The sequence below is a fragment of the Saccostrea cucullata genome, unplaced genomic scaffold, assembly GCF_032062105.1.
Source record: "Saccostrea cucullata isolate Sc308-1 unplaced genomic scaffold, CSIRO_AGI_Scuc_v1 ctg408, whole genome shotgun sequence".
In the NCBI taxonomy this organism is placed as follows: Eukaryota; Metazoa; Mollusca; class Bivalvia; order Ostreida; family Ostreidae; genus Saccostrea; species Saccostrea cuccullata.
Genome location: NW_026931331.1, coordinates 115274 through 403631, shown reverse-complemented (window position 1 = coordinate 403631; position 288358 = coordinate 115274). Strand labels below are relative to the sequence as shown.

Sequence of the window (288358 nt, the reverse complement as noted above, 5' to 3'; positions counted from 1 at the left end):
TATAGGGCCGAAGACATCCCAAAATATGAATTCAATGCTTAAGTAAATTAAGACAAACATTTGATCTTACAGACAGACAAGGGGGCATTATTATTCAAATTTTCGTTCCGTTTCCATAAAATCAATATATACACAGAATAAATAAAATTCCTATACAAATATACAGTATTTTCATGAGCTCTTTGAACTTTATATATATATATGTTCAATGTTATGGTCAGATTTCATTCATTCAATTATTTTTTTTAATTTTAAACATAGAATTTTCTACGGCCAGGCAAAATTATTGGTTGATAATATATCTAACCAAAAAAGTACAAATCAGCCATAGGGTAAGTTGGTACATTAAAGTAAAAATATTTATGGCCTTGTCACTACACTTATATACAATATAGCTGAGAGGAAGATAAAATTTGTATAAATATAAAAAAAAGACTTCACACATTTAATTTTCTTTTCGGTTACTATCTAAAATGGCGTCGCAGTTGGTTAAAATCCTTGCTACCGGGGTTATCTTTTCTGTTGCCTTTGGTTGCAGCCCGGTTCCAAAAGTAGACCAGGAGGATTTCTGCGATGCAACATATGGTGTGTATTTGTGATATGTTAGTTTGATATTAATTTCTTGAATTATATAATTCTTCTTTTTTAAATTTTGCATTTAGTTTTGACTTTTAATTTTATTTCGCTTCTACTAATTGACTTTGTACAATTATTACAATTTGCTTGATGATGAAAATACCAGGTCTCATTTTTTTTTTTTATTTACTAGTATCATTTTTGTGTGCGTGTGTGTGAGGGTGAGGGAGGGTGTGTGTCTGTGTGTGTGTGTGTTTTTTTTTTTGGGGGGGTATTTTTTCATGTTTTTTAAATTTTGTTTTCTTTGTTTGTTGTTTAAGTACTTTTCAAAAATTTTCAATTATATGGAGAAACCATAAATTGTCAGTCTGGTGGAGAACTACAAATTCTCAATTAAACTTGAGGGTTTGAAGAAAAAGAATTCATCAGTGTTATTTTCTATGCAACCTTGTGACCTTGGTATCTGTATATGCTTGTCTTGTTTCAAGGTCAAATACATGTATCCACTCTGCAAAGTACTGATTATCGAGTTTTGACGAAAATCCAATATATATTTCATACATGCAAATCGTTACTTGCATAGATAGAATGTCAATTTACCGTGACTCGATATTATAATACAGTGGACCTTCAGATATCCGGATGCTTCAGTATCCGGACGACTTTTCATGGGAAAAGAATTTTTTAATATTATTTTGTCTTGTTTAACTGGTAATTCAGATATCCGGACGCTTCACATATCCGGACAAATTGACTAGGAACCAAAGCGTCCGGATAAATGAGGCTCCACTGTATAAGTATGTATATGTGTCAATTATCAAGGCCATTGTCAGAACTAAATGAGAAAGGTCATCGAACTGTGTGAGAAAACAGAGATTATTAGAAGATGTTAGAGGGAAAGCCAAGATTATGGTAAGAACTGAATGAGAAAACCAAGGTCGTCGCATGAAATGAGTGAAAAAGCCAAGGCCGTTTTAAGAACGGAATGAAGAAGCCAAGGTCATCGTAAAAAATAGTGGAAAAAAGTGTTTGGTTCTTTTGTTCTTACCTCTTTGTTATTGATAGACTTTACTTTTGGTATCACACTAAAAAAACCTTAAATTATTGGAAACAAAACATACATCGATGTAATTTTATAATAAACTGTTTCTGCCAAAAATTTATGTTTTTAAAATCTATTTTACTTTCATTATAACAGTATTTAACCCCCTTCCCCGCAATCACGCATTTTAACGCATATACCATTTCCTATTTTTGACGTAAAATCACGCATTTACCATTTCCCCGCAATCACGCATTTTCACGCACTTAATCGACATGCTATAATATTTCAAGGTTGGTACTATACTCTAAATTAAAATACAATCTATATCCTAGAGGATTACTAGGTTGGTGTAAAACGCTAAGTATACAATCTACATCCTAAAAGCTAATAAGGTTTAAACAATACGCTGTACACTACATTAAGTATACAATTGACATCCTAAAGGAGTACAAGGTTTGTACAATACGATGTATATACAGTGTATACAATCGATATCCTAGACTATTACAAGTTAGATACATGTACAATACGCTTAATCAAAATACATTATCCTAGAATATTACAAGGTTTGTATGTTAACGTCTTACAAAATACACTCCAAAGTACAGTGCATGCATGTAAACGTCCTTTATTGTACATAATAGAGGAGTTCAAGGAATGTTGACATGTACAATCCATAGTTATAGAGGATTACAGGGTATATAATCGTCCTAAAATATGCTTCCCAAGGAATTAATTAGTTATGTAAATGTCCATCTATCCACATAACATAGGATTATAAGGTGTAAATATAAGTTGGTTAACATTACCTGAATAAATGCATATGATGATCATCTAAACAGACCAGGGAGATCACTTGATTCTGATTTTCAATCAAACTTACTCTGCTCCAAAGTTTTATTGATTCACTGTACCTTTAAGCTTGGCTGCTGTTGTTATTTCCATTAGTCATCATGATAATTTTTTGGTATGATCGTTTTCGGGAGAGAGGAAATTTTGACGTGGATATTTGGGCGAGGTGATGAAACTTTTCTCTCCTCTTCTCGTCAAAATTTGATGAAAATCTGTTTTGTAAATTTAAGAAAAACAAATCTCCTTGGCTATTCATTTGATATATAAAGATTATTTATATATTTTTATAATAGAAAAATGTTAATCAAATCCAATAAATAAAATAAAAATATCACTATTTATGCTCTGTAGAAGACAAATAAAGCCAAGGGATATTTTGACACTATAATCATACAAACGAGTTCCTGTGGACCACAAATTCTAGAGGCCGGAGAGACGTACCTGATTTACGGTAATTATAATTTAATAGATAAGGGAATATTACCTAATTACGATAATGACTTTTAAAGAAAATTATGACTTCTGTACTAGATAAGGAAGTATTACCTGATTTACAGTAATTACTTAAAAAAAAAGAATGACTTCTGTATTAAATTAGTAATTTAATAGATAATTGAGTCTTACATTATTTACGGTGATTACTTTTAAAGAAAATGATGACTTCTGTATTAAGTTAGTAATCTAATAGATGGAGTCTTATATGATTTACCATAATAACTTTTAAAGAAAATAATGACTTCTGTATTAAGTTAGTAATAATTTATTTATTAGATTATGGAGTATTACTAATGTACGGTAATAACTTTTAAAGAAAATAATGACTTCTGTATTAAGTTAGTAATCTAATAGATGAGAGAGTCTTTCATGATTTACGGTAATTACTTTAAAAGAACAGTAAGACAAATAATTTATTAGATTGAGGAGACTTACCTTATTTACGATAATTACTTTGTATTACTTCTGAATCAAGTAAGTAAAATAGATAAGAAAATCTTACTACATGTAATTAAGGATAATTATTTTTAAAGAAAAGAATGGCTCCTGTATTAAATAAACAAGGAAGTCTTAACTAATTTACGGTGATAAGATTTCAAGAGAAGTGGGAAAAAATACTAGTTTTAGATTTAGGAATTTACTTAATTTACTATGTATTATTCTTTATTGAGCATGTAATTTTTAAAATAGATAAAAGAGTCTTACATAATGTACGGTGATTACTTGTAAAGAAAAGTATAATTTCAGTGATAAATAGGTACGTACTTTATTTGGTCTGGGACCCCTAATTTTAAGTAATTTAATAAAAAGGTAGTCTTACATGATTTCGGTTATTTTTTTTTAAACTTAAAGAAAAAAGGATGTCTATAATATACACACCATAATTGCTTTAATCAGAAAATCTTACTTAATTTACGCGTACGGTAACTCATTTTAAAGATCAAATGTACATGTACGAAATTAATTAAGTATGATTTTTTCTTAATTTTCTCAATGTATTATAATTACACGTACAGTTAAAGAAAAAACCTAAATAGCATAGACAAAGTACATGTAAGTAATTTATTAGATCGGGAGATTTAACTAATAACAGTTATTACTTTTTAAAAAGTGACATATGTCAAAAGTAATTTATTGTATTCGGCAAATCTAATGTAATTTAGCGTTAATACTTAAAAACAATCTTACATCCGTAATAAATACAGAAAGTTACTTATTAGATCGGGAAGTCTTACCTGGCTTATTTACAGTAATTTCTTAAAATTATAGAGAAAAAAGTCTTTTAAAAAATCTTCAAGTTTTAATAATACCTTATTTACGATAATTACTAATAAAGAAAACGAAAAAAAATCTTTAAGAAATCTTCCAGATTAACTTGAACTTACCTTAATCTACGGATATTAATGAAAAAGAAAAACAAAATCTTCAACTTAACATGCTTACGATAATAACCAATAAAAAAATCTTGCATCTGTCTTTTTTTTTATTAGAATAGATAGTCTTTCTATAATTTACTTATTAAGAAATAACAATTAACATATTTGATATAACTTAAAACATTTATACGTTTCATTTTCTGTTATTATAATAGTACATGAAGCCTTATCTTGTTAAAAAGGAAGCATAATATAGTCATTTATTTACCAAAAAATGTAATTGTCGTTTATTATACAATTAATCTTCTTTAAATAACTAGTAGCCTATATTTTATAGCTGATGTTCACGACGATGGAAAGCTGTATATCTACGAGTACAATAGTGGCAACGTTACATCCAGTGATATTGAAAGAATGACAACTAAGTACGACTGTGATTGTAAAGGAAGTTTTCACACTCGGAGCTCCTCGGATGGCTCCTACCAAGAGCAGGTTGTAGCGGAGTCAGTCGAGGATTGCCGATTGAATTTTTCATAGTCCTGTTTAGGGAAGCGCTAAACACTAACAGAAAAGTCCTTTTGGGACTTGGAGAGAAATATATCAGATAAGGGTATCGATATTGAGACAATTAAATTCATTTTCAAAGTATGGTACCTGCCTTAATTCGGCAGGAAAAACTGTAATAAAAAAGTTTAAAGACAATGGACTACGTTGGATCAAAACAACTGCCTGCTGTTTACTTACATACGGACTTTTAATGGAAATTTATGAATTCAATTAATTATTCGTGGTCAAATATAACTCCTAGCATAATTTAATCTACTAGTATTTCAAACTGTGTAATCAACTGTATACGTAAATAACCATTTCTTTCTATCACACTTATAAGGACAGATCACTTTTACAGCACAACACTACCCTTAAAGTACCCTCAAAACTCTTACTAATCTGCAGTGTTTAGCGTTTCCTTAAAAATATTTTGAATGACTCGTATTTAAAACGTCAATTTTTTAACGGCAGTTTTGCAACTACTATTGAAATAACGACAATTATTGAAATTATTTCAATAGTGGTTCAGAGTGCATATCAATAACAAACATGTTATTTTGCAACCATTGTTGAAATACGACCACTATTGAAATAATTATTTCAATAGTGGTTGAGAGTGTATTTCAATTACATATGTAGTATGGAACCACTATTGCAATAAGACCACTATTGAAATAAGTTTTTCAATATTAGTTTGACCTGAGCACATTTCAATACCAAACATAGGTTGAAACCACTGTTGAAATAATGTTCACTCTAGAAATAAATATTTCAATAGTGATTAAAATATAGATTTCAAAAAAGTGATTGAAATATTGATTTCAATAGTAATTGAAATACTGATTTCAATAGTGCTTTAAACAATGATGTTAATACCAAAATCACATTGCAGGTTCTATAGAAGTATCGAAATATTAAATCTAATATAAGGATGAATTACACATTCTGTTTTCTAGCACAATAAACTAATTTATTGAGTTTAAAATATGATTAATAAAGTTGTTTTGTCTTCCTTTTTTGTTGAAATTTCAAATAATACACGGACACTTTTTATTATACTGATTAACCTTCAATTCAAACATGCATGCAAATGTTATAAGCAAGCTCCTGCTGAAGCCAACAGACAATCAATTAATATATGCAATTTATTTTGAACCAATTTGTTATACATGATTAAATTTAATTTTTGTGATTGATTTTGGAAAGTAAGGATCATAAATACATGTAGATGTATAAATTAGAATATCTAGACTTTATTGAAATGAAAGAAGAAGACTGATAATTTTGTGTATAAACTTTCTGATGATAACGTAGCGTCTATAATTAGAAAATATGCCTTAATGAAAAAGTGAAAAGTTCAACACTACGCTGGGTATAATTAATTTCTATTTGTCATAATAGTTATGTAAAATAATCTACGTACCATGAAAAGTGCTGCTAGAATCATACTGTCCTATCACAGAAACAATTATTCAACACTTTCGGACTAAATCTTCCCAAAATTTTTACATTTTGTTTATAAGATCGAAAAATATGAATCGATTCCCGTTAACCGTACGATTCTAGCAGCACTTTCAAAAAACTATAGAATAAGAACTTTAGATAGAAAAAATTAGTTTCAAAGTATGCAGAGTAGTGTTGAATTTTTGCATCTTTTTTGTTAAGAACGACCGAGAAAAGGATGATGGGCAAGTAAACACACTGCCTGTTTTTATTGTACGAAGAAATTGTAGAAGTATATTAGCATACCTTTTTCATAAGCTTTATTCCCACATGAATCACAGTTGACATTAATTCTAAATGCTTTTAAACTCCGAATTCTTTTGTTTGATTACATGAATTTTTGTTACGCTTCACTTTCATTCTGCTAATACTGATCAACAGTTATGACGTCACGGGTTTGGTATTTTATAAAAAACCCTGTGATCAAAGACCCCAAAACGACAAGATTCCGTTTATATTATGCTTCCATATATTTTTATTCAATCTTACGACCTCAAATCAATCTTAAATATCGATATAGCTTACTATGACGTCACATCATCTAAGCAAGTAAAACATTTGGTTGTAACCCTAACATTCTTGGGCAATCTCATCCACAATTGAAATAATTATTTCAATTCTGGTCGTTATTTCAATAGTAGTTGCAAGACAGTAGCTTTTATCACAAATTTTTGTATGTCCAAAAGACTTACTGGTATAGCTCGAAATGGTTAAATGTTACAGTATTTGATTAACATGTACAATTTAGATTTGATGAAATATCTTTAAAATGTGTTAAAATTATAAGTGATTGTTTAAAAAATGTTTCTGAAAGAGGCTTAATCAATTTAATTTCAAGGACAACATAAACAACAAATGAAAAAAATATGAAATTCATTTAATAGTTATAAATATCTTCTAACCTTAGAAAATTAAAACTGTGACCATGTATTGGTTTGCAGATAAAATTCAATTTAGACAGAATTATGTTGAAGAAGTCAGTTGAACTCCCACCGCCTACTCGGGACGAGTGTAATGTCCCTGAGATATACTGCAAGAGAAGTGCCTACTGTTGGAGAAATGAGGCGGGGGTCTGCACCTGGGGTAACCTAGGAGAATGCTTCTAAATCAAAATGAAGTGTTTATTTGTAATCATCATTCATTATTATGAATATTAAATGTGTCCAAGCACTCATACATATTCTTTGTAGAATCTTTATTCTGAATTGTTTTTTTTTCTTTTACTGAAACTTTAAAAATCATTGTGGATACAATTATAAAGAGAAAATATCTTGTAAATTGTATATACTGTAGAAGCACAAATTTTTTTGGGCATAAAATGTCGTAGTTTTGTAATCAAAAATAGTTTCGTGGGCATTTAATTACGTTGTTTTGAAAATAACCCTATTTAATATATAGTCATATAAAATTTAGTGTGGGATTTAATTCGTTGAATATTGTTAACAACGAAATAAACGAAATTTAATCCCTCACGAATATTTGTGCTTTTACAGTATCTTCAAGAAGGATGGAAATGCATATGGTGTTTATATATCTTAAATAACAATCTTGTGTTAACGGCGATATATGAAGAGAACGCTGCACAATTAAGGTTACAAATGGAAATATCGGCAATTTTTTATGATAAAAAAAACATACTTTATGAGGATGGGCGATTCTTTTTAGGACTTCACTGATATCAAAAAACTGTTATGTGGTTTAAATCTACATGTTGGGGACATTTAGATTTTTTATTTAGACTTGTCACTTGATGTCGACGTTACATGATATTAGCAATTATAGTTTAGAGGTCATCTATAAATTCCAACATTACAAGGGCATAACCAAGTTAAAATACTTAGTTTAAATCATGATCCTTTTCAACACTATATGTAGTTTGTGAAAAGTGCTGCGAACCTACATGTATATAGATTCCCTTTTTTAATTGCTAAAATTGAATTTGTTAGACGGCAGGTTGAATATTTTGCTGGTCAACTACATTAAATATAGCTATAATAATTTATTTGCAAGATTTCATGAGGTTCGCAGCACTTTTCAAATATTTTAATGCTTCTTAAGTTTATGTGTAAAAATTTGACAATATACATACCTTGCAATGAATTGATTTATTAGGGCCCTTCCATTACTTTTTCAATGAATCTGCATACAAACACACGACAGTATCACTTGTCTGGAGAATGTACGGACAGTTTATGAATAAAATACTAAAATATACATCGTTGGTTAACGAATAGTTCCATCCAGAAATTGAGGAACGCAGAAAGAAGCTAAATCTCATCATAAACTGGCAAAAAAAATACAGAATGCACGTAAAGCTAGTCAAAAACCAATTCTACATCAATGGTGAATTATAAATCTGGACAGAGATATAACTACTCAACCGGAACGACAATCCTACCGTAGCGCTGTAACCATGCAGTGTAGCCAGCAATGCGAACTCGAGAGTCCCAGCAGATCGTAAGCCCTTGCATCCGACGGAAAGGCCATGCCACGGATCAACACCAGATCTACTGTAGGGACACAAAGGGGACCAGGCGGTACACGCATTGAAAATTCTATCTAAACATGTCTGTGGACTATGAAAAAAATAAAGTATCATGATATTTTTTTATTTCCATTATAAATACGATGACATATTTATAATGATTTATACAGATTCAGACAAAAAAGGGATAACACTGATGTCATAAATATCCTAGGGTTTATTGTTTTTATGAAGAATAGATGCAGTATTGCAAAACTTAAATCAGGAGGAATTATACTTGCAGTGAGAGAAAACATTGTTAAATATCTTGATGTTATATCCACAAACTGTGAATATGTTATGGAAAAAAAGTTGTTGATTTACATTCAGACAGATATGTATTGCTTGAAATTATGTATATACCTCCAGAAACCACTTGACTCACATCAGTTGATCGTTGTACTGACATTGAAAATGCTTCAGAAAATGCTTGGGTGATTTTAATGCGAGAATCGGTAAAGCAACAGATTTTGTATGCTTAGATGATTTTTGATTTGCAAACCATAGTATGTTGGACGCAGAAACACAAGAATCTTCAGAAGAAGTTAATGTATTGTTGAATTCTAACATTTCACTTGAAAGGATGAGCAGTGATAATCTTTGTAATAATTATTGATACAAATTGATTGAATTATGTAAAAAAAAAAAAAACTTTTTTATCAGGAATGCATTTTTATTAGAGCTAATGAAGGAATTTGTCATACATTATCACAATTGTTTACTTATTACTAAGTCTATATTTTTCGAAAACTTTAGAATTTTCAAGACAATGTCATCTCTAACTCTTAATTTGTAACAAGAATACCGTATATACCCGCCCATTAGTCGGTCCGCCTATAGGTCGGTTGTATTTTTTGAGACTGTTAGGCAGGGATTTGCCATTGACCCGCTTATAAGTCGGTACCATTTTTGCCAGAATAAGATGACAATTTCTAACAAATCCTCTCATGTTTTAGCCTGATTTTAATTAATATTTTTAGAAATGAAGTCGATATTCAACTTTAAATAAAAAATGAAAAATTAAAAATGTCCTCCTAAGATTTAAAAAAAATTAAATTATTAAATTTATGTATGTAAAATACATGTAATTTATGTATAATATTAAATCACATAATACATGTATATACCATATCCAGACTTTGTTCAACGATAGCTGTTGAAAATGTTTGTAGATTACTATAAGATTCGCAATCCAGAAAAAAACAGTCTTGTTATGACTCGACTATAAGTCGGACATAGACTTTTGGCCTAAAATTTAACTCATAAAATACCGACTTATAGGCGAGTATACACGGTGCATCATACGCAGCACAGTTAAGGTGCGCAATGGAAATATCAACTAAATTTTGTATTTAAAAACGTATTCGTAATCGGGATGGCGATTATTTTCAGTACATTATTTATATCAGATAATTATAATTATGATTAATAACTACATATCGAAATTATATTTTATATTTAGACTAGTCACGTGATGCGGCAGTCACGCGATTTTATTGACTTGAAGTATTGATGTAACATATAAATGTCACTAGTGCAAGGGCATAACCAAGATAAATTTCCAAGTTTAGTACATAAATATTTTCAACACGCATTATAGTTTCTAAAAAGTGCTGCGATCCTGTCTAAATTCTGCAATTTCATTGTTAAAATTATACTTGTATGACCGAATGCTATATTTTTTGCTGGTCAGCGGCATTAAATATTGATATAACTAAATTGTTTTTAAGATTTCATCAGGATCGCAGCACTTTTCAGATGCCTGAATAGTTCTATAGTTGAAATATAAAAGCTTACTTTGATCCATAGAGTGTATGCCCTTGCACTAGATCGATTTATTAAGACCCCCCACATTACCCTCCGATGTACTTGCATACAAATATACGACAGTGTCAATTAAATACGTAATGTACAGAAAATATATTAATAAAATGGCGAAGAAGACATTCAATTCAAGTTATTGCCCCCATAGAATATCTGTAAATAATACTTTATTTAATTAGAGAATGCATATTTTGTTGAGAAAATATTACTTGATCTGTCTCTCACTGCATACAAACTACGTCACGTTGTAAGAAATGACGTCATACTGACAAGGGTATTGCGACCAGTGACTTGTTTATAACTTGTTATGTGGGATTTAACTAACGACAAAACAACACGCTGTAGTAAGTTTTTATGTAGTTTGATGATTTCTTACTGGTTAAATTAGCAGATAAACTCATTTTGTGGTATTTTAAAGAAATGTTGTATGACGTATATTGTGTATGATGTCATAGTCAAGTTTTCCCGTACAAATTAGGCTCCGCCTCTTTTTTGTAACCTTAACTGTGCTGCGTACATCCATTTTTATGTTAAAAGAAATGTCAGGGGACGTTAAGTGGAAGTAATGGTAGACAACGACAGGTAGTTAAGAGAATGTCAGAGAACTACAAGGTGTAAACAGGGTAGACAGGGACATTGACAGGGTGCAACACGGAAACAAAAGGGGATTTTTCGGAATCTAAGGGGATAATAAATTCAGTAGTGTTTCGGAGGCCCGATCTACTTGACAGTACCCTTGACTGCCATCACAATTGAATACAATAGCGTCACAATTAAAATGACGTCAAATTGCGCTAAAATATTTCACCGATCTTGCATACCTAGTAGTTCTAGAGAATGCGCATGTTGAAAGCTGGCTCATTCTATCATTTCTATTTTTTACATGTTTTAATTTTTTTTAAAATTAATAATCAACTTTAGAAGATAATTTTTTTCGAGGTTTCAATTTCTTGGTACAGATCCATTAATTTTATCTTGTTTTAAACTTCTTTTTTAAGTTTTAAACAAGATAAGTCTCGGAATCATTTAAATGCAACCACCAAAGTATTTTTTATATATATATATATAATACGCGATATAAGTAAATTTCGAAATTTTTGTCGCCTTTTGAACCCCCCGCCCCTTTTTCCACGAAAAACGTGTTTTAAGAAAAAATAAAGCATGGAGAGAAAATTATTTTATAATGTAAGAATTATTAAATTTTGTTTAGAAACTGATACAGATTACGATCGTTTGTTTGATGTTATGTAAACCCATGTGACTTATATACATATCTAGTTGGATAAAATAAGTCCTATTTTTGTCCCCCGCTTGAAAGGTGGGGGATATTAATTTGGATTTGTCCGTCCGTCCGGCCGTCTAGCTGTCTGTCCGTCCGTCCGTCTTTCTGTCTGTCTGTAACGCTTTCGTTTCCACACGATATCTCGAGAACCCTTTGAGCTTTTGCAATGAAATTTAGCAAAGCAACTCCCTATGGACTAAAGAAGAACCCTATTGATATTGAGGTCAAAAGGTCAAAGGTCAAGGTCATAAATAAGCAAATTCTGTCTGTTGTAATACTTTCGTTTCCACAAGATATCTCTAGAATCATTTGAGCTATTGCAATGAAATTTTACATAACAACTCCCTGTGGCCTGATAAAGACACCTATTGATTTTGAGGTCAAAAGGTCAAAGTTCAAGGTCGTAAATTTATACATTCTGTCTGTGTGTAACATTATCATTTCCGGGCGATATTTCAAGAAGATTTTGAGCTTATTCAATGTAATTTTATACCAAAACTCCCTAGGACATCTCTCACTCCTCTCAAAGTGCCCCGCCTCGTTTGTTTTATTAGTATTTATAGTATTACATGTCGCTATTTTTAGCACAGGGGCATGAGGAGAGTTATTGCGTATAAAACAGGTTCTTGGCGGACTTTATGTTCTTATTACATCTATTAGAACTGTTTAATAAAGGCTAAATAAATCAAACACCATGGATTGTGTAAAATTTGGACAATACCGAACATGAATATTTACATGTAAGTGACTTCACTTCTGCATATACTTGGATTTATGGAAAACGATTCCGTGGTCTAGTGGTATGTTTCTCGATTCCAATGTGAGAGGCCCCGAGTTCAAGTCCCGGACGGACAATTTTTTTTAATACTTTTTTTTTTTACTGAATAATAGTATTCAGCGCTCGAAATGAAAAATTTACGAGGTCTGGCTTGTAAAAAATCATAAAATCATCATTACAGTGTGATAAATATTCCATATAAAAAGAATCTTCTATACACATAATGAAGAACAAGCAATTAAATCTTTATATCCATAATGGTATATTTTACTTGCTTCAGTATACATGCATTTATACATTTAATAATTCTACAAATTCAGTGAGGGGGATCCAACTCTCCCCCCCCCTCCCCCCGAACTGAGCATGTTTTACTTTTTCCTTAAGCGGGGGACACAAATTCTCTGAATTAGCTTGTTGTGTTTTGACATGTCCCTTTTTCACTGCAATAAAGGCTACCTCCAATTTTCTTTTCATTTTTATAAAGAGGAATGAAAATTGCATGATATATGTGAAAAACAAAACATTTCATCATTTGTTTTTTTTATTTGTCAACTACCTTGTTTATTGGGGAGTTTTAGTACTCTTATTTTTCTTTTCATTATACATACAACTTTATTTCCAAGAATTAAATTTTTTTATCATTCCGTTTTCGTAATTTCCAACTAGGTTGGGCCTCGTCAAAATCAATAAATTAAAAAATAAAATTGAATGACTGATAGACAAAAAGATGAATTTTGATAAGTCTAATTCGAGATATTTTTTCGTCTGGAGGGGGTAAGCACAGATGTTTGTTTGTCACATTGTTTATTGTGTCACATTTGAATGGAAATTAATCCTCACGTATGAAAAATAAACCCTGTTCGTCCTAGTTAAGAATATAGAGCATAAAGGTCTTTAAAACAGTTAGAATCTAGTCTACGAATTACATGTAATTAATTTATACGTACAAGTATTACATGTACAGTACTACTGCATTGTTTATTAAACGATGTTTTATTCATTATTATACTGTTAAATAACTTTAATTTGCGTGCGAGAAAAAAATTTGCGAAGCTTGGGAAAGTATGGTAATCGCGAATATTTCTCGCCGGGAACTGGTCGTTAAAGTCTCTGTTTCTATGTATCTCAGAAATAAAGATTTTACTCATCAATTATTCATCCCTCTCTTTATAAGGGAGGGGCTAAAGTAGGCTGCGTCTGCTGTCTAATGCTATTTCTACTTCTACATCTATGAATAAATTAAATTTGTTATCGAAATCAAAAAGATACTTGAGTTTCTGATTGACAATATCTATGTTGGTTTTGGAGAGCAGGTCTTCCAACAATCTATTGGAATTCCCATGGGTACCAATTGCGCCCCGTTATTAGTAGACATATTTTCGTATTCACATGAAGCTTAATTTGTGCAAAATCTTATGTGTCAAAAGAAGAAAATACTTGCTGTGGCTTTCAAGTCGACATTTAGATATATCGACGACGTATTGTCGATACACAATTGTGATTTCCTTTCTGATGTCGATACGACATATCCTGGTGAGCTTGAGATGAAAGATACCACAGAGTCTGACACATTTGTTCCATACCTGGATATTTTACTTTAAAAATACGTTAAAGGTAATCTGATAGCCAAGCTCTGTGATAAACGTGATGACTTTACCTTTTCTATCGTCAACTTTAACTTATGCAGCAATATACCTTCATCACCTGCATACTGAATTTATGTATCTCAGTTGATTCGTTGCGCAAGAGCATGCTCTACGTACAAACAATTTATAAAACGAGGTAAATTATTGACAAACAAGTTGATGAAACAAGAATATTAGCAGTCTCGTTTAAAGTCATCAATTCGTAAGTTCTATTGTCGACACAATAACATTGTCTTCCAATACAATTTATTGCTAAGTCAAATGCTGAGTGACGTTTTTCACACTAATTGTTAGTCCATCATTTATACTCTGAATTGGCGACGGATTTCCCGATCATGACAAGGAGCAAACGGAGGGTGTGACCGGTCAGCAGGGGATTCTCACTCCTCTATATGGGATCTGATCCCACCTCTGATGATGTGGAGGTCCGGGTTTGCTCTGTTCATGTTTTGTATTGTTTTATGAATTTTGATCTTAAATACTGTTCTTTATCTTCATATTATGTTTCACTTAAATAAAAAAAGGGTTTAGATTACCTGATTCTGCCATGTGTCGTGCGTTAACATTTGAACATTTTCCGGTTCTGCTCTGCAACCGTTCATACAATTTGAACCAATTTAGGTACAAAGCATCTACATGTGAAGGGGAACAAAATTTGTGAATTTCATGCTCCCTTTCCAATTTGAAGCCTAAAGGGTTGTGCCAAAATTACTAAAATTTGTGCAATCTAGTTAAAAGTCTTATTTACTCCTTGATCATGATATTTAGCAGTCAAACCGTTGGTATGATTGTAATAGATATTGAGTCATCTACACAAATTATGAAATAAATGGCCCAGGTTCAAATCTTGTATTGATTGATTGATTGATTGTGTACTGTTTAGCGTCCCTCTCCAGAATATTTAACTGATAGGGAGACGTCACCATTGCCGGTGAAGGGCTGCAAATTTAGGCCTATGCTCGGCACTTGGGACCTTTGAGCAGGGAGGGATCTTTATCGTTCCACACCTGCTGTGACACGGAGCCTCGGTTAATACGGTCTCATCCGAAGGACCGCCCCATTTAGTCCCCTTTTACGACAAGCAAGGGGGTACTGAGGACCTATTCTAACCCGGATCCCCACTAAAATCTTGTAGTGCTAGGGCAAAGCTATATAGCTTATATAGTGAAATGCATTTTTTATTTGAAAATCTTCTTTTTTGGTCCTGTGTAACAAACAATTTATTGATTGATTGATTGATTGTATACTGTTTAGCGTCCCTCTCCAGAATATTTCACTGATATGGAGACGTCACCATTGCCGGTGAAGGGCTGCAAATTTAGGCCTATGCTCGGCACTTGCGGCCTTTGAGCAGGGAGGGATCTATATCGTGCCACACCTGCTGTGACACGGGACCTCGGTTTATACGGTCTCATCCGAAGGACCGCTCCATTTAATCGGGTACTGAGGACCTATTCTAACCCGGATCCCCACGGGACATCAAACAATTTACTGAGTAGTTATAACAATGGTATGATCAATGGTGTCAATTTCAAAATTGTGAATGTCATGGCTTCCTCTATATTCAGTAGTAGTAGTAGTAGTAGTAGTAGTATTTATTTGGTATCATGTCATAATACATAAAACAAATACACAAAGTTAAACATGATCTTATAAAAGACAAAGTTGATAATCAAATTTTTATAAAAAAATAGTTAAAGAAATAATATTTTCAGAAATAAAATTCAAGGTGACTAGATAGATAGCAGGATAACCCATTAAAACTCTAGAGCTTATTTCCAATAGGGTCCTAAATTTAATGGTTGGAACGTTGTTTTATGATACTCAGTGACCTGGTAGACCCATAAGCCTCTTGTTTTTTTAACAAGAAGGGACAATTTTTACAACGTGAGCCGCCTCCCCCTTAAACTTTCATTTTTTTTTTCATTTAACATTTAGTTCCTTTGACAAACATGTTAATGCTAGCCTGATAACAGCAAAGCGAGGATTATATTCTTTTTTGCAAGTAAGTTAAGGCAAGGTATTGAGGATTACATGCAATGAACTAATTCAAACACATAAGGGCTTAAATTATTGCACAGAAAAAAGTTAAAACTTGTTTTCTTATACAAACTTGTACCCACGACATGCCCTAGACAGTGCACATTATGACGTCATAGTCCAGTGCTACACAAGTTTATAAGGAACATCAACAAAATAGCTTCGGCGCAAGGGCATATTCAACTTTGTTATTCAGAAACAAGGTATTATTAGACACGGAATTTAACACGGATTTATGATATTGCTGCTCAAATGTCGACAGTGCTATTGTTCAGTTACCATTTCAAAAGTTTTGATTTGAAACTGGGTAAAAATTCACTGCCCAGTGCAAGTTTCTTAGATTTTTTATCAATTGAGAAAGCGCCGAGGATTTGTGCAGCAATTTTATTAATGTTTATAATATTCTTCTTAATATTTTACTTTATGTATCAAAAATTATATAGGATATGTCCTTGCACCGGCGTTATTTTTTTGCTTTGTTTAGTACCTTGAATGGGAAAGATCAATGACGTCATAATATGACGTCATAATGTGCAGTTGCTTTATCATGCTGTGTGTTCTAAGTATGTATAAGAAAATAAGCTTGAACCTTCTCTATTTAAAAATTACACAATTTATAAATTTTCATTAGCTCATTTGCATGGAAAAAATATCTCGCCTTAACTTACCTACGTTAGTTTAAGTATGTTATTGTTACGAAATTGCAAAATACAGTACATTTTACATTTTTGGCGCAAAATGGCCTGAAATGATTTAAAAATAACAACCACAAAAACGATCACATGACATTGTATAGTTATTGTTGAGTCAGATAGAACGAAAAACACCTCTAATCACGTTGACTTGTTTATCTAGACTGATTATTCAAACTTTGTATTACATTGACGTTACCATGACGTCATGATTGTGATGACGTCATAATAGGAGTATTTATTACTAAAACGTAAGACTGCTGATCTTGTTTGTTTATCTTCGCCAGTTATGAAGTTAACCACTACAGCAAGTTTCCAATTGATCGTTTTTGTGAAATCATCATGGACTTAGACAAAGTCTCCAATTTCGATTTTGTTACATGTAGTTCCTGTCCGTCGGTGATATTCAGGGTTCTCCATATTTGAAAATTGAACCATGTGGGAAGCTGAGCAAATGCGAAAATTGGCCGAAAACACATATGCGTGTTAGACTTCCTAATCTTCATTAATCAATGATTGATTTTGCAATTTTTAGACTTAACCACTGCAACACAAAACAATGGAATAACTAACACTTTCTAAAATAATAATAATAATAATATTGAAAAGGCTTTATCCTGTATCTTACGTCAAAAATGTACTAAAATTTACCCCAAGCTGTAGTAACCTTCTAAAGAAATTTAAAGAAAAAATGTTGAAACAGTAAGTCAGTAACCATTCAGGCAATATTTTTCAGAAATTAATAATTATAAGAATTGTAGCCTGTTGTATGAAATGCTTTGTTTCAATATAACTAAAGCTGATGAATGGGTAGTATTTTCATAATGTAACACACAAAGGCACATTAGGACCAGTTTCCTTTTTTTTCTAAACGTTTTATTTTTTAGATATTGCATATTTCACCAAGTTTTGTTTATTTCTCCACGTATCCATTGCTAAAAATAGCGCTACGCGAATTTCATAACAACGGGAAATAAAGATTACGACTATACCGGCGAATAAAACTAAGCATGCCAAGACGGCGACTGAGACGTTGGCCCTATGCACATTTTATCAAAAAGATATAAAGTTAAACCTTTCAAAAAGAGCATGGGAAATTGATTAACTACAGAGGAATATTAAATTTTTATAAAGTATTTTTTTCTGACGCAGCATGCGTGACGATTATCATGCTCGTAATTGTCATCTTTTATAAACCCGTTATATATCTAATCTAAGTAAAGTTAACATGTTGAAGTTTTCCAAAATTATTTACATGTGACCATGATAATAACTCTCAAAATATTGATCATCTGATCAGCTGATTGACTCTCCATTGTCACGCATCACAGCATAGTCGATGATTAACGACATGTTTGCTTAGCACAATCCGCTTTCCCTCGAGGCATGCGAGGTGTATGGCAGTCGCAGTATAAACACAATTTACTACTCACGTCATTACTTTTTAGTAGGTGTCAGGACTGAAATGCAATAAAATTTAATCATGGCGACTGCCGATTTTAACCATGGCGCAGTTCGTTTGTAATCAACCATGGCGCACGTAAATTTAACCATGGCGGGACGCCATGTTAAAACCCCTTTTGGAGAACCCTGAGTATTGTCTCAGGGAAGTAAGGTATTCTGACTTCCATCTGTTCCAAAAGCTTTGAAGAAGATGAATTTGACGTTTCACGAATTCTTCTGCTTTTTCATGATTCATTAAGAAAGTTGTCGTTCGCATCCTCTTCATCAAAATAGGGTAGAGACGTTAATGTTCTTCCACATTACAACTTGGATGGTGTACGCGGCTGTAAATCATTATCATCTGTTAATATGTAAGTTGGTAGTCTGTCATTCAAAATTGCTCCTATTTCCGTGACTAAAGTGTGAATAGTCTCCATATAAATCTTTGAACGTCCAAGAACTTTCAGTAATGAAGTCTTAGTCAATCCAATTTATCTCTCCGACCATCCACCATATCATGGAGCTCGACTATGGATGAATTCCCATTGTACTCCATATTCAAAAAGTTTTTGGTGTACATTTTATTCTCTTCATGTAATGCTCTAGTGATTTCCTTTGATACAGATTGAAAGGTTGTTGAATTATCTGAAAACATGATACTAGGCAATGATCTCCTACTAATAAATCTTCTGAATACAAGAAAAAATGAACTCTGAGTCAGGTCTGGTACTAACTCTAGCTGTAAGGCTCAAGATGAAGCGCAGGTAAACAGGCATATGTATACTTACTTTTGAATCTTCCCCCAATTTGTCCTTGACATAAAGGGGTCCTGCAAAATCAATGCTTGGCAACGTAAATGTTGGTTTTATCTGTAGACGATCCTTTGGTAAAGAAGGAGGTTCTGGAGCTTGATATGATTTTCCAGTAACCTTTTTACAGCTGATACATCCTCTAAGAATCCCTTTCACACGATGTTGAATCCTTGGTATCCAGTATTGTTCATGTAGTAAAGTAATTCTCGAATTCAAACTGTCATGAGCATCAACTATAAGATATGTCAGTTTTTAAATCTATTGGAGGAAGATATAGAAATTTTGTTTCCTTAGAAAACTTGGTTTTCTGTACATCTTGTGGGGCAGTTGCTTGGCTTCAGCTAATTGTTGTTTACTTAGAAATCCTGTTCTCCTTTCACTAGGATATCTGCAGTTGTGAATAAATCTTCTGACGTATGCAACAGCTCTAACCAACATCATGAGTGAACTTTTCTTTTATCCTCATGTTTCAGTACCGACTGTAAACTTTCAGTTGTGGTATCCGCTGTAACTTGATTCTCTGCTTGATGATCAATTCTACTCTCTTCTTCAGCGCTTATGGAACATACTATTGCAGTTGTTGTACCCCCCCCCCCCTCCTACAGACTATTTCTTGTGTTCAGCTAACCATGCTGAACCATGCATACCACCAGAGAGTGTCCGCTTTGAATTTTTTGAGGATATTTCCACGAGTAAGATAGTCAGCAGGATTACAGTATGTTGGACAATACTGTCATGCTGGGTCTCCGCTGATCTCTCCCCAATTCCATTTACTCTGTTTCCTATAAATCTGTTTGGCTATTTCTGTGACTTGATACAGTGAAGCACAGTTTTACTGTCACACCAAAAGTTGGTTTTGTTAACTCCTGTTAACTCCTGTTATTTCCTTCATATGGTTTCCCAATCTTGCTCCAATTAGTGCTCCTATATGAGTTCTAGTCTTGGAAGTGTTATCTGCTTGATTGGTGTCACTCGATTTTTTGCCATAAGTAGTGTAATCCTGTCCTTTGATAACAAGTAATATAAACACATGCAACATATGCTTGTTGACTTGCATCAGAAAGAAATGCAATGAATCACTCCTACAATCCATTCAAGGGCTGTTATTTCTGTTTATTTTAATATCTAATGCTTCAAATTTCTGACGATATATATCTCCATGTAGACTGCATGGACTTCGGTAGTTTTTCATCCCACTTCAAATGAGTTTTTCTTATTTCGTGCATGAGAATCTTTGCCTTTACAGAAATAAGGCTTAATAATCCACGTGGATAAAAAACCTTTGATGATTCTGTCAATTTTTCACGCTTTGTGGCTGTAAGATCCTTCCTTTGTCTTATATCATTTTTTACATATTTAAGAGTATCTTCTTTTGGATTCCTTTTCATTCAAAGAACTTTATTGACAAGGTCTTCATCTGCTGTTTTTTTTTCTGCTCGAGTTAGCTTTTTGTAGCATCTCACTGTTTGAGCTCCATGAACGGAGATTGAAACCTCAAGGGAAGGTTCCTGATTCTTTGTAGGAATTTCATGGCCGTTTCCTCACTCTGAAAGCTGGCCAGAACATTGTCAACAGATAGATTTTTTCAAAGAGAGATTAAATTTCATTGGTATTCTCTTGAAAATGTTCCATCAGAAGAGGGTTGAGGATAAAAGGTGAACAAGTTGCTCAAAACAGGACGGATCAAAAGCGAAAAGTCGTTAATGGACTCGATGGATCATTGGAATCACTAAACCAAAGAAATCGTGTTGCATCACGATCTTTCTGGTTTAGTTCAATTTGAAGGAAGGCCTTTTCAATATCTGCTGTTACTGCAAACTTCTGTAATCTGAATCTGGTCAGTATTGATGTGATGTCATTCATCATTGGAGAATATGGCTCAATGCAATCATTTAGACTAACATTTCCAGTTTTGTCCTTGCAGCTGCAGTCATACACAATTCTAATCGGAGTTGTAGTGCTGCCTTTTTTCATAGGGTGTTATGGGATACAACATGTATAATGGACTCTATTTTCCGACTTTTCTGCATCTTCAACTTTCTCAATAAACCGTTCTTTTCTTGATGTTGGATTATCTCGCCGTACAATTTTAACAGTTCGGACCCCTTGCCAGTCCTTGAATAACATTTTCTGTTCTTATTTTTACAGTCTCATAATTTGTATGTAAGCAAGAAGAGTTTTTTCCCAAGGAATTTTAGCAACATAATGGCCATCCTCTTTATCTTTTAATGTAGCAGCATAATTCAGAAGTTTTTCCTTGTCTCTCAAACTCTTCACTCTGATCATCAATTCCCATGGATTCTATTTTTCAGAATTTTTCAAGGTAAATCTCTGTTTTATGTTTAGCCAAATATGAAATACTTTACTGATTATTGTTTCTCTGATGAGTGGATAGGTCCAGATTTTAGATATCCAACCTTTGATTCGACTGCAGTGGGTCCATTTCCTCTGATGATTTTGTCCCCTACTATGTTCCAATAGTAGTCCGCACCAATGAACATTGAAATATGAAACTGTTCCTGTGTGCTAACCAGGTGTGCCAATTTTAATCTTCCAATGTATGCGAGTTCCTGGGGCCCGTTTTACAAAAGGACTTACGACTTAAGACCAAATCTAAATCTTCGTATAAATTTTTAATAAACATTTTATCGAAAATTATTTTAAACTTTTTAAAAGGAATGTGGTATGATATTTTTACACAAACAATTTCAAAGAGAAATATTAATTTTGCAAAATATTAATTGTTCTTTTGAGCTACAAAATTGGAGCTACAATCTTTGGAATAATGATGATCTCCACTGGAATTTTGTCTCCATTTTGTGTTTCTAGCTGCACCGTTGCTTTCTCAAGATGACGAATTTCACTATTCTTCACTATTACGAGATGCTGAAATTCGTAAGGTAACGGATCCATTTGATGTAGTATCAAGTTTCTGTGCCAGCTCCTCAGAAATAAATGTATTTTTAGCCCTTTCATCAAGCAATATATTAAAGCTGATTTCTTGATTTCAATACCAAATCAGTGTCACAGCAGTTTTCAGTAACACTTCAGTGTTGGCTGTCACCTGTGTTGAAGAGTGAAGCTGAAATGACTGCTCTCATTGACGTGGTTGATTCGATTCTATGTTCTCTAGCTTTGTGACAGCTCTGTCTGGGGAACTTCTAGGTAATTGCGAATTTTTGCAGATACTTGTATGATGAGACTTCCTACAATTCCTGCATTTGAAATTTGATTGACATTCACTTATTTTGTGATTTACCAAGCAATTGAAGCAGATTTTCTGTTTGATGATTGATATTCTCTTATCATAGTCTTGGACATTACGGCAATTTATTGGTGAATGATTTCCTTTGAAGAACAAACATTGCTTCACATAATTTTCCAGCTTGTCACTCCTTTTATGACTTGACCCAGCAACAAAGTTAGCTGTTGGAATGAATGAATGTGTTTCCTGTTTTGATTGCATTGCCTGTTCGGAATCTTGAACACATAGCTCCTTTATTAATGGCTCTCCTCGGTAAATTCAGTTCTCATTGGTCATCTCCTTCCCTAACAAAAAAAAACTATACTTAACTATAGTTTACTATAGTTAACTATAGTTAACTATAGTAAAATAAAGTGTCAACATTTTTGCCAAAGTTTTTCAAAGTATCAAAGTTTTCGCCAAAGTTTTTCAAAGTGTCAAAATTTTCGCCAAAGTTTTTCAAAGCGTCAAAATTTTCGGCAAAGTTTTTCAAAGCATCAAAATTTTCGCCAAAGTTTTTCAAAATGTCAAAGTTTTCGCCAAATTTTTACAAAGTGTGAACGTTTTCGCTAAAGATTTTTATAGTGTCAAAGTTTTCACCAAAGTTTTTCAAAGTGTCAAAGTTTTCGCCAAAGTTTTTCAAAGTATCAAAGTTTTCGATAAAGTTTTTCAAAGTGTCTAAGTTTTCGATAAAGTTATTCAAAGCGTCGAAAATTTCTATAAACTTTTTCAAAGTGTCAAGTTTTTCGATAAAGATTTTCAAAGTGTCCAAGTTTTCCATAAAGTTTTTCCAAAGTATCAAAGTTTTCGATAAAGTTTTTCAAAGTGTCCAAGTTTTCCATAAAGTTTTTTCAAAGTGTCCAAGTTTTACATAAAATTTTTCAAAGTATCCAAGTTTTCGATAAAGTTTTCCAGAGTCTCAAAGTTTTCACCAAAGTTTTCCAAAGTGTCAAAGTTTTCGCCAAAGTTTTATGACTATGAGGTCTTAGGTTTTCCTAGTATGCTGGGTTCAAATGAGTCATTGCTTGGAATGAACTGTGGTGCATTTACATTTAATTTCTTGAATGTAGATTGAATGAAATTTTCAGAAGCCTTCTAAGATGAAATATTCTTTGTCGATTCTCTACTTTTAGTCTTTTATCTAACATGTACTCATCTGCATCTTCAATCTTCAATTTCAGTTTGAATCTCTTCTTCTTTCTCTAATTCTGGTAAATTCTCATTGTTGATTTTCTCTAATGTATCCAGTTTTTCCTCTAGTAGTATCTTGATCATTTAAGCTTTTCGATTTTCGTCTTCATTCTCAGAAATTCTCCTCAAAATATTAGTTATAACTCCACGATGGCCTGAACGTTGCGCCTTTAACATGATCACATCCATTTCAAGTTTGCTATTATACGGTATGTACTTTCCCTATGGTCACAGCACCAAATGTTGAGTCAGATAGCACGACAAACACCTCTAATCACGTTGACTTGTTTATCTAGACTGATTATTTAAACTTTGTATTACATTGACGTTACATTACGTCATAAATGTGATGACGTCATAATAGGAGTATTTACGTAATGTCACATGCACTTTAACTTTACATAAAGGAAGATTATCATCAACAGTTATCACCAAATTGTACTAGAATATGATTATTATATAGAAAATATTTTTTTACACAATTAAACATACAATTTTGTTTTTAAATAATTATATCACAAGAGTCGTGTTACAGCGTGCAGTAGTGAAAATCACGAGTACTACGAACCCACAAGGAACACTTCAACATCTGTTTCAACATTATATTCCACGAATTTTTTTATCAAAAAATATTTATAAATAATCTTGTAAAATAGAGTATTTTCGCCGTATAAGTGATGAATGATAATTCACAACAACATTAATTCAGAATACCGCCAGTGGGATGTATGAATTTTGTATAAATGCCTAAAGTAAATTGCACGTCGCTTCAATTTTCTAACGGCCACCATTCAAAATGGCGTTTCAGTTGGTCAAAGTCTTTGTCATCGGGGTTATCGTTTCTGTTGCCCTTGGTTGCAGTTGGGTTCCAGAAGTAGACCAGGAAAATTTCTGCTTTGCAAAATATGGTATGTTATAATTTAGATGGAAATTTATTTTATATTTATAATATTCTTTTTTTAATTTCGTATAAATATATATATATATATATATATATATATATATATATATATATATATATATATATATATATATATATATATATATATATATATATATATATATATATATATATATATATATATATATATATTTATTTATTTATTTGGGGTTGTTTGGAGCAAAGGTCTTTGACAGAAATGAGTGGTAAAGCCAAGGCCATGGTAATTAGAAGCAAATGAGAAAGCTAAGGTTGTCGTTACTCTAACAGAAATACTAAAATTTAATATAGTTTACCTTGATAACTACTACATGTATATAGTGATAACTTTGACACTATGAAAACTTTGATTTCCTATGGTGATAATTTTGACACTTTAATTTACTATAGTGATTACTTTGACACTTTGATTTACTAAAGTGATAATTATAAAAACTTTGACATACCATAGTGATCACTATGATAACTTTAATTTACTACTGTAAAATCTTTGATTAAATATAGTGATTACTTTAAAAACTTTGTTTAACTATTGTGAACACTTTGACACTACAGTGATCACTTTGAAAACTTTGATTTACTGTAGTGATAACTTAAAAACTTTGATTAACTTTAGTAACCTATATTTAAATTTAAGAAAATTATAATAAACTATAGTTAACTGTAGAATTTGATAGTTAGAGAAAGCTAGTATTGAGATTGATTGTTTGATTGTATATACTGTTTAACGTCCCTCTCCAGAATATTTTACTGATATGGAGACGGCACCATTACCGGTGAAGGGCTGCAAATCTAGGCCTATGCTCGGCACTTACGGCCTTTGAGCAAGGAGGGATCTTTAGCGTGCCACACCTGCTGTGGCACGGGGCCTCGGTTTATACGGTCTCATCCGAAGGACTGCCCCATTTAGTCGCCTTTTACGACAAGTAAGGGGGTACTGAGGACCTATTCTACCCCGGATCCCTACAGGGCGCCAAGATTGAGAAAGCCAACGTCAGTGTAAGAACTAAGTGAGAAAGTCAAGGTCAATGAAAAGACCGAGAAAGAAAGTCAAGGTCCTCGTAAAAACCGAGTGAAAAAGCCAAGGTCAAGGTAAGAACTGAGTGAGAAAGCCTTGGTCAACATAAGAACTGAATAAGAAAGTCAAGTTTAACGTAAGAACTAATTGCGAAAGCCAAGGTCGTCGTAAAAAGTGAGTGATAAAGCCAAGGTCGATGTTAGAACTGAATGAGAAAGTCAAGGTCAATGTAAGAACTGAGTGAGAAAGCCAAAGTCAACGTAAGAGCCGAATGTGTGTCCCTAATTTTTTTGCTAAAGGGGCATACAATACAGCCATGTATTACAATAACTGAACTTGGGAAAAGCATTTTTTAAAACAATTTTTCCTCTCTTACAGCATTTAATGCCACAGTTAAGTCAGTGGAACAAGTGTATGAAAACGCTGATTATATATACACAATTGACATCCTAGAGGATTACAAGGTTGGTACAATACGCTATATATACAATCAACATCCTAGAGGATTACAATGTTTATACAATACGCTATATACACAATCGACATCCTAGGTTTGTACAAGATTTTTTAATTCGCATCCTATCCGAAGATAAATGTCAAAATTCTAGAGACCAAGAAAGTGAGTAAATGTCCTTCATTTTACAAACCAGAGGATTACTAGGTATGTTAATGTTCATACAATCCACATAATAGTATATTATAAGGTACACTGCACGTAAATATTCTACAATCCATAAACCAGATATCCATATAATAGAAGGTAAACATCTGGAAATATCTAATGTTTAACATTACCTGAAAGCTGATCATTGAAAATAGAAAGGGGATACCCAGTGGTGTCTGATACTCAATCGAACTTAATTTGCAGCAATTTTTTTTATTGTTTCAGAGTAACTTTAAGGTCGATTGCTGTTTGTTTTCTTTATAATTCTTCAATGTTTATTAAATATATGTTTTTTGTGAGTTAGGTAACACTGATGTGGATATTCCGGGGAGTTGTTAGATAAAGCTGTTTTTTCTCCTCATGGAAATTTAACGAAAATGGTTTCATGAATATTTAAAAAAACAATTCTCATTAGTTAATGTATATAAAAATATATAAAAATTAAAATCAATATAAAAAATAGATCTCTGTTTATGTTCTGTAGAACACAAATAAATCTGTTCCATGAAAATTTAAAAAAAAAATCTCATTACTGTGGAATCATTTTAATTCGTGGGGGTCAAAGATCGTTGGTAAGAAAAATTTGACCTGTTCCTGGGGAAGTAATATCGTGGGTTACTTGTGAATACGATAGTACATTGAATTAATATGTTAACAAAATTTGTTTGTTGGAATGTAAATTCGTGGGTATGGGTGACCCACGAAATCCACGAACATTGGTCCCCCACGAACAATGATGATTCTACAGTAGTTAATTTATATTAAAATAAATATTAAAGTTAATATAAACAAATGTATCACTGTTTATGCTCTGTAGAACACAAATAGAGCGCTGGGTCATTTTGACACAATTATTGGAGAGGGGCCATCGTGGTCCTGTGGACCACAAAAGCTAAATATCGGAGAGGCATACTTAATTTACGGTAAGCACTCATAAAGAAAAATGTAAAGTATGTAATAAGTAGGAAATTTATTAGATCGGAGAGTTTTATCTTATTTATGATATTAACTATTAAGATTTATAAACCCTCTGATCACTCATATGAAATTTTTCTTTAATTTTTATGATTTTCCAAAGGATATTTCTATGCTGAATTGAATACAAACAATTATAGCATGGTTTGCGGGGCAAAATTTGACAAAAAGAGCACTTAAACTTGACAAATCTTTATAAAGGAATAATAGGCATTTGTGCCACTAAGAGTTGTCTCCTTTAACAGACTATCAAGGTACCGCAAAGAAAAATACCTAAAATCTGTATTAAGTAGCTAATGTTAATTATTAAATCAGGAAGCTTACTTAATTAACAGAAACTACTTACTAGTATGTAGAAAAAAAAATTACGTCTGTTATAATTAATTTATTAGATCTGGAAGTCTCCCCTTATTTATGGTAATTACATTTCTAACAAAGAGAAGAATCTTAGGTGTATCATAAATAAAAAGTTATTTATTAGAGTGGTGAGTCTTACCGTATTCATTTTTAAAAGAAAAAAAAGAAATATCTGACAGATTTAATATAACTCTTAGACATTGTAAGGTATATTTTTTTTTCTAATTTTACAACATAGACAAATATAATTAAAAACTACAAATAGTAACATCATTATCAATGAAAAGAAAATTGCTGGTAATCTAACTGTGTTATGAATAATTATAATGTCAATTATCTAACTAAACAGTTTGATCTTCAACACAGTGAATACTGTGAAATCACTAATTTTCATGGGGATTTAAATTTCATTGTTTTCGATGTATGGAAATGCCCACGGATATATTACCCCAGGAAATGTAAATTTTATATGTATTACTACTACACATTTTTCGACTACTTATTAAAATCCCAAAAACCAATATTTTACCCCAACCTCGCAAATTTGAACCCACGAAAATATGCGATTTTACAGTAATCTAGCAATCTACATGTATTTTATAGCTGGTGTAGGCGACAATGGAGAGCTCAATATCGTCGATTACAGAAGCATGGAAAACGTTAAACCCAGTGATATAGAGAGAATGAGAACAAAGTATGACTGTGGTTGCGAGGTAATTTTCATGAACCAGTATTTAAAAATAATTTTGTGTGCTTTTTGTTTAAAATTTCCAGCTTTTTACATCAGCTCTTATCATTGTCAAATTTTATATATGTTCAAAAGGCTTGTAGCTCGAAATGGTTAAAAACAGTACTTAATATACCATTTGGTTTTGCTGAAATGTCTTAAACATGTGTTAAAAAGATTTCCATGAATTAAAAATGAATAAGAAAGATGTTACATTAACAATTTATAAGAAAAAAAGAAATACAAAAATCATTCAATCCTTTAGAAACATAATATAAACTTTAAAAGTGATGCGATTATTGCATGCATTGTTTTTTTTTGCAGATAAAATGGAACTATCCCAAAATTTTGTCTGGGATGTCACTTGAACTCCCCCCGCCTTCTCAGGACGAATGTAATGTCCCCGACAATTACTGCAGAAATAGTGCCTTCTGCCGGAGAAACGAGACGGGATTCTGCACGTGGGGTAACCTGGGAGAGTGCTACTGAATCAAGACAATGTGTTTCTTTGTAATCATCATTCATTATTATGAATATTATATGTGTCCAAGCACTCATTTGTTCTTTGTAGAATCTTTATTTTGATCTTATACCATAATCTTCTAATATAATAGATATACCTTTTAAGCCATGAGTCTATTCTGTTCTGTTTTTTGATAAAATAACAAATGTATTGCCAATTGGACTAGTTATGGCAAAAAAGATGGGACTAATTCTTATAGAAAACCAATTGACAACAAGTTCATGGCGTTTTTTTTTATAAGAATTAGTCCCATCTTTTTTGCCATAACTAGTCCAATGGGCAATACATTTCTTATTTTAATGTCAGTATTTGTACTGTGTATATCCTAGGTACATTTTGTCACGACAGCCGTCGTGCTCTGTTCAGTCAGACAACAACAAGATTTTTTTTCCTATTTACAATTTTTTATCTATAAATAAAATCAATAAAAACAATATTTACAACATATTTTACAAAAATTTTCTAAAATAAATATCACTTAAAGTCCTTATATATCCATATCCATTCCAGTGTACCACGCGACCGCGTCCTGACACTCCCTGTTTTACGATGGACTCCCGCCAACTGGCTCCCATTGGGTTTCCGGTCCAGTAACGCTGGTACCATGTGTCCACACAAAATGGCCCTTTGTGTTAGATAGAATATGGCTGGAATATGTCTGGAATATCTCTGGAATATCTCTGGAACCTTTAAATTAAATAATATTTTAAGTCGCAAGTTAGGTATACTAAAAATAACACGTCAACGTTGACTACAGTTGCACTTACGGCACACCATACAAAACAGTACCGGTAATTCTAACCGAACACTATTATAATAAGAATACACAACATCTCAACAAAAGTGGTTTTAACTATTAAACCCACAACACCGACTTATAAGCGGCAAAACAAAATAGTCTACGTGCGTACATAACTTAGAACATTGCACAAAAATAGAACTATACACGCATGAGTAACTCTACCCAGCAAAACCTGTATACGGTGACAAAAACATTACTTAACTCAAATTCGTACATAGCTTTACGTCTTAAATGTATTTCTCAAAACTTATATATAAAATAAAAAAAACAAACTTACCCCTTATGGAGAAATGGTTACCGTTGCAAACCTACTTATCTACACATCTTGTAGTACCTCAAGCATGGCATGTAAAAATCTATGAAAACGTGGACCCCGGCTACTTGGTCAGCTATGCAGCGATTTAAATACCCTCTATTTCGTAACTGACCAATGCCTGCAAAACTTAACTTGAGGTTCAATAAAGGTAACAATAAGAAGAGGTCCAGTAAAGGGTAAATAAAATAAAAACCATAACCGTTATGTAAATACAATTATAATTCAATATTGATTGTGACACATTTATCTTTGTATACATGTAATGAGATATTTTTTACATGAGATTTACTGTCTCCCTTGTGCTTATGATTTTTACGTGTATCATATGTACTTTAAGATGTGAAACATTTTTTGGCATTTTCAATAATAGGGTGAATTCACCATGCATCGGACACGTACCTTGCATCCGACAACTTTAGACAATAAATTCTCTTTCAACTTAAGAGTTCCGTGTATTTATTTGTTTTTGTCTTAAAGCTGAAGATTAAAATTTTTTAATGATACCGATTGTTATTATCATGTTGTGATAAAAATACTACGAGAATGGCTTGAAGTTTTTACATCATCAAAGGGGAATAACCAGAAATTTATGATTATGCAATTTTTAGAGTTATCGTTCTTAAAATTTGAATTCAACGGAACGAGTCAGACTTTGGTGAATAAAGTGAAAGATTAGTAATTTTACATAAATTTTAAAGAAATTTCACTTCAATGTTCGTATAATTCTTTTTAGAGCTGGTTTTCACTAGTATGTTCATTTCTCCGTACATCGGACACAAATTAACTATACATCGGACACTTTCCGATGCAAAGGTAAGCACTACCATTTTCATACAGAACCCAGCTGATAGCTGTTTTTTGCAGAAAAAGAAAATAAAAATTCTATATTTTCAGTCAAAATACAAGTTATCGATATATGACTTCTGGAATTTGACTCAATTTATTTCTACAAACCATGGTATGATAAACCATGAAAAAAGGGCGCGAATTACCGCATACATGTATAAGCATTTGAAAGCATTACTAAGGCAGAGTTAGGTCTCTTGAATCGTTCAACATCTGTGCAACGATATCGTTCTTAGATAAAACATAAAAATATATCTATATCAAGCATTTTAAAGCACTTTGATAAAGATATGATAATTTCCCGGTCAAAATACCGTCTGTCCGATGCATGGTAAACAATGTCCGATCCATAGTGAATTTTGAGTTATTCCTAAAAACTCTATTTTTGTGGATATTTTCTCAATAAAGGGCATATAATTGTGTCCCAAATTGATATTTTAATCACAAACTAAATGTTAAATTCCATTTTGATAATTTTCCGTCGGTAGCGATATCGCTAGAACTTGTTGAAGTACAAGGGTATCCGAAGCATAGTGAATTCACCCTAAATGCTCTTTATCGAAAAACTATGTGTTATATTATCCGTTTGGCAAAAAACAGAGCATAATAGACTCCTGGCTAAAAAGGTATAATCTATTATATTAGAAGAAGATGGTATAATTATATTTTTGTGAAACATAAAGTAATTTATAGCATGTCAATAACTGTTAAAAAAAATTCCATTTTTTTCCGGAATAACAAAATTTTCCCATTATGCTTTTGTACTCTATCTTCATATTGATCACGTGATTTAGAGAAACTATTGCTGCTCGCAAATTATTATAATATTTTTTCATTCCTTGCGAATTCAAGTGAACACCATCATTAGAAAACACCATGTCCTGACTTGCAGGGGACAAGAAACCTCATAAACGGAAAAAATTGAGACATCCAATTGCAGAAATAGGATGATAATCTCAGATTAAGTTCATCCACTCTGCCATTGAACCAATTAGTATCCACTTCATAGCGTATGCGGTAAGTGGGGGTCTTCTATGTAAAGTTTGTAGAACTACAACATGTTTCACTGATTCTGCATAACGAAGGGATATAATATAGTAAATCAATTGTTTGAAGACATCTGATACTGATTTCGTAGGATCACAGAGGTCATTTAATACGGCTTGCAATACCACCACATCTGGATGAATCAGTCTTACGTAACGCAGACATTGCGCCCTAATCTCTGACAATGACGCTCCTCTAAATCCCACAAATGAAACGTGAACGGTCTCCAAACTTAAGTTCAATTTTTTTGTCACACGATTATCCGTAGATTTACTTACAAATTCTTCCAATCTACTGACAAATGAATGTCCTAACACTATCAGTTTCATAACCACGATGAGGGCGAGTTACGTAATCCTTTGTACGCAGCCACAACTTCTAAAAACAATGTTCTTTCCATTAAAGAAAATTAAGGAGAATGTACTGAAGATGCACCGTCAAACGCTAGCAATTGTCTTGCATAAGAATTTTAGACACGAAAGCAAGGAAAGTATCATACAAATCCAAAAAAAATTCTGCACATTAAAACAATGGCTACATTGGTTCAGTAAACAAATATCACGTGATCAATATGAAGATAGAGTACAAAACCATAATGGGAAAATTTTGATATTCCTGAAAAAATTGGAAAATGTTTTAACAGTTATCGAGATGCTATAAATTACTTTATGTTTTCACACAAATACAATTATATTTTTGAAATCTATTTCAATTAAAATTGTAACGTGTGGATTTTAAGGGAATACAAAAGTCTTGTGGATATAGTAATGATAAAGAGGAACTAACTATTACTTCGCATACACTGTGTATATTCTAGAAGGGTGTAAATACATATAATGCTTATATATCTCAACTACATTGTACCACAAATTCAATGACATCCTATAGAAGAATATTTTTAAAAAGTGGGAACAGTTTCAGCATAATAAATGGATGTTATAGGGCTTTTAACAATCCCGTATACTTTTTGTTTAAACGGAAGCTTAAGGTAGAGACCGATAGCAATCACGTGATAGAAAGAATTCGCATATTTGCACGTGCTGTTTTTCCGGAATTCCGCAACGCCGTCAAATAAAAGTATCCATTTACACATTATTGTCTATGCTACAAGATGGCCGACGAAGCAATCAAGAAATTTCCTCGATTTAAAATACAAATTTGCCATACATATTCAACATTTCTGGTTTTCGAAATTGAAGCATCTTCATGAGAATCAAAATAGAAGTGAGATGGAAACCGACGATGAACATAATTTTGGTGAAACTACTCCTTGTCCAGTGTCCACTGCAGCACCACGTGGACACTACACCGGTATCAATCTGTGTCTGATGTTGTTTTCAATATACACATTAAAGACCATGAGCGTACAGATGTTAATTGGTATGTCAGAAGTAGTAAAATTTTTGCAGAACAGATTTTTTGTTTGCTGTGTCCCTGTCAGATAAAGGTGAATATTTACGACTAGTATATCGGTCATGACTGTGGTGCTTGATTGTTTACGCACAGGTCTGGTACAACCAATAATATATTTAGCTTCAATTACCGATAACCTACATAGATTTTTTTACCTTCCTAAAGTAGTTTTATTTAGCTAAAATTTAAAACTTTTTTATGATCAGACTGTAACTTCTAGAATAGAAGAACAAAACCAGACATTTCTAATGTCAGAACATAATAAAGGCCGGATTGGTAAAATTGGCGAAAATGTAAAGTAATCATACTTATCTGTGCCTAACACACGAGGTGGTGTTTAGTGACTCAGATCAAAAAATGGAAAAACATTTTTTGCTTAAATTGTTCAAATGCAGAAATATGTAAACTTTCTCTGCTTTGGATGACAGATTATAACCCTTTTTATAAATGATAGTGGACATTTACTTGCAAATCTTTTGTCTTTTTGAAATAAAAAGCAAACTGTAAAAAGTTGCATTGAAAAAAAGAAACAACTTTAAGATCAAATGCCAAAATAAAAAAAAATATAGGGTCAGTTGGGTAGCAGGAAACAAGACTATTTTTTTCTTTTGGCCTTATGTAATATTTATGTACATGTGTTGTAATAAATGTATGTACCGGTATGTATTTGTTGTATGCTCAAAAGGGCGCTGATTATAAAAAGATATCACATTCATAGATTATAAAAGAAATATTTAATGCCACAGGTGAAGCAAGCTATGGACTAGACAGTGTATTCAGCTTTCTGCTGAAATAATGTGACCAAATCAAGTGTCACTTGGAAAGAGCAATGTCAAAGGTGCTTAACATTAAGTCCAAGATAGCCATTGGTTTGTATTTTTTCCTTTCAATGTACACTTACTCATGTATCAGGGAAAACGAATACAGAAATTTTTTCCAAGGGGGGTGGTAAAAAGGAAGGGTTTTAAAATGCATGTATTATAAATGTAAATTTATAATTTATAATGATTTTTAATTCTTGAATATTTTATTTACACACCATAATGTACATACAGTTTATTGTATACATGTAGAAGCATTTTCTTGAGTCAATAATTTCTCAAAGATCATATTAATATTTCAAGAAAGTTCAAGCCAAATCTGCTGCAGCAAAGTCAAACATTAAGTGGCATACTTGTGTGACAGGAAACAAGGAATATGTATGGGTGGACTGATAATCTAACCTGGGATCCCTGTATCACTAGTAAGGTGCTCTATTGACTTAAATACATGTATGGTTATATGCTTTTTTATAAACATATAAAAAGACCTATTGTAAATTGAATTCAAAACTGAATAACCAAAAAAATTGTAAAATGTAAATATGTTTTCTAACTTGAATGAAATTGTTTCATATGAAGCACCAAAGAATTGATATGATAATGTGAAGAAGTCAGTATTGTTAAAAAACTTATAAGTGACATGTTATTTTTTTTTTTACAATACTAACTTCTTCACGTTATCATAGCTAAATTTGCAAATTAAATCAAAATTATTAATAAATTACACAAAAAATTTTAGATAGATCAAGATATCTACTTTATTTTTATTTTATTTTCATCATGTTACAGATCCCACAGAAATATAGGATCCTTGACTAATCAAGTGTCATCTGCAGTGTTACAAAAGAATATTGGATTTATATCAATAAGGTAATTATAGGGACAAATCTGAATTTAAAAAAATGGAATAAGATGACAAAAGAAAAGTATCTTAATTCCACATATAATAGTTATGTTGCTAGTTGTATATGAATTGATGTATCACTGACAGGTACATGTAGTTTTTTATTTCCACAAAAACTTTATCCTTTGGTATTAACTCTTGAACAGTTTTTGCTGAGTCTTTGTATTTTACGTTTATTTCTTTTTCTTTAACCCTATGATCTTGGCCTTAGAGTGTGGCCTACATTTAGAAACTAAAATATTTGATCGTTATCCTTATATACCAAGTTTGTTTAATTTAGACAATTCATAAATCCAAATAATTTCCTTGGGAGCAAAAGTACCCAGATTAATGAGGCCGACTTTATATGCATTTAATTTAGAAAATTAATGGCATTATATAAAAAGGTATCTCAGAAGTGTCTTATATTCATATGGACATAGTCATACTATGTTTGCAGTGTAAGAAAGAAGTAAAACATGTATTTTTTTTCTTATTGTTTTAAAATATTTTGTTCTTTTTCAGAAAAAAGAACTATCAGAAGGAGACAGTTAAGATGAACGGACATATCACAACATAAGACGTGCTTCAAAATCTGAATATACAATATGAATTTTGCTCACTGCAGATCCTTGTGAAATAATACCTTTGTTGTATTGCCATAAAAACAAAGGAATTGTCAGGATTCTTGAACATGACGCAACTGGCTGCATCCGATGGCAATTAAAAATGCATACATGTTTACATTGATCTTTGTTAGCCAATAAGACAAAAAGCAAAATAGCAAGTTTATCCTATTACTGTACATGTACTGAATGTATTCACTTTATTTTGTTGAACTACATCCTGAGTTTAAAAATTGTACACTATCATATATACAGTTTATGGTGGATTCCTTTTATGAATCTGTTTGCAAAATCTATACTTTAAAGTTACAAATTTTTACCTCTGATACATTGTATGTTTTTTTTTGTAAATTATTACACTATTTTTGTATGTATGAAATGATAATTGAATCACTCTCCATTTTCCCACACTTTTTACCATGTGATGCTTCAGTGTATTAATATCTGACAAATGATTACAGTGTAATACATAAAAACCTTTTTTTCTAAATATATTCAAAACAAGGATAACATGCCGTGGATTGATTCTGCATACAAAACTTCATAATCACTGGGTTTTCTTATTCATGTTGTACATGTATTTGAAATAAAAAAAGAATTGTTTAAAGAAAAGTGAATTTAATTCTATTGTTGTCAAGGAAGATAATCAGACCAGTTTATTTATTTACAGAATTGGTCAAAAGATATTGTCATTGATAATTCATCCAAGAATCATATGTATAATAAGTCTACAAAGTCAATTTGAACGATACAAAGGAAAGTTCTTATCTTTTTAATGTAAGTGCAAAAAGGTCAACCAGGGCACCATGTGTTTAGGTGTACATGTATTAATTGTTTTCTGAGATATAGAATGTAATTTACAAGAACATTACAAAGAATTTAACTTTTTTCTTTGAAATATTTTGATTAATTCTATCTATCAAAGTCAGTTTGAACGATATAAGGGAAAATTCTTATCTTTTTCATTGTAAGTGCAAAAACGTCAACCAGGGCACCATGTGTCCAGGTGTACATGTACAAATTGTTTTTATGATATAAAATGTAATTTAGAAGAATATTACAAAGAATTTATTCATTTTCTGTGAAATATTTTGATAAATTCTTGATAATCTCTCTTAGTCACCATATTCTTCAAAAGTGCATCCTTCTAAGGGAAGGGGGTAGGATAGGGTGTAAGATAAAAAACTTGTTTCAGGATGAATTTAAACCCCATTATATAGTATGATTTTTTTTCTGAAATTTAAGACACTTATAGACTAACTATAATATACAATAAAAAAAGAAATTTGATGGGTAATTTTTTTTTACAGTGGAAGCAGAAGTTGGAGACTTTGTGCAATGAATAGGCAATACTTTAACCTAATTTGACCATGCATCTTGATAAATGTAATTCTGTTTTTTGCTTACAGTGCTTGATAAATTTAAGATTGATGTCAAATATTAATCCGTATAGACAGATGTTTGAATTCCTATAAGACAAATGATAATTGATATAGCAATAAAAAATTTACAGCCCTTTTCATATCATATTCTTATTTTATTTTACCCTGCTTTTTCAGCTCTTCGGTGGTTGATGAAGGCTATATTAAAATTGTCAAATTTCTCTTAAACTAGCCCGATGACTTGCCTTGAATTTTTGATATGATTTAGAACAAGGATAAACACAAACATATAAAAAATTCGGAAAAATTCAATGGTTAGTTTCTTTGTTGAAAACCTATCAATCTCTACCTTGAAATTGACCATTCTTTAACGTTTCTTCTTGTTTATTTTATATAAATAAAGCTCAAGTTTCTACTTAAATCAAAAACATAAAAAACGTTATATATGTTTTTTTCTTTAATTGAACATTTTATTTTTTCAACATACTTTCTATGAATTACTGTAAACTGGGTTATTTTTGCCCCGTGTTTTTTTCTCCCTTTCACATTTGGAAACAAGTTTCCCTTTTTTAAATTCACCCAGAAAAACTTTTGTTAAAGATATTATACTATTTACTTTGAATTCGCCCCTTTATATATTCGCCCATTTACGACGAGGGCGAAAGGTGCAAAAATAACACGGGGCGAAAATTTTCCTGTATACAGTATATGTATAAAACTAATGTCAATACACTACGTATTGGTCGAAAAATCTATTACGTAATGCATTTAATAATTTGAAATTGATGGTTTTGGTTATTAACCATGAGACTACCAGTCTGACTCTAACAGTGACAGATTTTATTCAGTAACGAAGGGGAAAGTTTGTTAAATAATTAATCGCCTCTGGTCAGATTCGTAACAGATGGTGATAGAAGAGTTTGCTGATTATGAATTGCTTTCCGTTTTTAGAAAGCCTTGACAAACTTCATGCAATGAAGACAAAAAAGAATAAACTAAAGATGCTGACTGAAGAGGCGTTTACAGAAAAAATACAAATCTTTATCGATTTTTTTTTACACAGGCAACTTAGCCACATATGATTCTCAATATGATTCTCATATGATTGGTTTCAAATGAGAATCATAGAAAAAGGGCATGTGAATCATATGAAGCAAATCATATAATTTACATATGATCCACATATGTGAATCATATGAAAATAACTATATATGATTTTCATATGAACGATTTAAGTGTGTTTCAAGCCATTTACATATGAGAATCATATGAAAAGGGCATCATATATAAATCATTTGAAACACTTATGTGTGTTTCAAGCCATTTACATATAAGAATCATACTAATCACACTTATGTGTGTTCTCTTTCAGTATTTTTCACATTCCTGTACACATTTAAAAATCAGATATCTCTGCTTTAGATGAAAATTCATTACATTACAATGATCTATCTTCATTGGTTAAATATTTTAAAATATCTTATAAATTATAATGCTTACACAACTTTTTTGATAAAATTATTTTCATCAAGAGAAATAACATTTTTTTTCAGTGTACATTCTAAATACGAAAATATACAAACAAGTCAGTAGCATTTGTCGATACATGCATTTAACATATTCTAAAATGAGTACAAATTATAAGATTTCAGCAAAATGATTAAGTAGTTAAACATGTATACATGTACAAATGAATAATATGATTTGGTCATGTACTTGTATAGAAATACCATATGACATGCCCAAAGGCTGTCCGAGATTCAAGTTTCAAACATCAGAAATAAAATTTGTCATGTATTCTCTATTCGTAAATTTATGAAAAATCAAGTTATTTGATATTCAATCAAAAGGCATACAAATTAGAATTTCGAAATTCTTTACAGGTCAAAATCCAGATTAACCAATGTGTAAATGCTCCCCATTTCACAATTATTCCATATATTTCCTTGTTATTTTTAATCTATCAATAAATCTTTAATATATTTATAACAAATGTCCTCCCTCTGATCTTACCATTTTGAAAATTTCTTTGAACTGTACCAAAAATGCAAATCCACCAATTCTTTCCCTCCTGAACAATTTCTTTGTGGCACAGAATGGTCTCTACAAAAATTTCAAAAATAAAAGTAAATTGATTCTTAAATTACAAAATCAATTTATATCAAAGTAACTTATCATCAGCAAACAAATGTATTCTCAATTCACTGACAAAGGTATGATATGAGATAAAACTAATGTTATATATGTTACATGTATACTTGGTGTTTTGTGGAATCCTATGATGTAATTTGCAAGACAATTACACTGTTGGAAAATATGCTTCATAATAAAATTATAAAAAGCGTTTTTTTTTATTTTGACAATTGAATTTTGAATTTTCAAATAGTATATATATTAATTCAAATTGCCAAAAATTAAGAAGATTCTGACACAAATATATTACTTTTGGACAAAAAAAAAATACAGACAAGTAGATAGGCAGAAAAACAGACTTTGTGATTCCAGGATATCCAAAACTTTGTTAGGAAGAATATAACAAAGTCTATTAAACAGTGTGTAGTTACCTTAACTTTGAAGCAAGCCTTGGATCTTTGGATTTTTTCTTATGAGAGGCTGACTGTATATTGAACCTTGAAAACAAATATTCGCACAATAGATATTTTCTAAGCATAACTAAAACTTACACTGCAAAAAAGAGAGAGTACAAGTTTGTAGGTTCTCAATAGTCTGAAATATCTTACAATTTACCTGAAACTAGGTTCTCTAGTGTTGGAAAAAAATTATGAATGTCAGTTAATGCAACAGAATACATACATGTAAATATTCAATGGATTAGCTATCTGATATACTTCCAACACATAGTCACGTGCACATTCACATGTATTTGTACCTTGAAAATTAATTGCCACTATTATTTTTCTTTTTCTTTTTTGCTGAAATTCAAAAATTCAATTAACCACCTGAAATTATTGTATAGTTTCATAGCTTTTAAAGCAAGAAAATTCTATTCATTCTTTCCATATTTTAAAAGTTAATTGGATTAAAATTGTTTCATAATAACTCCTATATTATTTATTGAGTGGAATTTATTTTTGATGAAGCCGTGCAAACAATGTAGAATTATTATTTACAAAAGAACAAAAAGAAATTGTCAAGAAATATTTTGTCATAAAGGAGTCATTACAGATGTACACTTTGATATTTTTTCCTTTAATATTGTGATGATGCAATCGTTTGTCAGAATCAGCTTTAGGATCAATCGCCAGTCTTATCAGCTTCAGGCTTCTTGAACTTCATAAAAAAGCAGCACTGTGACAGTGAACTCAAGTTGTTGAATGCATCTATTGGCCATTAAAACAAACAGTTGTCACTAAGTTGATGAAAGAATCGACTTGACAACGATCTCAACATACAAAACGCCAACTGCTATATACCATACAGGGTTTCTTCTTTCACTTTCAAATCAGTACGTAACAAAAGTAAAAAAAAAAAAAAAGAAAACAAAGTAATGCCTTTAGCTTAACATGTAAATTGTAATGTTTACATCCATTTAGAAACAAATTTATCAAAAATTACTTACTAATCACTTACATTATGTAGGTTTGCGAAATGCATTAATTTAAAAATTACAAGTGATGAGAGTATTATAGAAATAAGTTCGTACGAACCTGTAACCGTAATGAAAGGATATTTAAATGATATGAATTAGAGGTCTTTATTTAAGCATTGAATTCATATTTTGGGATTTCTTCGGTCCTATAACACACTTGGCCGTGCCGACAAATTGAATACCATGCGTTAGCGCGGTATGATAATTTGTCGGCACGGCCAGGTTTGTTATAGGATCGAAGACATCCCAAAATATGAATTCAATGCTTATATATACGTTCTCTAATTTTCCTTTATAATAATTGTTTATTTCGTTCATGTTTAATGTGAATTTAGCGCCCTTCGGTATTGGTGTGCTTAATAAACGTAATGACGTCGCGCACGGTGTTGGTGTCAAAATGTCAAAATTACTATTACGGCGGAATTTGCACTATTTCCATAATTTTAAAACAATTCACTATATGAAATCTATGTATCATTCGGTCAGTAATTGTATACTAAATACATTTCAACAAAAATATTGAATAAAAAATTTCAATTATCGAATATATTAATTCGACTATTCAATCAATTACGTCAAAAACGCATGTAGATCGGTAACAGGAGCGTCGCAGATGCAAAAGCAAAATGTTGATAATTTCCATAAAACTGACAATACAACCATAAAATTTAGCAGAAAAGTTCAAAATTTGATGTAAATGATGTAAAGTTTTACAACTGTGATGTTGTTTAATCCAAATGCTGTGAACACGTTGTTTAAAATGCAAGACAGCGATGTAGATAAGCGTTATCCGAAGAAATATGGAAGGAATATGAAATGTCATCGGTAACTTAAAGAAATAATTTCATGAGCAAAATCAATTTTGAAATGGCATGTCAATGATCCTTTTTGTGTGCAAGAAACTATATTTTAAATTAGACTGATATTTTGTGTCAATATGTATGGTGGGTTTCTGATATTAAGCCGATTTATTGTGGGGACATTGACTAAGATGGTGTGTCACAAAGTTTAGGAGTTCAATATCGCAAAGTTTTTAAGATTTGTAAAATGGCAAATTTTTTAATGCTGGATGAAAAATTGATGTTGAAAATTATAATAAATTCTACAAAATGTTGCCATGTTATTAGGAGAAATATATCTAGACAGAATTTAACTTGCTGTGTCTTTAATTTAAATAACAATTGCCGTGTTACATGCATGTACTACGTGTAGCTATACGTCACAATTGAATTTGACGGCAAAAAGGTCACGTTTAAATGCTACACTTCAGCAATGACCTACATTTTAAGAATTCATTTCTCTAATTTGGCACCAAACAACGTTTAATACAAAATGTGCAAATTCAAAACTTTATTTAGATATGAAAATGAACTGATTCTACAAAAATTGTTTGCTTTAGAGGCTTTTTACAATGTAAACATAAATGTCACACATTGTCTAAAAGTAATAAATCTTACTATAATTGTATAAATGTGGTAACATTGATCATATGTGTAGTCATTGAAAATAGACATATTGAATAAAAGGATTTTTATGAAATGTGCATCTTTTCAAAACGTTATTGGTATATTCCAAAATAATTTCAATAGAGTGGTGAAAAAATCCTAACAAAAATTAAAAGTCAACATAAATGTCACAGACGTAAAAATTTGGCGTTTTGACGCTAGTAGACCCAATGCATAAAATGTTATGTAAAGCATCAATATATTTTTCTCTCTCCAAAACTTACTCTTAATATTTGATATGGATAAAAGAAAAACATACCAATAATGATTAATTAGGAGAATAATTCAAGTTTTAAAAGTTGTATTTATATATAAAGTAAAACATGTACAGTGTTTAGTTGTACACTGTATCAGTGTATATCCTTGTCAGAATCTGTACAAAAGTACCTATCAGAGTTCGAATTAAGACACGAAAAGAAAATCACACAAACCAAAATTGATGCAAGGATATGATTTCAAATTTGAATTAACTCACAGTAAAGTGTGTCACTAATTTTATGCTGGTATAAACTGTTCTATACATGGCGCGTCTACATTGAATAGTCCAATATTATATAAGGGTAAGGGGTTGTTCTTTCACTTTCAAATGCATCAGATTTTCATTACAAGATATGAAAATAAGAAAACAATAATTCAATGCTAAATCAGCAACATATCTACATATCTACAACGTACAATTTACTGAAAACAAAGGAGAGGTTCTAGGGCTTACTGATATGATATAATAATATAGAATTGTTTTGAATTTATCTCAATAAAATAAAAAGCATGTAAATTTAAAATGCGATGTTGAACAAGATTCGTTATTTATACTAAGTTTTTTTTTTTCTTATGAGGCAAACCATGCTTATATTTTACTCCTGTAATATGCATGCAAAAGAGTGCAGAAAATTTAATTACACGTGTTTTTAATTACTTAAATTATTTAATTGGCGGCATAGCTGGGTTTTTATTTTTTCTCCATAAAAAATGTTAACAAAAAAGTAACGTCAAGTAAATTTTTTAGAACTTCACTAAAATAACGTCATTTTGACGTTACTGAAACTGACACCAACACCGTGCGCAACGTCAATAGCCGTTCGTGACGTTGGAAAGCCGTTTGTGACGTTGGAGAGTTAAATAACGGTAATAAACATTGCGAGGAAAAAAAATGGCAAATTAAATTTTAATGCACATTTGTTGTGATTTTATGTTAATTTTAAAAAGGTAGTTTTTTAAATGAAATTGAGTCAAAACAATATACATTTTGTTGTTCCTAAATATTAAAAATGCATGTAGTTCCTACTGTGTATTCTAACGCGCGGTGACAGGGTTTCGCGTGTGTTATAGAAATCTGAACGTCGTGGATTTCTAATGGATTTCATAAAGAAAATTACACTGAATGTAAATATAAAATATTGTTAGGAGATAACTTACTTTTTCCAACACCCAGCACTTCTGCTGCAGCAGTGACGTCAAACATGACGTACACTTTCATCCGATAAAAGTCAAAACTGGTCCGGAAAAAAATACGGAATTATTTTGATGTTACTTAAGTAATAAACCAAACCCAAAAGATTTGAAATAAAAAGTAAATTAATTTATTCTTTATCAATTTTGTCTGGGAAATTCATCAGAAAAAAAATTGTGAAAGATGTTTTTGCTTTTTAAGGGAAAGGGGGGGGGGGGTATCACCGTTAAACAGAGTAGAACACTGTTACCCGGTAAGTAATTGCTAACAAATTCTTTTGAATTAATGTATATTTAAATTACTATTGATATATAGGCCTATTGAAATTGAAATTTTACTTGCATATATCACGGCAAATTAGTGAACACTGTTTCATATGATTCTCATATGATCACCGTTTCATATGATTCTCATATAATCACTGTCAAAATATTCATATAATTGTTACCTAAGTATAACAAGGGCAAATCAGTGAATAGTTTCATATGATTCTCATATGATCAGTTTCATATGATTCTCATATGATCAGTTTCATATGATTCTCATATAAAAACTTTCAAAACATACATATGATTCTCATATGCAGGCCCTTTCATATCAGAATCATATGTAAATACAATCATATGATGTACATATGTATAATCATATGATTCTCATATGATTAGCCACATATGATTCTCATATGATTGTATATACATATGATTCTCATATGATCCACATATGATCCTCATATGAAAGGCAATGCATATGTGGATCATATGTGGCTAAATTGCCTATGTGTATATCTTTCTACAATATGTAATATCGCGAGTACCTTGAGGTATGTAAAATACTACCGTTCTTTTGTGGGGGAGTCGAGAAAGCACCAGATTTTGGGGCACATGACATCGTTCACAGTAGTAACAATCAAATGATTCAAACAATTTAATGCCGAATGTGCAATGCATTGCCAAGAATTGGACTCCAAATAGCAGATTGTCAAATTAGGAAAGTTTAACATATTCTATCAGCTTTAAAATGTGATGATTTTCAATGAAAATTTAATGAGAAGAGTCTCCTTACTTACAAATATCGATAAAAATGTAACATTTTAGGATTAGCTTGTCTCAAAAATTAATTAGGCTGATTCAGTAGTTTATACGCAAGTTATTTTTACCTAGCTGTTCTTATAAACTCTACAATGACCAATATTGCATTGCATTCAGCAGCACATTTGCCCCCATTCAACAGATGTTTCCTACCTCCATCGCGAAAAAGTTCCACTAAGATGAGTAATCGCGCGATATCAAGTATTCATATAAAGTCGTTTTACGTCAAACTACGTTGGAAGTGTAATACTACAACCTTTTTTGTTGACATTATCTAACGGTTTATGAAAGCTTTTAATTTGATTGGTGCTGATCTATAAGAGAAGCACGCTCTCAAACAAAAACAGCTATATTGATGATACAATGTAGCATATATTGTGAACAAAGTTATAAAAATCTTATACACAACTCTTGGACACAACTATACAATGTAGCATATATTGTGAACAAAGTTATAGAAATCTTATACACAACTCTTGGACACAACTATACAAAGAATGGGTCCCTCTAGAGTTAAACGAAATGTGACTGAAAATTTACTGAAATTTAACTAAATGAAAACGTTTACTGATATTTTACTGAAAGACAAAGTTTACGGAAATATTACTGAATGATAAAGCTTACTGAAATGTTACTGAGTTACAAAGTTTACTGAAATGTTATTAAATAACAAAGTTATCTGATATGTACTGAATGATAAAGTTTACAGAAATGTTACTAATGACAAAGTTTACCGAAATGTTGCTGAAAAATAAAGTTTACTGAAATGTTACTGTATGACAAAGTTTACTGAAATTCTTCTGAAAGAAAAAAAGTTTACCGAAATGTTACTGAATGACAAAGTTTACTGAGATGTTACTAAATGTTAAAGTTTACTGAAGTTTGATGTTTTAATTTCAGTGGCAAAGTCAAGGAATTACTTCAGCTGACAACGTTTATTAACGCTTTTAAGTTGTCTAGGTGGATAAACACATAAAAAGAGCTTCCAAAAATTAAAGCCGTTTCACCTTTAATCAACGCCCAAGGACGTTCTATTTTTTCGTACATTTCTTATGCTAATGGAAAACCAGTATAGACATGTAATTTTTCTCCAAACCTGTCAATAAAATACGCGTTTAGATAAAGGTGATCCAGAGATTTTCACAAAACTTATGACATGCCTGAAATTGACGTCATCTAACATTTAAAAGATGTACAATAGATCACCAGTTAATAAACTAAATACACTGTATCCAGTAAAAAAAATACAACTCTCACACAAAGGTTTATAAAATTAAGATCAAGCAATTGTAATAATAACATAATTTTCTTTTTACATGTATATACCACATAGGGCTGTTTCATCATCATTTCACTTATTAAGAATGAATTAATAATAATGAAACGCGTTAATGTCTCCCCGGCATTTCCAAACAACAGTTTCTATGGTAACTGCCATAGAGTCAATATCATAACTATTTAAAATGTTTTTTTTTGTTTAAAATATTCAAAAAGTTCCTATATTCTCGTTAGTAATTTTAAAGCAATTTAACTAAAAAATAAATGAAATATGAAGAAATTCCACGAACTTTTGGATTAACCCTCGTATCTCTTGTGTTTTCAAATTAAAAAAAAATATTTAAGCTTGATCTAGTTACAGGATCCAAATTCTCCCCATGTCATCGGCCCTCGTCATTTCTTTGACAGAAACCATTTCTGTCACAGGATGAAAAGCCAAGTTTCCCAAAATTTTGAAACCCGATGGAAACATATGGGAATCGTGACATCAGTAATTTCTATAGAGTTTACATTTTATGGAAACCTCATAGTGGTTTCCACATAGATTCCCGATGTGGAAACAATTTTATAGTGAAAATGCATTATTTCTTTGATAATCTTCTTTTCTGCACCTGGATATTAAAAAAAGTAATGAGTAATTATAATGTGGAAAGAGTTGTGTATTTTTTCCAAAATTATATATTTTTATGGCCTAAGAGGCAGAGGATTTGGTGTTACGGAGGGGTTCTCTCTATTGGTTATATAGTGAAAATACATTAATTCTTTGAAAGTTATCTTCTCTGCTTCTATGTATTGAAAAAACTAATATGCCATTCATACGACGAAAATTTGCCTATATGAGCAAATTTATATATACATAAATCTATACATGTAAGTAAAAGTTAATTTGCTCGTAAGTAAAAGTTAAATTTGCTCTGCGTTCAGACGAGATTTATGTACTTTTAGTAAATTCTCATAGTTTTATATAAAAGAAGGGTATGGACAAATTCAGAATTATGGTGTTTTATAGAAAAGCTGTATTTCCTAACTGTTTTGGTATAAGACTAACTTTTGAATGTTCCTCAATAAAACTAGGGGGAAATCCTACCCACTGATTTATTGGTACGAAAAAAACAAAACGAACCTTAATGACTGAAAAGGACAAAGAATGGTTTAGGAAATGTCACAAGAATGAAAATTTATTAAAATTTATTGTTGAAAAATGTTTTGGCCCAAGAGACCGTAGAAGTGCCTTTGGGTGTTAGGAAAAAGTTGACTGTTGCCATCTACTAGTTGAAGTCCTTGGCAGAAGTATAGGACGATTAGAATCTTTTGGTGCTGGAAAATCTACAGTACATCAAGTGTGCGAGGGCCTTATAAAATACCTGCTTGAATATTACAATTGTATTTTCATGGAGAATAAAAAGGATAAAAAAAAACCAACAGTGCTCGATCTAAAAAAATCTTTGAAGAATACAAATATGTGAACAGGAAATTAACACGAACCACAGGACATTCATGTTGGGATCAGGTGTTCCGGGGGATACTTACAAATGCTTACTTTCAACGAGTTTATTGACATTCCTGTAACATTATTTTATATGTGAGCAGTTTTTGTGTGTATTAAAAACAGAGTGGTAGAAGAAAGTCGTTAAGAGGTAATGGGGCCCGAGCGATTGATGAAATGTTCCTATCATAACTCTGACGCATTCTGAAGGATACAAGTTGAAAAGCAAGGACACTACTTATTGATCCTACTGGACACGTGTTTGCGACCACAGCTATATTTTTAAAGACACACACATAGGTTTGCAAGAGAGGGTGCTCGTTTTTGCAAATAAATAAATTCATCTAGGAGGAGATAATGGCTGTTTGTTTACAGTTTTGACTTCTAGCCACCATGTTTACCGACTGATATACACGTCAATATAAACGTCAATGCATATACAACCGAAAACAACACTTAAAAATGAGATTTACGTAATAAACAAAACAAAAAAACATAATTTTGTATAAGTAAATTTGCTGGTGTTCATACGATAAAATTTACACACATGAATTAAGAATTTGCTTAAAAGTGTATGCAAAAGTTAATTTGTACCTAGTCCTGACCAGGTGTAAATTTACTCAACTGTGCAGAATTTGCATATGAGTAAAAAAGTTCATGCGACAAAAATTGCACATGTGAATAAATTTACTTATGTGGAAATTATACTGAGGTATGCACATAATGTCGTATGAATGAGGTATTAGTATATAGTTATGATGAACAAGAGTGTCTCTTTGAAAATTGTGGATTTCAGAACCCAAAGTCAGGGATTCTGGTGTTAGGTTCAGTCTCAATTAATTTTAAGGTGAAAATGCATTAATTATTTGAACACATCTCTGTTCCTGGGTATAAAATAAGAACATAATACTTACGTTGAAGAATGGTACTTCTTTCAAAATTGCGAATTTCACGGCCCAAAAGTAAAGGTTCTTGTGTTAGGACGGACCTATGTATATTATATATACTGAAATGCGTTAAATCATATACTATACTGGGTTTTAAGGAGGTAAATCATAGGCGTCGCAACCTAGGGAAAGGGGGTAGGTATTTTTTCATCCAAAGATATACATTTTTTATGTCTTGAAAGTTGGGGTTTACCTTTTTTTGTTGGTTTACCCTCCCTTCCCCGCTTTCAATTTGCTTTCGACGCCTATGTGAACTACCTATACAACTATGGTGAGCAAGTGCCATTTTTCAGAATTGTCAATTTCAATGTTCCTAGGCAAGGAGAACCGTAGAAGTAGGGGACTCTTACAATATGCTGAAAATGATTAAATATTTTGAAATGTTCTCCTTGGTATTAATCAAACATTTTTGATGAGCAAGGATGTCTTTTCTAAAATTGTGAAATGTGTGAACCCAGAGTTCCTTTTGGGTGGGGGACTAATGATTATTGTTGAATATTACAAAGAAGGGGGCAATTTTCACAACGTGAGCCCCCCTCCAACTTCATTTCATTTTTATTTCTTTTGACCTTCAGTTCCGTTAACAAACATGCTACTGCAAGCCTGATGAAAGCAAAGCGGGGATTATATTCCGTTTAGTTTAATATGTTTTTGTTTCGAAATTGCAAAATAGAGTGGCATTTTACATTTTTGGCGCAAAATGGTGTTGAATAAATAAAAAAAATAACAATCACATAAACGTTCATTTGACATTAAATAATTAACACCGAAATAGTACATGAATATGTTTAATATTTGGACAGTAAAGTATTACACAATAAAACAAACATTTTTTTGATAATCATATCATGAGGGTCGTATTACAGTATTGCAGCAGTAAAAATCACGTGTGTAAAATGCTACATTCGGCCCACGAGGAGCAATTTCACATCTGTTTCAACATTATATTCCTCGATATTTTTATTATTAAAAAGAAGTATTATAGAGTAGAAATACTCTTGTAAAATAGAGTAATTTTCTTTGTAGAAGAAATGAATGATAATTTCCGATATTATCAATTCAGAACACCGGCAGTGGAGTGAAATCCGTATAAATACCTAAAATAAACTACACATCGCTTACATTTCCTAACAGTTACAATTCAAAATGGCATCGCAGTTGGTTAGAGCCTTTGTCATCGGGGTTATCGTTTCTGTTGCCCTCGGTTGCTGGCCAGTTCCAAAAGTAGACCAGGAAGAGTTTTGCTCTGCAAAATATGGTATGTTACAATTTAGATGGAAATTTATTTAGTGATTAAATCTTTCCTTTTTTAAATTTCGTACAAGATTTATTTGTTTTTGTATGGGGTGGGTGGGAGCAACGCAAGGTCTTTGAAACGAAAGTAAGTTACGGCTACAAATGTAGGTATAGGTATTTCTAAGCAAATGAGATTATGAAAATGCATAATTTGTTTATTTTTACACAGAGAAGGTTCACGAATTTTTCTTATACATACTTAATACCCACATCATGGTAAAGCAACTGCACAGTTATGACGTCATATTTATGACGTAATTGATCTTTTCCATTCAAGGTAATAAACACATCAAGAAAACAACGTTGGTCCAAGGGCATATCTTATTTAATTTTAAAGAAAGTATAATATTAAGAGGAATGTTAAAAACGTAAAAAAAAAATTGCTGCAGAAATCCTATGTGCTTTTCTAATTGATAAACAATTTTAGCCAAATTACACAGGACAATGATTTTTTTCCTTGTGTCAATTTAATTTTTTTGAAATAGTAACTTAACAATTATAATCTCGACATTAGTGGAACAATATCATAAATCCATGTAATATTCTGCATCTATTCATAGCTTGTTTCTGAAGAACAAAGTTGGGTATGCCCTTGCGCCTTACCTATTTTATTGATGTTCCTTCTAAACATGTGTAGTACAGGACTATAACGTCATAATGTGCACTCACTAACGCATGTCGTAGTTACCAAGTTTGTGAAAGAAAACAAGTTTTAACTTTTTCTGTTTTGCTGTACAGCTCTTAGGCGTTTTAATTAGTTAATTGCATAGAAATCTCTATACATAGCCTTAACTTTCTTGCGAAGAGGTGAGTGAAAAAGCTAAGGCCGTGGTATTTGGAACCAAACGAGAAAGCCAACGTCGTCGTTACTCTAACAGAAGTACTAAAAGTTAACTTTAGTTTACTAATACTACTAGTACTGGTACTAGTACTAATAACACTGTGTAGTGATAATGTTGGCCCTTTGATTCCCTAAGGTTATTAATCTGAAAGTTAGATTTACTAAAGTGATAACTATTAAAAACTTTAATTTACTACGGTGAGAACTTTGATTAAGTGTAGTGTCACTTTGACATTACAGTGATCAGTTTGAAAAAAAAAATTATTTACTGTTACGATACCTTAACACTTTGATTAACTATAGTAACCTATAGTTAATTAAGTTAACAATAATAAACTATATTTAACTGTAGAATTTTATTGTTAGGGAAAATTAATTAATTGTATGTATGCTGTCTAACGTCCCTCTTGAGAATTTTTCACTCATATGGAGACGCCACCACTTGCCGGTGGAGTGCTACAAATTTTGTCCTATATACTCGGCACTCAGGGCCATTGAGCAGTGAGGGATCTTTTTCGTGCTAGCACCTACTGCGACATGGGGTCTAGATTTATACAGTGTCATCCGAAGGACCGGTCTCCATGTCCCACAGTGGGATTAGAATCCGCGACGCAAGGAATGACTTAATACCTTGACACTCTAGAACAGACGCTCTAACCACTGCGCCACGCGGACAGCGGGAAAAATCGATCAAGAAAGCCAAGCTCGTCCTTAGAACTGAGTAAGAAAGCCAAGGTCGTCATTAGATCTGAGTAAGAAAGCCAAGGACAATTTAAGAACTGAGTTAGAAAGTCAAGGTCGTCATTTGAATTTAACTGAGTAAAAAAGCCAAAGTCATCATAAGAACTGAGTGGGAAAACCAAGGTCATAATAGGAACTGAGTGAGAAAATCAAGGTCATAATAAGAACAGAGTGAGAAAGTCGAGGTCAATGTAAAAGCTGAGTAAGGAAGCCAAGGTCAATGAAAGAAATGAGTGAGAAAATCAAAGTCCTCAATAAAATCGAGTTAGAAAATCAAGGTCATCATTAAAACCGAGTGAGAAAGCCAAGGTCGTCAAAAGGACTGAGAGAAAGCCAAGGTGAACGTAAGAACTGAGAAAATAAAGGTAATCATTAAAACTGAGTGAGAAGGCCAAGATCATCATAAGAACTGAGTGAGAAAGCCAGGGTCGTCATAAGAATTGATTGAAAAAGTCTAGGTCAATGTAAAAAAATGGGTCAGAAATTTAAGGTCATAATTAAAACTGAGTGGGAAATCCTAGGCCGTCAGTAAAAGTGAGTGAGAAAGTCAAGGTCAATGTAAGAACTCAATGAGAAAGCCAAGGTCGTTATAACAACTGAGTGAGAAAGAGCCAAGATCAAGGCAATAACTGAGTGAGAAAGCAAAGTTCATCATAAGAACTAAGTGGGAAAGTCAAGGTCGTCATATAGCTGGGTGAGAAAGTCTATGTTGTCATAAGAACTGAGTGAGAAAACCAAGTTCATCATACATGTAAGAACTAAGTGAGAAAGTCAATCTCGTCATAAAACTGGGTGAGAAAGTCAAGGTTATCATAAGAACGGAGTAAGAAAGCAAAGGTCAAGGTAATAATTGAGTGAGAAAGCCAAGATCAACATAAGAACCGAATGTGTCTCCTCAATTTTTCGCTAAGGGGCATACAAATACAACAAAGTTTTGCAGTAAGCTGTACATGGGAAAACTTTTATTTTTAAATCAATTTTTCCACTCTTACAGCATTTAAAGCCACAGTAACGTCAGTAGAACAAGTTGATAAATACTCTGATTATACATACACAATCGACATCCTAGAGGATTACAAGGTTGGTACAATACGCTATTCAAGGAGAGGAACTCGTAAGTTGAAAGAACTTGTTTCCAATCCTTTTGTTTATACAATAAAATATGTTCAAAACAAACAATACGCTATATATACAATCAACGTTCTGAAGGATAATAGGTGTGTACAATACGCTACATATTTTTATTTGACCTCCTAGGAGATTATTAGATTTATAAAATACGCTATTTCATATACAATCTACATCCCCGAGAATTACTAGGTTTGAACAAGATTTTTTTTTTAATTTGCATCCTTTCCGTAGATAAATGTCAAAATCCTAGAGAACAACAAAGTAGGTACGTGTAAACAATTTTCTTATTAGTTAATTTATATAAAGATAAAAATCAAAATCAATATAAACAAATACATGTATTTCACTTTTCATCTGTAGAACACAAATAAAGCGGTGGGCAATGTTGACACAATTATTGGAGATGGACCAATGAATTCCTGTGGAGCACAAAAGCTAAATATCGGAGAGGCATACTTAATTTACGGTAAGCACTCATAAAGAAAAAAAAGTGAAGTAGGTTAGAAGTCGGAAATTTATTAGATCGGGGAGTCTGATCTTATTTGTGATACTTACTTTTAAAGAAAAAGACCTGACATCTTTATTAAGTGTCTAATTTTAATTATTAAATAGGGAGGCTTACCTGATTAACAGTAATTACTTTCTAGTATTTAGAAAAAAAGTGATGTCTGTCAAAAGTAATTTATTAAAGTGTTCCCTCATTAACGGTAATTACTTGTACTAATAAATAGAAAAATCTTATATGTGAAATAAGGAAAAAGTTATTTATTAGATTTAGGAGTCTTACCTTATTCACTTTTATATAGAAAAAAAAATAAAATAAGTAAACAGATTTGATTTAGCTCTTAAACATTGTTTGGTATCATTTTCTCCAATTTTACAACATAGACAAACATAATCAAAAATTAAATATAGTAATGTCCTTTACAAGGAAAAGAAAATTACTGATAATCTGTGTTATAAATAATTGATAATAAAATAATCTTACTATACAGTGTCATCTTTAATAATCTAACAACCTAGGTGTATTTTATAGCTTATGTCCGCCGCTACAATGGAAAGCTCTATATTGCCAAGTACACAAGCATGGACTACGTTAAACCTAGTGATATTGAGAGAATTAGAACAAAATATGACTGTGATTGCAAGGTAATTTTCATAGAACAGTATTAAAAACATTTCGAATGCTTTTTCTTTAAAATTTCAAGCTTTTAACAAGAGGTGTTATCATTGTCATAATGTATATATGTCCAAAAGCCTCGTAGCTTAAAATGGTTAGAAACTGCACATGATATACCATTACGTTTTGCTGAAATATCTTAAAAATGTGTTAGAAAATTTCAATGAATAAAAAAAAAAGAGGTGACCATAACAATATATAAGAAAAAAAGAAAAAAAAACGAAAATCATTCAATCCTAATAGAAACGTATCATAAACTTTAAAAGTGATTTGATTGCTGCCTGCATTGATTTTTGCAGATAAAATGGTATTATAGCAACATTTTGTCGAGGGCTTCACTTGGACTCCCCCCGCCTACTCGAGACGAGTGTAATGTCCCCGGGAAATACTGCAGAAATAGCGCCTACTGTCGGAAAGATGAGACGGGAGTTTGCACGTGGGGTAACCTGGGAGAATGTTACTAAATGAAGACGATGTGTTAATTTGTAATCATGATGCATTATTATCAATATTAAATGTGTCCAAACACTATATATTCTTTATAGAATCTTTATTTTGAACGTGTTTTTAATATTTCTTAAATTTTAAATTTAAATTATAACCAGTGGATTTTAAGGTATGTCACTCGTGAAATTTGTTAAATCAAAGATTTTTTGAGAAGTATATTTTAGATAAGCACTCATTTGACTCAAAATCGCAGAGAAAATAGGGGGTCAGTGTGCATCCTACTGATCTACGGTACAGTTAAGTTGACCTTTTTGCACTTAAACTTTAACTCTTTGGTTAATTACATTAACCGGTAAAATTTTACAAGATATAACCAAGGCAATAAATACAATTTTATTTTACTTAAAATAGTTTGAATAACATTTATCATTGAACAAATCTTGCAAATTAATGCACGTAAACTATTTTGTGACCTTTTTGCATCAACAAAGTAACATATTGGGGTATTAAAAAACTAAATAAGCATTAAAACATTTTCTTAAATCAAGGTTTTTACGATTTAAGTGCTGATCAGTCACAAGTATCGATTACTTTAAAATAATGAAAGAAAAAGTTGGCGTCAGTGATGTTAATTTTGAAATATTGGTCAAAATATGTAATTTTCAGGCGAAAAATGAAGTAAATTTTATCTTGATTTATTTGACATACCTTCATTTTTTGGCAAAGGTTGTTGAAGGAAGTTGTAAAACTTTTTCTTAAAATATATATTAAGATGTATATGATATACATGTATTCCTAGCAATATCAGAATGGAAAATATTCTCTGAGTAAATATATGTGAGGCTATAGTTCCAGGATATTCAATTCAAAAAATGTGCAGATTTGCAGATTTATCTACTAAATATCCTTCCACCTGAAGAAATAGTCCCTCATAAAATTTACTTCTTTGTAGCATTTTGAGAAGTTTTTTCGTTGAATGTTAAAACATTAATATTGTTGAATTAAACTTTGTTATAAAAATTGTATTTTAATGAATAGTTTTCAAGTAAGAGGTTCTGCGTGAACTTTTCCAAAAACTGACGAGTGACACACCTTAAGGGGCGAAGGATGTATGGTCACATGACTTAGTTTAATTACGTCATAATCTCTGATAAAATAGGTACAAACCCAGATTGAAACCACAGTATTTGTGGAAATGTTGACTGTTTGAGTTCACCATCTTGCATGAAAATATCTAAAAACATTCAAACTTTCTTGCAAATATTTTTAAATTACAGAATAGATTGATCCACTCTTCTGTTTCCCTACACTGCGTGTCCAATGAGTCGTTGACGTCATGGTGGATCTCTTAGTACAGTAAGATTATATATGGTAAAACACGGGTAGTATTATATCATCAAAACGATCATGATTGGTACAACTAGGGGTATTTTGTGAATTAAAGAACCCAAAAAATATATGTTTACATAGTTGTTGACAGAAATACATATGTAATAGTTATGTCTTATGTCGCTTATTACGCAAATATGTGACGTCATAATTGGGTTTTCCCCTACTCGAAAAATGTAAACAGGACACGTTTTTCTAATGCTCATCTCTTGTTTACGTGTGTCCTGTGCAATATTGAGCTCAGCTTCACCAATCGATATTTTTACTGTTAATCAATAACATGACGAACTTGCATTGCAACGTACATTTTCAAATATTGAATGATAGGAGATTTTGCAAATTAATTTTTTTGTTGTTAAAGTTGTCTTAAAAATGCGTTTCTTCCCGTCTCCAGATGCGGTGAGACAAAAAAATCTTGTTTTTTCGAATTTTTAACCATATTCTTCCTTTGAAATATTTTTAAAGACACATTTCTGCTGACATATTTTTTATCTTTTCTGAAAAAAATTCAATTATCGGCCGAGTAATGAGCCCAGAAACATGGTTAATAAGAAATTCACTTAGACACTGTAGGGTTTCGTATTTGTCACTCAATATCTCAAAAATAAGTCTAAAAACCTATTGATATATCTGCTTTTTGGTATATGGGACATACTAAATTAGAGATATACAATATATGAAAAAAAAATTGAACGACGCGTATTTTTTCAGCTCAAGTTAATGTCCTTCATCCCCTTAAGGGAATACAAAAGTTTTGTAGATACCGTCATTATAAAGAGGAGAAAAACTATCTACTCCACAGGGGCCGGTAACATACTGTTTTTGATTTTACGTAATCACTATATATATATATATATATATATATATATATATATATATATATATATATATATATATATATATATATATATATATATATATATATATATATATATATATATATATATATATATAATTTACATAGGGTCGATCTCGAAATTATTCCGTATTTCATAGAAAACAGAATGTAGCCAATTAAATTATTACTTAAAATCATACTACAATAAATATTCTTTAATAAAACAGAAACCTCGTTACTTTTTAAAACGTTTAAGTTGGGTAATACTAACTCGATATCCCGTTGTGCAAGTCGATGTACTTTAAGTCGTCCACTAAAACGATGCAAAATTCACACATTTTCTCCAGTTTTGAAGTCTTTCCGGAGATGGAAAACACAAAGTAAAGATCCAGCGTTCACGAAAATCATCTTCTTTCTTTTGTTACTTGCAATTAAAAGGTACAACATCTCCGATTTGAATAAATACGGTATCTTTTTCGTTCACAGAGGCTCGAGCCCAGAACAGACGACATTTTGGAGGGAAAAAAAAACATGATTAGTAAAAGGCGCAGCGTAATTGGTCAGAACTGTTCTAGAAAAGCACAATTGACCAATCACATCTCGCGTTAAATATTGGATGCAATGTTTAGCGAATTTAGTGGACGACTTAAACTACTTGCATGACAGGATATCAGATCTGCAAAACACGACTTACACGATTCTTCAATGACTGCGATGGTATTTTTATTAAAGAGTGATTATTACTGAATGATCCCAGACGTTATTTCACTAACTGCAAGGTATTTTATTGAAAACACGAGACATTTCCGAGATCGACCCCGTGTAAATTCGGACTGACGTTGTTTCCCTTTCTCTTTTTGTATACATATAATGATTACATAAAATCAAATACAGTATGTTACAGGCCCCTGTGATCTACTCCTTCACATACACTGTGTATATTGTAGGAGGGTAAAAATGCATATAACGCTTATTTATATCAACTACATTGTACCACAAATTCAATGACATTCTATAGAAGATTATTTTTAAAAAGGAGAAAAAGTTTCAGCATAATAATGATAAATGGATGTTCCAGTGCTTTCACAATTTTCCGTATACTTTATTAAAACGGAAGCTTGAAATTGATCGATTTTATTACGTTCCTTCTTGTTTATTTGATATAAATAAAGCTCAAATTTCTACTTAAAGCCGCTTGGTCCGATTCTAATGTCTAAAAAATATATTCGTTTTTCTTCTTGAAAAATAATTTTCCATAAATTATTTCAACTTTTGTCAAATTATATCCCCAAAGTCTTTTTCTTTTTACAGATATCGAACTTCAAAAGTTAAAAAATAATTTTTGTTAGGTCACACAATAAATAATCCTTTGTTGACATTTTGTTGACATTGCATGAAGTCACCTTCGAAAACTTAAATTTATCGTTTACATGTATAACTCATGAAGAACAAACCCGAGCATTTTTTCCACAACAAAGTGTACACGGGCAATATTCTAGCCCTCGTTACGGAATCCCCTTTTTAAAAAATCTTTAAAAATATCGTATTTTTTTATTCCGCAAATATGCATATTAATATAAAAATTACTATGGATTATCGATATATTCAATTAATTCCTTAATTTTTAAAAGATATGACTTAGGATTCTACTAATTGAAAAAATAAAATACTCGGGTTTGAATTCTCTTCGTAATTAGATATATCCGATAAAAGGTGACTTCAAAACAGATCTTAACTTTCCGTCAGGTACTGCTGTTTGTCAACAAGGTTGTTGGTCTATGTTTTCCAAGTAAGGATTGTTGTAATAAACTATTAAACCAATCTTAATAATTGATTTTTATATATTATCTAGTATGTAATGACATACTTTTATTGTTTAAGATAATATGTGCCTATTTCGGATGAAGGGGCTTTAATCAAGAACATAAAAGCGCTATCTATGTATTTTTTTTCATAAAACTGACAATTTTAATTTTTTTGGTCATACTTTCTGTGAATTATACGTACATAAAACAAATGTCAATACAGGAAGCAATTTCACTCAAAAATAAATAAAATTTTTGGATTAACCCTCGTATCTCTTGTGTTTCATATAAAAAAAATACAGACTAGTTATTTAAGCTTTTTCTAGTTACAGGATTCTAATTCTTCCCATGTACATCGGCCCTCGTCATTTCTTTGACAGAAATCATTTCTATCACAGGATGAAAAGCCAGGTTTCTCAAATTTGGAAACCCGGTGGAAACAATGGAAATCATATGGAAATCGTGACATCAGTAGTTTCCATAGTGTTTCCATTTTAAGGAAACCACATAGTGGATTCCACATAGATTCCCGACATGGAAACAATTAGCTTGTGGTTTCCCGTAAGTTTCCCAAGATAGGAAACAATGGAAACATGCCTAAGTATACCCATTCATTTCGTGCAAAAACACATAATAAAAAATCTGATTTTATACTGATTATTTTTTAAAAGATGATAGTTTCAAATAAAAGTATACTTTTTTGGACTTAAAGGTCTATTATAATTATATACACATTTGTTGTTATTGCCTGTGATAAAGTTAACAGTTGTTGATGTAATTAAAAAAAAATTAAAATCTTATAATTCACATTTATTCTGTAGAGGATTTGAACATCGAAGCCATGACTTTGGATGTTGCCGACACGCAGACACAAAAAAAGTTTTATTTTTTTACCTAACCTGTGCCGAAGGCAAGATGTTTGCTGATCTTAATGCTGAAGGTCAACGGAACCATGCAAGGGGTTGGAAAAATATGATTGACAATATACAAATAATTAAGGAACGTCTTATTTTTCGATTTCATGATGTGATCAATCGATTGGCTTGCGTGATAATTTGCATAAACGCTGAAGGCATAAAAATTTGACAGTTATTCCTTATATTTACATGGTATTCATTCCGACAATCCCGGTGCTAGAAGCCCTTTTTCTTGTCTCTATTTGTCCCGCCCTACACGTGATTCTTTAAACGCGCCTATCGATGTACCAGTACACTGATGGAGAAATAAAGTGCATTGACTATTTGCAATTTCATCTGGATATAAAAAGACATTGAATATGTAAATATTGTATATTAAATGACAGTATCAATATAAATTTCTGTGCTTCACATTGGGCCAAATATCCACATAAAACATTTTGCAAAATAATAATAATAATAATAATAATAATAATAATAATAATAATAATAACTAGGGCTAATCGTAACGGGGACCGTTACAGATGTTCCCCAAACGCTCCCCAACTCCCTTTTGGTGCCACATTTCTTTCAGCTCTATTAGATAAGACATACTTTGTGCAATTTAGACTTAAACAACGTTTTCCCAGAAGACTACAAAATATATTTAAATTTAAGCATGACATGCGAGTTCATGTGAATGCATGTGGGTAATGATCATATCATCTTTTCTACACTATGTATATATTCAAAGAGACTTAATATCAAAGCATTTAATCCAGAAGTATTAAAAAATACACTTATTCAAGCATATTTTAATTTTACTCATTTCACGTGCACACACGGTCAAGCATGTGCATGATGACCATACCTTCTTGTAGGGGACCATTATGTCTATCAATATTCTAAATACCATCCTATTTCTTTGAAAACCAAGGAAGTTATAACCATTTAAAGTTTAAGCCAATCAGATTTCAGCGCACGTGCATGCGTGTGATTTAATGACAATTGTTATATATCATATTGTAGGACATCCTATTGTATGCTTATATTTAAATTTCAAAGCATTTCGACAAAAAAAAAAACAGAAAAGATATTGAGATTTTTGTTTCATCCAATCAGAGCGAAGCACTCGTGCATGCATGTGCACTACAACCATACCGTCTTGTAGGAGTCTATTATGTCTGTCTATGTTCTAAATCCCATCCTGTTTGGTTGAAAAACAAGGGAGTTATAGCCATTTAAAGTTTAAGCCAATCAGATTGCAGCGCACGTGCATGCGCATGTTTTTACGACAACTGTTATATATCATATTGTAGGTAATCCTAATACATGACTATGTTTAAAATTTCAAAGCATTTCGTCAAAAATTAAAAAAAGATATTGCGATTTTTGTTTCAGCCAATCACAGCAAAGCACACGTGCACGCACGTGCATGCATGTGCATGACAATTACACCACCTTGTAGGAGTCCATTATGTCTGTCTATGTTCTAAATCCCATACTGTTTGGTTGAAAAACAAAGGAGTTATAGCCATTTAAAGTTTAAGCCAATCAGATTGCAGTGCACGTGCATGCGCGTGTTTACATGACAATTGTTATATATCATATTGTAGTGCATCCTAAAGTATGCCTATGTTTTAAATTTCATAGCATTTTGTCAAAAAACAGAAAAGATATTGAGCTTTTTGTTTCAGCCAATCAGAGCGAAGCGCACGTGCATGCGCGTGAGTTCGTGCTAATTTGACAGTGTCACATTATCTACAGTATTAATATATCTTTATATGATGAGTTTCAAATCATTTCATAAAAAAATGTAAAAGTAATAGCCATATTAAGTATATCAGTCAATTCACTCATTTCACGCGCACGCACGTGCATGCGTGTGCGCGCAAAATGACCTTCGTTCCGCACACCTACACTACACACCTATTAACCCTAAAAAGGTTTTAGCTCAGTTGGGTGAACAGTTTCTGAGAACACTCGCGGACAAAAAAAAGTACCGGAGAAGAAATAAGAAAAAAAATAATAATAACTAGAGCAAAGCTCGTTGCAAAGCAACGAGTAGGTCTTCCGTCCTGTTTGACCGGAAGTAGCATTAGTTTTTAACAAAAATGAGAAATAACGCCTAAAAATGGTTTGAATTCTTTAAAGCTATGTTAATTAATGCAAAAATAAGCAATTTTTTGCTACTTCCGGTTTGACCGGAAGTGACGACAACGGACGAAAAAGTTATTTTTTTGCTTCTAGAGACATTTGTTACCAAAAAACTTGTCACGAACGGCAAAAATACGCGTTTTTCGACTACTTCCGGTTTGGCCGGAAGTGACGACGCCGGACGTTTTCTGACGACTTCAATAGATTAAGCTTGTCATTTTGAACAACTTTGCTTCTTTGACGTATTACAAATTCTCAATACGTTTTGAGATATAAAGAAAGAACTGTTGGCCCCTCTAGGCCCTTAAATTTAGGAGCCAGCCCTTTTTTCGAAATATCATTTGAAAGATCTTTAAATTCTGCACTTCTTTTGTTCTATACGTTTTCACAAAATATTTTCAGGTAAAAAGATATCGAAGAAAAGGTGTGAGAAATTTTGAAATTTGTGATAGGTCTATTTTCGGGCCATAGCGAGCGCCGACGAGCGTCACTTCCGGTAAATTTGATATACCTGATGCACCTCTCCAGATACAGCTCTACCTAGCCTCAAAGTTTGAAGTTTCTATCTAGAGCCGTTTTTCGGGAAAATTGTGGACAAAATGACCCTTAAAAATCAGAAAATCGACGATATCTCTAGACCGGAAGTGACGTCATCGAAACGGAAAAAAACGCATAAGGTTCAAGTGATGTTCCATAGGTCCTGAAAGTTTCATAAGATTTTGTTGAGCCGTTTTCGAGAAATCGCGTGCACAAAATCGGTAAGAAAAAAAAATAATAATAAAAGTGAAAAAGAAACCGAAGAAAAACAATAAGGTCTTCCGCTGAAGACGGAAGACCTTAACTAGATGCGATCTCGTTGCGAGCAACGAGTAGGTCTTCCGTCCGAATTTTCGATAAGATGAGATATGACTTTGACTATGATCTTTGATAAAACATCATGGAATCATGCCTTTTCTATTTTGATTAAATCCTTTTGATTTAGATAATATCATCAATGCGTACTTAATTTGCACATTAATTATTTTCTACTTTAAGAAACAACCAAAACCAATTAAAGAAAACTTGTAAGGTGACCTTGGATTATGAATGTAGTTCGACACAGAATTGCAACGAACCTACGACGTGACAATCCAAGTATCCCTACACATTTCATTGCTCCTTATGTTACTTTCGTTCAAGCAAACGCTCGGCTGCCTCTGTTAACCGCTATTGCGAAATGTCGGAATTGACAGAGACCGCCGCCATTTAGTTCTCGCTTCAGATTTTTGAATGTTAATATCTCGAGTTTGAATTTATAAATTTACAAACGAATTATATATTCAGCCTAATAAGAAATGTTTCTATCAACTATACTAATATCATTTGAAAATATTGAAAAACAAAAAAGTTAAAGACGAGAGACTTTTGGCCCCTCTATGCCCCTAATTTGAAGGACTAACCCCGTTTACTTGATATCAAATGAAAGGTCTTACTATATTGTACATTTTTTATTATATATGTCTTAACAAAATATTAACAGGTAAAAAGATATAAAAGAAAACGTGTCAATTTTTGCGAGATGAGTATGAGGCTATTTTTCGATCCCGGGTGAGCGTCGATGCCTTCTTACCTGGAAAGCTCTATATGCAAAATGTCACATCTACTATCCTTCCTCTACCTTCACTGAAAATCTCAAGTCGATATCTTAAGTCGTTTAGGAGGAGATCTCAGGACAAGCTGACCCTCTAAAAATCAGTAAATCGTCCATATCTCACGACCGGAAGTGACGACGCACTTACGAAAAATTTCCGACCCGGTTCAGATAAATATCTATCAGATCTGAAAATTGGATGAGAATCGGTTCAGCCGTTTCTGAGAAATCGCGTGCACAAAATCGGTAAGAAAAAAAAAATAATAATAATAATAATAGGGAAAAAGAAACCGAACGAAAACAATAAGGTCTTCCGTTGGAGACGGAAGACCTTAACTAGGGCTAATTGTAACGGGAACCGTTACAGATGTTCCCCAAACGCTCCCCAACTTCCTTTTGTGGCATATTCTCTGTACGCTTCATTAAATAAGACAAACACGATGCATTTTAGACTTTAACATTATTTACCCAGAAGTATATCAAGTTTATTCAAATTTCAGCATTGCACACATGCGCATTTGAATGCATGTGCGTAATGACCATATCATCTCGTCTACACTATTCGTATATTTTAATATACTAAATATTACAACATTTATTCCATACGTATTTAAAAATATGTTTAATCCAGTGTATTTGTAATTTTACTCATTTCACGTGCTCGCACGTGCATGCATGTGCATCATGATCATACACTATTGTAGGAGCCCATAATGTCTATCTATGTTCTGAATCCCATCCTTTTTGGTTGAAAAATAAGGGAATTATAGCCATTTAAAGTTTCAGCCAATCAAATTGCAGCGAACGTGCATGCGCGTGATTTCATGAAAATTTTTTTTATATATCATATTGTAGGACATCCTAAAGCATGCCTATGATTTAAATTTCAAAGCATTTCTTCAAAAAACAATAAAGATATTGAAAATTTTGTTTCAGCCAATCAGAGCAAAGCGCACGTTCGTGCACGTGCATGCATGTGCATAATGACCATACCCTCTTGTAGGAGTCCATAATGTCTATCTATGTTCTGAATCCCATCCTGTTTGGTTTAAAAACAAGGGAGTTATCGCTATTTAAAGTTTTAGCCAATCACATTGCAGCGCACGTGCATGCGTGTGCTTTCATGACAATTGTTATATATCATTTTGTAGGACATCCTAAAGTATGCCTATGTTTTAAATTTCAAAGCATTTCGTCAAAAAACAGAAAAGATATTGAGATTTTTGTTTCAGCCAATCAGAGCGAAGCGCACGTGCATGCGCGTAAGTTCGTGCTAATTTGACAGTGTCACATTATCTACACTATTAATATATCATTATATAATGAGTTTCAAGTCAATTCATTAAAAAATGTAAAAGTTATAGCTATATTAAGTATATCAGTCATTTCACTCATATCACGCGCCCGCACGTGCACGCGTATGCGCGCAAAATGACCTTCGTTCCGCACACCTACACTACACACCCATTAACCCTAAAAAGGTTTTAGGTCAGTTGGGTGAACAGTTTCTGAGAACACTTCCGGACAAAAAAGTACCGGAGAACAAATAAGAAAAAAAGAATAATAATAATAACTAGAGCAAAGCCCGTTGCAAAGCAACGAGTAGGTCTTCCGTCCTGTTTGACCGGAAGTAGCTTTCATTTTTAACAAAAATGAGAAATAACGCCCAAAAATGGTTTGAATCCTCCCAATCCATGTTAATTAATGCAAAAATAAGCCATTTACTGCTATTTCCGGTTTGACCGGAAGTGATGACGACGGACGGAAAATTAATTTTAACGCTCCCAGAGACATATGTTACCAAAAAACTTATCAAGAACGGCAAAAATACGCGTTTTCTGACTACTTCCGGTTTGGCCGGAAGTGACGACGCCGGGCGTATTTTGACGACTCCAATAGATTAAGCTTGACATTTTGAACAACTTTGCTTCTTTGACGTATCACAAATTCTCAAAACTTTTTAAGATATAAAGGAAAAACTTTCGGCCCCTCCAGGCCCCTAATTTAAGGGGCCAGCCCTTTTTTCGAGATGTCATTTGGTAGATCTTGATATTCTACATTTTTTTTGTTCTACATGCTTTAACAAAATATTTCTAGGTAAAAATTTATCGTAGAAAAGGTGCTAAATATTTTGAAATTCCTGATAAGACTATTTTCGGGCCATAGCGAGCGTCGGCGCTACCTACTTCCGGTAAAAATGATATACTCAATGCACTTCTCCAAAGGTTGCTCTATCATCACTGAAAATTTCATACTTCTATCTTCAACGGTTTTTGAGAACATTGCCGGACAAAGTGACCCTCTAAAAATGACAAAATTGCGAAAATTTCCGAACCGGAAGTGACGTCATCAAAATAAAAAAAATTGTTTCTAGATTTTTTGATGTTCTATCAGACCTGAAAGTTTCATGAAAATCCATCGAGCCGTTTCCGAGAACTCGCGTGCACAAAATCGGTAAGAAAAAAATAATAACTAGATACGATCTCGTTGCGAGCAACGAGAGGTCTTCCGTCCGATTCCGAAAAAAAAAAAACGTAAAACAGAGCTGTAAAGTAGAAAAAAAATATTGCAGACCAAGTGGGGTTGAATCCAAGTCGCCAGCATGAAAATCCAACGCGCTAAATATTACGCTATTCGGACCTCTGCTCTAAATCTTCTTGTATATACCTCTGTATAACAGTGCTTTTGTCTTTGAATGATGAAAGGCTCAGTAAGTCATTATTCATAAATTTGCGCCAAACGCCACGAGTTAATCTTCGCGCCTTTTCTTTGGAATGTTCTATTTAATAGGTGTGATAGCTTCAATGAAATAAAAAAAACAGTTCATATAGCCTAAAATACGACGATTAGAAAGTATATTTAACACATTTTACAAATTCCATATAGTATGTAAGCAAGTAACACTTAAACAGTGAAACGGCTATGAATTTTAACTTTTTTAAATTTCCTCTTTATTGCCAAAGTGAACTATCCCGATTAGTTAAACATTCATGAAGAGGTTGAAATGTTTAGCTGAAAAACATGGCTCGCCTTAAGACGGTCAAGAAATCGGATATCATTTGTGCTCAATAACTTGAAAAAGATCTTTAAGACAATAATGTTAATATAAACTCCATTAAGCGATCTTTAAAAAAAAATGGTTATCTTATTTTGTATTTTCTATTAGTTTAATATGGCACAAGTGTGCATGGGAAAACCAGTGGCTAAGTTTTATACTTACTGTATTCATTAATGTTCTTTCTTGAAAAACTATTTCTTATAACAATGAATTAAGATCTGTTTTTTCCGTGTTGCAGATCAAAGATATTAGGTATCGAATTTTATTTGAACATTTAGTCTTTCCTTTTTCTACTTTGAGAACCAGCAAAACCAATTATAGAAGATGTTTAAGAAGAACTTAGTTTGACGCAGAATTGCAACGTAACTATGACGTGACAATCCAAGTATTCCTTTACATTTCTTTTGTCCCTATGTTACTTTCGCTCAAGCAAACGCTCGGCTGCCTCCGTAAACCCCTATTGCGAAATGTCGGAGTTGACAGAGACAGCCGCCATTTTGGTCCCGCTTCAGATTTTTAAATATTAATATCTAGAGTTTGGATTAATCAATATTCAAACAAATTATACAGTAAGCATTATTATAAGTGTCTTTATTAATATTCCAAAAATAAATGAAAAATATTGAAAAACAAAAAAGTTAGAAAATACGTACTTTTTAATTTCGCTTCCTGTAGCAACCGGAAGTACCGACGACTCACGAATAGGTGATTCGTCACATCTTAAAGTCATCATCTTTCATCTCTAACAAGTCTCCAGTTAATATCTTAAACCATTTTCGAAAAAAAGGGGGGACAAAATTGCATTTTAAAATCAGAAAACTGTCAATAACATGGAACCAAAGGTGAGTATTCCAAATTTTCCTAGTCGTGCCACAACTTCATGTAATGACGCATAATTCCTGAAAGTTTCACTGAAAACCACTGAATAGTTTCTGAGAAATCGCGTGCACAAAATTTTGGGGAAAAAAAAAAAAATAATAATAAGAAACAGTAGAATCACTAGAAGGTCTTCCGTGAAGACGGAAGACCTTAATAAGAAAAATAGTGGAAAAGAAACCTAAGAAAAACAATAAGGTCTTCCGCTGAAGATGGAAGACCTTAATAATAAGAAACCGAGTAAAAACAATATGTTCCCAAACTCCGTTTGGGGAACATAATAATGATAATAATAATAATAGCTATTTTATTATGACCTGCTTTCAGACATCATATTCTGGAACCTTTAGATGCATGATTTGTTAAATTTTTTTATTGAATATTATACAAGGGCATTGCAGGTCAGATCATCCCCTTGCAAAGAGTATATATCTATAAATTAAGGCAGCATTCGGCATCGACCCGATTCAAATTACGTACTTCCCTTTCGCACATACATGTATTTAGGCGACAACATCTCCCCTCCCTTCATACGATTTTCATGTTTGAACAGCGATGAAATTTTCATTCTTTCTTTCTTGTCAAGGATTTTTCAGGTAGAATTTTTTTCTCTTTGAATAAGCTCGCCCCCTTCAAGTTTGCTTCCGACGCTAATGAGATAATTAACTATCTCACCCACAAACGAGCATGCACGATTGCGTTCTTATATCTCATCCAACTCTATTGCTAGGGGATATTAAGTTCAAACAATTTTACAAAGAACACTCACCTAATCGAATTTGAAAATAGGTCATCGTTACATAACGTTCACCTTGACCTGATTTGAAAAAAGGGGTCCTTGTGATGCTCTTTCATGAAGGACAGACAGACAGACAGCAGTCCAAAATACGTAATACGTCTAAAATGTTCACAGGCGATTAAAACACGACCATAAAATTAAAATAATAGAAAGATTGATAGAAACATAGATGAATAATGGATTTTGATGAGCCTAATTGGATCATTTTTTACGTCTCTAGGGTATTAGCACAGATGTTAGTTTGTTATGTTTTATCACATTTGAATGGAAATAAATCGTCACGTCTGCAAACAAAAAATTGTTCGCCCTTGTCTAAAATGTAGACCAGGAAGGCCTTTTACACAGTTAAATCTAGTCCACGAATTAATTTATATGTATTTCATGTACAGCGCATGTTGATAAAACGGTGTTTTATTCAATACCATACTCTAAACCAACTTTTATTCGCATGAAAGAAATTTTTGCGAAGTTCGGAAGAGTCTAGTCATCGCGACTTATTTTCGCTACGAACTGGTCATTAACATCCTTTTTTCTATTTATCTCAGTAGAAAGGCTTAATCGTGAAAAGTGATCGTCGCGAACTAGTTAACCCCTGGTAAATCGCGAAGTAGAATCGTCGCTAATTAAAGTTGTCTTATGATATAAACATGTACGAGGGTTTAACCCAAAACTTTTACACCCCTTCTTTATAAGGAAGGGGCTAAAGAAGGTTATGCCTGCTGCCTAATCCTATTTCTACTTCGACATCTATGAATAAAATTAAATATTATTTAAATTTAAAAAGGGAACTTGGTGTTACGGAGGCTCTCTCTGTATTGATTATAAATTGAAAATGCATTAATTCTTTGCAAACCATATTCTCGGATTCTTTGTATGGAAAAAACTTAGTGCATGGTTATAATGAACAAGAGTGTCTCTTTGAGAATTGTGGTGTTAGGGCTCAATTAATTATAAGGTGAAAATGCATTAATTTTTTGATAACTTTTCTTTCTGCTCCTGGGTATTAACTAACTAAATCATACTTATATTGAGGAAGGGTTTTTCTATCAAAATTGCGAATTTCACTGCCCCAGAGTCAGGGGGTTTTGTGTTAGGGCGGGGCTATATATATTATATAAAGTGAAAATGCATTAAATCCTTTACCCTGTTCCTGGGTATTAAGCATATGAACTACCTATACAACTATGGTGATTATTGGTCATTTTTGTTTTCAGAATTGTTAATTTCAATGTTCCTAGGCCAGGGGAACCGTAGAAGTAGGGGACTCTTACAATATGCTGAAATTGAATAAATGTTTTAGAATTTGCTGCTTGGTACTAATCAAACATTTATGATGAGCAAGGGTGCTTCTTTCCATAATTGTGAAATGCGTGAACGCAGGGTTTCATTTCGGGTGGGGGAATACTGATTATTGCTTAATATTACTGATTAGCTGAAATGCATATTTTGTCCTCCTATTCTGCTTATTAGTATTAAAAATCCCAACAAAGCATGCTAAGTGTATTTTTATGATGAGAAATGGTGCCTTTTTTAAAATTATGAATGTGAACCAAATTAATGGTTGAAAATTTGTTTAATTATGATCAGTGACCTCTTGTTGTTTTTTTTTTTTATATTTTAACAAAGAAGGGGAAATTTTCACAACTTGAGCCCCCTTTCATCCTTTCCCTTTAATTTTTTTGCCCTTTAACCTTAAGCTCTTTTCCAAACACGTTAATGCAAGCCTGATACAAGCAAAGCGATGATTATTTCTGTGTAGTTAAATATGTTTTTTTTAGAGTGACATTTTACAAAATTTGGCGCAAAATGGCGTGTAATAAATTTAAAATAACCACCACATAAACGTTCACTTGACATTATATAAGTTTCACAAAAATTGAACTTAAACATGCTTTATACATGGTCAATAAATTTTTACGCAAAATACCATATTATCTTTTTTTGAATAATTGTATCATGAGTCGTGGGACAGCGCGCAGTAGTAAAAATCACGACTGTAACATGCTACATTCGGCCAACGAGGAACATTTCAACAGCTGTTTCAACATTATATTTCACGAATTTTTATTACCAAAAAAATATGATAAATAATCTGTGAAATAGAGTAATTTTCGCCGTAGAAGTGATGAATGATAATTCACAGCAACATGAATTCAGAATACCGCCAGTGGTATGTATGAAATCCGTATAAATACAGAAAAAACACTTTGTTTAAATTTCCTCACGGACACCATTAAAAATGGCGTTCCAACTGGTTGAAGTCTTTGTCATCGGGGTTATAGTTTCTGTGGCCTTTAGTTGCAGTTGGATTCCAAAAGTAGATCAGGAGGATTTCTGCTTTGCAAAATATGGTATGTTATAATTTAGATGAAAATTTATTTTGTATTTATATTTTCCTTTTCTGATTTTGTATAAATATACATATATTTTATTTTGGGTTGGTTGTAGCAAAGGTTTTTGGAAGAGATGAGTAAAAAAGCTAATGTTATGGTAATTGGAATCAAATAAGAAAGCTTAAGTCCTCGTAACTCCAACAGAAATACTGAAGTTAACTAAAGTTTACTTTGATAAGTATTGTATAGTGATGACTTTGATGCTATGAACTTCTCTGATTTCCTATGGTAATAACTTTGACACTTCGAATTACGATAGTGATTACATTTACACTTTGATTTACAATAGTGATAACTATAAAAACTTGGATTTACCATAGTGATCACTATGTTAACTTTAATTAACTTTATTTATTTAATTAAAAACTTGAAATTTATTAAATAGAATGATCACTTTGAAAACGTTTTTTTTAACTATTGTGAACACTTTGACACTACAGTGATCACTTTGAAAACTTCGATTTACAATAGTGGTAATTTATAAACTTACATTAACTTTAGAAACTCAAAAAAAAAATTAAAAAAAATAGTGAATTATAAGTAACAAAAATAAAATACAGTTAAATATAGAATTTGAATGTTAGGGAAAGTCAACGTTGAGAAAATCAAGGTCAGTATAAGAACTGTTTGAGAAATTCAAGGTCAATGTAAGAACTAGGTTAGAAAGTCGAGGTCAATGTAAGAACTGAGTAAGAAAACCAAGGACAATGTAAGAACTGAATGAGAGAGTCAAGGTTAATATTAGAACTGAGTAAGAAAGTCAAGGGCAACAAAAGAACCGAATGTGTACCCCCAAATTTTCGCTAGGGGCATACAAATACAGTCATGTTATACAATAAAGTGTACTTGGGAATTTAATTCGTGCTTCCTCTCTTACAGCATTTAAAGCCACAGTAAAGTCAGTAGAACAAGTTGACGAAAACGCTGATTATACATACACAATTGACATCCTAGAGGATTACAAGGTCGGTACAATACGCTGTATTTACAATCAACGTCCAGGAGGATAAAATGGTGTGTACAATACGCATTATGTTTTTAATTAACATCCTAGAAGATTATACGTTTTGTACAATACGATAGTTTATATACAATCTACACCCTAGAGGATTACAAAGTTTGTACAAGATTTTTTATTTCGTATCCTATCTGTAGATAAATGTTAAATTCCCTAGAATAACAAAGTAAGTAAACGCCATACATTTTAAAAGCCAGAGGATCGCTAGTTATGTAAACGTCCGTGCAGGCAATCCATATAGTAGTATTTAACAAGGTACATTTTACGTAAACATCCAACAATCCATGAACAAGAATATAACAAGGTTAGCAAACGTCCTACAGTTCATATACCAGAGAATTAAAAAATATGTTAATGCTCGAAAATCAACATACAAGGAGATAACAAGGCAAGTAATATAAACGTCCTACAATCCACAAACCAAAGGAAAACATAGTAAATAAACATCCTATAATCCACATTATAGAGGATTACAAGGAATATGAACGTCATACAATCTTCAAAATAGATGATAATGTATACGTATATAAACGTCCACAATCCACTAAATAGAGGATTACAAGGAATACAAACGTCATACAATCCACAAAATAGATGATTATGGACAGGGAAAAATGTTCTATAATCCATATTATGTTGTACTACAAAGCATGAGACCTACAATCCATATAATAGAGAATTACTAGATATATAAAAGTCCTACAATCCATATTATAGAGATTTATAATGGAGAATTACAAGGCATATAAACGTTTTACAATCCATGCAATATTGAAAAAATAATAGAGAATTACTTGGTATATAAACGTCTTACAATTTATGCAATATTGAAATTATATTAGAGATTTACACGGTATGTAAACGTCTTACAATCCATGCAATATTGAAATTTTTATCATATTCTTAGTAGTAAATACACCAATTCTGCACGGTGTGATACGGGTGACGTCACAATACCCCATATCTCGGACCGGTCCAAAAATCCATATCACGTATCGGACCGGCGGGCCGAAAATCCATATCAAACTGGAAGTAACGTTTGAATAACGTTTAAAAATCAATCTACTTGATTTTATTTTAATATTTATAATAAATCATTTTTGATGACAAATATGGTCTTAATTTTTTTCAGTTACCTAAAATAAGCTTTATAAGATTTTAAAGAAAAATGTCACAAACAAGCACGAAATATTCATCAATGACCATATGTGAACTTGCATATTAGGTGTTTTAAATATATGATAAATAGAATACTACATACTAAAATCCATATCATATGTCACATCAGCCCTCTGGCCCCATATCAGCCCTCTGGACGGACGGGCTTCCGGCCCTCGGGCTGATATGACATATGATATTGAATTTAGTATGTAATATTCTCTATATAATAGAGAATTACAAGGTATATAAACGTCTTACAATCCATACAATATTGAAATTATAATAGAGAATTACTAGGTATATAAACGTCTTATAATTTATACAATATTGAAATTATAATAGAGAATTACAAGGTATATAAGCGTCCTACAATCCATATAATGGAAGGTTACAAAGGATAAAAATGTTTCCGTATAATATTGGACTACAAAGCATGTCAAAATCCTACAATCCATATGAAAGAGAATTACAAGGTATGTACGTAAACGTCCTACAATCCATGTAATAGAAGGTAAACATCTAGAAATATCTAATGTTTAACATTACCTGAATGGTGATCATAATAAAAACAGATAGTGGATACTCCTCAGTGGTGTCTGATACTCAGGCGAACGTAACTTGCTGCATTTTTTTTATTATTGTTTCGATCAGTGTAACTTTGAGCTCGATTGTTGTTTGTTACCGTTAAAGTTCACCCTTGTTAATTTAGTAAATATATATATTTTTGAGTAAGTTAACACTGACGTAGATATTCAGGCGAAATTTTAGACAAAACTGTCCTTTCTCCTCATCGAAAGAACTTTATTCGGTAATAACCGATAATTGCCCCCCAAACAAAACTTTGATGGAGAAATATTTAATTATGTTCTTAAAAAGAGGGGTATATGCTGACATCAATGCACTGAATATTTCCATAAGTAATGACGTCATATGTACGAAATGACGTCACAAACATGACGTAAATTTCAGTTTTTTAGGAATTCTACAGAAAAATGTACATATTTCGTCGATATGTTGAGTAAAAGTCACCGAGCGCATGTGTGTTCAGGCTCAATATTTTGATATCATGTGTAGAATGATAATATCAATAAAATATTTAAATATTGTTCCTGAGCAAACTTGCGCTCTATGAATTTTAAAGCTAAAATTGTTGAAATTTTGTCCATTTTGTCCTCTTTCTGAAAAAAAGATTAAAAATTGGACTAGATTTTGACGTCATAAAAACAAAAATTGAGATTAACTACTTTGAAATAATAATATGTTCTGTTAATTCAATTTCTCATATAATTAATTTAATTAAGCACATTTCAGGAAGTTTTCAAAATTTGACTTTTGTGGGGGGCAAATATATACATGTGTATCGATATTTATTAAAGAACTATATGCGGTATATTATAGTTCTTTAATAAAAATTGATTCTATGAATTTTTTTATGAACAAAAATTAATCACTGTTTATGCTGTGTAGGAAACAAATAAAGCAGTGGGTAATTTTGACACAGTTACTGGACATGGGCCAATGATGTCCTGTGGACCACAGAATCTAACTATCGGGGAGGATTACTTGATTTACGGTAAGCACTCATAAAGAAATAGTGAAGTATGTAATAAGTAGGCGCAGCCTATTTTAGCCCTCTCCCTACATTAAGGTCAATGTACAAAACCAATACTGATAATAAAAGTATGTAAGATCAGATCGAGGAGTCTGATCTTATTTATGATATGAATGAAAATACCTGACATCTGTATTAAGTAACTAATGTTAAATATTTAGAAAAAAATGACGTCTGTTAGAATTAATTTATTAGATATGGAAGTCTCCCCTTTTTATGGTAATTACATTTACAAATAAGGAGAAAAATCTTAGGTGTGTCATAAATAAAATGTTATTTATTACCTTGGGAGTCTAACCTTATTCACTTTTAAAAGAAAAAAGAAATATCTAACAGATTTGATATAATTCTTAGACATTGTTATTTTTTTTCTAATTTCAAAACATAGATAAATATAATGAAAAACTAGAATTAGTTACATCATTAACAGTGAAAAAAAAATTACTAGTAACCTAGCTATGTTATGATTAATAATAATATGCATGTCAGAATCTAATTAAACAGTTTCATCTTCAATACTGTGAGCCCCGTGGGGATCCGGGTTAGAATAGTTCCTTAGTACCCCCTTGCTTGTCGTAAAAGGCGACTAAATGGGCGGTACTTCGGATGAGACCGTATAAACCGAGGCCCCGTGTCACAGCAGGTGTGGCACGAAAAAGATCCCTCCCTGCTAAAAGGCCGTAAGTGCGGAGCATAGGCCTAAATTTGCTGCCCTTCACCGGCAATGGTGACGTCTTCATATCAGTAAAATATTCTGGAGAGGGACGTTAAACAGTATGCAATCAATTGATCAATAAATACTGTGAAATCACCAATTTTCATAGGAATCTAATTTTCCTCGTTTTCGAGGTTTGGAAAGACTCACGAATATATTACCACCAGGAAATATGAAATTTCACATGTATGACCACTACACATTTTACGACCTTTATTAAAATCCCATTAAACAATATTTACCCTAACTTCGAAATTTTGACCCCACGAAAATATGTGATTTTACAGTAATCTAGCAATCTACACGTATTTTATAGCTGGTGTTGGCGACAACGGAGAGCTCTATATCGCCGAATACAGAAGCATGGACTACGTTAAACCCAGTGATATAGAGAGAATGAGAACAAAGTATGACTGTGGCTGCAAGGTAATTTTCATAGACAAGTATTTAAAAAATATTTGAATGCTTTTTGTTTAAAATTTCTAGCTTTTAACAGGAGCTTTTACCATTGTCAAAGAACAAGGTTCACTTTTGCCTTATTTGGCCCTGTGAATTTCTGAAGAACTGAAACTGCATAGTTTTAGTTAACAATGCATTGAAATATCACTTAGAACTTTGGTGACTGCGTGTCTATAAAAAATGACGTAATTTTCTGGTTAGTCAATGCATTATGACGTCACGAAAAGCTATTTTTCGAAATTCGATATAGAGCGCAACCTCTGATCTAAATTGTGTAACTATTAAATGATAGAACTATCTCTGGGGATTAAAAGACAGGTTTTATTTTTTAGATCAGAGAGTGCGCTGATATTATTTTTCTTCATTGAAAGTACTCAATTATACCTGTTTACCCGAAAATTCAAGAACATTGCAATTTTATTACGCCAGTTCTCCACGACCTGGACTCTTAGGAGAAAATTTTTAATAGGAAATGAAAGCACAAAGTCTCTATTTTATTTTAATACTTCAAATGGAAAATCAAGTGTTAATCAATCAATTGGTATATCAACAGGGCCATTTTATGCATAAAGTGAACCGAGCTCTTTTGTATATGTTCAAAAGCCTTGTAGCTCGAACTGGTCAAAATCAGTACTTAATATACCTTTTGGTTTTGCTGAAATGTCTTTAAAATGTTTTTAAAAGATTTTCATGAATGAAAAGTAATTTAGAAAGAGGTGACCATAACGATTTATTTAAAAAAAAAGAAAAATATTCAATTTTTATAGATACGTAATATAAACTTCATAAATCAAAATAGTGATTGTTGTATGTATTGATTTTTGCAGATAAAATGGAATTATGACAAAATTTTGTCGGGCGCGTCAGTTGAACTTCCCCCGCCTACTCAAGACGAGTGTAATGTCTCCGACATTAACTGTAGCGCCTTCTGCCGGAGAAACGAGACGGGATTCTGCACGTGGGGTAACCTAGGAGAATGTTACTAAATCAAGACGATATGTTTATTTGTAATCATGAATCATTATTATCAATATTAAATGTGTCCAAGCATTCATATATTTTATATAGAATCTTTATTTTGAACGTGTTTTAATTATCATTTTTAAATTCTAAATTTAAATTGGGTTTTTAAGGGAAAACAAAAGTGTTGTGGATACAGTTATAACTATCTTTTACTTCACATACGCTGTGTATATTCTAGGAGAATAAAAATACTTATGGTGCTTATATATCTCAACTACATTGTACCACAAATTCAATGCGTTTTATTTAAGAAATAAGATATCATTTTTAGAGATGCATTGGGGTATGACATGAAGTCGGTCACGTGATCAAATTGTATAACGCCCGAAGGGCGTTATAGTAGATTTGATCACGTACCGACTTCATGTCATACCCCAATGAAACTCTAAAAAATGATATTTTATTTCTTTTATTTATATTTTACGTTTTCATTCATTTTACAAACAAATATAGGCATTATTAAGACTTAGATTTTGAAATGCAACGTAACGTTACTACGACGTTATGTGACGTCACAGTCGGAACTTTCCAAATTGCACGTGCAGTTTGCTTTCCATACGCAAGAAAGTCTGATCATGTGACCGACTGCATTCGAAAATTGAATTTCATTTTTTTAGTATTGTCATATAAGGAAAGACATTGGCAAATGTAAATATAGAAGATTATTTTTAAAAAGTTTCAGCATTATAAATGGATGTTACAGAGCTTTCAACAATCCCAAATATTATTTACAAGGAAGCTTACAGTTAACCATTTTTTTAACGTTCCTTCTTATTTATTTTACACAGTAAAGTCAAATTTCTATATAAACTAAAAATATAAACAAGAGGTCCAGGGGCCACATCGCTCACCTGAGCAATTGGCTAAGAAAAAGCACATTTCAGATTAGAACTGAAAGTTTACTGAGAGGGTGGGTGAGGGGGGAGGGGGGGCTTTAATTTTAACATCCTAGGCGGTCATGATTTGAACAAACGAGAATCTACACTACTTGAGGATGATTCCTTATAAATGTCACTAAGCATGGCTTTGAAGTACTTGAAAAGAAGATTTTAAAAGGTTTCCCTATATATTTCTATGTAAAACTTTTATCGGCCATTTGGCCCCACCCTATCCCTGGGGGTCATGATTTGAACAAACTTAAATCTACACTACCTGGGGATGATTCCACAGCAGTTTCATCTTTCCTGTCTCAGTGATTCTTGAGAAGAAGATTTTTTTTCATATATTCCTATGTAAAACTTGATTCCACGAGTTTCATCTTTCCTGGCCAAGTGGTTCTTAAGAAGAAGATTTTTAAAAAAAATTCCAATATATTCCTATGTAAAACTTTGATCGGTCATTTTAGCCCCACCCTACCCCCGGTGGTCAGGATTTGAACAAACTTGAATCTAAACTACCTGAGGATGAACCCACGTGAGTTTTGTCTTTCTTGGACCAGTGGTTCTTGAGAAGAAGTTTTTAAAAGAATTTTCCTATATATTCCTAATTAAAACTTTGGTTTGCCATTTTGGCCCCACCCTACCCCAGGGGGTCATGATTTGAACAATCTTGACTTTACACTACCTGAGGATGATTCCCCATGAGTTTCTATCTTTCCTGACCCAGTGGTTCTTGAGAAGAATTTTTTTTTAAATGTCATTAATTTTTCTCTAATTCATAATTATCTCCCCTTGAAAAAGGGCCTGGCCCTTTATTTGAACAAACTTGCAAACTTGAATCCCCTTTACCCAAGGATATTTTGTAGCAAGTTTGGTTGAAACTGGTCCGGCGGTTCTTGAGAAGACGTCGAAAATGTGAAAAGTTTACAACGACAACGACAGACGACGGGGAAATTTTAATCAGAATAGATCACTTGAGCCTTCGGCTCAGGTGAGGTAAAAAATTATATGTGTATTTTTTCTTAATCGACATTTCTAATTTTTTTTAAATATACTTTCTGTGAATTATATGTTTATAAAACTAGTGTCAATACACCACCTATTGGTAAAAAAAAATCTATTGTTGTGTTTTGAATTTAATAATACGAATTTTATGGTTTTTGGTCATTAATCAAACCAGTACCTGTCTCTAATAGTGACAGATTTTAATACAGTAACAGATGGACGAGTTTGCAATTGTTAATTAATGAATATGCTTCTGGACAGATTCGTAACAGAAGGGAAAAGGAAAATTTGTCAATTATGAATTTGCTGGTAGCAGGATTCACAAATTACACTCAATTTATTACTCCTTTAGTAAGCCTTGACAAATACCTGGTAACAAAAACAAATAGGGTGCTGACTATAGTAGCGTCTTTCAGAAATGGTCACAATGTTTTAAATTCTTTTTCATATCTTTCAACCAATCATATTAAGCCGTTCTATGATAAGCAACTTGTTACACGTACTATACTGCATCCTTTTTGTTAACATTATCTAACTGTTTATGAAAGCTTTAAATTCATAACTGCTTCTTATAATCAATGAGAGGAGCAATTAAGCCCACAGAAAAAGCAGTCATGCATATTTTTAGAACCTACATTTTGAACAAAGCTATAGGAATCATGTACACAACTTTTGAACACAACTATACAAATAAAGAGTCTCTCTTCAGTTTAAACGAAAGATCACTGAAAGTTTACTGAAATGTTACTGAATGACAGATCTAAGCCCCTCTGTGACTTTTCCAGACCTTTCAGTGTCCAGTCAGTTGACTTAATGGTGAAGGTTATAAGCCTTTGATGAACACAGAAAAGTGTTGTTTTATTTGCAATTTATCAAATGGTTCTAATAGAACAATGGAAAATGTTTTTATGCAATATTGACGCTTTTTAAATTGTCAAAAATTGTTAAAGATATATAAGACCTCTTTTATGCAAAATTTTGCCGAACTCTATTTCTAACGGCATAATCTGATAGTTTTTTATATAAGAAAACCACAAATTTATTACACTTTCTTTTAGTTACAGGATCCTAGTTCTCCCCATGTACATCGGCCCTCATCATTTCTTTGACAGAAACCATTTCTGTAACACCATTTATTAGGGACATTACACTCATTTTCATTGGCCTCCGGGAGTATCAGACCATCCGGAGCGCCTATTAACTGGGCGTCACTAAATCGTATCTGCAAATAATAAGAGAAGAAAAATTATTTATAACACACACATGAATTGAAAGCTTTAAAAAACATGTATAATTGTTATAGATCATTTTGAGTGTGAAGAAAATTGTGATTAAGGGACTACGATCCTTAATTAGCTAGGAAGGACAACCCTATAATTTGTAATTTAATTCAAAAAGTCTCAAAATGAAGCTTGAAAATTAAATCTTTTCATGCAACAATTTTCATTATAGACCTTCTACGTTCTTTGAGGTTCTCAGAAAGGTCTAATTAAAAGTCGCAATTTTCATCCCGTAAAAAATTTTAAAATTACATATATCAAGAAATTGATGTTCATGTTAATCTTACCATAGATACCAATGTTTATAAACATAATATGAAATTAGAAGAGAATTATGGAGCTTAATTTGCAATTACAGGAGAATCTTTGTACACTTTTCATTGTAAAATAATCGAAGTAAAGGTGTTTTTATTTGCAATTCCTGAAAATATATTTGAGATTTACTATTTTCTCCATATAATATGATTAACTTAAACGATGAAGTTTGAAGAATTATTATGGGTAAAAACATGTTGTTTTGAAAATTCAGAGACATCTTTGTGAGCATTTTCAATTAGTCAATGCTTGATTTTCAGAACCTGAGGATCGAGGTACCTGAAATAAGGAAGGTATTATATTTGACCTCGATCAGCATTGAAAATAAGTTACAAGCTTTGTCAGGACTTCACAAAATAGTTATAATGACTCTGAATAGTAGAGGTACTCCTGTTAAAATGTCAAGTCTATCGCCCTGTATGTCAGAACTCTTGTTTACTGTTTAGGTAGGCTAGTTGTTATTCCAAACAAACGAAACAATTTTAGGTGAATACAATTATATTAATGTACACGGTTTTGGGGTCAACTTCGGTAGCGTTAAAATGACGTTATATAAAATGACGTTAGAAAATTTAATTGACGTTACTTTTTGACTAGCATATACACATTAGTTTACATATATTCATTTTCAATACATGTAACGGGCATCCGTCATTAGCGTTTCTCTTGGAAAGAACTTTACAGATTATGAATTTTTAGTGAACTGAAATCACTATACCAGTAGTTTCCTCAGTTCTGGGAACTTTTCTTTGAGCTGCATTCAAAGCTTCCTAAACTATTATGTAAACTGAAACAAATCTGCGGTTATAATTTTTGCTTATGAGAAAAAGACATTTATTCGGTCATTAGACAATGTAGAACAAAAGTTTTCGGATTGCGCTGTGAAAAATCATTTTAAAAACAAAAAAATAAACAAAACAAAAACAACAACAACAACAACAAAAACAAGAACAAACAAAACAAAAAAAGGATACAGTCAAATATTATCTAAAGGACTTAAAATACAAAAAAAAAATAAATGGCTGGTACTTCAACATACTGTAGACGTACTTTTTTCCACGGGGACATATTTCCGCGGAATCTCAATTTCTGTTTAATCCGCGGGTAGAAAATTACTCGGATTTCTGAGACTGTCACTATATGCCTAATATTTATAAGCACGCTTGGACAAATTTCCGCGGAAAATGAGTGACCGCGTACATAGCGTTAATTAATACCACGCGGAAAAAAGTACTTTTACAGTATCTGTTGAATTCAAGATACTGGCGTACGAGATATCAGAATTCAACTGTATTCTATAAGGTACATTTTAAGAGTTATATATATGACGCGGATCAAAACTTACTTTACAAGTACAGTCATAATTTGTCGTCATTCATTTAATGTCGTCGTCGCTGACATCATCGAATCAATTATTTCAAGAATTATATATATGAGCAGGATCAAAACTTACTTTACAACTGCAGTCATATTTTGTCGTCATTCGTTTGATGTCATCATCGCTGACGCCATCCATGGGTTTGTAATTTTCAATTTTCACCTTGCCATCTCTTTCTTTGGCTAAAAGAAACAGTCCCAGTATTAGATATAGACGTTTATATATCAAGTGACGAAGTTTTAAACAATACAATACTTTCTTTGTTTGTTAGTATGGAAGTACAGCCGTTAAAAAATACCTGGCCCTCGAAAGCCCGTTACGTGATCTGTATGACAATAGAATGATATTGATGAAATAAGCTTGATAAGAGTATATAATTTAATTTTCATTGTAACACGTCATTTGATGGCATAAAACTTTAAGCTATGTCTTATACTGTAAAAGTATTACATTTGGCTATGTATTCTTGTTAGCGGCTTTGGTTGAACGTAGCAACCGCTAAATCGAGCACAATGCTAAATGTCTTGCACATATACACATAAATAAGAAAATGATGGAATGCGCTTTTTAAAACAAACCTACGAAATTCAAAAATCAATTTCCGCCAAATATCGTACACGCTAAATATCCTACATTTACAGTCACAATGACGTATATCAAAAATGTAATACTCCGCTTAGGGTTTCAAAAATATGCTCAATTTGAATCCATGTTTGGTAGGAAAAATTGCAAGCTTAATTGTCTACACTGAATTTGATTTTAAGGAATGACGATTTTTTTAACCAATATAACACTTAACAGTTTATGAAGCGAAAATATTTCAATGTTATGTAATCTCGTTTAAGATACATCGTATTTAATATATTTAGATTAAAATACTCTTCATTCCTTGAGTAACTTTATGACAACATTTTTCTTTAAATGCTACAAAAAAACTGAATCATGAGAACTTAATTTACCGTAAATGAGGTAGGTGGTGCTGACATTTAATATCTGGGGTCCACAAGAGAAGAATGGACCTTCACCATAGATTGTGTCCGTGGCTAATTTCTCTTTTATATCCCCCTGTTTTCATGTAACAAAAAATGGAATTATATTTTTACTCTAGGTTGTTTAAAAGAGAGACTAGATATGAGAAATGGAACACAATTCCTGCCATTGTCACACCACGTGATATTGTCTTCAATAAAAATGGAACTCATGGATTTGCTTGCCTCGTCGTTGGTCATTTGCAAAATTGTTTTGTTAAAACAGATTCTGATTGCACACATAAGTACTCTAAATTTGACATCAAGAAGATGCTTGAGTTTCTGATTGACAATATCTACGTGGTTTTTGGAGACCAGGTATTCAAACGGTCTGTTGGAATTCCCATGGGTACAAATTGCCCTCCGTTATTAGCAGACTTATTTTTATATTCATATAAAGCAGAATTTATGCAAAATCTTATGTCTGAAAAGAAGAGGACGCTTGCTGTGACCTTCAACTCGACATTTAGATACTGTAAATCACTTTTTATTCGCGAGATCTTTATTTTCGCGCAATTACGCGAGGCAGTGTGCTCGCGAAAATTTAATTCTCGTGTATTATAGTATTCCTTAAGATTATGTAGAGCAACAACCAGAATTCGTGAAAATTTTGTCTCGCTTATCAAGAGTCAATGACCATCTCACGAAAATAAGGTGTCGCGAAAATTTAGTGATCTACAGTATATCGACGACGTATTGTCTATTAATAATGGTAATTTCCATTCCTTCATAGAGCTTGAGATAAAAGATACCATAGAATCCGACACTTCTGTTTCATACTTGGATGTTTTACTTGAGGAGGACACTAATGGTAATCTTGCAACCAAGCTATATGATAAGCGTGATGGCTTTGATTTTTCTATCATCAACATACCTTGCTTGTGCAGCAATATACCTTCGTCACCTGCGTGCAGAGTATATATATCTCGGTTGGTTCGATGCGCACGAGCGTGCTCTGCGTGTGAACAATTTCTAAAACGAGGTAGATTATTGACAGGCAGGTTGGTGAGGCAGGAGTGTCGGCAGTCTCGTTTTAAGTCGTCATTTCGTAGGTTCAATATTCGATACAATGGCCTTGTCGGTAGGTGCAGTTTGTCATTGAGTCAAGTGCTGACTGACGTTTTTAATGCCGGTTGTTGGTGTGTTGTTTGTTAAATGAGTTGGCGGTGGATTTTTTCCGTTATTTCCTGATCATGACAGGGAGCAAGCGGTGGGTGTGTCCGGTCGGCGGGGGATGCTCACACATCCATGGCACCCGATCCCTCCTCTGATGTTTCGGGGGTCCGTGTTTGCTCTGCGCTTATTTTGTATTGTTTTATGGACTTTGAGACTGAATGCTGTTCGTCATCTCCATATCCTTATGTTAATATTGCCTTGGAATATCTTACTGCGTTTGCACATCTAGAACCCCCTCTCATCATCAGTAATTTAGTAGTTGTTAAATATGGAAAGTACAGTTTGGACCCCATAAATACAATTTATCATTGAGTCAAATACTGACGTTTTTCATTCTAATTGTTAGAACATTATTTAAACACTGAATTGACGGCGGACTTTTTCTGTTATTTCTCGATCATGACACGGCAGGTGTGACCGGTCGGCAGAGGATGCTCACTCTTCCATGGCACCTGATCCCACCTCTGATGTTTCGGATGTCAGTGTTTCATCTGCTCCTATTTTGTATTGCTTTATGGACTTTGATATTGAATACTGTTCGGTATCTCCATATCTCTCTTTAATGCAAAGCTAAACTTTTACATAGAAACAAATAACAAATGTATTTTTTCTGTGTGCATGTCAATAAAAAAAAAAATCCGTTAGTGCACTCATACACATAGTTCGTAAATGTTCAGTTAGCTCGAAATTTGTTTTCATAACTCAAGATAATTATATATCTACGTGTATAATAAAGGATAAAAACTCAGTACGTGAGATAAACAGGTGCTTGAATTTGAATGATTGTATCGCAAAATTACAAAATCAAGCAATAAGATATGTTACCAGCGAAAAACACTTGTAAAACCTGTTGTTGTAAAACAAGTAAACAATTTTGAACAATTCCCAGGTAAGCTTGGACTTGCAGAAATGAGTGGCATTGACGACGCTACATAATTAGCATCTGAACATCTTTCTCTCACTGTACGTTGAAATATACATGGGCTACAAATTCAAGCAAATTTGAATTAGCGTTTCGATAAACCAATAACATTGTTTCGTCTTGATACAGCTTAAGTTGTTGTCAACAACAATTTAAAGTTCCTGATGTTATTTTCTCCGTTTAACAATCCAAACCTATGACGGTCAGTACATTCATCTAAAATAGTCTCAATTTTGTCATGCAAAAAGCGTATCTATTAACAAATTTACTTTAAAACTTCACAGTACTATTGATGTCAACCTGTGATAGAAATGGTTTCTGTCAACCTGTCGACGTTTCGACCTTTCTACCTTTCTAACTGTCGACCTGTCGACCTGTCTGCCTGTCGACCTATTCTAAGTGCACATTACATTCATTGATAATTTAAATATATATCTTGTTTCGTACATTTATAATCCATTTTATATAATAATAATTGGTTGACAATATAGAATGAAATAGGTTTACAAACCGCTAAATATTGATCTTTGCTTTTATAATGCTTTATAATGAAGGGTATCATATTGTATCAGCTCAGTGCTTACATTACTTAAAATTTTCTTTTGAAAACACATACCTCAAAGGTAGATATAAATCGAACAGAACCGTAAAGCAATCCTCTTAGTTTTTTGCCTTGGAAAATACTGATGTGGTTTGTTGTGTCATAAGAAAGCCTTTAATTGTCAAATTTTAAGTTTCCGATTATATTCTAGCTCTAATTCACGACAGAAACAACAATGGGTTTCTAAGAAAACGTTATTTTCAGGATTTCTAATGAAATGACAAAGATTATTCAAGCAATCAGGCATTTTTTTTTTAAATTCAAAGATACAATGCACGACCTGTATTTAATATTAAAATTGCGACGTGAGGAACATTTTGTACCGTTCTATTTACCATCTATCCTCCTTAAGTTTCTGTTAAAGGATCGCCTATCATTAATCACTTTAAGCTCTTTTACAAAGTTTCTACCGAATAGCTTTCAAATTAAACTTATTCTTGCAAAGAACAAACATATACATGTAAACTAATGAATAGAAATTACAGATCTAGTAAAAACATGACGTCATTAATTTGAACTCCATCCCTTTTCAAAGAATTTCACCTTTTTTTTTACATATCTAAATCTGTAAATCTTTACATAACCTGCTGAATTTATGAGTAAACGCTTATTCGATAGTTCATCAGATTATCCGTAATTTTCATATCATAGACAAGATTCAATGATTAAAAATTTGGCCAATTTATACAGAGAAATAAAAAAAATATTAAGACTTTAAATACTTTGTTGTCTGTCATGTAACGTTCCTTTTTTAGATAGGGTAGTGTGGGGCGGGAGTGGGTTTTGGATGGTATTGGTCTGTTTTTATTTTGCCTTACATTATATATACTATAGTATACTTAATATTACGTAATTGAATGTAAAGAATAACGTGTACATTTTCATAAAACCTTTAAAGTTTAAATAAAAATAAATTAAGACAAACATTTGAATTTACAGACAGACAAACGGGCATTATTATTCAAATTTTCGTTCCGTTTCCATGAAATCAATATATTTACTGAATAATTACAATTCCTATACAAATATAAAGTATTTTCATGAGTTCCTTGAACTTTTTATATATGTTCAATGTTATGGTAAGATTTCATTCATTCAATTGTTTTTTTTTTATTTTTACCATAGAATTTTCTACGACCAGGCAATAATTTATTAGATCGAGGAAACTTACCTTATTTGCGATAATTACTTTGTATAACTTCTGAATCAAGTAAGTAAAATAGATAAGAAAATCTTACTACATGTAATTAACGATAAATATTTGTAAAGAAAAGAGTGACTTCTGTATTAAAGAAACAAGGGAGTCTCAACTAGTTTACGGTGACAAAATTTAAAGAAAAATGGAAAAAATACTAGTTTTAGATCTAGGAATTTACTTAATTTACTATGTATGACTTCTGTACTGAGCATGCAACTTAATACATAAGAGAGTCTTACATCATTTACGGTAATAACTTGTAAAGAAAAGTATGATTTCTGTGATAAATAGGTACGTACTTTATTCGGTATGTGATCCCTAATTTTAAGTAATCTAATAAAAAGGGAGTCTTACCTGGTTTCGCTAATTTTTTAAAATTTAAAGAAAAAAGGATGTCTATAATATGTTATTACTTCAATTAGAAAAATTTATCTAATTTACGGTAACTAATTTTAGAGATGAAACAAATGTACATGTACGTTATTGATTAAATCTGATTTCTTTCTTAATATGCAATGTATTATAATTACACGTACAGTTAAAGAAAACAAATTAGATAGTTAAGAATAAGTACATGTAAGTTATTTAATAGATTGGGAGATTTAACTAATTAACAATTGTTACTTTTTAAAGAGTGACATCCGTCAAAAGTAATTTATCATATTCGGCAAATCTACCGTAATCTAGCGTTAATAATCTAAAACAATCTTAGGTCCGTGATAAAAACAGAAATTTATTTATTAGATCGGGAAGCCTTACCTTATTTACGGTAATTTCTTATAAAGGATAAGAAAAAAATCTTCAAGAAAGCTTCCAGATTAACTTGAGCTTACCTAATCTACGGATATTAATTAGAAAATAAAAAATCTTCAAGTTTACATACGTCCGATAAATACGAATGAAAAATCTTAAGTCTGTTTTTTTTATTAGTATAGAGAGTCTTACTATAATTTACTTTTTAAGAAATAAAAATTTTCAAATTTGATTTAACTCTTAAACATTTATATAACTTTCATTTTCTGTAATTGTTGTACATATAGCTTTATCTTGTTAAAAATGAATTTTATAACGTTCTTAATTTAAAAAAAAATTGTAATGCTCTTATGTAATTTTCTTTGAATGATTAGTAGCCTATTTTTTATAGCTGTTGTTCGCGACGATGGAAAGCTGGATATCTCCGAGTACATGTACAACAGCAACAACATTACATCCGGTGATATTGCGGACTCAGCCGAGGATTGCCGATTGAATTATTCATAGTCCTGTTTAAGGAAGCTCTAAACACTACCAAAAAATGTGCTTTTGGGACTTGGAGAGAAATATATCTTATAAAGGTATCGATATTGAGACAAATTAATTCATTTTCAGAGTATAGTACCTGCCTTAATTCTGCAGGAAAAATGTAAAAAAAAAGTTTAAAGACAATGGACTATGCTGGAACAAAAACACTGTTGTTTACTTACATACGGAATTTTAATGGAAATTCATGAATTCAATTACTTATTCTTATCTAATACAATTCTTAGCATATTTTAGTCTACTTGAATTATAAATTTTGTAATCAACTGTAAATAACTTATTTTTTCTCTATCACACTTATAAAGACAGATCACTCTAATAGCACAAAACTACCCTTAAATTGCCCTCAAAACTCTTAATAATGTGCACTGTTTGGCGCTTCCTTAAAAAATATTTTGAATGCCTCGTATTTAAAACGTCCATCTTTTTAATAGCAGCTTTTAGCTTTTTGTTTGTCCAAAAGCCTTATAGCTCGAAATGGTTCAAAATGTTACACTATTTGATTAACATGTACAATTTAGATTAATGTGTTAAAATTATATGAGTGATTGTTTAAAAAATGTTTCTGAAAGAGGATTAGTAAATCTAATTCAAGGACAACATAAACAATGAAAATAAAAATGAAAGTCATATACATTCAATCCTTTTAAGTATGTTCTAAACTTTAAAAATTAAAACAGTGATTGTTGTGTGTCTTTATTTTACAGATAAAATTGAATTTAGAAAGAATTAAGTTGAAGAAGTCAGTTGAACTACCCCCGCCAACTCGGAACGAGTGTAATGTCCCTGAGATATACTGCCAAAGAGTGCCTACTTTTGGAGAAATGAGGCGGGTGTCTGCACGTGGGGTAACCTAGGAGAATGTTACTAAATCAAGACGATGTGTTTATTTGTAATCATGATCATTATTATGAATATTAAATGTGTCCAAGCACTCATATATTCTTTTGAGAATTTTTTTTTTTATTTTGATTTTGTTTTTTCTTTTGCTTAAATTTTCAAAAGTATTGTGGATATAATTATAAAGAGGAGCTATCTCGTACATTGCATATAATATTACTCAAGGAGGATGGAAATGCATATGATGTTTATATATCTTAACTACATCGTACATTAAATTCGATGACATATTCTATACTATAGAATATCATTTCTTTTCTTTTTTTTTTTTTTAGAAAAAATGTGAAAGACTCAAGAAAATAAAAAGATGTTACTGGCCATAGGCTTTTTATTTTAACGAAAAGTCTGAAATTGACAATTTAAATTTTTCTTTTCATAAGAATCTTACTTATATAAAACTAAAGACAATACACCATGTACATGTATTGCCTATTGGTCAACAAATCTATTGTACGATGCATTTAACAAGTCGAATTCAAAACATTTAGTCTAAAATAAGTGGTAGGGGTCAAGAACCACACCAGTAACTGCCTAACTCTATCAGTGACAGATGTCATACAATTACAGAATGGATGGTTTGTTAATTATTGACTTCGCTTCTGGTCAGACTAGTATAACAAATTGTAATAGGAGAACAAAATTTCCGATTCTAATGAACAGAAAGAGCTTAGTGAAATGAAGGAAATCAACGCAATTCTGCAAGAAAATGTCACTGGTTTGAAGACCCGGTCCATGAGGGACAATCTTGTGTTTACGGGGATATCTTAGGAGGGGGAGGTATACAGAGGCCGTTTTAAAACAATATATCAAGAGAAAATTATTTCGACTACACTATGACATCTCCTATGAAAGAGTTCACCGCATAGGAAAATGGAACGAATATTATGAATAACCAAGAAACATCGTTGCCAACTTCACTTTCTTTAAGGAGAGGTAAAGTATACGTACGCCCCCCGCAGAAACTCAGCAAATCTTACGTGTTGGTTTAAAAACAGTTCCTTCAAAAATCGGGGAACGGAGAAAGAAACTAAATCTCATCATGCAACAGGCAAAAGAAAAAAAGACAGAATGCATTTAAAGCTAGTCGAAGACCGATTCTATATCAAATTTGAATTTTACAATCCGGATAGAGATACAACGTACTACTCAACCGGAGCGACGATCCTACCGTTGCGCTGTAGCAAGTGTAGCCAGCGATGCGACCTCGAGAGTCCCAGCAGATCCCTTGCCCTTGCAACCGACGAAAAGACCAAGCCACGGATCAACACCAGATCAGCTGTACGGGCATGAGGGGACCAGGTTGTACGGGCATTGAAATTCCTTTCTATACATGTCTGGTGGACTATGAAAAAAATTAAAGTATCATGATATTTCTAAAATTGTTTGTAAATACGATGTTTTATGCTTTACTGATTTAAAAACTGATATCATGAATATCCCATGTTTTGTTGTATGTATGAAGAATAGACTGGGTATGGAAAGTTAATTCAGGAGGAATTTTCCTTGTGTGTGAGAGAAAACTTAGTTAAATATTTTGATGTTAAAACCACAAACTGTGAATATGTATTTTGTTTTATGTTATCAAGAAATTGTTGATTTACATTCAGATAATATTGTTTGAGATCACGTATATACTTCCAGAAACCACTAGATACACATCAGTTTATAGTTCCACTAACATTGAATGAGAACTGATAAATTTTTCTAAGACTTCAGAAAATATTTGTTTGATGGTTTTAATGCAAGAATCGGTAAATTAAAAGATTTTGTATGCTGAGATGAATCTTTTTTAAACCATAGTATGTTGGCCAAAGAAGAACAAGAATCTTTAGAAGAAACTAATGTATTGTTGAATTCAAACATTTCGCCATCTATTTAAAGCCTTAAGGACAATTGCAATATACAGGACAGTACATGAAAGGGTACAACCTAACTAAAACCGCAAAGGTTTAACAGTTGACTTCTAGATTTGGTCACGAGTTGACATATACTAAGTTTGAGTGGACTTGGTTATTAGTCGGTCAGGTACAATATGCTGAAAATGAATAAATATTTTGAAGCTCCTTGGTATTAATCAAACATTTATGATGAGCAAGGGTGTCTTTTCCAAAATCGTGATATGTGTGAACCCAGGGATCTTTTGGGGCGAGGGACTATTTATTATTGCTGAATATTACTGATTACTACTCTGCCTATAAGTATTAACCAAACTAAGCATGCTAAGTGTATTTTTATGATTAGTAATGGTGCCTTTTTCAAAATTGAGAATGTGAACCAAATTCAATAGTTGGAAATTTGTTTTATTATGATCAGTGACCTGTAAGGCCCATAGGCCTCTTGTTTTTTTTGTTTTTTTTTTCAACAAGTTGGGGCAATTTTCACAACATGAGCCCCACTTTCATTTTCATTTGTTTCTTTTGTCCTTAAGTTCTTTTAACAAACATGCTAAAGCAAAGCGAGAATCATTTCCGTTAAGTCAAAGTATTTTTTTTTTGATTCGAAATTGCGAAATACAACGCATTTTATATTTTTGGCGCAAAATTGCGTGAAAATAAATAAAAAATAACAACCACATAAACGTTCACATGACATAAATATTTATCACCAAAACTGAACTTAAACATGTTTAATACATGGCAATAAATTTTTACGCAATAAAGCATACAATTTTTTCTATATAATTGTATCATAAGAGTCGTTTAACAACGTGCAATAGTAAAAATCACGAGTATAACAAACTACATTCGGCCCACGAGGAACAATTCACCATATGTTTCAACATTATATTCCACGAGTTTTTCATTATTAAAAATAAATAATAAATAATCTTGTAAAATAGAGTAATATTCGCCGTAAAGGTAATGAATGATAATTCACCACAACATCAATTCAAATTACCGCCAGTGGGATGTATGAAATCCGTATAAATACCTAAAATAAACTACACGTCGCTCAAATTTCCTTACGGTTACCATTCAAAATGGCGTTGCAGTTGGTCAAAGTCTTTGTCATCGGGGTTATTGTTTCTGTTGCCCTTGGTTGCAGTTGGATTCCAGAAGTAGACCAGGAGGATTTCTGCTTTGCAAAATATGGTATGTTATAATTTAGTTGGAAATTTATTTAGACTAGTGTTTAAAATTTACATTTTTATAATTTCGTATAAATATATTTTTTTTTTAATATTGGGTCGGTGGGAGCAAAGGTCTTTGCAAGAGATGAGTGAAAAAGCCAAGGCCGTGGTAACTGGAACCAAATGAGAAAGCTAACGTCGTCATAACTTTAACAGAAATACTAAAGTTAACTACATGTATAGTTTACTTTGATAAGTAAGTAAGTAAATTTTATTTAAAGTCGGCATTTGTATACATACATAACAATAAACATGAGCTCTGTAGAGCTCTTCAACCGACTATCACAGTTAAAATATCACAGAAAGACGTTTACACATAAATTATCATGCAAAAACACATGTACATATATACACATACAAAAATTATGACAGATAAAATGAATTTTAAGAATTAAACAAATTTTAAGAATTTATAGTTTCTTTAGAATAAGTTAAAGAAAAATAGTCAACTTGAAAAGCAATATGATTGCATTAAGAGAAACAAAAATAAATATAACGTGAGTATTATAAATAAATAAATAAAAGTCATATGATAGTACATGTAATAAAATTAAGCACTAAGTTTAATTCATAAATTCAGATAAAAATAACTAATTGTATTATTAATAATATTAAAAAATAAATAAATAAATAAAACCCGATAATTGAACAAATTTGAAAGTTTAGGAAATTTAAAATTCACACAGACATAGCTAAACCAAATTGAGAAGGAAGGAAAGAATGAAAAATAAAAATAAATAATAATAATAATAATAATTTTTAAGTAATTTATGTTCCTCATCAGTACACATCCTGCCTAGTGATTGGGTCAGTCCCTACCTACATAGGCAAGATATGCATATTGTGAGGTTAAAGGGAAAAAAAAAAACAAAACAAAAAAACAAAAAAAAAACAAAAAAAAAAACCAAACTAGAAAACAATGAAATAAAATGAGATAGGTGATATCATTAGAGAAAATGAAAGATTTCAAAAATAAATAAAAATTCAACTGTTTCTAAACATTGTCTCATCAGCTATGCAGCCCCACGCCGTGGTTTCTGCAGGAACTGCATTTGCATTTTTCCCCCGTCCATGTCTCTATGAAAGTTTTAAATTGGCTGAGGGTGGAAAGTTCCCTAGCATGATTTGGTAGAGAATTCCACAGCGTAGCAGCTGCATAGCTGAATGACTGTTTTCCATACCTAACTACTGTATAGTGATAACTTTGACACTATGAAAACTTTGATTTCGTATGGTGATAATTTTGACACTTTGATTTACTTTAGTGATTACTTTGACACTTTGATTTACTAAAGTGATAACTATAAAAACTTTGATTTACCATAGTGATCACTATGATAACTTTGATTTACTACGGTAAAAACGTTGATTAAATATAGTGATCACTTTGAAAACTTTTATAAACTATTGTATACACTTTGACACTACAGTGATCACTTTGAAAACTTTCATTTACTCTAGTGATAACTTTAAAACTTTGATTAACTTTAGTAACCTATAGTAAATTATAGTGAATTGTTTAAGAAATGAATGTAATATTTGTTTCTTTGATCGAAGTATCAAAGAAAAAAATTGGACGGAAAACGTCAGCGCATTGATGAAAACGTTTTCCGTTCAAATTTTTTCTTTGATCGAAGTATCAAAGAAAAAAGTATTACATTCATTTCTTATCATTTAAAATTAATAAAATGAAACTTTCTTTCACATAACTATGAAATTTACGCAACAAAAACAGTGCGTATGAATATATCACAACAACGTTAACGTTGCTGAAATTTAAAATGGCTTAGCCTTCTTCCTAAGCCTAATGAAAAAACAAGTTCTCAAATATTGTCGTGGCATTACCAACCTTCTCAAACAATAATTTACAGTTCTTTAACACAAAAAACTTAGCTGTTGTGTTATTATATTTTGCTTAATCCCAGTGGGTATATTCGTAAATGTAAAGGGAAGCTACTCAAATATCGTAACAGTTCTAAGGTCTCAGAAATTTTGGATTTCCTATTCGCTCCTTTTCATTTGAATTTCAATTCGAACATATAAATACGTACCACAACCTGTCAATGTTGTAAAATCTGAAAGAGTCTGTTGCCGACTGTAAAGAATTCTGTCCTCATTCATGCGGTGTCATTTTTCTCGACCATTCGTTTCCTAAAAATTAACACATTAACGGCATTTTTCCAGCTTTAGTAGCATGAAAACATTTCTTCACCGTTCTATTGTTCATACCAGTTCATTTAACATAAGTATGCTGATTTCCTTCATTCTTTCCCATAGCTGTATTGTTGTCATGCAGATGATTTTGGGTTTTTTTAGCAAAGGGGGATAATTCAAAAAGAAACGAAAGTATGAAATAAGTCAGGAACGTGACGGACAGGTTTCAAAAAGTAATCTGAAAGCGGGAAGTATACATGTTTAAAGACTAAAGACAGCCAAAGTAGTTCGGGATGCTTAGTGCAAGCGAACTCTAGATTTTATTGATGCAGTTATCAAAACAATTTTTTATCCAATGAGAATCAAGTATTTTATAGAAATTGAATGATAATAAAATATAGTGAACTATAGAATTTGATTGTTAGGGAAAGCCAAGGTTGAGAAAGCCAAGGTCAATATAAGAACTGAGTGAGAAAGCCAAGGTCAATATAAGAACTGAGTAAGAAAGCCAAGGTCAATGTAAGAACCGAATGTGTTCCCCTAAATTATCCCTAGAGGGGCATACAAATACAGCCATGTTTTACAATAAGCTGTACTTGGGAAAACTTTTTAAAAAATAAATTCTTCTTCTCTAATAGCATTTAAAGCCAAAGTGAAGTCAGTAGAACAAGTTGATGAATACGCTGATTATACATACACAATTGACATCCTAGAGGATTACAAGGTTGGTACAATACGCTATATTTACAACATCCTGGAGGATAAAAAGGTGTATACAATACGCTATATATTTTATTTGACATCCTAGGAGATTATAAGATTTGTACAATACGCTAATTTATATACAATCTACACCCTCGAGGATTACAAGGTGTGTTTTTAATTCGCATCCTATTCGTAATTAATGCCTAAATCCTAGAGAACAACAAGATAAGTTCACGTAAACACCCTACATTTTATAAACCAGAGGATTACTAGGTATGTAAATGTCCTTATCCCGCTTCAGACAAATTTGTAGATTGCTGATTGGATAAAGGCTGATCACATGACGCCCTGAAATTTTCCGTATTACGTCTCCGTCGAGGCGTAATATGAAAATCGGGCACGCGATTCCGTTCGAAGCGTTGTTATTGTAAATAAAAATGGCGGCAAAGAAATGGTTTACGTAGGTAGTTTAGTTGAATTTCTTGTTATCGTAACGATATTCTATGTTGATTAATATTGGATTAAAACTTAATATTTTCATAATATGCACAAACATTTTTTTTATATTGAAAAAGGTCTTCAGCGGGATAAATTCGTTACACAGTCAGTTGGTGACCTAATACAGATTCATACAGGGTGTGAAATGGAAATCCGTATTGGGACTCGGCTTCGCCTCGCCCAATACGGATTTCAATTTCACACCCTGTATGAATCCGTATTAGGTCACTAACTGACTGTGTAACTAATAATATACGCAATTCATATAATAGTATATTAATTACAAGGTACATGATACGTAAACATCCCACAATCCATAAACAAGAGGATAACAAGAATAGTAAACATCCTACAGTTCATATACCAGAGGATTACAAAATATGTTAATGTTCCAAAATAACATACATATGAAATACATGGTTACTGTCTTGAAATATAAGCGATATTTGGGCGAGGGTAAGAAAACGTGATAGAGGGCGAGGCTTGCCGAGCCCCCCTCTTACGTTTTCAATCCGAGCCCAAATATCGCTTATATTTCAAGACAGTTACCATGTATTTTGTTTATACTGCAACAAAATTTTACATTTGAACGTCCAAAACAAGCTATTTCCGACAGATTTAGGAACATCTCTGCATTTGAAACTATGACGCCATGGCGTAAACATTGCAACATACATGACGTCATAATGCTTTTAAAACGTCGGAATACATGTCCGAGACTTTATTAGGGCAGTGACTGGATGCAGCTTTGGTTTATCAGGTTACCTTTATTAGGTCAATGCAAGGGGTAGTTGCATGATAAAAGAAGATAACAAGTCCTGCAATCCACAAACCAGAGGAATACAAAAAATAAAATAATCATAAACTTCCTATAATCCACATAATAGAGGATTATATACAAGGAATATAAACGTCATACAATCCATATGATATTGGACCACAAAGAGAATTACCAGGTACTGTATACAGTGGTATTTTCGCCCCGTGTTAATTTCGCACTTGTACACTTGCTTACAATTTTGCCCCGTATTAAATTCGCCTAGTCACTGTTCTATTTACGAATTTATACTGTGTTCTTTGAATTCGCTCCCTTTTAACTTCGCCCAGTCACAATTCTGTTTAAGAATTTATACTGTGTTCTTTGAATTTGCTCCGTTTTAAATTCGCACACTTTTGACAAGGGTGAAATGGGCAAAAATAAAACGGGGGCGAATATTTCCCTGTATACAGTATATAAACGTCATGCATTCACATACCACAACAAAGCAAGTGAACGTCCTGCAGTCCACAATCCAGAGGATCAATACAAAATGAATAAATGTCCTATAAGCCATTAAAAAGATGATTATGTACAGGAATATAGACGTCATAATATTGGACTACAAAGTATGTCAAAGTCCTACAATCCATATGATAGAGAATTACTAGGTTATTTTCGCCCCGTGTTAATTTTGCTCTTTTACACTTGCTAATAATTTTGCCTCGTTTTAAATTCGCCCAATCAAAGTAATGTTTAAGAATTTATACTGTGTTCTTTGATTCGCCCCGCTTTAAATTCGCCCACTTTTGACAAGGGCGAAAGGGACGAAAATAAAACGGGGGTGAGTATTTCCCTGTATACAGTATATAAATGTCATGCAATCCATATACTAGAAGGTAAACATATTCAAATATCAAATGTTCAACATTACGTGAATGGTGACCATTGAAAATAGATAGGGGATACTCCGTGGTGTCAGATACTCAATCGAACTTAATTTGCTGCAATTATTTCATTGTTTCAAGGATACTTTGAGCTCGATTGCTGTTTGTAATCTTAATAATTTATCCTTGTTAACTTAATACATGTTTTCTGGAGACAGTTAATTTTGACGTGGATATTCAGGCGAATTGTAAAGTAAAGTTTTTTTTCTCCTCATCGAAATTTAATGAAAATTGATACCATAAAATTGTAATAAACAATTAGTTTATTTATTTAAAAATAGAAATTAAAGTCAATGTAAAAGATTTATCACTAATTATGCTCTGTAGAACACAAACAAAGCGGTGGGTAATTTTGACACAATTACTGGAGATGGGCCAATGATGTCCTGTGGACCACAGAAACTAAATATCGGGGAAGATTACTTAATTTACGGTAAGCACACATAAAGAAAAAAGTAAAGTATGTAATAAGTTGGATTCTTTTTAGATCGGGGAATCTTATCTTTTTTGTGATATTTATTATCAAAGAAAATGACCTAACATCTGTATTAAGTAACTAATTTTAATTATTAGATTGGGAAGATTACCTGATTAAGAGTAATAACTAAGTAGTATTTAGGAAAAAATGACGTCTGTTAGAATTACTTTATTAGATCTGGAAGTCTTTCCTTATTTACGGTAATTACATGTACTCATAAACAGAAAATACTTGCGTTTGTAATAAATAAAAAGTTATTTATTAGATTGGGGAGTCTTACATGTACCTAATTCACTTTTAAAAGAAAAAAACATTTAACAGATTTGATTTACCTGTTAGACATGATAAGGTATCATCTTCTCTAATTTTACAACATTGCGGAATATAATTAAAAATTAAATACAGTAACGTCCTTAACAATGAAAAGAAAATTAATGATAATCTAACTGTCTTATAAATAATTGACAATGTAATAATCTAACTTAACAGTGTCATCTTTAATAATCTAGCAATCTACACGTATTTTATAGCTGGTGTCCGCGACAATGAAAAGTTCTATATTGTCGAGTACAGAAGCATGGACTACGTTAGACCCAGTGATGTAGAGAGGATGAGAACTAAATATGACTGTGATTGCAAGGTAATTTTCATAGACCAGTATTTAAAAAAATATTTTGAATGCTTTTTTTTTAAAACTTCCAGCCTTTAACATGAGCTTTTAACATTGTTAGATGGTTAGAAACAGTACTTAATATACTATTCAGTTTTGCTGAAATGTCTTAAAAATGTGCTAAAAAGATTTCATAAAAATGATTTAGAAAAAGGTTACCTTGACAATTTATAATACAAAAAGAAAACGAAAATCATTTATTCCTTATAGATGCGTAATATGAACTTTATAAATTAAAAATGTAATTGTTGCATGTACGTATACTGATTTTTGCAGATAAAATGGAATTATGACAAAATTTTGTCGGGGGCCTCAGTTGAACTCCCCCCGCCTTCTCGGGACGAGTGTAATGTCCCCGACAATTACTGCATAAATAGCTCCTTCTGCCGGAGAAATGAAGCGGGAGTCTGCACGTGGGGTAACCTAGGAGAATGTTACTAAATCAAAACGAAGCGTTTATTTGTAATCATGATTCATAATTTTGAATATAAAATGTGTCCAAGAACTCATTTATTCTTTGAAGAATCTTTATTTGAACTTGTTTTTTTTTAAATTCTATTAAATGGTGAATTGTATCCAGTGGGTTTTAAGGTAATGCAAACGTGTTGTGGATACAGTTATAATAATGAGGAACTATCTATGACTTCACATACACTATGTATATTCTAGAAAGGTGAAAATGCATATGGTGCTTATATATCTCAACTACATTGTACCAAATTCAATGACATTCTATAAAAGATTGATATTATTTTTAAAAAGTTGGGAAAGTTTCAGCATAATAAATGGATTTTACAGAGCTTTTAACAGTTCCGTATACTTTTTATTTAAACGGAAGCTCAAAATTGACTGATTTTTTTACGTCCCTTCTTGTTTTTTTTTTAAATAACGCTCAAATTTCTACTTAAATCAGAAACGTGAAAAGATTGTATTTTTTTTATATTTTGCACTTAGTCCTTACCAGGTGTAAATTTACTCAACTGTGCAGAATTTGCATATGAGTAAACCAGTTCATGCGACAAAAATTGCACATGTGAATAAATGTACCTATGTGTAAATTATACTGAGGTATGCAAATAATTCGTATGAATGAGGTATAATTAGTACATTGTTTTGATGAGCAAGAGTGTCTCTTTGAAAATTGTGGATTTCACAACCCCAAACTCAGGGGTTCTGGTGTTATGTTCGGCACCCTTCTAATGTGTTCGGAACTTTTTATTTTTCGGTGTTCTGCAAATTATAAGACCCGAGGAGTTCAAAGTAGCTTTGGCAGTGGCTAGGAAGTGACTAGCACGTGGAGACATAATAAGCATAGAAGTTATGTTGTGTTTCAATTTTTACCACCCAATAATATCTGTAGAAAAGTACTTCAATTTCATTTGAATTCATCAACTTTAATTAGTATATATATTCTCTATGATATTAGTTTTTTGCTTTTATGCATTAAATTTTCTTTTTGGGCAACTTTACATGTATTTTGAATCGGGACTATATTTTTTGGCGTCAGCTTAGCAAATGAGGCACAAACATGGCTTCAACTGACAAATCAGATGAATGAGAATTGCATTATGGGTTTGTCATGAGTTCTTTTTGGATTTTGTAGAGTTGAGAAGGAAAACAATATCAATTAGAAATAACAAATAAGTTTATTAACACAAATAAAAAAACAGAAACAAATTATATTCAATTACTCTCACTCACGCTCACATACCAGCTCACACACCGGAAATGAAAATATATATGAACAGTTAACTCAGTTTAAACCACTTCTGATACTTTACATAATAATAAAGTTGAATATTACATGCTACAATGCTGAGTCGATAATTATCAGATTTTAAATCAAAAAGGTAAAATTCACCAACTTAATTCAGTCTTTTCAATTAATATTTCGAAAAAGCTCAATTAACTTCAAATAAAAATAAAATATCTTTTCAAATGTAAACGTGTTCTGTTATTTACTACTGAAAGTTACTCAAAGTTCTGGTTCACAAAACAGGTCAGTGACATGTGTCCTAGAAAATACACCACGGCGCTCTCGCCATACAGGTAACGTCAACGTCACACCAAGTTCCGTGGTCCACAAAATAGTAGTTCCTAACTCGCAGAGCCCCGGGTCTTAGCCTCCCGCTCCAGTTATCCTACCACGCCCTTAACAGTGTCGACCTTGGATAAGACGCACGTGGCCCTCCATACACACTCGTCAATAAGCCTCAGACCTCGTCAAACGACCCTCAGTATGCCCATACATCAAAACTCGTCTCCAAGCCCCTTACGCACTGAAATTAATTTATATTTACAAAAACCTAACCTAAAATACAACTAAAACCGGAAAATTATAACTGCAAACGAACTATAAACATTACTCGAACACTCTTACCGGCTAGAACTGCACAAACACGCTGCAATAATCCTCCTGGCAAGTTGTATGGCTACCCGTTTAATATACGGTGCTATATCTCACCGAAAGTATTCGCCATTTGTATAATCATGCCGGGGAAACTGCAAACGTGGCACACCTCCGGCTGGTCACGCTACCGGACACCAGACAAGCTCTCTCAAACTAACAAAACCGATCCCCTTATATACTAGTGACCAAACAGTCTCAAAAGTATGGAAACGCGTTTGAACAAAATTAAAGTAATATATACAGAAAATAAAACAACCACTTCACAGGGTTACAACGGGTACTACAGGAATTTTACACCTGAAAAAAAAAAACAAATATAAGTTATAGTAGTCTGGTCCGATTTATAGAAAAAAATACTTCTAACGGCAAATAATTATTATTTGGTCCAGCATAGTTTTTTAACCTAATTCGAGTATGCTGAATCCGAAAAAATATGCTGGCCTTCATGAAAATGGCGGTAAAAAGGTCAAAATGGCGATTCAAAATGGCGGACATCCAATTTTTCTTATTTTCTCTTAATGTCGTTAAAAATGGAGAAGTAAGGAGTGATTATCTTACTGAGAGTAATAAAACTATAAAAATATAATAAAATGCTAACATTATTAGTTTAACTCAGAAAATTTAGCCGTTTTTACACTTAATTCGAATTTTCTCTGATTTATTCGTCTATTGTTTCTTTATTTTTTCTTTGTTCAGGATTTTACATTTGCAAATACCCATACACTGCAGATTTGTATTTTTTCCTCTACATCTCACAGTTCTACAATTGAATGATGGTGCAGCTGTAAGTTTAAAGTCAAAATGGCGATTCAAAATGGCGGATATTCCTTTTTTTCAAATTATTTCTTAATGTCTTTTACATAGAAAAAATGATTTGTGAATATCTTATTGAGCGAGTACAATAAACTAATGTAAAATTCCAATAGAACACTATTATGAACACTTTAAAATGGAATATTTAGTCGTTTAAATTTAAATGTTTTAATTAGCTCAAAACTCAAAATGACGTCATATTCACTCGAATTTCGAATTTTCGAAAATACTCAAACTGCTTAATTTTGAAAATAAATTACAGTTTGTTTTTTACACATAATTATAGTATATTGATTATTCTATTAAATATGAACAAACAAAAAATATCAGAAAAGATTCATGTGTTTCTGGAAATACGTGTAGTTAAAACAAACTCGACATAAGAGTTTCCAAATTTTCCCCCTCGTATTTGACCGTGTTCCAAAGCCTTTGAGCCCCCGTCCACCTAAAATCACTCCTATATCCAGTCTTTATCAACTCGCATTTCTACCTCAACATCCCTCAGCACACCATCAAATATAACTGAGGAAATTCATTTCCGATTTCATCGCATACTTTGTTTTAGCTTTTTGGCACTTATAAGAACTTAGTACATGTATTATCCCCTATTTTATCTTCTATTCCAGCTTTATTTTATATGTTTCACTCTGTCTTCGGAATTTTAGTATTTTCAAAGGTCAAGTAAAACGGTGCCCTGAGTCAAGGATGACAACCCACTTGGCACGTAAAAGATCTTTTCTCTGGAGTTCGAAAAAGAGTAATCTCACAGGGGGCACCAGAGAAACCAGAATCCTCCAAAAACCGATTATTTAAACTGATAGTTCGCCGAAACATGGCTGAAAAATAGCCGACTCGGCGTTAATTAAACAATATACAATCAATCAACACTCAAGGAAAAATACATTTATGTTCAAATGTTAAAAGTCTATTTTGTTTTCCAAAACCTTATGCAAAATGAAGAAGAGGTACTGTGAGCAATTAGCTCACTAAATGATACCCCCGTCACCCATATGAATACCTATGAGTACACAGTCACGGTCCATGTTTTGCTATGTGAAACCCAAAATATGTGTTGGATCAAAAAGATATAGGAGGTGCACAATGGCAACATGTAATAACGATTCTGTGAAAGTTTATCAAATTTCATTCAGTGGTATGAGACGAGTTGTGGATAAGAGACGGGTACCCCAAAGCGTAAAAGACGGACGGACATACCGACTACTCTATACCCTCCCACTTTTCAATCGGGGGGGGGGGTATAAAAAATCTCTGATATTCAAGACTTGTAGCTCTTTATTTCGTGACCGCGTATAGATTTGTTTTCTTTTTGGGTAGAAAGGTCATTCTATTAGCAAGAAAATTCTCAAACTTCATCTTCTGGAATCACATTGTGTGCATATTTTGGTGAGAAACGTTGTAAAATTTTGCAATTTAATAGCACCTGCAGATTCCTCGTGATTCCTATCACTTACAAGCTTTCGTACAATAGGCATAAGCCATTCTTGACTTCGATCTAGTAAACACTTCTCTTGACAACAAAATTTTCTTGAACACTCCAAGAACTTTACAAGGCAACCTGATCCACACTTCTTTGTTAGGATAGTGTAAAGTTGTATCAAGAATCGAGGAAGGATTGAACACAAACATTTTCTTCTTTCAGATTTTGTAAATTTAATTTTTTTTAAATTTATATACACTGTTCAATACAAAATTGATGGAGGAGGACCGTTCACACCATGAAATATTTGAAAATGCAGTTGAATTTTTGACTGAGAATAACAAAATGCAAATGTAAGGACACAGAATCAGAGCTGGACAATAAAAAAAAATTATGGTTTACGTATATTATACTGATAATTCTTAATAAATATGTTTATGCTAGGATATTATAATATATTCAGATTTATATTATGTAACAATTACTAGCAATCTAATTGCTCGTGGTTCATCATTTTAAAAATCATACTAAGTTATGTTGCACTAGATCTTCCACATGAACATAAATATTTTTTTCTACACTGGACTAAAATTGGATCAAGAATTTCCAACAACTGATATGATTTAGCAACCCTCGAACTACAATGTTCACTCGCCTTAATGCTCGGTGAATACTGCTCTTGGGGTAGCTTAATTTTCATATTGTCCTCAAAACAGCATTTATTGTATGATATTATTAACTTTTTATATGAAGAAGCATGATACAAGTATGATGGATAATAGGTGAAATGTCTTTGGAATTGTCCTCAAAAATTTATCTTAATAATAGAAGTAATTAAACAAAAATCCGTTTTATAAAAATCCTAAGTCATTAATGAAAATATCCATTAACTTCCATCACATATTTGAACATTATTTCATGAATAAAAAAAACCTGTTATTTATTTTCTGCAAAACAAATCAGAATTAAGCAGTATGGGTATTTTACGAAATCGAGTGTATAACACGTCATTCGAATTGCCATTTTGATCTAAATAACACATTTTAAATTTAAACGACTAAATTTTCCGATTTAAAGTGATCATACTAGTGTTCTATTGGAATTTAACCTAGTTGTACATCGCTCAATAAAATATTCACAAATCCTTTCTCCTATGTAAACGACATTAAGAAATAATTTGAAAAAAAGGAATATCCGCCATTTTGAATCGCCATTTTGACTTTAAACTTACAGCTGCACCATTATTCAATTGTAGAGTAGTGAGATGTAGAGGAAAAAATACAAATCTGCAGTGTATGGATATTTGCAAATGTAAAATCCTGAACAAAGGACAATAAAGAAACAATAGTCAAATAAATCAGAGAAAATTCGAAATAAGTAAAAAACGGCTAGATTTTCTGAGTTAAACTAATAATGTTAGCATTTTATTATATTTTTTTTTTATAGTTTTATTACACTCAGTAAAATATTCACTCATTACTTCTCCATTTTTAACGACATTAAGAGAAAATTAGAAAAAATTGGATGTCCGCCATTTTGAATCGCCATTTTGACCTCTTTAACGCAATTTTCATGAAAGCCAGCATATTTTTTCGGATTCAGCATACTCGAATTAGGTTAAAAAACTATGCTGGACCAAATAATAATTATTTGCCGTTAGAAGTTATTTACAGCCTTCTTTTTAAAAATCAGGACCAGACTATAGTAAGATACTGACTTAGAACAGAACCTCAGCCAATCAAATGAATCGATTAAAAATAAACTCCCACGGCTGTGTCATATATAAGGCTCAACTTGACCGCTCTTTGTACATATCGAGCACACAATCAATATCGAACACACGCAGTTTCAGAATGGACTCCCAACCCATTCATGTTAGCACGGAATTATAAGAAATAGCTTGATTTACTGGAGAAATGGCATGGTGAAGATATCAAAGTTAAGTCTGAACTAATGAATACCCATGTAACAAGAATCGTCATATCTATATTTTTGAAAAATTGATTGTGCTGAGATGACAAGGGCCTAGTCAGCAGGATTGGGTATCGCTGTCTAATATCAAATATAAATTTGATGAGAATGGTAATTAAATCTGTCTTCAAAGACAAGGTTCGTCTCTGATATACATGACGATGGTTGTATTTTCTTTATGTACCGAAATGTGAAAAAAAAATGATATTCAAAAAGGCGACAAAAGATTACTGTGGGAAAAAAGTGTAGCAAGGCCTAGAAAGTTTAAATATCAAATGTAAACAGCACGTGGGTTTTGAATAGTTTCTTTTTGTGCGCTGAACAAAAACCAATAAAACACGCCCATGTAATTGTCGAGTAAACCAATCAAACACCGTAAAATATTTCAGAAATAGAAGAATTCTTCACCATGAAGAATCAATTCTTCGCGAGAAATGGAAGCATTTGATTGGCTGAATAAGTAGGTTATGTTCTAATGGCAATGTGAAAGGCACAAAGAACATTTTCCACCCATTTTGTAGAGTTATTTCAATTGTTTCTTTTTGTCCTAGTATTTCCATGATAACAATGACAAGCAATTCATTTATTGAATAAACGTAAAATTCTTGGTTTTTCTTAGTCATACTACAACGCGATTTGAGTTTTTATTGATTCCTTTGTTGTACTATCGGTGAATACAATGGTCAGGTGGATTCCCTGGCCAAAACGCGTGTAATCACAGGTATTATCCGTTTAAATACCAGGAGATTGTGTTTGGTTTCCTTAGCAATGAAGATTTGGTGTTCTGAACTTGACACAACTACATTTTATTATACACTTTTTCTAGTTAACAACAAATTAAAACCGCTAGTGACATCTTTCATATTTTCTAATCTTTCAATTCGTTCGTATGAAAATTTTTTACGGCCCATTAAATATTGATCATAGATTGACCTGAACCACGTGTTCGAAGTAAAATGAAAACATGTATAGTTAGCGTAAACGTTGCTATGCATTCGATTGGTCAGTTGGTGTGTGGTAAGATTTGCTGTGCGCATTGATAACAATACCATATAAGGCATACAAAGGTTTGTCAGTGTAAATGATATTGTTAACACATTTTTTTCTACCATGTTATCGGGCTTTTTGGGAGAAATTGTCTCTAGAGAGCTCCAATTTTTGCCGTAAATTATCACAAAAGCAAAGATAAAGTTTATTGTTTTCACTCCCCTCCCTTATCTAGACCGAAACATGAAAGTCCTTCAAAAAGATCTGGAAACACATTTTTACAGGAAATGTTTTCAAAATAAACAGACTAGAGCATTTTCCTGTTTATTGCCAATTCTATTAATAAAACCGGTTCTCTCCTGTTTCCTTTGAATGGGTCAACCTAAACCACGTGACTTGAATTTAAATCACAATAACATTAGTAGGGATGTTCGGGCTCAATCAGTTATAAGGTGAAAATGCATTAGTTCTTTGAAAGCATCTCCGTTCCTGGGTATTAACTAACTAAATAATACTTATGTTGAAGAAGGGTGCTTCTTTCAAAATTGTGAATTTCACGGCCTAAAACTAAGGGTTATTGTGTTAGGACGGGCTTATATATATTATATATTCTGAAAATGCATTAAATTCTATACTCTACTCCTGGGTACAAAGCATATGAAGCGTAGGGGTCGCAACCTGGGGGGCTTATTTGCAAATACAGACATTTTCTATGTATTGAAAATTCGGGTTTACCTTTTTTTCTTGGTTAAGCCCCCCCCCCCTTTCAATTTGCTTCCGACGCCTATGTGAACTACCAATACAACTATGGTGAGCAAGTGCCATTCTTTCAGAATTGTTAATTTCAATGTTCCTAGGCAAGGGGAACCGTAGAAGTAGGGGTTCTCAATATGCTGAGAATGAATAAATATTTTGAAATTTTCTACCTGGTATTAATCAAACATTTATGATGAGCAAGGGTGCCTTTTCCAAAATTGTGAAATGTGTGAACCGAGGGTTCCTTTGTGGTGGGGGACTACTGATTATTGCTGAATAATACAAAGAAGGGGCAATTTTCACAACGTGGGCCTCCCTCTCCTCCCCCTTTATTTCATTTTTTCTTTTGACCTTGAGTTCCGTTAACAAACATGCTAATGCAAGCCTGATAAAAGCAACGCAAGGATTATATTCCGTTTAGTTTAATATGGTTTTGTTTCGAAATTGAAAAATCGAGTGACATTTTACATTTTTGGCGCAAAATGGCGTGAAATAGATAAAAAAAATAACAACCACATAAACGTTTATTTGACATTAAATAATTATCATCAAAATGGAACTTGAATATGTTTGTTTAATATATGGACAATTAAGTGTTACACAATAAAACAAACATCTTTTTTTAAAATAATTATATCACAAAGGTCGTATTACAGAGTACAGTAGTAAAAATCACGAGTGTAACATGTTACATTCGGCCCATCGGAACAATTTCACATCTGTTTAAACATTATATTCCTCAATTTTTTTATTATTACAAAATAATAAATACTCTTGTAAAATAGAGTAATTTTCGCCGTAGAAGTAATGAATGATAATTTCCGACAACATCAAATCAGAATACCGTCAGTGGAATGTATCAAATCCGTATAAATACCTAAAATAAACTTCACATCGCTTTAATTTTCTTATGGTTACCATTCAAAATGGTGTCGCAGTTGGTTAGAGCCTTTGTCATCGGGGTAATCGTTTCTGTTGCCCATGGTTGCTGGCCACTTCCAAGAGTAGACCAGGAGAATTTCTGCAATGCAGATTATGGTATGTTACAATTTAGATGGAAATTTATTTAGTGATAAAATTTTTCCTTTTTCTTAAATTTCGTATAAGATTTATTTTTTTTGTATGGGGTGGATGGAAGGAAAGGTCTTTGAAACGAAAGTACGTTAAGGCTAGGTACAGGTGTTTCTAAGCAAATGAGGTTATGAAAATGCATAATTTGTTTAATTTTTACACAGAGAAGGTTCACGCTTATTTTCTTACATATACTTAGTACCCACATCATGATAAAGCAACTGCACAGTTATGTCGTCATGTTTATGACGTCACTGATCTTTTCCATTCAAGGTAATAAACACATCAACAACATAACGTTGATGCAAGGGCATATCCTATTTAATTCTAAATAAAGTACAATGCTAAGAGGAATTTTATAAAAATTTATAAAATCGCTGCACAAATCCTATGCACTTTCTTAATTGATAAAATTTTAGGCCAACTTACATCGGACAATGAATTTTTTCCCTGTGTCAACTCAAATGTTTTGAAATAGTAACTTAACAATTACACTGTCGACATTTGTGAAACAATATCATAAATTCCTGTAATATTCTGCATCTATTTATAGCTTGTTTCTGAAGAACAAAATTGGGTATGCCCTTGCGCCGAAGCTATTTTATTGATGTTCCTTCTAGACATGTACCGCCGAAACATGGCTGAAAAATTGTCGACTCGGGTTAAACAATATTCAATTTATCAATCTAAACATGTGTTGTACAGTACTATAAAGTCATCATGTGCACTCGCTAACGCATGTCGTAGTTAACAAGTTTGTTTAAGAAAACAAGTTTTAACTTTTTCTGTTTTGTTGTACAGCTCTTAGGCGTTTTAATTAGTTCATTGCATAGAAATCTCTATACATAGCCTAAACTTTCTTGCGAAGAGTTGAGTGAAAAAGCTAAGACCGTGGTAACTGGAACCAAATGAGAAAGCCAAGGTCGTCGTAACTCTAACAGAAGTTCTAAAAGTTAACTTTAGTTTACTAGTATTATTGATAACTACTGTTTAGTGATAATGTTGGCCCTTGGATTCCCTATAGTGATTAATTTTATACTTTGATTTACTAAAGTGATAGCTCTTAAAAACTTTAATTTACCATAGTGATTACATTGAAAAATTTGATTTACTACGGTGAAAACTTTAAGTATAGTGTCACTTTGACATCACAGTGATCACTTTGAAAAATTTGATTTACTGTAATGATAACTTTACACTTTGTTTAACCATAGTAACCTATTAATAATTAAGTTAACAATAATAAACTATAATTAACTGTAGAACTTTATGTTACGGAAGATTGATTGATTGTATGTATGTTGTTTAAGGCCACTCTCGAAAATATTTTTACTCGTATGGAGACGCCACCAATTGCCAGTGGAGAGCTACAAATTTTGTCCTATACTCGGCACTCAGGGTTATTGAGCAGTGAGGAATCTTTTTTGTGCCAGCACCTACTGCGTCATGGGGCCTACATTTATACTGTGTCATCCGAAGGACAGGTCTCCATGTCCCACAGTGGGATTAGAACCCGCGACGTAAGGAATGACTCCATACCTCGCGACTCTAGAACAGACGCTCTAACCACTGCGCCACGCGGGCGGTGGGAAGAATCGAATAAGAAGTCAATTTCATCATAAGAACTGAGTAGGAAAGCACAGGTCAATGTAAGAACTTAGTTAGAAAGTCAACGTTATCATAAGATTTGAGTGAAAAAGCCAAGATCGTCATTTGAACTGAGTGAGAAAGCCAAGGTCATTATAAACAGTAGATTATGTAAAAGGAATACAAACGTCACACAATCCACATAATAGATGATTATGTAAAAGGAATATAAACATCATACAATCCACATAACAGATGATTATGTAAAAGGAATATAAACGTCATACAATCCACATAATATTGGACAACAAAGTTTTTAAAGTACTAGTCCTACAATCCATATATTAGAGAATTACTGGGTACTAGTGTATAAACGTCATGTAATCCACACACTAGAAGGTTAACATCTGAAAATATCTAATGTTTTACATTACCTGAATGGTGATCATAATAAAAACAGATAGGGGCCGGATACTCAGTAGTGTCTGATACTCAATCGAACTTAGTTTGCTGCAATTATTTTATTGTTTCAATGTTACTTTGAGCTTGATTGCTGTTTTTGTAAGCTTAATAATTTATCCTTGTTGATTTAACACATGTTTTCTGGAGACAGTTAACTTTGACGTGGATATTCAAGCGAACTGTTAAATAAAGCCGTTCTTTCTCCTCATCGAAATTTCATTAAATAAAATTTTATATATATATATATATATATATATATATATATATATATATATATATATATATATATATATATATATATATATATATATATATATATATATATATATATATATATATATATATAATATATATATATATATATATATATATTAGGGATGTCAACGAATATTCCAATATTCATTCATGAGTTGATATTCGAATATAAAATCATGATTCGAATATTCGTTTTTTAACTGTACAGGTATTTAAAAGAGAGAAAAACCTGGCAAGTTTTATTAGAAATTGAATCAAGTTTTACAAAATTAAAAGACAGTCCTCTTGGATGACCTGAAAGGTGTGAAGAGTGTATCTATAAAGGTAATTTATTTAATATTTGATCATTAATGGGTGGTAAAATAGTGTACAACAGTCAGCTTGTATTGTTGTAAGGACACAGTTTTACATGGGAAAACTTTTTTTTTTAAATATCATTAAAATCATTATCAGGAAATTAATTAGTAAAAATTAAATGCTTTTAATTTTTCTCCATTAGATAATTATTCTGCTTGGTATAAATTTGTAGGAGTTATCGGTGTAGACTTTGGTAAGACGATCAATAAATCTGGAACATGCTAAAGAATCTTTTATATTTTCAATTTAAAAAAAAACATTATATTTTGGATGCATACTCTTCATATACTTTTGATAATTATAAAATATATATAATTGCAAATTTACCATGCAAACTCTGTAATTAGTTTCTGTTCCAAAATAATGGCATAAAATCTATACTGCTTGACAGGAAAGTGAAGAAATTTATTTTATAATGCAAGATGTATTTATTTTATCGAATATTCGAATATATTCGAATACTCCTATCGAATATTCGAAAATCAATTATTGATAATTTTGACATCCCTAATATATATATTTATTTTAATCAATCTTTAACATATTTTATTGTTTATGCTCTGTAGAACACAAATGAAGCGGTTCCATGAAAACTTAATGAACAATTTTCATTTTCATAAGTCAATGTATATAAAGATAAAAATTTAAATCAATATAAACAAATATATCACTGTTTATATTCTTCAGAACACAAATAAAGCGGTGGGTAATATTGACACAATTACTGGAAACGGGCCAGGAAGGACCTGTGGACCACAAAAGCTTAAAATCGGGGAGGCATACTTAATTTACGGTAAACACTCATAAAGAAAAAGTGAAGTATGTAAAGAGTAGGAAATTTATTAGATTGGGGAGTCTGATCTTATTTGTGATACTTACTATTAAAGAAAAAAAAACCTGACATCTTTATTCAGTATCTAATTTTAATTATTAAATAGGGAGGCTTACCTGATTAACAGTAATTATTTACTAGTATTTAGAAAAAAATGATGTCTGTTAAAAGTAATTTATCAGATCTTGAAGTGTTCCTTCATTTACGGTAATTACTTGTACTAATAAAGAGAAAAATCTTATATGTGTAATAAAGATAAAGTTATTTATTAGATTTTGGAGTCTTACCTTATTCATTTTTAAAAGAAAAAAATAGATAAAAGAATTGATTTTACTCTTAGACATTGTTTGGTATCATTTTCTCTAATTTTGCAACATAGACGAATATAATTAAAGGTTAAATATAGTAACGTCCTTCACAATGAAAAGAAAATTACTGATAATCTGTATTATAAATAATTGATAATGTAATGATCCAACTATACAGTGTAATCTTTAATAATCTAACAACCTACATGTATTTTATAGCTTATGTCCGCCGCTACAATAAAAAGCTCTATATTCTCAAGTACAGAAGCATGGACTACGTTAAACCTAGCGATATTGAGAGAATGAGAACAAAATATGACTGTAGTTGCAAGGTAATTTTTATAGACCAGTAATAAGAAAAATATTTTGAATGCTTTTTGTTTAAAACTTCCAGCTTTTAACAGGAACTTTTATCATTATCAAAATTTATATATGTGTCTAAAAGCATTGTAGCTTAAAATGGTCAGAAACTGTATTTGATATACCAATAGGTTTTGCTGAAATGTCTTAAAAATGTGTTAAAAAATTTTAATGAATAAAAAATTATTAAGAAAGAGGTGACCATAAGAATTCATAAGAAAAAAAAAAGAAATACGAAAACCATTCAATCCTTATGGAAACATAATATAAACTTTAAAAGTGATATGATTGCTGCATGCATTGATTTTTGCAGATAGAATGGTATTACAGCAACCTTTCGTCAAGGGCGTCACTTGAACACCCCCCGCCTACTCGGGACGAGTGTAATGTCTCCGGCATATACTGCAGAAATAGCGCCTTCTGTCGGAGAAACGAGACGGGAGTCTGCACATGGGGTAACCTAGGAGAATGTGACTAAATCAAGACGATGTGTTTATTTGTAATCATAATTCATTATTATGAATATCAAATGTGTCCAAGCACTCATTTATTATTTATGGAATCTTTATTTCGAACGTGTTTTTTTTTAATTTAAATTGTAATCGCTGGATTTTAAGGGAATACAAATCTAAAGTATTGCGGATATCGTTATAATAAAAAAGAGAGGAGCTATCTATTCCTTCACATACACTGTATATATTCTAGAAGGGTGAAAATGCAAATGGTGCAAATACATATCTCAACTACATTGTACCTCAGATTTAATGACATTCTATAGAAGATTATTTATAACAAGAGATCCATGGGTCTTATAGGTCACCTGAGTATCATACAACAACTTTCCAACAAATTAAATTTGATTAATGTTTTAAACCAGAGACCATGGAATTCTGACACAATTTTGAAAGAGGCACCATTGCTCATCATAATCATACACTCAACATGCTTACTTTGCTTACTTAATACTCAGAGGTAGATCAGAGTAACAAAGAAAATATGCATTTCCACTTGATCAGTTGTGCACCCCATCTCACAGCAACCACTGACCTTTGGACTGCATCTTTCAAACTTTTGGAAATTTTATGAATTTCATCATGTTGATGATTAATAACAAAGTGCAGATTTCAAAGCATTAAATAATTTTTAGACTATGTACCCCCCGGTACCTCTGTCTCAAGGGCCAGGAAAATAACCGTGTTTGGAAGAAGCAGCTTTCTTCGTCAGAAATACATACTGAGATCATTGGCATAATACCCAGGAACATAGGAAAACATTTTCGAAGAATTCATGCATTTTCACTAAATAAAAATTAGAGCCCCGCCCTAACACAAGAAGCCCTGACCCAGGGTCCCTGAAATTCACAAATCTCAAAGAGGCATCCTTCCTTCTCATAACTATGTACATAGTTCCTTGGTTAAATACCCAAGTGTAAAAAAAAGATTTTTAAAGAATTTATGCATTTTCACTATATAATCAATAAAGCCCTACCCTAACACCAGAACCCCTAACACAGAGGTCATGAAATTCGCAATTTTAGAAGAGGCAGCCTTATTAAACATAACTATTTACTTGGTTAGTTTATTTAATACTCAGGAGCAGGGAAGAGGATTTTCAAAGAAATAAATATTTTTACTATATAATCTATATAGCCCCGCCCTAGCACTAGAGCCCCTGACTCTGAGGCGATGAAATTCACAATTTTGGAAGAGGCAGTCTTATTCAACCTAGCTATGCACTTGGTTAGTTTACTTAATGCCCACGAACAGAGAAGAAGAATTTCAAAGAAATTTTGCAGTTGCACTATATAATATAAATAGCCCCGCCCTGCCGCTAGAATCCCTGACCCTAGGGCCATTAGATTTACAATTTTAGAAGAGGCAGTCTTATTCAACATAACCATGCACTTGGTTAGTTTATTTAATGTCTACAAACAGAAAAGAAGACGTTCAAAGAATTTTTGCATTTTCACTATATAGTCTATATAGCCCCGCCCTAGCACTAAAATCCCTTGCCTTTGGGCCATGAAATTCACAATTTTGGAAGAGGCAGTCATTTTAAACTCAACTATGCACTTCGTTAGTTTATTTAATGCCCAGGAGCAGAAAAGAAGAATTTCAATGAAATAATGCATTTTCACTATATAACCTATTTAGCCCCGCCCTAGTACTAGAACAATTGAACCTGGGGCCATGAATTTCACAATTGTGCTACAGGACTCAATGCTGATTACAATCATACCACTAGTTTGACTGCTTGGTGTCCAGGAGCAAAGAAGATGTTTAAAGATTGCACTAATATTAGTGAATTTTCCACCATCCCCAGGCCCCAGGGGGGCAGGGACCATGAAATTCACAATTTTTGTTCCCTTTCACCAATAGATGCTCTATGCCAAATTTGGTTGAAATTGGTTCAGTGGTTTCAGAGAAGAAGCTGAAAATGCTGAGTTTACTCTTCACTCAGGTGACCTAAAAAGTAGGAAAAGTTTCAGTATAATAAATGGATGTTACACGCTTTAAACAATCCCGTATACTCTTTTTTTAAACGGAAGCTCAAAATTGACCGATTTTTTTTACATTCCTTCTTGTTCATTTTATATACCCGGTAAATAAATCTCAAATTTCTACTTAAATCAAAAACATAAAAGCGTTATATATGTATCTTTTTAAATTGACAATTACAATGTTTTTAATTATACTTTCTGTGAATTATATGTATGCAAAAATAATGTCAATACACCACGTATTGGTCAAAAAAACTATTGTGTAATGCATTTCATAATTTGAAATTGATGGTATTGGTCAATAACTCTCTTTCAACTTAAGAGTTCTGTGTATTTATTTGTTTCTGTCATAAAGACGAAGATTTAATTTTTTTAAAATAACAGATTGTGTTAATCAGTTTGTTAAAATGGCCTAAGTTACGTTATTTTACATCATCAAAGGGGAATAACCCGAAAATTTTGCAATTTTTAATTTGCTTTTAAGGACTTCCAGCAGGATTCAATTTTGTCAAATTACAAATCATTTATTCACTCCTGTTTGTAAGCCTTTTTTACAAAAAACCGGTAACAAAAACAAAGGGTAAGATCATTTTCATACAGAACCGAGCTGACAGCTGTTTTTTGCGGAGAAAATAAAAACTCTATATTTTCAGAAATAATCACATTGATATATGATTGTTTTTCAATTTATCTTTAAACCAGTCATAAACCATGATAAAAGGCGCGAATTTATGATTTTAAACAATTTGTGACAAGTTCTATGCAACATCCTTTTTGTTTTTCATTATTAAAATATATCTGTTTTAAAGCACTGTGATAAAGGTATGATGTTCTTTAATTTCATTGAACAATGTGCTTCTTTTGATCAATAAACGATATAATTGTGTCAAATTGTTATTTCAATCACAAACAATATAAACTAGAAATGTCAACGAATATTCGAGTAATGGACTATTGTTCGATCTTACCGATTATCGACTAAAATTTACTTGGTCGGTTATTCGTTATAAATGTGTTTAATTATAGTAATTTTGAATTCAAGGCAAGAAACCTGGATTTGCCCATTTCATTTATTTATAGATCAATATTTTCGTATGTAAAATTAAAACTATAGAAATTATTTGTACGTCGATCTATGTTCGGCAAACATATCTTCAAAATCTACAGTTTTGGTGTAGTTTAAAAAAAATTGGAAAAACAGTGTATTCAAAGTTATTTGAAACAAAATTTACTTGTATTCGTTATAAATGTGTTTAATTATCAATTTTGACATGAAACACTATTTGCCCATTTCAGTTAAACATATACCCGGTCATCAAGTGAAACTTTCCTAAAGTAAGTTCTCCGCAAAAATGCCGATAGAAAAAAAAACAGAGTGGGAAATGTTACTAAATGACAATGTTTACTGAAATGTTACTAAATGACAAAGTTAATGAAGTGTTACTGCATGAGAAAATTTACTGAAATGTTATTGAACGACAAAGTTTACTCAAATGTTATTGCATGATAAATTTTACTGCATAGTTATTGAACGACAAAGTTTACTGAAATGTTATTGAATGACAAAGTTTACTGAAATGTTATTGAATGACAAAGTTAACTGAAATAGTACTGAATGACAAAGTGTACTGAAATGTTACTAAAGGACAAAGTTTTCTGAAATGTTACTGAATGGAAAGGTTTGCTGAAATGTTACTGAATGACAAAGTTTACTGAAATGTTACTAAATGACAAAGTTTTCTGAAATGTTACTAAATGGAAAGGTCTGCTGAAATGTTACTAAATGACAATGTTTACTGAAATGTTACTAAATGACAAAGTTAGTGAAGTGTTACTGCATGATAAAATTTACTGAAATGTTATTGAACGACAACGTTTACTCAAATGTTGTTGCATGATAAATTTTACTGCAATGTTATTGAATGAGAAAGTTTAATGAAATGTTATTGAATGACAAAGTTTGCTGAAATGTTACTGAATGACAAAGTTTACTAAAATGTTATTGAATGACAAAGTTTACTGAAATAGTACTAAATGACAACGTTTACTGAAATAATATATAATATTACGAAATGACAAGGTTTACTGAAATGTTACCAAATGGCAAGGTTTACTGAAATTTTACTATTGAACGACAAAGTTTACTGAAATGTTGCCAAATGACAAAGTTAACTGAAATTTTAATGAATAATAAAGTTTACTGAAATGTAACTGCATGATAAATTTTACTGCAATAATATTGAATGAGAAAGTTTAATGAAATGTTACCGAATGACAAAGTTTACTGAAATAATATATTATATTACTAAATGACAAAGTTTGCTGAAATGTTACTGTATGGCAAAGTTTACTGAAATGTTACTGAATGACAAAGTTTACTGAAATAATATATTATATTACTAAATGACAAAGTTTGCTGAAATGTTACTGTATGGCAAAGTTTACTGAAATGTTACTGAATGACAAAGTTTACTGAAATGTTATTGAATGACATAGTTTTCTGAAATGTTATTGAATGACAAAGTTTTCTGAAATAATACTGAATGACAAAGTTTACATTAATTTTACTGAATGACAAGGTTTAATGAAATTTTACTTTATGACAAGGTTTATCGAAATGTTACTGAATGACAGATCTCCATCCTTCCTGTGACTTTCCTTGACCTCTTATCAGTGACCAGTCAGTTGTCTGAAGGGTGAAGGTTGGACAGCCTTTGATCAAAACAGAAGAGATTCTTTATTTCATATGCAATTTATTAAATAGTTCTAATTATACAATGGAAAATGTTTTCATGCAATATTGAAGCTTTTAATAGCAACAAAACATATCATAAATATATAAGACCTCTTTTGTTCAAAATTTTGTCGAACTCTATTTTTTCTGGGTTTTTTTTTTTTTTTTTTTTTTTTTTTTTTTTTTTTTTGTAGAAGAAAAATACAGGTTTATTTCAATTCATTTTAGTTACAGGATCCTAGTTTTCCCTATGTACATCGGCCCTCATCATTTCTTTGACAAAAACCATGTCTATAACACCATTCATCCGGGACATTACGTTCGTTTTCATTGTCCTCCGGGAGTTTCGGAGTATCCGGACCTCCTCTTAACTGGGCGTAACTAAATCTTATCTGCAAATAATGAGAGAAGGAAAATTATTTATAAAACACATGAATTTAAAACTTTAAAAAAGTAAAAAAAAAATGTTTATTTGTTATAAATCAGAATAAATGTGAAGAAGATTGTGATTAAGTAAGGGAGATACTTGAGTTGACCTTGATCAGCATTGATATACGTCACAAGCTTTATCTGTACTTCAGAAACTAGTTATTATACTATACTATTATATTATACCCCCCCCCAAAAAAAAAAAAAAACGCAAGGCACCTCTTTAGGGGGAAATAATTATGTAAAGTACTAAGTTTTGAATCTTAAAATTATGGATATCTTCAATTTGGTAAATATCGGTAATTTAACGGTTGAACGATTTTCATACCGTAACCAAAAGTCAAGTCTGCTTAACAGGAAATCAAAAGTTGCATGTTTAACAAAAAATTTGGCAATATCATGGAGTTTTAAGGGTTTTCTTCTGTTCATCTTAAGTAGTGCAGCAATATTTCAAAAAATAAAATCTCCTTTCGTTTCCCGTAACGATGCTAAGTCTTCTTGAAAATGACTTAAGTACGCATTTCCATTAGAAGCACTCCTGTTAAAATGTCAAGTCTAAAGCTCTGTATGTCAGATCTCTTGTTTACTGTTGAGGTAGCTGTTAACGAAACAATCAGATCATTTTTAGTGTGAAGAAGATTGTGATTAAATAAGGAAGATATTTGATTTGACCTCGATCAGTATTGAAAATAAGTCACAAGCCTTGTCAGGATTTCAGAAACTAGTTATAGTGACTCTGAGTAGTACAAGTACTCCTGTTAAAATGTCAAGTCTAAAGCTCTGTATGTCAGATCTCTTGTTGAGGTAGCTGGTATTCCAAACAATAACGAAACAATTTTTTCTTCCTTTGTGAGAAAAAAAATCTCCCTTTAAGAGGTAAATATAATTATATTAATGTACACGGTGTTGGGGTCAACTTCAGTAGCGTTAAAATGACGCTATATAAAACGACGTTAGAAATCTAATTGACGTTACTTTTTGACTAACATTTCCACATTAGTTTACATATAATCATTTTAAATACATGTAAAGGACACCCGTCATATTTCTATTGGAAAGAACTTAATAAAGATTATGAATTTTTAATGAACTGGAATCACTATACCAGTAGTTTTCTCAGATTTGGAACATTTCTTTGAGCTGCATTCAAAGCTTCCTAAACTATTATGTAAACTGAAAAAAATATGCGGTTATTATTTTTGCTTATGAGAAAAAGACATCTATCCGGTCATTAGACAATGTAGAGCAAAAGTTTTCGGATTGCGCTGTGAAAAATCATTTAAAAACAAAAAAAAAACCAAAAAAAAAAAAAACCCGGATACGGTCAAACATTATCAAAAACACTTAAACCACAAAAAATAAATGCCTGGTACTTCAACATATCTGTTGAATTCAAGATATTGGTGTACGAGATATCAAAATTCTACTGTATTCTATAAGGTACATTTTGAGAATTTTATATATGACGCGGATTAAAACTTACTTTACAAGTACAGTCATAATTTGTCGTCATTCATTTGATGTCGTCATCGCTGACATCATCGAATCAATAATTTTAAGGATTATATATATGAGGAGGATCCAAACTTACTTCACAACTGCAGCCATACTTTGTCGCCATTCGTTTGATGTGGTCATCGCTAACGCCATCCATGGGTTTGTAGTTTTCAATTTTTACACGGCCATCTCTTTCTTTGGCTAAAAGAAACAGTCAAAATGGTATTAGATATATATAAAGTGATCAGGTTTTAAACAATACAATACTTTCTCTATTTATTAGTATGGAAGTTAATATCACGGTTGTTAAAGAAAAACAATACCTGGCCCGCGAAAGCCGGTTATGTAATTTGTATGACAATAGAATGATATTGATGAAGTAAGCGTTACAAGATTATACAATTTAATTTTAGTTGTAACACGTCATTCGATGGAATAAAACATTAAGTTATATCTTATACCGTAAACGTATTACATTTGATTTTGTATTCTTGTTAGCGGCTTTGGTTGAACGCTGCAACCGCTGAATCGAGCACAACGCTAAATGGCTTGCACATACATGTATACACATAAATAAGAAAATGATGCGCTAAATGAAATCTAAGCAATTCAAAAATCAAATTTCCGACAAATATCGTACACGCTAAATAAGATACATTTACAGTAACATTGCCTACGTCACAATGAGGTACATCAAAAACGTTTTACTCCAGTTGAGGTTACATTTAAAATGCGAGGGACATTCAATAAATATTGTCATTGGGGCTCGGAAAGAAACAAAAAACGTTTTTCTACGACTTTGTCTTAATGATTTTAGTAAAATATTCTCTTTCAATTAAAACGCATATATCCGTGATATTTTCATTCAATTTCTAATTGTTTTTCGAACACATTTTTGAGTATGACCCTTCGCATACTGGAATATGGCAGATCCTTTGATTTGCTGTATTTGTTTTTTTCTCTCTGATAGATGTTTTTCTAAGTTTAGGAAATGAAACAAGTCAAAGGTGGAAAGATCTGGCAAATTTTGCTGGTGTGACAAAACATTAACTTTCTGTTTATCCCCCAAAATCCTTTACTCTTCATGGCCTGTGGGTTTGGACGCCGTCATGAAGACATTTAATGTAGTGAATTCCTCATTCTGTTTCCTTCCTCTCATAAACCTTTCAATTTTGTTGCAAAAAAATTGTTTTCTAGACTCCTCCAGAAATTGAACTTCCTCCCCGAATATGAATTTGAACAACAAGACCGCTAATATTTAAGAAAATAGCATATAAAACTGTTTTATGCTATTGCAATTCTTTGTTCTTCTTAGGCCTTTGCAATTTTGTCCAGTGCATCTTATTGTAATTTTGTTTTGAGGGCTTAAAGCAAAATGGATTCAAGTTTCATTGTCTGTTAGAATTTCATACAAACGTGGATAAGTACAATTTCTGATTTTTCAAAATAATTGTTTGGATATTCCTACATGCTGTCGTTTTCACTCATTTTTCAAAATAAAGGGTGACCTTTGAGTATTAAACTTTTTTACTATAAGATGTTTCTTTAAAACAGTATGAACTATCCCCAAAATGATTTTTATCAATATTGCTATGTGTCCTAAAGTTAATAAAAGATGATCATTGATAATTTGTTGAAATTTCGCAAATTTACATCGGTTGTTGTAAGACATTGTTGCCAAGGACGGTACCCATTTTTGATGCCCATTATATAATTTTTTTTATTGAAGTCTACATATTCACTTGTCTATAAAACAGACATTGGTTGCTGTAAATTTCACATATTCCAGTTAATATATATTTGGGATATTAACAAGTTTTACAGCTGCTTTAATGAAGCGTTTAATTTGACTCTAGTTTACTGATTCTTGACCATTCATTTTTAATGCAGTGTCTCGAATAGCCCTTGTTTTCCAGCTACCCACGATGAAATAATGTGATGAAAAGTGGTCACACAAACTGTTATCAATTCATTAAAGATTCAATAATGAGAAAAAGTCCAGCTTTATGTCATATAACTACTATGCTGTATGTCATCGAGCTAATGACATTATTTATTGAACGTCCCTCGTATGCGCAATTTGAAGCTATGTTTGGTAGGAAAAATTGCAAGTCTAATTGTGTACACTGAATTAAATTAAAAGTAATGAAGCTTGTTTTAACCAGTGTGATACTTAACAGTGTACAAAGCGAAAATATTTCCATGTTATGTAATCTCGTGTGACATAGGTTTAAGATATATCGTATTTAACATTTAGATTAAAATACGCTTCATTCCTTGAGTAACATTATGACATAACATTTTTCTTTAAATGTTGAAATAAAAACTGATTCATGAGAACTTAATTCACCGTAAATGAGGTAGATGGTGGTGACATTTAATATCTGGGGTCCACAAGAGAAAAAATGGACCTTCACCGTAGATTGTGTCCGTGGGTAATTTCTCCTTTATATCCCGCTGTTTTTAGGTAACAAAAATGAAGTTATATTTTTACTCTAGGTAGTTCAAAAGAGAGACTAGATATGAGAAATGGAACACAATTCAAGGCGGCCAACCACGTGCAAGTGTCATTGTCACACCACGTGATCTTGTATGTTAATATTGCCTCGGAATATCTTGCGTATGCAGATCTAGAACCCCCCACTCACAAGCAGGTAATTAAGGAGTTATTAAATATGCGTAGTACAGTTTGGACCCCGTAGAACACATGCTCCTTGCTTAGAAAGAAAGTCAAAAAGTATAAAGAAAAAAATTTGCTTTTTATCTGTGCTTGACAAATATATCACTTTTTAACAAGGATGGAACCCACCCACCCCGATTTGAGCTTAACATAAAGATCCTTGATCCACGCCTGCCATGTTGCAACAAGGTATTTTTCAGCAGCGTGTGACCAAATTTATTACAAAAAGTGCAGGGATTAAAAAACTTATCAGCAGTCTCGTTTAAAGTCATCATTTCGTAAGTTTTATGGTCGATACAATGACCTTGTCAGCAAATACAATTTATCATTGAGTCAAATACTGACTGACGGTTTTCATACCAATTGTTAGTCCCTTATTTATACACTGAATTGACGACGGATTTTTCCGTTATTTCACGATCATGACAAGGAGCAAACGGCGGGTGTGACCGGTCAGCAGGGGATGCTCACTTCTCCATGGCACTTGATCCCACCTCTGATGTTTCGGAGGTCCGTGTTTGCTCTGCTTCTATTTTGTATTGTTTTATGGACTTTGATATTGAATACTGTTCGTTATCTCCATATCCTCCTTTAATGCAAAACTAAACTTTTACAAAGAAACGAACAAGAAATGGATTTTTTTTGTATGCATATCAATAAAACAAAAAATCCGTTAAAATCACTACATACAAATGATATTTAGTATACGTCGTACATGTTCAGTTAGCTCAAAATTTGTTTTCTTAACTCAAGTTTATTATATATCCATGTTTATAAAAAAGGAGATAAAACAGCTGCTTGAATTAGATTGATTGTATCACAAAATTACGAAATCAAGGAATTAGATATCTTCCGGGCAAAAAACTTATAAAACGTGTTGTTGTAAAAAAGTAAACAATGTATCAAAAATAAGTTAGACCCATAAACCCCTACCTTGTAGACGGTATGGATATATATCTCGTATTTATAATATCCAACAGTGTAATCTTTGCTTTTCACTTCAGCCTCAAATGCTAAGAATAGAAGAAACTAAAATTATACGTGTATAACAAAATGCATGAACTTCATAATCCTTAGCTAACTGAGGAGGCTGAGTTGTCCGTCCGTCTGTCCGCTGTGCCTCTGACATATTTGTCATCCTCTGTCCCATTGAGATTTCCGCGGTTTTTTTTTTTTTTGTTTTTTTTTTTAATAAATGATTGCAGATATTGTCCAAAGTTAGAACAACTATGTATAAAATATATTATAACATGGTACCCGAGTATCTGAGAGAAATATTTCCAAATATTCGATCACAAGAATCAAATTACGTAACAAGACAGTCACAAAATTATTGCATCCCGAAGTGTAGATTAAATATATATATATATCATCATTTGTTCCAATGGCAATAAGGGAGTGGAACTCTTTGTCTCTTGAAACAAGAGAATCTACTACTATAGGTTCCTTCAAAAACTGTGTAAACTCTCATAGAACACCTACCCCGTCCTTTTTTACTTTTAGTGATCGTTACTGGAGTGTAATTCATACTAGATTAAGACACAATTGTGTTCTAAATAAAGACTTATTTAGGTGTAATATTATTAACAGTCCATTATGTACTTGTGGAAAAATAGAAGACGCATATCATTTCTTTTTCTCTTGTGCAAATACGATACTCCATAATGCTATTTTTAGAATGATTAACTTAAGTATTGTAGACACTCATGTTCTGTTATGGGGAGATAATACGATCAGTATTTCTGAAAATGAAAGTTTATTTTTGAATGTGCAATTGTTTATCAAGAGATCTGGTCGTTTTTGAAGTATTTTGATTCGTTTGTACATACTACATAAATTTAAATTCTGTACATGCATTACCTATGTTAAATAATCTTAATGACCTTTGGTTCCAGTGTAAATTAATTTTTGAACAATACTTTGTGTAATTAATTGTTATTAAGAAGAGGACGTTCATTTTTGTGTCCAATCCTTTTGTTATAACATCTTAACAATAAAATATGTTCAAACCATTGCAGATATTGAGCTAATTTTGGTATGTTTTCTGCATTTCTTATCTAAATGCTTGCAGAAATATATTTTGGTATGAGGGCATACCTTGATGAGTTATAGTCTGTCCCGTTTCAATGATTTTTTGACAAAATTCATAAATGCCATTTTCATTTTTTTTTCTGAAAACCAGATTACAATTGCCGGAAGAGGACTGCAATGGCATACATATCAAAAATACGCTATTCCATTCTTAGTAAACATATTTAAAAGATTACTTCGTACAGATATAAATTTGATGAATAAAATATTTTTATTTGTTTATAAGTACGAGAATTAAAGTTATTGCAGAACAAAATTACATTTATAACCCGCTCACGTTGACTTTCGAACTAACAACAAAAAAGCATCATATTCTTTTAATGATAAGCTGTTAATAAATCGGGTTCAATAGAAATCCATCTTGATATCGTTGAGTTTAAAGAATGTAGAAATCGTGCTTGATATCGTTAACTAATTTGAAAGAACTATAAATTGTGACCGATATTACTAGTTTTAAAGAGTATAGAAATCTTTCTTGATGACGTTAGATTTAAGGAATGTAGCGAAATTACTTGACATTGTTAGTTCTAAAGAACTAGAAATTGTGCTCGATATCGCTGATTTTAAAGTGAGTAGAAATCTTTCTTCGTGACGTTAGTTTTAAAAAGTGTAGAAATTTAAAACGTGCTTTGTGGCAACGCACTTTGAAAAAATTACTTTAAGAGTTTACATCACTATATTTTACCATGGAGACACTTAACGCACTTTGAAAAAAAAATCAACTTTTAGTCATGGAAAGATTTTATTTGTTATTTATCTTTCAAAAAACTAACCTTTACCCTTACCTAAAAAAGGAATTGATTTACTCCGGTCGAAAAGAGGAGAAGACAGGTATAAGATCCCTCAGTCCAAATCTTTATCTTTCCAATACATAGGTGTCGGTAACAAACGGGGGAGGGGACCCTGCAGGGTACGCTGCATTTTCAATGCTTTTACGATGTACATGTATATATCTTTCCAAAATAAGTGGGGCTTAGCCCCCCATCCCCTCCCCTGGCCCTTCGCCCAGTCTCGATGTCTATGCTATACTCAAAGCATTCATATAATTATGTATTTACCTAACTGGTATGACGTTGAAAACTTTCAATAATAAATGAGTTAATTAAATCAGATGAAAACTAGAAATTTTTAAGTACAGTAAAACGTATGAGAGAGAAAGAATTTTCATTTTCGTGCCCCCTATACATGTACATCTTTACATCTACTTATCAAAGACTAGAATTTAAAAAAAAAGGGGGGGACGAATTAATGAACTTAAACAATCGTCACTTTTTTTTCAAGACGCTTTAATTTCCCCTTTATTTTATCAAAACCTTAAATACGAGGGCCGTTCAAAAATTACGCGGACTTGTTGCACAGAAGAGATATTTGACGACATAATCGGGCAAAATTTCACAAATAATATAAAAGAATCTTTACTTATATGGTCTTCAAAATTTCATATCAAAATGTTGTAAATTGGTATTAATTTTGAGTGATTTTTCAGGACATACCATTAAGTCACGGCGCAGCAATCTTTGACGTCACAAGCATTATAAAAAAATATGTGATTGAGCTTTCATTTTCTCAACATTTTCCCTTGAGTACCTGTATAGTTTGAGTTACCCTATCTACTCAACATCAAAACACCATTTCTTGTCAAGCTTAAAATCTATTAAACAAGTAAAGAATATTCTTTTTTTTTTTGTTTTAAAACCAAAAACTACTTATGAGATATAGTGTGATATTGGTGACTCTCAATCACGTTCTTTACAGTCCGGATAAAGTTAACTTTTCGTCTATAATCTTCTTCCCGTCCTCCCGTATAGCCTTTTTACAGAGGTCTAACTGTCTAAAATTTCAATTTGCTATTTGTGGGCGAATGTCACGAGTAGCCTAGTTTACTACATGTTTTATTATGCATATTTTGGATCTATGTTGCCGATATCTCGAGCATTACACATATTTTAACAAAAGTGTGGTGCGCCGTCAATTCAGGAGACGTCATTTTCACAGTCGTTTTCACGGGAATCGCATCAGAGAAAAATAACTATATTTCTGTTAGTACTTCAAATATTACGTCCGAAATCTAAATACATAATAATAGAACAATTTAAAGGTACATTTGAGAAAATTGTTGAAAAATATCGCGAATTTTAGAAAATCAATGAGTTAAATTTTTGAATCCGCATGCTTTTGCTTCAATTTCTTTGTCGTGCGCCGTACCTCTCCATCAACGATATAAACATACCGATAATTTTCGTAGAATTTTTTTAAAATACAGAAATTTTGCCAAAAATTTATTGGAATCTTTAAGATACATATTTCTGTGAATTTTTATAACTATATGACGTCTGTAAGAGTAAATAATAGCACAGTCCGCGTAATTTTTGAACGGCCCTCGTATTTAAAACGTCAATATCTCAGGTCCTACAGTGACTTTATCATAAAAAAGTTATCAATCCTGGATCTGTTATTTATCATACCGATTATTTGAAGGAATATTGATCAATCTTTACATTTTTTTCAAAGTGCGTTGATATGGTCAATATTAACGCACTTTGAAAAAAAAAATATTTTTTTCAAAGTGCGTTAGCTTGGTCCCAAATTTTAACGCACTTTGAAAAAATTTTTCAAAGTGCGTAATTTTTCAGAGTGCGTTGTAACAGTGCTTCTTATCAGGAGTTCTAAAAAGTGAAGAAAAAAAAAGTTTTTGATGTCGCTTGTTTTAAATAATGTAGTAATTTGGTTACATATCCTTTAGTTTAATAAAATATAGGAGTTTGGTTTTATATTAGTTGCTATGAATAATGTAGGTTTTATATTGCTAGTTTTAAAGAGTGTATGAATTAGACCTAAAACGAAGAGACTGGTGACTTTTGACGTCACAATCGCGATCTCCTTGTGATTGCAGCGCCCTCACCGGGATGGCTTTTCGTCTATGATGAATCTTAACTATAAGTTTGAATTATGTCATCAATGCGAATAGGGAATAATTTTTTTTTTTTTAAATGAAAATACTTTCAGAGATTTCGATATTTTTTAAATTACAGGTTAACATTATAGTGGAGAGAAAATAATTCCTATAAAAGGAATTAAAAATAAATACCGAAATCTGCATAGCAATAATCTTGCTGATCCGTCTAGGAATGTATGTACATCCACAGGCCAGAGCCACGGGTAGAGAAACCACTATAATTCTACCACCCAGCATCACTGAAAATTTTACCTGGTACTATATCCTGTTTACTGAGAGAGTCACAGGGTTGTGATCCCCTATACAGTTAAGCACCGCCAGCTGATACTTATATTTATGTACTGACCAAATCTAAATGTCATTTGAAAAATGAGAGGTCATTTTTATTTATGCATCATAGTGGTCAGTAATTTCTTTGATTGTTGGCTTCAGGATCATGAAGCTTCTTAAGCTTCCCTAACAAAAATATTATAGGTAGCTATAGTTAACCGATTTAAAAACTTTACTATAGTGAAAACTTCTGAACTTTGATTTACTGAAATGAAAACTTTCGAACTTTGATTTACTAAAATAGTGAGGAAAAAAATGGAACTTTGATTTACCAAAGTGAAAACTTTGAAACTTTGATTTATTATAGTGGAAACTTTGTAACTTTGATTTATTATAGTGGAAACTTTGGAATGAAAAATATGGAACTTTGTTTAACTAGGGTAAAAAAATTTTGGAAGTTATGTAATTGTGGTTTATATTCCCTATATTTATAATATTTATGTAAATGTTGTCTCTTGCACCGATAAATAAGCAAAATTTATTTAAATCAAATTAATTCCAAGTTGTAATGTTTGTTTCATTTATCTAGTGAAAAAAATTGCTATACAATAACATTTGCGTCATTTAAAAGAAAAAATCTACTTCATCAACTTCAGTTAACATGTTTGTTTTTTTTTCATTTTATGTATGTTTATATTGCATTTGAATTAACTACACGTACTATGCATTTTTAAATCAAAATGTTTAGTAATAAACTAGGCCAAACCAACATATTGATCCCCTAAAACCTACTAAATACCCCGATAATATGAAAGTAATAAAAATACATAAGTTGTAAAACTGATTAACTTTGGAACTTTGATTTACCATAATGAACATGTTGGAACTTTCATTTAAAATGGTTAAAAACTTTGGAACTTTCATTTACTATGGTGAAAACTTTGGAACTTTGATTGTCCATAGTGAAAACCTTGGAACTTTCATTTACTATAGTTAACTATAGTAAACTTTAGTTAACTATACATGTAGTATTATAGTATATTTGTTAGGGTTAAGTCATAAGTCAAGTCAAGTCATGTTGTATTTGAATGGTTTGGTGAAGTCAAGCGAATCAAAATTAAAATATGTTTCATTATTGATTTATAAAAGTGCTATTATTTAAACGTTTTAAGACTAAATTCGTAATTAATATATTTCAAGAATATTGTTATAAATAGATTCTGACAACACAGCGTTCACGACCTGTTTTTATATACAAAGCACAGTACTCTTAAGTTCAATGTTGTATCGACCTCCAATCGGATCAAAACAAACAAGAACAAGGCATTCTTGCTTCAGATTTTGCTCTTGGCGATCTGAAACATACAGGTTCGATACTGGCATGAAAGAACCATACGATATGGAAATGCAGTATTGTCTATAGAGATGCGTCGTTATTGCACTACCTGTGAAAATCTTCTGACACATTCAAGTTTACTTGCCTGTTTTGACAGTCTTTTCTTCGTGGGGACTTTACAGCCGTAAAAAAATACTATAGACAGACACAAAACCAAATTGACACGCAGACTTGAGAAACTGATTCAATAAAACATGCAGATATTGCACCTCTCTGCGAAAACGCATACTAATTCTGAGGCTCTGTCACAAAATATTGCAAAATTGGTTGAATTCCTTTGATACCCATGAAGAAAAGTAAAAACGATCTGCAAAATGAGATGCTGGATTTATATTTATATAATGCAGATTTTCTCTTTCTGATGTATCAATCTGTCATTTACTTATTTAAAACTGCTCAGACAACAATGCAAAATGTACACAAGTTAAATTAACCTTAACTCAGAAAAGTAATTCGTAATTATTTTTATTTATATTTCAATTAAAAAATCAAATAATACAAGGGAGAGGACTTTTCATGCTGTAAATAAAGAAACCTTGATGGTTTAAATCTTATAAAAGAAAAATGCCAAAAATTGTTTTTATTAATTTTCATTTCTTTCTCTTTTCTTAACACTACTATATTCTTTCGTCGAATTCTCTACGGTTAATCACATTGAAATTAACTGCTTAATTAGCTCAGTTACAGGATCCTAGTTCACCCCATGTACATCTGCCCTCGTCATTTCTTTGACAGAAAGCATTCCTAGAACACCACTCATCCGGGACATTACACTCGTTTTCGGTGGCCTTTGGGAGTTCCGGAGCATTTGGAATTCCTCTTATCTTGTCGTAATTGAATTTTATCTGCAACATATCGAAGTTATAAATAAGAAAAAATATGTTTGTGAAATATTGATGCCCCCACTAGGGTTAAACTTTCGTAATGCTAATATAATATGTTGGTACTATAAGTAAGGTCTTCTCGCAAAAAAGACCCTTGTGAAAAGGCCCTATTACAACTTGTTCAAAGGTTATGGCCAGGGTTAAAGTTTTATTTTTGTTAAAGCAGGTCAGACGCCAAGGTCAAGGGGTGTAAGTTGTTGATATCTAAAGGAGGGTTTTGGATCATGGATTACATATGCTCTAACCTTGCAAATGTTATGACCAAGGTTATGGCTTTTCAGAAGTAGATCAGACCCAAAGTCAAGTTCAAAGTGGCTGGTATCTAGAGGTCTTTTAATAAAGATTACCAATGTGAAATATGAAAACCCTAGTCCTAACCGTTCGCAAGATATGACAAAGGTTATTTTTTTAAAAGAGTGTCAAATTCATATTTCAATGTCAAAGTTATTGGTATCCAATAGAGGGTATTGTCATAAGGATAATAGATTTGAAATATGAAAGCTCCAGCCCCTACCGTTTAAGAAAATATGGCTAAGGTTTAAGCTTTTTTTAAGAGTAGGTCAAAGTCAAAGGGACAATAAAGTTCTTGGTTTTGTCACAAGGATAACATATTCGTAGCCCCAGCAATTCCAAAGTTATGGCTAATAAAAATTTTACGAAACAGTCAAACGTCAAGGTAGCTGCAGATCTGTAGCGTTATGGTTTTATATATTAGTATTTGACCATAACGTTACAGATCCCGTAATGCAAAAAATGTGCAATTTATGGCGCAAGATTTTTTACGCACTGTTTGGACGAATTTCTCCACTTTCCAACATTGGTAAATTATTAACCTTTCTCTCCATGATTCTAGAAACATTTTTAAATACATCTGTGTATTTTATCCACCTCCGACCCCTTATAGACATCTCTACAAGTGATAAATTTGCTTGAATTAGAATTTTCTGCAATCCCTCAGACAATTCAACTCAAGCCAGTTTACTCCTTATAGAGGCGACTATAAAGGGTTGGGAGGAGTATAAAATATACAAATTGGTTTAAGAATGTGTCTGAAACTAGAGGTTAAAAAGTTAAAACTGTAGATGATTTAGTTGGAAGTTGGACAGGGAAGAAATTCTCCCACATAGTGCGCAAAAAGTCTTGATTTTGACCTTAGAATTTGGCCTATATTTAAAAAATGTTAACCTTTGCAATAACTTTTGAACGATTGGGGCTAGGGCTTTCATACATCCCATATATAATATTTCTGACAATGCCTTTCTTCAGCTAGAAACCAACAATCTTAAACCTTTGACTATGACCCCAGAGTAACCCTTCATAAAATGTTTGTCATAACTCTTTCCCATAAACCTTTGCCATAACCTTTGAACAGGTGGTGGTGTTTTTTTTCACCTCTGCATTTTTGTGATGAGGCCTTATTTTGCGAATCAACATGTTTGATTTGCCATACGGGAGCATCAGTGTCTCAGAAACACTTCTTGTTTATAATTTAAGACAAAGGGGTGTATTTTATATTCATTAGTATTCATTAAGTATAATAAACACATATTCTCAAATTACTTAGTATTTGTCATTTGACAAATGACAAGATATATAAATAAGGAACAGAGCTTACCTGACAACTACAGTCGTACTTTGTCGTCATCCGTTCGATGTCGTCATCACTGACATCATCGATTGCTTTGTAAGTAACAACTTTTACCTTGCCATCTCTTTCTTTTGCTAGAAGATAAACACGACACGAGTCATAAATGCAAATACATGTACATGAAAAACACCTTTATACATTACAAAAAGATTTTTGGTTCATTCACCGACCATTTCAAATTTTGTGTATACACGCAGGGCTTGTTTAAATATACACAAATCATACAATTGCAAGGAGTTAAATAAAATAAAAATGTAATCGTCTTGTTTTAGATGCTCTGTTTTTTTCACATTTTGAGAAAGTCCCTTAAATGAAACTATTAATATCTTTCAAAAACTTTTTTTTATTCCGAAATACAACTTTGATGTTTTTTTTAAACAAAGGTATCACAGATTTATTTATTTTTTCAATTCATTTCGAAGTTTTTTGGTCCCCATAATAATTATTTTATCACCATATTCGCAGTGTTTCTGAATAATAAAAAAATATATCCCTCCTACATGTTCCACTTACCCACCAAGTTGTTTATTCTGAGTCTCGAGAGAGCAAATAAACACTTTTTTTAAAAAAGATTGGGGTAATCAATTCTATCTAGATCTTAAATTAAAAACATCATGAAAGATGTCTTACCATATATTAGGTAGGTAGTGCCGACGTTTAATATCTGGGGTCCACAGGAATGGAAAGGGCCATCACCGTAGATTGTGTCCGTGGCTAATTTCTCCTTGATCTCTCCCTATTTTTAGGTTTAAAAAGGTACTGTAATATCACGTATTGTCGCTGAGTATAATTTTCGTGTTTCAGGGAAAAGTATGCTCTCGTGGGGATTTTATTTCGGGGTTGAAAAAGTGTTGTGATATTGATTTTCTACATTTCAATGTGGACATTAATTCATGGGTCTTACCACACCACAAATACAATTTTGAAAATTAAATGCTAAAATTGGTAATGTCTACGGAAGCCCAATAGTGACAACAATGCGATCCACAATACCATAACTGTATTGGAATATACAAGGGGCGGGGCTTACTGGCGGTGAATTATTAAATAAAGAAAAACAAAATTAATATATAAAGAAAAACGAAATTATTAAATAAAGAAAAACGAAATTAATATATAAAGAAAAACGAAATTATTAAATAAAGGAAAACGAAATTAATATATAGAGAAAAACGAAATTATTAAATAAAGAAAAACGAAATTATTATATAATGGGAAACGAAATTATTAAATAAAGAAAAACGAAATTATTATATAATGGCAAACGAAATTATTAAATAAAGGAAAACGAAATTAATATATAAAGAAAAACGAAATTATTAAATAAAGAAAACGAAATCAATATATACAGAAAAACGAAATTATTAAATAAAGAAAAACGAAATTAATATATAAAGAAAAACAAAATTAATATATAAAGAAAAACGAAATTAATATATAAAGAAAAACAATATTATTAAAAGTAGAAAAACTGAAACTAAAATACGGAATTTATAGAGGTGCACGGTAAGGGTCTGAACCCATAAATCATTAGTGCACCGCGTCTGATGGACCTGATTTTGTTTCGACAATAAACGAGCGAGATGTTTGCCTTTACATTCACCTTTTCCTACATCGAAAACATATCCATTACAATACATGAATGGGGAGAATTTAACCTTTGATATCTAATTGCACAACTATTTAAGAAAACATGAACGTTAAGATTCCGTTGTTTACAACTCGTAATTGTTGAATTTTTAACATTAAGGAAATTCCCTTATCCATTATTCAACTATCGCACAATACATTCGTTAGAAAATGCTGTAAAATAATACGTTATCGATCGGACTTGGGTTTGTTTGACATTATAAAAAATTGTTTAAAGAGAACAGGTGCAAAAAGTAAAACAAGTCAAAGAGGTTACAAGAAGTAGATTTTAATGATTGCTTACTATATTAAAAGTAAAGCAAATCACCTTCAGTTGATTCCTTGGTCTTATCAACGCATAATTAGAGGTGATGTACTGGCTACTAGTACTTGTTCTCACATATTATAAATGTCAAACTCTCAATCTGTACTATTTATAAGTCAGTGGTACTATAGTTCTTGTTCTCATATATTTTAAATGACAAACTCTCAATTTGTGTATTTATAAGTCGGTGATATTTGTGAACAAACAATGCACACTCTTGTAAATAACAAATCCCACAAAGTAATCAAATCATTTTTCTTTTTATAGTTTAAACAATCTAAGATTTATGGGTACACAGATCGGACGCTAGGTTAAGTTCGTGGGAATCCAGTAATACGATACGCAAGGTCTTGACCTTTTGCGATTCAAGTGCTCTTTTGAATTGGATGTCATTAATTTTCATCAAGCAGAAACAGCCACCCTCATGATCCTCTATGCATAATGCCACACATTAACAAATTACGTATACCGTTAAACAATTATTGACAATTTACTTCAAACATTAGATTGAAGTATTTGTTTCAGTTGATATTTTCTCCTTCTCCCTCACTCTCCTTTTTATTTAATAATTTCGTTTTTCTTTTTTAATAATTTCGTTTTTCTTTATATAATAATTTCGTTTTTCTTTTTTTAATAATTTCGTTTTTCTTTATTTAATAATTTCCTTTTTCTTTATATATTAATTTCGTTTTTCTTTACTTAATAATTTCGTTTTTCTTTATATATTAATTTCGTTTTTCTTTACTTAATAATTTCGTTTTTCTTTATATATTAATTTCGTTTTTCTTTATTTAATAATTTCGTTTTTCTTTATATATTAATTTCGTTTTTCTTTATATATTTTTGGTTTGCACTATTGGGCTTCCGTAGATGTCACAATATATTAAAGAAGAACCTATGTCGGAAAAGCCTTTGTCACAAGATTTTCAAACTTTTCAAAATGATAAATTAGTACTTGCTTATGAATCAGTTAAAAGCACAAATGTTTCCTTGTTATTATATGAAGAGCAGCCTGTGAAATTTGGAATGGTAATTACATACTGCGTCTACACATCTTCGGTTATTTTTAGGCAAACTTGTCTTGAAGAAAATAATTATGAAAATTACAAAAACACTTCTTCAAACATCGTCGTTTATAGACTTTATTAACCGCACAGTATTTAGCAATATTTCACAAAAACAGATTGATTTTTTTGTTCAATTGACATAAAAGATATGTCAACATTTAAAATAAAAATAGACAAATGAACATTGTTTTTAGTTAATTTTCAACCCTACAATTTTAAATATTTTTGATTTTAAGGAGTCTTTGTCAGAATGTTTTCAATCTTCAATATGATAAAGAATATACCCAAATTATTATAAAAAATATTAAAATATAAACCCTTCACTTCAAACTAATAAGAGATAGGTTATTTACCGATGCTAGAATTTTTTACCTTTTTGCACTTACACAGGATTTAATTATTAAATGACTGTTGGAGTTACTCTCCGATTAAAAATGCTAACATTTATCAAAAATTCTTCTGTTTTATTTAAAAAGATCATTTTTGATAGAAAAATTGTATTCAAACACCAACCCTTAAATATATATTTGAATAATTAATAAATAATTATGAAAATGAATGCACACCATTTCATGATAGACATCACAAAATTTGCACATTACCTACAATAGAACTCTGACTTAGCTTTATTTCGTCAAGATATTACACTTTTCAGTTGGCAACTGAAGATTTCTTAGGACTTTTGCATTCCTTCGAAAAAAGTTGCATACCATCCACATTATCACAATAAGTTGTACATTGTATACCGGGTATTACATTAATTGTAATATCATTACACGAGATAGTCTTGAATTTGTCCACTTACATGTTTACAATTCAAGATCTAGTAAATGAAAGTGCCTATATTTTTCTCTAATTTAAGAAATGTATTTTCATTAAGCTTTATAACAAAAACAAAAAAAAAAATAATTGAATATATGTATTAAGATTATTTTAGATTTTAAATTAAATTCCATGAATTTTAAAATGCTTCATTTTCTACAATTTTTTTTGAAGCTGTAAAGTACGAAAAAAGTAACATTACATTAATTTTGACTTCATAATGGATCGAGCACAGGCTAAACTCATTAACTAGAAATGATGTCATACGACATAGGTTCTACGGTAAATTTATCTTTGCAACTTAAAAACGAGACACAACGCAGAGATCATAAATTTGAATTATATATCTTTTTTTGCAATTCAACAAACGCTACCACATTCCAAAGTCCCATCAAATCATGTTGAATAATTGATTTTGATAACTGATACATAATAAAATGAAATGCCACACGTGCAGGCAAACGTTTTTAAAACACCAAAACAGCTGCTGTAAGCGGATCAACAGTATTATAAAATAACGGACAAGTGAGCAATATTTTTACCCAAAGTGGAAAGCACTAAGTCTTGTTCAAGTACGAGGGGTGATCGAAAAGTTTGCGAACTACTTGATTAACTTTCATAAAAAAAAAGAATTTAATTTTAGTGTTGATTTTACTGATTATGCACATCTGCCACCGTTCTGCTCATGCGCGTTTCAGGTGATATAGGCGGTCAAGGTAAAATTTGGGGAACTTGCCCCCCCCCCTTTTTTTAACCATTGCTACGGGCATAGCTCCAATATATACAAACTACTAAACAAGGTAAACAAGGAGGGTTATGTCGTTTGTTGGATCAGCGTTTGTTAAAGACAATTTGAAACAATTTAGAGGTTTATATTGAAAAAAATTGTTTTATAAGATTAACTTGCAAATTGTAACAGTTAAATATTTTTCCTGTATTATTTTCCCGATGTTTAAGAATTGAACGAGATATTGCAATGGACAGTTTGCTAACATCTTTGCTTACTTATTTATACTAATTTAAAAATACTTTTTAAAACATGGGTGTGAGTTTTGGCAACATTTAAAATAATAAACATGCCGAATTGTATCACATGCATCAATTAATTGTAACTTCTAACAGAAACATGAAACGAAAACGTCAATACGTATATACAGTCGGGGAAAAAACTTTTTAAATATGTTTTGTTTCACCACGAGTGTGTCATAATTTTTAGCAGGGAGTAAAATAACTTTTAGAGTTAAGTAAAATAAAACATTATACACCATTGTGGAGTATACTTGATAATTAAGATACGTTAGATGCAAGAATGAATAAAGATATTCGATCATATAATTTGATCCTAGTTATAAAAATGAACTTTCATCAAATTTTATGCATAGAATAGGTACATAAAATTATATTTTTTTCATTTTAACGATCTATTTTCCATTCTCTCTCTCTCTCTCTCTCTCTCTCTCTCTCTCTCTCTCTCTCTCTCTCTCTCTCTCTCTCTCTCTCTTGAAGACTAAGACAAATAATGACAGATATTTATTTTTATTTCGTAATTATGTAGATTTCTTTCTTTCTCTCTCATGTTCTCTCACTCTAAAAAAAATACAAAAACTGGAAGATTTTTTCTAAGTTTAATATTTCTTTCCAAGGAAGTTAATTTCTATAGGAAGAATAGTACATTTGTCAGAAATGGTCAAATCTCGACAAAAGAAAGAATGGATAAGAATATCCTTTCCCAAAAACGAGCATGGCAACCAAACCAAATCCTCTGTCTCGGGAGAGTCGTTTATTCAAGTTGAATAGAGAATGAGTGTCTCCTTTTTATCATATCCAATATGTTTAAAATCAAAATTAAACGATATCTTAGGAATTTTATAATTATATTATTGTTAAGGAATTGAACAATATTTTCGAACTGTAAATTTGAGGTCTTTCATCACAAATTACTTAATTAGAAACACATCTCTTTTCAGGTTTATGAAATAAAATAAATTACTTAATTAAAACACATCTCTTTTCAAACTTGCTTTCACTGGGCAATTAACAGACAAAATATCATTTTCAATCATTTCTCTTCCCTCATTATAACAATTAATCCAATCATTGATTAAATTTCTTGGAAGTCTTTTGTCTTAATTAACTGTGTATGAAATATTATACGCTAATGTAAAGGAATTTCAAAGATATACCATAAATTTTATAGTCGTTCGTTGAACGCGTACGAATAAGGCAACCATTATTTTTCGTCACAAGTTATCTACACAGTGACGTCATTTTCACATTGTGACGTCACAAATAAGGAAAAAACTTATTCAGCACATGTTATTTATAGAACTTGTGTATTGCTATATGTGTACCAAATTTTATTCTAATCTAAGTTGTGGTTTTGTAAGTATAGATATAGTTCACGAACCTTCTGATCACCCCTCGTTGGTGCAGTGATAAACTAGGTAAATGTACGAGTAATAATATTTATTGAAATTGGGCCATCCTTAAATAATGATTTCTTGACCTCTTCAGACTCAGGGTAAAAAAAATTGGGTTGATATATAATATGTAGTTGGAAAATTGTTTTCCCTGAAAATTTCAAAATATATATAAATATGTTGACTGAATGGGAAAATTCGGGAATAAAAACAAAACAAAAAAATATATTTATTCTTACTGGTTGAAAAAATGTTTTGAGTCGGGCCATTTTAGTCGGTTGGGAGAGGAGAGGGCAACCAAAAAATTTTTTTTAAAGATGGCCTAAGCAAAATCAAGATAATTACCTTGAAGACGGTATGGATGTATATTTCATATTTATAATATCCCGAGTTGTCCTCCTGCTCTTTTGGGCTTTTAACTTCGGCCTCAAAAGCTAAGAAACCAACACAAATAAAACATGTACGAGATGCTTAATCATTATCATTCTTTCGTTAGATGTTAATTTTGGAAAACGCTTTAATTTGCATTTCATAGAATTATGAATATATTAAATAAGACTATTAAAATATGCAAAGAATTCCCCGACTTTTAATTCATTTTTTTTTTGTTAGTTTTATTTTCATTATTTAAAAAAAATATCATTCTCATGAAATTATTTTATTGTTTGTTTGGCTGACTCCTAGTCTCCTAATAGATATATATAACAATACATGATCAATCAAAGAATTAATAAAATTTAATATCAAGTATAATTTCAAATAAAAATATATTATTTTACGAAGAGTTGTAAAACACGAAAATTCTGTACACGTTGTAGACATATACAGTGTGTATGTATAATATTCCCTGAACCGTTGTACGTAATATATTTAAAAAATGGAAAAAAAAAAAACATTATAGTTTTCAAGAGTGTGAGAATCTTACATCTGAATAATTAATGGCTTTGATAAGAATCGATCATTTAAAAAGGGACATAATGTGAATAGATACTAGCGCTGCTTTTAATTTCATTAAACATTGACACTATAATTGCCAAAAAAGCCATAAATAAAAAGTAGAAATAAATATATAAAATACCGTAGTCTGCATAGCAGTAATCCTGCTGGTCCACTCTAGGGACGTAGGAGCATCCAGATGCTAGAGCCACCAAAATAGAAATCACCGAAAGTTTACATATACCCCTCAACATCATTGCACAGTTATACTAAATACGTATAGTTGTACAACCCTGTTTATACTTGTAATCTTATAGTTATATTATTGGAATACGTATCCTTTATAAATGTGCCTCACCAGCTGATGCACATGTATGTACTGACCAAATGTCATTTGAAAAATGAGAGGTCATTTAAACTACAGCATCATAATGGTCATTTGGATTCATTCTAATAATTCTAAACGTAATTTCTTGTTTCACATCACTATTTTTTTTAACCTGTAGTTAAGTTCAATTTTTTATTGACAACATCCCGTTTAAGAGAGTGAGTAATGATAAAATCATTTATTTTATGAAAGGTTTGATTTTAGTTTCTACAAATGTAACATAATAAAATCAAGTTATAGATTATCATTCAGACCGAATAGCGTGCACATACACACCTGTCGTATTTATTCAACCTCGTGTAACAGGTGTAACAAGCCACGATACGTGTCCTCTCTCTTCTCATGTGTAATATTAATTACATGTATGTAGACATTTACATACCCATAACAAATCAAATTTAAATTTATATGTAATACAAAGTGCTACACTTTAAGAACTCCACTTACTATATTCGGTATAAAAATTTTCTTTCTTCTTTATATTAATAATGAACATATATTAACATCAACATGATCAATATTTATATAAATTGGGTGTCTAATTCTTAAAAAAAAAACCGCTATCCTTGAAGCAAATTGCAGGTAAATAAGAGCATATTCAGCGAGATTCGTTTTGATCATTTTTCAAGTCCAAAGTCGTTAAAATTCCCAAAATTCCATTGCATGGTAACCTTCCATCATAACAAACCACGGATTTTTGTCACCTCATTAGGTGCGTGAAATAAATCCATTTTATCATAAATCATATTTACTGAATTTATATTCTTAATTTCGCCAATTTTTTTGTTTAATGTTTTTTATTTATTTATTTACTTAGTTATTATTATTGGGGGGGGGGGGGGGCTTTTGCATACAAGCAAACATGGTAGCTACATGTACTCCACTGAGTTGTATGTCAAAACATTAATTTATATGCAACATCATTGTCTTTTTTTGTAAATCTCATTATCTAAATTGTATTTTAGAGATAAAAGATTTTACTCATGGTAATGCAACTTATACCCATAGCTCCGTATAATCTTAATATACGTTAATGTTTTCTAATTCTAAGGAGGAAATTCTTTAAAATGAATATCTATTAGTCCAACAAGAATTTGAATTAACATATCTTTATTGGATTCGAAAACTTCAAAATATTCTTACAAACAAAAAAAAAATAAATAAAACAACGGGTTCCAGTAAATGTTCTAACAAACCTTTTTCTTTACTCCTCACTAAAATTAAAGTTGTGGAGAATCGTCAGGAATACTGTCCAATAGAAATTCAAATACTCTGAAGTTGATATTAAAAAGATAATTGGGTTTCTTATTGCTGATATGTATGAGGTTTTTAGACACCAGGTCTTCCAGTACTCTATTTGAATCTCCATTGATTCCAACTGCGACCTGTTATAAGCAGACCTATTTTTGTATTCATATATATATGGAGCAAATTTTGTCCACAATTATATATGTGAAAAGAAGAAAAACACCTGCTGTGGCCTTCAACACACATATATTACCAATGCTTATAAATGTTCTTATGTCAATACAATACATACCGGTGAACTTTCAATGAAATATACCACTGTGTCTGACACATCTTTTTCATAGTTCGACATTTTACTTGAAAAAAAGATGTTAATAATTATTTAACAATCACTTTTCAATCTTCAACTTCAACTTCCCTTACTTAATCAGCAAGATACCTTTATCAACTGCATGCAGGGTATATACTCTAACAAAAAAATACTATAGTTAACTATAGTTTACTATAGTTAACTATGGTTATAACTTTGACACTTTGAAAACTTTGATTTACTATAGTGATAACTTTGACACTTTGAAAAACTTTGACGAAAAATTTGACAATTTGAAAAACTTTGACGAAAACTTTGACACTTTGAAAAACTTTGGTGAAAACTTTGACACTTTGAAAAACTTTGGCGAAAACTTTGAAACTTTGAAAAACTTTATCGAAAACCTTGATAATTTGAAAAACTTTATCGAAAACTTTGATACTTTAACACTTTGAAAAAGTTTATCGAAAACTTTGACTCTATGAGAAAAATTATCGAAAACTTTGACACTATAAAAAACTTTATCGAAAACTTTTATACTTTGAAAAACTTTTATCGAAAACTTTGACACTTTGAAAAACTTTATCGAAAACTTTGACACATTGAAAAACTTTATTGAAAACTTTGACACTTTGAAAAACTTTATTGAAAACCTTGATACTTTGATAAACTTTGACAAAAACTTGGATACTTTGACCCTTTGAAAAAAATTATCAAAAACTTTGACACAATTAAAAACTTTATCGAAAACTTTGATACCTTGAAAAACTTTATCGAAACTTTGATACCTTGAAAAACTTTATCGAAAACTTTGACACTTTGAAAAACTTTATCAAAAACTTTGATACTTTGAAAAACTTTGGCGAAAACTTGGACACTTTGAAAAACTTTATCGAAAACTTTGACACTTTGAAAAACTCTAGCTATCGAAAACTTTGACACTTTGAAAAACTCTAGCTATCGAAAACTTTGACACTTTGAAAAACTTTGGCGAAAACTTTGACACTTTGAAAACCTTTGGTGAAAACTTTGACACTTTGAAAAACTTTGGCGAAAACTTTGACACTTTGAAAATCTCTGGCGAATACTTTGACACTTTGAAAAACTTTGGCGAAAACTTTGACACTTTGAAAAACTTTGGCGAAAACTTTGACACTTTGAAAAACTTTGACGAAAACTTTGACACTTTGAAAAACTTTGACGAAAACTTTTGACATTTTGATTTACTATAGTAAACTATAGTTAACTATAGTAAACTATAGTTAACTATAGTTAACTATAGTGTTTTTTTGTTAGGGTATCTCCAAATTCATTCGATACGCAAGAGCATGCTCTACGTATGAAAAATTCTCAACGAGGTAAATTTTTGACAAACAAGTTGATGAAACAAGAATATCAACAGTTTCGTTAAAAGTCATCATTTCGTTAGTTCTATGAACGATACAATGACCTTGTCACATACATGGCAAATACAATTTATCATTGAGTCAAATGTTGACTGACGTTTTTCATACTAATTGTTAGGCCATTATTTAAACACTAAATTATTGACGGATTCATCGTTACTTCCCGGTCATGGCAAGGATCGATCATGCGGCGGGTGTGACAGGTCGGCGGGGGGGTCCTCACTCCTCCATGGCACCTAATCCCATCATCTCAAATGTTTTTGGAGGTCTGTGTTTGATCTGCTCCAATTTAATATTGTTTGATCGACTTTTAAGCTTGAGTGCTGTTCATTACTTCCATATGATTTATTGTTACAAACTGCTTGAAAAATATTGTGATCTGTCCTTAAATAGTGGACGATAAAGCCCTATATTTCTTAGCAACATTCGGGGTCTCTTGTTTCTCAATATATGACCCTCCTAATCCATCCTGGGATCATAAATCTGGGCGCATATGACAGGATCGTATACATATTTAAAGAGAACTTCGTGTCCATTGTCAAATTAAAACATAGGTAATCAGAGATTACAGAGCTCACCTCAACGAATGTTGTCTTTAAGTAAGGCAAAGTCACACAATTAACAAACAAAAAGTGTACATTCCAAAAATGAAAATATTTAAGCAATTTTGATCTGATACTTTGAAATAGACCTATATAAAAAATTCAAACTAGTTCTTCTTCATTAAAATCCAGCGTCTGAAGCAAATTTGAGAGTTGACATCCCTTGATGCATCATTTGTGCAAGTTTGGTTTATACAATGTTATATAAGCCTTATAGTTTTTTGGTAATAGACCTGCACCCATAACTTTTACCTGGTCCATTATCTGAAAAATGTATGTCGAATTCAGCATCCGAAGCATGTCCATTAGTGTGCTTCCTAAGATGTATCGTCCAAGCAAGTTTGCTCATTATAGGGCTCGTAGTTAATTGGAAATGAAACCAGCATCAAAAACTAACATTTTCACTCATCCACAAAATGTAGGTCAGATTCAGCATCAAAAGCAAGCCTGGTAGTATGCATCCTTATATGTATCATCCATGCAAGTTTGTTAATTAAAGAACTCATAGTTACTTGGAAATGAATCATGCACCAAAAACTTTAACCTGTTCACTCATCCAGAAAATGTAGATCAGATTCAGTATCTGAAGCAAGCCTGGTAGTATGTATCCTTAGATGTATCATCCATGCAAGTTAAGTCATTATAGGGCTCATAGTATCTTAGAAATGAGACCTGCACCAAAAACTTTAACCTGTTCACTCAATCGGAAATTGTAGGTCAGATTCAGCATCTGAAGAAAGCCTGGCAGTATGCATCCTTAGATGTATCATCCATGCAAGTTTGGTCAACATAGGGCTTATAGTTACTTGGAAATGAAACATGCACCAAAAACTTTAACTTGTTCACTCAATTGGAAAATGTAGGTCAGATTCAGCATCCGAAGCAAGCCTGGTAGTATGCATCCTTAAATGTATCATCCATGCAAGTTTGGTCAACATAGGGCTTATAGTTACTTGGAAATGAAACATGCACCAAAAACTTTAACCTGTTCACTCAACCGGAAAATGTAGGTCAGATTCAGCATCCAAAGCAAACCTGGTAGTGTGCATACTTAGATGTATCATCCATGCAAGTTTGGAGAACACAGGGCTTATAGTTCCTTGGAAATGAGACCTACACCAAAAACTGCACCAAAAATGTTAACCTGCTCCAAAAACATTAACCTGGTCATTCCTTTGCTGAAATTGCAGCATCTGAAACTTTGACTGGTACAATGAAACACACTTAAAGCATCTTCCATGCACGTCTAATCAATATAGGACATAGAAGTACTTAAAAAGAAAACTGCTCCAAAAAACTTAACCTTAACCTGGGACGCTGACGCCGAGGGTATTACATAAGCTCCCCCAACTTCGTTGAGGTGAGCTAAAAATGCTCAGGAGTTAATAAATGAAAGAAAAAGTGAGCAAGCTCACATACCCCATACTCCCCCAAAACTCAAAGTGCTGAAAACCCTGGAAAAAAATAAAGGAATCGGAATTTCCCGGTGATATGCACATCTACACGTTGCATATGTCCTAAATATCTGCAAAGTTTGACGAAATTCTGTGCAGTGGTTTAAAAGGAGTTGTGCTGACAAACTGTTCATCTCGATCTATATTCAAGGGAAAGGCCAAAAAATCTAGGTTGAAAGGTGCTGAAATTCCCGAAAAAAAAACAAGATTCGGAATTTCCTGGTAATATGCACATCTACACATTGTGTCATAAATATCTGCAAAGCCTGACGAAATTCTGTGCTGCCGTTTATGAGGAGTTGCACTGACAAAAAAACAGGATCGACTGAACGACACTCTTGACGGATGGGTCAAAAATATTATACCTCACACAACTTGTTGCGTGGGGTATAAAAATACTAGTTCATTACATGATCAACTTTGCCCTACCGCACCTGGGACCAACTTACAATTAGCCCTACCCCACCTGGGACCAACAATCTGGAACAAGGAGTTCCGGAAAGATGGTAAATAATCAATTGCACTTGCACCATTTCAATAAGACACAACAAAATCAAGAAAGGTATTATATGAAACTTCCAAAAGTTGTTGATAAAAAAATGCACAATTTTATTATTACTTAAAACATTTGATAGACCATACTTCCAGTGTATATGACCTTTGACATAAGATGATACTTTGACCTTAACATATAAGCCTTAACATGCAATCTCAAATGTAATTATCAAAGTTAAAGAATGGACAGGCAGAAAACAAAACTAACTGCCCCCCTTTAAATAATTGTCCTTATTTTCAATGAGAGTTGTCAAGCTCAGTAAGTGGCTAATGAGGCAGCCACAAATTAAAACACAGTAAACTACACCAGCTCTATCATTCTGCAGCACCATTTATTTCTAGCACTCATCTAATTACATAATATTTTAACATAAATTAATAAACAATAAAGAGTGAACCTATTTCATATGACAAAACATGACTAATTCTAAATGCAGCGTTATTAACATCTTCCCTTATGCAAGCAACATATCAACAACTTACATGCTTTGATATAATCATTTCACAAGTTGAATCTTATTTGTTGAGAAATAATTGGTTAAAAAAACTAAATGGCTATTATGTTCCTATAAAATATTATTAAAAATTATACCTCGCCCTCATGTTTTAAAGAACATAGCAGCAGTACACAGTATTGACGACAAATATTATTCCCAAAATGTGTTTTCAACAAGGAATTAAAACATGCAATATAGTTATATAAAACAATAAGTATAATGGATATTGCATATGGTTGATGGCAACTTTAAAAAAAATTACCCCAGGAAAAAAATTGCCCAACCAAGATACAGCTTAAAACTATATACTGATATCTAAAAGATCTAGAACCACACACAATAGGTCACATTATGTTATTGTTAATTTTAAGTCACATGATGCAATCACTTTTTCCTCTGATAAATGGCCTTCCTGCAACAACTCATATTTTACACTGCTATGCCACTAGCATCCCCCTCTAAATAAAAAAAAAATCTTGAACAGAGATGTTGTCAATCATTATAGATCTCTGATTTGTTGAGTGCTCACAATTGAGTAACATCTCTTAAAAAATTTCAAATTTTAAGACAGTAAAAATGTTTATACATGTATAATAACAATTACTTTGTTACATAGTATACAGGAAAATTTTCGACCCCATCTTATTTTCACCCCTTTCACATTAACCAATTGTGGGCAAATTTAAAAAGGGGTGAATTCAATGAAGACAGTATACTTCCTAAAGCAGAACTGTGACTGGGCGAATTTAAAGTGAAAATCACTTCACTGTAAGCATAAATTTTTTTAAATGCATGTTTGCTATAAGACTATTGCTGGCACGTAGCAACAGGAGGGGCCAGGGGGGAGGGGGGTCTGCTTTTTTGCTTGTCAACTTTTCCAAGTAAAAAAAAATTTATCTGGCTGCCCCCCCCCCCCCCCACTTTCAAAAATGATGCTAAGTGCCTGTAGTATGTTCTGGTGTAGAGTGAAAGAGCAAAGGTTTCTGAGGATTCAGGCCGACAATTACTAGCCAATACTGACTAGTGATATTGACTTCAAGGTAAATTAATCAAGTGACTCCAAAACAGATGACTTATTTGAACAATTCCTAGTACATGATTATGAGAGTTCATAACTCTAGTGTAACATGTCACTTGAAGCATATAACAGAAAATAAGTCTTCTTTTACAGTCTGTTTACACAGAAAATAACATAAATAAGCCTTCATCTACAGAATGCAATAACAAGTTTCTAAAGATAAAAACTGTATTGCCTTAAAACAAACAAGTTGTAAATTGCAACTTGACACAAATGAAGTTGCCACTTGATATTATGTATTTAATTTCATAATTATAAAAATGAAGGAACACTATCAAAACACTCCATTTTATCTTTTCTCAATTTTAACCCAAATCTCATCTTCTGGGTGAGTTACAAGGCCATGCACTGGGGTCACGACCTGACCTTCAATCAGTTTGACCTTGAACTTTCTTAGCAAGGTCACGAGTCCTATGGTGGCTTCAACATAGGCAAATTTGTATCCTGGACAGATCCTCTTCCCGGCAAATCCGAACGGCTGGAAGGCAAGACTTGGTCTGGACTTTGAGATTTCAGGACTAAATCTATCTGGGTCAAACCTATAAAAGGAAGCATATACTGTAGTGTTTCTCACAAAATTCTTCATTTCAATTTCAACAATTGAAATGTTTCCTAATTCATGTAATTCAGACAAGCTTCTTTTAATATTCCATATTATTTAATAGGAAAATCAACAGATTGAAATATAGTGAAGAAACTGCCCCTAATCAAGAAAACAATATTTTTATTAATTAAACTAATCCATTTCAATTTAACTATCAGCCCGCCTACACTAACCTTATGAATATATTGCATTTAGGGATGCTCACAACCAAACAGGCTCAGATGCTAGTCTGAACTACATTTTCTGGATAGGTGACAATTTTAAAGGTTTCTAAGCTTTTCTTTCCCAGGAATCAATAAACCCAATTCTAAACAAACATTTACTTTTTCATGCTCGATGAATTAAGAAATGCTCACTTCCTGAACATTCATTGGGCATGAGATCACCCAACTTATTAATAGCCATTCTCTGTAACCACTTAAAATTCGTTGCCACGCATGGTCACCGATTTTGATGAAACTTCACCAATGCTTAGTACTTGATACCAGAAAAAAATATCAAACAAAATTTCGTTGCCATGTGTCTCGGTTGCTATGGCAACAACTGGAAAAGTTTGAAAAATCAAGATTTTCAGCCACTTTAAGTCTTGACAGTGGCTTAATAAAAATAAGAAAAAGCAAACAAACCATTCTCACAAAAGCATGACACCTTGATGTTACTTATACTGTAAAGGAACTGTTTAGAATATATCTCTAAGTAAGTGGTAACCAAGGGTACATTTGGAATACATTTAAAATGCTGAAATATGCTGAAAAACACTCTGCATTCACTAATGGTAGGTGTTACATGCTCAAATTCAATCAACAACTTAAGAAAAACAATGAAAATGCTTGACCTTAAGTAAATAAGTATAAGCAATATTATTCTATAAATAACTTTTATGGTTGCTATGGTAACACAGTGTAACCATGCAAAACCAGTAACTAAGATTGGGTTAATGCTACTGTCTTGAGGAAAAAACATGAAAATTCAAGACTGGCAAATAATGCATCCTTAGGACCTTGCAACACCAAAACCATAAAAGAAATTGGGTATAATTGCTACTTTGCAGTGTTACCATGGAAACAAAGTACACAGTGCTTAAACGTGAATCATTGGATGATAGTCAAAATTAAGAGTCAAGTTAGCTGTTAATAAATATCTATCATAAAAGTTTTGGGAATCTACATTTAAGGGTACGTATCCAAGGAAAGAAAATATTTTTCAGGTTTTTAAGCATATATTTCCTGCTTATTTCCATAGCAACACTCTATTTAAAAAATCTAATCTGATTTTTTTCAAATGGGAAAACTTGGAGCACACCAACATCTTATAAAATTGATCATTAGTTATGAGGAAATGTGCTTTTTTTAAAAGATAGGATCAAATTTAAACGTACAGAGTGTTACTTTGAAGGCTCTCTGTGGTATAAAAACCATGGCAACCATTGCCAACCAAAATGAAATATCATATTTTGTACTTGGAATATGTTTCAAGGCTCTTTTTTCTATTATTTGGTCACATTTCATCCTATAATTTCTTTTATTTGTATGTGTATGTCTTTATAAAATTCAATGAATATTTTTTTTTACTTTTGAATGCTTTGTTACCATAGTAACATATGTAATAGTTGATTTACCAAACATGTTTATCATGCATTTGAGACATCTGACCATTACCTTTGGAAACAGTCATTGCCAATTGTTTGCTTTGCTGTAAATGTTAACTATGGGGCTCTAAACATGTTAAAAAATGCCATTTTTCGAACTTTAAGACATGTTGCCATGGTACTTACTATAAAACATAGCAACCAATTTTTGCCTGATTTCAGTTTAGGGTATCAATGACTTTTATCATAGAGAGTTTGGAGAAATTCTGAGACTATGCATGCCACAGCTCCTATATAAAATTTCAAATCATTACAGAGAATGGCTCTTAACAACAGTTATTCGGGAAAACTTTGTAACCTTTTTATATACAGTGTGCATGGTTTTTGAATTTGTCATATAAATATTTTAATCTTACTTCTTGGGAAAGTGGTACATGTAGTACTTACTTGTTGGGAATGGGGTAGTACTTTTCATTCTGCAGACTCACACCAAGGGCATGAATCACAGGAGTCTGAAATCAAAACAAGATCTTTTTCAGTTACTGTAAACCAACTCTTATTCATCATCGTGAATATTTCTTGCAGCGAACCGGTCCTTAAAGTGTATGTCTCTTAATAACAACAGATCCAAAAAGGCTTGATTGCAAATATTGATTATCACAAACTAGTTTATCCCTGGTAAATAGTGAAATAAAGTTCATTGGGGATGAAAATTGGTTTACAGTATGCATGTAAATGCACCTGATGGCACCATGCATGCAAATGCCACTTCGGTTTCATCAGTTTCCTATCAATTTCACAGTTAAAATTATCTGAATTATGTCTAAAAAACACCAACATTGTTACAATATGATCATTTTCTCTATATGACTTTCTACACACGCTTTTGTGATGAAATTAATGTTTTAAATCAGAATCAGGAGGAGTCTTACATTTTTTGGAATTTTATGCCCTCCAAGCTCGGAGTCGAAATCCTGAAATCTAGCGGCCCAGGGGGCCACAACGGCACACCTTAAAGTCTCATCAATAACTTGGTGCAGGTACCTAACAAAAACAAAATCATTGAGAATAGATATATTGCATCATACTTCTTCATGTTGTCCTGATGACAAAATGGAAAAATACATCTGAGACTGAATGAGTAGAAATTATGTAATTCCACAACAACATAAACAGACAAGATATTTCAGAACAATTCACTACTGTATACATCCAGGGTTATTTTTGCCCCCTGTTATTTTTTGCCTTTCATATCTGCAGACATTTTTATCCAATTTTAAATTGGCTCAGTCATATTTTTGTTGAAGAGATTATATTGTGTTCTTTTAATTCACCTTGTTTTAAATTCATCCGTCTGTGATTAGGGCCAAAGGGGTGAAACAAAACAGGGACAAAGTATCCCTGTATCTATACATAGTATGCCTTTGTCTAACTATGGTCTAAGTAAAACTTAAGTACGAACACAAATATTGCAAATATATGGGATATAGCAAAGTATTCATTAATTTCCAACTATATTTATTTTAATTTTACGAATTTGTTTTACTGATCTAAAGAATTAGGGATATAGTGAAGTAATTTCACAGGTCCCAGTGACTTTCTTATAACCAAGTTTTACTGCCTATCCTACTGATAGTAATAGTAATTAAATCTTTGACTATGTTTAATAAGGTCTACACTTAAACTACAATTTTTGCTATACCAAGGTCTAAACTAACACTACCAGTAAATCTTTGTCTAAGGACCTACATGTATATCTTATTTATAATACTTAATCTCTAGCTGTACTAAGGTTTACATACACAGAATGTTTGTTTGTATACATCCTACTTATAAAAGATACTAAACAGTCAGGGGCATAACTCAAACAAGTTATTTTCAAAAATAACTCAAATGAGTTATTTTACATTATTTCACACACACAAATTTTTTTTGAAAAATAACTGAAATAAGTTATTTTTATATCCTACTTGAACATTGATTTCTTGAAAATTTCGTGTTTCCTGCCAATTTGCATTGCATTTTGGGATTCCATTATGTAATACTAGATAAAGTTCACCGACTCCAATGGAGAATTGGTGAGGAGGTGGAGATAAAAAGCATTTTACTCCTTGTTTTGTGGTTTTATCCACATGGTGTATATGTCCAAATTTAATCATTAAATAAAAAAAATTCCCCACTTTTCCCAAGACTTTGAACACTTTTTCTGCATTGAGCAAGGTTTATATTTAGTCAAACATTTGTTTTTGTCTAGGTGCACGAGCAAAATCCTTTGGTGCACGGGGTGTGAAGTTAGGGAGGAATGACACAAAATAACTTAAATAAGTTATTTATTTATTGAAGCTATTTTGGAAAAATAACGTGTTTGAGTTATTAAGGTTGGGAAAAAGTAGGTCATAGCAAAGAGAAGTAACTCATTGAGACAAAAAAATAACTCATTTGAGTTATTTTTGAAAATAACTTGTTTAAGTTATGCCTCTGACTGCTAAACTACATTCTACTTACACTAAATCTTTGTATGTTTTAGGGTCTACATCCTCATCTTCAAGAACTTTTTTGATCTCTTTGTAGACTTTATCCTGTATGTCCTGATGGGTGGCCAGAAAGTACACTGCCCATGTTAAAACTGTGAAATAGAAAATACACTGTGTTATAGATAATATACTGCCCATGTTAAAACAGTGTGCTAGTTAGAATATAGAACTTGAAAGGCAACCATGTAATACCATCCAAGTCTGATTCTCTGCTAGTCCTGCTGCTATGCTGCATCAATTATGCATTTAATACTGTCGATTCCTTATTTTTCGCAAGTACTTTTTATCGTAAACTGGGTCTTTCACATAAAATGTGAGAATTATAATTCGCAAATGAACGGTTGATCAACAGAATTTATATAGACTTCAGCATCATAAAATTAAAGGCGCGTAATATTTAAGCATTATGAAAATTTGTTTGCACACACTGTTGCAGTTATGAAACTATATCACTCAAAAAATAATGATTCATTGCTTATATTTACATTTTTTAACTTTGTATCTTAAATTAACTGCAACTCTATTTAAAAACCTAATACATGTAGTATGTATTATCCTTCGTGTAAGCCACATTTAATGGATCAGCAAAAGTAACAGCTTCTGGTCAATTTGAACGTGATTTCTTGATTATCGCTTGTGACATTGCACTTCCTCAGCATTCAACGATTATGACGTCAAACTAAAACGCATGCTTTAACCTCTTTACACCCCTGTCTGTATTATGATATTTTGAATGCAATAGATTTCCATTCATTTTATATGCAAAAAATATATGTCATGTAAATATTTTTTCGCCAGTGACACTTTTTGCGGAAATTAATTCCTCACGTATAATTAGGAATCTACAGTATTTTCTTTGCCATTTCAACAAACTGTTGATGTACTATTCCCCACTCCTCCAGGGGTGTGCAATTACCATCGCCTGACGCCAGGGGCTACCAGTTTTAGAGGTCGGGCTATCTTAAATCTATACTGTGTTAGCCTGTCGGGCTAGAAAATCTAAATAGAAAGTAAACATATATTTACCTTGACTGAATTGAGGTACGAATTAACTTTTCTGTAAAATCATTTTAACCTATATGCATTGTGTGTTCCTATCACCAGTCTTCTCAGTGACAATTATAGTTGATATAAATAGGGGGAATAACCTGACAATCACAAAGCGCAAACCATTATTTGTTTAATTTATTTCAATTTAAATGGTTTTTTTAACCTTTATGTTATACTTATACATGTATTGTTTTTGGTAATTAATGGGCTAGTGACTGGCAACCTCGAGCTAGTAACTTTGCTACCACCACTAGCTCGACGGGCTGGTAATTTATTTTTGTAATTGCACACCCCTGTTCTCCTGAATCTGCTTGTAGAAAATTATACAGATTTCTCAAACAAGTAATTTGAGCCTGTGGACAATTTGTGATCGCGTACAAATTGTAAATTAATACCACACGGAAAAAAGCATTTCTACAGTATGTTCAAAGAGCTTATACATGTTCAATCATATACATTGGACAATTTTTGTGAGCACTTTAAACATGTTAGTTTGTAACAATATATATATATTGATCTTTATAGCAAGGATCTAATCCATAAGATTGAATTCTTGTAAAATTCTGGCATGGCAATTCTAACGCGAGCATCCTAGACAAACAGGCTCATTTCATTTATAGATGGTTCTACAGTACAGTATTAGCTTCATAAAACTTGATCATGTTGATGCAGTAACTTTACAATTTAATGAAGTTAATAATAAATAAGTATGAAATTCTAACTTTACTATTTCATGTACAGTAAAACTCGGTTATAATGAAGTCACTGGGATCTATGAAATTACTTCGTTATATCCGTAGTTCGTTATAAATGTATAAGAAATTCATTAAAATTTATACAGCTGGGGATCCAAGATGACTTCGCTATATCCGTAAATTCGCAATATCCGTGTTCGCACTAAATGAGTTTTGCTGTAGTGATATATGAAGTTATGTATATATTACCATTTCCCGTCGTGTGAAACCCCCCGATGACGTAAGTTAAGGCATCTGAGAAGACCAGCTCCTCGTCTGTTGTGCTTTCTAGTAGCGCGTCAATCAATAAATATTCATTCGGGTCTTTCTTGTGTTTCTTGCAGTTTTTTATTATTTTGTTGACCTGCTCCGACATTCTTTTCTTGGCTGAAAGAGAGAAGGCACAAAGTAGCACCTAAACAAAAACTTTAAAAATGAATTTCAAAATTTATTGCTTTCTGTACTGTTACATGTACTATAGAAGGATGAGCAAAGAAAAAGTAAACTAAGAATGTGTAATGAATTGCCCAGTCTTTACTGTACTTTTAAATACATGTTCAATTCAGGAATGTTTTTAAGTTTTGTGTGAGTTATTGGTGTGTGAATCACACAGACTTGTCATGAAGGCATATTTAATGAAGCCAAGCCAAGATAAAACTTTACCGTCCTCAAAAGCTTTCATCCTCGAACTTCCGTCTTCGGGGAAACCCTCTGTTAACCTCCTCTCCATTTCCTGCCATGCCTATAAAACAAGAAGTCTGTTGAGCTCCTTCGGAGGGGTGCTATAAATATCTACAGTGGACCTTCAGATATCCGGATGCTTCAGTGTCGGGACAATTTATAATCGGAACTGATTTTTTAAAATGTTATTTTGTCTTGTTTAACTGGTAATTCAGATATCCGGTGGGTAGTGGCCAACTTTTTTCAAGGCCAACTTCCTTTCACTTCCAATTTTTTCCTATATTTCCTTGCTATAAATACACTGTGGTAAAAAGTAGGGGGGGGGGGGGGCAACCATCTTTTCAATGGACATTTTCTATAGTAAAGGTAATGTTAGGGAAAAAAGTGGGGGGGCCAGGCCCCCCCCTGTTGCTACGTGCCTGAATTCATGTTTTTCACTTAGCTATGACGTCTGGAGCACTCAACCATGACGTCATGTAGCCTAAGAGTTCATCAGAAAAAAGATGTAGGCAAAGGGAAAATCAAAGAAAATGTAATAAACAGAAAATTCAATGTTTTGTAGATGAATATGGAACTTATTTCACTCGTAAGACAGGATTTTTTTATATTTTCACTTGTCCCACTTGTGAAATAAATTCCATATTCAATTACAAAACATTGAATGTCCTCTATATATCTTACTTCCACCCCCCCCCCCCCCCTCACATAACAATGATTCTACAGTACTAAAGCTGACCGTACAATTTCATACTGATGACTGAACTCTAGAATCTGTTCGTCTGACCAGGCTTTACTTCCAAACAAGTTGACCAGCCCCAGCTTTAAAGCGAACCCGATCATGTACTGTGCTAAGGGGATGTGCTCGTCCTTAGCTATACTTGACCACTTCTTCACCAAGTTATCGGAAATCTGTGGACAATGAAAGTATAATTATTAGTGGTTTAGAAAAGAAAAGGAAAAAAAAATAATTGGTCTTTCTAGTGATTGAGACAATATTTCATACAGTTTAAGTGGAATTTTTAGTGAGATGTATTTCAGGGATTTGTTCTTAAAAGTTGATATAATTCAGCTATTGAGTATAATAGTTTCACCTCCCATACAGAATGTATTACATGTGATTTTTAATTTAAGCAACCTCAACACACTTGCCAATTATGCTAAAATTGAATTCACACTAAAAATTCTGCTTATACAGTTCTATCTTAAATTTATCAATCAGAATTGATAGCAAATATTAGTGTTGTAAAATCGGACAAATTTTACTATTGATTATCAAATTGAATCGGAAGAACACAATCGATTATATAATTGATAATTTGAACTATTGAAAAAGGTTAAATTTATTCACCCTGAGAAGTATTTTTAATAGGATATGGATATAATTCGGCGTCAACCTCTTCACCATGCACATTCGCCATTTTGTTTACCGCCAATTAGAGTGACGTCCCATTGGTGAATATAAAAGTTAAACCTGCTCGGCTTGAAAAATATGGCTTGAAAAATATAGAGATCTATCGATGATAATTTTTGCAATCGATTGTCGCCAATCTGGGCCTTCAAACGACGATTTTTCGATAGTCGGCGACTATTGTAACAACACTAGCAAATATTGCCCCTTTATCAGATTTAACACTTTGAATTTTTTCTTATTTTATTTTTAGCACTCTTTTTCTCGTTTTGTCTCCTTGTATAATGTTACAGTTAATACTAAAACACAAATCAAACAGGAAATGAAAGACATTTTGTAAATTAGCAGGAAAGTCCAATAATCATTTCACTCTGCATAAAGGTAATGAAGTAATTACATGAACATAGTTTAAACATGTTAATGAACTTCCTTGTTTGAGTTTTAATAGCTAATTGATTTTTCATAAAGAAAAATGTCCTTAAGTCTCTTTGTGGAGAGTTACTCGTATACTTTTTGCTCAAACACAAACAAGTCTTATGAACTGTGACTATGTCTTAATTGAATTTCTCCCACAATTTGAAAGTTCCTGTTTTGTTAGATATAAAAAAACTTGGCCAAACTTACTTAACCTTGTACATACATTAACCAGAACTCTTTATATCCTTATTAGGAAGAAAGTGAAAAGTTTACTACTAACAGGATTCGTATTATTTCCTTATAACCTAATTTTCCTCATAAACAAGTTCTTTATATCTGAATTCTACTGTAGTGGTAGTGTAGACAACAATTACATTACTAAATTATATATTTCTGTGTTATTAAGAAATTATTTTCTATCTAGCTTCTAATCTAGTAGGAGATTTATTTGGTGAGCAAGCTGGGTGTAAGTTTTCTTACATATGGCATGTATGGCTTGAGCAGAGGTGTAAATAATGTGACATCATAATGCACAGACTCTCTATCACAAAAAGCAATCAACATAACATCATGAATCATTGTATCACATAGTGAATCTTATCCATAGTTTGAAACCCCATTGATTGTACTTAAGTTTACAAAAAAGTTGGTAACATAGGAAATTTATTTAATTTGTTACTCAGGTCATATCAAGGGTGTACAAAGATTTACTCCAAGTTTATTCCATACACCCTGAGGTCCAAGGCTGAAGGCCTATAAGGGTGTATGGAATGCAACCTTGGTACATCAGTCTACACCCTCGATTGGAACTGACTAGTGGTACCTACCTCCTGTATAGCTGGGTAGTAGTGATGTAGGTAATCATGGGCCAGCACAGAATCGTAACACTTTCTCCGTCTTCTACCCTCAGCCTTGTTGGCGTACTGGATGGACTTCTCTCCAATCAGTGGCTTAAAAAGCTCAAATAAGGAAGCTATCAGAAAAAATCCATAAAAAGTCAGAATTCAAATAAATTCCAATACCTCAACAATCTTTTTTCATTTCAAAAATGCTACTCCTACTTGAGAAAAAAATAGTAATTTATGAAACATGGAAGTCCACTCCAAATTCTGCATTTAAATCTACAATAAATAACTAATTAGATTCTTTAATCATATTATTAATGAGATTCTAATGAAAATCTGAGCTAAATGCCAAAGATGATTACCAGTATAAAATATGGTTATATGATAAAGATGTTCTTTAATTCTGAAGGCAAATTCATAATCTGATTAAGATACAGTACATTTTATTGCAAGGTATAAAAATGTCTTTTTTACGACAATTTCTTGCCATAAACCAATCCTTTCATTCTTCCCATTTTTTAAAAAAAAAATTCAAAGACTGATTTCAAATTGATGGAACGCTGATAAATGTTGCTGTAATTATGATATCTGTTTTACGCTTAACTTACGTGGTCGATCAAACACGGCTGCGTGCTGTTTGAAGAGTTCTGGAGAGCAGATACTGATGACGAGTTCCTGTCCCATCCAGAAGGCAGTGATGTCACCGTACTGTTTGTGTAGCTCAAGGAGGTACTCGTGTAAACTCCCAGCGCGGGCAATGTCTGACAGGTTCCCATCCCTATATAGTCACAATGTTACATTACATAATGAAAAATTCATTATAATAAACCTTAATAAAAAAAAATACAATAAATACTTTCTTCTCAAATATCCATGATGATTTTCTTTCATGTAAATTCCAAATAAAACTCAAGTAATTTTAACTATTAATCCTGTAATTCAGTGAGAAGCATGCATCACTCACGAAATAAAATTCTCACTTTTATTTTTATGGTGCTGAATTCCACGTAAATTCTCCTTATCAACCAACCATTTGCAAATAAATATTCTTGCGATTGAATGTTAAAGAGCCATATGGTGATAATAAGTACTCACACAAAATAAGGAATTTACAGCAGTTGTTGTTAAGTTGAACATTTTAAATTTCATAAAAAAAGCTCTGTACGAACAGGACAACTATGACCCCCCCCCCCCAATCCCCACTCAAACCCCATCCCTCCGGACAATTTTTCCAAAGCATGATCATGTTGATACTGAATCTTCTGAGATTCTAGGCTGAAGGATGAAACACTTGGTGTTATACAGGAAGACCCCTTCTTTTTAATTCTAAAAAAATTTATCATCTACAGTTATAGCTTTAAAATGTCCTTGACCTGACCTTGACCTTATAAAAACATTCAGGGCTTATAATATGACCTTGACCTTATCAATTGACAAATTACCTTACATGCAAGGTCAGGACTTTTTATTCATTAATTCTCAACCCAGAGGGTAAATATGATCTAGACCTTTACACTTAACCTCTGAGTAAATAACCTTGACCTTTTGAGAATGATCATGTTGCAGTGTTGCGACAAACCTGATGGTCACATCCAATTTTTATGCTTAGTTTGAATCTTTTTAAAAAATTACAAATTAAATGACCTATTAATCAATGCTAGCTGGCTCAGGAGATGAGAGTCCCTGGCTGAGATTAGCTCATATAAAATTTAAGCCAGTCAAAATATAAAAAGAAATGTCACTTACTCCTTTGTTGTTGGCTCTGGACCTGGTATGCTTGTAACTCTTCTGGATCCCTGAAAAATAAGTAAATTGCACAACTTCATAAAAATCAGTTACACCTTTCATGGAAATCATAAACATAGAATTAATGTATCTTAGTGAAGTCTACTTATGTACCCAGTTTTATTGAAATCAGACCAAAACTGTAAGAGGAGTAGCATTTTGAAAATGAAAGAATTTCACTGTCACAAAAATTTCTATTTTCAGTAACCACAACAACACCCTTCATTGAAATAAAAAAACAATACACATAATTATGTATCTTATGTAGTCTACTTTTGTGCCAAGTTATATTGAAATCATACTAAAACTGTAGGAGGAATAGCGTTTTGAAAGTATTTCACAGATATTGCTATTTTTAGTACTGGCACCACCTAGAAGAGGAAGTTGTCTGCACCCCAAGGCTAGAAAGCTTCAAGTCAGCATCCGCACCCTAGAGCTAGAGAGCTTCAAGTCAGCGTCCGCACCCCAGAGCTAGAGAGCTTCAAGTCAGTGTCAAGTCAGCGTCCGCACCCCAGAGCTAGAGAGCTTCAAGTCAGCGTCCGCACCCCAGAGCTAGAGAGCTTCAAGTCAGTGTCAAGTCAGCGTCCGCACCCCAGAGCTAGAAAGCTTCAAGTCAGTGTCCACAGCCCAGAGCTAGAGAGCTTCAAGTCAGCGTCCGCACCCTAGAGCTAGAGAGCTTCAAGTCAGCGTCAAGTCAGCGTCCGCAACCCAGAGCTAGAGAGCTTCAAGTCAGCATCCGCACCCTAGAGCTAGAGAGCTTCAAGTCAGCGTCAAGTCAGCGTCCGCACCCCAGAGCTAAAAGCTTCAAGTCAGTGTCCACAGCCCAGAGCTAGAGAGCTTCAAGTCAGCGTCAAGTCAGCGTCCGCACCCCAGAGCTAGAGAGCTTCAAGTCAGCGTCCGCAGCCCAGAGCTAGAGAGCTTCAAGTCAGCGTCAAGTCAGCGTCCGCACCCCAGAGCTAGAGAGCTTCATGTCAGCGTAGAAAGCTTCAAGTCAGCGTCCACACCCCAGAGCTAGAGAGCTTCAAGTCAGCGTCAAGTCAGCATCCGCACCCCAGAGCTAGAGAGCTTCAAGTCAGCATCCGCACCCTAGAGCTAGAGAGCTTCAAGTCAGCGTCAAGTCAGCGTCCGCACCCCAGAGCTAGAAAGCTTCAAGTCAGTGTCCACAGCCCAGAGCTAGAGAGCTTCAAGTCAGCGTCAGCACCCCAGAGCTAGAGAGCTTCAAGTCAGCGTCCGCACCCAGAGCTAGAAAGCTTCAAGTCAGCGTCCGCACCCCAGAGCTGGAGAGCTTCAAGTCAGTGTCCACAGCCCAGAGCTAAAGAGCTTCAAGTCAGCATTACAACAACTTCACAACTAAATGCAACTCCCTCTGTCACAACAAAGCCCAAGAGGATCCTGTGACATACAGATACAGACCTAGAACAATTCATTAGATGGTGCCAGTGTATATATTGTGTATTATTAGGTAGAGGATATACGAGGGTTGTCCCAAAAAGTTGTAGACAGGTAAAACAGTTTTGTTTCTATTTGCGAAATTAAACTTTTTTCCTTATCATAGCATAAAGGAACATTTTGTAATTATGCTTTTCAAGTTTCATGATGATATCACATTTATTAAAAAAATTATGAAAAAATAAAGAAAGCATGTAAGTGTACATCGGCGCATGAAAGCAAACGTAATTTACGTCCCTTACAACGTCATGATCTCTTTTTCTGCTTCACACACGTCTGTTAACATACAATAATTTTTTAAAGTAAAAGACCACTCTTGACTAAGGGACATATTTAAAAGTACTACTGTCCGTTTTTTGTTTTTGTTTGTTGTTTTTATAAAGCAGATTCAAATTTCAGTCAAACTCTAGTCGAAAGATCTCCTTACATTGTAGGCAACAGAGAATACATGTTATTTAACGTCGTTCGTGGCCCAGATTGTTCCCCATTGTCTACGTTTAACAAACAGTATACTCTACCTCTTACACGCTGCAACTTTTTTTAAACTCTCATATGAAATTTTGACATATTATTAAGATTTTGATTCGGGTTTCACTGATCTAAATTTGAGTTCATCGTTTTTCGTAGTACTAAATACAAAATAAATGCAAATGTAATAGTTATATACTTAAATTATTCTGAATTTTGTTCGTGCGCCAAGAGACCTTATCAGCCTTCATATAAATCATCCTAATATTATAAATATGAAAGACATACATTTAAGAATTCACAATTTTAAAGAACACTGAATATATATTATGCCTATGCAAAATTTTGTTAGTAGTGGTTGCATGTTTAAAAAGTTATAAACATTGTCTACGACTTTTTGGGACAACCCTCGTATTATTATATTTTTTACTTTAACATGTTCAAGAAAATTAAGTAACATCAGGTGCCTGTGTTTTAATTGGTGAGTTAGCAAGTCTAGTGAAGTACAGGCTGATATGGAGGTGTCAATTATTCCAGTGGGTGCTCTCTAGACTATATCCATTAAAATTCTTGACTGAACTATATCAACTGGAATATGTAATAAAATCTAAAGTGTGTTTATTTATGTCACTACTGCACTGTACTAAGTGAAAAGTGGGCTTTGAAGCTTATGACTTCCTTCTATCACATCGGCATTTAAATATCCCCTTTTAAATGATGAGTAAAGGGGGGGGGGGGGGTTGCATTTCATTAACAGTGATGAATGGTGTTTTTCCAGCACGGCACCTATAAGTAAGCTAATGCTCCTCTGCTGACTCTAGTGTCCGTGTTTCTGCCCCGTTAAACTTCTGACATACCTGTTGACGTTTGTAACGTCAATGTGAGTCAGAGTTGGACAGCTATAAAACGTCGTTTCATCTGTTTACATTTTTCTTGGTTGAGGTAAGATGACATGTTAATAATTTTGTTAAGGTTAACATGGTTCATAAGCAAGAAGCTAGGAAGCAACTATAATCTGAAATCTTTTAAATTCACTATTCACACTTTGATGACATCTGGAATGCTACGCGGAGCACATACCAAATGCACACTTACCAGTCAGGGGCATAACTCAAACAAGTTATTTTCAAAAATAACTCAAATGAGTTATTTTACATTATTTCACACACACAAATTTTTTTTTGAAAAATAACTGAAATAAGTTATTTTTATATCCTATTTGGACATTGATTTCTTGAAAATTTCGTGTTTCCTGCCAATTTGCATTGCATTTTGGGATTCCATTATGTAATACTAGATGGAGTTCACCGACTCCAATGGAGAATTGGTGAGGAGGTGGAGATAAACAGTATTTTACTCCTTATTTCGTGGTTTTATCCACATGGTGTATATGTCCAAATTTAATCATTAAATAAAAAAAATTCCCCACTTTTCCCAAGACTTTGAACACTTTTTCTGCATTGAGCAAGGTTTATATTTAGTCAAACATTTGTTTTTGTCTTGGTGCACGAGCAAAATCCTTTGGTGCACGGGGTGTGAAGTTAGGGAGGAATGACACAAAATAACTTAAATAAGTTATTTATTTATTGAAGCTATTTTGGAAAAATAACGTGTTTGAGTTATTAAGGTTGGGAAAAAGTAGGTCATAGCAAAGAGAAGTAACTCATTGAGACAAAAAAATAACTCATTTGAGTTATTTTTGAAAATAACTTGTTTAAGTTATGCCTCTGACTGCTTACGCAACGTCCCATGTGTATCCCATCATACATAGACAAAACTATGAGTGACAAAATTTACGGCATGTCATAAATATAAAAAAAATCTTACCGGATACAAGTAAATTATGGCTATCAATAAGGCTATAAGAAAAGTCGCTGCAAAAATCACAAAGTCTAACATCTTGTTGATCGACTTGTAACGTGGACGGGGCAGCTCTGTTTTTACTGCGGTAGCGTGTAAAACAAGTTCCCAGTGATGACGCATCGCAATGGAAGAAGAATTAAAGTACTGAAAGTAATCGAAGCAGTAAAACGACGGTCAGTAGATCTAGAGATTGAGATGTACCCTTTTTTCAGATCTGATGTGCATTTCATGTCAAATCTAGGGTATTAAATCAACTTTTGTTTAATGATCAATGTATTGGTAATATCTTTCTTGAATATATACGATTAAATTCCAAATGAATGTATTCTATAAAGTTAACGCCTAATTCGTTTTAAAAACGTTACCCCTATGTAGTAGGTATTCAGCAAGTTCTAATAAAAATGTTAGATGTTCTTTGTGTTGTGTTTGTTTTTAAGTTGCTAGTTTTAATATTTTTTAAAACCCTTTTATTACCTTTTTATTTCCAGGTAAGTTTGAATCTACCTATAGTGAGACTAGTAAATACATTACATTATAAAGAGACAAATGTTTAATAATAATTTTAAAAAGCTCTAATATTTTGTATAGCGAAAAAGCGTGCATGCATATAAAATTTCTGAGGCCAAATGTAGAAGACGATATTTATTATATGAAGGTCAAAGGCAAGAGATTTTAAAGAAGAATAACCAAAAGCTATTTTTCAATTTCAAGCAACTTAAATGAAGGTAATAAAACTTCCAGTGAGATTGATGATTGTATTTTCGAAGAATTGGATAAAGATATAGATATCAATGAAATTGAAACTGCTATCAAAAATTTAAAAAGAGGCAAGTCTCATGGTGATGATTGTATACTCAATGAATACTTTATATTGAATTTGAAGAATATTTTTTGCAAACTTTGCATAAACTTTTTAATTGTATTTTACATACAGTTTTTTTCCCCGAATTTTGGTCAATTTCTGTTATTGAGCCTGTGTTGAAATAGGGAGATAACTCAGATCCTAACAATTATAGAGGAACTAGCTTGGTCAGTAGCCTATGTTACATGTAACTTTTCACCTCTGTTCTAAACAATAGACTTATTTATTACACACTTAGTAATAAATACATGTTTTTTGCATATACGATATGGCTGACGTCACAATAGCAGTATCAGCCCTGGGGGGCTGATATGGATTTGCAGGGCTGATAACCTATATCAGACCCGCAAATCCATATCAAACCTGCAGCTATTGTGACGTCAATATCACGCCCTTAGTAAATTAAACCACAAAAACAGTACTTGTGATCATACACAATTTTTGTTGGGTTCATATTGAATTTCTCTTAATTTTAACTTTTTAAAATAAGGTTAATCTTAATATACAAATACATGTAATAGATTATTTTCAAATTACGGACCGATCGAGTTCATCGAAATAAAATTAGAAACAAACTCAAATCGTATGAGACAATAGACCATGTACAATCTACATGTATGTAAGAAGTCAATGCATGGTTATTTACTAATTTTCTTTTCAACTTATTGTATTTTGTATTTTATTACTAAGTATATAATAAACATAATAATACATTCCCTTTTCCACATCACATCCTGTATCAGCCCTCGACCAATATCAGCCCTCGGGACTTCGGCCCTCTGGCTGATATTGGTGTCTCGGGCTGATACAGGATGTGATATGGAAAAGGGTATGTATTATTCTCTATTTCATGGTCAGAATGTAATGATATTGTCACTGATGCTCAGTTCGGTTTTAAACCAAAATGTGGAACTAGTGATGCTATTTTTGCTCTGTATTCTTTACTCACTACATGTATTTCTTTTTCAAAGAATAAAAATCTTTATTGTGCCTTTATTGATTTTAATAAAGCTTTCGATTCTGTTGATCGATCCAAACTTTGGTTGAAATTGTCCAAAATTGGTATTCAAGGCAAGCTTATACGTGTGTTAAAAGGATTGTATAAAAATGTTAAAGCATGTGTAACTTCTGAAGGTTTGTTGAGTGCCATTTTTAGTAGCAACCTCGGTTTAATGCAAGGCGAAGTACTTTCACCCATTTTATTCAACATGTATGTAAATGACTTTGAAATGCACTTTTTAAATTATGGATGTGTACCATATGAAAGATCATCATTGATCCTTTTTCTCCTTATATTTATGCAGACGATATGGTGCTCTTTTCTGAAGCAGTTTCTGGTCTGCAATTGCTGTTTGATCAATTATCAAACTATTGTGAAACATGGAAATTACAAATTAATGTGGACAAATCAAAGATTGTTGCCTTTAGAAAAGGGGGATTAGTGAAAGAATATGAAAATTGGTAGATAAATGGTGAAACACTTGAAATTGTTGATCACTTTACATACTTGGGCTTTGTTTGATTGCATTGTGGCCAGTATCTTAAACTATGTGCAGATGTTTGGGGTTCACATAAATCACCTAATGTTGAAAAACTACATTTTGATTTTTGTAAACATATTTAAGAAGTTAAAAGGTCAAAATGTAATGTTAGTGTACATTCTGAATTAGTACGATATCCTATGCTTCACCACAGAATGTTTAATATAATCAAGTTTTGGAAGAAAATTCTTGACCAAAAAAAATTGTATCATACAACATTGTTATAGTGTTTTATATAAGTGTGTAGAAATGCATAATGCAAAAAACTGGTTGTCAAATGTTAAAATCTTTCTATGCAATTTAGGTATGTTTGAATCATGGGGAAAAAAAAGTTGAATGTGTAGAAGGATATGGAGATAACGAACAGTACTAGTATTCAAACTCAAAGTCCATTAAACAAAATAAGAGCAAAGCAAACACGGACCTCCGAAACATCAGAGGTGGGATCAGGTGTCATGGATCGTAAAGCAAAGAATTTTAGACAAGACAGAATATTTTTTTCTCAAATAGATAGGTCTAGGAAATGTTCTTTTTACAGATATTTAATTGCAAACCATAATTTACAATTTTACTTATGGAAATCCATACAAATAAAATAATACAGAACAACACCGTAGATATTGTTAGCTCACCTGAGCTGAAAGCTCAAGTGAGCTTTTCTGATCACCCGTTTTCCGTCGTCTGTCTGTCTGTCCGTCCGTCCGTCAGTCTGTGAACTTTTCACATTTTCAACTTCTTCTCAAAAACCACTGGGCCAATTTTAACCAAACTTGGTACAAAGCATGCTTAGGTAAAGGGAAATTTAAATTGTTTAAATCAAGGCCCAAGACCCCTTCCAAGGGGAGATAATCAAGAAAATACAAAAATAGGGTGGGATCATTAAAAAATCTTCTTCTCAAGAACCACTGGGCCAGAAAAACTGAAACTTATATGAAAGCATCCTGGGGTAGTGTAGATTCTAAATTGTTCAAATCATGACCCCCGAGGGTAGGGCGGGGTCACAATAGGGAATCCAAGTTTTACATAGAAATATATAGGAAAAAAATTTAAAAATCTTCTTCTCAAGAACCACTGGGCCATGAAAGCTGAAACTTATGTGGAAGCATCCTTGGGTAGTGAAGATATCAAATTGCTAAAATCATGACCCCCAGAGTAGGGCGGGGTCACAATAGGGAATCCAAGTTTTACATAGAAATATATAGGAAAAAACTTTAAAAATCTTCTTCTCAAGAACCACTGGACCAGAAAAGCTGAATCTTATATGAAAGCATCCTGGGGTAGTGTAGATTCTAAATTGAACAAATCATGACCCCCGGGGTAGGGTGGGGCCACAATAGGGAATCCAAGTTTTACATAGAAATCTATATGAAAAAACTTTAAAAATCTTCTTCTCAAGAACCACTGGGCCAGAAAAGCTGAAACTTATGTGGAAGCATCCTGGGGTAGTGTAGATTCTAAATTGAACAAATCATGACCCCCCGGGGTAGGGTGGGGCCACAATAGGGAATCCAAGTTTTACAAAGAAATAAAAAGGGGAAAAAAATTTAAAATCTTCTTCTCAAGAAGCACTGGGCCAGAAAAGCTGAAACTTATGTGGAAGGATCTTGGGGTAGTGTAGATTATAAATTGTCCAAATCATGACCCCTGGTGGTAGGGCGTGGTCACAATTTGTATTACAAAGGGGTGGAGGGGATCTGTTAAAGAACAGCATGGCCAAAGTTTCTCAGGTGAGCGACGTGGCCCATGGGCCTCTTGTTTTTTTGTGTTCAAACCATGTTGAGGATGAATTTCACTTTATTTTAATCTGTTCTGATTATCAAATACACCGTAAAAAATACTTTAAGTCTTATTATTGGAAAACCTTTTATGTTTAAATTGTTGCAATTTTTAAATGTTGAAAATGTAAAAGAACTTAGGTAAATTTATTTACTTTAGCCTAAATACTAGAAAAGACATGTTAAATTAATTATCTATGTCATAATTATTTATGTCATACATATATGTATCATATGTACATAATTATCATATTCTCCTGTAAATCTGTACAGTCATGTTTGTATTTGTTTGTACTGATGAGCTATAAAGCTCTCAGTCAATAAAGAAATTGAACTTGTATAAATTGTATGAAAAATATCAAACAAAATGATAATGATCCCGGAGAAGGAATGTTGCTTTTGAGGAAAATATGTAAGTAAATGAGAAAAATAGAGGATTTAAAATTAGAATTGAGTAAGGTAATACAGTTGTATAGGGTGAGGCAACTCCTACATGAAATAATTTAACTTAAGGTACATGTAGAATTCTTCTCTGGTTTCTGACAGAAATATTCAAGGTTTATTTGCATATATTTCATATATACATGTATTAAGGTGTAAGAAATTTAAAAGACCATATTGTTCTTTCCCCATCGCCATTGTACAACTTCAAATAGAAATGGTAAACTGAGTTTGAAAACAAGCAGGGGCTATATTTTTGACGGAGTGGTGACTTATGAAAATATCTTTAATACTTCTCTGTCTCTCAAAATTATTATCTATATATCAATAGATTTAGTCATATTTTTACACAATTTAGAGAAATGTTTGAGCCAAACATCTTAAAATATTTACATTTGCATGCTCTACGTATGAACAATTTCTTAAACGAGATAAATTATTGACAAGCAAGTTGATGAAACAAGAATATCAGCAGTCTCGTTGAAAGTAATCATTTTGTAAGTTCTATGGTCGATACAATGACCTTGTCAGCAAATACAATTTATCATTGAGTCAAATGCTGACTTACGTTTTTCATACCAATTGTTAGTCCATTATTTAGACACTGAATTGACGACGGATTTTTTTCCCCGTTATTTCCTGATCATGACAACGAGCATACGGCGGGTGTAACCGGTCGGCAGGGGATGCTCACTCCTCCATGGCACCTGATCCCACCTCTGATGGGCCAGAGGTCCGTATTTGCTCTGCTCTTATTTTGCATATTGTTTAATGGACTTTGAGATTGAATACTGTTCGTTATCTCTATATCCTTCCTGCAAATGTTTGCCCTAATATAACACTATTTAAACAAGCGTTTTTATTTCTGTGTAAAATCAAACACGTTCGTCATGTGACCATAAATTGATTGTTTTGTCATAAGCAATCTACGTATTTTCATAGTGACGTCATAAGTGATCGGCGTGTTCAACAATTTTTAATTTTCCATTGATCAAGAGTTTTGAAAAAATAAATCCTTTATGGATTTAAAACTTAAATACCTTTCTATCTGTAATAAAACAGTCACAAATGTAAATTTAAGTAATTAGGTATCATTTTTTGAGTTTTATTGGGATGTAAATAATGGGATGTGGCGTCGGTAGTCTAATGGTTAAGGTGTCTGACTCCAGACCGAAAGGTTGTGAGTTCGAATCCTGGCCGCGGCAAGTCGACCTTGTGTCCTTGGGAAAGGCACTTTACACGAATTTCCTCACTCCACTCAAGTGTAAAAGGGGTACTTAGCTATAGACAGTGAAAGATATTATCAGAATGTTAGTGTTCTAGCGCATTAACGCCAGTTAACGGCAGCTTGCACTGAAAAAGATTCTGGATTGTTATGGTCTGCTGGGGTAATAATGATTGTAAAGCGCTTTGAGTAGCATTTATGAGTAATCATTATTATGTAAACGGGTTGGCACATGATCTCATCTCCATAAAGTCCGAAGGGCTTTATGGAAGATCGGCCTCAATGGAAGATTTGATCATGTGCCAACCCGTTTTACATCCCAACAAACTTCAACAAAATGTTACCCTATTTCTTTAAAAAGAATGTTTTTCTCTTTTGGTAAACGAACAAAACCTTATTGTTTCGTTTTTGCAGAATTTTATATCTCTATGTGGCAACTTTACTTTATGCTAAAATAAAAACAATGAATATAGGAATTTAAAAAGCTAGCAAATAAAGATAAAGAAAATTCTATTTAGCCATTTGAGTTAAACTATTTATGTCAATTTGAAACTATCGTTTTATAGGCCCTATATAGTAGTGCTATCTTTTTATGCAAATAAAAAAAACTTTCAATCTTCTGAAATACAAGTACGGATCGCATGATTGGCAACAGTCATCTTATATATTAAAAATATGAAATATAAAGTGTGGTGTTGGTGGGGGGGGGGGGGGGGAGGGAGGGGGGGGGTCTTGGATGTAAATTTTTAAATGTAACTAAAATAATGCTGATTTAATTTTAAGCATAAATTGGGCTACTTTTTTTTCAAGGACTTTCATATATATTTGGTATAATTTACCAAATTTCATGATAGAATTTATGAAAGTTAATTTATTATATAATTTAGGACCAGTATTAAAATATTTCAGTGCACAAAGATACTCCATGTGCAGACTGAATGTAAAAATAGAAATCAAAACTTATAAAACTTTTCAATACTGAATACGTCAAAAGACGCTCTTCTATAAAAACCTTCCGCCATAAAATATAGTTCCTCACTTAAAGTTTTTGGTATTGAATTTCATCATGTGGATTTAATCAAATATAGTTTAATTAATGTTATACATGTAACATCCAATTAATTGTAAGAGGTAAAACATTATGTAGAGTTTCTAAAATAGAGGTCAAGACAAACATCTGTTGAAAAGCTGAGGAACTAACCTCGTTAATATTTTGTGAATATATATTTCCTTTGCTGTCTAAGGGGGAGGTCACATACATTGGCTCAGTCCTTGGATTCCCCTTCAGCAGCACTACTATGGTGACAGAAACCTCTAGTAAGGGGGATTATATTTATTTTTTCTTATAAAGATATAATTCATTTCATACATTGGGATTTTCATACATAGAGATTACATGAACAGCATTATAGATATACATATAATACGTATTAACATACACATATACATACCATGACAATTCACAATTATTTTATCAACTTTCCAATTTATATTAAGTGTATTTTTAAAGAAAAGAAATTACGTATAGTTACTACATACTTAATATTTTATATGATGTACAATATAATATATATATTATATGTAAATAGTCAACTTCCCTTACTTATGCAGCAGGATATCTTCGTCACCTGAATACGGGGTTTATATATGATGGTTATGCATGAACATGCCATACGCATTAATAATTTCTAAGACGAATTAAAATATTAACAAACAAGCTGATAAAACAAGAATGTCTCTAGTTTCATTTAACGTCATCATTTCGCAAGTTTTTTTGGTCGAAACAATGACCTTGCCAGCAAATACAATTTATCATTGAGTCAAATTTTGACTGACGCTTTTTTACTTATTCTTAGCCCTTTATTTATACACTGAATTGACGACGGAGTTTATGTTATTTCCCGACTATGACAAGGAACCCATTGCGGGTGTTACCTGTACGGAGGGGATGCTCACCTCAACTTTTACGATCTTTGTAGCCGTATATCATTAGGTACATAGTTTTATAGTAACGGGGTACGGAATGATGACTTGTTGCCACCCGGGTATAAAATTTACTGACCAGGTATCATTCCGTACCCCGTTACTACAAAACTATCTAAATATATAATTTAAACCACAGATGAAAAATTCATGCATTGTCTATGGCTTGTATTTTTTTCTCTCTCCTCTATATGCTTCATGAGACATACCATGCCTATCATATTTGACGTCAAGTTGTGCTACATGTACCTGATGTTGTTTTGTGAATTGACTTTTGTGCTAAAGAATAGAATACTGATAGTGTTGAAGACTTTCAGTAAAGAAAAAAAAATCGTCCTCTCCTTATTCACGCTATTAAGTTTTTACTTGTCAACTGAATACACTCGGCAAACATCGATTGATTGATTGATTTTATATTGTTTAACATCTCTCTTGAAAATTTTTAACTCATATAGAGACGTCACCACTTGCCGGTGGAGAGCTGAAAATTTTGTCCAGTACTGAGCACTAAGGACCAATGAGCAGGAAGGGATCTTTTTGGTATCAGCACCTACTTTATGACCTTGATTTATACGGTTTTATCTGAAGGACCGGTCTCCAAGTCCCACAGAGGCCTTACATTGCGTCTCTAAAGCAGACGCTCTAATCACTGCGATACGCCGGCGACGCAAATATCGATTCTTCGACGTGTTTCAAAAGAGAAATAACTCCGTATCGACTTTGTATTTATTTTTAGATATAAGTAATAAACTCCTGCTGCTTCACGTGACAGACTTTTACCAATCGTAAGCACGTATTTTGTCGAAAAATTAGCAGAGGTGGGATACCTTTTTTTCTTATTGTCAACGTGTCATGTGACAAACAGCTGATGCAAGGTCAAGTAGTTTTGGCTAAAGACAGAAGAGACATACCGGTAAATATTCAGAAAGATGGATCTTTATTCATTCAAATTAATGCTGTTTAAAATCATATCGAACCCTTTATCAATTTTCTAAGACTATTATAAGACGTGTTTCCTATGAGCGCCCTTAACTAACCCGGGTACCAACAATGAATATGTAAGTCTTTGAAGTGTTAATAATACATGTACACATGTAGCTTAATAGATCAGTGATTATATCTCATTACAAATAAATATAGTCTTTGAAAAAAGTAGTCAAATGAGCTTGCAGATAAACTTTTAACTTGGGTTCGGATTCCCTCTACTAGTTTCTAATTGAATTTGCATTCTCAAAATTTCAACTTCTGTTTTCAAATTCCCGATTTCTCTTTTAAAATTCCTACTATCTGACTGAACTCGTCTCCTCAAATTTTTAACTGTATTTTTCAAACTCCCGATTTCTGCCTCTAAATTAATTTGTGATGTATTAGAATTATGTTGAGCATTTGAAGGATTATCCGACGCTCTAGATGTGTTTTTATCAACATTTAAAGGACATGGCTTTAAACTTTCGGTTTTACAGCAATCAAAAGATCGTAAAATTCTGACCATTGGTGTAACCAGACACGACCCTTTGGTAGTTGAACCTATAGCCATCCCAAGGCAGCTCAATGTTTTGTCTTGATTGATACAAAACACAAAGGATCCTGAATCGCCAGGTTTAAAAAAAGTTCCATGGGGAAGGCTTTGAATTTCAATCTGATGATACATCACAGATTGTGTTTTGTCTGGTAAATCTCCATTTTCGCTCACAAAGTTGATATGCACTTCATTGGGGTAAAGATTACCAATCGTAAATCCTGTTGTACTTCCGTACTTTACGACACTGCCAAGTTTACGTGGAATTTTGCTTTGCAGAAGATCTTCATCTAGCACAGCCTTCCCATTGAATACAGGTGGTTTATTTGGGTCAAATCCTGGAATTAAATTATAGACAGTTCTTCATATTGTATATTTTAGTTTTCTGATACATAACTTCCTAACACAAGTTGAAAAACTTGTACATGTACTTCATTTAAGCTAGGCCTAATGACAGCTTCTATATATATAGGTGCTTGATGATTGATTAATGGTCGTCGTCTTTAAGTTACCAATTAGTACCTTTAAACTATCTTGACATCATCATGAAGTTATCACCTAACCACCTCAAAGTCCTAAATGGGTGATTTATGGTGCTAAAAGGTAGCTTCAATGTGGCTTTTTGGTATTAAATGGTGGTACCAAAACAATCTTGACATCATAATTAGGCTATCATTTATCCATCATCAAGTCAATACAAAGCAATCGATAAAGATGCATTTCACGTAAAATGTAATTTTTCAATGTCTTGTGAATTATAATTGAGGAATTTACACATTTGACAATTTAGAGAATAAAATGTTCAAAGAAAGAAAAAAGTAGAATTAAACGATTTAAATTTCCCTTCAGCCAAGAATGCTTCGTACCAAGTTTGGTTAAAATTGGCCCAGTGGTTCTTGAGAAGAAATCAAAAATCTGAAAAGTTAACAAACAGCTAGATAGACAGAAGGACGACGGAAAGAAAAGCTGACTTGAGCATTCGGCTCAGGTGAGCTAAAAAAGCGTTGAATTAGTTTATAAATCAGTTTTGAAATATATATATTTTCTTATCACCTTACAATATTTTGCATTATAACAATAGAGAGGTTGAGATTTCAAACGAGTACGTCTAGTAGGGGTATAACCTAAATTTTGTGGGCATTACGTCATCAATTTTAGTGACGTCAAGATTTCTACACGTTCTTAGAACTGCAGAATGACATCTACACGTAACACCCATTCTCAATATCAGGGCTCAAATAATGTCGCCTCATTTTCATTTAGAAGAAATACCACTGATGTAATTTTCAAATCAACATTATTATAGTCATATAACAATGAATAAGAATTCATACAATCATCGATCTGAAAGGGTATTTAAGGAGCTCCAAATTCAATTGATGGGCTAAATTTGAAATTTCAAAGGATTATTAACTCATACTTAAATAATGTAACATGAAATTGCACAATTTGAGCATTTTTTTTATAAATATGTTTACGGAATGAAAGACATTTTCAATCGTAGAGATAAGAAAGAAATGTACGTTACACTATATTCTTCCATTAAGAATATATATCAAGTAGAAAATATGAGACGACTCTGAGTAAGCAACCCCTTGTACCCTGTAAACTGGCAAAGACGTTTTGCTTAACACAATTAAAAACAATTAAAAATTATTTTTTACATGAAAAGTGGTCATTCGAAATGTACGTGACTGAAATGTACGTTACCATGAAATTCGAATTAAATGAATCTCGCAAGATTTTTCATGTATTCTCATACTTTCACACACTCGAATGTGCACACAAAAGAAAGTTTCAAAAGGTGGAGGTCGGCTAAATCCAAAAATTAATGAAAAGAAATGTTTTTTGCTGAGGAAAAAATTATATTAAGGTCATTTATATGTAATATATTTTTGATACCTGATATATATTTCTGAATATGAAACCTGTATGGAGCATTTCTTATGTTATTCAAGTTCAAATAGTTTCAATATATTGCGTGTCTAAGAGAATTGATTTTTATATTTGAAATGCACGTTACGTATGGTAACGTATATTTCGCGTATTTCTGAATGACATTTTTTAAATTTAGTCATTGAATTGAGTTAACACGAGCAAACCAAAATTATCGTTACAATTTAATTGACAACTGACCACATAAAGCCATCTAAATGCACCCCAATCCTCGTAAATGTGGTAGACTGTTACCACATGCTAGAAAATTTATTTCTAAGCGTCTTAAATTCATCTTTAGCAACCTTTTTGCAGTTTTTTTACTTTTAATATGCGACTTTTCGTCAATAAATAATTATTTAATTGTTGTTGATAATTTAAAACAAGGTATGCATAGGCTTATAATTAGACTCCCCAATAATATGTGAAATGTACGTTACCGAAGTGACGTGACATTTATGTAGTTTGTGAGAAATAACCTCGTTTGTTACATTATGATTTCTTATATTACTGCGTTAAAAGGCTTCATTGAAATGATTTTCTTGTCAATAATTGCTTTTTTCCAAGATTTACTTACATATTATTTCAAGTTTGAAATGTACGTTACCTTCTCATATTCTGAGACAATCGTGTCTTTATAGTGGTGATTGTGACATATACATGTAACGCAATGTTATTACATAGAGAATCTATTTTGGAATAAACTGAAACAAAACGATGAATTTTTAGATGTTTTTTAAGCTTTTTATCAAACAGAAATAAATAATGAAATGTACGTTATATTTACGTAGATTTCTAAATCGGCATTGATATATGTTAAAAAAGACAGTTACTACAAAATAGAATTTTACTACATGTACATATTAATTAAGTTCCAGTATCTGAAAATGACAAGATTCTAAACTGATCGTTCTAAACAAAACAGAGAGAAGAATTTAAAGCATGTGTTAAAAAAAATGTTTTTATACATCTGGATCTAAAAGTAACCTTTGTTTTTTGAAAGGAAAAATCAAACACACGTTCGTATGCTGAGAAAATATATTGCTGACGAGTTGGTAGGATATGCTGGTGTTCAGATGAGATATTCCAATTGTTATTTTTAATGACTACATTTTTTCTGTAGACCTTTTTGGACATCGCCGAAAGAGTTACGTACATTTTCAGCTACATTTTTGAATAAAATCACATCCTACTCCACCGTCTTGTCATTATTCAATGTATTAAAATTTGATGAAAAAACTTGTACAAAATCTTTAGATACTTTCTTACAAAGGTAATTGATAGAAAAATTGTTATCTTGAACTTCTTTTTTTAACAATCAAAGAGGCATTTGTGCCCTTATATTGAGAATGGGTGGTAAGTGAAAACGTGTAGCTTTAAAAATAAAAATTGGCCAATTTATTGGTGAAAATGTAGTATTTATATATTATTTAAGATGTTTCATGTGCACTTATTTAAATCGTGTTTTGTTAGCTACATCAATTCAAACTGACATAACAATTTGTTTCAGAGTGTTCCGATCGCGGTGTACAAGTACATGTTACACGTCATAAAAATCTCAACAGACAAATTACAAAAAGTGTACGTGTACGTCAAAATTGACTCACAAGTACACATACACGTACACATTTAAAATCTCAACCTCTCTTTTGTGCGAATATGTGCGAAAACCATGAGAGTTTAAAAAAAGCGTTGAGTTTTATAAATGTTAGCCCTTAGCCTAAGGATACCCTGGGACAAATTTGACAATTATCGGCCTGGTGATTCTTGAGTTAAGGCCCATATTCTACAAAGTTTACGCACATCGCACACATGGCCATAACATTAAATCTTAGAGCCTTTGGCTCAGAAGAGCTAAAAAATTGTACTTTTCCCGCAATTATACTCAATATTTGAACATATAATGCGTAGAACAATAAAATGTGATGTTCTGTTCTTTTTATTAATGTTCTTCTTTTGTAATTTGCAGAATCAAATGCTTGTTTCCCAGCCTCGCCCGATACATGTTTCAAGTATATATCTACAGTATCTTAAATATCATATTGCTGTTCAGTGTCGATTGGAATGACTTGCATGAACGCACCAAAAGCGATTCCTAATTTTTAAATACCGGACAAAGAGCGACGACAATGCAAACCTGGTCTTCGCTTTTAGGGTTAGGTTCTGTGCAGTTAGTACTGTAAGAAATCTCATTTGAACTTTTGGTTCAGGTCAGATAAACAGTAAAGATAATGGACAGTGATCATAATCTTATATGTTGATCTTGTAAACAATTACAAATCATGAACAGGGTGAAAAACATGAACTCTTCAATTTAACACCAAAATTCAAGGCCAATATTATACAGAAAATATGGTGAGAGCATACCTGCTGTTAACAGCTGTTCAGCTGATGTTGCACGAAATTGAAAATCGCTCACAGTTGGGTCCAGTTGTATCAGAGCAGCGTCAACTAAAGCTGAAAAACATGCATCAACAATTCTACCACAAACTTTAAATTCATGTTGGTTTTTATCAAACACCTCTACTTCAAAATCAGTGTCTTTATCTAATATATGTATTAATTCATTTCTAGGTATTTTCAGTTCATCAGATGAAAATACAACATGGGCACACGTTATTAATCCAGCTGTATGTCTATTAGGATTTTGGGGGTCATTTGTCAAATCAACAAAACCCCCAATGCTTCCACATCCAGGCGTGTTCATTCCTCTGGCACGACGAATATGTCCCCCGGCGTCTACTGATCTACCTCTTCCCAAAGAACAGTAGCCCTCCTGTATGTCTACTTCAAAACCATGAATTTCTTTTGGGAACTCTCTTTCTCCCAAAGGAATATATCCTTTATGTAAACATAGAAGACTAATACATTGTTTTTGGACAACTCTGTGCTTTCCTCTTGAATACCCTGTTGATTTAAATGGGGATGTGGATATCTGAGTAAGGTTTGAATGCTCCTTAAAAAGTTTTCTTGCATCTTTTTCTGCAATAATTGGCATTTGTTGTGATAAACAAGAAGCCTGAAAAGAGTTGAAGACAGTTGATGCTTCCTCAGACGGTTCTGTATAATTATAGAATACGAGTTTAAGTCCCATTGCACTGTTTGGTAATCCGTCTTTCATGTCTATGCTATCTTTGTATGACACCATCATCACAAGCCTTTTTTCCTTCCTGCATTCATAACAGAATGATAGTTTGATTGAATTTTGTGGAAGTCTTGGACATTCTCTTAATATCATAAACTTTGCTGCTGTTAAGAACGTGTCTATAACTACGAAATTTACTTTCTTGCCTCTGAATAGTTTATCCAAATGAAAATCAAATTGAAAAATATATGATCTCACAAGCTCTACAAGAAATATGTGGTTTTGGTTTTCAATTGCGTAATCGAGGCATTTATGAATGATCAATGAAAGGTGTCTTGGGTTAAATTTTAAAAGTGTTTCTTTTGTACATGCAGAGAATAAAATAGATAAAATTAGTCGACATTTTGGAGATCGTGTCTTTCTGAAGACTTTATCAAAGACTGCCATCCATCCTAGAAAATCATCAACGCTTGATTGGGAGAATGGTTTAAAACTTGTCTTTTTTTCAGCCGTGCTGAAATGAAGACCCGAACAGTCGAGGTAATCTACTCTCTGAATGATTTCCTCATATCCAGTGCTTTCCACGTGATATCCTTGATATGACCGATGAGATGTCTCAATATTAAGATACTTAATTAGTCTTTGGATTCGTATTTCAAACTCTCCGTTTTCTTTGAGCTGTTCCAGCTTTTCGTTGAATTTTATCACAGACCTAAAGGAAGTCCTCTCTACAATAAAACGATTTAAAAGGACATCAATGGCTTTTAAAATACTACATATGTTTGAGTAATCATTTGGAATGATCTAGATATAATTTAGTTCATATCTTTAATTTCATAAGCTTGAACGTTTTTCGAAAAATGAGAATTATATATTCAAAAAGCTTTTCATTTTATTTGGATGTTTTTCCACCAAATAATATAAACATACCGTATAAGTGAGAATTTCAGCGAGACTCAATTTTAGCTATTAGTGCTTAAAATATTTAATATTTTTTAGCAGGATATTATTTGAGCGATTTTAAAGTTCACACTAAAGAATCTTTTACAAATTAAACACAGTTTTTTCTAGCGATATTCAATTTTAACGATCTCAGAACCCTCACTCATTATACCAAATTAAATCCTAAAAATGCACCATAAGCAAAATATGATTTAAAAAGTGATTTATTAAGCTTAAAAAGCATTTTCTATGTCTTATTTGAACTCATATTTTGTTTACAAAACTTGCAGTGATACCGTTCGTGTTTGACGACACCCCCTACTTTCAATCATTTGTTTACAAATTGTATTTTCTAAGTTTCCTCCTTAATACGGTAAAATAATCCATGTAATACAGAAACGTCGAAATTTTATGATCGAACACAACTTGCCCTATCGTAATGTAATTTCTCGGGACCAGTGATTGCACCCAAATAAAGTTTAAAATGAAAAAGAAATAAGTAGATGAGTACAAGAGGCCCATGGGCCTTATAGGTCACCTGAGTATCATGAGACAACTTTCCAACAATTGAATTTGTTTAAAACTAGAGGCCATGAAATTTTGAAAGAGGCACCATTGCTAATCATAATTATACACTCAGCATGCTTATTTTGGTTACTTAAAACCCAGAGGTAGATCAGAGTAACAAAGAGAAAATGCATTTTTACTTTTAGTGAATTTCAGGGCCCCTGGATCAGGGCTTCTTCTGTTAGTACGGGTCCACAGTTGAGCTCCCCATCCCATAGGAACCACTGACCCTGGGACCAATTTTTAAAAATTTTATTTCATCATGCTGTTGATTAATACCAAAGTGCAGACTTCAAAGCATTAAATTATTTCAGAATATGTTAACCCCCCCCCCCCAAGTACCTCTGTCCCAGGGGACAGGAAATATACCATTTTTGGAAGAAGCAGGTTTTTTTTCATAAATATATTTTAGGATCATTGTCATCCAACCCAATAACAATGGAAAAGATTTCCAAAGAATTCAAGCATTTTCAATATATAAACATTAGAGCCCCCACCCCACCCCCACCCCCCAACACAAGAATCTCTAACCCAGGGACCCTGAAATTCAAAAATTTCAAAGAGGCGTCCTTCCTCCTCATACTTATGTACAAAGTTCATTGGTTAAATATACAGGTGCAGAAAAGAAGAGTTTTAAAGGATTTATGCATTTTCACTATATATTCAATAAAACCCCGCTCTAAGACCAGAACCCCCAACCCAGGGGCCATGAAATTCACAATTTTGGAAGAGGTAGCCTTATTCAACAAAATTATGTACTTGGTTAGTTTATTTAATACTCAGGAGCAAAGAAGAAGATTTTCAAAGAAATAATTCATTTTTTACTATATAATCTACATGTGTATATTGCCCCGCCTCAGCACTAGAACCCCTGACCCTGGGACCATGAAATTCACAATTTTGGAAGATGCAGCTTTATTCAACATAGCCATGCACTTGTTTAGTTTATTTAATGCCCATGAACAGAGAAGAAGAATTTCAAAGAATTTATGCATTTTCACTATATAATCTATATAGCTCCGCCCTAGCACTAGAACCCCCGAACCTGGGGCCATGAAATTCATAATTTTGGAAAGGGCGATCATTTTCGACTTACCTATGCACTTGGTAAGTTTATTTAATGCCAACAAACAGAAAAGAAGAATTTCAAAGAAATTTTTCATTTTCACTATATAACCTGTTTAGACCCGCCCTAGCACTAGAACTACTGATCCTGGGGCCATGAATTTCATAATTTTGGTAGAGGACGCAATGCTGATTACAATCATACCAACTGTTTAACTTCTTGATGTCCAGGAGTAGAGAAGAAGATTTTTAAAGATTGCACTAATTTTAGTGGTTTTTGCCCCACCCCCCAGGCCCCAGGAAGGCAGGGACCATGAAATTCACAAATTTTGTTCCCCTTCACCCATAGATTCTATATGCCAAATTTATTTGAAATTGGTCCAGTGGTTTCAGAGAAGAAGCTAAAAATGTTCAAATGTTAACGCACGACGCACGACTCAGGTGACCTAGAGATAGAATGGATAGTTCTTATATGAGGTTCTAATTTATAATTGCTCATATCAATTTTTTGACATTAACGTATGTCAAGCGTCAATGATTAAACGTTTACGTACTACCTGTAGTGTGTGCTGTGTTCAATAGCGAATAAGGTTCCTCTTTACAGCTTGAAACAAGAAAAATCACGCTCTTTATAAATATGTGCACGTGAGTGCTTTGAATCGTATCTTCTGTCTTGAGATAGAGAGAGAGAGCTAGAGAGATTTTATATTAAAATGAAAGAACAAGTGAGCAAGCTCATATACCCCAAGCTCCCCTAAAAGTGATGTAATTCCCGAAAATATGTACATCTGCACAATTGGTCCTAAATGTCTACGAAGTTTGACGAAATTGTGTGCAGCAGTTTATAAGAAGATGTGCTGACAAACTGTTCATCTCTATATCCAAAATATAATAAAAAAATCTAAGTTGAAAAATTGTCAAAAGTCTTGGAAATATAAAGTAATCGGAATTTCTTAGTAATATGCATATGCATATCAACACAATATGTCCCAAATAGCTGCAAAGTTAGACGAAATTGTGTACAGCAGTTTATGAGAAGCTGTGCTCACAATCTATCCATCTCTATATTCAAGAAATGGCCAAAAAATCTAAGTTGAAAAGTGCGGAAATTCCCGGAAAAAATATAAGAATCGAGATTTCCTGGTTATATGCACATCTACACATTGTGCTAAACATCTGCAGAGTTTGACAAAATTGTGTGCAGCTGTTCACGAGGAATTGCGTTTACAAACTGTTCATCTCTATATTTAAGTTGAAAAGTGTCTATTTTTCCGGGAAAATTAAGGAATCTAAATTTCCTGGTGATATGCACATCTACACTATGTGTCCAAAATATCTGCAAAGTTTGACAAAATTGTGCGCAAAGGTTTATGAGAAGTTGCGCTAACAAACTTTTCATCTCTATATCCAAGTTATGGCCAAAAATATAAGCTGAAAAGTGTCGAAATTTTCGAAAAAAATAAAGGAATCGTAATTTCCTTATAATATGCGCATCTACACATTATGTCCTTAATGTCTGGAAATATAACGAAATTGTGTGCAGAGATTTATGAGGAGTAGTGCTGAAAGAAACGGTACCGACCTTCTGACTGATGGACGGGTCGAAAACGTTATACCTTACGCAAATCTATACATTGTGTCTTAAATGTCTGCAAAGTTTGACAATTTTTTGTGCAGCGGTGTATGAGGAGTTGCACTGACAAACTGTTCATCTCTTTATTCAAGATATAGCCAAAAATCTAAGTTGAAAAGTGTCCTCTGCAAAGTTTGACGAAATTGTGTGCAGCGGTTTATGAGGAGTTGCACTGACAAACTATTCATCTCTCTTCAAGATATGGTAAAAAAATCTAAATTGACTAGTACATGTGTCAATCTACCTACGGAAGGGGTGAGCTAAAAACTTGTTGCATTCAAAGAGAGCTGGATCAATCTTTTTCTTTCCTAAATCAGTATGAGTGTTCAAGTAATTTCTTTTAATTTTAGGGGAATAGGCGATAAAAAAAAACGGCGGGATGTATAAAATTATTTTAAGCAAAAGAATTTTTCTGCATGTTTACATCAAGATACTCATTTCACAATTGAGTTAAGGCTAAATATTGGTTTTTCTATGCAAATGAGTTAATAAAAATGCATAAATTGTGTATTTTATGTACAGAGAAAGTTCAAATTGATTTTCTAATACAAACTTAGTTCTCAGAGTAAATTAATGCAAGTGCACATTGTGACGTCATATTATGACGTAATAGTTCTTCCCCAGTCAAGGTAATAAAACACATCAACAAAAAAATTTTAAAATGAATAATGTATAATGTTAAAGAGAATATTCTTAAAATTAATAAAATAGCCGCACAAATCCTATCCTCTTCTTCAATTAATAAAAAATTTACTTAACTTACACTTGACTGTACATTTTTACCCTGTTTCAGCTTAGAACTGTACGAATAGTACATGTGACTAAACAATTGCAGCATTATCTTAAATCTTAAATCGAAGCGATTTTGTTGATGCTTCTTATAAACTTATAGTATGACATCATAATGTGTACTGGCACTCGCATATCGTGGGTACCAAGAATGTAATAGAAAGCAAGTCTAAACATTTTCTTTGCAGTATGTATAGCAATTATGGGTCTAAATTAATTATTTTCCATAGAAACTTCCATACGTATCATTAACTCACTTGCGTTGACTTATAATGATCATAAACAAGTGAGGTCTCTCTGGGGATTTGATGTGTACTTTTCAACAGGAAAATCAAATGCTAGGGGTACTGCCATATTATCTATTAATATCATTTATTAATAATTTTGATTATAATATTCTCAAGCAATACAATGATGATGATGGGAATCTCCGTATACTTGAAATAAATGTTTTAAATAAGTATGATTTTATGTTAATTACTTTATATGGTCCAAATAAGGACAGTCCATCTTTTTATGATAATTTATTATGGCAGGGGACTTTAATCTGATACTAATAAAATTTAGACTGCTTTAACTATATAACTGTGAATAACCAAGAGGCTAGAAAAGTGGTAATGAATTTTTCTCCGGAAATATAATATATTGATAGATCAGAGAGATACAGTGCCACCCATTGAAAAAACTGTATACGGTATTTATTGCGCACAAAAAGTGCGCTCGATTCTTGATTAATTTTTCCAAATTCTTACCTCAATTGCAAAAAATGGAAGATTTAAAAAAAAATTACTCTCTCCTCTAACAAATTCTCTCGTAGTTGACATCTGAACGAAGCATATTGACCGAATTATCTTTGAAACCAAAATGGCAGTATTAATAAGCGAAATGTCCTATGATTGCAATATCAGGGCCAGGAGGACTATAAACAACAATTATGAGGAATGTTTTGTTGTGGAAAGAGTCAAAGAATATGTTAGCAACAAACGGTTAGTAAAATTTTGAGATTACCGCTTTAAAAACTTCGCGAAATAAATTGAAAACCGTCACATTTCTTTAGCTTTGGTCACTATCAACTACCAAAATTTCCCTGATAAGCAAAAAAAGTCATCATATTGTTGAAGGGACACAAGCAGAATTAGCAGATACTACCTATTTTTTTCTATAGCATTCTATACATCAGCAAAATTATTGGGGGAGGGGGCAAAGTCGAAGATTAATTGCTCGCTGATGCACTGAAACGTCATCATTTCCATCTATCATGTTACACTATCTCATTGGAGATGTCTGTAAAACTGCTCAAAACTTTAAGTGCATTCAAATTGACGACCTGATAAATGACATCTTCAAATTTATCTACTTTTCAACCTGGTTTTTTATTTATTTTTATATAAGGTATTCTATACGTATTCTCGGGTGAAACCTTTTTGATGGCTTTTTTCCCTTTATATATATTAACTATTTTTGTGGATATTGTTTCTCACTGTAGGAAAATACTAAGCGGAATAAAGTCGTTAATATCTCGGATAATTTATTTTATTTAAGAAACATAATTTTTATTAAAAATGACATCATCTAAACAATTACTGAAAATTTCAGCTTAGTACACGTGCACTTTCATTTTTTCACAGGAAAAACAACACCACTCCCACCTCACCACCCTTAAAACTTTCGATAAAATATTCAATATTTATTCTTATCCTACTCTTGTGGATTATTTTCCATTAGTGTCAATTTGTTACGTCTTATAAATAATTTCAAAGTCATGATTTTAACGTGTTTTTCGTCAACTTCATGACGTCATAATATTTCATTTAAAAAACAATGCTTATTTTAAACACCTGTAAAAAGAAAACAATGAAAGATATTGCTTCAAAATAAACTGTTTTACAACGTAGACATATTAGACTTTCATTTAATAAAAATTCATAAATTTTGAATACGGTGTGGATTTTGATGTTTCGTGGCTCTTGTTCTTTAAGGCAAATTTGATAAGTAATTGCTAAGAAAACTGCATTACTTTTGTATTATAGGAACAAACGTCCGGATGAACAGAAAGTTGATATCTGATTAGAACAAATATGAATCCCACCTTTTGGCATTCGTAGACAGTGCACTAGAATTTTAATCATCTGCGATGAGTAGTTGCTGTGAAAACTGTGATATTTTTGCTTATGCATTAATGTTAACAATACAAAAGAAAATGTTAATCATACCCTATAGCTTATTTTAAATTATCAATAAGTAAGCTAAGGTGTCCTTTTAGGACTGACTCCCTGCCGAGTTGATATATTAAATAAACATTGTAAAGAGCAATCAGATTTACTTAATAAAATACATGTTTAAAGGAATATTCTTTTCCAGAATACCAAAGCGCGATAATTCAATTTTGCGGCTACACTGTTCATCAAAGTCAGTAATAACAATTGAGGACCTCTCGCTTGCCAACTCTAGCTAGACAAAGGACTCTTGAGCAATTGCAGATTGCACTTCCAATGATTTAATCACTACACGTATGGCAAGAAACAGTTGCATTTTACTATTTCAAAATTAGATTTGTTGTTATTATATGGCATAAATCTGTTATTTTTGACTGATAAGTGCATCAAGAACAGACGTTTTGGAACTACCAGTAAAGTCAAAAACATATGCATCTACGTTATATTCTTTAATATTTCTGAAAGTTAAAATATAAAACACATACTGTAAGCGTATAACATTTATCTGTATATATTGAACGCCTTTGCGAAACTAACTTTTCACTTATTCAAGTACATTGCTTAGGAGGTAACACATAATTTAAAAAAAAACAACTCGGAAATACAGTTCTTTGACATCTTTACGGATTATGTATTTTAGTGTTATCTGGGGTCAAGAGAGTCAACCGTTTAACCGTATCAGCAGAAAAGATGCGAGAATTCATTTTGGCATCATTAACGACGGTGCCGAGATAGCTAAAATTGAATATCCATAAGTTTATTGCATTTCAGTTGTTTATATAATAACTTCTTAGGTGGGCATATTAAACTCACTAAAAGTATTTTTCAGTTAATCATAGAACCGATTTTTAAGGATAGAACGCTAAGTCTCGCTAAATTTTCACTAACACGGTTCAATATATTTGATAAAAATTGAAGATGAAATATTGTTTGAATTAATTATTTATGGAGGATTAAACAAATGAACTGCCATCAAACGCCTTATAAAATAGCATTTTAGCCTTGTATTAAATAGAGATGTTTATTTACTAATGAGATTTTTTTTATTTATATGAATAACAATGTTTTCTGCTCTCCATATCCATGCAATGATTTCTGCTCTCCAGAATGTACCGATCTGTTTAGAATCCTAACTTGCAGTGTATTACGACGAACTTTTATATTTAAAATTTTATTTCTAGACGAATTAAAAAAAGACCTACGGGGGCGATTATAGCGGCAGGGGCGGTAAATAGCGACCATACAGTAAATTTTTATATGGAATTTGCAGGAAAAAAAATGTTGATTTGACGATTGCAAATGTTTTACCAGCGAGGCGTGATGAAGCCGGTAAAACCAAGTTAGCGACCATTAAATCAGCAATTACAGTTGCAAATGCCAAATTAAATGATCATAGATACTCAGTAATTAAAGATCTTCTAAAGCTTAACAAATGCAGATGTCTTTTATTAGAACATAAGGACTAAGGGTCTTGCAATTGATGGTCACACCAAGTATAACAAGAGGCCTATGGGCCTTATAGGTCACCTGAGTATCATGTAACAGCTTTTGTTTTAATCCAAAAGCCATGAAATTCATGCTTATAAAAGAGGCACCATTATTTGTCATAACTATACATTTAGCAGAATTACTTTGTTTATTAAATGCCCAGAAGTAGATCCGAGAAACGAAAAGAAAATGAACTTTCACTTCATAATCACCCGTTATGCACTCCAAGCAATAGATACCACTGAACGTGGTGCCAAGTATTTTTATACATTAGAAATTTTATCATAAGTTTTAAATTTTATTTCATCATAAATGTTTGATTTCAAAGCATTACTTTATTTTCAGACTATATACCCACCGCGATACCCGTAACCCAGTGGTGCTGAAATGAACCATTTTGAAAGAGGCACCTTTTTTCATCCTAAATCTTTACCTAGAGCATTGATATAATACCAAGGAGCAAAGGAAAATTTTTTCAAAGAATAAATACATTTTCACAATATAATCATTAGAATCCCGCTCTAATTAACACCAGATCGCCTGACCCAGCGGTCATGAAATTCAAAAATTGGGAATAAACATCTTTTCTCATCATAACTTTTTACATAGTATATTGGTTTAATACCCAGGAGCAGAGGAGAAGATTTTTAAAATAATTATGCATTTTCACTTTATAACCAGTAGAGCTTTAACACGAGAACCCAGATCCTTGGACCATGAAATTCACAGATTTGAAAGAGACAGCCTTACGCAGCACAGTTAAGGTTACAAATGGAAATATCGGCGATTTTTTTAAAAGATAAAAAATACATACTTTATTAGGATGGGCGATTCTTTTTAGGAATTCACTGATATAAAAAAAATGAAATGTGATTTAAATCTACATGTTGGGGACATTTAGCTTTTTTATTTAGACTTCACATGACTTTAGCAATAATACATGCAGTTTAGAGGTCATCTATATATAGATTTCAATATAGAAAGGGCATAACCAAGTTAAAAATCTTAGTTTATTTTATAATCCTTTTCAACACTATATGTAGTTTGTGAAAAGTGCTGCGAACCTATATAGATTCCTTTTTTTTAATTGGTAAAATTTAATTTGTTGGTCGGCAGGTTGAATAATTTGCTGGTCAACTTCATTAAATATAGCTATGATTAATTTATTTACAAGATTTCAAGAGGTTCGCAGCACTTTTCAAATATCTTAATGCTTCTTGAGTTTATATGTAAAATTTTACAAGATACATTGAGGGTATGCCCTTGCAATAAATCAATTTATTAGGTCCCTTCCATTACTTTTTCAATGAATCTGCATACAAACACACGACAGTATCGCTTGTCTGGAGAATGCACGTACAGTTTATAAATAAAATACTAAAATAGACATCGCATCCATGTTAAAGGCTTTTTATTTTACTGCAAATAAAATTTTATTTGAGCACAAAAGACATTTTCATTGTACAAAATGTGACGTGATCATCCTCTCACTGTGTACAAACTGCGTCATTTTTGCGAGATGACGTCACATTAACAAGTGCATTGCGATCAATGCATCGGTTATATACGGTTGTGTGGGCTTTAACTAACGACAACACTGCATGTAATAGTAAGTTTGTATGTAGTATACAGCTATCCAGCTGTTTGAAATAGCAATAATTTCATTTTGTGGTATTTTAAGAGCTTATATTATGTGTGACGTCATAATGAACATTTCCCGTACAAATTAGGCCCCGCCTCCTTACTGTTACCTTAACTGTGCTGCGTAGTTAACATAATCAAGTACTTGGTTAGTTTTTTTTATACCAAGGAATAGAGAAGGCAGGTACGATAAGGCTTCCCAGAGAATATTGTAGTGTACTCTGTGTATGCCCTTCTCTGAACTACAAATGTATGACGTCATTGAAAATGACGTCAAGTCACTGCATACTTGAGCTGTAATGATAGGGAGAGTGTCATAAACTTTACATCTTATTACTCTGCATATAAAGACGCAGAATGCTAGTTTAAAATAAACTTGTTTTTATCATTTTTGTCAAAAATCTAACATATCCGAATAATTAAGATACCTTTGCTTTATTTCTCTTGTTTAAGAGTCAGCGTGTTCAAACTACGTACGAAAATCTACGTTTGACATTTACCCTTTTTTTATACCCGAGGACAGAGGCAGAATTCGTAATATGTCTATAAAAGAGCCTTGCACAGGTTATTTATGAGGATTTATTGTGGATTTTTTGTGGGAATATGTAAGAGGAATTTCCCCTCTAACTAAATCCTGCTTGTAAAAAATGTATGATGGCTTTGATTTAAAACAAATGACGATATTGAGCGGAAAATACCATCAGATTTGTCGGTAAGTTGAAGTTAATGTGAAAAAAATTGTACCAAAGAAAGAGTATAACTTTTCAATCATGCCAACAGTTGTTTGACTTCGTGATGTACTGAAGTATAGAAGTTGAACGATTGCTTTTATTGGTTATGTTCCCCTATGCGTATGCTTTGTGCTAAAATTTGTTGAAATTGGTTGAGCGATCGCAGCAAGGAAGCTGAAATTGTTAAAATGGTAACACACGGCGCACGACGGACGACGTATGTCACACGAAGACGAACAAAAACGGATAGCAATAATTAAATCTCAGGAGACCTAAAAATATCGTTTATCAAAAAAGTGGAAAACATACCTTTTTGCAGCCATTTTTGATCAATTTTAGATTTAAAAATTTTTTTGACTGGAGGAAACATGGGATCATCATAAACAATCTCCTTGGAACTACCTGGCAAACCAACATCCTCTTTGAATTCTTCTATAGTCTCTGGAAAGATAAACATGATTTCAGTTATAGTATGAATCCTTTCTAGACATTGTGATTATCTATTGTAGAGATTCAGAAATCTCCAACTGCATGCTAAAATATCAGCCTGAACAAACTGAGAAAACTTTCCAATGTTTTTTTTTAGGAATCAGCTACAAGTTTAATATTATATGTGCACTTGCGTAGCCAGAAAACTTATTCAAATCAGATAAATAAAAAAGACCCAAAGGCTAAAGGGCACAACTGGGTCCTGCTATTCTTAAATCATTTTTCCTCTATCACGTGTGAGAAATGAAACAAATTTAAGTTCATAACATTGCCTATTTCTAGTCTCCTTCGATCATAACTTGAATCCACAGTATGTACGCAGCACTGTTAAGGTCTACTATAAGAAATCAACGGAAAATAGACATGCAAAAAGGGGTATTTTTTAAAATTGAATTTATTTTAGTTAAGCCGTTTTATTATCACAGAACTATAATACTTATGAAAATAGCATAGTATAACCCACTCTGTGCTGTATGAAGTTTAGTCCCGTCGATGGACAGTCACTTGATGAACGTATAGTTCGTGTACTGAATGTAGGTCATTAACAAATTTCAATATTGCAAGGGCATACCCTAGTTGAAATTAAACATTCAAGCTATTAATTGTTTCTGCATACTTTGTAGTTTCTGAAAAGTGCTGCTCCTTTGAAAAGAATTCGCGTTTTATTAGTTAAATTTTCAAGTAAATAAGACAATGTCGAAATATGTCTGTCTTTTACCAAATATTTTGTTACTTATAAAATCACTCCTTCGATTTAAAGGTACTTGGACGTAAATTTTAAGTCAATATTTTCTATATAATATTACGACTTACACATTTTAATAGCATTTCACACAAAAGTTAATAAAATATCTTATTTCATTTAAAAGTTATTAAAACTTCAAATTTTTTTTGCGGATTTGATTGACACATCCTTGCACTTTCACAAATTTTAACCTTATTCTTAATCCTTAGGAAAAGTCGCAATCTTGTTGTGTATTAATGAAAAATATTGAAACTTTTATCCAGAAAAATAATTTTATTCAGATTAGAAATGTTAGAAATGTTAGAAAGCAAAACTCCTTCACAAGCATCGTCATTCCGAACTAAGAGTGTTGTACAGAGTTTTGAAAATCGAGCACACTCGTGTTATGTACACAGTTTTTGTAAATAGAGTTCTGTATATGTTGATGTTTACAATTCACTGGTTGCGTTAAGTCGTCTCAGTCTGCTTACCACAACTGCACGAAATGACAATATATTGTGTGTTTGCTTTGCTTTCGAACATATCTACTCTGAATTTCCTGGATTAAAATATTAGTATTTTTTATTTATACACAACGAGATTGCCACTTTTCCTACGGATTAAGAATAGAATTAATTTGCGAAAGAGCAAGGAAGTTGAAAATTGAAAATTTAAATTTTAATATATTTTCTATAAAAATAAGATTTTTCATTAATTTTTGTGTGAAATGCTATTAAAATGTGTAAGTCGTAATATTATAGAGAAAATAATACCTTCAAATATGTGTCTAAGTATCTTTAAAGAAAGCAGCAGCACTTTTCAAATTAAGGAAAATATCCTTTATCTACATTCAAAAATGGTTCATATCTATGCAGTGTATACCCTTTCGAAAGTACATTTTTATAAGGCATCTCGATGTAAAATATACACAATGTACATAAAAACACGATATAATCAATAAATTACATTCTCTTGGTAGTTAATTAATACTTGCAATAAACAAAGGATATACAGTCCCTGAAACGTTCTACTTTCCCATTTTTCCGTTCGCTCACCGTTCGTTCACCGTTCGTTCAGCGTGCGTTCACCGTTCGCTCTCCGTTCACAGTTTTGCATTCACCGTTTACCGTGCGCTCACGTTCACCGTTCACAAAACGTTCACCGTTCGCTCTTCGTTCCGTTTAGTTTGCGTTCACCTTGCGTTCACCGTTCACTTATCGTTCAGTCTTTATTGTCATTCGGAACTCCGAAGTGAAAGGACTTATCTTTTTGATGGTAAGGATTAACACGTTTTTTAATTAAATAACTAAGATATCGTGTTTAAAGAATAATTATTTCAATGCAAAAAGTATCTACGATATATATATATTTCTATTATTATAACTTAGCTATTACTTTATCTATTTTTCCCTGGAAAAAATACATTAAGAACATACATGTAAGTAGAACGATGCTAAAATATTAAATTTAAATAAGGGCAATGTCCCTAAACAAATATTTAAAGCGCGGCATTTCGTTATAATATAAAAGACGACAAAAAATCGTTAATAGATGAATAATAATTTTACAAGACAGGAATACAAAAAAAAATATGTCTAACAAGTTTTTAAAGAAAAAATAAAAACAAACTTGCTAGAACTATATATATGTCTGAGAATTAAGAATAGTACTACAGATATTCAGTTAATTAAATATTTGTAGAGCGAATTAAATTGTTAGTGTGATTCTAAATTTTAGACAATACAAACTGTTTAAAATTTATTACAATAGAATTTTTGGTTCTACATCACGTAAATAAAGTGTATCATTACAAAGAAAAAAACCTACCTTCAAGTAACTAAATATACGTTTGCCATTCAGTATGCTTAACAGCCCCCCCGGCACCCTTTCTCCCGAAATCAAATTCTTAGTCAGTATTTTCAGTATATATTAATTAATATTCAATGTGTATTGTACATGTAACACAGAAAAAAAATATTCTTTATACAAACATCAAAACAGTCATTATATACATACATGTGCCGACAGTGGTATTTTGATTTGGCAGGGATTATGTTTTAAATTCAATTTCAAACTTAATCTTTCGTGGGAATATACATGTATTGCAATTAGTTATTCATTTTTTCCGTAGAAAAGCGAAAATCAAATTTAAAAATGATGTAAACAAAATGTTAAAACTTCTCGGTAATACGAAGTGTCTCTTTGACTTAGGCATGTTCAGTGAAGCGAGATTTAAACACCTCCATTGTGTCGAATTATTTTGATTGACAGGACAAGCACGTGCACTTGGAGTGAATCGTTTGAACTTGAAGGAAAAAAACCGATGCTTAATGTCAAATGGATTTGTTAATAAAAAATGATTACTTTGACTGCCTGGAATATTAGAAAAAAAATTAATATATGAATTTTTATTCGATGCAACAAATCTCTCTCTCTCTCTCTCTCTCTCTCTCTCTCTCTCTCTCTCTCTCTCTCTCTTTCTATCGCTATTACATTTGTCATGTTAAATAAAAACTATGACAATATATTTATTATTTATTTAGTTCTGAAATTCTAATCTATTACAAATAATTTGAATGCTTCTATCCATTATCTTGTCCGAGTATAATCATTGTCGGGAAATGTCTTCAGATATACATTTGCATGTAAAACTTAGCTTAGAAAATAACCAGACAAAATAAAATTACTAATAAATATATAATATTATTGCATAATTTTTTTTTAATACGAGTGAATGGTGCAATATGTCAACAAACCTTTATAAAGTAATAAAAAAAATCGGTATTTTACACGGAATCGCCGTGACATCGAAATATATATCATTTAGTTTAATCTAATAATTCATTCTGTAAGTATAGTAGTTTTCTCTTCTGAAGTCCACATTATTTTAATAGTCAAAAGAATAAGCAAATTTATTTTATTAGTGAATTAATTTTATCTTTTATACGACAGGTATTCGGTAACAAACACACATGTTTTACGGCAATAAAAATCGTGTTATTAAAATATTGATTTAAAACATCAATTGTATGTGCAGAAAAAATGTTTTAATTATTTATTCACTTATTTATTTATTGTTTATTTATATTTTAGCATCTAACATTAGAATATAACAGAATAATTTAAATGCAAGGAAAAAATCTGATGCATTCCGAATAAATCGTTCATCTTGCGTTCACCGTTCGTTCACCGTTCACCGTTTGCGCTCCGTTCGCGTTCTGCGTTCATTCACCGTTCTCCGTTCACACATCGTTCACCAAGTTGCGTTCAGCGTTCACACACCGTTCGTTCACCGTTCGTTCACCGTTCGCTTTGCGTTCGTTCACCGTTCGTTCAGCGTTCGCTCACCGTTCAGGTGGGAAAGTAGAACGTTTCAGGGACTGTACGTTGGTATTTATCGACTATTTAAAACATGTAAATAATAAAACGCATTTTTCATTGTTAAAAAAATTCCCCAATCTGCCTCTCACAGCACATGAAATACGTCATTTTTACCAATACAATGTCATGTTTACAAGTTCATCATGATCAGTGCTTTGTTTAAAATCAGGTACATGGGATTTAACAAGAAACTTTTTTAATGCATTGATAAGTTATATTGTTGTTTATTATGCTAATACAGTTAAAATTTGCAAAATATTTCATTTTCAGGTATTATGAGAAATACAAAAAATCATATTTTTGTGTGACGTCACAGTAAACTTTTCCTGTATAAATTAGGCTCTGTCCACCTTTTCAAGCCTTAACAATGCTGCGTAGACACTCCTCAAATGTATATCAATACAACTGACATGACAACACTGTCTACTATCACCGATGTCTGGTGAGGCTGAGAACTCCACTGTCGTAAACAGCCCATCTGAATCATGTCAAGAAATTGGCACAGCCACATACATTCCATCATCTGATACATGCATCGTCTTTCAGTCATTACCATCCGACTTCATAAGGAACTCAACTACATGTATATTTTAACATTCACACAAATCGGTTTCCTGACCAACTCCCGTTTCAGAAACTGTAATATTGCATTAAATATGGCGTTGTCTGTGCTTCCGACAACCTTAATCTAGGTCACACTTAGAATTAAAGTTAACAAAATTGCTTTGATCAAAATAAAAAAATTCCTTCGTTGTTTTTTTTTTTTTTTTTTTTTATGGATGTAGATATTTGACTGCAGTAGATAAACAATCACTATATTTTTATCTTGTTTTATGGGAAATTTTTTTATAGTAAAATTTGACGTCATGGGGCAGGGCAATGGAGTGGAATGTCTCGTACATTTCCCAATATCGTATGCCCTAGCATAGTTTCCTAACTACACGGTGAATCCTTAAATCAATGATTTCCTCCAAAAATGATCCTCAATATTTACCTTACACCAAACACAGAGTCAAGAATTAAATATCATGAAAGATAAAGGAATACATATAATTTAGTCTGTAATCTGGCTGCTCCTCAATTAAAACTTCTTAAGCATTCACATAAAAAATCACAGACCCTTTCTAGCCCAATGAATTGGACTTGAAATTAACAAATAGACGTAATAGGACGTAAACAACATACAATCAATCAGTCAATCAATATAGCCATATCCATGTACTTATAAAACGATCTGATTTCCTACCAGTATTAAGAGGAGCTTAACATCACAATTCTATGCACATAATGTAGACAACTAGATTTATGGCAATTTTTAAAACCAAAGTCTTTTTTAGTGTTTCTTATAATATTATTCATACCTTTGATATTTCCCCGTTGCACCAGCTTACGCGTCTTTCTTGGTGGTGGACTTTCAGAGACTGGGACAGTCTTTGTGGAACTACTTGGGAAATCATCAAATTCTCTTTCAAATTCTATAGGGTGTTCTGAAACATAATGTATATAACATACACTTTATATGTAAACATCAAAACTAATCTATTTAATTATAATTACCTTGTCCTACATTGTTTTCTTTAAAGTCATTGACCTTGGATCAAATCTGTGATGTATAACGCCTAAAAAAAATTTCTTACTTAAACATAGCCCAATCCAAACTCCCATTTGTAGTCCATACTTAACCCAGTGATATTAATCATGCTGCCTGTGGTCAAAAACATTTTTTTCAAGGGGATAAACTTAATGCATATATCTATTTCAAATTAACATGTTTGCTAATCTTTATAGAATAACAGTAAGTAATGCAGATGCATCTAAATTTAAAACAAATAGAAAAACAAAACTTTATATTAAATTTTAATCAAATTCAAGGCATTAAATTGTACGTGTAGGTGTGACATCGACTGGGTGTGTGGTCGAGAGGTGACTGGACACCAGTTGAGGTCTTTCTCGTGTACCTGGAGGTCCAAGTTGTTCCAGGGTACTTCTTATTGATGACATATGGGCTGGTGGTATCCATGGATAAGTGGACTCCAGTTGATGTCTTCCTTGTGTAAGTGGAGATCTAAGCCCTTCTAGTGTAGTAGCAGATGTGACAGTGGATGAAGGTGCAGTCCATGGGTAACTGAATTCCCGTATTTCTTGTGTATTTGGAGGTCCAAAGTCTTCCATTGTACTTCTAGTCGATGGACAAACGTCTGGTGATGCAGTCCATGGGTGGATGGACTCTACTCTTTCTTGTGACAGTGGAGAACGAGGCCGTACCAGGGTACTTGTAGACGTGATTTGGGCTGTTAATACAGTCCTTGGGTAGGTTGACTCCAGTTGAGGTCTGTCTTGTGAACTTGCAGGTTGAGGCGTTCTCAGGGTACTTGGAGAGAGAATAAGGTTCTGAGGGACTGGAGGCAATGTGGGAACCACTGTAAAAATAAATATTTAAGTTTCACATTTATTGGTATCTTGAATTAAATACTTGCTTTGCAAAAATGAGATAAATTAAGTCTTCAAATAAAGATAAAACTTTTACAATAAACCTTCATTTCAAAAAGCAATATCCAGTTTGATATCGATGTAAATATATTAGCATGGACAGACGCATGGATAAAAAGTAGATGTTGGATTTTTACTATAAAGAAATCACACCATATAACATACTAAACTAAAGAGTGTGCTAAAGTTTCAAGAATCAAACACAACTAAACAAATGGACAGACTTACAAGGGTAAAACAGTATGCCCCTATCCTAATAGGTGAATAGAATTAACTTTAACTATGTATAATCATGATCTGAATATAATTTGTACGATTATCTAAATTCATTAAGTACTTGCAATTATACGTATTCAAGTCAAAGTTATTTAATAATGGTGTTCCCAACAATCACACCTATAACATAGTGTCTACTTATCTGTAGATTAATGATAAATTTTGATACAAAATTTCAAATATACTAGTACCAGAATGTTTAACTTACATGTATCTGTCAGAGAGTCCCCATCTACCACTTTATATATTTTTACGGTGTAGTTGTTATATGCCCCTACCCACAGTAGGTGCGTTTCTTCATCATAACTCAGGCATTGTGGTTTGTCTATACCGTGTAGTAATATCTGTGATAGAAATTTACCATGCTGATCTAACATCTGTACTGACCAAGTGATAAAATCACACACCAGAATGTGTGACAGCGCGTCAGTACAGATTCCTAGTGGTTTTAGTTGGTGTGCTGGTGGAGGACCTGTGTAGGAGAACCGGTAATTACCGTCACGATCTGTCACCACTACAGCAAAACGGTACAAGTCAGACACAATAACATCTCCATTGCGGTTCTCTGTGATGTATTTAGGTCTACTATACAGTCCCTGACCTGTGATGTTGTTGTGCTGTATGGTCTGGATAATTTTTCCTGTGGAGTTATACCTCACTACCTTGCCTATATTTGTAAGATTAGTGTAGTACCTCATCCCGACTAACAAGTCTCCAGTGGAGGGGGAGCTGTAGACACACTGTGGTTCCCACGGTTCTGTTAAGTTTATTAATAATGTTCTTAATTTGTTTTCTGTACACAGTTTGCTGATATTATATTTCCTGTCTATATAAATTAAATCACCGTCAATGTTCACTGTGTGTACTCCAGTAAAAGTTGTAAGTACATCTTTCAGATGCTGTAGCTCATCCCCTAGCGTGTTTGTTAAGATAAGACTTTTAGTTCCATCACTGATCCAGACCTGATCCGATGTCACATGTGAAATGTGACCAACACTATTAACACCTGGTACTGTGACGGATTTCTGTAATACTAATTCATACATCATTTACAGCAGACACTCATTTCTTCTCATCGTTTTCTCGTTGTAATCATAACAGAGTAATGTTGATTTCTTTGTCTGAAAATCACAATATTGTACTAAAAATATCTATATCATTCAGATACACTACTCTTTTTACAATATACATGTATAGATGTTAAAATAATTGAATAGATCTTACAGCTAATGCACATATAAATACCTTTACAATTAGTGCTGGATTCTCTCATTGTCTCTGTGAAACCAGGGTGAAGGTAGCCACAGTGAAATCTACAAGAAAATATATTATTAAAAATTGTATGCCATTCAAAATTTATAAAGGTTAACCCATATACTGATGATCCAGCATGCACACAGTGGTGTTTTAACGTTGAAAGGAAGTGGAATAAATGTTGCAACGTTAAGTGACTAAAGTTCATCATTGTTTCGACGTTGAGGATTCGACGTTGAATCCTCAACCGTATTTAAACGTTGAAACAACGTGGAAAAAGCAACATAGGGTATGGTGGTGTTATTTCGACCGTTCATAAATACCCTTATATTTTTTGTTTATGGCGTATAATTGTGTATGTACTTTATATTATGCCGAAAGAAAACGTATTTTTAATATATTGTGTCCAAATTAATTTTATTTCCATGAGTGTTATTAAGATCGTTATTGAGAAATTACATCAAAGAATAGGCTTTATCACATGAAAAATTACAGACGAGTATACCGCGTATCTTTTGCCACTACGGCGAACTAATTTTTACAAATTAAATTGCAAATCAGCTGAACAGAAATCGGTCGAGGTTGTCCCTACATGAATACGGCGTCAGTGGGGAACTTCGACCAATGTAAAATGACGCAATTTACTTTCTGTCACCAGAAAGAATTCATGATCGTCCGAAAAAAAATATTAGGATAAGAATTATGTGCATTTATACCTTGTAGAAACTAGTACTACAATACTGAAAAATCATTTGTTTTATTTTAATGCGGTTAAGATACCTGCACATGTACATTTGTACATGTGTAGCAAGCCTTTACCAATTGGCAAATCGGCGTCATAGACATATCTTGTGCACTCGATGTCTTCGAATTAAGTACATTTTGAATATTTTCATTTTTTGGGGGTCAATATTTTTACTCCATCTTTTATGGTGTACAGCAGAGAAATTTTAATTCAATTTTTTTATGTATTAGAGCTGACGCCAATTATTTCCTTTGTATTGGCTCATCGGTCGAAAATACCCCGTGTGCTGTCGAAATTACCCAACACACATATCTTGTAAATCGAACGCAATTATTTCATATTATGACCAAAAATATATACAAAATCGATGTAATCTGAGAGATAAAAGGTATTCTGAAGGTAAAAGGATCCAGTAAAAGTTGTAGCAAAACATAACAGTGACATACTTTAAAAACCCTTAAGTACAAAAAAAAAAAAATAGTCGGTCGAAATTACACCACCCTACCCTATTTTCAATGTTAAATATTTGACGATATTTCAATGTTGATAAAACGCCGAAGCTGTCACATATCTTCAACAACATTGAATGTTTGTCTATATTTCAACGTTGAAGCAAGATTGATGATTCATAGTATTTTCAACGTTTAATGTTGAGTGTTATTTCATTGATTAAACAACGTTTAAGCTGCAACATATTTTCAACGTTAAATATTTGTAGATATTTCTTTGAAGATGCAAAATATTTTCAACATCGAATATTTTCTCTTATTTTATTGTTTAAACAATGTTAAAAATTGCTGCGTTGAATATGTACTGATTTCAATGTTGAAATAAAATGGAGGATGCAGCACATTTTCAACGTGCAAAAAGAAGTTACGAAAATTTAACTTTGAAACAAGGGCAATTTAGCACCCTATTTATTATAGTTAGAATCGTAAGATTTTTTTTACGCTAAGTCAATGTCATTTTGCTATGTATATGCATTGTTAGAAAATATAATTGTTCATAATAAATTAAATGCATTACATATTAATTTATTTAATTAAATTACATTTCAAAAATGTGAAAGTCCCGAAAACGTGAAAGTGCAGTATACTTACTTAAGAAAAATTTAAAACACGTACAAAGTTTGCAAGTTTAATAGAAACTTTTATTAGAAATTGAAAAGTTCATATTTTTTATAAAGCAAAGTGCATTATGAATTCAACGTGATTTCAATCGAATATCAACTAACCAAAATATTCTATCAAAATTTAGATAAATTGCAACCAATGTTCAACCTTTTTTTCAATGTTGATGTTTCATGCTGAAACAAAGTTGAGTTGAGGTTTCCACGTTGCGTCAACTTCTGTAAACCTTTAGGGTTTAGAATGGACAATTTATTTGAACATTTTAAACTTATCATAATTATTTTATTTATTGATAGTGAATATGGTAGTGACAGTAAAGTAAAATAAAAGTTTACTATACCAGGTAGTACAATATTAGTGTACCGCATACAATGACTAAATTTGAAAAGGGACTTTATTTCCATGAACTATAATTATCTTAATGGAACAAATTTGATGTTGTTGTTGGTACGATGAACTATAATTTTGTAGATCATTTTGTTATGGATGTAATGTGTGTTTGCATGAACCTTTGTACGAGGGTGGTGCCAATTTGGATTCATTAGTCAACGGACAGACCTACAGAAAAAGCATGGGTTGCATGTAATTGTATTTGAGGGTGGTTCCAATTTGGTTTAATTAGTCAACGGACAGACCTACGGACAAAGCGTAGGTTTCAGGTAATAGTAAGACAGCCGATGAAATATATTTTTATATCCGGGACCATGAATACTCTCTGAGCACAAAAAACCTGTTTTGCCGGAAAACGTCATTTTTGGGAACCATTCTAATTTTGATTCTTTCTTAATTTGAATCCCTTTCCCTCTCTTTTGTACTCTTTTTGGAATTGATATTTTTGACTCTTATTTTGCATGAGTTTAGTCCTACGTTCTTATATATTTGGGTACGGATTTTATAAACATTTGTATTGCTCTACCAACTGAATACCCAAGACTCCACCCAAGAAAATATCCAAGGACAAGCCCCTTTCACTTCTCCCTTCTTAAATTGTCGAAACGACTACCCTTGTTCCTTTTAGCCCCTTAGTTCTCATTCAACTTTTTTATTAATCAAAGAACTGTAACGAGTTGGTGTAATCGACCCTTTCGAGAATTTTCACTAATATGTAGACGCCACCACTTTAAGAGCTGCATATTCTGTCCTTTACTTGGAATTTTACGCCCATTGAGCAGTGAGGAATCTTTTTCTTGCCAACACCTACTGCGACACGGGACCCCGGTTTACTAGTTTAAACTAAGTTTGGTCTCATCTGAATAAAGGACCGCTCGCCACGTCCCACAATTAGATTTGAGCCCTCGAGGTAAGGATCACCGACTCCCTCCGCAATCTTAGAACAGGCGTTCTAGCCACTACGCCTAATGGGTGACTTGATGGTATTGAATATAAAGTGTTTAAATCAGTTGAGGTCTCTGATCCATATTTTGGTTATGTGTGTTAAGTACAATGATGAAAAATATCATTCTTAGTATTTTTAGGAATAATAATACGTATATCGTTTAATTTGCAACTTTCGAGTCATGTATTTTAAACACGTATTATTTTTTTTATTATTATTTTACATATCTACTTGGATGTATAATGTATCACAAAATAATTATACGAATTAGATATTACTTTTTAGTTTTATAATTCTTCGCAAAATGACAATTCGGTTCAGTTTGCATTCAAAGTAATTTGTTTATTAACAAAATATTAAAGAGCAACCATTGAAATTGATACAGAGAACAGATTATTAAAATTAGAACTACCCGTACATTTTGGAGACAGTGGATACTTTTCGACAGAAACAACAATAAAATCAGCTTTTCACAAAAATAACCCAGAGGACCAAACCTCAACAACATTACAAGTAAAACAAGCTAATTCAGAGAATTTGTGTCCCCCGCTTAGGGAAAAAGTAAACCATGCGCGGGGGGGGGGGGGGGGGGGGGGGTCGGATCCCCTTGACTGAATTTGTAGAATTATTAAATGTATACTGAAGGAAATAAAATATGCCAATATGGAAATAAAGGTTTTTATTGATTATTCTTTTTTATGTGTGTAGACGATAACAACTTTAGAATTACATAAATAAGATTTTTTTAAAATTTGGTTACTTTTATTATTGAAATTGGACTCCTTGTCTTTACAAATAAAAAAAAATATTACATTTTCTTGATTAAGCCACTCGTGAAATTCAAATCCTTGACTTTAATGATCTTTGATATGCAAAAAAACAAAAGTAATGAAAGTACTCATGGGAGTTGAACATGGTGTATAATAGAATCTTTCATCGGGAGGTTTAGCAAGAGAACAATATTATTATTTAAATATAGACAACTTTTTCAGATTTTTTTGTGTTGCAACAATCTTGAAAAAGACATTCAGACACATCGAATAGCAAAACATAAATGCATAGACTATAATGCTTGCGTGCCTACATTACGCATCACTGTTAAGGCCTACTATGAGAAATCAACGGAAAATAGACGAGAAAAAGGGTTTTTTTTAAAAATTGAATTTATTTTAATTAAGCTGTTTTATTATCACAGAACTTTAATACTTATGGAAATAGCATAGTACAACCCAAACTGTACTGTATGAAGTTTAGTCCCATCGATGGACAGTCACGTGATGAATGCATAGTTCGTGTACTGAATGTAGGTCATAAACAAATTTCAATATCGCAAGGGCATACCCTAGTTAAAATTAAAAATTCAAGCTATTAATTGTTTCTACATACTTTGTATTTTCTGAAAAGTGCTGCTGCTTTGAATAGAATTCGCGTTTTAATTGTTAAACTTTTAAGTAAATATGCCAATGTAAAAAATATGTTTGACTTTTACCAAATATTTTGTGTACTTATAAAATCACGCCCCCGATTTGAAGAAAGCAGCAGCACTTTACAAGTTAAGGAAAATATCATTTATCTATATTCAAAAAATGGTTTAGATCTATGCAGTGTATGCCCTTGCGAAAGTACGATTTTATGATGCACCTCGATGTAAAATATACGTAACATGTACATAAAAACACGACATAATTAATAAAATACATTCTCTTGGTAGTTAATTAATAATCGCACTAAACAAAGGATATACATTGGTATTAATCGACTATTTAAAACCTGTAAATAATATTCCATTTGATAATAAAACGCATTTGTCATTGTTAAAAAATTCCTCAATCTGCCTCTCATAGCACATGAAAAACGTCATTTTTACCAATATGACGTCATGTTTACAAGTTCATCGAGATTAATGTTTTGTTTATAACGAGCTACCTGGGATTAAACTAGCAACCTTTTTTAATGCATTGATAAGTTATACTGTTGTTTATTATGCTTATTCAGTTTAAAGTTGCAAATTATTTCATTTTCGAGTATTATGAGAAATACATAAAAGTCATATTTTTGTGTGACGTCACAGTAAACTTTTCCCATATAAATTAGGCCCCGCCCCCTTTTTCAAGCCTTAACAATGCTGCGTAGTCCTTTTTCTTTATACCCCCTGCTTGAAAAGCGGGAGGGTATTTATTAATCGGGATGTCCGTCCATCTGTTTGTTCCGCTTTAGATATACCATTCTTTTATGCGCAATTTCTCTTACACCACACAATACTGAGAATGCTTCCCGGAGCTTAAAATGCATTTAAATCCTAAAACTGCATTGCGTTGATTTTGAGTTTTTTTTTTAAGTTTTGTACTTAAGAAAGCCCAATTCATATAGAGAGTTCTCTTGGCTATTATATAAACATATTTGTTAACGATATCACGTGAGCTTGTTGATCACGTGACGGTCATTTCTTCTTTTTTGGAATGTTTCACATAAATCGTTTCGGTGCAGGTTATTAACACAATTATTATGAACTTTTTGTTACATAAATAAACTCGTTGCATCCTTGTGAACCCGAAATGTGCTTGGGAAAATTTATGCTATCTCTTTGGTACAAAATATTTCACATTAACTTCAACTTACCGACAGATCTGGGGGTATTTTCCGCTAAATATCGTCATTTGTTTTAAAACAAAGCCATCAAACATTTTTCCCAAGCAGGATTCAGTTAGAGGAAACTCCTCTTATATATTTCCACAAAATATATTAAATACATCCTCATTAATGACCTGCGCCAGGCTCTTTTATATATATATTATGAATTATGCCTCTGTCCACGGGTATGAAAAAGGGTAAATGTCAAACGTATATTTTCGTACGTAGTTTGAATTTAACACGCTGACTCTTAAACAAGAGTAATAAAGCAAGTTATCTAAATTATTCTGATATATATGATTTTTGGAAAAAAAAATTATAAAAACACATTTAGTTTAAACTAGCATTCTGCATCTGTATATGCAGATTGAAATAAGGTGTAAAGTTTATTTGACTCTCCCCATCATTACAGCTCAAGTATGCAGTTACTTGACGTCATTTTCAATCATGACGTCATACATTTGTAGTTCAGAGAAGTGCTTGCACAGAGTACACTACAATATTCTCTGGGAAGCCTTATCGTACCTGCGCACTGAATGAAGTTTTCATAGAATTTTTTTTTACATATCGCCGTTGTCCACCTTCTATTACTTCTTCATCCTACGCATATTTTAGATTTCCCATTGCAAAACATGGACACTGCCATTATATTCATATTAGAGGAGGTTAGATCATTTATATAATTCACTGCTCCTGGTAACTCTAGTTCATCTTCAAATTTGTAATATATTTTTCCATGACACCTTTACCCATGTGTTATGAAAATTTCAGTTTCACAGGAATAATATCCATTTTGATAAAACGTCAGCACCCTTTTAAACATTAAACAGAACGGAGTGGTTTATAATATGTTATTATGTTCCCCAAACAAAGTTGGGGAACATATTGTTTTTACTCTGTTTCTTATTATTATTATTATTATTATTTTTCTTCTTCCTGGGAAAATCTTTTCCGCGAATGATCTTGTAAACTACACATCCGACTTAGGTGAAACCTTTTTAGGGTCAGTAGGCATGTTATTTAGATTTGCGGAACGAAGGTCATTTTGCGCGCACTTGCTTGCAAGAGCGTGCACGTGCAACGCGTGAAATGACCAAAATAATAGATACAGCCGTAACTTTTCTATTTTTTGATTATATGCTTTGATACTCATAATATAAGTATATATTAGTAGTATAGACGTGTTGACATGGTCAAAATAGCAAGATCTCACGCGCATGCACGTGCGCTTCACTCTGATTGGCTGAAACTAAAGTCTCAATATCTTTCTTGTTTTACGTGATAATCCTTTGAAATTTTGAACTTAGTCACACAATATGAAGATCTACAGCATGATATATAATATTATTATATTATTATTAATACTATTATATAATATGAAATTACTAAGATAATTTTCATGAAAACCCGTACATGCTCGTGTGCTGACAAGAGCGTGCACGTGCAACATGTGAAATTACTAAGATAATGGATGAAACCGTAACTTTTCTATTTCTTGATGGAATTTTTTGAAACTCACAATGCATGAATATAGTAGTAGTATGGACAAGATGACATGGTCAAAATTGCCAGATCTTACGCGCATGCACGAGCGCTTTGCTCTTATTGGCTGAAACTAAAGTCTCAATATCTTTCTTGTTTTACGTGATAATCCTTTGAAATTTTGAACTAAGTCACACAGCATGAAGATCTACAGCATGATATATAATAATTTTCATGAAGGCCCGTACATGTTCGTGTGCTGGCAAGAGCGCGCACGTGCAACATGTGAAATTACTAAGATAATGGATGAAACCGTAACTTTTCTATTTCTTGATGGAATTTTTTGAAACTCACAATGCATGAATATAGTAGTAGTATGGACAAGATGACATGGTCAAAATTGCCAGATCTTACGCGCATACACGAGCGCTTTGCTCTTATTGGCTGAAACTAAAGTCTCAATATTTTTCTTGTTTTACGTGATAATCCTTTGAAATTTTGAACTTAGTCACATATTATGAAGATCTACCGCATGATATATAAAAATTGTCATGAAAGCACATAAATCCACGTGTGCTGCAATCTGATTGGCTGAAACTTTACATGAGTATATCTTTCTTGTTTCTCAACAAAACAGGATGAAGTTTAGAATATGAATAGGTATTATGGATTCCTACATGATATTGCTATCAAAATTGAATGCCAGGACGTGCTTGCATGCACATGCGCACACGCAATGCGTAAAATGAACAATATGTTTGAAAAACGGTAAAATTTATATTTTTATGACTTTATTGATTTCTGGAATATAAAGATATGTTAATGATTTAGAAAACATGTCATGATCACCTTGCATATGCATGCACGTGCGTTGCGAACAATGCGTTAAATGACAAAAAGTTGATATCAATGTAGCTTTTAAAATTCTTTTATGAAATCCTGCGATACTAAGCATATTGAAAAAAGTTTTTGAAGGAAATTTTCACAAAAAGGGAGTTGGGGAGCGTTTGGGGAACATCTGTAACGGTCCCCGTTACAATTAGAACTAGTTTTCATAAGTATTTAAGTTCTGTGATAATACATAAAACAGTTATATAAAAATAAATTCAGTTTTAAAAAAACATTACCGTTTTTACACTTTTACTTCTACTTTCCGTTGATTTCTCATTGTAAGCCTTTACAGTGTTGCATAATATTTCATTTCTTTCAATTTACCTCTCTTGTGTACCAACTACTTGACTTTCATTGATACATTTATGCACGTTGAATATAAATTCTTTTGTTTTTCGACAGAAGATTTAAAGTTCATTACAATTGCATGGTATGATAACTGTTTACATATCTTTCAACTCATGAATTTATTTCAGATTAATTTAAGTTTCTTGGCTTTTTCCTGTCTTCAGCACTATTAATTCACTTTATGACATGGCCAATCTGGTATCAAAACACAGCTGGAAATAATAGTAGTTCAGGAAATGGAAAACCAATACATAACGGCGTTTAGGCATGGTTTAAATTACTTGCCTAGCACAAAGTAATAAGAATTGATTTTCTTATACCTTCTTTACTGCTTTACTACCTTTTCTCTCTTCGTTTACAAGCATCGGTACAGTGTTTTTTAAACGAGTCATCAATAAACGGGGAAAATGCACTGTTCATTAGCATAATGGGTCAGTGCAAGGATTAGTGTATTCATAAACCAAAAACACGTGAACCTGATAAATATAACCTAGTTTGTCAATGTTTAATCTCGTGAATTGTCTTTCAAAATCTGTTTTCAAATTACTATCTATAATAAAAAATATTTTTGATTTAAAAATTAAAACTTTCACGATATGTAACATTATTTGACTGCATGTCCCTTGCCCTATTTTCTCTCGTGGATTATTACACATTCGAATAAAGTTAATAATAAATATTTAATTTTCTACACACTTTAAAACACATCAGGGAAAAAATCGTCCTTTGTAGATATGATTATTGCAAATAGGCAATATTATACAAGAACCTGTACGTAAACTACGCAAATGAAAATGTGATTAATATCAATACATTGGAAAATCCTTTACAAGTAACATAACATGAGTTGATACCATCATCTCATAACCGTTCACGGTAGCTCAGTCGGTAGAGCGCTCGCTCAGTGATCGGGAGGTCGTGAGTTCGTATCTCGGCCGCGACTGACCTAGTCGATAAAATGGGTAGAAACTGTTCCTTAGCCATGCGCTCGGCACTTTAAAGTGAAAGTTGCGGATCCTTTGGATAAGACCTTAAAAAGCTAGGCCCCGTGTCAGCGGCAGGCGTTGGAACGATCTCTCAATGCTTAATGGCCCTGAGTACCGAGTAAAGGTCAAAATTTGAAGCCCTTCACTGGCATACCTTGACGTCTCAATGTGAGAGAAAAATATACAATCAATCAATCATCATCTCGTCAAAACTTCAAAAGTCCATATAACGAATCAGTGTAAGAATTAAAAATGACAGAAATGTGACAAAGTTGTACTTTTTTTTACTTGTGATCAAACCTAAAAAAGAATTAAAATAATAATTTTTTTGGTAAAATATTCGGAGGACTGCCATCCACTCCCACACTGCTACTTACAGGGACTTTGCATTGGGACCTGGGCAAGACCCAGGGACCCCTCAACAGTTTCCTGCTGTTATACACATTTATTTTCCTCCTATTGAAATATAGCGAACGTTGTGTATACTTATTGTGTAAACCTGGAGGATAGTACATTCAATTCATATTTTTTTCATTAATAAAATCAAAATTTTTATTTCAGGATACTTTTTAAGCAATCTTAACCACTTAATAATAAGATTCATGACAATGCTTTACTATACTTTAAGGTTGTATTCAAATCAGAATATTATAAACATATGAAAATAATAAAACTTTTAACAATTAAACAGTTTTAAATCAACATAGAGTTAACTATAAATTGATTTTATTTCAATGCTATGTATATAATCAACACAAAGTGACATACGGCATGTATTCATTTATATATTTAAAATTTACAAAGCTATACAAGGATCACCGATGAAATATATGAAAATAACTAATTGTATTAAAGTTCAAAAGTCTATTTAACAAAGCAAATTAGGAGCACAGCAAACATGGACCTCCAAAACATTAGAGGTGGGATTAGGTGTCATAGAGAAGTGAACATCATCTGTGGACAGGTCGCACCCGCACAGTGCTCCTTGTCCTCATCAGGAAATAACGGGAAATCCGTCGATAATTAAGTATATTTAAAATGACTTAACAATCAATATGTAAAACGTCAATCAGCATTTGACATAATGATAAACGGTATTTGCTACATTGTAACAAGGTCATTGTATCGACCATAGGACATACTAAGTTATAATCTTAAAAGATGCTTTTAAGGAAATTTTACTTACTTTTTGGTAGGTTATTTATAAACTATCGTACCCAAACCAAAATAAGGAAATGTCCTAGCATGTATTCTGATCACAATCTACTGCATAAGTCTTTCTCCTAAAACAATCCCGCCTCCTATTATAGCCCCGCAGTCACTGTGAATCAATTGTACCCGTCATTTGCTTGTTTCGATCTCCACGACATTTACATATTGATCGAGTATCGACTTAATGTAAGGGTGTTCGTGTTTTATGATCTGACTGCATCCATTCTGTGTAAATCGATCACCATTAGACCATTAGTGTATAATAACAACAAATTATCTAAAGATTTTAAAGCAATAAAATGAGAGCTGAACATATTACAACACATTACAACATATTTTATGAAATAACTGTAACATAATGAATATTATTTTCTAATACGCAACAACTCTGACTAATTACCGATTCCGAAATTTTATCCTACCAAACATTAAGTTGAATGTGAATGAGACTATTCATTTATATAGACTTAGTGACATACATAACAAACTATTTGCTCATTTTGGATTATTTCATCAGTAATATTTGAAATGTACTTACAATCCATAAAAGATTTTTTTTGTGGAGAATATTAGAAAAGAGATTTCAAATAAGCAATGGGACTAAAAAGGGAGTTGAAATCCGAGTAGCGTGCCCTGAATCCTTAAAAGGGAAAGAACATTCTGATATATAATGTTTTAATATATAGTTAATCTTTAATTCTGAATAAATTCAGAATAAAACGATAAAATAATTGCTAGCAACTGTTCGTTCGCCCTGCAGTCGGCACTTTGAAGTGATTGTTGCGAGTCCATCGGATTAGACCTTAAAAACCGATATTCCGTGTCACGACAGGCATGGGCACAATAAAGATCCCTCACTTTTCAATGGCTCAAAGTACCAAGTTTGTTTTAATGAGAAAAATTAATATGTTTTACCGCATAGTATAATTAATGTTTTATTAAAAGTTTCACTAAAATGGGATTTGAAGTGAAACATATTTGTATGGATTATAAAAACGGTTTCAGAAAGGTCAAATTTCGAACATCAGAGAAGGTTTACAACTTCTTTAGATTCTATTTTTTTTTAAATTTCCATCATTTGCAATGAAATTCGGCCAAAAATATATACTTATCCAAGCATCCATTTTTTGTTTGTATCATCCGTCCTTAATACAAATATTTACCCATGCATTAATTCCATCTTATTAAAAAAAACTTGCGTATTGAAAATATTTTGCTGTAAATCAATTGTAAATTGAAACAATATCTTGAATTTGAGATAAACAGCAATAAGAGCATTCTTCGCACATGTCACAGCTGGCATTTTTTAGAATAAAGGTTTGCTGTAAATCAATTGTAAAATGAAAAAAAAATATTGAATTTGATATGAAAAGTTAAAGGAACGCCCCTTACTGCAATGTAACAGCTGTTTTAGCAGTGTTATTTATTGCAATCGAAGCAACATTGTATAAATTGCAACATGTATTAATTTTACAAAAGACTTGCATAGTTTCGCTTTAGTTTGCTTCATAAAAGGCTTTCTGTTCAATTATATATAATCGCTAATAAACTGCAAGTCTCAAGATGTGTCTAAAGAAAAACGCCCTAGATACCAAATAATTTTAGAGCAAAAATTATTTTTATGTAAAGACAAAGAACGAGTGCACTTATTGGCCCCGGTAAAATGTGAAAAAATAAACAATCAAATTAAGCAAAATTTTTATCTCAAATCATTAATTGATATTTAAACCATACGATTCAACGAATTTTACCGCTGAAATCCACGAATATACAAAGAACAAAACTATACAATGTGGTAGGGTTCAGCCGACATTTGCCATTTTCTAAAGTAAATCGAGAAGGTCAGTCATTTCACAGCTTTTGTTAACAATGAGCCTACCGTTGTGCAAAGTTGTGCGAATGACAAAAGACGCATAATACATTTATTCAACTTGTGTGAAAGTATGAAATTTGCACACGATTAGGCTCGTACTTAAAATATTAAATCTATATAAAAAGTACAATGTTCTTCCTACAGCAAATGAGAGCTATTGACCTGTATGACCCATGTTGGACCCACGTGTGGAATAAATTATTTAAATTACTGATATTTACGTATGTTTTACCCAGGTAAACATTTCTCAAAAGTGCTCACTGTAAAACATAGGCGTGTTTTGTTTCAGTAAGTCAAAGTTGTGCCTCTTAGAGATGCATGTTTGTAAGTATTGTTTTTTTATAACAAGGAAGGTAAATATTTTAGGGTTTTTGTATGATTCAAGCTACCAGAACCTTCTATATTGAACAACGTTAGAAAACCTTTAATGGGCCCCGAATCCATTAAATCAATTTCTTATACGTAATCAAACTGCATATCGATTTTGTGAATTTAAGGGATCTGCCTGTAGAGAGTGACCCGATATAATCTGCCACAAGATCAGAAGATTAGATATGATGCTGAAAATGCATGTCTTTTGATAACTTAACAATCTTTTGAAATAGTGTTCTTAAAAAAATAAAAGGTACCTTGATGTGAGTAGCTCCAAAATGTAGACCTTGATATTTTGTATTTCTAGGGAGGTGCTTGATCAGTTCTGAGAACTTAGCGAGCAGAATATCACTATCAAAGTGATGAGATCTCAAGACTATCCAACATTAGGAAAACCATAACGGACAAGATATGCCAAGACCATATTCTGGCCCCTGGTTTTCGATGTCTTCAAGAATGATGTAACAGTTTATCAATAAAACCTTGTTGTCAACCCTCCCACATGAGCATTGTTACTAAGTGATGGGAACATATATCATAGGAAGATCAAAAATAAGACAAGGTCTAACAAATTCAAATACTTTATACACTAGTATACAGTAAGCTTCATCTTGTATATAAGACCTCAGATAGACAAGCTTATGCTCTATATTTCCTGAGGTGAAAAATATCTTTAAGTTGACTAATTTCCACCAGAATTAAAGGAATTTTGGAAAATGTCATTCTTTTGCACTCACTTGAGCTTGTCCTGTAAACTTTCAATCAAAATAAGTGTTTGTTTAAAAAAGTATCATTTTAAATTCTTAACTGCAAACCTTTACAATTCTAACTCGATTTCTTCTGATTTATACATTAAATAAGGTGCCAAATTTTGCGTTTACTATACCTTTTTCTTTCATAATTAACTTGTAAGGTTTACAAATAAAATAAAAACATAATAAATAGAAGGAAGTTGTGTTTGAGAAAAATTGACAGCTTCTGGAGAGGGTTTACGCTTCTCAACATGTGTCTAACTCCAAGGTTAAGGTCAAGAAGTCATAGATATTGTAACCCAAAGAAAGCAATTGTGTCAATGGATAAACCAGTAAGTATAAAAGCCTAAGCACCAGTCATTCAAAATGTATGCTCAATATTAATGTTTCTAAAAGTGGACCAAACTCAAAAGTTGAGATCAAAGGGTCAAAACTAATCACACGTTGGGGAAGACCTTGTTAGAAGAAATAAATATGCAAACTAAATAGATAGGTACAAACCTATCCTCAATTCATTTGTTTATTGGTATATTTATTTGAAGATATGTGCAATTAATTGAACAAATATTTGGTTACAAGAACATGTTAATCTGCCCTTCCATGAAGTTACAAAATTGTTAGAAGTTGGTCCAAAACGTAGATCATGGTCAGAATGTCAAAATGGTTGGTATTTAAAGAAAAGTCTTGTCAAATAGAATATACATGTAAATTTGAATGCCTTTGTTCTAGCTGTTTAAAGTTATGACCTTGTTAAAGTTGTTTTTAAGTGAAAAAAAACTCTGAGATAAAGGTCTAAAATTCAAACATATTTAAACGCTTGGCAAGGCTTTGCCACGATGAATACACATGAGAGATTTGAAAGCTGTAGTTGTAGTCAGTAAAGCATTATGTTTATTTTAATTATTCACTAAAATGGTGCTGAGGCATAGATTTGAAGTTGATAATTTCTCTATTTTGTCTGTATAATATCATGTGTTATATTTTTTCAAAAGCATTTCACACAAGACATATAATAATATAAAAAAATAATGGAAGGAATTGATTGACACATACTTGCACTTCCGCAATTTTTTAATTAATTCTTAACACTTAAAAATAGGAAGCAGTATTGTTCACTAAGACACCACATATTGCTACTTTTCTTAAGTATTAAGAATATAATTAATAGTTGTTTAACGAGGCCGAGGCTAATTCGAGTATGCATCACTTTGCGCAGCTTTTTAATTTCATGCAGTCATTTGTGTGACAGTACAGCTTTGAAAATTATTTTAATTTTAATACAAAATTAACATTATTTGTAACTCCTACTGATCTGAAAATGTTATTTTATGACAATTATTGGAAAAAGAACTTTGAAATGGCTCTAAAAACGTCATCATTTTCGGATTTAAAAGCAATTCATGACGTTAAGGAATGATGCATGACTCGCTTGTATACATGTTCAAGACGTCCATGGATATTTTACTAAAAACTGATGACATAACTTCCCAAGAAACATACTAGCAATCTAAAAGTTGCTATTTATGCTGAAAAAATTGTATGCGCCGATAATTCATCAGCAAAGATATGTATTTATACCGTAATATCGCAATTTTAGAGGTAATTGGCTTCGAAAAAATAAACTTTAATTACTACCAAGACCAATCGAGATGTGAACTTTTTTGAAATTTCACAATTTGGTGACTTTTTACATTTATTTTCATTTACTTGAATGAAAAAGAAATCCCTGGAGCAGAAGTAAAAAAAAAAATTAAAAAATGTAATAATTTGGCGATTTTCCAACAAATTCCCATAGGGTCCAATACATGTAGTAAAGTTTCACAACATTTAAGATGGCCCCCTAAGAAATCGGGGTGGTAAACATTCGGTTTTTTTAATCCTAAAACAATAAATATAACAGTAAAAATTAATAATTAAAAAATTATCAAAATCCCTAGGGCAGAAATAATTAGAATCGGTCTCGTTTAGTGCAAGGATGAGTCAATCTAACCCGTCCAGAAATCCAATGTTTCAATAACTTCGAAATGAATGAAGATTTTTTAAAAATATTTTCCTTTGAAATACTATTGCACTTCATAACTCGTGATATTAATTAGAAAAAAAAACAGAAAATATTTACTTCAAATATGAGTCTACGCACCCTTAAATTCAAACTCAAAAACAGGTTATAGAAGAGTTATAAATCACTCTTTTACTGCATAAAAACAATTTAAAATAACATACACGACTTTGCAAATGAAGAAAATGTAACATGAATATTTACTTCTGTAAAATCTTTAGCAGTAACGGATAGGAAAATTTAATGTATGTATCACTTTATAGTAAAGTGTTATGCAAAATACCATCTGGGATCATCAAGATCAATAAAATAAACTGTTATCAAGCTTATCGAAATATAAATCTGTCATGTCTATGGAATGAAGGATTCGAAGTAACTTCCCTTTGCTTTTTTTCTGATAACAGCAGGGCAGTTAGCACAGTTTGTGTGAAAGAGTTTTAAAAGATACACGAATAAGCTAAAACAAAATAAATGACTAGCCTGGTCGACAAATTATCTTTCCAATCCATCTAAACGAATCAAAATTAAATTATCTGTATATTTAGTGAGAAGGACGGAAGTCAGCTTAAACTTTTCCGTTATTGATACACGTCAAGTTTTATGAGGTATTTTGGGTTTGTCTAGGTTATTTGCAGGTAAAATGCATCTGTTCTAAACGACCTTTACACATACAAATTCATAAAGGCTAAGCAATCAAGACATCGAAATGTAATAATTGATCAAAAAGATAAAATATCTACATGTAAACAATTATTTGTGTTAGACAGGTAAAGAACTCGTCTTCTCTTAGACACTGTCATTTTGTACAATCATACAAACTTGAAATCCGGGAAATGGAAAAACTACATTGACACCATCATACAAATGGTTTCCAAAGAAAATTATATCTATTGTTAATGAAATTCTTTTGAATCACGACTTTCCAAAATATGAACTTCTTTTATTATATATACAATTAACATTTAAACATGAAAAACTACATTTTGAATATCTTAAAACATGTAAGCATTCCCAATCAGCTGTCTCAGAAGTCTTGAAAAACTAAAATCTGTTCGTTTTTACAAAACATTCATAATGAAGAACATATCAAAGGAATTGTAAATCTACTCACAAAAAATACCAATAGAAGTTTTTAAAAAATATGTAGATAAAACAGATATTCTTCTCCTTATTTTTAATATTCAAAATTTCCAAATTTTCATTAAGAAGCATCCTTTTAAAAGATTTTACAATACACTAACAGAAAAAAATTTGAATAGTGGGATAAAGCAATAATTTTTTTCTTCTGATTTTTTTTTCGTTATAATTTTTTTTCCTTTCATTTTCAGACGCCAAAACTTGGAGAGTTGCAAATTTTATCGCTTACTTGGCATTTTACGCCCATTGAGCAGTGAGGAATCTTTTTCATGCCAGCACCTCTGCGACACGGAACCTCGGTTTACTGTAAACCAACTATTATTCGCGTCATCTTTAATTCGCGATTCGTCCATTTGAAATCAATCTGCGTCGATTAATTTTTGCGACCGAGGAAACATTTCCTACAAATACTAAGCAAAATTATTGGTTCGCGGCGATTTATATTCATAAGTTAAATCGGTCGTCAAATTCGCGAATATTTCTTGCACGTGAATAAAATTTGGTATATACTGAATTAGTATATACTCAATTCAGTTTCATTTGAATTAGGACCGATCGCCACGTCCCACAGATAGATTCGAAACCGCGAAACAAGTATCCCTCCGCAACCCTTGAGCAGGCGTTCTAACCACTACGCCACATGGGTGACTTGATGGTATTGAATAAAAAATTAAATTAGTTGAGGCCTCTGATCCATATTTGGGTTATGTGTGTTATGTACAATAATGAAAAATAATTTTTTTTTGAGAAATAAAAATACGTATCCCGTTTAAACTGTTTTAAATGACTTAACAATTAATATGTAAAACATCAATCAGCATTTGACATAATGAACAACTGTATTTGCTTACAAGTTTATTTTATCGACCATATAGGACTTACGAAATTATAACTTTGAAAGATACTTTTAAGGAAATTTTACTTATTTTTTCGTAAGTTATTTATAATCTATCGTAACCAAACCAAAATACAGGTAATGTCCTTACATGTATTCTGATCACAATCTACTGCATAAGTCTAGCTCCTAAAACAGTCCTGTCTCCTAGATATAGCCCCGCAGCCTCAATGAGTCCATTGTATTCGTCATTTGCTTGTTTTGATCTCCTGGACATTTACATATTGATCGAGTATCGACTTAATGTAAGGGTGTTTGTGTATTACGATCTGACTGCATCCGTTTCTGTGTAAATCGATCATCATTAGGCAATGCGCATACTTTATAATAACAGTAAATTATATAAAGATTTTAAAGCAATAACCATAAGAGCTGATCATATTACTACACTTTACATATTTTATGAAATAACTGTAAGGCCAGATACTGAATATTAATTTTAAATACACAATAACTCTGACTAAATACTGATCCCGATATTTTATCCTCCCAAAAATAAACTTAAATGTGGATGAGCCTATTCATTTGGATAGATCTAGTTATATACATCACATACTATTTGCTTATTTTGGATTATTGTATCATAAATATTGAAATTGTACTTACAATCCACGATAGATTTCTTTTTAGTGAACAATTTTAGAAAAGAGATTTCAATGAGACTTTAAAAGGGAGTTAAAATTGAGTCCGAGTAGCATGCCAAGCATACTTAAAATACTTAAAAGGGAAGGAACATTTTGATAGATAATATTTTTTATGTATAGTTCATCTTTAATTCTGAATAAATTCTTTCACCTCAACTCAGTCGGCAAAGGGTTCATTCCATGATCGGGAGGTCGTAAGTAAGAATCTCGGTCGTGACAGACTCAAAACGATAAAATAATCGGTAGCAAATGTTCCTTCGCCATGCATTCGGCACTTCGAAGTGAATATTGCGGGTCTATCGGATTAGATCTTAAAGACACGATAAAGATCCCTTAATCCTCAATGGTTCTAAGTACCAAGTTAGTTTTAATGAGTAAAATTAATATGTTTTACCGCATAGTATTACATTTTTTATTAAAAGTTTCACAAAATTGGTATTTGAGGTGTAAAATATTTGTATAGATTTATAAGGATGGTTTCAGAAAGGTCAAAATTTTGAACAGCACAGAAAGTTTACAACTTCTTTAGATTCTAGAATTTTTTAAATTCATTATTCGCAATGAAATTCGGCTAAAAATATATACTTATCCAAGCATCAATTTTTTGTTTGTATCATTTGTCCTTAATACAAATATTTACATGTACCTATGCATCATTTCGAAGTTATTAAAAAAAACTTGCATATTGATAATGTTTTGTTGCAAATAAATTGCAAATTAAAAATATATTGAATTTGAGATAAAGAGTTACAAGAACGTTCTTTACCACATGTCACAGCTTGCATTTTTGAAATAAAATTTTGCTGCAAATCAATTGTAATTTGATAAAAAAGGGTTAAAAGAACCCTTTACTACAATGTAACAGCTGTTTTAGCTGTGTTGTTTATCTGCAATCGAAGCAACATTGTATGAATTGCAAAATGTGTTAATTTTACAAAAGACTTGCATTATTTTGCTTTAGTTTGTTTTATAAAAGCTTTCTGTTCAATGATATATAATTTTTAACAAAACATTTTGCAAGTCTCAAGATGTGTCTAAAGGAAAACGCTCTAGATACCAAATAATTTTAGAGCAAAATTTATTTTTATGTGAAGACAAATTTACATTAATTGTCATACATTTAAAAAAAATCAATAAAATGGCAAATATCTTAAGGTTTTTGTACGATTCAAGTTCCCAGAACATTCTATCGTGAACAACGTTAGGAAACCTTTCATTGGCCCCGTATCCATTAAATCTTTTTCTTATACGTAATCAAACTGCATATAAATTTTGTGAATTTAAGGGATCTGCCTGTAGAAAGTGACCCGATTCAATCTGCCACAAGCTCAGAAGAATAGATTTGATGCTGAAAATACATGTTCTTTGATAACAAAAAAAAAAAAGGTATTTAGATACGAATAACTTCAAAATGTAAACTTTGATATTTTGTAACTCTAGGAAGGTGCTTAATTCAGCTCTGACGATAACGGACAAGATATATCAAGACACTATTCTGGCCCCTCCCTAACCAAAAAACTATAGTTAATTATCGTTTATTATACTCAAGAATAGTTTACTATAGTTCATTATAGTTAACTATAGTGTCAAATTGTCAAAGTTTTCACCAACGTTTTTCAATATATCAAAGTTTTCGCCAAAGTTTTTCAAAGTGTCAAAATTTTTGCCAAAGTTTTTCAAAGTATCAAATCTTTCGCCAAAGTTTTTCAAAGTGTCAAATTTTTCGCCAAAGTTTTTCAAAGTGTCAAAGTTTTCGATAAGGTTTTTTTAAAATGTCAAAGTTTTTGATAAACTTTTTCAAAGTGTTAAAGTTTGTCAAATTTTCCATGTTTTCGATAAAGTTTTTCAAACGTTCCAAGTTTTCATTAATTTTTTTTAATGTGTCAATTTTTTTGAAAAAAGTTTTTTAAAGTGTCAAAGTTTTTGATAAACTTTTTGAAAGTGTCAAAGTTTTCAATAACCTCTTTCAAAGTTGAAATTTTTAGATATTTTTTTTTTCAAAGTTTCCAAGTTCTCAATAAACTTTTTCAAAGTGTTAAAGTTTTCGATAAAGTTTTTCAAAGTGTCAAAGTTTTCGATAAAGTTTTTCAAAGTTTTCAAGTTTTCAAGTTTTTTATAAATTTTTTTAAAGTGTTAAAGTTTTTGGATAAAGTTTTTGAAAGTGTCAAAGTTTTTGATTAACTTTTTGAAAGTGTCAAAGTTTTCGATAAACTCTTTCCAAGTTGAAAATTTTCGATATTTTTTTTTTTCAGAAAATCAAAGTTTCTTCAAAGTTTCCAAGTTCTCAATAAAGTTTTTCAAAGTGTCCAAGTTTTCGATAAAGTTTTTCAAAGTATGAAAATTTTCGCCAAAGTTTTTCAAAGTGTAAAATATTTTGCCAAAGGTTTTCACCAAAGTTTTTCAAAGTGTCAAAGTTTTCGATAAAGTTTTTCAAAGTGCCAAAGTTATCACTATAGTAAATCAAAGTTTTCAAAGTGTCAAAGTTATAACTATAGTAAGCTATAGTATTTTGTGTTAGGGAGCTAGCTGGTTTTGGGCGTCTTTAAGAATGATATTTAACAGTTTATCGATAAAACCCTGTTGTCAACCTTACCACATGAGCATTGTTACTAAGTGATGGGAACACATATCTCACAGGAAGATCAGAAACTATGACAAATAGGAAAAAGTTCTTTCCTAAGACAGAATTTAGGCCTAAGTAGGCTCTGTGAAACAGGCCCCTGACCTATAGGAACGTGCTAGGTTTTTTTTCTCTACAAAAAGTTTGTCGATTTCCGTTCCAATTAATGACATTAGGCTGAATACATATAACAATTTGTTTTTCCTAAATCTTTTTTCAGTGAGTGGAGGTAGAAGGAACCCTTTCATTGATTTTCTGAGTTTGTTATCTCTAAATGTAATAATTGATATTTGTCTTTACTTCTCCTTGTGCTTAAAGGTAATGTCTACTGTCTCTGAAATTCAAAGACTATTCTTTACATGTATCTAGGCTATTTATACATGGATATAATAAAAATTTGAAATTAAAAAAAAAGAAAGAAAATATGACAATGTCCGAATTTACATTGATTTTACAGCACATTTTGTTTCAGAAAATAAAGAGCATAAGCTTGCCTATCTAACAAATTTATGTATTATATACACTACTTTACAGAAAGCTACATCTTGTATTTAAACACCTCAGATAGACAAGCTTATGCTCTATATTTCCTGAGGTAAAAAGTATCTTTAAGTTGATGAATTTCCGCAAAAATTCAGGGAATTTGGCAAAAAATGTCTCTTGAGCTCGTAAACTTTCAATCAAAGTAAGTGCTTGTTTAAAACAAGTATAATTTAAATTTTTAACTGCGAACTTTAACAATTATTTTAACTGTCTTCTGATTTTTAAATTAAGAGAAGGATACGGAGATGACGAACAGTATTCATTCTCAAAGTCCATTAAACAATATACAAAATAAGAGCAGAGCAAACACGGACCTCCGAAAAATCAGAGGTGGGATCACGTGCCATTGAGGAGTGAGCATCCCCTGCTGACCGGTCACACCCGCCGTGTGCTCGTTGTCATGATCAGGAAATAACGGGAAAAATCCGTCGTCAATTCAGTGTATAAATAATGGACTAACAATTGGTATGCAAAACGTCAGTCAGCATTTGACTCAATGATAAATTGTATCGACCATAGAACTTACGAAATGATGACTTTAAACGAGACTGTTAATATTCTTGTTTCATCAACTTGCTTGTCAATAATTTACCTCGTTTAAGAAATTGTTCATAGGTAGAGCATGCTCTTGCGTATCGAATCAACTGAGAAATGTATAACCCGTATGCAGGTGATGAAGGTATATTGCTGCATAAGTAAGGAAAGTTGACGATAGAAAAGTAAAGTCATCACGTTTATCATATACATGTAACTTGGTTGTTAGATTACCATTAGTGTCTTTTTCAAGTAAAATATCCAAATATGAAGCAGAAGAGTCGGACTCTTTGGTATCTTTTATCTCAAGCTCACCAGGATATATCGTATCGACATAGGAATGGAAATTATCATTATTAATTGACAATACGTCGTCGATATATCTAAATGTCGAGTTGAAGGCCACAGCAAGTGTTTTCTTCTTTTCACGCACAAGATTTTGCATAAATTCTGCTTCATATGAATATAAAAATAAGTCTGCTAATAACGGAGCGCAATTTGTACCCATGGGAATTCCAATAGATCGTTGGAATACTGGTCTCCAAAAACCACATAGATATTGTCAATCAGAAACTCAAGCATCTTCTTGATGTCAACTTCAGAGTACTTATGTGTGCAATCAGAATCTGTTTTAACAAAATAATTTTGCAAATGACCAATAATGAGGTAAGTAAATTTACGAGTTTCATTTTTATTGAAGAGGCAGCTGTCAATGATATCAAAAAGCCTGGATTTTAATTTGTCATGGGTAATTGTTGTGTAAAAAGTTAAAAAGTCGTAAGTTTTTAAGCTGTTGATTTTTGTAAAGTCTTGTGATTTCAAATTCTCAAAAAGTTCTTTAGAATTTTTAATTATCCACATCTGATTTACACCACTTTTTGAATATATAGTTGCACAGTACTCTTGAAGTTTTTCCTTCACTGCTGTGAAAATTGTAGTGAGAAGTAACGAAAGAGGCTTGATTGAACATTTACTGGAACCTGCAATGTATCTTTGTTTGTAAGGATTCTTATGAATTTCCGAATCCAATATATATAAGGTAGTTCAAATTCATTTTGGCTCGGAGAAATATTAAAAGTATTCAAAAACTGACAGGTGATTTTGAAGAATTTCTTCCTTAGAAAGAGAAGTATGGGTATAAGTAGGATTACCACTTGTAGAATTAAATCCAAGTTCTAGAATTCAATTTATATAATGAGCCTTACAAACAAAGACAATGTTGTTACCTGCTTTGTCGGCAGGAACCAGTGCATACTGAAAGTGTAATCTATCTATTTTTTTTTTCACTTCTGGTTTATTGAACACAGAAGGATAGATGGTTTTCATTTTGCCCCTCAATCTTTTAATACGTGACTTTAATATGGATCTTATACATTTAATCAATTCTGACAAGGTGTCAACGTCTTTTTTTTCATATCTGGCCCATCTTCCGGCGTAATTTTCAACAGAATCCATAATATTTATGAAATTCCCACGCCAGTTGAAGGATCGTGGTTCCCTATATTTAGGACCTTTTAAAATAAGTGATTTAAGGTCCTCATTATGAACTATATTTACGTCACCTGTAATAACGAGTCCAGCAGGACTATAGTTATTGGGCGAAGAAGAACATGAACACGAAGGGGGATTATTTTTCAGATCGTCGATATCCAAGCCATGTAAAGTGTTTTTGTAATTGAAAAGTTTGGAAGCAATAGTCGATGTATATTTGTAGGAAATACAAGGTGTAGTCTTTAACTTGAAATATGGTAGAATATAAGATTGAACCCATTTGTGATTCAGATATATTACTTATGTTAACCGCGTCAATTCCTTTATTGGCATACTAGTATTGAAGTTTAAGGAAAAGACGGATTGTTTTAGCTGAATTTTCTTCCGTGAAACGTGCAGATTTAAAAAGCCTATGATATGCAATATCCATAATCACAGTTCCGAGCCTTTATTCAGGTGACGAGGAATCTAGAATTGGATGTACCTTGGCCTTTTCAAGAAGACTATTTAAAAGTTTCAAAGGGACAGAGTAAAGTTTTGTTCGAATATGATGTAGACCTAACTGTTGATTAACATAAGGTAGTAATGAATCAAAAGAGACGTCGTGTATTGCAGGTTTATTGTACGAACGATGTCCATGACTACGTTTACGTCTCTGAGTATTGTTAAAAAGTCCCATCACATTTACATTATTACCCTGTGGGCTGGAAAGATTTCCAACGCTATCGACATTGTCATTACATCCATTGGGAAAGGCTGTCCCTAGTTTTCTAATCCAAAATTCCTCTCGTTGCCTACGGAAAGGTGTACTCAACGACGGACTCTTTGTGTGGTGATAAATCTTTTCGAGAATTCTAACTTTCATTGATAAAATAGAATAATGAATTAAAATGTTTGTATAAAAGCTGCTGACCACTATAATTTATTTGAAATCGATGACCTGAGGCCAAATTATGACAATACTATACCTTTTCCTTTGCATGATTAATTCTGTAAGGCTTACAAACAATATAAAACCTTAATAAATAGAAGTTATGTTTGTAAGAAATTAATGTCCCCCTATGACAGCTTCTGGCGGGGGTGTAAGTTTCTCAACGTTTGTCTAACTCCAAGGTTAAGCTCAAGGAGTCACAAATGTTGATACCCAAAGAAAGGAAATGTGATGGATATACCGGTAGGTATGATAGCTAAGTACCAATCGTTCAAAATTTATGCACAAGATTGATATTTCTAAAAGTGGTTCATGCTCCAAAGTTTTGGTCAAATGGTCAAAACTAATCACACGTAGGGGAAGACCTTGTTTGTAGAAATAAATATGCAAACTAAATAGATAGGTACAAACCTATCTTCAATTCATTTGATTGATTGATTGTATACTGTTTAAGGTCCCTCTCCAGAATATTTCACTGATATGGAGACGTCACCATTGCCGGTGAAGGGCTGCAAATTTAGGCCTATGCTCGGCACTTACGGCCTTTGAGCAGGGAGGGATCTTTATCGTGCCACACCTGCTGTGACACGGGGCCTCGGTTTATACAATCTCATCCAAAGGACCGCCCCAATTAGTCGCCTTTTACGACAAGCAAGGAGGTACTAAGGACCTATTCTAACCCGGATCCCCACGGGGATCAATTCATTTTAAGATACATAAAGGTTTAATTATTTGAAGATATGTTCAATTAATTGAACAAATATTTGAAAACTGGTAATGTTAATTTGGCGTTCCATAAAGTTACACAATTTTTAGAAGTTTGTCCAGCACGTAGATCATTATCAAAATGTCAAAATGGTTGGTATTTTAAGAGAAGTCTTGTCAATATTTAGAATATATTAGTGAAATTTGAATGCCCTTGTTCTGGCTGTTAAAATTATGGCCTTGTTAAAGTTGTTTTAAGGGAAAACGCTGTAAGATAAAGGTCTAAAATTCAAAAATATTTAAATGTTTGGCAAGGCTTTGTCAGGATGAATACACATGAGAGATTTGAAAGTCCTAGACCAAAATGTTTGCAGTTATGACCAAGGTGTGAGTGTGTGAATTTCTGCAAAAAACTACAAGAGATTAAGGTCAATTGGTCAAATATGTTGGTACAAAAAGAAAGGCCTGGTCAAATGAAATAAATATGTAAATATGAAAGCCAAAGCTTCAAGAATTTAAACTTTATGGAGAAGGTTAAATTTTCATGTGACAAAAAGAAACTGAGAAATTGACGGACGCACGGGGCAGAGCTATAAACCCCGAATTTTCGATAACAGGATCATAAATATTTAGGAAAGAATTATGTTTTTTTTTATTATTCACTGAACCAATTTAAAGGTGCTTAGACATAGATTTAAAGTTTAAAATTTCTCTATTTTTTTCTTTATAATATCACGACTTATACTGTATATTTTAAAAGCATTTCAGACAAAAATATGATAAACCTTCAAATTTAGGGAAGGATTTAATTCTAATTAATTCTTCATACCTTCGATACGCAAGAGCATGCTCTACGTATGAACAATTTCTGAAACGAGGTAAATTATTGACAAGCACGCTGATGAAACAAGAATATCAGCAGTCTCGTTTAAAGTCATCATTTAGTAAGTTATATGGTCGATATAATGACCTTGTCAGCAAACACAATTTATCATTGAGTCAAATGCTGACTAACGCTTTTCATACCAATTGTTAGTCCATACACTGAATTGACGACGGATTTTTTCCGTTATTTCTTGATCATGACAAGGAGCACACGGCGAGTGTGACCGGTCGGCAGGGGATGCTCACTCCTCCATGGCACCTGATCCCATCTCTGATGTTTCGGGGGTCCGTGTTTGCGCTGATCTTATCTTGTATTGTTTTATGGATTTTGAGATTGAATAATGTTTGTTATTTCCATATCATCCTACATACCTGAAAAGAGGCAGCAATATTGTTCACTAAGACACAACAAATTACTGCTTTTCTTAAGTATTAAGAATATAATTAATAGTTGTTAAAGTGCAAGGATGAGTCAATCTTCAATAACTTCGAAATGAAATAAGAGTTTTATTTTATTTTCCTGTGAAATACTATTGCAATTAAAAAGTCGTGATTTTAAGCAGAAAATTTGAGAAAATATTAACTTCAAATGTGTGTCTATGCACCTTTGTCGCCCGCGTGGCGCAGTGGTTAGAGCGTCTGCTCTAGAGTAAAACCTTACGTCGAGGGTTCGATTCCCACTGTGGGACGTGGAGACCGGTCCTTCGGATGGGACCGTATAAACCGAGGCCCCGTGTCGCAGTAGGTGCTGACAGGAAAATGATCCCTCACTGCTCAATGGCCCTGAGTGCCAAGCATAGGACAAAATTTGTAGCCCTCCATCGGCAAGTGGTGGCTCATAAATCACTCATATCTTTTTCTACATAAAAAAAATTCAAAACCACATGCACGGCTTTGCAAATGATGAAAATGTAACTTATGAATATTTATTTCTGTAAATATTGAACAGTAACAGATTACGAACACCTAAAATCACATTCTAGTAAAGTGTTATACATAATACTATCGGGGATCACGGAGATCAATGAACTGACATCTAGCTTATAGAAATATATCTTAATTGTCTTTGGTAATTATGAAGGATTCAAATTAACTTTCCTTTGCTTTTTTCTGATAACAGAGGAGCATTTAGCATTGTTTGTGTGAAAGAATTTTAAAAGATACATAAAAAAAGCTAAAAAATGCATGACTAACCTGGTCGACAAATCATCTTTCCAATCGATCTAAACAGATCAAAATTGAATTATCTGTATATTCAGTGAGAAGGACCGAAGTCGGCTTAAACTGTACCTTTATTGATACACGTTAACTTTTATGAGGTACATACAATTTGGTTTTGTCTAGGTTATTGACAAATGATATGCATCCGTTCTAAACGCCATTTAAACGTACAAAACGAATTGAAAGCTTAACAATCACGACATCCAAAAATAATTTATTGGACAATAATTGGTTGTGAAATTTAATTTCAGCAAAATTTAAATATTAATATTTGTAGCAACAAAGATAAAACATATAACTCACAATTAGACATTTAAGAAATCGTCCTTCTATTAGACTGTGACTGTCATTTTGTACGTACAATTTTGAAATCCAGGAAATGGACAAACCACATTGACAATATTATACCACAGGCTTCCAAAGAATATTCTAAATATAAAAAACGATATCCTTTCGAATCACGACTTTCTAAAATATATACTTCGTCTATTATATTTACATTTACATTTAAACACAAATGACTAATTTTTGAATATGTGAAAACATTCCAACATCCACAATTAGCTGATTCAGGAGGCTTGAAAAACTAAAATCTGTTCTTCCCTTCAAAACATTTATATACGAAAAACATATCAAAGGAATTGTAAATCAATTCACAAAATACCAATAGTAGTACACATGTATCAAAATACATAGATAAAACAGATATTATAATTATTATTTATTATATTTGAGAATTTCCAAAATTTTCATTAAAAGTACATTTTTTTTTTTTAGATTTTGGATCTTTAAATACACTTACAGAAAAAAAATTGTGAAAAGTGGGATGAAACAATTTTTTTTTCTTTTGATATGTCCCCCTCTCATTTTCAGATTAGAACTCTTGATCCACGTTACATGAATTAAGTTCAATTTCTGATAAAAACGTATGTTGGAAGGGTAAAAAAAGAAATTTATCGAAAGGTATTACAGTTTAGTGGCTTACTTGACGCTTAAGATGTGTTCAGATTTGAATCAGTATTGAAATGTTAGGTATGGGTAATTGAAAAAAAAAGTACTTTTAAGTGAGTAAAATGGTAAAAACATTGTAGGAGTACTTTGTTTAATTCTTTTAAAACAAATCAGCCATCTAATGAATTAGTTATATTATGTAACTATGATTTTGAATTCAGTGCCTGTAAATAATTTCATAAAAAATTAAATGTACATTGATTGATTGATTGATTGTATACTGTTTAACGTTCCTTTTCAGGATATTTCACTGACATGTAGACGTCACCATTGCCGGTGAAGGGCTGAAAATTTAGGCCTATGATCGGCACTTACGTCCTTTGAGCAGGGAGGGATCTTTATCGTGCCACACCTGCTGTGACACGAGGTCTCAGTTTATACGGTCTCATCCGAAGGACCACCCCATTTAGTCGCCTTTTACGACAAAAACTGTTATGGGAAAATGACATTATGTTTGCAGGTAAATGAAAAAAGTATGGTTACAAAATTTAATCAGGATACTGGCCCTTTCAATTAACACTCATTCGTATTTACAACCCCTTTAGAAAATTTTTTTTAATCTTATATTTGTCGTCATTATAATAATCTCTATATTCATTGATATTTCTTTGTAATAATAGCTATCGTTTTGGTCCTTTTAAATTCTTCCATAATTTGTAATATTGGTTTTTTTTTTGTCGACTGTGAAATGGGAAAAGACTTTTTTTTTATTTTTTTGAAATTCATGTAAAAACAAAAAAACATCCTTAGTGACATGTATGGCACGCCAAATTCACAAAAATGAGCAAAACATAGTTTCAAAGTTGATAAATTAGATTTATTGACTATAAACTATAGCTTACAAACCGTGAACTATAATTAACAATTCGTTAACTATAGTTTTCATCAGTAAAATTATATCTAATGGTTGTTAACTATACGAGGGTGGTCCCATAAAATTGTGGACAAAGCGTTTTTCTCGAAAAGTAATGGGCGCACTAAGCTGAAATTTTCAGTAAATGTTTATTCATCATATTTAAGTGAATCATAATGTTTTTGATAATATATATTCAAAAATAAAGATTTTATTCTGCTTGAATGTGCACAAGGTACGGTCTTACGGCGCACGGTAAAAAAAGCAAGGTTACATTAGAGAAGACATAAGAATTAATTCATAATAAAAGTTTTCAATGCATAAGATTAGGATGAAAATTATCCTAATTCCATTCCTTAATCAATTCTGTCCTCTTTTTAAAAATGTCAAGGCATTTGGTTCATTTTTGGCAGTTTCCCGAGCATTTGAAATGGGAAAGTAATAAACACAATACACGAAGAATGGCGACTTTATATGACGTTACGGCGCACCGGAGAGCAGTTCAGATAGATTAGGATGTTGTAATGACGCCTTAAGAGACTTTAAATGAATACAGAAGAAAGAAAATATGAAAAATATATCACCAGATCTTAAGTATATAAATGAAATGAAAGTTTTCTTAGTGAAGTTTTCGTGGTCGAGTCCCCAGATAGTACAACACATATGGACAGACCGTCATTGTAATAGCAAAGGACGCTGTCACTGTCGACCGTCGATGTGAGATTCTCTTTTAGTTGAATGATGGTGAGAATACTGTCTGTAACTTGCAAATATATATTCAGAAGATCGCATGAGTGTGCCACATTGGTTTCTTAACTGGTTATAGATACTCACATATGTAAATCAATAAAATTTCTAAATTTAAGTGGGGCGTATCCAACTTTAAGTTTAGCAAAGATGAAACGTGACGCTGTTTTAGACACTTTGACGTTATCATCCGTGCGCCGTAGGGCGATACAGTATATAACATAAAATATCACAATTTGTTTACCTATGCATATATCTATTAGAAATTTGCTATGTATATTCATAATTTATCTACTAAAAAGTGGTGAAAATTTCAGAACGCAGTGATGATTATTTTTTGAATTAGACAACTTGTCCACGATTTTAAGGGACAACTCTCGTAGTTAACGAAGCTAATCTAAGTTATCTGTCTGTAATATAGCGTTCACAATAGATTTGTAGTTAAACATAGATTCACGTTTGCAATCGATTTGTTTTTATTCAATAATTTTTGATTTTCTTTCTTTTTTAAGTAATTTCGTTTTTATTTAATAATTTCTATTTTTTAACTTAATTTTGGTTTGCAAGTATGGAGTTCCGTAGACAACACCTTCCATATACCTAAGGATGACATTTAAACTTTTCCTTGCTTGAATCATATACCAGTATGATGCAAATTTTTTTGTTCTCTAAATAATAACGTGATGGTTATTGATTAAATCTGGGTGTCTTTAGGTTGTCTTAAATGTCTTTAGTTGACAGTGAGTTTCTTTCCTTGATTTCAGCAAAAAATAATATTTTTGTAAGGAACGATGATTCAAAGAAATTTTGACGGAAAACTTCATTAATGTCCGTCGATCATGAATGAGAACCTTTTCCGTTCTCGTACATCGATCCAAGAAAAAATATATTTTATTTCTTGTTTACCGATATTTTTTTTCTTTCAATGATGAACTTCAACATGCATACAAATGACTGTCAACATATAGCTCAGTTTGAAATTATATAATCTAAATTTTCAGGCTCCAAATAATTCAAAATGAACAGTCAACCATCAAATTGTCATACCGTTACCAGTCGTTTCAAACAAAAACAGTTTTTGTGTTTTTTATATAAAATATAAGACCATAATTCACACACTGAAATTAAGTTTAAGAATTTCTTAGATTCAGTCACGATAAGAATCATAAATCGGGTAATACGTTCTCTCTGGAACCCCCTTCTGATGGTTTCGAGTCTCGTGTTTACTTTGCTCCCAATTTGCATTGTTTAAATGGACTAACATTTCTAAACTGTTTGTTACATGTATCTCCATATTTTTAGCTAATGACAAACTTCAAAATAACTACAAAGTAAAATGAACAAGAAGTAATAAAACTAATACGTGAAAAATTTATAAAAACGAAAAATTAACCATGTTTTAAATGACCTAGAATAAGCATCAAATTATGTGCCTGATTGATTATTCGATGAACTAAATTTTGTAAGGTTTTTCTTTATATCTTGGATATCTTTTTGTTGCTTAAGCATATGCTTTTGCATCTGTTTTTGTTGCTCCAGCAATCGTTTATCAAATTTATCAAAATTTGATTTCATTTGTGTAATAGCATTCAAAATCTCTGTCTCCGTACTTGTTTTTATACCTGGAGATAACCTTATTTCCACTGGATTGATACAGTTACTTTTCAAATCGAGTTGAAGAGATTTTAAAACATTCTCTATAGGAGTCACAAGACACGTACCACGTGACGTGTATCCTATTGCCATTCCAATACAACTCAGTGTTTCATCCTGATTAATACAAAACACAAAGGATCCCGAATCACCTAAATCAAAGAACTGACCACGTATACCTTCAATTTCCATCTGATTATACACGGTAATGTTCCTGGGATGGCTTGACCCCAGAATATCAGATAAGGTCAAGTTGTCCGAATTGATGCGAACATGCATACTTTCGTTGAAAAGGCAGCCTAGCGTTAAACCCGTTGTGGCTCCGTATTTCACAACACTATCAGAAACCATGTTTGGCAAGTTAAGTAATGGAACAATTTTTCCGTGGAACTTTGGTGGTTTGTCTGTTTGAAACCCTGTAAAATAGTAATTATAATTATATTTGCTGCCTATAAGCAGGATAAATAATCGATATAGTAAAAAATGATAACTGGAGCAATATGGTCCCGTTTCCTACCGGAATTTTCTTGACCCTGCTATTCAAATGTTTGAATTAATGAAATATTAATTGTGGTAAAAGTTTTTTTCTACGATAGAGTCCATAATTCAACACACTTCAATGCACATTATGCTGGAATATTTGGATATCATAATCATATGATTAAGTGTTGCCCTACTAGTTGTCCTCTGAACATATTTTGAAAAGTTTTTAATATGGTCCCGTTTCCTACCGGAATTTTCTTGACCCTGCTATTCAAATGTTTGAATTAATGAAATATTAATTGTGGTAAAAGTTTTTTTCTACGATAGAGTCCATAATTCAACACACTTCAATGCACATTATGCTGGAATATTTGGATATCATAATCATATGATTAAGTGTTGCCCTACTAGTTGTCCTCTGAACATATTTTGAAAAGTTTTTAAGTATTTTCAAGTTGTGTTCTAGACTAGGATACACGAATTCTACACAAACATGTATATGCAACAAGAGATGTTAATAAAGCATTATACCCCCTCCGTCCAAAAAATAAAATTTTGCAAGGGGTATAAACTGTTAAAAAAAGCTCGATCGTACCAAAAGCAGAACTTGCTCTAGATACTCTGATAATACATCTGGATACTAAATTTTATTTTAATATATAAATCCTCTGCAAAGAAAATGAACAGAAACTGCAAGCAATTATAATTTTTCTACTTTAAAGTCCAAGGGGCATAACTCTGTCAAAACAATCTTGATTGTTAAAAAAAAAACAGAACTTTGCCTAGACATTCTTATAATAAATCTGTAACCACATTTCAATCAATATGTACAACCTCTGCGAAGAATGATGGCGCGCCGACAGACCAAGCGACCGAACAACAGACAGACCGACGGACAGCAGCAAAGCGTTATGTAATCCCCTCCCTCGAAGGGTGCATAATAAAATGAATACATGTTCCCACCTAGGCTTACATGTTCATGATGGATAAAATAAATAAGAATATTAAGAATATTCACGATCTATTAATGCTGCCAAATAATATCATTGATTTATATTGTGGTTGTGCATTGACAATTATTTATAAAAGCACTTCAATGAAACAGACAAGGTAGTTCTGGAGGAAAAGAGGAAATTGTTAATAAAAGTTTGGAATGTCACATTAATCCCAACGTCAGTCAATCAAATCTGTCGTTTATGTCAATTAAACACTGTTTACATAGTATTGGTAAATAACTTTAAAAAAAGTCAAATCGAGCCTTAGTGAACTTTCATTTAGTTAATTTAAGATATTGCAATGCATAAATTCAATGTGCATCAAAACATCAAAAGGATTAAAACAAATTACCTGCAGAACGGAACTGCTCCTCTGTCACAGTGAGGAAACCTGCACCAATTGATGACGAGGCGAGTTCGATTAGCGCAGCGTCGACACTAGATCCCTCTAATGGATTCAATTTGCAATCGTCAGGTTTTGGAAACTCTGCATTTATAACTTTCCCACACACTTTATATGAATGTGAACTATTTATGAATGTCTCTACCTCAGGAAGATGATTTATTTCTCTCTTTTCTAGCTCTTTATGAGAAAGAACCACGTGAGCACACGTTATTAACCCAGTTTTATTTCCACCTAGATTGACAAATCCACCAATACTTCCGACACTTTTACTCCCTTTACGACGAATGTCTCCTCCCATTTCTATCTTCGACTCCCCGTTTCCAAAGTAACAGACTCCTTCCTGAACATCTACTTCAACATCTCCAATTTTTCTTAAGAACTCTTCTTCTCCAAAGGGAATGTATCCTTTATGCAGACATAAGAATAGAATACAAGGTTTTTCCACAATCCTGTGTTTTCCTTTTGAATATCCTATCGATTTATAAGGTGAAGCCGATATCATTGTTAGATTGGAATGTCTCTTGAACAATTCTCTTGCTTCTTTTTCTGGCATAATTGGCAATGTTTCCTCTGAATGTGAGGTTGCATAGGACTTGAAAACACTGTATGCTTCATCAGAAGGGTTTGTACAATTATAAAGGAACAATGTCTTCCCAATGACCTTTTCCTGGGTTATATCCATCATTTCAATTGTACCTTTATACAATAAAACAACAGTAACACGTTTTCCCTTTTCACAGTCATAGCACAGTGACAGCTGGATTGAATTTTGTAGGAGACTTGGATATTTTCTGAGAATCATGCATTTAGCTGACAGTAAAATTGTGTCAACAATAACAGTATTTATCTTTTTAGAAATATTCATCAATAATGTTTCCAGCTGAAAGTCACAATGAAACGCATACAAGCGCACTAGCTCTGATAGCAGTATGAAGTTACTGCTCTCTATTGCAAAATCCATTAAATGTTTTACAACAAATTGCAGTTCATTTACTTTTACATGTGCAAGTACGTCCCTTGTCTTAATGGTAATTAGAACACAGTAAGTGCTGACAAAACATTTACATTTCTGGGCCTGAGCCTCTTTTATCTTTTCACTGCAAGATTTCGTCCATCCAAAGATTCCCTGGGTACTAAATTCACTGCAAGTCTTTATTTTTCCTATTGAACAATGCTTGACAGATCTCCCACAAATTCCATTACAGTCCACATATTGAATTCTACAGAGTACACCTTCTAATTCACTTCTGAAGATTTCTCTTTCTAAAGTATCAACTTGATTCCTACTTGTTGATTTTTTAACAGGTGTTCGCCTTCCAAGAAAGCTCAAGTGGGGCCTGTATTCTATGAAAATAAAATTGGAAAAAAATGCCTCAAATATTGCAGTAAAGACTATTTGGCTGCATTTTTGTGACAAGAAAACAAAATTATTTATCAACTTCCGCATAAATCTGGCACTGTTAATTTTTCTCAAAAAAAGGGGATCCAACTTTTGCAGCAACAAATTCTTATCATAATCAAGTCAGACTTTGTACAGTGGACCTTCAGATATCCGGACGCCAGATATCCGGATGCTTCAGTATCTGGACGATTTTTCATCGGAACGAAATTTTTAAATGTTATATTGTTTTGTTAGACTGATGATTCAGATATCCGGATGCTTCATATATCCGGACAAATTGACTGGGAACCAAAGCGTCCGGATAAATGAGGGTCCACTGTACATGAATAAAATGGCAGTGTCAATGTTTTGTTATGGTAAACCCAAATAAAAAAGTGTCGGATCAAAAGTTGAAATGGGACGCGCACAATTACAATACACTGTATGTAATATAGATTCATCAAATTTAATTCATTGGTATGAGAGGAGTTGCGGATAAGAGATTGGTTATCCAAAACGGACGGACGGACGGACATACCAATTAAAATATACCCTCCCGCTTTTCAAGCGGGGGTATAATGATCAGCAAAGAAATGGACAATAAGCCCTTGGGTCATTGTACTCATCAGAATCTTTATGACCTGCTTTTCTTCATTCACATTTTCCCAATTCATTTAAAAATGGGCAAACGATATATATACCATATATCGTATATATATATATATATATATATATATATATAGGGAAGTCAAAATACTTGCTTTCGACCCGATTGAATTCTCCCAGCTCCGCCCTACACTACACGACTATTGACAATAGAAGTAAGATACAGTTTTTTAAACAAAAGTTTTATAAGAGGATCGTTACCAGTGCATGTTGTGATGAAACTAATTGTATTTATAAAGCACAATTTACATCAATTCTTAAAATAATTTGAAGCTTTCCAACACAAATGTACTTTTCACGGCGTCCTAAAAAACTGAAAAGTGACGCTATCTGGACGACCGGGTCCAGATTTTTACCGCGCACAATTTTCATTGGGCGTTTACTAAATGTTCCTATTTCCAAGAATCGCTTTCATCTGCCTCTCCTAATTTGGACACATCAAAAACTTTCCATGGATAATGCAAGCGCGATAACGCAGAGCATTCCAACGTACATAAAATATTTTAAGTAAAACTTAAAATTCATATAACTGTCCTAAGTGAAGATATATTAATATAAAAAGCACAAAAATATGTTTGTATGGGGTATAAAGTAAATATTGAGGTATCCACTTAACGATTACAAACTGTTTCAAAAACCACCCTTAAGCAGAAAAGACAACGTTTCAATAATATTATTTGGATATGACTGCACTTTATTACATTTAGATAATTTTGATTAAAGGTGGTCTTCATATTAAAAATATGAATATACAGTACTGACCGAACACAACCTTACAGTAAGCAAACCCGGGTTCGCTTCTGTGTCCGCTTCGGGTTTGCTCGGGGTCTGCCATAGCAAACCCCGAGCTAACCCGGGGCGCACCCGTAGCGGACCCCGAGCGAACCCGAAGCGGACCCAGAGAGCGAACCCCAAATTCAATAGCGATCCTAGGAAGAGAACGCGGCTTCGATATTGCTTTACAGAGCTGTCAATCAGGATTAGCGATTAACCAAGCAGCGCGTCGACCAATCAAAATGGCATATTATAATCTGTAGATTGGGATAAAAGATCGTTGATGTTAGTCGAAATACATCCAAGCATATAAGAAAGCAAAGCGTGTTAATGAACAGTGTAAGTGTATTATCATACGATAATTAAAATATTAATTCATATTTATATATTTTCATTCTCCTGACTGTATGTTATATTCATACATTTATTTTCTTTATTTTGTAAGCAATTAATACATTATATATGTTAATCAGTCAGGTAGAATGTTACAAGTATTTTTACCTTTATTTAGTTTAGTTATTTTTTTTACATGTGAAGAACATTGATAAATATAAATTGGTTGAATATATCAGTCAATTCTTGAAAGGAAAAAGAAGAAAAAAAAGATAATAATACAATTTTTACTAAAAAAAGAGGTGAAAAGAAAACTGGTTTTTGACAAATTGTATAATACTTTTTTCTGAAGATACAGTACAAGAATATGATATTTTAAGTCTTAAACTTTTTTTGCTAAGTATAATTTTACTTTCTAAATACATAACTCAATTAAAATTCAAATCAAAAAAATAGGGGTCTATGTGCTTCTTTTGGCGCTACAGTACATTAAATTTGACCTTTTTACACTGAAATTTGTGTCTTAATTAAAAATGGCATCTTTGACGTTTTCCCTCCAATATTTTTTTCCAATCAAAACAGGAAACAAAATGTACTCAAAGGCTATTTAAAAAAACACTCTAAAATTTTGACTAAGAAAAAGTTTAAAACTGCTTTGCATAATCAATTGTTTGACCTTTTTGCACTAATAAACTGTGATTTTCCTGGCATTGAAAATTTCAATAGGAAGAAAATTATTTTAAAGTCTTGAACTTTTTTCTGAATTCAAGGGGGCCGACTCTAGTTTTCCTTGTGCATTATTTCGCGCATCATAGTAAAATGAAGCGTATTTACTGTTTTAAAGCAACTTTTTTCACTTTGTTAATAACATTGAACAAAATTAAGAAATTACAGGTTTAAAAATGTAATTACACAATTTTATATGACTGAATTTTTAACCGATTTTGCAACTGATAGGTAGGTTGACGTCGTTTTATTTCGCTTTTGACATTACATGTATGATAAATTGAAGCTCTTAAAGAAAGGGATAATAAAAAATGTTATTGAATAAAAAGTAATAAACTCACGCTCTTGAAATTTACTACATAGGAATTCGATAATTTCTTCATCATATTTTATTATTTTTTTGTATAAATCCTATGCATGCGTCAATTTATGTATCAAAATGAAGAGTTTCGCTATTGTGTTTTCACGCAATAAAACCATAGTCGGCCCCCTTAAGCAAATAGGTCAAAGTTATTTTAAATATTTAGAAAAGAAAATCAAAAGTGGGGGTATATTTTGTAAATTTTCAGATATTACTTTGAAAGTGTCAATTTTACGTTAAAATTGCTCAATTTTTACCCGGAATTTCAGAATATATTTACTTTATTTGTCACACTTCGTTGAAAGAATTTATCAGAAATAATTTTATAGATATTTCAGAACCAGTATCACACATTTCACTGCAAAAATAGCTTTGTGTGCAGCCAGCATGAAAAAATAGGAATCCAAAATTAACAGTACTGTTACAGTTCAAAAGGGGAAAAAATGATCATTTTTTTTTCTAAAAAAAAAAAAAACCTTCCGCCACAAAATATAGTTCCTAAATTAAATTTTGAATGGGATTTAATCGCGGTTTTTTAATTAAATATAGTTGAATGTTCATTGTAGAACTCAGATTCAATGTTAAAAGTTAAAAATGATGCAGAATTTTATGAAGAAAAGAACAGGACTAAAATCAGCTCAAAAGCTCAGGATAGAACGTCCTTAAGGAAGCATACAAATCATTTTTCGCGAAATTTTTGTTTGATAATTTACCAAAACCCTTGATAAACGTAAACTATTATTATCTATAGCAAAAAGATAAAAAAGTGTCTAAAGCAACGACGTGCACTACCACCACGGCATCACGTGACTTCTATTAATAGCTAAATTTTCCTTAATGAAAAAGGTAACAGAACAACATTACCCCGAAGTTTAATAATTTCTTTGAGTAAATAATGTAGCTGAAAAACATTTGTTTTGCGTAAAAATTGCTGCTAGAATCCCACTGTCCCGTCAGTAAAATAATTATTCCATACATTCACACGAAACCTTACCCCATGTTTTGAATTTTTGACATATGAACCGAGATTTTTCGTAAAACCATGTTTTACTCGTGATTCAAGCAGCAATTTCCAAACATTTTAGAAGGCAACCTTTTCCATCTGTATAAATCTTATGTTTTGAAATATCCAGCTTTTTTTTTGTTGTTTTGCCGCTTTTATTTGTCACAAATGACAGAGGAAAGGCCGACCGGGAAACGTATGCAGCTGACTGTCTTCGAAAGAGAATATAATCGATGAAAACAAATTAGCATACCTGTTTTATTAATTGAACTCATTTAAATTTCACGAATATTCATGCTGTTGTAGCAAAAATCTCTTTAAACGACATGTTCAATTCCAAAGATACTTGATGTACACATATGACGTCATCTGTGGTAGACTTTTATCAAAATGACAGAATTCAGCATATCAAAATAAGAACATTCATATTTTTTTCATGTTTACACGTTTCTATTCATTCTATAGACTTAAATTTAATATCTCTAAATACCAATATTACGAAAGCTTGTGCTCTACAATTGACGTCATCTCGCCTACTATGACGTCATCATATAGCACTGATTTAATCAAGGTAAAATATTTTGTATGCTTCCTTATTCCCCCTGCAAAGAAAAATAAATTTGTAATAGCCCGGTGTTTATAAAATTTAGAATTTCCGTGATCGAATATCCAAGAGAGAAAAATTCAAGAAAATCAATTATAAGTCTACGTCGAATGTACTGTTGAATTTAGGTAAATGTTCTCCATAATGTCACTGTATACATATATTTACAATGTACATGTATCGATCGCAACAAAAACAACAATAATCGATTTTACGATTCCCTTTCTGTATTGGAATAAAAAATATGCAAGGGCCGGGGCCTACTCGAGAGATTAAATCGGCCGGGGTCCGTTTCACACATGGATGCATAAAGCGATCCCTGAAAGCGAACGCCAGGTTCACTCTAGCGGACCCAGAGGTGACCCCAAGAAAACCCGAAGCGCACCCAAGGCGCACCCAGAGCGGTCCAAAAATTTTTGACAGAGAACCCGAAGCAGACCCAACAAAACCCGGGAAACGGTCGCTCTTGTGCTATGTTGTGTCCAGTTTGAACTGTATATATTTAATTTTTCTTCTCAATTGATCGTAAGATTTTGCTATTTGTCTTAGATTTATCAATCCGCCATCGTTGACTTCGTTGGGGGAATTGTATGATTGCTGGAATGTAAATATGGTGATTATGAGTCTCAGCACTATATTGATCCAATTATGATTGTTTTTCTTTTTGTGTCTGTACTACATTTTTCTTTTTATGTTCTATAATACATACTTTTAGAAATTAATCAGATACACATTACACTTTGAGAATATCTCGAGAAAAGACAATCCTTATTTTATTTAAGTTTGCAAATTCATACAAGTAGCAACTTATTTCATTTTTATTGATTTTCTCAATCTTTTGTCTCAGAATAAGAGTTAATATTTAACAAGTAAAAAATTGTCATTTGACATACTTGCAACACTGAAAGTATAAATCTCGTCCTGGAATCATATTACAAAATTGATCTTGAATTGAAATTGTATACGTATCAATTGTAACAGTGATTCAATTTTAGTCGGTCGTCATATGTATCCTTGGTTAGACAGATATGGTTCTTTAGGATATTTAGGATGTTTCGAAACATTAAATCTTTTCTAGACAAGTGGTTCTTGAGAAGAGTTTTAAAAAGACGCCTTTCTTTATTTTCCTTATACATAATTATCTCCCCTTGAAAGAAGGCCTGTCCCTTTATTTGAATGAACAAGAATCCTTTTTATCCATACTTTGTAAAAAGTTTGGTTGAAATTGGCCTAGTTGTGGAGAAAAAAAATGTAGAATATTACAAAGATGACAGCCAGTCGACAAATTCTGATTACAAATTCTCACTTGTGCCTTTCATTCTATAGAGCTAATGATGTTAACAGTTGCTGGGGGAGAGCTTTAATGAGCATGCTTCACTTAATGCAAAAAATGACCATGTCCTTATTTAAATTAATTGACTATCACCCCCTGTCCAATTTTTATATATTAAAATAATGCAGATACTTGGTGTTTTCATTTCCTATTACAAAATTTCTTTTTTGAAAATATAAATTTCGGAAAACAGGCTTTGTGAAAATGTAATGTCCTAGAATTTTGCAGAGAATAGGCGTATTTGACAACCTTCAGCAAAGAGCTGAAATATGAGCACATCCCTCGAACCAAAATTTAAATATATATTTTATGATCTTCACTGGGAGATCTTTCCTTCTGCAATTGCATATTTGTGATCAGGAGTTGTGCTCTACTAGTATATAAAATATTGGAAAAAAAATAGTTCATCTTTTTTTCCATTTTAAAGGAATGTACAAGATATGAGGAAAATGATGCATTTCAATACGTCATAATACATTGAATAGAAAGAATATTACATCATGTTCAATAGATACACGGTCACCAAGGATACAAGTGATAAATACTTCGTTATAAATCAAAACTTTACGGGGTCAAAAAAGGCCATAAGTGCATGGCTCTTATTCTTTCAAACTTCTACTGGGAACTCAAGGCTTAAAAGTCAGAAAGAATCTTTAGATTGCCAAATTTCTTGTAGGCAAAGGGCTTTAAATTTTCAAGATCTTATCCGAAAGTCTAACAATTTACGCATCGAAAGTGCTACGCCACAAAAGATTTTATAGATAACATTCGTTGGTACCGTTGAGTGAACCCTGACTCCGTGACTGCATGTGAAATGTCATACGATTTACAAAAAATGTTTAAAGACAAATAGACAAAAGGACAAACGATAGACACATTGGCATCTTTCATAAGCTTTCCTTAATAGAGCTCAAAATGCAAGGAAAAAAATTGTCAGAGTACTTGTCCTTGATACATGTAACATTTGGAATAAGACATACCCTCTCGAAATTTTAGATCACTTTCTGTTGGCAGAAGTTTACGGGTTGGAAAATACATGGGTTCACCTCCTTGAAGACATTTCAAATCATATTCTGTTGTTACAATATCTTTGGGTGGAATAAAAAAAATATCATCAGGAACAATCTCTGTGGAGCCACTTGGCAAATCAGCATCTACTTGAAATTCCTTCTTCGTCTCTAAAAAGATTGACATGAAACTGATAAGTTATTGTTTTGACATTTTTGTGACATTGTGATTATCTATAATAATAATAATAATAATAATAATAATAATAATGGTAATATTGTTTTTTAATTAATCTTAAGAAAAAAGGTTAAACACACCTTCTTGCTGAAATTTTAAATCAACTTCTGTTTTAATAATTTTTTTGGGTGGAAGAAACACAGTATAATCAGAAACATTCTCTGTGGAACCACTTGGAAAATCAGCAATATCAACTTTGAATTCCTTAGTAGTCTCTAAAAAGAATGATATGAAACTAATAAGTTACCTAACCCTTTAAGACACTGTGATCATCTATTGTGCAGATTTAGAACTGGTTTCTAACTGAATGGCATCAAAATATCAGCCTCAACAAACATGAGAAAACTTTCCAATGCATATATTATATCAGTGTCTTATACACTTAAAATCTATATTTCAAATTACTTTACATTCCTTTTTAATCAGTAATTTCTAGGTTAAATATATGTTAATTGGAAGAAAGATATCCTTTTTTAGATAAGAGAGCCACAAATTTTTACTTCAAGAATTTAATTTTTGTGCTTTTAGAGTTATAAATCTTAATATGGCCAACAGTACAACTTTGGTCATAAACTTGTCATCAAAGTTATCCTTTGAGTTTGTAAAGACGTATTACTTTTGCATTTTGTCTAGATATTCACTTAATGTACATTTTTAGTAAAATAAAACATTTTCTTATAGATACATTTGTGGTATTTCTCTATTATATAAACAAACGGAGAACAAAAATCTTCAATTCTATATATTTACATTTGCTGAGATCTTTCCTTATAGAACAATGCTAATAAAATTGAAATTCAATTTTCAATGACATGCAGTAAGTCACATGATCAGACTTTCCTGCGTATGGAAAGCAAACTGCACGAGCAATTAGGAAAGTTTCGACTGTGACGTCATATGACGTCGTAGTAACGTAATGTCGCATTTCCGTGATTTGTTCACATCATAAATATGCCTTTAGTTATTGAAATCGTAGGTTTAAAATTTTTGATCTTAAATACTTGATTGCAAATAAACTGGCACGTCAAGTGTTTCCATCCATCGGATCATCCATCCCTTTCTGGCGACCGAAATTCATTTAGTTTATCATTGATCTTCGGCCGTGTTTCTTGTGTCTTTTAAGCATTGATTATCAATTTTCACGAATAGAAATATTCTCAGACAACAATCTGTTCACTATTACTGATCACAAGTAGCCTTTCACAGAATAGTCCCTTAGAAATAAAATCCTTAGCCTAATTAGCTCGAAGCGTAACCACCATTCAAGCCGATTTACACCTTGCACCATCTTTTAAAATCTACGACGGACGGTTAGTGCAATAATTTAAATTTGAAAATATTCAATAGTCTGTCTCAAATGTATATATAAGTAATAAATAACAAGTTGTTGTCAGACTGCAGGGTAAAGAGAAACAAATGTGTGGATTGGGCACCTTCACAATATCTAAATGATAGCAAGATCTTTAAAAACTTTATTAATAATAATTTCTAAAATTGAATATTTAAAAAAACAATTTGAGAATATAGAATAAAATTACACAAGAGTTGTTGATTTTAACAACGTTTAACATGTATATCATCACCGATTATGATGAAATATGTTTTTTTAGTCATGTGACATGTTCCCTGTCTCCCCTTAAATCTGATTCTAATAAGCATTGAATTCATATTTTGGGATGTCTTCGGTCCTTCATATTTATAACACACCTGGCCGTGCCGACAAAATGAATACCGCGCGGTAGCGCGGTATGATAATTTGTCGGCACTTCCAGGTGTGTTATAGGACCGAAGACATCCCAAAATATGAATCCAATGCTTATATTTACGGTCTTTAATTTTCCTTAATCATAATTGTTTATTTCGTTTAGGTTTAATGTGAATTTAGCGCCTTTCGGTATTGGTGTGCTTAATAAACGTAATAGCCGTTCGTGACGTTGGAAAGCCGTTTGTGACGTTGGAAAGTTAAATAACGCAAATAAACATTGCGAGGAAAAAAATGACAAATTGATTTTTAATGCAAGTTTGTTGTGATTTTATGTTAATTTTAAAAGGGTAGAATTTTAAAATGAAATTGAGTTAAAACAATATACATTTTGTTTTTTTTTTAAATATTGACAATGCATGTAGTTCCTACTATGTATTCTAACGCGCGGTGACAAGGTTTCGCGTGTGTTGTAGAAATTTGAACGTCATGGATTTCTAATGGATTTCATAAAGAAAATTACACTGAATTACACTGAATGTAAATATTTAAGAAATAAGATATCATTTTTAGAGTTGCATTGGGGTATGACATGAAGTCGGTCACGTGATCAAATTCTATAACGCCCGAAGGGCGTTATAGTAAATTTGATCACGTACCGACTTCATGTCATGCCCCAATGAAACTCTAAAAATGATATTTTATTTCTTATATTTATATTTTACGTTTTCATTCAATTTACAAACAAATATAGGCATAATTTAGACTTAGATTTTGAGATGCAACGTAACGTTACTACGACGTTATGTGACGTCACAGTCGGAACTTACCAAATTGCACGAGCAGTTTGCTTTCCATACGCAAGAAAGTCTGATCATGTGACCGACTGCATGTCATTGAAAATTGAATGTCATTTTTTTAGTATTGTCATATAAGGAAAGACATTGGCAAATGTAAATACTCTTTTATAAAAGCCCATTTCCTTATAACGGTCCTATCTTTTATAAAAGCACATCTACATTTACATTGTTTTATTAAGTTGTTGGTTGAGTTTTAGCATGTAACATTTACTAGTAGTGTATACTGAGCGTTTTCAGCACAATTCAGCTATTAAATGTACCCTTGGTTACAACTTATTTAGAGATATATTTCAATCAGTTTCTTCAGAGTATAAGTGGCAACAAGATGTCATGTTTTTTATGAAAATGTTTTGTTTGCCTTTCCTTGTTTTAATAAAGGCTCAGTATATATACATGTATATTTCGTAAAATAAAACTTACTTACACGTGTAAATTTCCATGTCCCATGCGCTTATGATTCTTTTTAATGAAAACAAGAGCGACCATAGTCTCTTGGACGAAATAAAGCATTTGGATTTATAAAATCAAAACCATTTTTTATGTGGCATAAGTTTAAGTACATTTAAAAAAAAAAACAAGAAAATTCATTTTAAACGTAAAGAAATAAGGTCCACAAGAATAGTCTTTACATGCTTAGAACTTACATAAAATGCTAACGAGATTTTGTTTTATTTATAAAGAAAACGAGATTATTATAAAGAGAGAAAGAGATACTCTTCCTTTTGTAGCTAATCATTATGCTACCGCGTATAGACTCCTCCCACTTAATCAACAAAGCGTTCACCAAAGCAAACAATTTACAAAATGAAACAAACCGTTCTCAAAACAAAACGAACCGTACCGTTAAATTGGTTTGGTAGCACGGTTTCGGACTTAGTCTTATGCCACCCATACATTTGCGTTGTACTTTGTTATAAGCTAAGCCAGCTAATTTAAATTAACAGAATCAAATTGATCCATACATGTAGGCTATAAGGCTCACATTCGCCCTACTGTTCAAAAAAATATTTGAATCCATAATTTGAGTCCATTCTAGGCTCCAACGAGCATAACCTAAATAGAAATGAATCCATAATTTATAGAGATTCCTAACTTCAATCTATGATATGGCCTTCCAGAGATCTGTCAAACTCTTACAATACACTAAATAAAGTATCACTTATTCGATCAAATTTAAATCTGACACATGATTAAGGAATCAGCCAGAATTATAGTTTCGTCCTCCTACTCCATAAACAAAGAATTCCCATACATTCAAATTTAATTTCCAATTAAACTTCAATTGATTAAATATATGAAAAACTTTTATGTCTGATTATATCCCCATCCTTGAATTTATAAAATAACCTAACTGGAACAAATCCAAGTTTGCAATATTCAGGGAAGCTTAAACATTTCAGTTCTATGTACGCCAACTGATATATAAGGACATATTAAAAAACCCAAGCTTCTTTTCAGTGTTTGGTAATATTAATCGTACTTTTTAATAGTAGCTTTTGGTTACACAAAATCTTGCAAATTAATGCGCCTAAGTTATTGTGTGACCTTTTTGTACTAAAAAGTATCAGGGGTAGTAAAAATTTAAATAAGCAATATAATTTCTTTAGTCAAGATTTTTACGACTGAAGTGCTGATCAGTCACAAGTATCGAGTAGTTTAAAGTAATAAAAGAACAAATTTGGGGTCAGTGATGCTAATTTTGGTCAAAACGTGAGATTTTCAAGTAAAATTGGTGCAAATTATATCTAGACTTCTTTAACCTGTCTTCATTTCTCGCCAAAGTTTGTTGAGGGAAAGTGTAAACGTTGTTCTAAAAATATAAATTAAGAACTATATTAGATATTCTAATCAATATCATAACGGAAAATATTCTTCTAGCAAAAGTAAAGTTTTCTTCTAGCCATATCCATGCACGTTTTGAATGATCAGAGTCTAAGTTTGCAGTATTGAGGAAATGTTTTACACCTCTCAATTCTATGTAGTCCACTGGTAGATTTTAAAACCCAAGTCTCTTTTCAGTATTTCTTAGTGTTATTCATACCTTTTATTTTTCGCTTTTGCTCATGCCTAGGTATCTTTCTTGGTGAAGGATATCTGGAAACAGAGAAAGTCTGTGAGGAACCACTTGGCAAATCATCAATCTCTCTTCTGAATTTAATTGAATGCTCTGAAACATAATGCATATAACATACACGGTATATTTAAGCTGCAAAAAATCTGTTTAAGTAATGTTACGTTATTCTCCATCGCTTTCTTTATAATTATTGGCATTGAATCAAATCAGTGATATATAACGTCAAAAGAATTTTAGGTAAGATTTTCTTCCTCAAACAAAGCCCCTATGCAATCCGAACTCTCATTTGTTATACAACAGCAGCTTTGTGATTAATATTTAAATTTTCAATTATAAAATGGGGTGCTGAATTTCAATAAAACTAGTTTTGGTGTTTTTGTTCATGAGAAAATGAAAGTAAGGTCAAAGTTCCGTTTTATTATGCCTCTGCATATTTTGATCCAATTTACAACCTCAAATCAATCTTAGATATCGATTTTAAGAAATTGTTTTCTCTAAAACTTCACGTCATATAGCTTACTATGACGTCATATCATACATACATGTACAGGCAAGTAGAATTTTTGGTTGTAACCTTAATATACCTGCGCAGTCTTATTCACTGTGATGATGTACTTGTGGGGGCAAGAAAACTAAAGAGTGGTTAAGGATACGGGATATCGCTTGATCTCCCTCGCGAAATAAGCGACCCCAGGGCCAAACTCCTAAAGGAAAGATTCGCAATGCCAACAGAGGGTAGAAGAAAGGCAAAACTTATGTATGAGGGGTTATCAAAAATTTCGCGAACTAATTGAATAACTTCCATAAAAGAAGCAACATTTGGTTTCAGTGTTGATTATATTATAAATTAGTCCTCTCCAATTTTAATGCACATCTGCCATTGTTCGGTTCATGCGCGAATCACATGTTATGGACAGTCACGTGACCCCCTCCACAGCATTCTGTCAAAAAAGCTGAAATATTTTTCTGAGTTTTATATTTCTATCCATGTAAGTTAATTTTTTAAACAAGAACAGTTTCTTTGTCAAAAATCGCCACATCTGAGCAACAGATTGAGGGGATAAGAATATTCCTTCCCAAATTGAGCGTGGCGACCATCAAAACTCAAATTCTCTGTTCGGGAGAGTCGTTTTTACAAGGTTGATAAAGTATGCGTGCCTATTTATAATCATATCTAATTTGTTAAAAAATCAAAAGTAAACGATATCTTAGGTATTTAATAATTATATTATTGTCAAGATATTCAACTATTTTCCAAACTAAATTGGAGGTGTTTGATAACAAATTACTTAATTAAAATCATATCCCTTTTCAAACTTGCTTTCACTGGGCAATAGAACAAATATCATTTTTAACCATCGGCATTCCTTATCTAAAACGATCAATCCAATAATTGATTGAATTTATAGGAAGTCTCTTGTCTTAATAAACTGTGTACATATTTCTTATGCTACTGAAAAGTAGTTTAAAAAATAAACCATAAATTTTTACAGTTGTTCGTTGAAAGAGTACGACTGAGACAACCATTTTTCGTCACAAGTGATCTACATAGTGACGTCATTTTCACATTGTGATGTTACAAACAAGAAGCTTAACTTTATTCAGTAAATGCTATTTATAGAACCTGTGTATGGCAATATGTGTACCAAAATTTTCTCTAGTCTGAATTGTGGTTTTGAAGATATAGAGATAGATCGCGAACTTTTTGATAACCCCTCGTATATAAATGATTTCGTGAGACTCAAAAAATAGATTGTCCGGTTCATTCGGACTTCACTCCGATACCCATGTTTACAAGTGTATTCACTTAGTTACGGAATTCTGACCTACTTTTTCATTGATAAATATCAATGCTTTTTTTTAGAATGACAATTGAGTCGTAATCGCCAATACAACCAGTTACCTATATATAAAAAAAAATTATGCTCATACCTTTTGTTAAAAATAAGAGTGTGAAACATTTCAAGGATAAATAACACAAACAAACTTTTTCCTTAGAAAGTGAATTATTTTTATGTATTCTGAAGCCCTTCTCACTAAGGAAAAAATATTCGACCATCTAACAATTTTATTATTGAACCATTCACCAAAATTTGGGGGAAAGTTGGCAAATGTATGTTTCTATTTCAATATTTTTAAAAAGTGTCTATTTTATTTTCTGCAATTTTTATCAACAACGTATTTATATATGTATGCAGAACATTATCCTTGGTTAAATATTTTATGGAAGACAAACATTTTTTCTTATTGCCTTTCAAATGTAATCAATACACAAAAAATGATAAAAACTGATGTAAAAAGTTTACATACAATTTTAAAATATCTTAATATTTAATGGGGTCTTTACAGTGGTAATACCTATGAAGAAACAAAGAATTGGGTACCTTTTCGACACTAATAAAACGCGAGAAAAAAAAAACATTTACACAAAAAATGACATTTATTGAACCAAGTCAGGAAAGAGTTATCTCCTCTTATGTCTTCATGAACACTGTCCGAACAAATATTATCATGTTCATCAACTTTGATGATATTGATACTTTGCTGCTTCTTTTTTCCTTGAAACACCTTTCTTAAATGCATAAACATGTATTTGGACTTGCTAGTAAATTTTCCGGACTTCGTTCTGTGCACATGGTACATGTTTACAATAACTACAATATCTAGTTTTATAAAATAAGAACCAAAGAGTGTAATTTCTGGAAAAAATATTAATGTAATGTTACTCTTTTATGCGGAAGATAAGAACATTTGAATATGGTATGTATCTTTAATGTACAGTGGTTTTTTTTTTTGGGGGGGGGGGGGGGGGAGTTGAACTATAATCAGACTCCCTAGGTCGTCACGCGGTTTCTAGCACAGTAATTTACAATGAATTATATAACGGCCGTCGTGGTGTTTCTGTGTCGGCCAATTTACTCTCCTGGGATATTCAATACAAACTCGTACCAGTCTATATAAACTCGAAGAAAATTCCGCAATAAAAATAGTCCATCTCATTTTTCTGAATTAATCTAATTTTCATAAAGGATTTGAAAGTAAATGAAATAGAATTTTATTTAACTTAATTTGAATAGCATATTTTTGTCATCTCTCTTGAGAAATGACACGTAAATTTTGATTTCGGTATGAAAAAAAGTCCCAGATTTCCGTCACTTATCATTCGGCAATCCTCGACTATCCACTACGCTCTATTACAAAAAGTGCGAGGTCATCCAAAGAGCAACAACTGGTCTTACTGGTTTGACAATGAAGCGATTGTCTAAATATAGAGATGTAAACAAATATGTAAGGTCAAAGGAACGCTAAGGTTTAACCCAACTTCATTTTTTCCAGCAATAAAGAGACAGATATCAACGTTTCTTTTTTTAAGGTAGGTCGCGGGTTTACTGCATAAAAATTCTTACGAGAAAACATATCCTGAAAATTTGATAAAATGTTCCTGAGAATTTAAAGCGTATCATCTGCAATTTTTATCAAATTTGCCTAAGTAGTTTTAATGTTATAGTACTGTAAACGCGGTATATTTTTTAATCCTTTTTGACGCTTCTACCATTGAAATATATGGAAAAATGACGTTTTTAAGCCAATTTTGTGAAAATAGTTTCTTTTAAAAAGGTTGGATAACTTTTTAAAGACGTAGATGAATAATTCAGGAATTTCAAAATGTCAAGATGAGGTAAAATCAAAACCATTAATATAAAAAAAAATCAATATGTCTTCTCGCTAGATTTTTTGCTAAATAATTTCAAAGTTTTCTTTTAAAATGCTAAAATTTGGCGTTCATGGCGTTGTTAATATCTTCAACGTCATTTGTTGAACGTAGTCACGTTTACAGTACGAGTATAAATATATTGACCAATGGAATATGTAAGAATTAAAAGGTGATATCGATACAAATTTTAATTTTATTCATCATTTAATTTATTGTGGAGACATATTAGGATGACCAGCAACTTATTTTTACTAGCATTGTGAAATTCATATTCTGATCACAAAGTCAGAGAATGAACGGTATAAATAATTCACATTAACATGCAGCGACAATGTTCACCGCGAGTGAAAAAATATTAGTATATGTACCTTTATTTTTAGGAAATGCATGGTCAATAGGATTTCAGACATAAAACAAAAGTTTGATCACTTTATTTGAAAACGGTAGGTAAAACATCCCTATAATGAGGAAATTAAGTCGGCGGGGGGAGGGGGGGTTTAACTGCAATGTTCTTTCTATATTAGTCGCAAGCTATAGTACATGGCTCTAAATCTCAAGCATTTTTACTTTCGAATTTTCTGAATTAAATTTCAATACGCAAAATGTAAAACACTTGCATTTAGCTTTTACACGTTGAGCTTTTGTCATAAAAAGTATATAGAAAAAATTATACTTGTAAATTGTTACAGTGTTTTGCAAGTCTTAAAATCCAGTGTTTGAATAAATTTGATTTTTATATAAATGCATTTCACAATTTATTAGCAAGCAAAACAAGGCGAGTGCACGAGATTTAAATACATAACAACCAACAAATATTAATAATGATAATTTTAAAAAAAACCGGGAAAATACTTGTTATTAAATATAACTCGTTTTTAGTGCTGAGGATTAATATCCATCCTGAAAAGTATACGCATATTTTCGCCCCGGCTTTGATCTGAAGTCAAGTTCGCACATACAATCCCTCAAGTTTCTCGCTAAGCAATTTTTTATTCATGGTAACTTTCTTTCTGCAAGCCATATCTTTTACGCTCATTTATCCTGATTGACTTTTAACAGTTTAGTTACACTTCAAATATAATTTATTGCTTTCATTTGGTATTGTATTTAATTAGTCCTAAGACATTACATATAATCACACCAGAAGACTGAAATTTAATTATAAAACATGTACGAGGTTAACGTATAAAAGCATGCACTTTGTGTTAAATCTACTTTTAATTAAATTCGTACAGACTTGAAGTCATTTGCAGAGAATTAAACGGGAAACAATTACATTACCTATGTGACGTAACTGACGTCATAATCAAATGTGCACAAAACAGCCGCTCGGATCGTCGAAATTGTGTACCAAAATTGATGACAAAAGCAAACCCGCGACCTACCTTAAATACTGCGGAAAATATCATGTCAGACATTTATTTGCTCTGACTAGTAAAATGATCTGCTAGACTAGAAAATTTTTGTCTGACCAGATACATGCAACTTATTTTTTTTTATGTTGGTAAAGGGAAAAAATAATAGCATTAAAGTTTGCTGATATTCGATCTCACAATTTCAAATGACATTAATTTTGCATCCTTAATTTCATGATTTTATCAGCATTCAGTTGGTCACGTGTACAACACCGAATCTGAACTTGAAAAATGTGTATGTTCTTACATTGCAGTATTACCTCATAAAACGTATCAATTGATTTAATAATATAATTAAAACAGTTAAATTAAATGAATACATGTGTATGCACGGACACAATGGAATAACAATCCCAATGATCGATCTTTGAGAGAGATCATTCCTCATGATTACAACTGGGTTTTTTTGTAGAAGCTCGTTAAACTATGTCTGATTTTTAATTACATTTGAATCAAATCAAAATCACAAACTTTGAGTGTCACTCGCGTGGCGCAGTTGTTAAAATAGTTTGCTCTAGAGATTCAAAGTAAGGTGTTAATTGATCCTTACGTCGCAGGTTCGAATCCTTTGGGATGCATTTGGAGATAAACTCTTTTGATGAGACCATATAAACCGAAATCCCATGTCGCAGTATATGGTTGAACAAAACGATCCCTCACTATTCAATTGTTTTGAGTGCCATGAAGCTTATGCTCCATCAACAACTGGTAGTGTCTCAATATGATTGAAAAATTATCGAACGTAAAACAAACAAAATATAAAGTATTCAGATACTTACTTCTATATAGAAATTACTTGAAATGAAATTTAAAATTGTGGAATATCAAAACTTGATGATAAAGTTATAAAGATACAGGGCTGTCACAGCACCTTTTGGTACAGGGACCGGGTCCCTTTATATTGGGAAAAACCATCAACATTTTTGTTAAATTGGGAAAATTATAAACATTCTTACATGTATTACCCCCCTCCCCCAGCAAAATATTTAATGAAAAAAGCCATTTATCACTTTGAAAAGTATACTTGAAAAGCTAAAATTTACAGGACATAACATGCATAAGGTCTGATAAAATCTAGATTTAACAGACCAAACATTTACTTACTAAACAGGCAATTTTTTGCTTTCATATTATATATAGAGAGACTAAAAAAATGTGGGGAAGGGGGTATTTCTTACTGTTTAATTGCACCTTAAATAAATCAAAAATTTTGATTATAAAAAATGATTTGATTGAAATGATCAAGTTACTATTTAAAATTTTTCTTTTAAAAGGTTAGCATAAAATTGCCTACAATTTATTTCTTTTTTCTGGTCATTTGACTCATGCAAATGAGATATATAGTGTCCAAGATTTTATTTTAACTTATAATCCACTTTATAATATATTTATTTATATTATGAACTAACACATAATAGTTATCCTTGTTTAAAGCTGAACACGACTCGTAAATAGGCATACGCCATTTTCGATAGCATTATCTACAATTCATCAATGCTAAGGTGTATACTCCTCGCATTCTTTAAACCTGACTGCCTTATTGTCACGGGTATCAACGTGGAATGACGACCCGTGTTCGTGGTGGTTATCTTGCATTACCTTTGTTTATATTTTACTGCAGTTACGTTTATCTGTGTTGTTTGTTTACTGCACTAACTCATACAAACATAATTGCAAATTTATTTGGTATCTTATTTTCCTGTATTAGACGAAGTACTAGTATAACGTTATTATTCTCGCTACTGAGTTCATTATACATGTAGCATACGTCCGTCTACACCGATGTCAACTGATAACACTGAATAGTGACTTAGTCTTGCCCTATTTATAGGGGTCCGCAGAGTAGCGAGACTCAGGAATAAAAATGGGGGACAGATTACTTTTACGAATCGTGTTCAGCTTTAATAATGGAAATAAGTTCCCCAATCCAATCTACGTATGACCTATCTGTAGATCTCTTTTCTATAACAGAGGAAATTCGAATTAGAAATAAACGATCATGACAGGTTTAATTTGTTAAAGATTAAAATTAATCATGTATTACTGCTAAATGGATCCAAAATAGATATGTGTGGTAAATTAGGTCGTATGTACGAGAAAACATGTGTTTGGGAATTTTTTACGTATTAAATTTGGAAAATCTAGCACTTTGTGCCATTAGGAATTGGTCCAATAATCGGTCCAAATTTGAGGGGAGTGACGGCCCTGAGATAGATACATTTGATAAAATAGATAAGCACGGAGTTATATAAAAATTAATTATTGTGTCCGAAAAGAAACATTTATACCCAAAAGAGAATAGCAAATACCTGTTTTAATCAGAGGATTGATTGATTGAATACTGTTTAACGTCCCTCTCCAGAATGTTTCACTGATTTGGAGACGTCACCATTGCCGGTGAAGGGCTGCAAATTTATGCCTATGCTCGTCACTTACGGCCTTTGAGCAGGGAGGGATCTTTATCGTGCCACACCTGCTGTGACACGGGGCCTCGGTTTATACGGTCTCATCCGAAGGACCGCCCCATTTAGTCGCCTTTTACGACAAGCAAGGGGGTACTGAGGACCTATTCTAACCCAGATCCCCACGGGGCTTTAATCAGAGGAAGAAATATTACAATCTAGTGTCTGGTAATGGTAACATCGAATATAAAGAGTGTTTGTTTTGTTTCTTGGGACCAAATTTCTATGTACACATTCTAAAGAGAGTAAGGGGCGTTTTGAGTCAAATGCTTCAGAAATATAAGGGTAGTGTTTGAGTTTGAGTAATATATTGGTACTGAAAGAAGTTAGAAACCTACCCACAAAATAGTATTTTCGAGTTTGGAAAAAATATTTTTTTGGTGGTTGGGGTTGTTTGTTCGGTTTGGTCAAATTGTTGAGGTACGAATTAGAAAGAATAAATCCAGAACTAAACTTAACTGTTCGTGCGTAATGAATATACAGTTTGTTCAATGGATGGTGCTGTAGCTCTCTGGTCTGTCAAAATCTTTTTTTTTCGGAGAGCTAAAGATCTGCAGCTAATTTAAGAGCAGTCCCATGATCTTAGCTATTCAAATGCAATATAAATTATTTTTAATGTTTCGTGTTGTATCTGTAACAAATCAATCTGAAAGCATGAAACTGTTCCTATACTTCCTGTGAGATCTTTCATATAACAATGTTCAGCTCCCATGAGTACTTTCAGTACTTTGATTTTTAATATCCAAGGGCTTCAAAATGTGGAACTTTTTTATGATAGGGTGTTTACATCAGTGTGTGAAATGATTTTATAATAAGAAAACTGTCTACGGATACGTGTATATACAAACAATTTTCAGACTGACTGTAGAAATAACAAATAATCGTTTCATCTTCTCTTTCTTATTTTATGATTGATTTAAAAATTGGCTGTAAGAAAATAGGAGAAAATGGGAGGGAAAACTTTAAATTCATAATCCTGAAAATAAATGGAAACACTCCTTTTATTTACCCTATTTAATAACAGAGGGCAGTTTCAGTTTATACTTTTAAATCAATTGTTTTTACAAATTAGCGGCTGAAACAGAACTTTCTTCCTTTTGTCATGATGCTTAAAAAAACCTTATTCGCCTAATACGCTTGTGTCCTTTTTCAATTACTTTATGGTCTAATTTAAGAGATAAACTTCGTAACACTTGTGGTTTAATAATTAAATTTACACCTGAAGAGTTCATTTTTGGATATACTAGTTATAGTGAAACTGCTTTCAGATCGTTGAACATAACTGATTGCAAAGAAATATATAATGCATTGCAAATGGAAAAATATAACGCCCTTTTTTCCTGCATTTTGGAAGTAATATTATAGAACTACAGAGCTTTTTTTCTAACTTTACTATCTCATAAGAAAACAGATATGATAAAGCAAAGTTGGGAATTTTTGAAAACGTCAGTCAGTGAAGGATAAGGTAATGAAAAGAAATAAATATTATGTCAATCTGTTTTTCAAAATTGTTCAAAAGAAGTAATTTATGCTTATCATGTATAAATATTTACCGCTATGTTGTAGCTTTGAAATGCTTGTATAACTATGCATGTTATGACAGAAATAAAAAATATGAATAACCAAAAAAAACTTTTAACTTGATAATATGATGAAGTAAAGACAGAATAATTATTCTAAAGCAATGCGAGTAAATAAGCTCTTTTTTAGGGTTGTTAAACCTTAAGTACAATTTCAAATTTATATGATTAACCTCGTTTGTTGGCATTATTTCAACAAATTTGTCTTTTTTTTATTTTTTGCCATTTGGTATTGATGACAAATTGTAAATTCTTGGTTTCCATTCAGGAGACATTTCAAATTATTCAATAGGTTTATTTTGGATAAAAGAGAAAACTGTTGTCAAGGAGATTTTTTCAGTGGAGTTCCCTTGGGCATATATCTATTTCAGATCAACATGTTTTCAAATCTTAATTATGAAATAACAATGATTAATGACGATCTATTTCAAAAAAGAAATCAGAATCATCAAATTTTAATTTTCAAATAAAATTCAAATTCTACAATACCTGTCGACGTGACATGGGTCGTTGGTGCTGCCACTTGGTAGGTGGACTCCAGTTGAGGTCTTTTTTGTGTAAGTGGTGGAGGAACTGGAGGCAATTGGGACCATGAAGGCACTCCATCTGTGGAAACCACTTTAAAAAATAAACATTTTAACATACATGTATATTGGTTTTAGTGAATTAGTAAGATTCATTCAATCTTGAAAATGGATAAAAGTTTTACAATGACCATCTATTAACAAGAAGTTTGTGGACCAATGCTAGTAGTAATACCCCAACTCTGATGTGAATACATACGTTCATGTGAATAAATTGGGATGAACAGACGCATGGATAAACAGAAAGCTGACATTAGATTTGTATAAAATGGAATCACATCAAATGAAATTCTAGTGTGCCAACATTTTGAAAGATGTGTACAAAAAAGTCTAATTGCAACATATGACATGCCTAAATAAGAAGACTGTGCTAAAAGAGCATGTATCTGCGATCAGTAGCTGATGAAAAAACTGCAGTGATTTTTTTTAGGGAAAGATAGACACAGCTAGACAGAGTGATAAATTCACATGGGTAAAACACTATACCCCTGTCGTCTGGATTGGGGGATTTATTTTTACATTGTGATATTTATTCATATCAATTTTTTATGGAATAAAGAATATTTGAATTATCATTTGAATCTTTTTTTTTAGATGAATCCTTCTTGCAGGAGTCATGGTTACAAATATGAATCTAGACTGCGATGACATGCTTTTATTCTTACTGATAAATATTAAACAATTCAGAAGATAAAATTATGCGTGTCATTTGTCGATGAATTATTTTTTCTCTTTAGATCCCTTTTGAATAAGAATATCTTAATCCAATTTTTGAAAAAAGTACTAAACCCAAAGGTACTTGGTATATTTCATACAAAGGCAAAGACAGTGTATGAATATATGTCTAAAGAAAGTCAGTTAATTACTCATGTAGATTTCTAGATTTCCCCACTGCACCTGATACATTCATTAGACAAGAATTATGTTGTTTGTATCAAAATGTCAACAAGTACATATGTTGTGTACAATAGATCAATGTTGTATGCGTTGAATATAACATAGAAATATACAAGGTTATTACTATAGAGTACGGGGATGGGGTATTTATAATGTGTAATGGTAATTGACTGTAATTAATTACAAATTTCGATGTAATTAAAAGTAATGTGTAATTGGCCAATTTTTCAATTACAAGTAATGGTAATTTAATTCATTACTTTCCAAAGAGGCATTTAATTCACAATTACTTTTTAATTACATTCAATTACACTGATTTTAAATAAATGAAAAATCCTCCACCCCCACCATCTCATAAACATTATTTACGAAAGGTTAACCGATTTTTTGGAGCAATTAATCTGATGGGAGAATTTCTTTAAAAGAATTTCAACATAGTCATATTTCCATTTAAAAGTATATTGCTTGTCCTATTTTATTTTCTTAAAAACTTTTAAATCAAATTAATCTTTGTAAAGTGAAGAAATAAAATTTATATTTTGATTTTTTTTAAATATTTAATCCATATCAAAATAAGAAGTCCAATGGCTTCTAATCCTCTTGTTTGTAATATCTTCAGCTTGTGTTAGAAGTTATTATCAAGTGCTAATTAGTGCCCTGGGGTCATGTATATATTCCTTAATTCATAGATATTTTTCACAATTTTGACCTTGTCTCTTGATATTTTTACAAACACACACACACATCCTCACACACACACACACACACACACACCCTCACACACACACACACACACACACCCTCACACACACACCTTTGACTTTAAATTGTAGTTTGGCACAGAATAAGTCAAATACCAACATTTTTAGAATATCTTAAATTGTTGAAAAAATGGAGAAGTATTAATGCAAAAGGCATCAACTGTACTTTCAACATGAATTTTATCGAATGTTTCATGATTCCAATTTTTTAAACATATAAGTTAAGGTAAAACCATGAATAAACTTTCTACTAGTCAGTTTCTATGCATTCATGTCACAAATACCCCAGTGAACAGAATCTTCAGTGTGGCAGGAAAATCTTCAAATCTAATATATGTTGGTTAGGAGACAAAGTAATTGAAAAATGTATGAACATCTTAAAGCAATATGAGCTAAATGTTTGACATCAGGAAATATTATTGCAGATTTGCAGTTAACTAATTTAATGACAGAAAAAAATCATTTATAAACTTCTGTTGTTCATATTTGCAATGAAAATTTTTTTTAAAAGCTTAGATTAAAGCAAAATTGAATTATTGTCGTCCTATACAATAATTATTTCCTATATGAAACTCTATATTCCGTTTAACAAAAATATTTCTTCTGAAACATTTTTAAACTTTATTTTTGGCTTATTGGTCATAATAGTTTTAATTACATTCAAATTAACCATGATTGCACATTTTACCAGCAAAATAAAATTCTCAAAGATACATCTCATATTGCTTTAAAATATCATTGTACAAATATGTTGTAAAATAATCTGATATAGATATAAAGGATTAGAAATGCCATTGACTATTTCCGTTATAATTTATACATGTTTTCTTAAATGTAATGTGTAATTCAATTAATACATTTGCAAAGTAATTGCTATTTAATTAATTAAATTTCAAAATCCATGTAATAATAATGGTAACTTAATTGAAGGTTTTGGGAAAGTAATTGTAATTTAATTAATTACTTTCCTATGTAATTGACCCCTCCCTGATGGGGTACTGATTATGCTTATTAAAAGCAACATATTATTCCTAGATCTAAACAAAATAAGAAAATAAGGACCTCTTAAACAAATGTATTCAATTCTTTAAAGAACGTTTATGTACATGTACAGTGGCATCAGTGATCAGAGATGTACAAATTGTGTGCTAGAACATTTCAAGCAAACATACATTTATATTATCCTGGCTACGCAAGCTATAAAATAAGGGTCAATGTTGTTAAAAGCAAACAAATAAATAATTCATAAGTGACATTTAGTATACTTATTACGCATCTACAAATGTAGTACCTCAACATTTTTTTAGATTTATAATAAAAAAAAACTTAAATATACCACACTGTAATACTTACATGTATCTGTCAGAGAGCTCTCGTGTACCACTCTGTATATGTTGACTATGTTGTTGGTGGCTGATCCTATCCACAGTTGGCGTGTTTTATTATCGTAATTCAGGCCCCATGATCTGTCTATCCCGTGTTGTTGTGTCTGTACCTCAGTCAAAAAGTTACCATGCCTGTCTAGCACCTGCACTGACTCGGTGTTATCATCACACACCAGGATGTGTGACAGCGCGTCAGTGCAGATTCCACGTGGCCATAGTGGTGATCCTGATGGAGGACCTGTGTAGGAGAAGCGATGTCTTCCTCCACGATCAGTCACTACAACACGCCACCAGTCAGACACAATAATATCACCATTGCGGTTCTCTATTATGAACATAGGATCGCTATACATTTCCTGACCTATGTTGTCGTGTTGAATGGTCTGGGTGTTTTCTCCTGTGGAGTTATACCGGACTAATTTGCCTATATAAGGTAGTGTTTCAGTATTCCTCATCCCGACCAGCAGGTCTCCAGTGGAGAATAAGCTGTAGACACTCCTCGGTTTCCATGGTGCTTTCTTGTATTTTATGAATATAGTCTTTACTTTGTTCTCATTAGACAGTTTATTGATGTTTAACTTCCTGTCTATAAATATTAATTCACTGTTACTATTTACTGTGTGTACTCCCCAATCACTACCTATATCTATCAGTTGATCCAGTTTATGACCTGATGTGTCTGTCAAGATGAGATCTCCAAAATCACTGATCCATACCCGGTCTGATGACACACGGGAAATTTGAACAATACGTTTAACACCTGGCACTGTGATAGATTTCTGGTACACTGCTCTGTACATTATTAACAGTTTTCTTGTGGTTTATCTTCTAACAGATTCACCTTGATTTCCTTCTCTGAAAAATGAAAACGATCTTGTACCAGAAGTATTTTCTCAGTCAGTAACACTTCTCTTTTCAGAATAAACATGTACCTTTTCGATTTTTAAGATGTTTAGTAATCCTAAGGCTATTTGGCTATTGCACACAAGAATACCTTTACACTGGTTGTTGAATTATTTCACTGTCTCTGTGAAGAGCAGGGTCTAAGTATTCATTATGAAGTCTATCTAAAAAAGTATTCATATATTAAAATATTGTTGAAAATCAAATTCTTTTTAAAAATGTCATAGCTTACACATATAACAGTAATATGATATCATTTAAATTATTATAATGTAACATATCTAGTTTGTAATTGATTCCAGTACAATGTACCGACTTTATAATTAGCATACTTAAACATGATACACTCTCATTACATCTTTACATACTCTATATGCTTACAAGATATCCTGAAGAAAAGAAAAAGATATTCAAGATAATACTAGCCCATTTTCACTTAGATTAAATATAGTCCCATTTTCATACCAAAGCCCCTGACCCAGGGGCCAAGATATTATACAATTATGGTCTGCAGTGGAGGAAGATATGTGATTAAAAGGACTCTTGATAATTGATATTGACCAAAAAACACAGAAAGTGATAGCAACCGATCCTGCGAGTCTGTGTAAATAATTACTAAGAGTGAATGCACAGATATAGTCCTGACTGAACAAATTTGACTGTCATTATGTCACAATGGTCAAAACATGATTCTTATATTATAACGTCATGTTATACGTAATTTTGGTGCAACCGAACCGTGTGTCCAGCGATATCTTTTTCCATGGATGCACTTTCACGTCGATATTACAAAAGGAGGAATATTACGTGACGTACTTTAATTCAGCCAATAAACATTAAGAAAACTTATATAATATCCAGAATTTTGGAAGAGGCACTCTTGCTCATCATAACCCTCTACTTAGTATGCTTTTTTTTTACATACAACACAGATGATATTTAAGGAATTAATGCATTTTCACTATATATTTAAAAGTTCTCCACTCTAACACCAAAATCACTTATTTTGGGTAATGAATTTTAACTTTTTAAAAAATTTCTTGTTCATTAAAACCATGCAATTAGTTTTTTTTCCTGCCAAATGCCCCTGGGCAAAAAGGAAGATATAACTAGAACTGTCCAAACGGGAAAAAATACCCCTGCTGGGTTTTTCAGAAGTAAGTTTTTCATTAATAAATATATATATCACACACGAATAACGATTTTTTTCTTCCAGTGACCTTGAAGTTCCCCAAATGACCTTGGGTCAGGGTCATGACACACCCTTGGGTCATGGGCAATCTTTGCATCAAATAAGAACCTACCAAATGTATCCATAAAAAATGTTGACCTAATACGAATTATGAACTTTTTCTTCCAGCGACTTTGAACTTCCCCAAAATACCTTAGGTCAAGGTCATGACACACCCTTGGGTCATAGGCAATCTTTGCATGGAATGAGAACCTACCAATTTTATCCATAAAAAAGATGTAGACCAGACACGAATTATGAACTTTATCTTCCAGTGACCTTGAACTTCCCCAAATGACCTTGGATCAAGGTCATGACACACCTTTGGGTCATAAGCAATCTTTGTGTGAAATGAGAACCTACCAAGTTTATCCATAATAAAGATATGGACCGGACAAGAATTATAAACTTTTTCTTCCAGTGACCTTGAACTTCCCCAATTGACCTTGGATCAAGGTCGTGACACACCCTTCTGTCATAGGCAATCTTTGCATTGAATAAGAATATACCAAGTTTATCCATAAAAAAAATGTAGACAGGACACAAATTGTGAACTTTTCTTCCAGTGACCTTGAACTTCCCCAAATGACCCTAGGTTAAGGTCATGACACACCCTTGGATCATAGGCAGTATTTGCATTGAATGAGAACCTTCCAATTTTATCCATAAAAAAGATGTAGACTAGACACGAATTATGAACTTTTTCTTCCAGTGACCTTGAAGTTCCCCAAATGACCTTGCGTGAAGATCATGACAGATATTTGGGTCATGGGCAATCTTTGTGTGGAATGAGAACCTACCAAGTTTATCCATAATAAAAATATGGACCGGACACGAATTATGAACTTTTTCTCTCAGTGACCTTGAACTACCCCAAATGACCTTTGGTCAAGGTCATGACACACCCTTAGGTCATGGGCAATTTTTGTGTGGAGTAGTAGATTCTAATGTCCCTCCGTAAGAAAGATATGGACCAGACACGTTTGCGCAGACAGACGGACGACGGACAGACAGACAGACAGACAAACGAACAAGGTGATCCCTATATACCCCCCAAACTGCGTTTGCGGGGGATATAAAAAGAAAGTGCATTACCACAATAAATTACATGACACCCCCCAAAACATGAACCTCGGGCTACAAAATTCACAATTTTGTAAGAGGCATCCTTGGTTATTATAATCGGCTAATGGTACTTTGCGAAACGAAACGAAACGGAACGGAACCAGTTGTGGGGCACCCTAGGGGAGGGGGGGGGGGCGGATGATAAAAATAAATATATTATATATAATAAAAATGAATATAATACGTGACTTCATTACAAATTATTCGGTCATTCTATATCTTAAGAAACCAACCCAAAAAAGTGTCAAGTGTCTGAAGTAGAGGACCATGAAATAAGATTATAAGTCATGAATTATTCTGTCGTTGAGTTTTTGATCTAGCTGCTGTGTCAACTGAAGTGACTCTGTGAATTGTATTGAATGAGAGACGTACACCTATCATTGAAGTAAATATTTATTTATGTTTTGCCTTTCAAAGTTTATTGTCAAAAGATTAAAAAGGATATTGTTCATCTGCAGTCTAATGGTAAAGAGAGTTGTCGCGCTTTGCGAGTATGGTCATTCTCTGGTTCCAATTCGTTTCGCTAAATACAATATCTGTGTGGGTATTAGTATATAGCGAAACGGAACGAAACACGTCAGTTAAGTTGGAATAAGATGATACACATACAAGCATTTTATTGTTATTCATTTCTCTCATCTTTTTAATTATTAAAAATTAAATTCAAGGTGGAAAATTAAATATAAGAGACAAGGACGTTCGAGGAGGAAAGTAATTCATCTATAATATATCCAGCACAATAAAGCATACTTTTTTTACCTTTCAAACTTCTTCAAAAATCTTGCCTTTATATCAGTTATACATGTATTATATATACAAATACAATCGCAGGCCTTGATGTAGAGAGGAAAACGTAAATACCATATCTCTATCTTCAACTAAATCGATATGCAAAATAATTGTAAAATTATTATGTAAAATTATATTTTAAAACGCGTAATTTTTAATTTGCTGTATGCTAAAAAATATGTTTACTACTTTAACCTTGATTTATATCTTAAAACATTCAGTTCTGTGCTAATAAGAAAGAAAACACACAAACGGGTTCCGTTCTGTTTCACAAAATACCAATTTCCACTACAATATTAGTACTTTCCGAAACGGAACGGAACTATAATATCAAGGGTTTTAAAACCCTGTTAATGAACGACCTGAGATAAGTTTTGTGCATTGTAAGGATTTGAATTTAAAAATCATGATCAGCAAGAAAATTAATTTAACAACAATTCTAAAAATTCTTGTTTTCTTTACATACAACCAAAGAAAAAGTTTTGTTTAGTTTTCATTTTCTGTACGTAACTTAAACACCATTTATATTTGAAAAAAAGAGGAAAGAAACAGTATTTCAAAATGATCAAATCTTGTTCCGTTCCGTTCCGCAAATTACCAATATCCATACGGGTATCGGTACTTTGCGGAACGAAACGGAACCACATCTTTTCATTTGAAGAGAAAAAACAAGAAACAACCTAAATCTACTGGAGTATTCAACAGGCAATTTTAAAGCTTTCATAAATCCTGGGTAAATCTAAATATTCCAAAATTAGTGTACCTGAAAGAACAAGTCACTTTTATTAAAGAAAAATATGACATTCATGTAACAACTTTATTCTTCATATATTTATTTCATTGTGTTTCAATTTTGATGAGATTCGTTTAGTTCCACTGAATACTCATTTCTATAGTGACTGACTATGTGAATTATATTGAAAGGGAGACGTACACTGTACATCTATCATTGATGTTAAATATTATTAATGCTTTCATTTCAGTTTATTGTCAAAATATAAAAAGAATATCGTTCATGTGCTGAGTCTAAAGGTAAAGAGAGTTGTCGCGTTTTGACAGTGTGGTTATTCTCTGGTTCCGTTTCGTTCCGCTAAAAACCAATATCCGTGTGGATATTGGTATTTAGCGGAACGGAACGGAACAAGGTACTGAATTCCTGCATATAGGCAAACCCATCAGCCACGCAATACTACATTTATAGGAGCCGACACAGTGCTGTGATTTTTCTTATTTCTCTTTGATTTTGACATCGTTTTGAATAAGTTGTTCTTAACTATATATTTTTTTACAGCAGTGTGTTTCGGCGGTTTTGTATCGTATTGGTGTATTAAAAATCTTAATCACTTGTACAGAATTATACAGAAATTAGTATTCAGCGGAACTAAACGAATCTCATCAAAATTGAAACACAATGAAATAAATATATGAAGAATAAAGTTGTTACATGAATGTCATATTTTTCTTTAATAAAAATGACTTGTTCTTTCAGGTAAACTAATTTTGGAATATTTAGATTTACCCAGGATTTATGAAAGCTTTAAAATTGCCTGTTGAATACTCCAGCAGATTTAGGTTGTTTCTTATTTTTTCTCTTCAAATGAAAAGATGTAGTTCCGTTTCGTTCCGCAAAGTACCGATACCCGTGTGGATATTGGTAATTTGCGGAACGGAACGGAACAAGATTTGATCATTTAATCAAAGAATTATTTGGACTGTCGTCAAATTAATTTTTCTTGCTGAGCATGATTTTAAAATTAAAATCCTTAGATGATACAAAACTTATTTCAAGTCTTTTATTAACGGGGTTTTAAAACCCTTGATATTATAGTTCCGTTCCGTTTCGCAAAGTACTAATAATGTAGTGGATATTGGTATTTTGCGAAACGGAACGGAACCCGTTGTGTGTGTTTCCTTTCTTATTAGCGCAGAACTGAATGTTGTGTAAATACAGCTATTTGTAAGAACCAGGTAGGGGGTGATTCATAACCAGTTCAGATCTTTACAAAATTTTAATTTGTTGCTTCTCAGACCAAGGGAACATAATTGGACAGCAATTTTTTTTTCGCCAACCTTTATTGGCTTGTAAACAATGCACCAGGTAAACGTACATTGAACCAAGCAACAAATTGAAAATATTGTGAAGTTAGCTATTATACTGAACACAGGAACAGAGCTTTTTTTAAAGAAAATATCATAAGTAAATCTTTTTTTCCTGAAAATTACAAACAAAATGATAAATGATTACCACAAAGATAGAACTATACAGGATTAATCAAAGGTCCTGAATTTTAATTTTTCATAAGGCATTTCATAAAGTTCACTTTTTACAACATTTCTTAAAATCCAACATATTTAAGAAGCATGTTCAAAAAAGGGCCCTCATGTTAAAGATATCTGAGAACATATCGGGTCCTATCAATTTTAAATTGCGTGGCTGATGGGTTTTGCCTATATGCACACACTCAGTACCTTGTTCTGTTGCATTCCGCTAAATACCAATATCCACACGGGTATTGGTTTTTAGCGGAACGAAACGGAACCAGAGAATAACCACACTGTCAAAGCGCGACAACTCTCTTTACCTTTAGACTCAGCACATGAACGATATACTTTTTATAATAATCTTTTGACAATAAACTGAAATGAAAGCATTAATAATATTTTACATCAATGATAGGTGTACAGTGTACGTCGTCCTTTCAATATAATTCACATAGTCAATCATTACAGAAATTAGTATTCAGCGGAACTAAACGAATCTCATCAAAATTGAAACACAATGAAATAAATATATGAAGAATAAAGTTGTTACATGAATGTCATATTTTTCTTTAATAAATTGACTTGTTCTTTCAGGTAAACTAATTTTGGAATATTTAGATTTACCCAGGATTTATGAAAGCTTTAAAATTGCCTGTTGAATACTCCAGCAGATTTAGGTTGTTTCTTATTTTTTCTCTTCAAATAAAAAGATGTGGTTCCGTTTCGTTCCGCAAAGTACCGATACCCGTGTGGATATTGGTAATTTGCGGAACAGAACGGAACAAGATTTGATTATTTTGAAATACTGTTTCTTTCCTCTTTTTTTCAAATATAAATGGTGTTTAAGTTACTTACAGAAAATGAAAACTTAACAAAACTTTTTGTTTGATTGTATATAAAGAAAACAAGAATTTTTAGGTCTGTCGTTAAATCAATTTTCTTTCTTAGCATGATTTTTTTAAATTCAAATCCTTACAATGCACAAAACCTATTTCCGTTTCGGAAAGTACTAATATTGTAGTGGAAATTGGTATTTTGTGAAACAGAACGGAACCCGTTTGTATGTTTTCTTTCTTATTAGCAAAGAACTGAATGTTTTAAGATATAAATCAAGGTTAAAGTAGTAAACATATTTTTTAGCATACAGCAAATTAAAAATTACGCGTTTTAAAATATAATTTTACATAATAATTTTACAATTGTTTTGCATATCGATTTAGTTGAAGATATAGATATGGTATTTACGTTTTCTTTTCTACATCAAGGCCTGCGATTGTATTTGTATATATAATACATGTATAACTGAAATAAAGGCAAGATTTTTGAAGAAGTTTGAGAGGTAAAAAAAAGTATGCTTTATTGTGCTGGATATATGATGGATGAATTACTTTCCTCCTCGAACATCCTTGTCTCTTATATTTTATTTTCCACCTTGGATTTAATTTTTAATAATTAAAAAGATTAGATGAAATGAATAACAACAAAATGCTTGTATGTGTATCATCTTATTCCAACTTAACTGACGTGTTTCGTTCCGTTTCGCTAAATACTAATACCTACACAGATATTGTATTTAGCGGAACGAAACGGAACCAGAGAATAACCATACTGGCAAAGCGCGACAACTCTCTTTACCATTAGACTGCAGATGAACGATATCCTTTTTAATCTTTTGACAATAAACTTTGAAAGAAAAACATTAATAAATTTTTACATCAATGATAGGTGTACGTCTCTCATTCAATACAATTCACATATTCACTTCAGTTGACACAGCAGATCAAAAACTCAACGACAGAATAATTTATGACTTCAGACACTTCACACTTTTTTGGGTGATTCTTAAGATATAAAATGGCAGAATAATTTGTAATAAATAACGTATTATATTCATTTTTATTATATATAATATATTCATTTTTATTCCCTCGCCCCCCTAGGGTGCCCCACAACTGGTTCCGTTCCGTTCCGCAAAGTACCATTAACCTCATAATCATGCACCTAGTAAGTTTGTGTTTTATATACAGGGGAAGAGAAGATTGGTGAAAGTATTTATGCGTTTTCCCTGTATGATCAATATGACACCACTGATTAGCATCTGAACTCAAGACCAAAATATTAACAATTTTGGAAGAGGATCCATTTCAGATCATAATATTTCCTTGGTATAGTGGATGTCAAGGATCAGAGGAGATGATTTTCAAAGAAGTATTACATTTTCACTATAAAATCATTAGAACCCTTCCCTACCATCAGAACCAATGACCCAGGAGCCATTAAATTCACAATTTAGAAGAAGCACCCTTATTCATCATAAGTATGCACTTACTGCAGAATCCTTATTTTTCGTGATCAGTATTTATTATGAGAGATGGCCAGGTAATTTCAAATCACGAGAACATGAACTCGTGAGGGATGGTAAATCTAGAGATGTTAAATTGATTTAAGCACTATCAAAATAATAGCCCTGCTTCTCGCCAACTTTTGCGATAATTAATTACTCACGTATATTTTCGAATTTACAGTAGTTTATCTGCTAAATGCCCAAGAGCAGAGGAGAAGATTTTCATATAATTAATGCATTTTTCAGCATTTAATCATTAGAACACCATTCTTACACTAGAACCCCTGATCCAAGGGCCATTTAATCCCCAATTTAGAAGAGGGTTCTTTGCATATTACAATCATATTGAAAGTTTTATTCCGTGACGTAAAGGATTAAAAATAAGATTTTATTTCATAAACTGAAGTAAGGTACATGAATTATTTTCCCTGGCTTCCGGTAGTTCCAGCTTATTTAAAGAAAGAGATCTTGTGAGATCTTCCTTCTGACGTTTGGCTTTGTTGACAGCAGACGAAATTTGTTCCTTATATTTTATTTACCATAATCTTCGTGGGTTTTGTTGTTTAACCTTAGTATTTTTACTTACTTTGGTGCAGCCTTTTGGTTTTGACGTGGATAGTCCTGTTTGTAGTCCAGATGGGGCAGATGTTGGCCAAAATGGCAGTTCTGCAAACCATGCAGATAAAAATTTGTTGTACATGTGTGTAGCCAAAATGGCGACCCCAAAAAGTTATATGAATAAGATTTTTAAAGATTGCATCAATTCTTGCGGTTTTAGCCCCTCCCCTCAGGTTCGTGGGGTCAGTGACCGTTAAACTTAAATTCATTATTTTGGTTCGCCTTCAGCCATAGAGGCGATATGCCAAAATTTGTTGTAATAAATACTGGGGTTTCAGAGAAGGAGGAAATCCGATAGCAGTTTAAGTCACCTGAGTATAGACATGTGGCCTTTTAATCAAATTACAATATTGTAAAGTTCATGCATCAGATTTGCTGATGATATTTTACATTTCATAGAAAAGGTTTGATATGCAGTGTTTTGACAATTATACAAAGAAGGATATGGAGATAACGAACAGTATCCAATATCAAAGTCCATAAAACAATACAAAATAGGAGCAGAACAAACACGGACCTCCAAAATATCAGAGGTGGGATTAAGTGCCATGGAGTGACCATCCCCTGTCGATCAGTCACACCCGCTGTGCGCTCCTTGTCATGATCAGGAAATAACGAAAAAATCCGTCTTCAATTCAGTGTATATATAATGGACTAACAATTAGTATAAAAAACGTCAGTCAGCATTTGTCTCTAAGAAAAGATGTATTTTCTGACAAAATCATTGTATCGACCATATGCATAGAATTTACGAAATGATGACTTAAACGAGACTGTTGACAGAGAACTGCATACCACACTGATTTCTTGCATCTTGTTACAACTGTGCAGTTATACAAAGTAACAGAGAAATGTATAGCACGCTGATATCTTGTATATCTTGTTTCAACTGTGCATCTACCAGTATATAAAGTGACAGAGAAATGTATATACTACATTATTATACCTCTACTGATTTTTCACTATTTTGAAAGAAAATCGATATATTTTGCTGATTTCCTGAAAATCAACATGAATAAACCGATTTCCTGCAAAACAGACTGATTCCTCGCTAAAAAATTCGTTTTTTGATGAACTGATACACACCTATTCAGAACACTTAGCATTTTCTTTAAACTTACGACAAGCTTAGAAATGTTTCAGATAAACTCATGAATATTCATTAATGAATCGAAATGCATCATGAGTCAACTGGTCCCTTATCAATCAAAAAGGACCAGTTTACTGGTAGCAAAACAATCGGCAATCCTCGGCTGAGTCCACTACACTCCATTCAAACTTCGGATGATTAGTGGAGGAATACGCATCGGATCCTTACATTTTCCGCCGCAAACTGCTTTATTACTCATTTAATATTTAGCTATGCATAACGTTCTTTGAAAGCTTTGAAAGCAAGAAAAAACTGTTGAGTGTGCTACAAATTAATTTCAATTTCAAATGTATGACATTTGATAGAAATTCAAATAAGATCACATGACTGAATCAGCAAGATGGTAGATAACCGTTGACGTCCGAGGCTATGTATTAGGTACGAGTCACCCGAGGAGCTCCGAGTGGTAGTAAACGACAATAGAAATGGCGAGCTAAAGATTTGCGGTTTTGGTTTGTATCAGTATAATAAAACAATTGAAATATATCATTGAGGGAGTCAGCAAAATTGCAGTTCCCCTCGAGAAAGCCTATTTCCCTCCGAGCAAGCATCTTGGGAAATAGACTTGCTCTTGGGGGACTGGATTCTCGCTGACTCCCTCAATTATATACTTTACCTGTATATTGATTTCTTATACATGTATCTGATATCAACAGTAGTTATATAGTAACAGAAAAATGTATATACCACACTGATTTCTTGTATCTGATTTCAACAGTACAGCTTTTACATTCTTTTCATCTTTTTTCTGTGTTCTGTGAAAGAAAACAAAAAATACAATACATGTATATATATTACCCCCAGTAGTATTTACCATTCTAACGAAAGATGCATACTGTAAAACTCGGTTATAACAAAGTCACTGGGGCCTATGAAATTACTTTGGTATAACCGTAATTCTTTATAACCGTATAAGAAATTGATAATTTTTTTAGGGATCTAAAATTACTTCGCTTAATCCTTGAATTCGCAATATCCGTGTTTGTACTAAACAAGTTTTACTGTATATTCTTTAGCATTTTGTAAGTAATTTATAATATGTCAGGGGAAGATGAAGCTATTTCATATCGGATAAAATTACACAAGCAAACATTTTAGTTTTAAAAATTTGATCATTTTGTATATTTTTAATGGACCTCAGAGCTCTCCTTCTAAACGAGATCAAAAATGGTCACAATCACCCAGTCTTCTAAAAGCCATACTTTAAGCAATTTATTAAATAATTCTTGCAATTATACATCGTCTTATGTTACTTTACTGCCCACAGCATCAAAACAGAAATATAGCTAAAGCTCGATCTATATTTTAGAATGGTTACTGTAAAATTGTTAACAGTGTGGTTATGATGTATAACTTCAGCCAGAAATATAACTCTTGATATTATTTTTTTGATTTTAAGAAAAAATCCCAAAATGAACTGAAGAAACTTAATTGATATCGAAAACCTTTTATGCAGCAATTTTCATTTTAAGCATCTCCATATCATCCAAGATTCTTTGAAGTCTAAGAAAGAGTTTTGTAAAAAGTTGGCATAGCCTATAAAATGAAAAAAATAAATAAATAAATGAATAAATAGTACGGTATTAGAAATACTGTTTTGGATTTTATTGATAATGCTTTTTTTTTACCTTTTCCGGAATTAAAAGATATGTATTTGTTTTTTAATATATAATATGTATGATGTGTTTAATAACTATAATGACTAGCCATGGGGAATCACTTATAATAAATACCCATACGAAAAATATACATGTATAAATATTTTGTGATTTCAGACTCATTTTTGTGAGCATACTTTACTGCTGATTTTATGAACCTGAAGATTGGACTACCATAAGCTGTTAAACCATTACATTTTTGCATATTTTTCGTATACATGTATTTTTGTAAGATCGTGATTTGAATATAACTATAAAGTACAAAATTTTATGAAATTTAGAGATTTATGATGGATTGAACAGGTTGAAGGTGCTTAACATTTTATAAATGATAAGGTATAAAATGAAAGTACATGTATTATCCCAGAGGTCTACATAATCAGTAGCCTTTACTCAGTTTGTCTTATAAGATTTCAGTAGAAGGATATATACATTTGTAATAGCTGGAAACCAATTTTCGAGAATTTTGTTTTTTTTTTTTCATGTCTGATTACACGTCAAGAAAAAATACTTTTTTTCAACACTTCTTTCACTGTCAGTTGCCTAATTTTACAATATACTGCCATTGATAATAATATTTTTTTACTCTTACACTGATTTATTATGGAATTTTAACAGTTGTTTTTAAAGGATAAAAACATATATGTGAGAATAGGAACATTGGTTGTGTCTGCAAGGGCAAAGTCAATTTAAGGAGGGAGGAATGTGATGGTAAGTATCGTGGATATTAACCTAGATAGCTCAATCGGCAAAGAACCAGACTAGTGATTCATGTCATTGCAATGTCTTGAGTTCGATACCTGGTCCAACAATATCATACAGGCGTATTTCCTGAATGAAATATATAAATGAAGATAACGAACAGTATTCAAGCTCAAAAGTCCATTTAAGAAAATAGGAGGAGAGCAAACACGGATTTCTAAAAGATCAGAAATGGGATCAGGTGATAAAATGTATATATACAATGCTTTAAGGGTATAAGGGTCCATTACCGATTATTCATATAGTTTAGCATTGGTATTTTTACTTTATCTTTATAGATTTCTCCAGCTGTGCTGTGCAGTACGTTGTTTGAAAGGAGAAGAAACGAATAATCTCTTTACAGGTTTTCATTAAAAAAATTAATAAACTAGGCTTTGATTTAACACATGTACTACATTTTTAGAATGCTGTCTAATATCTAGTTTACAAAGTTTTACTATACAAAAATTTATAAACGTGATCAAAATAATTTTACTATACTGCTGTTAAGTTTTAACTTACTTGTCCGTAGGTTATAATTTATCGGAAACAAATTTATATATGTTTTATGTCCTTATCTTGATCACTAGCTACTTCATAAGCGTGACTCTGTGGCTTCAAATGTTGAAATCTAATGTTACCTTTCAGGGAATATTGTTGGTCACTTGCTCATTTCCTCTTTCGCTATTCTCGACGTCTGTGTACATTAATTTTGACCTTTTGCAATATGATTTCAAGTATTTCGATTCCAATATTTATTTCCCCTTTTAAGTGCGCATGTATACAAACCAGAATTTTCATACACACGTTTAAAAATCAAAAGTTTTAACAATTTAACAGTTTAAAATTAAAAAAAAAACCATTTACCAGAACTATGAATAGCTGATGTGGACAGAAGCAATAAAAAGTAATATGGCAACAAGGCAATGTATATCATTTATGAAGTTCTAACAATCAACATCATCAATACATTTTAACTTCCTTATTCCAGCGTTATTTTTAATCCATCGTTAACAAACCAAAATACGGGTTATTTCCTTATTCTGATCACAAATTGCTTATTAGTGTGGCTCTAAAAAAAATAAACTTGCTTTCTTGTTCCACAGTCACAGTGAATCAATACGGTTGTACTTTTCCCTTGCTTGTTTCGGTCTTCTCGATCGTGTATGACTAGTTGTGAGCTATTATGTGTATTTTTTATTTGTTGTGATCTGTTCCCGTGTAAAAAGGAAAAAGTTTATCGTTCATTGCACTCTTCACTCGCTAATTTCCGTCTTCTCGATCGTATATGACTAGTTGTAAGCTCTTATGTGCACTAGTATTTTTGTCTGATTCATCGGTTCCTGTGTAAAACAAAATATATGGTACATTGCACTCTTTACTCGATAGTTTCCGTCTTCTCGATCGTATATGACTAGTTGTAAGCTCTTATGTGCACTAGTATTTTTGTCTGATTCATCGGTTCCTGTGTAAAACAAAATATATGGTACATTGCACTCTTTACTCGATAGTTTCCGTCTTCTCGATTGTGTATGACTAGTTGTATGTTTTTGTGTATTTTTGTCTGCTGTCATCGATTCTTATGTGAATAAAAGATCCTCTATTGAACATGACTATTTATTGCCGGTGTAACGTTGAATACTGACCCGAGTTGAAAATTGACCCGAGGTTCATTTTTCAAGGTTGAATATTGAACCAGGGGTGTTTTTTCTCCGTTGAAAATTGAGACCAAAAGTCGTTGAATTTATACCCGGGGTCATTTTGATATCAGCTTGATATTTTTTTTTCTTATCCACGATGACCTCAAAAAGTTGAAAATAGACCCTGTTGAATATTGACCGCACCTCAGAATTTGAACATTTTTTTTAACTTGGAAGTTATTTTACGGGATTTATTAGTATCTTTATATTTAAATTTTGTTTTCAATTTTTACCCCTTTCAAGAATAATAGAAATAAACCTATCATCCAGTGTATATATGTACATTTTGATCAGTACATGATTTTAATTATATAAAAGCATGACAACTTTATTTTTTAGCAAAAAGGGGGCCGGTGGGTGAGGGGGCTGTCCCCCACTTTTTTCCCCAAAAATTACTTATACTATAGGCAATGTTCATTGAAAGGTTGGTTGGCACCCAAGGTATTAGTGATATGAGGAAAATGTAGTATTAAAAGTTGATACTGGAAGTAGTTGGCATTGTCTACCCCGTACCCCCCCCCCCCAACTTTTTGTGGTAATTAAAACAACAAATTCTCTGGCTGCCCCCCCCCCCCCCCCACTTTCAAAAACGATGCTACGTGAATGTTTTGACAATGCTTTCTAAAATCCTCATCAATAAATAACTACAAAACTATTAATAGGGCATAAAACAAAAAATCTGGAAATCTGGTGTCTAGAAAGTGAGCCCTACATAATATTATATTGATCAGGTAGACAGAACATCCCATCTACGGGTAGTTAAATTCAGTATAAAAATTAACAAAACTTAAAGCCTAAAATTATAATGAAACACATCGGTCAAAATCAATCCAATGATAGGTTATGGTTGTGAAAAGATCAATATAGCGACCATAACATGTAAGTAATGGTGACTTTAAACAACGTTGGTAAAATCCCTGTAAAATACTCTTATCTGTCAGTAGCCTGCATCGACCTAAAAATCGATCGTTTTCGAGGCATAACCTTGAGAATGAGAACTACAGTTAGAGTCTGGGATGGACTACAAGGTGCACTTCCCACCATCTTTGATATCAACAATTAAAAAAACGCCGTCCCTGCTAATTCTTTTGATCTAATCAACTAAAAGCGCATTCCTCTTCAAAGAAACAGAGAGAGAGAGAGAGAGAGAGAGAGAGAGAGAGAGAGGGTGAGGGGAGAGAGAGAGAATCCTAAAGTTTTTCTCTGATGCCGGGGTATGATTTCTACGGAAGCCCGCTGGTGCCACGTACGAAAAATATTTTATCAGATTTATCAGTGGCGGCCGCCAAATAATAAGTGGCGGCCGCCACATAATTTATATTGCGGCCGCCATTTAATATCTGGCGGTCGCCACTTATATATCTGGCGGTCGCCACTTAATATCTGGCGGCCGCCACATAAATTATTTTGTAAAATGTGAGTGTTATTGTCTCTTTATTGGGTTAAGATATGATGGATGTTGACACAGCCGCTGCTTATTGCCTCAAATCAAATATTAATCTGCTCTATCCAATAACATATCTACTAGAAGTGTGGTTTGGAGTGTCGGGTCCTAATAATCTCTTACAAGTTTGGTTGATTTTCACACTGTATACACCTCTGAAATCACACGTTAGAACATGCGCGCGCATCAGGTAGCCAAATGTTATCTGGAGGACGCCAGATAAAGTATGTGGAGGCCGCCAATTATTATGTAGCGGCCGCCAGATAAATTATGTGGCGGTCGCCAAATATTATATAGCGGTCGCCAGATTAGCGACCGCCAGATAAATAATTGGCGGCCGCCAGATGTTATATAGCGGCCGCCAGTTAAATATTTGGCGGCCGCCAGATATTATGTAGCGGCCGCAAGAAAAATATATATCGGCCGCCTTTTAAATTTTTTTGGCGGCCGCCAGATATATAAGTGGCGGCCGCCAAATATATAAGTGGCGGCTGCCAGAGAAAATATTTTTCGTTCGTGGCACCAACGGGCTTCCGTAGGTTTCTAAACCCTCTAAAATATTGTGACAAAAAAACATAAACAAATTAAATAAATGAAACGCAATAAACAAACAAGCAAACAAAAAGTAAAAAGGGAAACTAGCTAATGTTGAAAACCAAACCATGTTTATCTAATTGGATGGAAGGGCCGCTTCAAAAATTCCTCACAAACTATCCTGTGTTTCCCCGTTTATTTATTTTTTTTTCGGGGGGGGGGGGGGGGGGGGTTGAGGGTCAAATGTTATAATTTGGCAACTTTATTACAAAAATTAAATAACGCTGTAAGTCAGGGTTGGGTATCTAAGGCAAACATTTTCTAATTAAAGCAACTGTAAAATTGAAGAAAACAGCCCAGTCACAAACACAAAAACCCACATTATTCAAATATATCTAGATCTGGAACTAATCCCAAAAAGGGGAGATCACCCCCTTTTACATCCTTTATTTAACAAAATAAATATGAGGTTCGTTCTTGAACTGTTTGTTTTACTATGCGAAGAAAATCACTTGACCTTTTATTTTGAAAAAAAATCCGTTTTTCATGGACATTATAAGTTATTAATGTTGTGCATAACTAAATAAGCATTAAAACGTACGTGCATCATGCGTTAAAGTCTCACCATTTTCCAAATACTAATATTAGGAATTTTAAAATGAAATTAAATGAAGTGTTGTTAGCAAAAAAAATATTAATAAAAAATTATGAACTAAATTGTATATTGTGTAACTATGTTAACTAATATTCAGGATTTACATATACAAATGTATTTCTTTTTAAATAAATATTACACGAAATATTGCGATTTTATGCAGCATGACTTTGAAATCAAAGATATTTTTTGAGAATATTTTATTCTAAGAATATAAATGAATTACTGAATTAAGTATGCATTAATTACATTGGTGTCGGAAGCAAACTTAAAGTGCGGGGGAGGGGGGTTATTTAAAAAGAAAATGAAATTAAAATCTGAAAAAAAATAAAAAGAAATAATAGTCCGAACTAGTAGTCCAAACCTGGAAATCCTATTTGTGGATGGGTGGGTGGGGTTTGGATCCAATTGCTTTTTTTAAAGTACTACCACTTACTCTTCTTCCTTTAACTTCACTGTAACTTGCCTGTTGAAAGCGAGGGGGGCTATACAAATTTCACATTGTTCAATGCTTAAATTAAGTCTATCTTTGCAAAAAAGGGGTAAGCCTATCCGACGCTTGTGGATTAAATCAAGGTTATGATAACCAAGTCATTAATTTGTGGTTTTATGCTGTTGAATTTTGAACCGGTTTCATGATCAAATTCCACAACCCGCCTCAGTTTTCAACGGACTAGGGTCTAAATTCAACACCTTTGGTTTCAAAATTCAACGTTGAAAAATGACCCCCGGGTCAATTTTCAGCCCGGGTCAAAATTCAACGTTACACCGGCATATGATGATGCAAATGCTGTATAACACTATCAAGCCTATCTCAAATTTTCAATCCAGCCACAGTAAAAGTTAAACACACACACACACCCTCACTCACACACACACACACACCCTCACACACACACACCCTCACACACACACACACACACACACACACACACACCCACACACACACACACACACACACACACACACGCACACACACACACACACACACACAAGACCCTTGCAATGCAATGAATCATTTGTTCTTTACCGACTGAGCTATGTAGGCCAATATCCACGGCCCTTACCATTACATTTCTCCCTCTATAAATTGTCGTCATCCTTGAAGACTCAACCCATGTTCTTTAGCGCCCCTAAGTTCTTATTTATTTTTTTCTAAAAACCAGTCAAAAGTCTAAAGCAAATCAGTGTAAGAGTCAAAATAGTTTTATCATAAATAGTGGTATAACGTGTATAGTGTAAAATTAGGTTATTGATACTGGTGAAAATGTGGGAAAATAGTGCAAGAATCAAACATGCAAAATTGTTTTCATTTGGGGAACTTCTCCTGGCCTCCGCTCCTATCCCGGTTACATGTAATTACAAGGACTCTGTTTGGTCCCTCTGGGAACCTGAAGCAGCCCCTTGCCAAGATAGGTTTCCAGCTATTACAAATATATTTCCTTCTTTTTTTAAATATTATAGGATGAGGAGCGTATACTGGCTACTGATAATGTAGACCTAAGATTAAGTACATGTACTTCCATTGGATATCTTTTCATTAATGAAAACACTTTTGACCTGATACTGTGAGCGCGCTATTTCCCGAGTTTCCAATAAATATACAAAGATTTGGTGTTTTCCGGAAATCCTTAAAAATAAACAGCTATTCTATTTTGATAAAACGTGCTTTGTTTTCAGACGTTTACATAACATAGAGGTTTTATTGATATTTAATATAAAATTGCACAATTAAAGAGCAAAAATATTCATTCTTTTTTACGAGTCGCTAGAGTATTCCTGAACGTCACTTGGCGAAATATATATTAATAAAGAAATAAGGTATCATTTTTAAACATCTACCGTAGTATAAATACAGGTTGGTCACGAGATTAAATTCCATAAAGCCCGAATGCTGAATTTAATCTCGTACCAACCCGTATTTATAGCCCGATATATGTTTTAAAATGATACCTTATTACTTGTAATTACATTTGTGACTTATTCATACTTTATATTTGCCTGATTGTTACTTTTAAAGTGTGAAATGCATCTTTTCAAACCCAACGGCATGTACGTTATCCACTGACTTTCTGTGACGTCACAGAGAAATTACGTCGAACGACTTTCTTGATTTATACAGTTGTAGATACGCATTGCTTTCAGTGTTATATGAAGAAAAACATTTGCAAATGTAAAGATATTGGAATATATTACTTTTATAGCAATTTATAAATAATCAACGTGTAAAAGCAAAGCCAGAAATAGGAAGGTTATTGAACTTCATGGAGCACAGAGCTACAATGTCCTAAAAATATGATAAGTCTGCAGACAGGAAAATGTCTAAAATGAGACTTAAATGCTTCTAAATGGTTCTGGAGATGCCTTCACGTACACAGGACAAAAGTATTCAAAGGTAGTAGCTTTATAAGAATGGAAGAACTAACAAATTGAATGACTCCTGCGATATCTAGTACGCCACTTGTTTCATGGAGGAAGCGCCTACGGATTTTTTGCATTATTTTGAATTCATACCTGATCGCTGAGATCTTACCAATATCCGAAACAGCACAAAAGACATGATAGGAGAAAATTAATATGTCTCTTGATGTAGAAATTGAATTCTTAAGTAGAAAAAAGAAAAGAAAAGTTTAAGAATTGAAATATTTAGAACCATGAAAAAGCTTAACGGGTTTGAAATCTAACTGTAATGTCACTTTACGTCAAGTTATTGCTCCGTGAATCCCATGACCGCAAAATATTTTTTTTTTGTAAATTTTCAGAATTTTAGCAAAAGGTTTTGAATTTTTCACAAACTAATAAACAAAAAAAAAAAAATAGGAATTTAATCAGACATAGATCATAATTCACAATGCACAATAGATTTTCCGTTGATTAATTTGTCCGCAAACGTTTTAACAACCTTCGTACTCCTTTGTTTTTGAATTTTGTAACAATATTGTCTTTTATTTTTACCTTTAAATCACAATCAATAATCAAATGTTTTTACAATTTTACACCTTAAAAACATAGAATTAACTATATAAAGTAATATAAGGTAAATCATGTCAAACTTACAGTCATGCTCAAGGTAATTTTACTTCCTTGTTCTAGAGTTATTTATAATGTATCGTAAACAAACCAAAATACGGGTCATGTCCTAATTCTGATCACAAACTACCTATAATAGTAGTGTAGCTCCCAAAATATTTCTGCCTTCTATTTCCACAGTCACAGTGAATCAATTGTATTCTTCTGTTATTCACTGGCTTGTTTCGATCTCCTCGACATATATTGAACAAGTATCAACTTAATGTAAGGAATTCCGTGTATTTTGGTCTGACGTCATCCGTTTCTGTGTAAATAAAAGGTAGTTTATGGTAACTACACGTAACGTTGATTACCAGTACACAATTTGAATAGTGTATAAAACAATAAAATAAGCTGAAGTTTTAAATCTATCTATGTACAGCATTGATTCATATATCTTAACATAATAAATTTAATCGCTGAAAGAGCAGATATAATGAATGTTAGTTTGTAAATACACAGTATCTCTGAATATTGAACACGGATCCCGAAATATAACACCCAAAACATTGAATTTGGATGTTATTATACAATTATGGACTCTTTTGTTGTTAAATACGGATTGTTATTCACCAGAAAAATATCAATGGTGACTGAGGCGAAGACAAAGACAAGGGAAATTATTTATAATATTATATATTTATTTTCATAGAATATATGACAGATTAAAGATTGCTTTGGATCATTTTATCATAAATATTTAAAAATGCTAATGTACTTAAATTCCTTAATAATTATATACGAGCGTTGTCCTGTAAAATCGTGGACAAGTTTTCTAGTTTTAAAATTAATCATTATTGCATTCTGAAATTTCCACTACTTTTAAGTACATTTATTATGAATAGTTAAATAGAGAATTTAAAATTAGAGATTTTTTTATGCTATGCACTGTATTGGATTAAGGAGCATGGATAATAACGCCAAAATGTTTTAGCAGGGTCATGTTTCATCTTTGCTAAAAAAAAAAGTTGGATACGTCCCATTTAAAATTTGATGTACATGTACATACTTGAGTCTCCATAAACAGTAGAGGAACCGACATGGCACACACATGCGATCTTCTGAAGATTTATTAGTAAGTCACAGCCAATATTCTCACCAACATTCAACTAATAAAAAATCTCGTATTACAATGCAATTTGCTATTACAATGATTTTGTCCGTATTTTTGTTCTACCATGGAACTCCTTCAAATATAATACTAGCAAACTCGACTTTTATGTGTATACTAAAACTATTGGAATATTTTTTTTTTTAAAATTCTGTCTAGAATTCATTACGAGTTTAATATGGAGACATTATACATCTAAATCAAAATTAACTGCTCTCTTGTGAACCCTAACGTCACCAAAGTCGCCCTTTTTGTGTTTTATCCTGCAACTACCCCTTGCATTGACCTAATAAAGGTAACCTAATAAACCAAAGCTTTATCCGGTCACTGCCCTAATAAAGCCTCGTGCATGCATTCCGACGTTCTAAAAGCATTGTATACTGCAATGTTTACGCCATGGCGTCATAGTTTTAACTGCAGAGATGTGCCTAAATCTGTCGGAAATGGCTTGTTTTGAACCTTCAAATGGTAAAATTTCGTTGCAGGATAAACAAAATACATGATAACTGTCTTGAAATATAAGCGATATTTGGGCTCGGGTCGAAAACGTAAGAGGGCTCGGCAAGCCTCGCCCTCTATCACGTTTTCTCACCCTCGCCCAAATATCGCTTATAAATATTTCAAGACAGTAACCATGTATTTTATATGTATTTACCACTTTCCCATTTCGAATATTCGGGACACTGCAAAAAATTAACCTAATGCCTTAACTTAAATATTTTTAAAAGCCAATTAACTTAAATTGATTGCAGAATCGAATTATGATAATTTTTAATTTAAAATTTTTGTTTCGATTTATTACTTTTGTATTCTTCTTTCATGTATACATGTTAAATAACATAAATGTATTGACTGTGTGCCGTAGAACCGTTCCCTGTGTATATTCAAGCATAATAAAACCTCTATATATTATCGATATGATGCACTTCGATATGACAGATTTACATCCCTTGAAAATATCAGCTTAGTGCGTCCCAAAGAAGTAAAGCCACGAAGGTGCAAAATCGGCTTCGCGGATTATAAAGCGTAAACTGACCCAAACCATATTATACTCGATAATCTGGCCAAGAATTAGAGTCATTCCTTAAGTAAAAGAGAAAAATAATGATGAATATAATTATCTACTAGTCTTGAGCTCAAAATGTTCACGTCACATTTTTCATTTGATGACGTCATAATTGTACAGTAAACGTCTAAACACGTGCACTTTGCTGATTTTTAGCAAAATCAACCATTTTTTACATCTTTAACTCAAAATTTGACCTTGGCCACGCCCTACTAACAAAATAAAATTTATGTCATTAAAAAGAGGATAAAAAAGTAAACACATAAGGCATATTTTTATTTTGTTTGTCACGTGTGGCCACATCGAAAACTTAACTTTCCATATCGAACCTCTGAAAACTGACCACCACAAGCGGATTTTCGGGAATATCTCATGATAATACCAAAAATAATAATTTTTGTGCTCTCTTCTTTAAAAATGTATCAAAATGAATTGTTTTGTTTGAAATATACATTGGATTTTGTGTTGTGGCAGGAAAAAAGAAAACGAAATCAATGTGCTTCACAAAATATTACAGCATGTTCGTTGTACCCGCACCGTGGTTCTGACCCCTAGCCATTTTCATGATATAGCTGATTTAGATTCAATTATATTTATAATATATATATTTTTTTTCTTTCAAAAGATAATGGATACTCTTTTTGTAATTATACAACTCGATCCCAACGCCTCGTCGCCATGGTCACTATGTAATCAAAGGGAGATTACTCCTGAAACAGCCTACAACGGATAAAACTACCAGCAGAAAGGTCCAATAAATCATTTGAAATTAAATGTTTGGCGATTAAAAACGAAATAATTTCATGACATCTGCATCGCCAACATAACAAATACCGGTATCATAAATTGGCTTAATAAAAAAAAGCAGAAGCATAAAACCATTTTAAGAATTACCTAAAATGTCTTTGACATTTCTCTATATTTAAGAAATAAATAACAAGTTTATAAACTTCAATGGGAATTGAAGTGGGTCGGTCACGTGATCAAATCCTGTGAAGGCCGAAGGCCTTCTCAGAAGATTTGATCACGTACCGACCACTTCAATTCCCATTGAAGTTTATAAACTTGTTATTTATTACTTATATATACATTTGAGACAGACAATTTAATATTTTCGAATTTAAATTATTGCACTAACCGTCCGTCGTAGATTTTGAAAAATGACTCAAGGTGTAAATCGGCTTGCATGGCGGTTACGCTTCGAATATTCATTAGGCTAAGGAATCTATTTCGGGGATATTTTGTGAAAGGCTACGTGTGATCAGTAAAAGTGAACAGATTGTTGTCTGGGAATATTTTTATTCGTGAAAATTGATAATCGATCATGCTGTATCAGTAAAGACAAAAGAAACACGTCCGAAGTTTGATGATAAAAAGTTGGAGGAATTTCGGTCGTCGGAAAGGGATGTATGGATCCGATGGATTGAGACACTTGTACAAGCCAGTTAATTTGCCATTTGATCAAAAACATTCTACGGTTTCAGTAACTAAAGGCATACTTCACGTAAAACACTAATAAACAGGGAGACAATGGCGACAGCTTTACATTGAACTACGAAAACGCCGAGGTGTTTGGTAGCTGTTCATGGCATGATTGCAATGATATTTTCTAACAGATTTACACATTTATCGTGAGTAGAATTTAGATATAAAATAATAGTTTATCATGAAAATTTAACCTATTTAGGTCTACCCCAAAAATAAGGATGAACGTTAGAGACTGTGCAACTGACAAAAGTGAAGAAAAATGTCAACAAACGCTAGTTTTTTCTATGTACACAGGTTGTATCGATAGCCAAGAAATGTATAAAATACTTGTTTACATTGTAAATAAAAAAATTATCATTTTACTTGCTTATTTTGTTTATTTTTTATACATGAAAAGGAAGTAAAGCAGGTCATTTCATAACTTATGTACCGGTAGATATTAATGCGCCATGTGATTCGGTGTAACGTTGAATATTCACCCGAGTTGAAAATTGACCCGGGGGTCATTTTTCAACGTTGAATATTGAACCAGGGTCATTTTTCAACGTTGAATATTGAGACTAAAAGTCGTTGAATTTATACCCGGGGTCATTTTTCAACAGCTTGATAATTTTTTTCTTACACCTGATGACGTGAACAAGTTGAAAATTGACCCTGTTGAATATTGACCCCACCTCAAAGTTTGAACATTTTTTTTAGCTGGGAAGTTGTTTAACGTGATTTATCAGTATCACCTTATTAATATTTCGGTTTCAATTTTTTCCCTTTTCAAGAATAATAGAAATAAACATATTGTATCACCTCGTGTATATAGGTACATTTTGATCAGTGCACGGTTTCAGTTATCTTTGCAGGGGCGTAGCAACGGGGGGGGGGGGCGCAGGGGGCTCAACCGTACCTATACTATAGCAAATAGAGACCTTTAGTTACAAGTTTCGACTGAACCTGTACATATGACGTCATCGAAATATGTGTTCTTTGCAGCCATGACGCGTCCTTTTTACGTGTATTTACCCGTTTTGACCTTGTAGGGGGTGATCTGAAGGAGTAACCCTGGATGGAAGGCGCTGCCGAGAGAGGACAAGTCTCCTTCTTTCGTATTTTAAAGCAGATGATAGAGAAAAGCTATACAGGTACACAAACTAAGATAAATAAATAATTTCTTATCAAGCATCAGCTGTAAACAAGCAGTTATATAACAGTTATCATGTTTGTATTTTCATTTACTTTCAAACATTGTTTGTGCCAACCCTCCCAACCCCCTTTCCAGTTTTACTAGTATTTACTTTTCTAAACCTCTACGTTACTTTTCATTCAAAGATCTGGAACCGACGAAGAGTATGGCGAGAAAGAACAGTTGTTACAGGAAGTCCTAGAATTATCTGAGCAGGTCAAATTCAAAACTGAAAAAGGCAAAGACGAAAGCCAAAAAGGGCAATTAATACGGAAAAGGGCGATCGAAAACATGAAAACAGGTATTGGTATATTATGACTTGAATTTTTTTACGCAGGCACTTTTATATCCATGTTTACAAACATTTTTTTTTTAAATTTCATATTGTTTTTCATTTTTCAGCTACCTCTGATGAGAACGACGACAGTCAGTGTTCAGTGAAAAGAAGAAAATCTAATACTATGATCGACTTCCTCACTCATAAGACTGAGAGCGAAAACAAATTGAATCAAGAAAAAATTGAGCTAGAAAAAAAGAAGCTGGAGTTAGATGAGAAAAAACAGCAACTGGACCAAGAAAGATTCCGGTTAGAGAAGGAGGAAAGAACTGCAATGATTGATTTATTCAGACAATTAATCGAGAAAAAACAAAACTAACTGTTTAATTGTAGCCAGTATTTATTAATAGCATTTATTATACTTCTGTTAGAATGTTTCCTATATAAAGTTCAGAAGGTAAAATAGCTATCTTTTATAGTTCAGGCATAGCAAAGCTATACCCCGTGGCATAGTTTTTGCTATCCACCCTCGGAAATTTTTCATGCAATTTTTGCCTCCAATTTTGATTTCCAGCGATAAATCTATTGACTGATGATGTCATAATGACTTCAGCAGCATTGTGACGTCATTAGGATTTCAGATTATTCTTGTAGTATTATCTTACCCCAAAAAAATTCAAACCCCAGAAATTATATTATACATCAGTATAATAAAACGCGTATCCACTGTTTGTGAGTGGAATAGCTCTTTTATCAAACCCTTGACAGGGACTATTCCCCGGCCTCGGGCAAGCCCTCGGGGAATAGTTCCCTGTCGCGGGTTTGATAAAAGAGCTATCCCACTCACAACCAGTGGATAAGTGTATATTAACTTTTTTCATTATGTTAAAAATGAGAGCTAATAAACTTTTACTTTATCTGTTGTTAATATATTGTTCTAAAGAAGGAGGGCGAATTCCGAAGTAATCCGTCGTAGGACTCCCGTACAAACAAGTGTGGCAGTTGGTTAGAAACGCTCCCACAGCGTAGTACTTTCCGACAGGCTGGAGGTATAGTTTCAAATTTTTCTTGTAATCAAGAAATGCAAATGTCTGAATCACTTTGTTAAAGCCCCATTCCACGCATTGTCTCACTGCAGACATCTGCCGGTTAAATTCTGCTTCTTCTGGACTCACCCGAATTCCCTTGACCGGCCCAAGTACATACTGGTTGACGGCATAAGCTGCGTCTCCGTACAATCAGTAAGGTTCACCGTTAGGGGAGTTCATGTAGCGTACAAGTTCGTCTCCAAGACCACTTTCCCTGAAAACCGCTGCATCATGCCGTTTACCTTCAAAAGGCCCAGCCAAATTTGCGATCAAACCATTTGGTGTAAACATGCTACATGTAGTATTTATAACATATTTTATACATATATATATAGAGAGAGAGAGGGGGGGGGGGGGAGAGATTACCAGAATAAGTGATTTCTTGGAAACGGGAAGGACGCGTGATTGGGCGCAGTGTACCATCAATAAATCCCCAACAGTGGGGCAGGGGACAGAGATTTCCCAAAGTTGTCGTGAATTCTGGTAAACCCCTCTGGATCCATCTCTGATTCAGAGAATTTAAGCTGTTTCCATGCGTGGCATAGATGAAATCCAGCGTCTGAATAATTTGAATTATACAGAAATGTAGATATTTTTTTAATTAAAGTGAAGCAGACCGAGGATAAAGTACTAGTACATGTACGTATAAGAATTAGGAGACATAATTCATACCGAATTAAAGATGAGACTAAGTGAGACTAAGTTCAGATTCACTCCTTCCAAATATCGGAACTAAATCGGCTAATCTGTTTGGGTAGGCAAATCTTCTTAATGTGATACAAAATGCCTCAAGTCCAGTAGCTATGCTATTATTTTTGCACACAATTTTGCTGGGAATCCTCAAAGTATTTATCATACGCCGAACATCACATTTGCTAAATCTACATGGAACATAAAAATTTCTTTTACAGTAACTAGAATTAAGACTTCTGTAACCTATTTTAAAAAAATCATATGTATTGACAACCAGATATAATTACTTATTTACAAAGGTATTAAGATCTAACCGGAATAAAGAGAAACATTGTTCATCACTTAAGGCAGAAAAATTCAATCTCGGTCCGTCTGGCATTAGCTGAGGGAATTTATTATGACCTATTTCGGACTCTAATATGAGGAACTCGTCAAAATTCAACAGCCCCTCATCAAGCAAGAAAAGTAGATTTTCAATACTGAAAAAAGTAAGCGAAAAAAGAAATTATGAAAACATGTAGATATTCATGATCCAAAATTAGAATTCCTGCCAGGTTTTACTTCGAAACTTTTAAGTTTTGTGTATTTTTTAAATTTTAAATATACGCGAAAATTCAGAAATAATTTCTATTTTCCTCTTTCATAACTTGTTTCAAGACTTACAAAGTTAATTTGTTTAATGTTTACCTCAAATCTCCCATTCCCGAGGTTTCGACGTCTGCTACAAACACTTCCGGTGTTACGCGTAACTAAAGTAATTTTTAGCTCACGCGAGGAAGTAAACGTGTACGTGTAGGTTACACGTACACGTTGCAAATCTCTTGTAAGTAAAGGTCTCTAATGTTAACTGAAAACCTGGTGCCCCCCCCCCCAGTTTTAGTGATGTGTCGATAATGAAGTATTAGAATTTAGAATAGGTACTGAAAGTAGTTGACACTGAAAAAAGTTAGCCTCTACCCCCCCTCCCCCCCCCCCCACGAAATAGGATTTTCGACTTTGTGCAACTTTCAACTCCTCCCCCCCCCCTTTTTATTTTTGCTTGTCAACTTTTTCAGGTAAGTAAAAAAAATTGTTCTCCTTACAAACGACTTATTTAATCGTACAAACGACTTATTAAATTGTACAAACGATTTATTAAATTGTACAAACGATTTATTAAATTGTACAAACAATTTGTTAAATCGTACAAACGTTTTTTTTAAATCGTTCAAACGATTTTTTTTTTATAAAAATCTACATTGTTAAAATGGCACGAATACGCCGTCGTACGTGCCTATTCGATGGCATTAATATTTCAAACAATCGGTTGTTAGTCGCTAATTTTGTCATTCCTATTCGATAATTTTATATTTTTTAATCGATAATTATTTGGTTTATATGCAATGTTGTTCGAAAACATACTACCATCATTTCTATTCGAAAAAAATACAATACCTATTCGTTAAACTTCTCATCTTATAACATAATTTTATCTCTATATGATCTCCTATGCGATGTTTTTTAATTCTTTTTCAATAATTGCCATGATTGCATTCTTGGAAATATGACAATTAAACTAGAATTGGTTGTAAACTCAATTAAATAGGAATGTAAAGTTTAACATTATTATCGAATATACGAGGGTCGTTCAATAAATAATGCAACATGTCATCTAAAAGTAAGAAAAGTACGTAATATATATTCTAAATAGTTTCAATCCCTAAAGACATTCCCTGTTACCAGTTACATGTGACTTATGTCTTTGAATCCATGAACAGAAATCCTCAGCATACTCATCTTTAGGGATACTCCAAAGACACTGAGAAATATCATTTCCCATGGCATATCTAACATTGTAAAATCTTTCTTTGATTGTTATCATGAGTTTTGGGGACGAAAAGATCTCACAGTGGCTGCGATTAAACTAATATGGGTCATTGAAAAGTCCTGTATACTTTCTTTTCTTCAAAATTTTATTTTTTTTCTCTACCAGTATATCCAGCTTTGTTGTTAAGCACATGAAAAATACCATGGTCACCTAATTTTGGACTTCATTTGCAAAAAATCTGTTCAACTTTTCTTTATGCGATTTGAAGATAAAACTAACTATTGCTAGTTATTCATTGGATGCATCTTCATGTTTTAATGGACCTCCTTAAATACATGAAAACTAATGAAACATGCTTGCAGTCATTACTTCTCTATATCCTAATTAAATGACACCCTTTTCTTTGATTCCTCTTTTTCTTATCATATTTTACGACTTTAATAAGAGCAACAATGTTTCGTCATACATTAAGGAAGTTTATCAATTCTTCAATTTTGTTTTAAAATGTGTTTTTAAGTAAACCGTATGCATATTTATCAAATGTTCTATCCGCAGCACAGTTAAGGTTACAGTAAGGAGGCGGGGCCTAATTTGTACGGGAAATGTTTACTATGACGTCACACATAATAAAAGGTCTTCAAAATACCACAAAATGAAATTATTTACTATTTCAAACAGCTGAATAGCTGTATACTACATACAAACTTACTATAACATGCAGATTTCACGTTTGTTAAATCCCACACAACAGTATATAAACGATGCATCGATCGCAGTGCACTTTCAATGTGACGCCATCTCGCAAAATGACGTAATTTGAACACAGTGAGAGGCTGATCAAGTCACATTTTGTACAATGAAAAATGTCTTTTGTTCTCAAATAAAATATTATTTGCAGTAAAATAAAAAGACGTAAACTTGGATGCGATGTCTATTTTAGTATTTTATTCATAAACTGTACGTGCATTCTCCAGACAAGCGATACTGTCGTGTGTTTGTATGCAGATTCATTGAAAAAGTAATGGAACAACCCTAATAAATCGATTTATTGCAAGGGCATACCCTCAATGTATCTTGCTTAAATTTTACACATAAACTCAAGCAGCATTAAGATATTTGAAAAGTGCTGCGAACCTCTAGAAGTCTTGCAAATAAATTAATTATAGCTTTATTTAATGAAGTTGACCAGCAAAATATTCAACCCGCCGTCCAACAAATTAAATTTTACCAAATAAAAAAGAGAATCTATATAGGTTCGCAGCTTTTTTCACAAACTACATATAGTGTTGAAAAGGATTATAAAATAACCTAAGATTTTTAACTTGGTTATGCCCTTGCAATATTGAAGTTTATAGATGACCTCTAAACTGCAAGTATAATTGCCAAAGTCATGTGACGTCGACATTACATGACAAGTCTAAATAAAAAATCTAAATGTCCCCAACATGTAGATTTAAACCACATTACATTTTTTTGATATCAGTGAATTCCTAAAAAGAATCGCCCATCCTAATAAAGTATGTATATTTTATCTTTAAAAATTGCCGATATTTCCATTTGTAACCTTAACTGTGCTGCGTCTTGGATATTTGTCAGAAAATAGGGCAACTATTTAATTGAAATATTTTTATATGTTGTTCCTTTGTCCGAATTCTACAAAATGCTGTGACGATTTAATGTTTAGTATGTTAACAATGTCTTTCCATGTAAATATAGCATTTTCAAATTACTTGTGGCACATAAAGTCGATATTTTGTGATGTCCCACAAATTTCAAATGACCATATTGACTGTTATATTTGAACCCTTGTTTTTTTTCTTCCGAATTATTCAATCCATCTGAAAAGTATACAACCTTAAAGATTATTTTTTTCCATTCATAAAAATTTTATCTTAAATATGAGGTTTGCGGCAATTTATGTAAAAAGCGCATTTTTCAAATACGCACTTATTTTCATCTACTTGGCGGAGATCATTTATAAACAGTTTTCTGCTCAGTGTAGTGACCATGCTTACTTTAATCAAAGTACTGAAAGTACTGAAGAGCGGTTAGCATGCTTTCATGGAATTTGACTGTACAGTGTAGAATAACAAAAAATGCATTCAGTGATGATATTAAAGTAAGCATGCATATCTTTGTCCAATGTCATCAGCGAAGAAGCAGACACACTGCCTTTTGTAGTACTTAACTAAATGGAAAAACCAATAACATCCCAGACTGATCTCACAAATGTATGTTTCAAAATATCAACCTGAGATTTTCAGTTTGAAAGACAGGAAGTTCAATTTCAAAAATTTCTTCCTAATTGTCTCCATTGGTGGCGTCCAAAAGTGCTCAGAACGAGAAAAAAAAATGTTGATGTTGCAAATTTAATTGTCTTTCATGCTCTATTGACTCTGAAATTAGGTAACTGTAAAGCCTACTCAAAAAGAAAATAAAACAAGTAGAGCTTTTCAAAAAAGCTTACCGTCTTTAGCAACAATTTTAAACAGTAAACAGATCTATACTTCTTTTGAATTTCTTGATTTTGTATTTCTAAATAAGCTTTTTACGGGCATTAGCCCTACCACGGTTGTCCCTCGGTCATCTCCGTAAACGTTGACTGGCCGAGAGCTTTCGGCAAACCTCGGCTGATTCCCATTCACTCTTCAAACAAGAAAGGGGAAAAGAATAATAACAAATTGTAAAACCTGCAAGCAATAACTATCAAATTTTATTTATAATGAAATTTAAGAGACCTTTTTATTTATCGCTATAAAACACTTTTATCACTATAAAACAGTAAAAACGCTATGTTATTAAGAATTAATTACTGCTGATTTTGTTGTTCGTTTTGTCATTTTTTAAAGATTGGAATTGTACGAAAAATATATCATCAGAAAGTTATCTCCCTTGCCTTGAACAGCGTTTCAACCAATGAAATAATTGAAAATTTTCTCATCATGCAATTTCTACCAATCACAAAAGAGAGGAAGTGCATAGTCCGACGACTGTAAAAAAAACTTCAACTATACATACCGTCTTCCAAGGAAGACGGTAATGATAATTCAAATTCTTAAGATTAATTTATTTGGAGTTCTGTACATAGATCTTTAGCTGGCTAGTCTGAAAAAAACGGATGGACGAGCAGAGAATTTGTAAATTAATTTAATTTCAGAGGGCTTCAATTTCGTAGTCTCACTCCGGGTCAGCAGGTGTGACCTATTATTGGGGATGCTTACTTCTCCTAGGCACCGGAACTTTCAAGGATCCGTTTTTCATTTGAGACCGATCACTATTCATTCTGTATTTTGATACAGATACTGAGTACATCTGTTTATTAATATTATGAACTATTTCTCTCACAGGAAGAAAGACAAGTAAACAAGATAATAAAGTTTTAAGAAATGTACACTATTGACTTTAAATACAATAAATGTTCGAATTATTAAATGGTACATGACATTAATTCAAAAAAGAGTCTTGTAAGCACGATATATATAAACGAACAGATACTGAGTATTTGGCAAATATTTAAATAATGTGACGTTTATAATCATTTGTAATGATTAGACTGAGTACAGAATTTATCCCTGGAAACAAAGCTTTCATCATCTTTTAAATAATTTCAATTGAGAAAAAAAGGAGAAGAAAACAAACGTTTCATTACGGAAGTAATCTATAACTGTACAGCTTACAGATGCAGGGTTCTCCATGAGCTGTTTTACTGTGTTGCTCCCGACACAGCAAAATTTTCTACGACACAGTAACGATTAAAATTTTATGCATGCGACACATTTTTAAGGAACTCGTAAGAATATCATCCTTTCCTGAAGTTTCCCTATTTTTTCCTTTGCGATTCGGTAATTTGATAAAAAAAAAACTGACAAAAAAGTACAACAAACTTACTTTCAAAAGTGGTAATTAGTTTGATTGTATCGATCAGTATTTCCCCTGCTTTTCATAGCACGTGTTTTTACTTTTATCAATATGTATGACGAAAATATTTGTACATCGAAATAGCGATTTATTTTAAAAAGTGTGCGCACATGTTCCTATGTAAGTTTAATGAAAAGTAATTCAGTTGCGAATTTGATCTCGAAAATAGCGCAAAAATTTAGTGCTTCACGTAAACTCTGCAACACAGTAAAATTTCAAATGATGGAGAACCCTGCAGATGTATTCAGTTTTTTCATATAAATAAAGCTTTCTTCATGTACTAGTATTACTTAAGTTAATTAAAGGGATTGCTAAATATTTTGGCAAGGAAAATGAAACTCGATCGAGAGATTCTCCGATGTTTTGCAGTCTGTAATAACCTTCAACCCCTTAAGCCAGTAATTAACCCGTCCTTTCTGTGCCAGTAGCATAATATTAATTCGATCAAATATTTATTGTTCATAAGGGGTGCCTTATAATTAATCACAGGCACCTGAATTTTTATCAGTAAGTCTCTAAATTAGCCAAATATCGAAACATTCTACCCCTCTATGTACAGTTTAGATACACAAGGTGTGCAACGCCATTTTGACCCCCTGTTCAATTCAGGCTTCAATTTAACACATAAATCGGATATGCCTACTGGTTTTCGTGTAGCATTGGGTTCAAATATGATATTTCTCGCTATATATTTCTTCCTTAAGTTTACATCCAACGCGTTAATAATGTTATCAGCTAAACTTCATGCTGACTTCAAATTTCGTCACAGGGCCCGATCGCCATCAGCTGACGTCACGGAAATTTAATCTCGACACCAAATGCTCCTATACATAAAATTTTAAAATACAACAATAAATTTATTTCATTGACAAACAAAATCAGATAAAAATTAAAATCCGAAAGATTATGTTGTTTTGATAGTCTTGATTTTATTTAACATATGTTATATGTGTTAGAAACAAATCATTGGTAGAGGCTTTGTTGAAGTTTCTGTTGTCGATAGGTAGCGCCTTATGGAGGTTTCCGGTTGCCGACACATGCCATATAGCGGCTAGCGAAGCTAACCGCTTAAAAATGAATATCTTTGCGAAGACACTATGAAAATTCGGTGGGTTTTCTGTCTTTAGTAGATCTTAAATAAAACTTTTCAAATATGAAAAAATAAAATCAAATGCCTCAACATTTACTATGATATACTGAGCATTGCATTATTTATTGAACGACCCTCGTAAATCATTTTATCACATAGATTGACAAAACAAAATTTGAAAATATTGGGAAGAAGGCAGAAGTTTTCTCTCTTCAAGACTTAGAGACTAGAGATCAGCATAAATTAAGCTATTGCTATTTAATATTAAATAAATGTGTTTCGTTTTATACATTGATAGAGTAATTAAGGAGGACTTAGTTATTCAGAATACCAATTTATTTAATTGATTATGTCTTGTATCAATTTTTGACAAAGATATCCAATATGTTTTAATATAAAGTACATTTTGATCCTAATTCAAGACTTAAAGGCATTGATACGTCTCACCAATTACGGAACATTAAAGAATATTAATACAAGTTGTAGTAATTTTTTTTTCAGAAACATCAAGTCATACTCTGTTCTTTAATTGAGAAATCAATACTATTTCTGTTTTACAAAAAATTATCTCCAGGCAGGGAGGGGGGGGGGGTTCCACTCACTTTGATGAAATTTTCTAAAAGGACTCCTGCAATATAGTAAACTATATGATCACAAGAAAAAAAACATGAAGTCAATATGCATTTCAGATTCTATAAATAGTAACTCAAGTCTTTATGCTGTT

The 288358-nt window shown here is 32.5% G+C and overlaps 9 protein-coding genes and 1 long non-coding RNA gene across 12 annotated transcripts; 4 read left to right on the top strand and 6 right to left on the bottom strand.

The window, feature by feature from the left end:
- Positions 1–24652: 24652 nt before the first annotated feature.
- On the top strand, positions 24653–30604 carry LOC134232222 (uncharacterized). 2 transcript variants are annotated; one of them, XM_062714176.1, is made up of 6 exons: positions 24653–24780; positions 26209–26294; positions 27312–27417; positions 28430–28539; positions 28878–29063; positions 30565–30604. In XM_062714176.1, the coding sequence occupies exons 1-5, from the start codon at positions 24669–24671 to the stop codon at positions 29040–29042; spliced, it is 579 nt and encodes a 192-aa protein (XP_062570160.1). In that variant the 5' UTR covers positions 24653–24668; the 3' UTR covers positions 29043–29063; positions 30565–30604. The 2 variants fall into 2 exon arrangements, with proteins under 2 accessions (XP_062570160.1, XP_062570159.1); XM_062714175.1 differs by lacking the exon at positions 30565–30604 and having other exon boundaries at positions 28878–29184.
- Positions 30605–49715: 19111 nt separating this feature from the next.
- Positions 49716–54262, top strand: LOC134232221 (uncharacterized). The gene is made up of 5 exons (XM_062714174.1): positions 49716–49834; positions 52449–52534; positions 52946–53051; positions 53622–53734; positions 54065–54262. The coding sequence occupies exons 1-5, from the start codon at positions 49723–49725 to the stop codon at positions 54227–54229; spliced, it is 582 nt and encodes a 193-aa protein (XP_062570158.1). The 5' UTR covers positions 49716–49722; the 3' UTR covers positions 54230–54262.
- A 15532-nt stretch (positions 54263–69794) lies between these two features.
- LOC134232223 (uncharacterized) lies at positions 69795–76072 on the top strand. The gene is made up of 5 exons (XM_062714177.1): positions 69795–70011; positions 70933–71018; positions 73700–73805; positions 74876–74985; positions 75846–76072. Exons 1-5 carry the CDS (start codon positions 69900–69902, stop codon positions 76002–76004), a joined length of 573 nt encoding a protein of 190 aa, XP_062570161.1. The 5' UTR covers positions 69795–69899; the 3' UTR covers positions 76005–76072.
- A 2819-nt stretch (positions 76073–78891) lies between these two features.
- LOC134232217 (uncharacterized) lies at positions 78892–127003 on the bottom strand. Its single transcript, XM_062714163.1, has 6 exons — positions 126992–127003; positions 125987–126020; positions 121741–121820; positions 81857–81962; positions 80973–81079; positions 78892–79146 (listed from the first exon to the last, which is right to left on the bottom strand). The coding sequence occupies exons 1-6, from the start codon at positions 127001–127003 to the stop codon at positions 78979–78981; spliced, it is 507 nt and encodes a 168-aa protein (XP_062570147.1). The 3' UTR covers positions 78892–78978.
- On the top strand, positions 90905–111534 carry LOC134232220 (uncharacterized). Of its 2 annotated transcripts, none has more exons than XM_062714172.1 (5): positions 90905–91113; positions 93944–94029; positions 110155–110260; positions 110827–110939; positions 111281–111534. In XM_062714172.1, the coding sequence occupies exons 1-5, from the start codon at positions 91002–91004 to the stop codon at positions 111443–111445; spliced, it is 582 nt and encodes a 193-aa protein (XP_062570156.1). In that variant the 5' UTR covers positions 90905–91001; the 3' UTR covers positions 111446–111534. The 2 variants fall into 2 exon arrangements, with proteins under 2 accessions (XP_062570156.1, XP_062570157.1); XM_062714173.1 differs by lacking the exons at positions 110155–110260; positions 110827–110939; positions 111281–111534 and adding exons at positions 96540–96645; positions 97221–97330; positions 97637–97869 and having other exon boundaries at positions 90970–91113.
- On the bottom strand, positions 98988–99907 carry LOC134232233 (uncharacterized). Its single transcript, XR_009984736.1, has 2 exons — positions 99741–99907; positions 98988–99639 (listed from the first exon to the last, which is right to left on the bottom strand). It is a non-coding gene; the product is annotated as an uncharacterized LOC134232233 (long non-coding RNA).
- A 1082-nt stretch (positions 127004–128085) lies between the features above and the next one.
- Positions 128086–137591, bottom strand: LOC134232232 (uncharacterized). Its single transcript, XM_062714184.1, has 5 exons — positions 137394–137591; positions 136661–136749; positions 130683–130788; positions 130020–130126; positions 128086–128365 (listed from the first exon to the last, which is right to left on the bottom strand). The coding sequence occupies exons 1-5, from the start codon at positions 137506–137508 to the stop codon at positions 128198–128200; spliced, it is 585 nt and encodes a 194-aa protein (XP_062570168.1). The 5' UTR covers positions 137509–137591; the 3' UTR covers positions 128086–128197.
- Positions 137592–144623: 7032 nt separating this feature from the next.
- On the bottom strand, positions 144624–160315 carry LOC134232218 (cytochrome P450 20A1-like). The gene is made up of 11 exons (XM_062714164.1): positions 160180–160315; positions 156397–156446; positions 155259–155428; positions 154633–154778; positions 152722–152889; positions 151963–152041; positions 151510–151686; positions 149487–149607; positions 147914–148025; positions 147429–147493; positions 144624–145328 (listed from the first exon to the last, which is right to left on the bottom strand). Exons 1-11 carry the CDS (start codon positions 160249–160251, stop codon positions 145079–145081), a joined length of 1410 nt encoding a protein of 469 aa, XP_062570148.1. The 5' UTR covers positions 160252–160315; the 3' UTR covers positions 144624–145078.
- A 7341-nt stretch (positions 160316–167656) lies between these two features.
- LOC134232216 (uncharacterized) lies at positions 167657–186110 on the bottom strand. The gene is made up of 3 exons (XM_062714162.1): positions 185963–186110; positions 173864–175309; positions 167657–169899 (listed from the first exon to the last, which is right to left on the bottom strand). Exons 1-3 carry the CDS (start codon positions 186108–186110, stop codon positions 169223–169225), a joined length of 2271 nt encoding a protein of 756 aa, XP_062570146.1. The 3' UTR covers positions 167657–169222.
- Positions 186111–190582: 4472 nt separating this feature from the next.
- LOC134232215 (uncharacterized) lies at positions 190583–205140 on the bottom strand. The gene is made up of 6 exons (XM_062714161.1): positions 205003–205140; positions 194259–194326; positions 193222–194134; positions 192134–192667; positions 191609–191734; positions 190583–190725 (listed from the first exon to the last, which is right to left on the bottom strand). The coding sequence occupies exons 3-6, from the start codon at positions 194060–194062 to the stop codon at positions 190583–190585; spliced, it is 1644 nt and encodes a 547-aa protein (XP_062570145.1). The 5' UTR covers positions 194063–194134; positions 194259–194326; positions 205003–205140.
- Positions 205141–288358: the final 83218 nt, after the last annotated feature.

Excerpts from the sequence above, each read along its gene's own strand:
- LOC134232222 (XM_062714176.1), top strand. The coding sequence starts at position 24,669 with ATGGCGTTTCAGTTGGTCAAAGTCTTTGTCATCGGGGTTATCGTTTCT. Across the intron at positions 24,781-26,208 it reads TTTCTGCTTTGCAAAATATG|CATTTAATGCCACAGTTAAG; the intron begins GTATGTTATAAT and ends CCTCTCTTACAG. Across the intron at positions 26,295-27,311 it reads ACATCCTAGAGGATTACAAG|AACACAAATAGAGCGCTGGG; the intron begins GTTGGTACAATA and ends TATGCTCTGTAG.
- LOC134232221 (XM_062714174.1), top strand. The coding sequence starts at position 49,723 with ATGGCATCGCAGTTGGTTAGAGCCTTTGTCATCGGGGTTATCGTTTCT. Across the intron at positions 49,835-52,448 it reads GTTTTGCTCTGCAAAATATG|CATTTAAAGCCACAGTAACG; the intron begins GTATGTTACAAT and ends CCACTCTTACAG. Across the intron at positions 53,735-54,064 it reads AATATGACTGTGATTGCAAG|ATAAAATGGTATTATAGCAA; the intron begins GTAATTTTCATA and ends TGATTTTTGCAG.
- LOC134232223 (XM_062714177.1), top strand. The coding sequence starts at position 69,900 with ATGGCGTTCCAACTGGTTGAAGTCTTTGTCATCGGGGTTATAGTTTCT. Across the intron at positions 70,012-70,932 it reads TTTCTGCTTTGCAAAATATG|CATTTAAAGCCACAGTAAAG; the intron begins GTATGTTATAAT and ends CCTCTCTTACAG. Across the intron at positions 74,986-75,845 it reads AGTATGACTGTGGCTGCAAG|ATAAAATGGAATTATGACAA; the intron begins GTAATTTTCATA and ends TGATTTTTGCAG.
- LOC134232220 (XM_062714172.1), top strand. The coding sequence starts at position 91,002 with ATGGCGTTGCAGTTGGTCAAAGTCTTTGTCATCGGGGTTATTGTTTCT. Across the intron at positions 91,114-93,943 it reads TTTCTGCTTTGCAAAATATG|CATTTAAAGCCAAAGTGAAG; the intron begins GTATGTTATAAT and ends CTTCTCTAATAG. Across the intron at positions 110,940-111,280 it reads AATATGACTGTAGTTGCAAG|ATAGAATGGTATTACAGCAA; the intron begins GTAATTTTTATA and ends TGATTTTTGCAG.
- LOC134232217 (XM_062714163.1), bottom strand. Across the intron at positions 121,821-125,986 it reads TTATTGCTATGCAGATTTCG|CATTTGAGGCTGAAGTGAAA; the intron begins GTATTTATTTTT and ends TTCTATTCTTAG. Across the intron at positions 79,147-80,972 it reads AATATGACTGCAGTTGTAAA|ATACGATTTAGTGACGCCCA; the intron begins GTAAGTTTTGAT and ends TATTATTTGCAG.
- LOC134232232 (XM_062714184.1), bottom strand. The coding sequence starts at position 137,508 with ATGATGTTGAGGGGTATATGTAAACTTTCGGTGATTTCTATTTTGGTG. Across the intron at positions 130,127-130,682 it reads CACTACCTACCTAATATATG|CAAAAGAAAGAGATGGCAAG; the intron begins GTAAGACATCTT and ends TTTATCTTCTAG. Across the intron at positions 128,366-130,019 it reads AGTACGACTGTAGTTGTCAG|ATAAAATTCAATTACGACAA; the intron begins GTAAGCTCTGTT and ends GATATGTTGCAG.
- LOC134232218 (XM_062714164.1), bottom strand. The coding sequence starts at position 160,251 with ATGTTAGACTTTGTGATTTTTGCAGCGACTTTTCTTATAGCCTTATTG. Across the intron at positions 154,779-155,258 it reads AGCCGTGTTTGATCGACCAC|CTTCCTTATTTGAGCTTTTT; the intron begins GTAAGTTAAGCG and ends TTTTTCTGATAG. Across the intron at positions 147,494-147,913 it reads GGCATAAAATTCCAAAAAAT|ACTCCTGTGATTCATGCCCT; the intron begins GTAAGACTCCTC and ends TTTTGATTTCAG.
- LOC134232216 (XM_062714162.1), bottom strand. The coding sequence starts at position 186,110 with ATGTTTATCTTTCCAGAGACTATAGAAGAATTCAAAGAGGATGTTGGT. Across the intron at positions 175,310-185,962 it reads TCAAAAATGGCTGCAAAAAG|AGAGGACTTCCTTTAGGTCT; the intron begins GTATGTTTTCCA and ends GTTTTATTGTAG. Across the intron at positions 169,900-173,863 it reads TGAACAGCTGTTAACAGCAG|GATTTGACCCAAATAAACCA; the intron begins GTATGCTCTCAC and ends ATTTAATTCCAG.
- LOC134232215 (XM_062714161.1), bottom strand. The coding sequence starts at position 194,062 with ATGATGTATGAATTAGTATTACAGAAATCCGTCACAGTACCAGGTGTT. Across the intron at positions 192,668-193,221 it reads GGACTCTCTGACAGATACAT|TGGTTCCCACATTGCCTCCA; the intron begins GTAAGTTAAACA and ends TTATTTTTACAG. Across the intron at positions 190,726-191,608 it reads GCAACGGGGAAATATCAAAG|ATGGGCTGTTTACGACAGTG; the intron begins GTATGAATAATA and ends GACATGATTCAG.